Source organism: Brassica rapa, chromosome A06 (assembly GCF_000309985.2).
Source record: "Brassica rapa cultivar Chiifu-401-42 chromosome A06, CAAS_Brap_v3.01, whole genome shotgun sequence".
In the NCBI taxonomy this organism is placed as follows: Eukaryota; Viridiplantae; Streptophyta; class Magnoliopsida; order Brassicales; family Brassicaceae; genus Brassica; species Brassica rapa.
Window position 1 is genome coordinate 17,675,757 of NC_024800.2, and position 284,301 is coordinate 17,960,057.

Genomic DNA, 284,301 nt, shown 5'->3' on the forward strand with positions numbered 1-284,301 from the left:
TTCATTAATAAACCAAAATCTACTTATATCAGTACCACAAACATGTAAACATTTTCATCAAATCTTACACAAATATCAGAACTAAATATAAAAAAGACAAGAAAACATGGGAACTAAATAAAAACCTTGAGCTCACATTTTCCTTCTCGGCCTTAGCATGTATTTCTCAGAGAAAGCGTAGTGGATGCACTTTAATTAATAAAATCCCAAGTTGTATTCCAAGAAGCTGTAAAAAAAAAATCAAAAGGGTTCAGCTGTCTGAGCTTTTGAATTAAGAATGAATCACTCACATTCACTTCATACCTACCTGCAACTGGAATCAGCAAGAACTAAAAAGCTAAATACACACGAACAACGCATCCATATTGGATTAGACAAATCTGCAATAGCTAGAGAACCGTGAATCCAAATAAAGGTCTGTGTGACAACATGATTACGAAAATATATTATGAACCAAAAAAAAGGAGAATGGAGTACCATTAACATTTATGTTAAAAAAAAAAAAAAGAATAATACCAGAACGCTGCAAGATAGCTGGAATTAGGCTCCTGTTATGCAAGGCAGAGAGGAAAGGATAACCAGACTCCATTTAACTGATCTGTCTTAGCAGTGGGGACAAAAACAGGTTTTGCTTATGTTCATAAAGTATATGATCCTTTTTTTAACATAAAACCAAAATAGATGAGAGGAAGAAAGATAAACCTGATGTTAGGATTCTGAAATACAAAAATTCTTAAGGTTTTTACACAAAGACAGTTCCGCTGGTTTGGATTCAGTACACCGACTAAAATCTGCAAGCAGATTTAATGAGGTGTCACACACACACACAAGCAGGATCGAAAGATCAGACCTTTCCCTGACTAAGATCAGCTAAATTGCTTTAATAGACTTTTAATGAGAGAGAGAGGAAACAGACCTTTAGAAGGGGCACCATTTTCCACACAGCCATTGGGACCAAGAAGCATCTGTAATTGATCAGAAGGAATCAATAAGCAACAATGAAAGGAACATTACTACCAATTATGTTCTCACAACACCACTATATAATCACACATGCCAACAAATTGCTTATGTTCATAAAGTATGATCCTTTTTTAACATAAACCAAAATAGATGATCAATATTGTAAGAGTGAAGAAACATAAACCTGATCAGGATTCTGAAATACAAATCACATAAGTCTGTGCCATTTACCAAAACTCAGATCTCCGAATGGCTTAATTACGGTGTACTAAACAACCACACACAAGAAAAATCAATAAGAAACAGAGATATATGCAAGTCATACCAGAAAGAGAAGGAACATTACATATTCAAATTCTGACAAGCCTCCATTAAGATACCATCAGCTCCAACCGTAAAACTTCTGCATTTAACTTATAAACTTCAACCTGCAAGACATAAACTTTTTTATTAACACAATAGAGTCAATCACTTTTTATAATCATAACCTAATGCCTACCATGATACTAAAACTGTCTCTTAGACAGAGAGAATCAGACAGGTTCCCTGAAGTTAAACTTCTCAAAGATTTGCTTGAACTCAACGTTAAAACCATCTTCAAACTCGGGCTGCTCTGGAGCATACTCAATCACATTCTGCTCAGATACATATGAGGAAACAGAGATCAGAAATCACAAACTCTCTTGATTGCTGCAGCGTCTGCACAAAAGCTTGTTAATTGGGGATATCAACATCACTCACACACTTCAGCGGCTCCTACGATAATCAACTCTAATCTCTGCAACTTCATCATCCACCGAATCTTCCTCAGTGGCTTCTGGATCCTCGCTAACACACAAAGAGTGGCCAAGATTAAGCTGAATTAGCCATTTGCAATTTACATTAATCACACTTCAGGAGCTTAAAAGAAAAAGTTTGGTAACCTACAGGAAACTTAGCGGAGGGTTGAACAGATTTCAGGGCCATAGTTTTATATTCTTCTACAGAGGTTTTTGATTAGGGATAGATGGAGAAATAAAGGGATGTAGAACGATACAATATCTCAATTTAATGATTTAGATCTGATGGACATTATTACACCGTAACCAGAGACCGATGAATTTCACGATGGAAATGATGAGGGTGATGGAGGAGTCCCGTTGCTCGATTGTGACAACAAAAGTTGGAAGTGATGTGGGCTGTTGCTACAATGGTTTAAGCCCAGTAAATTTTGTCTCGAGTTATAAATTGAATGACATGGCGAATGGATGCTTCCTGATTGGTTGATTTTTATAAACGACCTGGACATGCTTAACATTGAGCTTATTTACCTTTTAGTATAGGTTAGATTAGATTCTACCTTCACTTCCTATAACCCAAAAACTAGGATTTTTAACACCGCCAAAATTTTATCCATATACAATGTGAATAGAAAATTAAATGTCTGTTAAATTTGAACGATATGTTTTGTTATAAATGTAATGTAATCTTTAAGATTGTTTATGTAATCTTTTTTATATAATAAATCAGTGTTATAAAAAAAAAAGTTAAGAATTTAAGACACATATAATATTGGCCTAAAAAATAGGGTAGTATTAGGGGATTTAGAACACATAAATCAATCTTTTCAGGATTCTAAAACTCCAACAGTTAAATAACAGTGGTGCAAAACAGTATTAAAGTCGCAAGTCGCAATGATGAACATGATGATATATCTTTAATAATAACAATATTGTAAAATTAAAAAGTTTGGACATGAGAGAAAGGACAAAGTAATGGTAAGAGGAAACTGAGGGACTGATGAGAAGGAGAGAAGAGGATAGGGCTGGGCTGTGTGAGAGAGAGACAGTCAAAATAAAACACACTGACCATTAAAATTGCAGACTCTCAGAACTCCGATTTGACCTGTCGTTTCTTCATTGGCTTCCACAGTTTTCTTATCGGCTCTGTCTTTATTTTTAACTACTTTTTTCCTTTCAAACGGCTTTGTTTTGTCCTTTTTCTTATTCTTTGTGTTCACTACTGTTTATTGACAAGGCTTACTTAACTAGGATTGTTCACTCCTATTTCTAGTTTTAATGTAACCCAAGCTATCGATTTTCTTTGAATCATATGAATTTTGATTTTGTTTACTTTTTTGTTAACGGTGAAATTTCGGTTTTGGTGATTATATATATAGCATTGTAATTTATCAGTTTGAGCTTATAGTTTTCTTTCTTTGTTAAAGTTTTTATCAGTTATGAAAAAAAAAATTTAATAAAGGTTTTCTGGTTTATATATGTTACTTTTAGGGCATAGGTGTAATTATAAAGCAGGGAGATGACAACACGTAAGTCATCGTAGAAGAGATTAGACCCCAAGTTTGTGGGATTAGATAGACTGAAACACTTCTGACCCCCCTCTCTTTGTTGAGGTTACTCTTTTGCATTTACGAATTTTCGTTCCCTAAAATGCAAATTAGTTGCTCATAAATTAACACTCGGTATCTACTACTATTGCAATTCAAAAAAACTCTTTGTTTGCTCGTTTGCTATAAATTAACAAACCTCATTTAATGTTTACAAGACTTGCGTTCAGACGGTGCTGATATTTCTTATTATCATAAAAAATTCTTGTCTCGTTATAAATTTATTAGTTCGTGAAAAATACCAGAACTGGTTGTAAATAAGATAATGAATTCATATAAGTTAAGTTAATGACACCGTAAGGTAATATAATTAATGTTATATACACCTGCCGCAAAGAGTTTGGTACCACTCCTGCTTCTAGTTTATATGCAAACTATATCAACGTATATACGCAATATATCCGAATTTCAAAGAGACAACAACGGTAACAGGAATAAAAACGTGAGAAGCGGATGAGGAAAACAAAAAACAATAGGAGTTTAAAAAAACAAACAATTATGTTTATGTTATGAATAATGTGGATTGCTAGTAACCATACCAAGGAAGAACGGACCGCGTCCGGTCCAAGACCAAGACCGCGTCCGTATAGGAGAGAGAGGCGGCCAAAGATTAAGCCGACTATAGATTAGGATGATTTCCTTTTTACTTCATGTTTATCTTTAAGTAGTTTTCCTATTTCCTTTAAGATAAGGATTTGTACTCTTTCCATTTATCTCTTCCTTGTAATCCCTATATAACGGAATACTTTGATTCAAGTAATAAACACACGATTTCCCCAATTGTTCACAACACGTTATCAGCATGATAGCCTCTAAATCCCTGAGACCTATATCGAAACCTAAAAGCCTAAACCGGCGACTCAACCTAAAACCCTAGACGTTCCGTGTTCGTTCTAAATCCTAGACGTCCTCAACACCGAACGTCCTCAGCTCTTGATCGCATCCTCAGCTCGCACACAAGAAGAACGCATCCGTCCGAGAACACCTCGCACCCGAGACAGCTCGCGTCCGTCCTCAGCTCGCGTCCGACTACATCCGCGACCCGATAGGAGGCAGCAAGCGTCCATCCGTCTCAGCTCGAAGTTTCATCCATTCTCAGGTGGTCCGGTTCTATACCTCTACGAAATAAAGGTATAAACATAATCTGAGAACCTAGATAAAGAACATAAACCCTAATCCATAATTATGGAAACTATGTTCATGATGAAACCTAAAAGAAACTACAAGATTAAAATCGACAAACCTTATAACTAGAAAGATATATGATTCCACTAGAATATAATTGAATGATTGATTGATTAAATCTGAAATATGAGAAACCCTAATGAAGGAATCGAAAACCCTAAACCCTAAAGAAACTAGAATCCGATTTTAAGATTGTTCTTGCTTGTTTGTTTTCTTGATTGATCTGAGGTTTAAGATTGTTAGATTGTTTGATATAATCTAACTAAGTATACAAATACTTAAGGCCTTGAAACCTTAACATAAGTTTGATAGAATTTAAAAGATTGAAAACCCTAGGTATTATAAAAGAAGTAAGATTGCTTTACATGAATCCGAACATGGTATTGCATTCATCCTGTTATAAACAAGATCGACCAGCATATAGATCACACGAACTTAGGTTGCTTGCATTAGTAGACCTATATGGCCGTGTGGCTTATGATTGATAGCACCATGGTCGATTAGTATTGTTTTGAATATCATGAATGCGTAAGACATGTTGTGGCCGAGCTTGCTTATTATCATGCGGCCACATGATCACATTGTGAACCTAAAACTTTAAATGATAACGTGACTCAGATGTCGAAAATAGCAAACAGAGACTACGCAGCCCTTAATCTCTCCGGAGACAATTACTTGCAGTGGGCGCTAGATACAAGGATCAGTCTAAAGTCAAAGGGACTTGGTGATACTATCACCGAGGACAACAATGAGAATGAAAAGAATAGATACATGGCCATAAGCTTTATGCGCTATCATCTCATTGAAGGTCTAAAAGATCATTACATGACAATTGAAAATCCACTAGACCTTTGGAATGCTTTAAAGCATAGATATGATCACCAAAAGATGGTGTTACTTCCAAAGGCTAGGCACGACTGGATGCATCTGAGGTTCTTAGACTTCAAGTCCGTGGATGAGTACAATTCAGCCTTGTTCAAAATAGTTTCAATACTAAGGCTTTGTGGTGAAGAAGTATCTGATATGATGATGCTTGAAAAGACCTACATGACTTTCAATCAGTCGAATTCAGTGTTGCAAGAGCAATATAGAACAAAAGGTTTTGCCACATATACTGATCTGATCTCGTGTCTACTTTTGGCCGAGACAAACAATGAGCTCCTGATGAAGAACAGTGGAGCCAGACCTGCCGGGACAGCACCATTACCCGAAGCCCATGAGATTGAAAAGAAAGATCCCAAAGAGAGCTACTACGCCCAAGATAACAAGAGACCACACGGCAATGGCTGTGGTGGATACAAGAGGCGTGGGCTTGACAACCCGAACGGCCGAGTCAGCTACTCGACCGGCCGGAAAGGAAACCACAATAATTGTGGTCGTGGTTCCAATTACGGCCGGGGCCGAGGCAGTTACGGCCGCGGACGAGGTGGCATATCCAAGCCATCTTACACGTCCAAGTCAGTATGCCACAGATGCGGGATGGACAACCATTGGGCCAAGAACTGTAGAACTCCTAAACACTTGTGCGACCTCTACCAAGAGAGCCTCAAGAACAAGAATCCGGAGACAAACATGATCCAAGAAACCGGTCATGATGACAAAAGACATGGATATGATGCTGATAAAGAATTCAACCAAGATGATCTAATGGACTTTGAAACTTCTGATTGTCTCAAGGACTAGTTTTCGAATCACTTGTCTTATTGCTTTATGTTTTTGATTTGGTGTTTTTATTTTATGTAATGACATTTATAATAAAGAAAGTTTTAAAGATCTTATGAAGTCTCTAAGTTTAGAAATTTTATTTATAGAATGAATGATGAGATGAGTATACTTGTGGTGGATAGTGGCACAAGTCACACAATACTTAGAGACAAAAGGTACTTCATGAATCTCACAATGCAAAGTGCAAAGGTACATACCATTGCGGGTGAGGCTAGCCTGATTGAAGGTCACTGCCAGGCCTATGTGTTAATGCCTAAGGGCACTCACCTAGAAATAAAAACCGCCTTGTATTCCCCAAGCTCTAGAAGAAGCTTATTGAGTTTCAAAGATATAAGGTTGAATGGTTTCGATCTTGAAACATGGGAAGAAGGAAACAAGGAGATCCTTAATATAATTTCGATCACCAAAGGCAATAAGAAGATCCTAGAGACTATACCCGCAATGTCTATTGGTCTATACTATGCAAAGATCAGTATGATCGAGGCCAATGCCTCCGAGCTATTCACTTTATGGCATAACCGGCTTGGCCATCCCGAAACAGGAATGATGCGAAAATTGATGATGAATTCACAAGGGCACACGTTTAAAGGAGTGATCCCACACAATCTCACATGTGCAGCATGTTCACAAGGGAAACTCATAACTAGGCCATCACCAGCCAAGGCTAATAAAGAAACTTAAACTTTCTGGAAAGGATTCAAGGAGACATATGTGGACCAATACACCCACCTTGTGGGATGTTTAGATACTTCATGGTCCTCATTGATGCATCGACCAGATGGTCGCATGTGTGTCTACTATCCACACGGAACCTAGCCTTTGCACGCCTGCTTGCTCAGATGATAAGGCTGAGAGCACACTTTCCAGACTTCCCTCTTAAGACTATACGTCTAGACAATGCTGGTGAGTTCACGTCCCAAGCGTTTAATGAATATTGTATGTCCATGGGGGTAAGAGTAGAACACTCCGTGGCACATGTTCATACACAGAACGGCTTGGCCGAATCTTTCATTAAACGTATCCAGCTGATAGCCCGACCATTGCTAATAAAGTCTCATCTCTCGGTATCAGCATGGGGACATGCGGTTTTACATGCAGTGGAACTGATTCGCATCAGGCCATCTAGTGAGCATAGATATTCACCATCCCAACTACTTACGGGTCATGAGCCAGACGTGTCCCACATCAAGACATTCGGATGTGCCGTCTACGTTCCAATTGCTCTACCACAGAGAACTAAGATGGGACCACAGAGGAGGATGGGAATATACGTAGGATATGATTCCCCAAGCATTATAAAGTATCTTGAGCCAACAAACGGTGATTTGTTTAAGGCCAGATACGAAGACTCACAGTTTGATGAGTCAACATATCCGTCCTTAGGGGGAGATAACAACCGGTTGATCATTAAAGACTTAGAATGGTTTTGACCATCAATATCTTGGCAAGATCCTCGGACTAAAGATTGTGATATAGAAGTCCAAAAGATTATACATCTTCAAGAGCTAGCTAATCAATTGCCAGATACATTTGCTGACCCAAATAGAGTAACAATATCACACATCTCGGCTTGTAATGCACCTATAAGATTAGACGTCCAGAAGGGACAATGTCAAGTAGCTACAGAGTCTAAGCAACGTTTAAAACGTGGTAGACCAATTGGTTCCAAAGACAAACAGCCTCGGAAGTCCAAGAGAGGTAACCGTCCAGGACATAGATGGACCGGCCGAGCCGACCAGGACGGTCGAGCCAAGTAAGCCGGCCACACCCGATGATCTGGCCGTTCCTCATAGTGAGGTCCGGGACGCTGGGCTTCACGGGACACAAGAGTCGGACAACCAAGAGATCTCTATAGACCATATAATGTCTGGAAAATAATGGAACATAAAAGATATCAACGTTGATGATTTGTTTGCATACAAGGTGGCACTTGAGATCATGGATAAAGATGAGGATCTAGAACCCACGTCCATACAAGAATGCATGCTAAAATCAGATTGGATCAAATGGAAAGAAGCTATAAACGTGAAGTTAGAATCATTGAGAAAGAGAGGCGTTTTTGGCCCTATAATCCAGACACCAAGTGATGTCAAACCAGTGGGATACAAATGGGTCTTTGTAAGGAAGAGAAACGAGAAAGGAGAAGTAGTGAGATACAAAGCACGGCTTGTAGCACAAGGATTCTCACAAAGACCAGGAATAAACTATGAGGAGACTTACTCCCCTGTGGTGGATGCATCTACATTAAGATATCTAATCAGTCTGGCCGTGAAAGAGAACATAGATTTACGCCTAATGGATGTAGTGACTGCATATTTATATGGACCAGTGGATAATGAAATTCATATGAGAGTTCCAGAGGGTATTGAGCTCAAAGATAAGAAAGGTTCTCGAGAACAACATTGCATTAAGTTGAATAAAGCCTTATACGGTTTAAAGCAATCAGGTCGAATGTGGTACAAAAGGTTATCCGAGTACCTAGTGAAAGAGGGTTATAAGAATGATCCAATAAGTCCATGTATATTCATACATAAATTCGACAACAAGGGCTTTGTGATAATGTCAGTTTATGTGGACGACCTGAATATAATAAGAACCCCTGGAGAGATTTTCCAAACCGTTGAGTGTTTAAAGAAAGAGTTCGAGATGAAAGATTTAGGGAAAACTAAGTTTTGTTTGGGATTACAGTTTGAGTATGTAGAGAAAGGAATCCTTGTGCATCAAGAAACTTATACAGAAAAGATACTCAAGCAATTCAATATGGACCAGGCTCATCCCTTGACGAGTCCTATGGTCGTGAGGTCCTTAGACCTTGAGAAGGATCCATACGGACCTAAGAAGCCGGACTAGGAAGCACTCGGACCGGAGGTGCCTTACCTAAGTGCCATTGGGGCCTTAATGTATTTGGCTAGTCATACTAGACCGGACATCAGCTTTGCCGTGAGCTTATTATCTAGATTCGGTTCATGTCTAACCTTAAGGCACTGGAACAGAGTGAAACATCTGTTCAGATATCTGCAAGGAACAAAGGATCTCGGTTTGTTCTACACCAACCGACCAGGAGAGAGTTTGGTTAGATATGCAGATGCTGGGTACTTATCCGACCCACACCAGGCTAGATCTCAAACAGGTTATGTGTTTATACACAGTGGAGCCCCAATATGCTGGCGTTCCACTAAGCAAACCTTAGTGGCCACATCATCCAATCACGCCGAGATCATAGCCATGTATGAGGCAAGCCGTGAGCTTGTTTGGTTGAGGAACATGACCGGCCATGTCTTAAGAGAGAGTGGTCTGGCCATGGGACAAGAGAAAGAAGGGCCAACCATCATGTACGAGGACAATGCAGCGTGCATTGCTCAGCTCAAGGAAGGATACATCAAGGGAGATAGGACAAAGCACATCCTGCCCAAGTTCTTCTTCACCCACGACTTGCAGAAGACAAAGGAGGTTCAAGTAGTTCAAGTTCGATCCAGTGACAACTCAGCCGACCTCTTCACCAAGTCTCTGCCAACCTCAACGTTCAGGAAGCTGGTTCATCAGATAGGGATGCGCCGGCTGAAGGATCTTCAGTGATGCCTTCATCAGGGGGAGTGTCATGCGTTGTACTCTTTTTCTTGTCTATGGTTTCCATTTTTCCCATCTTGGGTTTTTGGTTTTCCTAGAGAAATTTTAACGTGGCAACATCGTGCATGATACAAGCCCATATGGTTATAGCATCCAAGGGGGAGTGTTAGGAATAATGTGGATTGCTAGTAACCATACCAAGGAAGAACGGACCGCGTCCGGCCCAAGACCAAGACCGCGTCCGTATAGGAGAGAGAGGCGGCCAAAGATTAAGCCGACTATAGATTAGGATGATTTCCTTTTTACTTTATGTTTATTTTTAAGTAGTTTTCTTATTTCATTTAGGATAAAGATTTGTACTCTTTCCATTTATCTATTCCTTGTAATCTCTATATAAGAGAACATTTTGATTCAAGTAATAAACAAACGATTTCCCCAATTGTTCACAACAGTTTAAACAGTAAGAAAGTATTTTTAGTTTTACTAATCATTTTATAATCTAACGTGAAAATGACAAAAGGTCATGGTCGGAGTAGAGAAAAAGAATGTGGACGAAAGGAAAAAGTTTGACTTGTTTAGTCCCCAACTGTCAATTTTCCAGCAAGACATATACATACTCGCTTTATTGCTAAAACGTTGATATAAAATAAGAATATATTTTAAGAACCTAGTATTTATTACTAGATTCTTTACTGTTGTATATATACAAGCTGCTCGAGTGGTCTTTTTTACAGTAAAGCAGTCTCCTCAAAAGAGTAAAGAAAGAGAAAAAGAGAGAATATGGATCCTGAAGGTTTCACGAGTGGCTTATTCCGATGGAACCCAACTAGAGCAATGGTTCAAGCACCAACTGCGATTCCTCCACCGCAGCAGCAGCAGCAATCGCCGGCAACACCGCAGACGGCAGCGTTTGGAATGCGACTAGGTGGTTTGGAGGGTTTGTTCGGTCCTTATGGAGTACGTTTTTACACGGCGGCGAAGATAGCAGAGCTAGGATTTACGGCGAGCACGTTGGTGGGCATGAAGGACGAGGAGCTTGAGGATATGATGAATAGCCTCTCTCATATCTTTCGTTGGGAGCTTCTTGTTGGTGAACGGTACGGTATCAAAGCTGCTGTTAGAGCTGAACGAAGACGACTGCAAGAAGAGGAAGAGGAGGAATCGTCTAGACGCCGTCATTTGCTACTCTCCGCCGCAGGGGATTCCGGCACTCATCTTGCTCTTGATGCTCTCTCCCAAGAAGGTACGATATAGTAAATATCTAATTTAAATATATCTATAATTTTTTTTTGAAAGCTATAATATAAATATATTTCCCAACGCTTTATACATGCATTGCTAATCTATTTAACTATGTGAGGCTGTCAACAAATATAGATCTATATATGTTCACTTGACTGGTAGATATAGGCTTATGAATCTTTGCATGATTTGTTACTAATATCAGCAACTATATACTTGTATGATATAGTTCTGGGCAACATAAGATATTGTTCTGTTTTTATTTAAAACATAGATATCTATTGTTTTTTGACTGTCAAATGTAACTTCAAATACGTGTATAGTAGAACTATTTTGTATAGAGTATGCAATTGCAGTCTGCTTTTTATATTAGGGCTTCGATTGTTTAGGATTTTAGCTGTTAAAACTTTTACTTTTAAAAAAATTTACTGTTGCTTTAGTGGCTGTAACTTTAAAAAAAAACATGTTCTAAAGCCTCAAATTGTGGCTTTAAAAAAAAATTGTGGCTTAAAAAAAAAACAAGGAAACGTGAACAAAAGAGAAGAAGTTAAGCCAAAGTGTGATTGGTAAAATTAATGGCTTTAAAAGCTTTAAATAATTCTAAAGTCTTTAAAGCCTTGAAAGCTTAATCAATCGGACCCTAGACTTGTTGCAAGAAGTACGAGGATTAATTATATATTGTGCAAAATCCAAATACTGAACGTATCTTTTTAATATCTATATAGAATAAAGTTTGCGATTGAGACAAAAGTATATATAGATGACTGGACAGGGTTGTCAGAGGAGCCGGTTCAGCACCAAGATCACACTGATGCGGCGGGGATCAACTGCGGAGGAAGAGGAGGTCATTGGGAAGCAGGGCAGACGACAATAAAAAAGCAACAGCAGAGACGCAGAAAGAAAGCGATTGTAACGTCAGTGGAAACTGATGACGACGGCAACGAAGGTGAGGATGACGACGGGATGGATATTGTTAACGGAAGTGGGTCAGGGATGGAGAGACAAAGGGAGCATCCGTTTATTGTAACGGAGCCAGGGGAAGTAGCACGTGGCAAAAAGAACGGTTTGGATTATCTTTTCCACTTGTACGAACAGTGCCGCGAGTTCCTTCTTCAGGTCCAGACCATTGCTAAAGATCGTGGCGAAAAATGCCCTACCAAGGTATCTTTCGTTTATCATCCGATCCTAGCCGTACGCTTACTTTTACATTATCATTTTTATAAAATAAATACATTTTGGTGTCGGATTGGTAGGGAGACCCTAGCCATAATCATGGACAGCTGTTTTAAAGCAAGTTTGACAAGTCATGAGTTCAGAGACTTTTCGTTATTATTTTTGTTTTATTTTCTTTCGCTATGTCTGGCAAAGATTTATATAGGTTCTGATTTTATGTCTTCACTCAGAATAAATATACAGTAGTTAGATTTCAATTTAATGTTTTGTAAGAGTCACCGTACGACAACGTGTCGAGTTAGGGAAACGACACAGTCGTTCTTTTGTTTTTACCTAAAACGACATGAGATAGTAAGATACGATATGGTGTCCTCGTGCATTAAGATTCAATTTCTGCATGCATTTATATATTTGTTGACCATTTATTAAGATATTTGTTGTGTGCTATATATATTTAGATACAGGCTATTACTCAGCGGGTAATAAAGAGTCTTCCCCATAGTACAGAATCCATGAGCTCTGTGCCATTTGCTTGTACAGACGCACGTTATTAAAATCTGAGGTTTACAGATAACTTAAGCCAATAAAAGTCTAATTTTTCTCTCTGAAAGTTTTACCTCCAATGTTTAAATTATATATTGGTACTTTTTCTATGCTATATTATCCCATTTAAAAGTTGTTTTGAATTATTAAGTACTGACTTTTTTATGTTCTGGAAAAATATGTAAATAGGTGACGAACCAGGTGTTCAGATACGCTAAGAAATCGGGCGCAAATTACATAAACAAGCCAAAAATGCGACACTACGTTCATTGTTACGCACTGCACTGCCTCGACGAAGAAGCTTCAAACGCTCTCCGAAGAACGTTTAAAGAACGCGGGGAGAACGTTGGGTCGTGGCGTCAGGCTTGTTACAAGCCACTTGTGGACATAGCTTGTCGTCATGGCTGGGATATAGACGCCGTTTTTAACGCTCATCCTCGTCTTTCCATTTGGTATGTTCCCACTAAGCTGCGTCAGCTCTGCCATTTGGAGCGGAACAATGCGGTTGCTGCGGCTGCGGCTTTGGTTGGCGGTATTAGCTGCGAGGGATCGTCTGCGTCTGGACGCTTTGGGGTTTAATTAGCTCATGAGTTGTTGTGGTTTACTTTTTCGTTATCTTAATTAATTATTAGTCTTTAATTTGGTCCTTCTTGGCTAATTTGTCTTCTTTTTCTTTTCTTAATCAACCGTTTTGGCTAATTAAATTGGATACACGCAGATTCTTCATTTTGTGTAAACCGTATTTTGAACACATTTGGCGATATTAATTCGAAGCACTCTATAACATTTTATTTTTGAACATTAACAATACCCTTTTGTAAAATACTAGGTAATACCCGCGCTACGTCGTGGAAGTTTTTTATATAAAAGTTTTATAAGTATTATATTTTATAGATTTATTTTTCAACTTTTGATATTAAATAAAATTTGATTAAAATGAGATATCAATAGACTATCGGTACTAAATTTCACGTGTGAGGGAATTTCAATTTTTTTATTTTCTGAAATATTTTATATCTATTTTTAATTTAATGATATTTCTGAAAAATTGAGAAATTTTGTTTGTAATGTATAGGTTGTGTTTTTTGGTCTAGTGTGAAGTTTGTCTCATTTATTCTTATGTTAAAACTTAATGGTTGATTTGTAAGAATACATCGTAAATATATGTTAGAGTGATTTTCAAAAATAGACATATATTGATTTTTTATTACATGATAGAACACTTGTTGCTACTATCACACATTCTTGTGGCTAAAGTCATGTGTGTCCCTAATAAAGTGAAACCAGATGGGGATATTGTGGTAATAGACCAAATTGTTCTGGTTGGTTTGGTTTATGGGTTTAAATTTTAAAAATACCATATTCTGATTGGTGGACTCAGGAAGAAGCGTTGTTTGTTTAATAAAACTAATTGGTGTCCGTTAAAAAAAAGTAAAATTGTAACTTTTTCACTTTCCCAACCCTAGACCTAATTATCTAATTCCCAAATACTTTCATTATCTCCGACGACGAACAGCGGCGAGAAGACAACGGAGTGGGTGGCTGACGCCGGAAGATAAAGTGGTGGTTATAAGAGATATCACCATCGTCGAGGAGGACGTAGGCGGGGAAAGCGATAGCCGATGTTTAAGTTTTCTTCTCTCAAAATTGTCGCTTTAAAAGATATTTGGGTTAAAAGAAACCATGACTTGAAATTGATATTTGTGTATGTTGAAGGCTTGTTTTGTACCAAGTTGAGGCATGAATCCAAATTTTTGTGGGATTCTCAATTGCCCTTCAGTTTTGGGCGTTTGAAGCCATCCCCGCTTTACTTGAGTGTTTAGGTGGAGACGATGAGGAGAAGCTGCTGAGTTATGTTGGTGAGAATCTCCCACAACATGATGGGTTGGTTCTGTACAGATGTACATGTGGACTTGTAAACGAATGTACTTTTGGCTGTACATGTGGACATGTGAACGAATATGCGTTTGGCTGTACATGTGGACACGTGTATTATGTGGTGTCTAGCAAATTTCTTTGGTTCTGTGTACTGAGAAAAATACATGAAATGTTGTACTTTTTTGTATTAGAAAGCTGAGAAAAATGAGATTTTTACATGAAAGCTTGTATTTTTTTTGTGTCAAAAGGCTGAGAAAGATGTGATTTTCATCTTGGTGATCTATCATTATGAAACTTAAGTCCAACAGCTGGTAGGATGAGTTGGTTTATTCTCACATGAGAAACCACATTGGAGGTGAAGAGTTTAGGTACATATGTATGAACTTTCTGCATGTACATGTCTATCATTATCCACATGTACAACAATGTACACCAATATAAACAAGTTCCACATACACCGAATTATGATATCCACGCGTACAACTCAGCAAATGTACACATATGAACTAAATATTAACAAATCGATACTTTCAGAAGGAGAAGTCTGGAACACTGATGCAATGGTTGGGGATGAGAGTTAAGATGTTGACGACGATAAGGAGGAAGAGGATAATGAAACTTAAGTCTAACAGCTGGTAGGATGAGTTGGTTTATTCTCACATGATAAGCCACATTTGAGGTGAAGAGTTTAGGTACATATGTACAAGAATTTTCTGCATGTACACATGTCTATCAGTATCCACATGTACGATAATGTACACCAATATAAACAAGTTTCACATGTACACTGAGTTATGATATCCACACGTACAACTCTACACGTACACATTTGAACTAAATATTAACAAATCAAAACTTTCAGATAAAATCATTAAGTGAAAGTCTATTATTCTCTTCATATTCATCCATTGGCATGTCAAAAAGTTGTGGTTAAGCTAAACTTCTCTTGCAATGATTCAATCACCCAATGTTCTAAGTTAAAACATTGTTCCACAACCATTTTTAAGAAAGTACAACCCCATTTACATGATGAATTAAACCCCATTTTTAAGCAATGATTCAATCACCCAATGTTATGCTTTAAACATCTCTTCTAGCATATCGTCGCTGCAAAGAACAGTTTCATCAATGAGTGAGAAGAGGATTAATGTGCTGATTTTGTGCTGATTTTGCAGTAGATTATCTTGTTAATTTACAGGGTAATGAGGATTGAAGGAGCTGACTTTACGTAGAGAAGAGGATGAGGGAAGATGGGGAACAATTGGAAATGATCTAAACCGTCGATTCCAAAAGGTTGATCTAACGGTCTAGGAGCTAAGCAGGGGAGGTGTCTTGTCTAGATCTATGAGATTAAATCTCAGGCGTTGAAAATAAAGTAAGATCAAGGGGTAGGGATGAATCCCGCCAGGAAAAAAAAGGGGAAGAAACTTGGTACTTGATCTGTAACGAACTGGGAGAAATATTAGTTAGAAAGTAACTAGAGTTAAGCCAAGTTGTTATGTAAAGTGTGTGGGTAGCTCAAAGTGTCCTAGAGTGTGATAAAAAGAGGAAAAGTGTCTTAGAGTGTAAATCTTTCTATATGTTACCTTGAAAATGTAGTGAAGTTATAACCATATCTCGTACTGGTTAGGAATGTACACTTCGAAAAGAAGATGATTCACATAATAATTTTGAGCAAAGTCAATGCTTCATTCACTTAACAGATGGATTGCTCCCTCTATGATCGAATCAGATTGTTAGATTCCTGCAACTTTTGTGAACGTCCTCTTGTATTCTATAAAATGCTGAACTTGATGATACAACGGAATTGCGATGATGTTTCAAACAAGATGCTTGATTATCACTGAGTTTCTCTAGGTCTGGTGATTCTGTTGTTGTTCTTGTTGATGATCACTGGATTCTAAACTTTGTCTCATCTCCAGTGCTTTCAACCTGGCTATTTGAAGCTTATACAAGATCTTACAAAAAGAAATTCCAATAAAATGATCATGGTTTGCTCGTTTCTGTGAGATTTTAATAAATAAAAAAGGAACTCGAGGTTTTTAACGGCAGCTTATGCTTTCACCTTCTGCATATTTTCTCAAGCTGCAGTCTTCGGTTCCTATCTTTGCAATCTGTAAGCAATCATACAAAGAAAAAAATGAAAGATTCATGGCTGTTCTGAGATCATTTTTTCTCTTTTATCCATTTTTACTTCTCACCTCACATCTACAAGGATTTATTTTTACAAGACCTGCTCTAATTTCAACCACAGAAACAACCATAGAATGAGCTGAGTAGTTAAGTTATTGAGGAGACTAAAGACGATTATTGTTAATACAACTCTTCTGAGCTCATATGGGTAGCTATATCTCAACCAACATTACACTGCCGTCGTCATCTCTCACTCCTTTGTATTCTCTGCTTTCGCCTCTACATTGACGTCGTCCTTTATGAAGTGATGAAGTTTCTTAACCCATCAAATCAATCCACCTCATGCTATGTCCTAGATTTTAGTCAGCTTATTTCTTCCTGAAATAGTAATGAAATCCGTAGTAAGCTTTGTTTCGTCCTTTCCAAATAATCAATCTTAGGATCAAAATCAATACCTAATGAAAATGATGATGGCTTGATTTGGAGAGGAAGAAGAAGAATCCTAATGCGTTGATGTGATGTGTACAAAAAAAAATGTGATGTGTATGAACTTTGTTTTAGAAAGTTGTAAGAGTTTACAGACCCAAAAAAATTTAGTTATTTTTTTAAAAGACTGATACTTAAATCTTTATTTATTTATTTATTTTTTGTTCAAATACTTAAATCTTTATTAAACTGTCAAAAATATGCAAAACTCAGCATCACAAATTATGAGCAACACTCATATAAAAAGCTCATTCGTATATCTAGAAGCTTACTATTGTTTTTTTTTTGAAACTTAGCTTATTATTGTTTCAGAATATATATATATATATATATATATATATATATATATATATATCCAATCATAGTTATTTGATTCGTTATATCTTATATGTTTTGTGCAATAAAAAAACTTCTCTACTACAACTCTTTTGAAGTACGACAATAGAAGAAGAAAGAAGCTCTAATTTATAAACAAACTGGAAAACCACATTAGAAGTGTAACTTAGCATGACAAGTCTCTCGCCTTTGTGATCATACAAAGGAACATAACGTATACCCTGTCTCAGCTCGCCACAGACAAACATGTCTGTCCCGAGAAGTCGTCCTTCTCTGGCATGAACTTCAACTGTGAGCAACGCCAGCTCTGGTACTGTGAGCGGAAACTCAAACTCCTCGTCCCAAAATGACCCCAAGTGTTTTCTTCTTTCTTTATTTTCTTCATTACTCTATCACCTCTTACTCCTGTTAGCCCCACCTGCTTTCACAAAAAAAAAAGTTCAATGCATATGAAATAGATCACATAGTAGAGAATCTCAATGTATTAAGCATCTAAATCAAAGTGACTCTTGTATAATGAGTTGTTTGCCGTTGTGTTGAAGTTAGGAGAAGACCCACCTGCTTTCACAAAAAAAAGAGTTCAATGCATATGAAATAGATCACATAGTAGAGAATCTCAATGTATTAAGCATCTAAATCAAAGTGACTCTTGTATAATGAGTTGTTTGCCGTTGTGTTGAAGTTAGGAGAAGACCAAGGGTTGAAACTTTCTCGCTGGAAACCAGAGTCCCATCCTTTTCCCATGTATACTTTCCTCTCGGAGTTGTTCTGATTGGTAACTTCGCTTTGGAGTCAAAAACTTCTTCGTCCGTACCTTTGTTCATCGAAAGTGTGGTTTCTTCACGTATTGCATCATCCAGAAAGCTCTTCCATAGCCCTACAGATCAGAGGTACAAGATGATGGAGTTTTGGTAAATGTTGAAAAGGCCTGAGAGAAAAAAAAACAAAAAAAAAACTACAAACCTGCTTTGAAAGCGACCACTTGTGCTTCGTACACCCAACCGCTGAATGGCTTGTAGTTGGAGAGGAGGTTACTCGTGTGGCCTTTGGATATATCCTCAATACTCAATAGGTTAGAAACCTATGAACATAGCGACGAGGGTTAAAAATTAGTGAGGAAACTCAATCGGAAAAGAATAGTTAGCTTATGTGTACAAACGAAATGAATATATTGGTTGATGAAGTTTTTTCATTTATTGACATGTCAGTCTCTTAAACATTTAAAAAGTTGAGGTGTCATGCTCTGGAGAGAATCTTACTCCATTAGTGTGTTGAGTTCTTCATCGAGAAAGAAAAACAAAAGTAATGTGAGGGTGTGATCAGAAATTAAAGGCTGAAAGAAACTACCATTACGAAAATTTAAAATAGATTTTAGTGATCTGTAAAAAATGGCTTGGGTTTGTTCGAGTTAATATATGGGCTGAGACATATATTCTCGAAGAGGCTGGTGCACTGGGCCCACTCGTTTTATCTAGTGAATCCAGTGTGACGCATGGAACTGTACACCCATAAGGTATGAACCAATGATTTTGCAACACGTTCGCAATCATTAGATATTTACAAAAACTCTTTCAAATTCGAACTGAACGAAGAAAACAAAGTCAAAATAGAGAACTGAGAACGAGTGTGAAATTCGAATCCAACGATGGAGCTCCCGCCAAGAGTGCTATACCCACGGAGGTTCCACGCCTCTCCGTCGAAATACACGGCGGCGGCGGCGCCTGATCTCCGAGATAAGCTCGCGACGCTGGTTGATCGCAACGAGAAAGTGAAAAAGGCGTACCATCAACTCCAATCGCAGATCGCATCAGGCCTTGCCGAGGTTACAATCGCATCCCTCGATAGATTCGATTCCTTTGTAGATTTGATTGAAACGGCTTCGAGAATTTGAGAGAGGTTATCGTATTCTCTGGTTTGGAAGATTCAAGATAAGATAGTTTCGTAGAATCTGAGTGAGGTTTTCGAAATTGTAAAGGCAGGGGAAGTTTTCGAGTCGTTGGCGATCCCTTTGATGAAGCTGGTTGGTTTGAAAACGTCGGAGATGGAGAGCGAAGGGAGACACTCCACCTTCATCTTCAACACTGTTAGTTAGTTAGTTACTCAATCAACTTCTCGTGGAATCATGCTTCTACTGAATCAAATTTTCAGATAATACTTTTTATTCATCAGGAAAGACACCACATGGATGATACTTCCCAAAACGGAGCTCGATCTGATGATCTGAACAATCAAATCCGCCGTTCAAAGGTAATATACGTCAAGATTCTTATCATATCACTATGTTTCCTTCTGATTTTGATTGAATGCAATATAATGTGTTTAGCCAAGCTTGATCCTGGTTTATCAGTTCGTCTAATTCTGCTATAGATTGAATGCAGCAGACCACTCCATCTAATTTTGAAACTGTAGTGTTTCTATACTCTAGTCATGTGGATTTTGTTATTTATGTTGACCAAGTTCTGCTATATACTGAATGTGAATCAATTGTTTAGGGTTCTTATGTTTTGGTGTAATTTATAGTAGTTGTTCGACAAACCATATATAATCCGTATGTTGGTTTTGAAGTTGAAGTTAATGTTATAACTCTCTGTCTATAATCCAAAGTAGATTTAGTTTCTCAGAATTTCACTTGCTGTAGGAAGAAAACTATGCTGCTAAAGTCGACTCTGCCCGAAAAGAGATCGTGCACAACCATAAGGGGCAATTGAGACAGCTAGTCCATATGCTTAGGCAAATTGAAACACAAGTGAATTCACATCGGGGAGACATTGTGCAGATGCTTGACGATGGCAGAAACTCTTTCCAAGAATTCATCCAGAAATCTCTTTATTACCTAAGCTCGGTTCACAGCCGAAACGATGACACGTTTCCAGCCACAGTGAAGCTCCTTCGGATCCTATTTAATAACATCAATGAGTTGCTTGGTTCTGTAGATACCGGTGTTACTGATCTTATGCAGGCTTTATCAAAGAATATGTGTAACCCGATGTCCAAGTACGTAGGGAACTTGGCAGCTGAAGTAAAGGGTGGCCCTTGTGTGCAACTGATGAAAGTAGTGAATGAGATGGAGAGAGCCAACGCAGATACAAGGAGAGAGCTGGAAGACGCTAGAGAAAGGATTAGACTTGCAGAAGAAAGAAAGATGGAGGCTTTATCAAGGCTGAAAAAGGCTGAAGATCAAGTTCAGCTAATGACAAGCTCTGCCAGGTTTCTTCTACCCTCAAGTCAGAAGAAGCAAGAAGAACACTCTGTTAACGGAAAGGTAATTTCGAAATGAATTTTTTTTTTCTTTTGTAAAGCTCAATAATTAGCCAACGCGGTAATTCACTCTTTTTGTCCATGTAGCGTATATGCACTGAGGGAAGCAGAGAAAGCGAAGAGAAACTACTTTGGAATCTACTGAGCAAAAGGAGAAAGCATCAAGAACCAGAGAGTCCAATGGGACCGAAAGGGCTCATCAGACAAGCCGGCACGAAGCACAATCCATTGGTGCAGAGTCGAAGAATGACTAGGAGCCAAACAAGGTTGAGCTCTCCAACGGGTCGTCCTGATGCCTTGATCCCACTTGGTGTGTCACCTTCTGTAAGAACAGTAACCTGGAGGAGGTAAGTAAAGTAAAACACACGTTTACACGCACTACATCAAATATATCTTCAGTATGCTCAGAAAAACATTCAGGTCCAATATCTTCATTATTGCTTAAAAACTTTACAAGTACTCGTTTTTATGTCACTGCTTGCACTTTAAGTAGTTTGCTGTTTCTTGAGAAGATCAAGTTGAGCATGACAAACAAACTTGAATCAATTTAAGTACCTTTTGAACCAAAAAATAGAAAGATATGGGGCCACAAAAAGAATTGTTTGAAAAATCGGGGATGTAACTGAATAACGACTCAAAAGTAATGGGCTTAAATTGAATACATGTAGGCCCAAACTACTTTCCGGCGTCGGTTAGGGTTAATTATTTGATCTACCTGAAAGTCCTCCGCTTCCGTCCGAAATCGCATAAATTGGGTCGGCAAATCCCTAATTCCCGGTAAGAAAATTCAACAGCTTAACGTAATTTGATCGATCGATTTTCTGCAGACACTAGAACTTGTATCTTTCTCTGATCCTACTACTACATGTTTTCCTTCTTCTTATAGAAAGACATTCTAAGACTGTAGTTTATATTTCAGGTAACCTAAAGAAGTATCTCTCTGTAGTTTTCAATAATCGGCCATGGTATGCAATTTCTTTACTATCAACCAAAGTTCCACACTTGTTTTTTAAAATTAGAAACAGTTTTACTCACCAAGTAGCTTGTGGTTACGAATATGTTTAAAAGCTAAAAGGTGTGGAATCGACGCAATCTCTAATGCCTGTGAAGTTTGAGCATAGAAACCATACGGTTTTGTCTAAAATTATTGTGTGCAGGCTGCGAAACTTCTTGCGACTTTCATAGTCTACGGCTCTGGAGCGGTAATCAGGGCTTGTACTCAGGCATATCGTCAGGCACTTGCAAGTATATGTCTTTTTCTTATTACAATCTTCTTAGTTTTCGTTCTTTTTTTGTTTTGGTTCTTTTTGTACTAATGGTAACCGAATTGTTCGGGCACATGTGTCTCTCAGATGCATCAAAATCTGGGGTTGCGCAAGAAGCAATGCATAGTCTTAAGAGAGGAATCAGAGGGTTAACTGAACCCGAAGCTAGACAGATTCTTGGTGTAACCGATAAATCATCTTGGGGCGAGGTTCTTAAGGTTTGTTTCTCTTTCTCTCTCTTGGCGTCATTGCATTTTTTTTGTTAATCATTCAAGTAAAGAAGAAACCTTTTTTTTGTTATTTAACATCATTTGTATGTTATGTTGCAGAGATACGACAATCTTTTCGAACGCAATGCAAAAAGCGGAAGCTTTTATCTCCAGTCAAAGGTTCATCGAGCTAAAGAATGCTTAGAGGCTGCTTACCTGAAGAAACCTTAGGGAATCACAACAAGCGTTTGATCAAATAATAATAATAAATACTAATGTAGTAACCAATAGAATGTCGAGAAGCAAAACCATGAATATATGTTTTGGATGCATGTTAGTTTTCTTGACGTCTCTAAAGCGGTTCTTGGGCCGAAAAGTTTGAAGATTTGAAAAGAGAGAAATTATAATGCCGCAAAGTTTGAAATATGAGTAAGGTTGGTGAAGTCAACCCTATTTTTCTTATTATATCGACTTTTTTAGTATTTTTAGGTATGCTCGTCGAAGTCCAAGTCTGTCGAGTTGGATTATCCTGAGATTTCGAAATCTGTCTACTTCATTTTAGCACCAAACATGGTGGTCACCGTGACTAATAGGATCGAAAGTAGATATTTCTTGTTTTATGTCTTGGTTTTATTTCATTTGTATTGTGTATTACCCAACAACTTGATGATGAAGTACACGTAAATCCAAAAAAGTCATTTTATCGGCGGTGATGCGGTATTCTTATTAGGTCTCATGCGTTTTTCGTCAAAAGATTCGAACGTACATGTTGCATGTCACTGTATATACTATTGATACTCAACTGATAAAGAGTTCCACTAGCAAAGCCAAATGGTGGAAGACTTTGAAGTCCAAGTCAAGTGGGCTTCATCATAAGTCAGCGTCGTTGAGAGTCAAGGCCGCTTTAACAAAGTTGTGGCGGCGTCTATCATCGTTAAAACCCCTGTTTGGGAACGCGCTAGTCGGACGGTCGGATTAGGTCTAGTTCCTAAAGAGAAAATCATGGATTAATCGAAAATTATGCGGGACAGAATTTTTAGATTGTTTATTATATTATAAAACATGTTAATATTTAATTGTGTATAACATTAATACATTTTCATGTTTAAGACGGTATAAAACACACAAATAAGATATATATAAACTTAATATAGTGTAATTTTCATCAAAATTATGAATATAAATGATATTTATAAAATTTAGATCAAATAAATAAATAAAAATATTATTAAAAATAAATTAAAAATAATAAAAAAAGATTAGGTGGCTATACGGTCATTTAGACGGTCTAGCGGAAAACATCGGATATCCAATTTTTAAACCGATTTGACATAAATCGGGATGGAAGAATGACATGTAGTGCACATGCGGCTAGACGGCCGATTTTTAGAACAAAGGTTAAAACTAATACGACCGAACAAATAAAATATGAACTTATTTTACTCATTTTAAGTTATGGATGATGTTTTGAAATTGCACGTCGATCGCCGAATCTAGACAGTTTACACCCAAACTTATCACTATTCTAGAAGAGCTATTATATGTCAACTCATCATATGAAATTTTTTACAGTTAACGTTCAATTTTGTACCCTTTTTATTGTTAGAACACAATAAACCCCATCAAAGTCTTTCTCTCTCCCTTATCCTCTCTGCGTACGACCTCAAAGCCCTGGTTCTGCTCCGACGTTACCGGCGCGTCCGCACGCGTCAGGCCGTCGGGGGCTCAGCTCTTTTTTTATATGTCTTCGTCTTTGCTTCACGATCAAAACCCCTCTCCTATCGCTTTGTTCCCGGTCTCTGGTCAGGCGAGTCTCTGTTTTCAATGAGCCGCGCGCGAGGAATTCGGCGAAGGTGGAGATCCGGCTTGCTCTGGAGTCGAGGCGCGGTGTGTTGCAGGGGTTATGGTTGGCGGAGTCGGCTTTTTACGGCTGAGAGAGAGGTCGCATTTCCCTTTTTAGATCTTCTCTCGAGGCCTCCATGTTCGTGGTGGTGAGTTGGCTCGCCGTTACGGTGAGGTAGTGGCTTCGTTGCTGCTTTTGTCCGGTGTGGTGTGTGTTTTCTTCGAGAGGAACCGGGAACCCTTACGGCGTCGTCGGGTTCGTCTCCATCTGCGGTGAAACAAAGGCAACTGGAGGCGAGTCGAGGTTGGGTACGCTGGTGTTAGTTGTACTCGGTCTCCACAGTCGTCTATGGCTGTCTATGGCTCGTGTTGGAGTGCCGAGTTGAGTCCTACACAGTCGTCTATGGCTGTTTCAAGCTCTCCTCAGCGTTCCACTTGTCTTTCCGGCTTCATCAACTCGTCATCAGTTCGAGCACTTCATTAGTTTAGCGGCCGCTTCTCTATTGGAGTCGAGCTCTCGTGCTTTATCTGTTGGTTCACTATTGACACAGGTGGATTATGTTGCGAGTCACATTCTCCGTTTCTTCGGTTCTCAAAGGCGGCAAGAGGCGTCACAGATTGGTCTTCGGTGGCGGTGTCTCTCTTGTGTTCCACTACCATCCCAGTACCGGCAAAGGGTCACTTGACCCGTCACTGGTAGTGTAGCTGGCTGTTTTGTGTGCTGGTCGTTAGAGCTCTCTTGGATTGGTGTGTGGCTTGGAGGTCAGGCCTTTTTAATGTTCTACGGCGACAGTAGCGAGTTTCTGTTCGGTCGGGAGGCAGTTTCAAGTGCTGTGTGGTGCTGTGTACAAGTCGGCTTTGGTGGCATTAGCAAAGCTCTGGTATGTACCCGAAACTCTCCTCTATTTGTCGTTTGGAGCTTCATGTTTAGAGATGGTTGCAAGTATGGTGGAGTTCTTTGGGAGCTAGCTACTCCGGAAACGACACGAGAAGTCCCGGCATCCGAGGCAACGAGGAGAACCTCACCTTCTTGTGATTATCGTTAAGGGTTGAGAACAGTAACCAATTCTGAAGAATTACAAAAAACGGATTAGCGGAACGTGCCGGGTTTAGTGGGTGGGCGAAGCTAATTTCTGTAATAGTTTGACTTCGAAAATTTTGTACAAAACTTGCTTGTAACCGGATCTGAAATTCCCGTTATACGGGTTGATTTTAATATATATATATTAATTAAAAGAAAATAATAATTTGAGAGTTGAAGCCAGACATGTCAATTAGGGTCAAAATCCGCAGTCCGATCCCGTCTAGCCCTAAAAAATATCGAGCTTGAGCTTAATTTTATAAGCCTAATAAAAATTGGACCTTTCGAGCTAAGCCTTTGGGCTTTGGGTATATCGGGCCTAAGCCCGTTTGGGCTGCTAAGGCCGGCCCGAAAACCCCAAAATTTTTAATTTAGCGTAAATATTATTGTTCTTGCAACCAAAACCATTATTATTATTTACATATTTTTATCCAAACTCTAATAAAGCAAATATAAAAGTTGTTAATACACTTTATTGTTTGATCATTACAAGTGTCACATTTTAAATTTTGCAAATGTACTTTCTTCTTTCATGTACAACATGTTATTTTTTTTAATTTCAAAATACAAAGTATATGAAATGTTTGACCATGTTTATCATAAATTTTATTCTCTTATATGTTTAGTTTTAATTTATATTTGATTATTTAAATCTTATTAAATTTGGTTTGTTTATAATATGTTTTTAAAGCATACGAAAAAAAAAAATATTTTTTGATAAAAAAGAAACTGTTTTTTTTTTATATGACAAGTATTAAAACGATAGATATGACAATGATATATTAAATGTTTTGTGATATGACAAATATAAAAAAGAAACTGTTTCTTGATAAAATATATTAAATATTTTTTGATAAAAAATGAAACTGTTTTTTATAAAAATTCACATGTATTAAAATGATAGATATGACAATGATAAATTATGTTTTGAAAATCCAAAAAAACCCGAAAAACATGTAGCCCTACAAAGACCGGACCGGACTCTGTATTCTAGGCCTAAAATATTTTCGAACCAGGTTCAAATATTTACGAGCTTATCGGATTTGGGTCGGACCAGGCCAGCCCGAATTGACGCTCCTAATTGAAGCCTTGGTCATACATTAACGGAATATATATATATCAAAATATGTAAGGAAAGTTTCGCAGAGAGATGACATCTAATCGCACCATAATTTGATATTTTATGTTTTGCATGTGTAGAACCAAATCTATATATATATATATATATATTATACATATATATATATAAATTTGTCTTTTTCTCTTCTTCTGCCAAGTGGCAGGGGGGATTTTACGACACATGTCATCTATGTATTTGTTTTTACATTTTAGGTTTTTTTTTTAGATTATTGTCATTTGTCCAATTACTTTCTAATCATGAACTATTTAATCATTTTCGCACTAACTATTATCGTATGAAATTTGATAATCTATTTTATTGTTCACTAAAATTCAAGATGAATAAAAAAATAAATAAAATAATATAAATATATTTTACATATTTAATTTATTCACAACTAAAAATAACATAATTTTTGTTATTTTATTAGTTTTTTACCATTTTCTATTATTTAATTTACAAATTATATATATATATATATATATATATATATATATATTAACTATTAAAAGTATAAAATGACCAAATTAATAAGAAATTAAAGTGCAATACATAATTTAAACATAAAACATCCACAGTCAGAAAGAAAAAGCAAATTATCATAGTAACACTAACTCAATAAAGATTTGGAGCTGAAAAAAAGATCAATAAAGAAAACTAACATATCTCATCTTATTATAGAATGTCTTGGATAGAACAAGTAGATGTCAGAAAATGCAAAAAACAAAATATGAGACAAAGCAATCCCCGAAACACAAAGGATCTCGATCAAGCACCAGCGCAAAAAACAAAAAAAAAACCAGTCAGAGAAAGAATAATCATCTGAAGAACAAAGTCACCACGAAACAAAAAGACGCATGTCTAAAGCACCAGAAGCACAACCACCAGCTAAGAGATAAGAAGCACCTCACAAATTAAACAAGCATATATAAGACAATTATGCAGCGAAGAACCACAAAACTCTGAATAGAAAAAACCAAAGCTCCAACAGACTAACTCCGCACACCTACACTAAAGGATGCATGATAAGAAGATACCCAACCTGAGTGGAAGAGAATGGAAGCCAACCACCGAGAAACCAAAGCTTACCACTAACAAGTGGTATTATACATACAACAACACATTATTAAAAAACAAACACATTATATATTATTTACTAAGTATCTACTAATACATAACATAATAAAACATCAAATATGATCTTTACAAATAAATACTGACCACATAATTACATCATCAGAAAATCATATTTAATATTTAAAAATAATAAAATAATATTCTGCGCGGAGCGCGAACAACCCTCTAGTAACTAAGGTAAATAAGGTGTTGTAGCTCATATAACAAATTAATATATATTATAAACTTACACTTTTTCTTTTTGAATACTAGGAGGTTCGAAACCCATAATTCCTCGGACCTGAAACTACATTTAATATCTGTTTTATCTCAGCAGTCACTTAAACCGGAGACTTCTGATACAATAACCATGGTTCTTTCCAATTAAGCTAACGATCTCTAGTGAACTTGCACTTTCAGGTAACCTTAACGAACTATAAAATAAGAGACAAAACATCAGAAACAGTCAAGGAACATATCATCTCTTCATCACAAGCAACCCAAATCTCTTACATATATATATATATATATATATATATATATCATCTCACAAACCCGATTGAGAAGAGGAAGAAGAATCCCCGAACCGCCAAAATCTGGCATAATCTTGCTCTTCTTGTGGCCTAGAAGAGCCACCAGAAGACGAAGAAGTTGTTGCGGCAGTAGTACTAGTTGTTAAACTAAAGCTTAGCATATCAGTATTATTCCCATCTTGATAATATTGGTTATAGTATGGTATATTTTTTGGCTCGATTTGATTGGAGGAGTAATAATTAGAGTTTGATAACTGATCATTATAGGCAACGTTAACCCTCTCCGGGAAATTGAGTTTGGCTTTGCTTCCTTTGAACTTAAGAGCAGCTTCATCATAAGCTAAGGCTGCGGATTCAGCGGTTTCAAATGTCCCAAGCCACACACGTGCAGCTTTTTGTGGATCCCGTATTTCAGCTGCCCATTTCCCCCATGGCCTTTGCCTCACGCCTCTATAACGTCTCCTCCTCATCGAGTTTCCTTAATATCAATCACAAAAATTGAAAACAATAAAATTGCATTGTATTTGTGTAATAAATTGTATATATTGGTGCTGACTTACTGAATCATATACTAATAAGGTCATACTACAATTGTATGAGAGATCCTCTCAAATAAACTATATTATAAATTGTTAATGAATAAAAGTTTTACATCATCCGTTGTTGAAAAATTAATAGTCGATTATATATATAAAGCTATGATCAATTCACTTATCACCAATTGGTTTTTAGTTAGAAATCAATGATAAGCTCAAATTTAACCTAAATATAAGTTTGAGATTTACATTTGATATGGAGTTCGTTTCACAAAACTTCCAAATAATATAAGACATGCGCATGTATATGTATATATACCTTGATCTTGATGAGATGGAGCAACTGGCTGACTAGGGTCTTGTGGATTATACACAGAAGGACTATCCTGAGAGATGCTCTGTTGGTTTCCGATTACTTGAGTCAAAGCCGAGACCATAACACGCATGTCGTGTTGAGATCGGGCCGAGAAGACCGGGAACAAGTTCTCATCTTCCTCGGCTTCTTCCTTTTCTTCAGGTTCATCACCTCCAAAGGGCATCTTCTCATAGACTCGAGGATCCACTTTTGCTAATTTTTAGTGAAAATATAATCTTTTGTTTAGAAGATAGAACCCGATATGTGATTGAGTTTAGGGTTGTTCATTTTATCTTTGGACATCAAGAACAAGGAGGCAATAAAGAGAAGAGATTAGACTGAAGTAATTAAATGGCAAAAGATTGAGTCAATGGTTTTTTGGGGAATGCAATATTCTGAGGCTTTTTATGTAGGAAGTCTTTTCTACGTGTGTGAACATATGACCTTCAAGAATATACGTGAAGTTTGTTTTTCTTTTGTTTTTTTTTGGTCTTTATTTATTTGTTATAAAGTATTGTAATTGTTTATAATTGTATTTTAGAAGTAATAATTATACACAGCCATGTTGTACGATTAGTACGGATCGATGTTTTAGGGTTTTGAAATGAAAACATGTATAACATGAGAATGTTTGTTAAACTTCTCTTATTGGGGAAAATGCATGTGTATTTAAAGGGGTTTTTGCCAAAACTAACCCACAACTTGATTTTAATCCCAAACTTGAATCAAATGCAAAACTAACCTAAAAGTCTAGTGAAATTACAGCTCAGCACCTTGTGACCAAACAAAAAAACAGAAGCCATTTTTACGAATATAGCCCCAGTAAATCGTCTGAGTCGTCTGAATTGTTGGAAGTCGTCTAGACGACTGAAGTTTCAGTCGTCTGGTACCAGCTTATTTTAAAAATAATTTATAAATCTTGTAAAAAATATTTTGATGCGTGAAAAATAAAAATCAAGTAATTATAAACAGTTTTAAGTGATATAAATTAAGATATGATAAAATTGATTTGTTTTGAAGATAGATGAGTGGAAGTAGTGTATCATTATATTCTTTGGCTTTAGGAGTTTGGCAAACATATGTTGTAGTATTGTATGTATTGTTAGGGTTAGATCTTGGAAAACTAAAATGTTTTTTTCAAAAATTAGTTTTCACCAATATGTGTTTATTTCTGTGTATAGTAAACACTTTTCAAGTTTGATTTGATTTTATGAAGTGTTTAATTAGATAAATAAGTTTAGGGGTTATGTTTAGGGTGTGGACGACTTATATTTCAGTCGTCTGTTGAATAATTTACACGGACGACGTATATTTCAGTCGTCCACATCGTACCGAACCTTTAATTTTACCAATGTACGTTTTAACCTAACCGGATCATTTACCGGACATATAAAAGCTATTTTTTCACTATTTCACAATTTTCCGAAACCCTAGCGCCGTTTCTCTCCAACGGCGATTTCGAAGGCGATAAGACGAAAACCCTACCGTGGTCGTGTTCCGCCGTTATCTTCGCCGGTAATCTCTCTGATTACGACGAATCTCGTTTCTCCTTCATGCCGTAGAGTATTTTCGTAGTTTAAACTGACCGTCCGCTTCTTTTTTTCAGATCTGAAATCTCGTTTGCCAAACTCCGCCGCCGGTATGTTATTTCTCATGTATTAAGGCGTTTAGCCGCCGGAAAAACCCTAAATATTTTAGTATTGATTCTTCTTTTCCCTTCGATTTGCAGATCTGTAACGGCTTGGGGCCACATCTTCTCCGACCATATCTTCTCGGACAATATATTCTCCAACTGTAAGTCATTCGTCTTTTGTTTAAAAGATTTTGAGATTGTTGTAGTCTTTTGCTGAAAGATTGCCCAGACGACTTCCAGGAAGTGAGAAGACTACTCAGACATGTAATTCGTCCAGAGAGTAAGACATAGTAGAAGACTTCCTGGAAGTCGTCCAAGTAGTCTTCTCACTTCCTGGAAGTCGTCTGAGTAGTCTTCTCACTTCCTGGAAGTCGTCTGGAAGTCTTCTATAGCATTTAGCATAGTGCGCAACCTATGTGTTTGAGATGGTTGTTTGTGATTATTTGCAGGCCTTAAAATGGATTTACCAGAATTCCCGCCGAGGATGTTTACATTAGGAGAAGAGCCTGATGCAATCAGGAGCATTTCGTATCATTCTGATGACACGAAGTTGTTTAAAGCTCTATGTGATTGTCTCACAGCTGACAAATATGAGGATCTGAAGGCGTCGAAGTTAGGAGTGTTCATCAAATTCAAGGAGCTTGACTTTGGTTGGACTTCAAGGCTGGTACATTTTATGCTCTCTTTCCAGCTAGACATCAAGAAGAAGTTTGAGCTCTGGAGTCTTGTCGTTTCACAACCTGTGAGGTTTTCACTGATAGAGTTTGAACACCTCACTGGGCTGAACTGCGATTACATCAAGGACCTGGAAAATCCAAGGTGTGAGGTTACGACGGAGATGGCTGCTTTCTGGGAGAAGATGCGTGTTGATATCGATACTGGGCCAAGTATTGATCAGATAACAGAAGCATTTTACAACTGCGACGAGTGGTCTCGGGATGATCGCATGCGGCTGGGATACCTTGCCATCTACGCAGGGTACATCGAAGGGAAAAAGTTCTCATCCGCTACATCAGCTAGTCTTGCAAGGCTAGTGATGGATTTAAAACAATTTGAGAATTATCCATGGGGGAGAGTGGCGTTTAAGGTGCTGATGGATTCTCTGAAGGCAAAAGACTTGACGCAAACTGGTTACACTGTTGATGGATTCATACAAGTGCTCCAAGTGTGGGCGTACTATGCTCTGCCAGAATTGGGTGCTAATTATGGGTCTCCCATACCAAACAGACCGTCTCCACTGTTGCTGGCTTACAAGAGTGGCAAAAGACAACGCAAATTTTTTAAGGCTGCTATCAATAAACATGTACTTAACTTCACTCCTAAGACTTCTCAGACGACTTAAAGTTAAGTCGTGTGGAAGTCTTCCAACAAAAGACCACTCAGACGACTTACTTTAAGTCGTCTGAGTGGTCTTTTTGTTGGAAGACTTCAGACGACTTAACTTTAAGTCGTCTGTGAACAAAATACTTCTCAGACGACTTAACTTTAAGTTGTCTGAGAACAAAATACTTCTCAGACGACTTAACTTTAAGTAGTCTGAGAACGACTTAACTAAGTTTATATCTTTTATTTATTGCAGACTATCGTGAAGAACTTCGTTCAGAAGGATTTTGATGAAATGTTTCCAAAATGGGACGGAGACGTAGATGACCCTGCCGCGGATAACATAATTAAAGTCATGTTTAATGATCCTGGATGGGAGTGGACCATGGAATGCTGGCCAGTCACCGGTACCCGCAAGGTTGTGAAGATGGAAGTGATTCCAGTGAAGAATGAAGTGAGTCCCGTGAAGTCAGAGAGTGTTGTGAAGGAAGAAAGTAGCAGACCTCGGAAGAAAGCTCGTAAAGGGTCTTTTGTTTCTGCTGAGACACCTGCGGCGGGTAGTGAAGGGATGACGCATCAGCAGATTGAAAAGTCCTTGAAGGACATATCTGATGCCATTAATATTGGCTTTGGGACGTGTCTTAAGGAGCTCAAGTTACTGGCGGATAGGATGGAAGCTGTGGAGAAGAAGGTGGGAATCACCAACAGAGGGGGTTCATCTGATGATCATCAACTTACAACCACTTCAAATCCACCAAAACCTGTTGACGAACCCTGGGTTAGTACCAAAACCTCTCCCAAAATTGCAGAGAAGAGAGTCACTAGGCAATGTGTTAGGAAGAGTCAGGACTGATGTGATTTGTTTCTTGTGTGCTTTGATGAACATGTGTGCTTTGTTTCTAGTGTGCTTTGATGAACCACTGTATGCCTTGATTCTGAACATGTGTGCTTTGTTTCTAGTGTGAATTTGATCTTTGCTGTAAGGGCTTTTGTTAATAGTTTTTAAACACACTGTGAACTCGAAATTGCAGAGTGAAAGTGTGAATGGGGCGAAAGCAGAACAGAAGGAAGCCAAAGAACCGAGTCTTACTACAGAACCGAGTTCCTCGAGAGAGCTCTGTCTTGTGAGTCCTGCAGACGACTTACCGAGTGATGATCCTAGCCTTCTTATATTGGACAAACAAGTTTCCACCGCTTCAGATTTACTCGTTGAAGAAGCTCGAAGGCAGACAAAGAAGGAGACTGCTTTGGTGAATCTCCGTAAAAAAAGTGTGCGAGAAAGGAAGCTTGCTCCCACACAGCAAACTCCTTTTAAGGGAAACAGCACTGCCAAACAGATCATTCCAAACAAACAGGTTGGCGGAGGCTATGATCCTTTTGCACCCATTGACAAGATGAAGTCGAAGGAGCTCACTGCATGGGTGCAAAAAGATCCGTAAGTTGCTGTTAAAAATATGCTTACTTATATTTGATTAAAAAAAGCTTCCATTTGATTATTTACATTTTGTGTTTGCAGTTCTTATAAACTGCCTCTGAAAAAAAAACCACGTAGATGTCGAAGTCGATTCTATCAGGTCCTCCGAACTCCCTTAGAATGGTTAACCGACCATGTAAGTCTTCTGCTATTTTCTTACTCTTATATAAGTCGTCTGGTAGTTATCTGGTACTTTTCTGATTTGTATAAGTCGTCTGTGAGTCGTCTGTGAGTCGTCTGTGAGTCGTCTGTGAGTCGTCTGTGAGTCGTCTATGAGTCGTCTATAAGTCGTCTGGTAGTTATCTTACGTAAGTCGTCTGTAAGTCGTCTCTAAGTCGTCTCTGAGTCGTCTGGTAGTTATCTTACGTAAGTCGTCTGTAGGTCGTCTCTAAGCCGTCTCTAAGTCGTCTGTGAGTCGTCTTGTAGTTATCTTACGTAAGTCGTCTGTAAGTCGTCTCTAAGTCTTCTCTAAGTCGTCTCTAAGTCGTCTGTAGGTTGTCTGTAAGTCGTCTGTAAGTGTTTTTGACTTGTATTGTTTTATATGCAGCAAATGGATGCTTTTATTAATATACTGAGGCAACGGTACCAAAACCATCCAGAACATTTCAGGAGCGACAGAATGTGCTTTCTTGATCACGTCTTTTCTCGGCAGTGGAGGGCCTCCTACCCTGATTTTAAGAGCGACGCTCCTGATGCCAACGGTTTAGGAAGAAGACTCCCTGGTGGGGCGTGGAATTATCATGCAGGCTTGATACCTTCTTTTTGCCAATCTAAGAAGGTTTGGGGGGTGGATGTGGATGATATCTATGCACCTGTGAACTTCAAGAACCAGCATTGGATTGCTATATGGATATCGATCCCTAAGAGGCACATCGTCGTCTGGGACAGCATTGTCTCTCATATTAGCCCTGAAGAACTCGATGAGGTAATGGAGCCTTTTGTCACAATGGTCCCTTATCTGCTTGTTGAGTGCGCGCTCTCTGACGAACAAAAGGTTCAATACACATTGGAGCCATACACATATGCGAGACAAACCGTTGGAGTACCTCAGTGCCGAGCTGGTGATTGTGGCCCCTTCACTCTGAAGTACATCGAATGTCATGCTCTTGGGATAGAATTTCCCACCGCGTTTGACAAAAAACACGGGAAGACCATCAGGGAGAAGATGGCGCTGGATATATTTCGAGAGCTTCCTAAGTGCCATGAATGGGAAAACCAAGACAATGATGAGAACCTGGCAACGTATGATTAGATATTGGATGTGTTATTGCGATTGTATTTGAACTTGATGCTTTTGTGTACTGTTGTTAGGTAGATTAGGGGATGTTAACAGGGTCAGGATAGGATGATGTTTTTTGTAACCTATCCTCACACCAAACTAGAATTCCGTAGGAAATTAGTTTGGTAGTGCAGTAACCTTTCGGAATATGTAATGTTTAACTTGTTTTTTTTAAATTGCACTGTTGGAATTAGTTTCGGAATATGTAATGCTTAACATAGAAGGTCTACAAAGAAAAGTTCATAAAACATATAAATTCATAACATAGAGTCTACAGAGAAGTTCATAAAACATAGAAAATCATTGGACGACTTACTTAAAGGTCTTCTGGACGACTACAGAGAAGTTCATAAAACATAGAAAATCATTGGACGACTAACTTAAAGGTCTTCTGGACGACTAACCAGAAGAAAATTCTAATTAAGACGTTGGACGACTAACCAGAAGGTCTTCTGGACGACTTACCAGAAGAAAATTCTAGTTAAGACGTTGGACGACTTACTTAAAGGTCTTCTGGACGACTTACTTAAAGGTCTTCCACGTCAGTTCTTACATTGTGGACGCTTATGGCCAGTTTCTTTGCAGACTGAGCACCTATAAACCCTGTGTGCTTTCGGGGTTTGCGTCCTCTCATCCTGGATAGCTCCAACCAAGATTGCCATCTTGATTTCTTCTGTCTCCCCGGACCACGCTTTACTTCCGGAGGAAAGCATGTGTGTGCCTCAACAAGTTGTCCAACACAAGGATATATATTCTCTGAGTATCCTGCAAACAAAGTATCCTTTGAGTAGACCGGCCACACAAGTGTGGAGATATGCACACCAGCTGCTGTTCCAGCTGCTATAGCATGAGAGCAAGGTATTTTCTCGACTTGATAGACACCACAATCACACTTTTGAAGTTCCAGATCAACATTACAGTCCCTATTGCCACCTTTCACAAAGAACTTCCATCCATCAATTTGTTGGACTCTCAGAGTATACGCGTTCTCCTCTCGGACAGCAAGCAAGTGTTCAACACCCCGACTATGTTGAGTTGTAAGACTCAAAACATCTCCTCTCCTTTTCCAGTACCACCTTCCTAGCTTCTCCCTTATGAACTCCAGCAGGAACTGAATAGGAAATCCTCTTGCTCGCTTCAGTGCGGAGTTAATTGATTCAGCGATATTGCTCGTTTTTAAGTTGTACCTGTCTCCCTGACAATGAACCCTAGACCATAGGGTCACATCGGCTTCCTTCAGATACTCAGCAAGATCCGGATTTGCACTCCGTATCGCATCCATGTACCGATCAAAATCGTAAAGTGTATGAGCATAAGCAGCACCTTTCACCAAGTGCAAGAGATGCTTCCCTTTATACTTTTTGACAATATTCTCTTGAAGGTGATAATAACATATTCCTCGGGTTGCCCAAGGAAACACCTTTTCACACGCATTTATAATGGAGGCGTGCCTGTCGGAGACTATCACCAGAGGATCAGATACACAGCTCGCCAATTTTGTGAAAAACCATTCCCAAGATTCATCATTCTCACCATCTACGATCCCAAAAGCCAATGGATATATCTGAAAATTATCGTCTTGTGCGGCTGCAACCAACATAGTACCCCCATACTTCCCACTTAGGTGAGTCCCATCTACCACAATGACCCTTCTTTGATACTTAAATCCTCTGATCGAAGCTCCAAAAGCAAGAAATATATACTTAAATCTATTCAGAGAATCGAGTTCTATAGCTGTGATAGAACCCGGATTTGCTGCCTTGATTTGCTCCAAATATGAAGGCAGTCGCTCATACCCGTCTTCCGCTGATCCTCTCACCATTTCTTGCGCATATAACAATGCTCTGTATGAAGTGGTGTAATCAAGTGTCATGCCAAACATGTTCTTCATTGCATCTTTGATATGTTGCGGATTCAACCCATCAATGATTCCAACTCGATCTATGAAAAGTCGACCAATGTACTTCGGAGTACAACGTTTCCGCTGAGCGATTCTGTCTGGGATGGAACATGTATGAGTTGCCAAATACTTGGTTACCCAAAACGTTTTAGTCCCATGTTTCACACTTGCTCGGACCTTCCATTGACAACCACTAACACGACATGTTGCCACAAACAGAGTTTTCGTTGACTTGAATATTCTGAAGGAGAACCTACGCCTCACCGCTGTCAACCGCAACTCTGAAAGCAGTGCATCCTTACTAGCAAAACTCTGGTTGACATAGATTCTGTCTGCAGATGATCCTTCTCCTTCACAACCATATGCCCCTTTGTAATCATCAAAACAGATTTCATCATCTTCTTCCTCATCCTCATCTTTAACCTTTCCATACTCACTATAATCCTCAGCATCAGCAACAACAGGGATGTCAGCATCCTCCTCCCCATCATGATCCTCAGCTTCATCCCCCTCTTCAGCTTCATGCCCCTCCTCAGCTTCATCCCCCTCCTCAGCTTCATCCCCCTCTTCATCTTCATCGCTCACATCAGCTTCATCCCCCTCCTCAGCTTCATCCCCCTCCTCAGCTTCATCCCCCACATGATCTTCATCCCTTTCCTCTGAAACCGTTCTCATCTTGCTAAAGCTTGATACACAAAGACGTACTTCATGCGTTTTAGTTATCTCGAGCAAGTTCCGAACTTGTCTATCACTTGTAACATGAATAGGAGGAAGGTCTGGAGCCATCTGTTGTAATGAGTAGGTTAGCTCCACAGACTCTGTGTTCATGTCCAGGTTATAATCTTCTTGAGCCATTGCAACAAGATCAGCATGTGTCGAACTTTCATTCAAAAATAACATTCTCGCTCCTTTGAAATGATCAACCACAAAATTCCAACATCCATCTTTCAACAACCATTCTCCATACACTGCATGTAACTGACGCATCATCTGAAAAAGTCAAAATATAACACATTAGCAAACTTAGAACAAAGAAAACGAAAGTTTATTAAAGACTGACGCGGACGACTTCAATCTAAGTTGTCTAGACGACTAAACTATATGTCGTCTGGTCAACGCAGAGGTTATTTTTGCAATTGACTTTGAAATCTGTTATTTCGGACGACTGAAAGTTAAGTCGTCTACTATTGTTTGGTTAAAAAAAAAACTCCAAAAAAGCTAGACGACTTACATTTCAGTCGTCAGAGGTTAGTTTTGCATTTGACTGGATTATTTCAGAAGTTTGACTTTTTGGACGACTTACATTTCAGTCGTCTAGTGAAAATTAAAATAATAATATTTTTTAAAAGTAGACGACTTACAGTTAAGTCGTCATAGGTTAGTTTTGCAATTGAAAAAAAAAACTTCAAGATTTAATTATATGCAGACGACTTATAATTCAGTCGTCCACGAGACGACTGAAATGTAAGTCGTCCAGGATTTACGAGGTTTGACCAGAATCTCGGAAAAAAGTCCTGGACGACTTACAATTAAGTCGTCTGGTGGACGACTGAATTATAAGTCGTCTGTGTATAATTAAATCTTGAAGTTTTTTTTTTCAATTGCAAAACTAACCTATGACTACTTAATTGTAAGTCGTTTACTTTAAAAAAAATATTATTATTTTAATTTTCGCCAGACGACTGAAATGTAAGTCGTCTGGGGAAGTCAAACTTCTGAAATTATCCAGTCAAATGCAAAACTAACCTATGACGACTGAAATGTAAGTCGTCTAGGTTCTTTGGAATTTTTTTTGAAACCAAACAATAGTAGACGACTTAACTTTCAGTCGTCTCAGGTTACAGATTTCAAAGTCAATTGCAAAAATAACCTCTGCGTTGACCAGACGACTTCCAGGTAAGTCGTCTACAGCCAGACGACTGAAAGGTAAGTCGTCTACAGCGAGACGACTTCCCAAGTAAGTCGTCTGACGAACAGATCTGGAAAAAAACTCGATGTCATACCTTAAATTGGTGAGATAAGTTCCTTAGCATACATAGGCTTCTCCAAGCACACAGAATCACAAACGAAAGTCACCCACCCATAATCGTTAGCTTCTATGACTTTATGAACCATAAAAATTTTAGAATCAAAATCTTGGGTTTTTTTAGCTCATTGTGGAGAGAAAGTGAGAGATATGTTGTGTTTAGTTCACAAGAATGGAAAAAGAAGAAGGGTAAATCGATTTTGGGAGCATTAAGAGCTTCAAATTGGTTGTTCATGGTGGTTGTGGTATTGATGACAATGGCAATCTTGTAATTACTTGAAGATGATGAGGGTGAGAGAGTAAAAATATCATTTTCGAAAAAAAAAAAAAATTGATGGCATTTTCGTAAATTATATGAACTTGTGGGGTGAATAGGGCAAAACCAATTTTCAAAAAAAAAAAAGGTTAGTTTTGTGTTTGACTTTAAGTTGTAGGTCAATTTTGCAAAAAGTCCGTATTTAAATATCAGAAGATGGGGATATTTCATAAAGGTTACTTTAAAAGATACTAAACGGGATGGAAAGACTAAAACGTGCAAAATAATAAAAAAAAAGAAGAGGGGAAAATGCATGCATGTTCACGTTTGGTATGATTATCTTCGTAAAAGGGTCGTTCACACACTCATGAAAACGAGGGAAAGAAACCAGTATTCTTTTTGAATATTAGTCTAACTATATACTAGAAGAACTCTCGTGTTCTTAGGAATGTTAATGAATGTAGTTGTAAATGTAATGGTTTACAACACAAATGACGTTTTAAAACCTCTACAATCCTAAAAACGTGTACACATTCAAATCGAATTGAACAAAGTGAAACCTTTTTGTTTTGGCAGCAACGCGGAATATTTAATCTTAAAGATCTGCATTGCTGAAAATATAACATTTTAACAAGATACACTGTTGGATAGAAGATCTCACGTTGAAGATATGTAAGGAACTTGAGTAATATATAAGGAACTTGGACCAATCCACTAATTGCCAATTGGTTTTAAGTTGAAAGTCCAAGAAACTTATCATGGTATCAGAGCGGGCCCAACACCCTGACCCATTAATCCGGCTCGGACAGTGATTCGATCATCCCATTAGCTGATGGCCCATATAAGGCTCAGTTCTGCCGAGATCACTAGAAAATAAAACATGGTCTCGGAAGGGGTATGATGGATTCTGCGAAATTAATGGTTATATGCACCATTATCTCGAGGGAGAGTGTTGGAGAGAATATTCCACATTAAAAATATGTAAAGGAACTTGAACCAATTCACTAATTCTCAATCTCTATTATTAAAAGAGAAGTATCCATTAGAAAATACTTCTTAGTTTTTAAAGTTAATTACACTTTCATGCCAATAAGAATTAAATTGAATTTTCTATTTTAATGCTTCCCTTTTTCAGTTAGATGAATGTGTTTTCCTTATTCAAATATAAACTTAATGTCATTAAATAAACCTACATATTTTAATGTTTGTCTTTTCCAGTTAAATTAATGAGTTTTCTTTAATCAAATTTTAATTTAATGTCACTAAATAAACCTAAAAATACATCATATTTAACGTAGCTTATTACGGACGAGTACAGCCCAATAATGAACTTGAATTTTATTTTTACGAAAACGTGAATCACTTGACATATGTAATATTTAAAATATATTAACTACAATATAACATGCATATAACCTAACTATACTTTAGTTTGAAATGATCATGCTCAAGTTTTATATAGTCAACTTACACCATGCATCTATCGATGTACAATATTCAAACCACCTATAGTTTTCGTTTTCTTTATAGGATGTATCAACCAACCAATCATCCTATTGATTTTCTAAGCTTTATAAAAAACAAATCAATAAATACAAACTCAAAATCCAATATCTTTTATTAATCAAAACTGAATATCTTCAATGTCGTATCTTTAATGTACCTATTAAATATAGAAATTGTAACCATAATTACACTAATTATAAGAATAGATTTGATTCCAACCAATTGATCTATTACTTTGGTAATTGATTTGCTTGCAGAAAAGGAAACAATAAATTTAAAATTTGTAAGAATATAAAGATATAGAGATTCCTACCAATTGCATATATTTGCGTATGATTATCGCTTAATAAGCTTCAAATTGAACATTGAAAAAGATAGAGAGATTTTTTTTAATTTTTTACCGATGCAGAACTTAAACAAAACGAAAAGTTAAAGGTATTTTTTCTATTACACTTCCCGGAAAAAACGGTTACAACATGAGCTTTCATAATACGGCCTTTTAACATATTAATGTTATGGACATTTAATAATTATCTTGACGAAAAACAAAGACTATAAATAATTTATTATTTAAAAATTATTGTATTTCCTTTAAACATGTATAACTGATTTATAATCTTTTATACCATACTAAGTCATAATATAATATTTCTTCATATTTTACATTAATAACCACCGTTTTTATATATCGTCGACAATTCTCTAGTTACGTCTATTTGTTCAATTTTTTATATGATATTTAATATTCGTCGTAAATAGATGGTTTAAGATGCCAAAAAAATATTTAGTTAGTGAATATAATATATCAAATATTACAAATACATCATTTAGTGAAATAAATAACCAAAAATCGAAAATTCATACCCGCGCTGGCGCGCAGATCAGAGTCTAATTGGTTTTAAGTTGGAAGCCCATGAAACTGATCATACACTATTAGTTTTATATGGATAAAAATTTATACTCACCTTGTACACCATACTATATAAAAATGCTTCTTTCGTTTGTTATTAAATGTTACTATATAAAAATGCTTTGTTAGTATACAGGAGAAAGCAAGCAAAGAAAATCGTAAGACAGTCTACGTTTTGCTCCTATGATTCCTAACAATGACTAAAATCTTTAAACCATGCTTTCTTACTTTACAAATCATATTTTACTACGTAAGTATGAGGATATTTCCAAGCAAAAAGTATTTAAGTTGCTGATGTTAGGGGATTCTGTACACGTTTCTGCTTCCGAATGGAACTTTTTCATCTAAATAATGAGACTGCTCTTTTATATTATTCGCTTTAATCTACAAAGTATCATACACTATTTGAATAACTAATATAAATCTTGACTAACAAAAAAGTCAACAGCTAAGTAAAGTTGACAGGTAAAAAGAATAGAATGCGTCATGTGGATTTTAAGACTCGCAAACGTTGCTGTCTTTGTGCATTGTGTCTTTGTGTAGGTATAGGTGTTAGAGCATGAGCATTGGTGAACCCCTCTTTGGGGTTCACAAGATTTTTTTAATATTTTTTTGTGGGTCCATGAATAGTTAAGAACCTGTAATTGATTTTTTCTGCATTGGTGAACCTGAAGACGGAGTTTAAAACAATAAAATAATAATATTTTTTTTTTTAAATATTCAAATTATCCAGAAAACAAGAATAAAATATTTAAATTATTATTAAATTTTTGAAAACTATTTATTCAATACATTAAAAGAGTAGATTACATAAATTGAGAAATAGAAAAACAAACGAAGTTTATTCATCTTCATCACCAAACTTTTGCCAAATATTTTCCATTAAATCAGCTTTCAAACGAGCATGCTTCTCTTGATCTCGAATTTCTCTGCGCATGCCTAACATATCACCGGCATGAATACTTTCTCTGGTTGTCACCTTTGAACTTCTGCTTGACTCTCCTGATTCGAACTCAGAAGTATTTATTTGAGCGTATCCGTGTCGTTCGTTCTCTACAATCATATTGTGCAATATGACACAAGTTCTCATTATCTTTCCTATCTTTTCCTTGTCCCATTGTAGAGCTGGGTTTTTAACAATTGCAAACCTCGACTGCAATACTCCAAAAGCCCGTTCGACATCTTTTCTGGCGGATTCTTGCTTTTCTGCAAATTTCTCGGCTTTAAGACCTTGAGGAAGTGGGATGGATTGGATAAATGTTGACCAGTTTGGATAAATTCCGTCAGTAAGATAGTAGGCCATACGATAAGTGTGGTTGTTGACCTTGAACTTAACTTTAGGTGCTCGACCATGTAAGATGTCATCAAAAACATGTGACCGATCAAGAACATTGATATCGTTGAGTGTACCTGGTAAGCCGAAAAATGCGTGCCATATCCAAAGATCTTGTGATGCCACGGCTTCTAAGACAATTGTCGGCTTTCCTGAGCCCCGTGTGAACTGACCTTTCCAAGCCGTTGGGCAGTTTTTCCACTCCCAATGCATACAGTCGATGCTGCCTATCATTCCCGGAAACCCGCGTACCTCTCCAACATCGAGTAATCGTTGAAGATCCTCGGCTGTAGGGCTTCGTAGATATTCTTCTCCAAACAATTGTATTATTGCATCAGTGAAATTTGCCAAACATAAACGTGCTGTACTGTCACCAAGTCGGAGATATTCATCATATGTATCTCCCGATTGACCATATGCCAACATACGTATAGCTGCCGTACACTTTTGAAGTGGAGAAAGCCCGTTCCTTCCGCAAGCACTTCGTCTTTGCTGAAAGTATGGAACTTCATTACTTATACGTTCGACAATGCGAAGGAACAATGGCTTGTTCATTCGAAAACGCCTCCTAAACATTTCTGGTGGGTATGTAGGATTATCATTAAAATAATCGTTCCACAGCTGATTGTGTCCTTGTTCCCGATCTCTTTCGATATAAGCTCGTCTCTTCGGCTTGTTGGGGTGAGCATGAATCATTGAGTCGATGTAATTATCAACAACTTGGTCGACCATTTCTTCTAAAGCTTCATCAACTTCATCACTCGATGAGGAAGACATTGGTGGGTTATTTTTTTCCTAAAAAACAAAAGGAGATTTGTAACTTAAATTTAATAAATTGTACATAATTCTATAATTCTATTAATTTTTTCAAGGTCTATTATATCAATTTTTTTCATTAATCTCTCTTATTTTTCCACTTGATTTCATTTTGTATCTAAATCTATTGGGTTTTCAATTTTTATCATCTAATAAATTGCACATATTTCTAAAATTCAAAAATGTTTCACATTATATCATCTTTTTTCATAAGTTTTTAGTTTCACTTACCTTGGTACCTTGAAGAAAGAAGGTTGAAGAGTTGGAAGCTTGAAGCTTGTTGTTTGACTTAGGTTGGAAGCTTGAAGCTTGTTGTTTGAGCACCACGATGACAAAGAAGGTTGTTGAAGTGTGTTGGTACAGAAGATAGATGGTTTACATAAGATAGATGGTTTACAACTTGTTGAAGTGTTCTTTTGGTTGGAACCTTGAAGTTAATTGTCGCTTTTATTGTAGTGAAATGGGACAAAGAAGAGAAGAGAACTAAGAGAGAAACAAGTTGTTGTGCTTATAAAGTTAGGAACACATAGTTTATATAGAGACAGAGATCAAGTTTATTACATCCGTGAATCAATGTTACAACAAAACAAAAGAAGTCACTGTCTGATCCGTGACTGAAGTGTAGCATGAAACAAAAGGCTACACTTTCACCTACTATCCGCGGCTTAACATATAGAAACAAACAAAAGATAACTTTGTTTAAAAAGCAGAGAGTAGAGACATCATTTAAATAGAGAGACATAGAGTTACAACATAGTACATCCGTGAATCAAGTTCAGTACATCCGTGAATCAAGTTCAGAGTTACAACAATAGAAAAATACATAGACATAGTACATGATTGACCTGCAGTGTAGAAAGAAACATAACCCGTGACCTGCAACAACCTAAACTTCCCGTGACCTGCAACACTGTCACCTCTAACCCGTGACCTGCAAAAGAAAAGATAACATAATCAGTAAAGCAAAGCAAGGAAATACACATCAACTACTCAAGCAAAGCAAGAAAATACACACAATAGACATCAAAGCATTTCAGAGATGAGTTTATTCTTGAGAGCCACTTCATTATCAGAAAGTGTGTCTATGTTTTTGGCTAGCAAACGATCAAGGATCTTTTGTCTGGAAATGGTATTTTTCTCAGCTAGGATGGTATGTATATGATCATAAGCTGCTTCATTTGGCTTCTTGCGTTTAGCAGCTTTGCTAGCCTTAACACCAGGAGGCCTAACCTCTTCCTCCTCACGCACCGCCTCCGCACCACCTTCCTTCCTTTTCTCCTTCGGCTGAGAGTGTGACCTCCACTTCCGATCAAACCGAAGTTCCCTCCAGCAATGTTCAAGCGTGAACTTGAGATGGTAGTCATTGAAATAGATGTCATGCGCAGTCTTCATGACATCATTTTCACTTTGCCCACTCGCTTGCTCCTTCAGAGCGGTTTCATGGGAACCCACAAACCTGCAGACCTCTGCATTCACCCTTCCCCACCTCTGCTTACATTGACCCCACTCTCGAGGAAGGGAGCCAATGAGCTGAGGACTAGAATTGAAATACGCCTCAATTCTCTTCCAAAAAGTCCCTAACTTCTGTTCATTACTAACTATCGGATCTTTGCTGGTGTTTAACCAAGCACTGATCAGTACAAGGTCTTCTTTGGTTGTCCACTTTCTCCTTTCCGGTGGTTTAACTAACCCGGGTGAGTTAACTGCAGCCTCAGCAGAGTCAACGTCTACTGGACTACTGCTCTGCGAAGCTAATAGGTTAACAAACCCGGGACCGTGAAGGGAAAAAGGTTCCATATTTGAGGGTTTTGTGTTCTGGTTTTGGTTTGAGGGTTTCCGGTTTTTGTTTTGGTTTGGTGTTAAGATGTTTCTGTAAATTTTTAGGGTGGAGTTACTATGTTTTTTAACAAGTTTTTACGTGTGGAAAGAGATAAAATTTAACTAACTATACCAACCAAAATTCATTACAGAACTACTACATAGTAATGAGCAGTCAATAGACATCAAATCAGGCGAAAATACAGCAAGTTTTCCGTTTCAAAAGAGAGAAAATTAAACTATCTCTACCAACCTAAGTACAATTCAACATTAATCACAGCAACCAACCAACCAACAATTAATATCTACTTGTACTTCTAGTTCTCGTACTAGTTTAGTTTATGTCTACTTCTAGTTCTACAAATAGTTATACTTTTGTTCTACTTCTACTCCTACGTCTACTTCAATCCACAGATAACAATTACCCTAGATATAGTTTAGCTGACTCTAACCTTTCATTGTCAATCGAAGCAGACCTTCTCGAGGGAATGGACCTGCACAGTGAGGTCATAGACAGCATCATTGAGTGAATTAACCTGTTCCTGGACATGGCAAAAGTGTAGGACATTTGTGTTAGTAACTGTAATACAAATACAAGGAAAAAAATTAAAAGCGATGAAAGAGCTCAAAATGTTTGACTAACCTCAAGTCTCTCAAACCGTTTACTAAGATTGGACACTCCCAGCATCACCTCCTCAGCCTCTTCCACCCGTTTAGTTAGCCTCTCGAGCTCCTCCTGCACACCTATCACCCAAGGCTGACGATAATGGAGCCCATCAGCCTTGGTTATAACATCAAGAATCATCAGATATACAACTTACAATATAGAACATAAAGATTGATGAGATTATGATATACAACTTAAAGTGAATTTAAACAGAGGAGACTTTACCTCGTAGTTTCTGCAGGTGAAGAAACGCTTCCCAGGAAGAGTGTCGTAGTCCTCCTCCCCGCGCACCTCGTTTATGAGTCTCCCACCACACGGACACCTTTTAGGAATACCGTACTCAGAATCCGCCACGAAACTTAACATGTTGATGTGTTCATGTTGCTTCTTTGAATGTCTTCTATCTTCTTCTGGATCCATCTGTCAAATAAATCAAGATTTTGTTAAATAATTACTCGTAAACCACTATCACGATCTGCAACCCTAAACCCATCACTCCATTTAACCCATAAAACGAAACCCATCACTCAATTTATAAACCCATCACTCACCCATAAAACGAAACCCTAATTGGATTTCAAATCTCTGAAAAAAGAACCCTAAAACAAAAAACAATCACGATCTACAACCCTTGATCGAAACCCATATGTCGATTTAGATCCCTAACTCGAAACCCCCAAAAAAATTTCAAAATCGAATAATTGCTTCCCACCCCAAAATCGACCCAATAAAGCTATAAACCTACAAGGTACTCACCTACGCTGGTGGAGAGAAGAGGTCGTCGTCGATTACGTCGAGAAAAACGCCGGGAATCGTCGTCGCACGATAAGTCGCCTCTCACGGTGAAACCCTAGTTTTTTCAGAGAAAGGGGAAAATGAGAAGAAACAAGGAGTGGCCCGACTTTCCTCCTCGTCAACGCGGAACGCTTGACCAACCAGCGTACGCCGCGTGGCAACATCCGCCCCTTACGGGTTCATGCGCAAGGCCCGTTTCATCAAACTTATCGAATTTTTATTTTTTTTTTAAACCAGCGGGCCTAAGATTTCGAGCCCACGAACCTCTTATAAACCGCTAATGCGGATGGTCTTAGGTTCAACTACCATTTTCCTAACCGACGGTTTACTTTTAAGTTCATGCATGATCAAATTTTCTCTATTTAAAATCATTACTGTTGAATGAATTTAATCAGTCTCATCCCCCCACCCCCCCTCCCCCCACCCCCCACCCCCCCCCCATCAACAAATAACGAAGAACATTAAATTTATCATCACTAGGGTCGGCCCGCGCTACGCGCGGGTTATGGTTTACGTGTGGTGTATGTAAATATGTAATTATATAATATCTTTGCGTATATTTTATGTGAGTTTTGCAAGAGAAGTGTATAATAATCTCTATGGTTTTGAAGAATGTTAGGATGTGTAGAGATTGTGCATGCTAAAACTTATTATCTTTGATTTTGATGTTTATATGTATATTAATAGGTTGCGGTATATAACATACAATATTGTGTGAATAAGGTGTGGGTAGTGTTCTTGTATTATGTATTATGATAATTATGAATTCATATTGTTTGTTTAATTGTGGGTTGCTATATTTTAGGATCTCAAAAATAGTTTTGTGATTCTCGTGATTATCATTTGAATGAATGGATTGACTGCATTTCGTTACAGTTTATATTATTATGAATATGATATTGATAGCTGAGTAAAATATTGAAAGTGTAAATCTAATTGTATATATTATAAATTAACACTTGAATGTACAATTATAAAATTTCATGTCAAATATTTCAATTCATTTAAAGTCATTGCCTAGCTGTAAAGAAGATTCCTTTGATGCATAAGTAATATAAAAATTTTGAAGCTCAATTATATTTGTTTAATATTATGTAAATAGTTTGGGTTTATTTTTTTTAGTTTCTATTAGCTTCTTAATTTTTACAGTTTTAATTTAATATTCTTTATTTTTTTTTAATTGAATAACATAAAGTTTTAAACTTTCTTTGTTAAAAGGATTTGTCTTCTAATTTATAATGTATGATTTTTTGCCAATCGACATAAAAACCATAAACGGGTTATAGTCAAAGAGCGAGATCGCTGAATATACCATGATTATGCCGGAGAAAAAACATTAAAAAATAATCAGAGAATTCAAAATTTATGTTGGTAGAATCGGAAAGAAATTTATCTTGTTTTTTTTTAAATCATGTTTCTCATGTCTATTTGTCATCTTTGTGATCTTATGTGCCCAGTTTTCCTTACAAAAATAATCTTGCAAATAAAATTATTCCAATGGTTTCTGAATTGATAATATATTTATATGCTATTTTTTTGTATAATTACAAAGTCCCCAAGTGCGGAGAAAAAACTTATCATTCATACAAATAAGAAGTTCATATGGTATTACAGTTGTGAATAGCTTAATATTTCAGCATATTTGGCTTTTAGTATTGTGATACTCAAAGTTTTATGTATTTACAGAGCTTCTAGCACTATGAGAGTTCGTCTCTTTATCTTTCTCTTTCCCTACAATGTTCAAAGCACCCTAAACCAATTTCTTCAATTTTCAGTTAGCTCAAACCAATACAAATTTCTTGTATCAATATTTTGGTTAATTTCTTAAAAATGATGTCATCTTCGTATATTGAGTTCAATTCTCATAAACAAATCTGATTTCAAAATTGACATAAACGATATAATCTATTGATTAATAAAGTTTGTGGCATTCTTACAATATTGTCAACTTGTCACTATCATTACAAATCTTAAATTTATGATTATTATCTCACGTAGCGTCCTTGTTCGGAAACTCGCTAGGCGCAACGCGTGCGGCTGATCAGGGCCTAGCGAGCTATTGAAAAATCGGAAATAAATCGGGAAATACTCGGAGATTTTTAATAGGGTTTTAATTTTAAATAATACACATATATATTACTTTTGTAGATTCCAAATATTATTATAGTTTAGGTTAATGGGCTGCCTTACTCTATTTGGGCCAGCCAAAACATAATTTGAATAAAAAATGGTAACGTTTTGTAGTTTTTATTTATTTTGTTTTGTAAAATACGAAAAAGATGTAGATGTCATCATCTTCTTTCCTCTTTATTCGGTTCTGCAACTAAACCTTCGCATCCATGATATCTTCGCATCCTAGGCCTCATCCTCTTCATCTTCTTCATCATCGTCCGTCCCCAGCTCCCAACCGTCTACCTCAACTCCCTCTCCGTCTCCAACTTCACCGTCTCCGACAACCGCCTCGCCGGAAACTGGGACCTCGGTCTCCAGTTTCAAAACCCTAATTCGTAGATGTCGCTTCACTACGATGGCGTCTTGTGCACGCTCTATTACGACCGTGCGTCTCTCTCCGAGACGCGCCTGCAGCCGTTCGATCTGGGGACGATGGATCAGACTCCGGTGAACGCGACGCTCGCCATCTCCGGGACGTACGTCGAGGGGCGGTTGGTTGATTTGATTGGGAAAGAGAGGGGCGAGAAGGGAAGCGTCGAGTTCGATTTGAGGGTGGTTTCGTTGGTTACATTCCGGTATGGAGTGTACAGGAGGAGGAGGTACGTCACGGTTTACTATAATCTCATTTTTTGTCCCGGTATGAAATGTTTTTATGTTATCACAGGGGGACAATCCGTCAAAGACAGGAATTAGGTTCGACGTCTATCTCTCAACAAAACCGAAGCCCACTAACGAAGAAACTCAAGCCCAGCACGAAGTATTGTAACCCATACCGATACGATTAAATGATACGGCGCGTTTCATTGAAGCGGGACACGTGTCAACACTATGGACTTCGACTTTCTGACGTGTCCTCAGCAGGAGAGACTCCAACATTTTTTTATATAATTAGATTCCTATAAATTGCACAATTTAAAAATAATACTTTTTATTTTCATTCTTTTTCGTTCATTTTAGAGAATTATAAAAATAAAATTGTTCTTTACCAAAGTTGAAAAAATAACAATCATTCCTTTTTATTTATATTCATTATGTTTTTGTTTTTAGGATGATTAATAGTTACTCCTTCCGTTTCAAAAAGATTCATATTTCAAAAAAAAAATTGTTTCAAAAAGATATATGTTTCAAATTTTTAATGTATAAATTAATTACAAATTGTAAACTTCAAAAAATATAATGGTATTTACAAATATTTTATTGGTTAAAAGTTTTGAGGAACAATTGATAACGGAAAATAATGCATGGTAACTACAATTTGATATGTTTCATTAATAAATGTAAAAAACCTAAAACATATCTCTTTTTGAAACAGATGAATCTTTAGACTAATCCAGGTTTCAAGTCCCGGAGAGAGCAATTTATTAAACAATTATGCAGATTACGGAAGAAAGACTTACAAGAGATCTTCAACATGGTGCAAGTAAATCTGGTCTGACGTGGATCTTCATAGAACGGCTCAGGTGATGTAGTTAGGCGTAGGTCTTTATAAGGCATATATTATTGTCGGTTGTCGAATCGTCTATGTAATCTTTCTCATATCATAATTATAATTGTAAGATCATAATAAATCAATGTTAAAAAAAATTCATTAGACAAACTATAAATTGATAATTTAAGACCTTTTAGACTATGGCTTTCTCATGTTTGAAAACTGTAAACGTAAATCATTTGCATTTATAATGTATTCAAAACACAACCAATCCATTGTTGGCATTACAAATTGCTTCATTCGTCGAAATTTTTTACATCCAAGATTCAGAAAAAGAAGAAACACAACGAAAAAAAGCCAATGTAATTGCACCGTGTAATGTATATACTTATTATGTACACTTTCCTTTGGCAAATCATTTACACACATGACAAATCGTATTCACAGAGGAACTGGCTTCATGTTACGGATTCTCATATACGTCAAAAACTGTGAAGGCAATTCAGCAAGTAGCGCTTGTACTACAGAAACCTCTCCATCTGCAAAGAAACAACACACTCATTAAACTCAAAGGAAGTAACTAAGCCTTTGTCATACGGTTCCTGTGGGTTAAATTCAAGAATCAAGAACAAAACTCACGTTGAACGTCTCGTAGTGCTACAAACTGAACGATATCACGTGACGCCACACGCCCGCTCGAGCTCTCTAGCCGTTCACCTCTATCAGCGTCTAGTATCTAATATACCACACCAAAACCAAACCCACAGTTTACACAAAGATCATATATATATAGTTGTAAGAATCTTCACATGTCTTCTTCTTCCATAGAATTTTACCTCCATCTCTTTGAAATCGGCTCCTCCAACTCCTACAATGAGGATTGATAACGGCAAATCCGATGCACTGACTAATGCGTCTTTTGTTTCTTGAAGGTCAGTTATTACACCATCCTGTAACACAAGTTTTGGTTATAAACAAACAATGTTCGATTTTGTTCTAATGTTGTTTTTTTTATATTTTATTTAATATACTCACTGTGATGATTAATAAGACGTAATATCTCCGTGAACCTTGAGCTAGAGACTGGCTAGCTATCATTGCAGCGGAGTTTATCACCGGACCGAAAAGGGTAGGCCCTGCTAGAGAGACGTTGAAGAGCGCACTTGTGTATGAAGTCATGATTCCTTGAATCCCATCCACCTGAGAGTTAGAAAGAAAAACACTAGATTTGTGAACACAAAAACATCAAAATTTCTAATAATATTTGATAAGCGAGTTGAGTTTTGTTTTTTTACCTCAGAGTATGAACTGCTTCCGTTGAGGTTAAAGCAATGTGAAACTGGAGAGTCAATTGGACGAGCTCCAAATCCCCAGGCAGGGAAACGTTTGTCTGAGTCATAAAACTGCAATACTTCTCCAACATCCACTATTGCCTGTTTAATTAAAAAAAAAAAGAATTGGTTCTAGTCACAGTGACTGGTTATTAAGAAAAAATGGAAGTAACATGATCAAGTCCTCACTCTCTGGTAAGCATTTAAATGCCCTGAAGGATCAATGTAGTGCAAAGAATCAGGGAGGCGTGGATTTCCATTTGATGCTGCAAGGACAAAATAAAAAGTTTATAATAGTAAGAAACTAACAACAACATTATATATATTCAGACAAAAGTTTTTAGGATTATCTGCAGTGGTGGTGTAAGACCTTATACCTGTGAAATCGATTGCTACCATGAAGCTTAATTCAAACCCAGAGGCCAAGTACTCTAGAAATGTGTGCTGGACAGTCTCTGTAAACTTCTCCACAAAAAGCTGGCTCTTTAATACCTTTAAAATAAAGGAGAAATGTTATCAGATAAACTTACATGAAAAATGCATTTAACATGTTTTGGACCTTCATACCTTGCTTTGTCCAGCACCAGTAGTAGGCAAAGACAAGTTGATTCCTTGGCCAGCCAAATGAAGTTTCTCCAAGTCTGAAAGCGATTTTTGAACTTTTCTGGCCACCCAAAATAAACGAGTACTTATGTCAGTTAACAGACAGAGTTACTCCAAAAATTAAATAGTCTGAGCTCTAATCTTACCCGATGAGACTGTGTTTGCCATTGGAATTAAAGTCTGAGCATTCTATTATCAGTGGGCTGTCCTGCAAGATTATAGAGAGAAAATTTGAGACATCTTATCTCAGACAGAGAAATAGACTTTCTATTACATATTCATGGATATAAGATTATTCTGCTATGCTATACCTTACTACCGACTTGTTGAACACTTAGAAAGAGTGGTTTCCAGATAGGGTTTAGATTGTTCTTCAGGACTTCAGTTTTAGACACTGGTATTGGAGTTCCTTGCTCCACAATCTTTGATACCACCAAAAATGGATCCTATAAGAAAATGAAATAAACGAGTTACATTTTATGTCTAAACTGTGTTATTTTAAGTAAAAAAAAGGCTTAGGAGGAGAAGGACTCCACAAACTCTTACACTTTTTGAGAAAAGATCCTTAGATTCCAAACTAGAACATCTGAATACAATCTCTGTTGTAACCTTAGAAGCAAGGGACTCCTCAGCGTGGATAATAAGCTTCCCATGGTGATGCTGAGTCTGTGCGGTAACGCCTTCTTTACGCTTGAGCTCTAATGTAATCGTCTTAGTTGATTTTGTGATTATCTGCGTGGTTAAAAAAAGTAAATATTTAAAGTCCAACACATGCCAAAACTCAGGTCTATCAGACAAGTAAAAGGATAGCATTTAAATTAAAGCAGTAGTTGGTACCTCAGACAATACACATGTTGCCTCACCAAGAAATTGCTGTTGGTCAAGCTTAAGCATCTGAAAAGTAAATCTTCATCAGTAATGAATGAACGTTGAGACACAAGCATGTGAGTGGTGGTGGTGGTACCCACATTTTAAAGAGACAAAAAAGACTCATGAGATTAAAAATGAAAATGGAGGAGGCATAATAAGATGAGGTAGAATTAGTTACCTCCTCTTTTGAATTTTGATACTGAGTGTCAACATCATACACACGAAACCTGTGTAACAAACAAACAAACCAACAGAAGGTGTCAAACTACTTTGATCAAGTAAAGGGTTTTTTTCCTTTTAAATCTCTCTCAGCCACATATTTTGTTTAGAAGCAATCTTACAAGAATGTCTGGACAGTCTCGAAATGATACGCGAGTGTAAATTTCTTAATCCATTTAGGAGCTAAGGAGTTCAAAACAACTTCGCTGCGGTAGACTTCCGAAAGTGTCTCATCTTTTTCCTTTCTATAGACAACCACCATAGGATCACTCTGCAATAAAGAAAATCAAATATAAATGTGATGCTATGGCAAATACTAAAATAGCTCCATCACTTGATAAGACCTTTGGTTAAGATATCAAATGACATAGCTTTGAGGCCATTGAATAGATACACTGCCTTCAGGCAAAAACATCAAATTAAACAAGCCATTACAACGAATTACCTTGGAAAGCACGTCACGGTCTCGCAAATTGGAAGCAGAAAACGATAGCTGCAAGAACAAAAGACAAGGCATTATCAAACATAAAACCCTCAGATAGAAACAGAATGATGAGAAAAAATGATGTAAAGAGGGAACCTCGATATGAGAGAAGAGGCCGTTGAAACCTCGAGACTTGAGATAGTAATCAACGGCATCGTTAGTAGTGCCGCGTGCGGAGGAGATAGCAGCAGTTCCACCAACGCCAGCTATAGCCCCAGCTCCAGAGGAAACATCGGAGCAGCAGTTTCCCATTATAAACGGTTTGGATGAACAACACACAGCTACACCTGTTTTTTTTTTTTTGTTTCAAAAAGAAGGAAGACAGAAAGATTCAGACGCAGTAAAATGGGACCCCACTTATGCCAACGCGGCCTTTTATTTCGAATGACTGGCTCCCTCGTCTTCCCCTTTTTATACTTCTGTTTACACGAAATATCCTAGAAACTTTCACCTACTTTCTCCGAAACTCTCTTTCTCATAAAGAGTCTTAGTCAATTGTCAGAAAAAACGTGTTTATTAATTTTAATCAAACGTCAAGTTTGAGTTATTAGGAAAAAAAGATTAGTTTAGAGGATTCAGCTTTTGTTTATTTTTCATTAAGGGGTCATTAACATTTTTTATTTACCAGTCTTGGTGCTTTTATAAATTCAAGGTGCCAATGTCATGGCACATGCTAATTGGTTTGATCACAACATAATTTTATTCTCGGAAAATATGATAGCTCAATACTAGTTGATCTACCTTTCATTTGTTAGCAATATAATACTATTGCAAACATTCGTTATCTGTTTACACCAATCGAATCATTGTTTATTATGACACATCATAGGCTTGTGGTCAATAAACAATATTAAGTAGAACAGTTGATTTCCATCTAAAGTACATAATTAAGAAAACTATAATAGGCATTTTTCTTGACATTATTGGGTCAATAATTTTATTCAGTGTAATATCTATATTTTTATGCCAACTGGATTTATTATTATTTTATTATTGATGAATATTGTAATAAAGATTATTATTTCACAGAAAATATTGAGAAATTTTCAGGCTACATTTAAAGCTGTTGCTTTTGAAAAATATTCAGACTAATTGTTTGGTGTAACTTGTAGTAAAAAACACGACAATTGCCATTAAAGTGACGGTAGGAAATAGTTAGGGACTTTCACGGTAGAATATTTTACACATTTGGATAATTACTCTGAAATCTTGACTTTTCACGTTATTTCGTGACAATTCACCTAGGCAGATTTGAACTTTGTTTTTCCCCATTTATGATATGTGACACAACAGCAACAACAACAAAAAAACAGGACCAGAGCCTAAGTACATAGTGTACCAAAGCAAATGTAAATACAATATGGGGAAAGAAAGATAGAGACAGACCTCTGAATCAAAATCTCCTTCTTTAATTCGAGAAATAAGTAAGAAAGAAGGAAAATAATTCTTTTTAAAAAAGATAAGAGAAGACAAAGAGGAAAAGCAAGAGAACATGTCATGTGAATTACAGTGCAAGTGCTCAGTCATACACACAGTGTGCAAGACCCCATGAGTGTAATTCTTTCTAGATTAAACTCAAAACCAAAACAAACAAAAAAGGCATTTCTTCTACCAACAGGTCTTCGGGTTTAGGCCAGTTAATCTTAGAGTCAATAAGCATATTCTTAATAGCAAATCCAAAATATCAAACAGAAAGAAATGTTTTAGGAGAGCTTTTGATAAAAGAGTTTTAATATGTTTTTCTTTTATTAATTTGTATCTCAATCAGAATTACACTTATGAGTAGGGATTTGAGGAATTTAGCACAGAAATTAAAACCTTATATGCATAGCTTTTTTTAACTTACAGCAAACGAGCTGGAGACTTTACCTCTTATGTCTCTTTGTCCTTCTTTTCCAGTGAGTTGCAGTGTTGCACTAATTTGCGTCCAAGCTTCTCCACCACGCACAAGTTTCCTCAGATCCTGCAAAGCTAAATTCAAAGACGTTTTCAGCATCAAACAGTTTCCCAACTGAATATAAAATCATGTTTCTCAACTGACGACCCATTTCTAAGTTGTGCAGCAGCTATGAACCGCTCCTCAAAAGATAGCTCCCTGGGTGCTGTTGAGGCTCTGGAACCGAATCTATGAGGTAATGCATGGAGTTCTGGAGAAATAAAAGAACGAAATAATGATAACAGAGACATAAACCTGCAAATCCATGATCCTTTTGTTCAGCCTGGCACTTTGGAGACATGTGTTGTAAATCGAAAGGAAGAGTGAGTGTATTACTTGGTGAGGAGCAAGTTCTTGCTTAAACTTGTGGCAGCCTTTGTACTTCTCATAGATAGCAGACTTGAAAATGCTTTTTGGCAAGGGATAACAGTTGTTAACAATTCCAAATCCAACCTGCCGAAACCAAGAATAATAATCATAGTCACATTCAGTTGAGATTAATCTAAAGAGGTAAATACCTGAGCAGGATATTTCTTGTCAAAAGCTTGTGATTCTATATCCAACTTGCCGCCAATAGTAGCTTCCATAGATACCAACCATAAAGAAGTCTCTTCTCAAAGTCATAGAGGAAAAGCTTTCATCCCTGGTTTTGATACACGGTAACGGTAGCAATCAGGTTTTGTTCTGCCGTTAGAGATAAAGATATATTAACCAGGCAGCTGTTCATGTTCCTGTTCCTGTCTTTTCCTCTCGATCCCATTCTCTAACCCAATGCATGAGGTCCCATAAAGACCATTCCTTTTATACTTATCACTAGGTTTGCTCAACATCGGAGAACTCCATCTCCGTCTCCATCGCCTCTGACACTGTATTTCAGAGTACAAGTAAGCTTTTTGTGCAAGAGGATTCAGACAGCGATCAGATCATTAAAAGATTGGTGACGTGATGCAGCTCACGTGACAACCATGGATGAAAATGAAACTAATGGTCAGAACCTAATGGGCCTTGATGGATTAACATAAGCCCAGCCCACTTTGTGATTGCGCTGCAAGAGCAGAAACAAATAATAGTTGGAACAATTAATCAAGCGGAGACCAGAGTTGGTGGTGGTGTAATCGATCCTAGTCTTCTTGTGTTGGATTTCTATCTCTTCCTGTGAATTTCAGGTTCGTGTGATCAGGGGTTCTTAGGAAATTGATTGTCTCCTTTCGCTAGTTAGAGTTCTGCTCTTGTTGATTCCCCTTGTTTCTGGGTTTCTTCTAGCTTCTTCTTCGATTGCTGAATCTCATTGCCACATAAAGTAGCTAGCTTTGTATTGAATCAAGCTTCCTCCATCACACTTGGCTTGCAGATATGTCTTCAAGGGAGAGGCTAGGTTCATCTAAGCATTATAGCCGAGGCATGTCATCATCATCATCATCCCGGCACCACGAGACCATCTCTTCCGCTTCCGACCACCGGGTCTCCCATTCCGACGTTCTTGAAAACAAGATTGCAGCTCGAGCTGCTGAGATTGACCGTCTCTCTAGTGACAACCGCAAACTCGCTGCTAGCTACGTTGCTCTCAAGGAAGACCTTGCCCTTGCTGACCGCGAAGTCCAGGGACTGAGAGCTCACATCGTCAAGACTGAGACAGACGGCGAGATTCAGATCCGTGGTGCACTCGAGAAGATAGCGAAACTTGAGGGTATTGTCAACAACAGGGATAACATAAGGAGGGAGCTGCAATCAGCTCACATTGAGGCTCATACATTAGCCAGAGAACGCGAGGAGCTAGCTGCACAGGTGAAGGCGGCAGTAAAGGAGTTGAAGAAGGTCTGCCTCGAGTCGGAGGGTCTAGAGTCTTCAGTTCAAGAGCTTGAGCGGTTGAAAGAAGAGCACCAGAGATTAAGGTAAAAGGAAACGTCTTTTACTTGTCAAAAGATTCATCATCGTCAGTTGGTTTAATCATTTTTGGTTTCAATGGAGCAGGGAAGAGTTTGATGCCGAGAAGAGCCGTAACGTAGAGAAACTTGAGCAATTGAAAGAGATGGAGAGTAACATTATCGGAGCAGTCAAAGCTATTGAGAAGCTGCGAAGTGAGATCGCAACCGCAAGGAGTAGAGCTTGAGACTCAAAAGAGGGTCTCTCTTTTCTATTTAGGGAGAGATGCAAAAGAACCAACCAAAACTGTGTTCTGAATTTTCGTAATATATATAACATGAGTTTATCTTTTTCACATCAATCAACAGTCTCATAGAAAGGTTAAGCAACTAGATCAACTTCACATCGAGCCTCATCATACTCTTGTACTCTTCAGGCACAGGTGCACCACCTTGCACACACAGCCGCAGGAGCTTTCCCATAAACGTCCTCGAAATCTACAATCCGTCCTTCAATGCTGTTCACAGGTTTGGTGGATCTTCTCTTCGATGGGAACTTGTCAATCTCTACCTACTCCTGCTTGTATGCATAACTCAAGAAGCGCATAGATTTTAGGGACGGTAAACCTCTCGTCGTGGATAACTCTAGGTTTGAACTTCATTGAACACTAAAGAAAACACATTACTATAACATAAACATGAAAAAATCAAAAAGGCTAAATCATAAACAAAGCAAGCACACATAGTTTTATTGAGAAAGTAGTCCATATGATTCCACACTCTACTCAGCGCCGGCTCTGGACGTGTGCGGACGGTGCTTTGGCACAGGTTCTCATCATTTTTTGTATATTTAGAGTCATACAGTTTTAATTTTTTATATGAAAAGGTCATTTTTGTTTTTTTGAACACACAAAAAAAGGGCCCTAATTTTTTTTGATTTGTATAAGAAAGGGCCCTAAAAATTTGTTTGTGCACAGGGCCTAAATATATTCTGAGCCGGGCCTGACTCTACTAAAGCTGATACTCAATTGTATCTGCTCGGAGAGGCCGGAGAGTAACCCTGGCTGTGATTTCCTCAGCTGTTTCTCCTCCTTCATTGGAGTCTGATTAGGCTTCCTCTCCGATTAATCCTTCCGAGGCTTAGGTACATCGGCGTAGAGAGGATCGTCATCATCAAGAGGTTTTGGTTACGCCAAGTCGAGAGACTGTGAGATTTGCACAAGCACCTTTCCTCTCTGCATTTTTATTGTTGTTTTCCAAAAGAAGAAGAAGAAGGTTTAAACCTTAAACCCTGAAGCTATTAATGGTTTTATGCTAGGAGGACCCAATAGCCTAAGCCTTTTAAAACGAGAACGAGCCCATTATGAAGACAGAATATATATATGGGAAGTGATGCAGGTTTGGATATGGTGAAGTTGAAGAAGACATCTGCATAAAGCTTATGACTAGTTCTTGTGCTGAATTGTGATGCCCAGATCTTTGTTGGTAACCGGAGAAAGGCCAGAGATTCTGTTTTATGAAGCTGGTCGGTCTGTGATGGCCTAACCGCTAATATCAATATGGGAGAAACCTAGCATTAAACTGCCTCTCACTTCCCTACAGTTTTTGACCGCTCAATGTCTCTAAAACAAAGAGTTGCATTGTGTTTCCAAACTCATCTGGCGACCATACAATCATGTAAAGAAAAAAAGATTATGAAAATTTATATTTATCCAAAAAGGAAGCATTCATTAAAATCTCCAAAAAAGTTACAACATGAAATGGCCACAAATAGCCAGCAAAGACGTTGAATGTAAATCCAAGGCTTGTTACATACTACATCGATAGCAAGAAGACAAAAATACTTGAATAACCCCAAACAAGACAAAAAAAAAAAAAAAAAAAGAGAAACTCTCGAAGATATTTCTCAGGGGATATTTGATAATACAACAAAACTGGTGAAGCAACCTGTGAAGGTTTGAGGTCAACAAAGTTTAATGATCTCTCCAAAAATATATCTTCACCGCAAAAACAGTTTTGTCAGGGTAAATTTAACACCCCCGATTTACAGAACTCTAGGGTGTGCTGATGATATGATTATAATAATATAAAACTTGTGTTATATCTTTAGCTCTTCATTTTTCCTTAACTTTCTTTTACCTCTGCTTGGTTTTTTTGCTCATTGGTTAGTTCTCCTTCAAGAAAGGATCGGTTCCATTAGGAGGTTCTTCTCTGTTTTCTGAAACGGAAGCGATGCTAAAACTGTTGTGGTTATCAATGCTACTGCTTCGTGGCTTTCCTGGTCTTGATCGTATGTTGGTTCCCATTGGAAATGGTTCCTGCAAATAATAACAACAAAGGTGAAAAATATGAAACAAATCAAAATCTCTTATTGAGTAACTGAGCATCACCACATCTTTGAACTTATGAGATCTCACTAAGAACCCATTTCAATATGTGCAACCAAAGGGAGAGCGAAATTGAGCAACTACTACGAAATGAGAACCCTAACAAGATGATGTTATCTGATGTGTTAGTAACATTCACCTGATCACCAGCATTTGGACCATCGGTGTGGAAAAGAATAGGCCGGCAACGTTTGTCTTCGTTCATTAAGCTTGAGTTCTGGAAATGGGCAATAAGTGCTACTTTTCCTTGAATTCGAGCATATGTAAGAGTTGCCACCTTCTCGCTGTTAAACTTTTCCCACTTTTTTCCATTAAAAGCCTGCAAGTTTTTTTTAAACTTTTAACCAATGCTCTTCAAGAGAAAAAGCCAAAAAATATATAAAAAGCAGCAACAGAAAAGGCTGGCTGTACCTTATAAAATGGTACAATCTTTTCAGGTTCAATAAGGTTGATGAAAGCGTATCCCACATTGCATTTGTTCTGAAACGAGAAGGTAAAATTAGGTTAGCAAAAAAATACTGATATTGCAAATACCAAAAGCCCATTTTCTACATAAGACTATTATATAAAAAGGTAGGACGGACGCCTGCTTGCCTTGAAATCAATTGGCAAATAAAGGAAATCATACGTTCCTTTACAATGCTCGTCAATGGCGGAGAGAAGCATCTTAGAAGTATACCTAAACCATAGCAGCATTTTATAGAGTTCAGAATTGAAAAGGAAAACATCAAACAACCTACGAAGCTAACAAAAGATATATAACAAGGAATAAAGGAAAGACACTGAATCCACTTACTTATTAGGAATGTTTTTAAGCATCAGTGTTGTCCTGACATCATCCCCACGTAATATACGGTCAACATCAAGCTCAAACAGTTTCTTGTCAGCATGACTAGAGCTAGACTCGCTTCTACGGTGTGAGAGATTCCTGTATCGTTCATTAGGCGAGTCAAACGAACCCGGCATTGAAACCATTGGGTTCCTCCCGGGGAAGAGATGAGACAACTGTTGGGGAGATCGCAGTACAGCATTTTGGGAATTTATATCCATGCGATTCCCAGCAACATGGGAAAAGGACTTGTGAGAACCAATTTCCATTGGATGTGAGGGTGAAGAGCCAGGAAACCCCATGCTACCATGAGAACCTATGTGGAAGCCAGGCGATTCTAGAGATTCAGCAACATAGGCTTGTCTTCTATCCCAGAAAGGCGAGTTTAATACGGGCGCAGATCCAATGTGGTGGTGCACAGGGGAAGATGCCATATTCACCATAACAGGAGGTGCTCTAGAGAATACAGTAACAGGTGGGCGCTGACTAGTAATGCCGTTGAGGTGAGACGGCGAGCTAGGCCACATCATGCCACCTGAAGGATTTTGTTGCTGAGTGTTAGAATTGCTCCATAAATTAAGGTTAGGGCGGCGGGAGTTTTGGTTCATGGGAGACCCTATGCCTACAGTCAAAAGACCACAACAACTAAAAGTGAGAAAGAAAAAAACAATATTATGTATGACAGTAGAAGAAATACTAGCACTCAGTAATTGTGCAATTCTGTTGACATACACAACGAATGTTTCAGCCACTTTCAAATTCAATTTCAAACCCAGCACAGTTATCTGTCTATATGACTGCAATTAAGAACATAATACTAATAATATTTTCCCAGGATGACAAGTTTTACACCAAGAATGCTTTTAAAAAAAGTTGTCTACAGAAACAGTACCTAGAATTTTCATCGCTGTAGCACATTTCAGATTCCACTAAAATTGTAAGGACCATCCTAACAGTGTGCTACGGCAGACATTCTTCTTAAACTCACAATTGTCAACTACATATCATCATTATTCTTCGACAAATTTATCAAAACAGTAGCAATTTAGAGATAAAGAGCTTACCCCCTCCGTTAAAGCCATCCACTCCACGAACATTATGTAACATAAAGGCATCATTTGCTTTCGAGCCATCACTGACGACTTCAGAAAATGCTGTCGAGGACTTATATGGACTACCATTTGTAAAGTTGTCGAGGTACTCTGAAAAAGAATGAGGATGAAGGTTTGGCATGCTTTGGATCCCCATATTTGAATTGTCAAAAGGGTGGACATGCTCCTGAATTCCGGGCTTGCTGGCTGAGATGACGTTTGCCGAAGGTGGAAATCCAATAGGAATGCTGAGACTCCTATGACGTTCAATGAAGGAGTTCACAGGCGATCCAACAGAACTATGACTAATCCCCATAGGTCCACCATCAATGGAGGTTGAAGGAATTATTCCTGGGAAATGTCTCCCTGACACAGAGATATTTAACGGCAGTGATTTTGAGTATCAAGATGACAAATCATTCAATTAAAAAAAAGAATTACAAATGCTGAATGCAAAAGCATACCCATGTGCCCAGATGATGTATTAGTAAAAGGCATTTTAGGTAGAAACCCTTCAGCATCATGTGCAACAAACTGTGACATGTACCTGAAATAAAGAAAAAAGAATGGGTGAACCCCATACATCAACACAACTGGCATCCTCGTAAATACTTAACAGCAAAGCACATGTTCAAATCATTTTGATTTAGGATTTTGTATTCATTCACAGCCCACAAAGGAATATAAACCAGGGAGAAAAAAAAAACAACCAGTCACCCACCTTTGACTCTCTGGATAGGTTAACGCAAGTTTAAGCTGCTTCCCAGCAACCTCGAGTCCATTCAGGCCACCAAGAGCAGCCTCTGACGCTCGGATGTCAAAGAATTCTATGTATATCTGTGGGTTATCGTGCATGGTTCTACGAATCTGCAAACCACAGAAACATCATTAGAATCTACCTCAGAAAAGTAACTAAACGGAGCATCTCAATATATCAACCTCTTTGATTTCTCCATACGATTTGACCATTCGATTGAGTTCTTCATTTGAAATAGACGAATCAATATTAGTAATCAACAGGGCTCCTTTACTGGCGTCTTTTCCTGAAGGAATTTCCTGGAGCCAAGAAAATTGTAAGATAGATACAAATCAACATAAGTCACAAATACTGTCCACAGAGCAAAGACAATATATTTCATAAAAACAAGGAATCATACCTTAGGGATAGAATAACGAATATCAAGTTTCGTTCCTCTTAACAGCTTATTGTGGAGTGCTCTCGCCGCATTTTGAGCAGCCCTTATATCATAGTAGGATACCATGATAAAACCACGATTCTTGCAAGCTGTATGAAGAGCCTGGATGTCTCCAAATTGCTGAACAAGTAAAAGTATTCTCAGTACGAAGTAATCAATTCCAGATTATATAAACAAATCTGTGGGGGGAAACGCTGCTGGAATAAGGTACCTCAAAAAGGACCTTCAGCTCATAGTCTTCGACATTGCTACTGATATTTCCGGCCAAAATTGTTCTGGATGGAATTTCCGCTCGATGATGTTCGCCAACAGAATTATTGCGGCCTCTCTCTCCGTTTCTGGGGCCCATAGGAGGAAAAACATCTCCATCTAGCTCCATGCCACCAACACTGCTGAAAAGGTCAAAATCATCTAGATCATCTCCACCGGCACGAGATTTACGCCCAACGTCACCCATCACTTCTGCAAAGAGGTCATCTTCATCTGGCAGAAGATTTCCAATAGTTTGCGCCTCAATTTCTTCTAAAGATTCAGAGGGTTCTTCCTCACGGTGGGTAACAACTGTGTTCGCAGACATAGGAGATAGCATATCACTTCTCTGTAACCGTACTGCAAAAACCAAGAATTTGGAGACGCAGTCAAGTAGTTAAAGTACAGTAAGTTAAAGGAGAAAGAAACAAACTTTCACGATCGTCTATGATGTACTAGATTAACAAACGGCGTTTCTTTACCGTAGAGGATAAAACAAAATCAACATAATAAGTAACAATTCATAAAAGTGAACCAGAAGCTTACGTTTTCTACTAAATGTATCAGACAGTGAGCTGGAAAATAAACTACTTTCCCACTGGCTACCATTTGTGGTGTTTCTTGCGTTAGGGCTAACAGAGGGGTGCACCCCAGACAAGCTAGATTGTGGCTTCAGCTGGTGACTTTCAGGTGTCCAGGAACTCTTTGGCAGATTTGAAAATCTATCACGACCACCTTGGTTTTCAGGAATCAGGTCTGTTTTCAGAAACCCAAATTGCCTCTGCCAGACAAAAGAACAAGTATACTTGAGAAACAAAAAGAAAACAGTTTTAAACATCATAGAAAATAGTGGCAGATAATGTGACAAAGATGGTGCTACACAGTTAAAACCCCATGGAAAAAAAAAGTTACCTCTGAACTAATACGAGTATCTTCACGAAAGTGGGAAGGTGTTGATACACCTCTCTGTTCCATTATATCAGACGGCATCATGCAGATGACAGCAAAATTTGGAATAATAAAACAAAATCTCTTTTGTAGCTTTTTAGTCTTTTTCAACGGACCATATCACTTCCCCTGAAAGATGAACAACCAGTTTTAGATTCAAAGCCAGTAAGTCTCCAAAAGAAACAAAATCCACTATTCATTGCAAAGAAGGATCTTGCCAGACAAAAAAGATTAAGCAAAATAACTCAAAGGACACAAAAAAAAACAACACAAGAATTCAATTAGAACTAAGCAAAATCAAACCCTAAATCCAAACAAAGTCAGCAACTTTACGTACTCTAAGAAGAAGTTCAATACGAAAAAAATCATCTTAAACCTCTCTCCTTTAAAGCGGAGTAGAAACACCTGGAAGACAAAGATTAGGTATTTCAAAAAGCCATAAGAGACTACAATTTCGCCTAATTCATGATCCTTGTTCAGCTCATTATATGCAAACAGGGAACCAACTCCTACCTAATTCACAAACTTGGGCACCCAGTTTAACTTAATTTAAGAAAATAAACCTAAATTACTCACCAGCAAATAAAAAAACAAATACAAAGAGCTTACCTAATTTACAAACAAACACAATTACGCTTCCTCCCAAACATTTTTTCCACTAAATTAAATTAAATTTAAAAAAAGAAAGAAACTTGTGAAGAATGGATCTCGTGAAATTCATTACCTTGAAAAATAAAAGGATGCACGAAGAAAACACACAGCAGCAACAGCGATGTTCGACAGAGAAGAAAGAGAGAGAGAGAGAGAGAGGAGCAGAATAATTCGCCTTCTCTTTTATCTTCCTCCTTTCCTTTTTGTTTCCTTCTATCCAATCACATCCATCGCAGAATATTTAATTCACACAAATCAATTAAAATAACCCCCAAAAAAAAAGTGAATCGGTGTTTCTAATTTTTTTTTCTTTTTTTCGAATTTCCTCTCCTCTCACGACGCGTTGTTTCCAACGAATAATCTATGCGACCGGCGGTAATTATAATAGTTCCGGCGATACTCTTCCCGTCGACGTGCGATTCCGGTTGTCTCTCCTAGAGAGAGAAATGGAGAGGAGAGAAAGAGTTTTTTGTTTTTTTCGGTTAGTTGGTTTAGAGTTTCGACTAAAAAAAGAATGAGAGGAAAAAAACAAAATAGAGTTGAGGAGAGGAGAGCACTCTTCTGTGTTGGATGTATCGTGGATCTAGTGGTTTCGTACGATATTAAATCTGGACCGTAGATTATAACTAAAACTGACAAAAATTACGGTCTCACACGAGAGTCTCGACGGCAGCGAGCAGTCGATGAGCGCGGTTTTGTAACCAAGGAGCAGCCTATTTATTGAACATGTGGACTATTTGATTTTTTTTTCTTTTCAAAGTGTGATTTGTTTTTAATCTACAAACTATTTATTAGAATATGTTCAAATGAAGTTAGGAAATTACACTTTACTATTATATATGAATGAAAACACGAATAAAAGTTGTTAGTTTTTAATTGATATAACCTCTATAAATTAATAATTTTATTATATTGATAATTTTATAAGTGTCATTTTAATTCTTGATTAAGTTTTTTTCTGTAACAACTTGAGCGAAAAGTTGATAAGAATGTTTTTATAGTTACACTCTTTGTTGAAAGAATACAAAACAAAGTCTGAAACTATAGTTTGTGTTTACAAAAAAAACTACTCCATAGTTTTTATGTTTACTAAATAAGCTTTTTTTTTATCAACTGTCGTAAAAACATTGTAATTTTTGAAGATAATGTTTGGTTGGTTGGATCAATACTATCTTAAAATGATTTTTTGCTCACTATATCTCTTTCTTTTTATGACTGAGTGAATTAGTTTACTCGTGATCCACGGTTGTTATCATCCGTGTTTGGATTTTTTTTATTTTACAATGAAGTGCACAACAACAAAAACTGATAATAAATATCCTTGATTGTGAATTTTTATTTGTTTGATGGCCAATCCTTCCACGCTATCAAATGAGCATGTGCAGGTTCGAACAACCAAATAGAGAAAACCGAAAAAGGTGGTATGGGGAAAAAAGTCATCCACTATTGTATTTTGCCTTATTATTTCAATTGTAAAGTAACAATAAATAGGGGAAAAAAAAGAATAGAGGGTCATGTAGCATGCTACAAAAAAAAAAAGAGTCATGTAGCAAGTCGACCGTGAAAACATCTCCAAATAAAGTTTGCAATATTACAAATTTAAACTTCGAAGGTGATTATTTCCGAAATAACAACTTCAAATTAAACTTTAAATATTTTACATTTTGCATTATAGTCTTTTATTGGTGAAAAAGTAAACAAAAGTCATAAAATTTTTATTTAGCAATAAAATATATAATAAAAATATTATACATAATACTCCATCCGTTTCATCAAGATAGACTTTTTTGAAAAAGTTTGTTTCACAAATATGTATTTTTGTATTTTCTATGAAAAATTTGTAAATTTCAAAGAAATTAATTGACTTTATTGAATTACTATTGGTTAAAAGTTATTGAAAATTGAAAATTACATAAAACAATACATTTATTATGGTAGTTTAGCGTGTTTTCTTAATATGTGTGAAAATACTAAAAAAATTATATTTGTGGAACGAAAAGAATATTAATTACTATTAGTAAGATAATACATTTTACTAGCATATTACATGCATTTTGAAATAATAGCCAACTTTTTTTTTTTTTTTACTTGTAGCTTACAAGCTAAAATTGTTGAAATCGTGTACTTTTATTAATTGATGTAATAATTTTGTTTTCATATAATTTTATCCTTTGTGTATTTTGCTTTATAAGTTGTATTAAATGTGCATTTTAATTTTTTGTATAATATTTTGCTTTAATGTTATTGATATATTTGTATTTTGCATAAGATAAAAAAATATAAAAATTAAAATGGTAACTATAAAAGTTAACAAGATTATTTGAAAATAGATAGCTGAAATGATTTTAAAATATGGAACTTTGAAATTGCTTTTGGAATATGAAAAACTTCATATTGGAAATTTTGAAATTGCTTCTAGAGATGCGGTGTATGATGATATCTCTCATCTGTCAAATTAATAGTTAAACAAAAGTTTATATTTATGTGTTATGTTGTGTATAAATGCATTGCTTAAAGATTCATGAAGTGTTTTGTATTGGGATCTCCGTCGAACATTTTTATCATTTGATTTCGTAGAATACAAAATTTATATATTATTCTGAAAGTTTCAAATAGAGTATTTCCCCTCCCGCTTAATTGCAGATGTATGAGTATTTATAAGATAGTAGTGGTCCACTGTCTTATAGTATAACGAGTAGATGATTCACATAAATACAGTAGATGACTTGAACCGAGCTAAGAAGCTGAGCTAACTAGTCGATGGAAACTGAGGGTTGCGTGAGAGAGAGGGTCACTGTCCCATATTTTAAATGCTGCTAGGCGCTGCGTAAAGGATTAGAAAAGCATTTATTTTTGAAGATGCTCTTCTCAACGTATCCACGTGTCAGTATTTCATTAGCTTACACAACAAAAGATGAACCAGCAAATCTTAGCTCAGGATGTGATCATCTACCCCACTAACCATCTTAAATCTTTGTGGACCTTTTTCATATGAACCGTTGGATTCATCGATCCACTTGTGGTTAACCGTATCTAACCGGCGTTGAATTACAACCAAGACCAGACCGTCTTCCAGCTTTTAGACCAAGAAGCGAGATTTGATTTGATTTGATTTTTTTTATCAACAGCGAGATTTGATTAGAGTTAGCATTTTTTATTCCAAAAAAAAAATTAGAAACATTTAATAAAATCCTCTTTTGTCATAGACTTTGTAGTGTCACGCTGGTCTCACATGCCTACGTTCTTGGAAGTTTGGAATAACTCAGCTACGGTCACCAATATTAATTATTGTTAACATTTAAAGTTATTCAAAACTTGTGTATGAAATCATTGGTAAGAGATAATTTATTTATTTTATGGAATCCTACTATAATTCAGTTCTTTCAAGTACATATTAATGGTTATAAGTTGCAACAATTCAATGTTTCATACTCCCTCCGTAACACTTTAAGTGGTGTTTAAAGGAAAAAAATTTGTTTCAAAATAATTTATGTTCGTATTATTTTAGATAGAATTTAATATCATTTAAACTTTGTGACCAATAGCAAAATACTGAATTTTTTTTATTGGTTGGATTAATTTTATTTAATGATATTTTTACGTAACCAAGATAAATTGTATTCCATCTCTTTCTTAATGTTACATATTCTAGATTTTTTACACATTTTAATAAAACACATTAAATTTACACATTTTTTGTGTTTATCTTTGTTTCATAATTTTAAGCCAATAACAATTCAGTAAGTGCAATTAAGTTTTTGAAATTTGCAATTAGTTAATAAAACATGTCTTGAAAATGTAAAAAATGGATCTTTTTAAAACAAATTTTTTTCCTAGAATATGTAATATTAAGGAATAGAGGGAGTATAGAAGTTTGTATTTTCTTAATCCAAATGTAAAAACCTTAAAAATCAATGATAAGAGTGAGTATATTTTTAGTTGGCACCAATACATGCTAGTGTGATTAAAGAACCACACGCAATTCAAATCAGCAACACACTAGTTTGGGTTTTCACGAATGAGAAAACAGTATGAATTCTATAACACCATTGAATTTCAACTCTGCTTGAAAGATCAAAAACTAATAGTAACTTTTAAAATTTTGTATAAAGGCTTCACGTGCTAAATCTTGAAGAACACATTGGACAGAACAGCAAGACAGATGCAAGAACCAATGGAATTATGGCACATTATATAAGCCTTTTATTCCATTGGATAAGTTAACTAAAATATTTATTATAATGATTTTTGAATTATTTGGTTGTTATAACTTATATGGTCCACCCGGTCCTTTATCTTATAGATTTTCGTCGGTCTATTTATTAATTATCTACTGATTTTCAATCATTAAAAATGTCAGAATATTTTGATGTCAAAAAAAGTCATAATATTTTATTATTTTCTATTATTTAATTTTATGTCAGCAATCTTGTGTATTTATATATGGATTGTTGTGAACAATCGCAAATTAACCAGAAGAAAACAAAAGAGAGCAAAAACATATTGAAACAAATACTTATTTAGGATTTCTTATTATTATGTGAGTTAGATCTTTTAACCGCGCTACGCGAAGGTTATGTATTCTAAATTATAAAAACTAAAAACAATTCTTAATTAAGGTTTTTAAACAAAGTTTTATTTAAATTTATTAAAAGCTACACTTTTTACACTTATGTACACAAAATTATTAAATATGAGTATCTAAATTATTATAATATATTATCATGTAGTTGTTTAAATATTTAAAATAAAGCTAAATAAAATTTAAGTTGGTATTTATTTTCGTTTTATAACAATACTTACATAATATCTTACTAATAGATGTCATAATCATAAAAATAAAACATAAAGCATTTCTATTTCGTCCTATCTTTCATTGATATCTACTTTTTTATATCTACTCGTTCCTCTAAAAAAAATTTCTGGTTATTTTTCTTTTAACTAAATCAAAAACTGGTTTAGATTCCATCACTTCCAAAAATTTAAAGTTACCGAATAAAAATAATCAGAATATATAATAATAGCAAAAGAAAAACAATAAAAGTTGCATCGTATAAAAAAAAACTCAAAATCGAGGCTCTTCGTAATCTAAATCAGAGTATAACAAAATTAAATTATAAAATATTGACCTGAGATAGAAGGTTAGATAGACCAGTATGCATGAGGTATAGAATTAAGTTTGCAAGGTGTGTAAGTTCTCTGTGTATATAGATTTCGTAACTTTATAAAAAATGGACTTTAAAACGTTTTAGATTTATGCCATATTTTCAAATATGCAGAGTTCATGGAATATTGGTAGTAGAAGTAAATTTGGCTACAATTTTACTTATGCACACCTTGTCATACGATTGATACACATTCGTTTTATATCTGGAGATCCGACCAGTTGAAATTTAATCAGTCAACATGAGTGCAGGTTCTTATATTTCAAGAACTACTTTTTACATAGATATGCTTCGGATGTTTTAGTTCCTTAAAAACCATATAAATGACTTTAGTTTGCAGTAATGATTTATTCAGCTAACAATATAACGGTAATTATATATACTAGAGATTTTGTCCGGGCTACGCCCGGGATTAGACACCTGTCAATAGATTTAATACATATATTACATCCCTTGATATAAAATTATTAACCATATATAGTGAAACCTCTATAGATTAATAATGTTGAGACTACACCTAAACTATAACTTTTTTATTAATTTATCGATATACTAATTGAACCAAAAAATCAATTTGGAACTATAAAATTATATTATTTTATAGAGATTTTTAGTGTATATTAATTTATAGAATATTAATTTAAAGAGGTTATACTGTATTGAATTAGAAATGAGTAAAACTTACAATTTATCATTTTTACTATCTAAAAATACATATAGACAGATGAGCAAATGTGTAATGAAGAAAATATAATTAATTCTAAGTTATGATCCAAATATTTTTTATCTTATATATTTGGTTATTATGAAAATAAATTATTAATCATAAGTAAAGTCCATCTGATTGCGATATAAATAAACCATATATTTTATGTACACGCGGTTTATATATTTTAAATTTGTTAATTTATCATTTTTACTATATTGAGGATTGTTTTTTTTTTGTTTATATTTTTTATAAAATTTATTGATTTTATAATTTTAAATATTTTCCTCTGATTCTTCTAAATTTAGAATATGATTTGCTAAAACAGTGTAGTCTAACCACATATTTTTGCTGTCATAAAATATGCTTACAATTCTTTAAACCAAAAAAATGAATTGCATGATTAATACAATTTAGTTTGGTGTTATTTATGGTATGATGTTATATTTCATGTATTATTTTTTTAATTTTTATTTGAAACTTTAATTTATGTTTACAATTCTAAGTTATGATCCAAATATTTTTTATCTTATATATTTGGTTATTATGAAAATAAATTATTAATCATAAGTAAAGTCAATCTGATTGCGAGAATAAATAAACCATATATTTTATGTACACGCGGTTTATATATTTTAAATTTGTTAATTTATCATTTTTACTATATTGAGGATTTTTTTTTGGTTTATATTTTTTATAAAATTTATTGGTTTTATAATTTTAAATATTTTCCTCTGATTCTTCTAAATTTAGAATATGATTTGCTAAAACAGTGTAGTCTAACCACATATTTTTGCTGTCATACAATATTCTTACAATTCTTTAAACCAAAAAATGAATTGCATGATTAACACAATTTAGTTTGGTGTTATTTTTCTTCCTAGTCGTTTTGACTTTGATTAAATCCAATTATAAAAGAAAAGAAAAGATAAATTAAGAATAAACTCTGTTATTTTTAATGTTATGTATTATATTTTATCGTATAGTTTCTAATTCTTTAAATCACGGTTTTCTACTATTATATAATTATTTTGATACATAATTTGAATATATGGTTTGGTTGGTAATACTCATTTTAGGTGTTTTATAAATTTTGAAAATTTGATTCATAGTATCTTCGACAATAAACTATTTATCAAAACTATGAAGGTATTTTAATTTGATCATCCTGTCAGCATAATTGATTTTAAGATGGTTGCAAAAGAATTTAAAGTCTAAATATATGCATGATAATTTATTTAATTACAAAAGTGTATTTTATTTTTACGTTTGTATGAAATATGTTATATTTGAAAAACTTTGTAATAATTAAATATGTTTTATATATTTTTGTAAAGATACTGATGAATAGTCGACAGATTCATCTCATTGATCTTATAGTTATCATTTCAATATTAGAATGTGTATTTGTTTTATTAAGCTAAATTTCTAACGGGGGTCAAACCCAGCAATATTATTAAACATATTATACTTCAATATCATCAAGAGGAATGCATTAGAATGGATAGGAAAATATAAAAACACTAATTTTAAAATAATTAAATAACTTTTTTTCAAAAAAAAATATATAAAAGCACGTTTGGCTTATTTAAGTTGGCGATATATTTTTTTAACAAACACGATGAGTGAATTTCTTTTTTGAACAACGATGAATGATCTAATATGCAAAAATATGATGCATATTTTGCGTATACCATTGGCAGAACATATAGTTTTGACATAGACTCGACTCTTACTTCAATCTTATATACATATATTCAATGATTGTGTTTCATGTATGCACTAAAAGATAAATTTTGTTCTGATTATTTTGTTTATTTGATAGTTTAAAGTCTTTCAGACTGAGATGAATCTAATGTAATTTCATTTCATTATTATTTTTATCATATAAAATTTTTAATTATCTGTTTTGGATTTTTTTTCAATAGTAAAAATAATGTTTGTTTTGAAAGTGTAATAGTGTTTATTATTTGAATGGAATTATCATCTTTATTATGATATTGTTTTTATATTTAAATTTGGACTCTATCATACAACAAAAATGTAAATAATTAACATATATATATATATATATATTTTACTATGTTGTATATAATTTTCACACATAATGTCCAATGAAATATGATAGTAAACATACTTAAAATCTTAAAGTCGATAAATTATTGTTAGTTTGATAAACTGTCTATTCCTAGAGAGGTTCCTAAAACAAAATAAGAGCGCCTTGAGTTTGGGCAAAAGGAGGAGGAAACAAAGATTCATTGCCATTTGCGGAAGGCTGTTTAAAAGATAACAATAAACAAAACAAAAACAAAAACGTATAGATAGTTGTGTTACAAAAAAATAAGTAGCGATAGAATTTAAATGAGTGCTTATTCAAAGATGGGTATAATTTAAAATAAAACATAGAAAAGTAGTTGTGCCGCAACACAACATTGCCATGGCCTCAGTTTACGTGGCTTATTTGCAGAAGGCAGACCAGTCTCCTCCAGAGACAGGTCAATTTTACCATGACTATTTTCTTCACTACCTTCTCATGGGAGGCCTTTAACCTGCAAGCCTTCTATGATTCCAGAATTGTTGACAGCTACACCAGTGTTAACTCAGTTTGATTTGAATGTGGAAAGAGCTCCAACTCCTACCCATATCATCGCCTGGGTTGTCATCACCTCCCTGAAAAGGAGACAGTTGATGAGAACGCAGCAGTAGGTGGAGGATGTAGTAAAATAGTCAATTCACATGTTGCTCAAAATTAGGAAGGCGTAGGCGTTGGTCGAGTTCGAAAATCCGTGCAATTGTAAACGACTTATGCTTTGAAGAGAAATTAAACTGCGACACCTTCACAGGTAATGTAAAGGTCATACCCACAATATCTCACAGGCATTGTGGGAGGGAAATGTTCTGTGTATCTTCCATTGGACCACCCTGCAAAATTCAAAAATTAGCATTCAGTGGAATTTGTTTTTTTTTAAGTAAGATTCTAAAGAACAGACATGGGAAATTGTTGCTGAAACTCAGACCTGCGACACTGCTGCAGCTGAAACATTTGTTAGCTTGTTCATCTCACCATCAAAACACACAAACATGGCAGACTCTGAGACGTCGGAACCTTGTTGACACATGTAATAAAAATATGTTGTGTATACTGGTGTGACACATATCTTCTTAAAAGCTAGACTTTTAACTGAAAATGGCTGAATAGTAATTACCTTAACACTCAAAGCAACATTTTCCCCATTACATAGTCCACATGTAAAGGATGAGAAGCCACGCTGAAGTTGATGGCAACAATTGGAACATGAGATATAACACTAATGAGCTGTTTCAATGTTTGTCACTTCCCCGGTGTATAGGAATTCAGCAATCTGCTTCAATCTAAGTAAGTTCTAGTGAGGTTTTAACCTGTGGAGAGGAGTTGAGGACAAAGCCATTCAGTTCCGAAATTACCGATTCTATCTTTTTCAACGCTCCAAATTTTGTTGGAGTTGAGGAAGAGCTCTCTCGTTACTGGTTACCACCCTGTAGAATAGAATGAATTACGGTACTGCACATAATAATAGCTTCATTGAAATGAAATACATACGAAACGCAAAAAGATAACCTTATCCCTCAGGTATTTGGCGCTGGCCTCACACTGATGGTCAGAGTAGAAATGTGTCGCTGAGGTTGCATTCAGAAAAAAAAGATGACCTGCAAGTAAGTAACAGTTTTAGCATTTTAACATTATGGTTTGAGGTCGTAATTCACAATCTTATTCCAACACAGGTGCCTCCAACCAATTTTGGATTGATATTAGTAGCTACAATAACCCGGGGGTTCAAACCATAGAAAACCAACTTATGAAGGAGTTGCATAGGAGAGTATTATAATAAGACGGTTTAATAAACTAAACCATCCATTGTCATGGTGAGCATTACAACATAAAAGCGATAAGTAGGCCAAACCTTTGAATGCATACTATTGCCATAATACGTTTAATTTTGTTGGGTTTCTTCATTGTAAGCTGTTTTAATTCCCATTCACCAACAATATCTGGAGACAATCAAAATTTTGATTTAGGATCAGTAAAATGAATTAAGACAGGGGAGTCAGCAAGTATGAAGGTTTGGTGGCTCATAGTCCTGGTCACATCTAAAACACTGAGCCCACCTTCTTTTATGAGGTTTCTGAATGCATTGAGCCTATGCACGTTGACTGAACCCTGGATCAAAGTGGACTGCGGCCAAACATATGAGTACCCGTAAGCAGGATACTCAGAAAGGTGTACAGGTTATTAAAATCGAAGCAGACAGCAAGAAAGGTTACCTTTCGATCGACCATTTGGAGATCCACGCCTTTAGCTCAAAATAATGGAGCTGCTGATTTACCATCGTCGGAGAAAACTTCAAGCGAATTAGAGTGATCTGACTTGCAAATAAAAGCTCGAATCTCCATGGCGCCTCTAACACCGTCTGTGGTAATTCATCGTCTACAAAAGAGCCTTCTCTTTCTTCTACCGTCTATCTCTCTCTCTCTCTCTCCTTCTCCTTCTATGAATCATCGCACAATGCGAGTCTTCCCCAACTCCTCCATGACGATTCTCTCTGTTCTCCTCACAACCCTCCTACTCTCTCTCCCTCTCCCTTCAACCCAAGACCTCAACGCCGAAAGAGCCGCTCTTCTCTCTCTCCGTTCCTCCGTCGGTGGCCGCACATTCTGCTGGGACATCAGACACACCTCGCCGTGCAACTGGGCCGGCGTAAAATGCGACAACAACAGAGTCACCGCCCTCCGTCTCCCGGCATCTCTCTCTCCGGCACCATCCCGAACGGTGTTTTCGGAAACTTAACTCGTCTCCGAACACTGAGCCTCCGTCTCAACACCCTCGCCGGCTCTCTCCCTCTCGATCTAACCACCTCCTCCGATCTCCGTCACCTCTACCTGCAAGGAAACAAATTCTCCGGCAAATACCCGAGAGCTTGTTCAGTCTCACAAACCTCGTGAGGCTTAACCTCGCTGAGAACAGTTTCACTGGTGGAACAGATTCTCCAGTCGATCTGACGGTACCAAGTCTCGAGTTTTCTGCTCGTCCTCGTCCTCGTCTCGGTTGTGGATGGTGATGAAATTGAATCAAACAGACGAATCAATCTATTGTTAGAGATTCTATGGGTTGGATTAAAAGATAATTATGAATGATGGAGGAAAGTATGGGAGTTGAGAAGACAATCGTTTTTTGCTTGAGGAGAAAAGATGAGACGACAATCGAAAGAGACGCGATTCTTTTGAGAAAGCTGATTGGTGATGTGGCAAAAAAATGATATTTGATTGGCTGATTATTTTTGAGGATGTGCAAGCATGAGTGGAGCCCTTATTCCCCTTTTAGTATTGTATTGATGTACTTTCACGTATTGATTTTGGAATACGATAGTTACCTAATAATATAAGCAAATTATTTTTTGATGTGGTCAGTTATAAATAGATTTTCGTATATTACATTACGGGTACGTGGGATTAGAGCTAGAGTAAATTAAAGTAGGTGACAATTTATTTTTAACTTATTTACTCTAATTTCACCCAATCAAATAAAAAATTATTATAACTTAAATAGTGAGAAAACAATAAACAGGGTATATCTTAACTCAAATTTAATGAAATGAATTTTTTTTTCAAATTTATTTATTTTCATCCCTCTCATTTTCACCATATTTTCCACCTTATTACTCTGATATCTAACCAATCACATTGTACAAATATTCTGAAATCTATACTGTGTACTGATTTTCACATGAAAACTGATGACTTCTTGTGTTTATTTATTGATTTTATCTGGCTATGACATCAACATATAAAACATAGTTAAATTTTCGGCACACAACGTTAGATGAACATTATAATTTTGTTTACATGGCTTTGACCAATTCCAGCTTACAGAAAACCGGTCTCTAAAGTTTATTAAATATTCGGCACACAACGCATGTGTGTGTTTACCATTATTGCACGTCACAAACCGCTGCATCTTATACTTGGAAGGAGTGATGAAACCAAGCATATATTCTAATGAAAAGAAATACTACATGGAACAAAGTAAGATGCCTTCTGAGTGTTACCTTGTGAGGGAGTAAAAGTAAAAACGTCTCACTGAGTTATTGCAGTGTAACAAAATCTCCTAAAAGGGTCTTAGCGCAGTCACTCCTAACTTTGAAAATTTACATCATGTCATAGAACAGCTTACTAATGGTTGATAAGCCGAGCTATATTCCCTTTATTTGTAGCATCAACAACTACTTTCTCACTGATCTTGAACAGCTGCAACACAAATCCCTCCCTTGGTTAGAAGAGAGATAGAGAGAGAAATACATAATTGTAGAGATAAATGGGAAATATTCTGAACTCATATAGCATTTTCCCTTCTCTCAGGTCTGCAATGGTACGTCTCACCTATTCCAGTCTGTATTTAAGAATCTGAAAAAAAAAATATTGTCTATCATCATTCCCTCTCTATAAAAAAACAGACAAAACCCACATGGCCACATTCATAGATAATTCTGCTGGCAGAAAGGCCCCATCCATGTATTCCAGATTTCCAAAAGAAGACCCGATCAATTTCTGTCCTCTGTGGCATGGAACATACATATTAGATTTGATGATAATACCAAAAAAGACCTGTAGACTAAAATCTCTTTACAACATCAGAGAATGCTTACATGCAGTGTATATTTGAGAGAGAACCTTCTTCTTCTTTTGGTAATTTGAGTGTGAGAAACCATGTTCATTGCTGCAAGATTCAGTCAAATGAAACCGACCAACCCAGTTGCTTGTCCCTTGGATTGAAGAGGGAGGAAACTGAGCAAGAGCTAGATCGCAGATAAGGAAGAAAGTTAGGAAAAGCAACGCAGCTCTTAAGAAAGGTGAGATCCATGGCATGGCATATAAGACATCAACCCCAGTGCTATGAAGGCTGCACCATGGGGTCTTGCTTGAGAGCACGTTGCAGCTTCAGTACCTCGTATTGTTGACTTGTTATGCCGTAACGTTCACTACTTGCTGGAGCAATGTTGGACTGAACATCTCGGGAGAGAAGTGCCTAGAGAAAAGATAATCAAACACAGAGCCAATATAATAGATTTAATTAAGCTTCCAAATTATATGATCAATCTGAAGAGAAGCACTTTGAACAAACTGAAGAGACTAATCCTAGACAAAACACAAACATACAAAACATTGAATATTGATATTACTCTATCAAGTATACTTCTTACTAATTATCAGCAGAATTCTAAGTAAATTAGGTTCATATAGCAGAAGGAGATGCCTGGTGATTTAGGCCATACATTTTTTTGTTGTTTCTCGTAATGCAATATGTCAAGAGAACTAATAAAGAGCTTATCTTCGCCTTAGGTGAAAGTCTAGTGATCTCGTGCAACAAATTCTTGTTATCATCAAATTCGCTGCAACACAATATGTTAATCGTCAACTAACGCACTGGAATAAAAAAACTCGAGGTCGTCGTAAGCTGGGGATCGAACAGAAGGAGTAAGCATGCATATATATATCCAAAGTAATTTAGTATATGACAAAAGAAATTAAGAAACAAAACTAAAAGATGTTACATCCTATTTTCAAATCTGAAATCAAGAGATAGAAATCGATTGAGAGAAAGTTCCATACCTAAAAGACGCAAAACTTTAACGGTCTCGAACCTTCTCTTCGTAGTATGTGGACCTTCCTCTCTCAAGTGATCCAACACATGACAGACGACCTCTTGCATTTCTCTGACGTCGCGGCTGGAATTGAGGAGGAGGAGGCGATGGCGGAATCAGCAAGGGAAGAGGCGTGAACAGGGGCGGAGGCAGCATATGAGGAGGGGGGTCAGTTGACCCCACTATTTTTTAAAAAATATTGTTTTGTTTTAAGCAAAATTTTTGTTGACCCCACTAAAAAATAATTTTGACCCCACAAATATAATTACTAAACATTGAAGATAAAATTTAATTATACAACTAAAATAATTATAATTTTTATCATTGAAACTTTGGAGTTCTATTAGTTTTAACCTCATTTTTTATAATTATCAAAAAATATAAAATCCCTAAACATGTTTTGTTATTTTAAACTTTTGTAATATGTTAGTTTAATCCCAAATTGTATTAGGTCCAAGTAATTTATAATATAGAAACATTATAAAACAAGTAAACATAAAAAAGAAAAGAAAATATGTTCCTCTTCCTCGGGAACATAAGAGTAAGACTACAGCGGACTTCTAACTCGTGCTCTATAATTATTTTTTAGTTAAATTTTAGGTTGGTTTTCTATATTTTTAGCCAATAAACCTGTCATAAAAAAGTTTTAAGCTATAAGTGTGCGTAGAGTAAAACTGTTATAATCGTGTGGTTCGGTCTGAAAAGATTTTAGAGATAGAGATAGAACTCTGTTTTTATTCATTGTTGCTATGTTTTTTCTTGAAAACTTTAAAAATACAGAACACTCTAAACAAAGAAGCGGTCATTGTACAAACGTTTTTTGGTTTGAATAAATTTTTACATTCAACAGAAAATGGAGTGTGCCTAGAGTATATATAGTTTTTTGTGGTTTATAAATTATATTTTTGATTTTTTTTTACCCCGGGACAAAAAATTTCTGCCTCCGCCACTGGGCGTGAAACTGGCATCAGTTACAATCGGCTTGGAGTTTTAGATTTTGAGAGGAGATCTCTTGGGTGAACTGTTTCAGCTATGTGGAGTAGAGATAAGATTCAATGTAGTTATGTGCTTCTGAGTTCCATGAGATATTCGATTCCTGGTGGTAGCTTGAAAGCTACATCAGTTTATACTGGGTGAAAGAGGAAAAGTGGAAGAGAAAATCGTTAAGTTTTTGTGTTGTTATGAAGAGGAGAATAATGGCTGCAATTAGTGTCTGCTTATGCAGATTTAATGGAAAAAGGGGAAACGACACCGATAAAGGTAGAGGAGATAATAGTTGGGCCACAACTGTGAGTGGTAAAGGGTTTAAAACTGTGAGTACTATCACTTGATTTCGAATTCAGACCACTGGAAAATTAATATTTCGGCATCGCCAGAGACAGAGAAGCGACACGTGACAACACGTGACTACTCTGGATCACTTCTGTGGAACCAAGACGCCTCTGTATAATTAAAAAAAAAAGATAATAGTTGGGCCAAGATTGCAAATTAGTTTAAACCCAAATGAAAGCTCACTTTTATCATTATCGACATTAACTAAACTGACATGGCAAAAAGACTCTCCATCATTGGTCAATTTAATTAAATGATGTGACATGTCTCTCTTTTGAGGATCAAGGGCTTTTCGTATTGTAAGATAATTAATCTTACAAACCTTTAGACCCGTATTTATAATAGCCTTAAAACCCAATTTTTTTTTCTTTATAGGAATACATACTATTCTAGAAAAAATAAATTTCTGACCCAACGAAAGTTGAGATTTTACTGGTACACATAGATTTAAGAAACATTCAGATACAACATTGACCTTAGCTAATCCAAGTTTAAAAATGACATCTAATATGCGGGAACAAAATTTATAGGGCAATTTTCCTAAATAGACAATTTTTAAGTTTTGATCACAAAAATAGACCACAAGGAGGAAAATGACAAAAATGTTTCGTTTAATAGGTAAAATGACCTTAATACTCTAGAAATATAAACCAAATTTAAAATCTTTTAAAAAAATTTAAAAAATATTTTTTTTATGGTTTTAGATTATATGTTTTCAAATTCGAACTTTTTTATAAAAATATATTTTTTAAAAAAATTGGTTTTTTATACTTTTTTCAATTTTTTTTGTAATTTGAAAATACTTTTTGAAACTATTTTTAAAAAATTATTTTCAAATTTTAATATTTATTTTTTATTTTAGATAATTTTAAATCTCAATCCCAAATCTCCACCCATAGCTCTAAACCCTAAGGTTTGTATTAAATTGGGTGGGCGCAAGGTGGGTACTTGCTTTTTTACGTATACTTGATACTTGACTTGCCTTGAACGAGTAATGAATTTTTCGACTTCTACTTGACTTGTTGGAAACGAGTACTTGTTATTTCGAGTACTTGTCCAAAAATATGTTACTTGCAAGTTACTTGTCTTGTTCGATTACTTGCTACTTACAAGTATTTATTAATTACTTGTATATATTTTCAAGTTTCTAAAAATTACTTGATAGATAATATCTTACGATAGAAGGTTATGAAGTTTGTTTTATTTACTCGACTTGGTAAAAACACGAGAGTTATTTTAAATACAATATTTGCACCTAAAAAAAGAAAATAGAATTCGATAAGAAAGTATTGTTTACTTCTTACAACAAAGAAATATTAGTTTAGGGCTTTGGTTTTTATGGTTTAGTTATCATTTTTTTAGTCGTAGAACAAGTAACGAGTAATATCAAGACGAGTCGTAACTTTTTTTGTTATACTTGTTACTTGCCTTGTACTTGCAAGTAGCAAAACTCAACGACTTGATACTTGACTTGACAACGACGAGTACTTGAAAAAACGAGGCGAGTACAGGTCAAGTAGCAGGTATAAGGCAAGTAACGAGTACTGGTGCACATCACTTAACCATAAGTGTATATTTACCTCTTTAATGGAATATTTTGGTCATTTTGATCTTTAGAGTCTATATTTGTGAAGTAAACTTTTTAGTGCTATCTTAGGGTATTTCTCAAATTTATAAAAAAAATGAAATTGTTTTTTAATTTGATGACAAAAGTAATTATGCAACTTTATATTACAACAATAAATACAATATGTTTATAGCATCTCCAACTCCACTCTATAGTTTACTCTAAAATAAATAAATAAATATTGCAACCATATTTCATATAAAACAATCTTACTTCATAAATGAAGTAATCATTTTAATTTTTGTTCATTATTTTATTTTTTACTCTCTATGAAGTAACCGTTTTTAAAAAAAATTTCATTATTGTATTTTTAACTCTATATTAATTTAGAGTACATTTGAAATATACTGAACTCTGTATTACTCTATTTTAAAGTAAAAATAACCCTTCACATTGGAGATTTTCTTACCAACCACCTATTTCTTTTTGTTGATGTTGAAGAACTAGTCAAACTCGGCTATAAATAATAGATATGGTAAAAGTTAAATTAAACAGCCAACAATATAAGAAATTGTGTAATTTACTGTACTAGGATAAGACATGCGCTTTGCGCACGATAAATTTATTTTATAAATATTTAGAATATATAGTATTGACATTAATATTTTATATTCGATCATTTTTATAGCATTAATAAACCAAAATCTAGGTTAAGTTTCACGGTTTACGTGAAGTGACACAGACGTAACAATTATATATTTAAAGTAGTGCTGTTCAATTTCGATTTATGTTTGGTTTCGGTTTGGTATTTTGGTTTATAAAATTATAGACCATATAAAATTATCTACTTTGGTTTGATATTGGATTATATAATGTCGGTTTTAGTTTATTATTTTTTATACCAAAAACTCAAACTATATTTTTTATAACATTTTGTCATTTTAATTTTATATAAATAAAAATCGAATTTAATAGCGCATCATGTATATTTTTAGTTTTTCATATAATATTTTTTTTTAAAATACCACAGCACTATATTTATCAAATCTCACGTATTTTTTAAAATTAATTAGGCATATTTGCGAATATTATACTACATCTGGTTGATGCCTAGTTGGAAATATGATGGTCTCGTCAATGTGCTAGAAATCGTCTATATAGTTTGGCTTATTTAGGTTAACATCATTAACTTTTAAGAAATGTAATTACCATTAAATTCATTATCTTTTCAAATTATAAGAGAATGATTTGTGTAATTTTTTTAATCGTAATGTAATATTGCAGTGCATAACCTTGGTCTACAATATTATTGAAATTTTTTTATATAACTATAAGCTTCTAAATTTTTTAAAAAAATTAACTACAATTCTTAAGAAATATTTTAAGCCACCAAAATTTCTAATCCAGTCTTGTTGCATTGTAGTAATTTACAGAACCATACATTTTTAAAATTTATATGGTGTAGAAGTTTAAATTTATAGTCTACATTATAAGGAATATATTATATAGGAATTCATAATTTACACGATTTAATAATGATAGAAAGACACATTTACCTTATTTTAGAAATATAGAAAGTCCCACATACAGTTTAGTACAATGTTTATTTGACAATTGACATAAAATCACTAACTATATTTATTTCTTTCCAAAAACATTCTTACCTTACATAATTTGAGTTATTACGCCTTTGAAACTTTCCAAAATCATTCTAACTCACAAGCTCACATTAAAATTATTTTTTGCTAATACGTTGTTTTGATTTTCGAACACGTACATTATATATATGATATAAATTTGTAATATTTTTCACCAAGCACGGTTTGTGAAAGTTTAACTGGTACTTGGTATTAAAAGAGTTCAGATTAACTTATATATATGATATTTCTATTTAGATAAATTATTCACAAACTTGAGTAAACCAAACCAAATTTAATCTGGGGTTGAATTCATGTCATCTTAGTTGTCTCTATTCAATATATTCAACAATTGATATAATCTTCAAGCTTATGCAAAATTGATTAGAAATTATTAGGGCTGTTCAATATGGTAAAACCGAACCGTACCGAACCGAACCGAAATAGACAATATGGTTTGGTTTTGGTATATACCATATAAACCGAATGGATATAATTTTATAAAAACCGTAGGATTTGGATATGGTTTGGTATATAACCGATTAAACCGAATAAACCGAACAAAACCGATTAAAAGTAAAAACATGTAAATATGTATCTATTTTATAATAATACATGAAAATCTATTTGTTACATAAGTTAAATTTGTGTTAATAACTATTACCATAATTTTATAGTAATAAAAAATCTTAATTTGTAAAACACTTGAACTATAACTAAATAACAATACATCGCAATTCAGACATCTTATTTTCTAGGTCTTTTTTGATCTTTTTTATTTATTTTAGTCTTCACTATATTAATATGAAGATTATAAATTTGATAGACAATAATTAATGGAAAATTTTTAATTGAAAAAGCATGACTTTAATGAACACTAAATATGGAAGAGTGGAAAAAATTTTCATTCATGTTTCTGTTTTGTTTCATATTTTTATTTTCAAAATTTCAAGCTTTGATTTTAGTTATAGATTTGATTATTTTATTTGATGGTATAAGCATTTTTACTTTTTTGTTCATTTATTTGAACATGTAATATATTTTTAATAAATGACTGTGTTGACAATATGACTCTAAAATTCATATAATATGATCTCAAACAAAATAATTATGTTTTTTGGTATAAAACCGAATAAACCGAAAACCGACGGTATATAAACCGAACCGAACCGAAGTAAATATGGATTTAGAATGGTAGTTATATTTTACTAACCGAAATACCGAAAACCGAAAAAAACCGAACCGAAACCGAACCGATATCCGGATTGAACACCCCTAGAAATTATCCATGTTTATCTGTCTCCAACCATTGATAGATCATAAATCTCGTGAGTTATATATATCTTTTTAGATATATTATTCTCAAACATAGTAAACGAAATAGAAATCAATTAATAATATCAAATAACATAAAATGTTTTAAATAGACGAATTGTGAGTTATGTCCATACATGGTTGCACAATAGAGAGGTTCACAGTGCTCAACAACGTGTGCTTGTTGAGTAGTTTTTGTGAGTTTAAAGTTGTAAGAACAGCCATTGTCATCTCTATTCTCTGATTTAAATATCAGTTTATAATGTTCAAGCTTTTTTTGTGAGTTTAAAGTTGTAAGAACAGCCATGGTCATCTCTATTCTCTGATTTAAATATAAGTTTATAATGTTCAAGATTTTTCTTGTGAGGCAGAGATTAAACAATGTAATCTATCAATAAACTGTGCTGGCGTGATAAAGTATAAAAAAGGGTGTTCTAATTATAAATGTATAGTATACCTATCTGCAAAATTTTGACTTTGATTGAACCAGAAAGTATGTGAGGTATGCTAAATATACGATGGTCCCTCTGTTCGGTTATGTTGTTGGTCCGTAGATTGTGATAGTTGAACTTGAGTAATAACTGATACATAAGCTAATAATCCTAACTGAGTGATTAGGATTATTGTCACATTTGTTAAACCTACATGATTCAAATATTCTGTTTATAGTAAAATATAAGGAATATGTATACGCTAATTTTATACGATATATATGCGATTGTTGTGTTTTATACGATCCTAACATGATTACATATATATGCAACTGTTACATAATGATATTTATTAATAGGGGATATGTGACCAACGTTATATTTTTAAGAGAAATTAGGAGCTATACCAACAAAGTATAGCGTATTTAGCAACCTACCAAACGACACTGTTTGGAAACTCTCATCAAATGTTTAAGACATTTATACCCCTATAAGCCTTCCACGTCAAATAGCTGTTCAGTAGCCGAAATCATATGGGGCAATTCTGAAATCTTTGACGTGGATTCGGAAAGATTTTATAGTCACTGTTCGCATATATGGAAATCTTCCTGTGTCAGAGACGAACAAGGAAGGAAGTAATCTATTACACAGACTCTCTATCTATCTCCCCATTTCTCTTCATCTCTCACTTTCAGAAAAAGAAAAAAAATCCCAATTGCAAATCAAAAACCCTAGAAAACAACTCTGTATAGTTATAATGGAGAACGAGAGGTCGACAGCTCCGCCGTGTACTATACCGGAGAGAATATTCAAGGCTGGCAAAGAACCAACTGGGGTGAGGGTGACACCTTATCACAAACCGTTTGGTATCAAGCAAATTCTAAACTCTCTTGAGCCCGAAGAAATCGAAAAAATACGAGCTTCTCCTTTCAGTAAATTTGTAGAGCTTGCTGATAAGCCTTCATTCTCTGGTCGATTCGGTCGCTATATCATCTCAAGACAGTTGAAAGTTTCCTGCTACTCAATTCAACTCAAATATCTCAAACCACATATAATCAATTCCCTGTTTTTCAAAGTTATATTGTCTGTATACAGAATCTTGTATGACCGTTTATATTAGCTTAATACTATACATTAGATACATAAACTTATCGGATTAGCCGGTTGCAACACATCAGATTCATAAAATTATTTGATTAGCCGGTTACAAAGCATCAGATACATAGACTTATTAGATTAGATTAACAGGTTAGGACGCATCTGATACGGAAACTTATTAGATTAGCCGTTTACAAAGCGTCGGATACATAGACTTATTAGATTAACCGGTTAAGACACATCGGAAATGAAAACTTATTAGATTAGCCGGTTATCTTTGTAGATATCTGACATTTAATTATTGTTGGCGACCCTTATTGTTTAGACCATGTTATTAAACCGAAACAATTAATATATCCTTAGGATATGTAGTAGCTCCCGTGCTTGTTTTCTAAATTGTATAACCGTAAATTTGAATAATTTACGGATATTTATTTTAATTGAGAGTTTTCATATTATATGTGAAATGTCCCAGCCTATTTTTCCTTTATCAATGTGATATGCAATGACAATATTAGTTGTCTTCATACTGTAAATAAACTTTGATACATCTGCTGCCATCGACATTTAGTTATACAAAAAGTGTTATTATGATGTTTATCCTTTGAAAACATGCACCTAAGTCATATGATCTGATCATGTTACTAACTTTGTTGATGTTTCTTGAAAGCTTTTTACATAGACATAACATGTGTCTTAACCGGTTAATCTAATTAGTCTATGTATCTGATGCTTGTAAACGGCTAACCTAATAAGTTTCTGTATCCGATGCATCTTAACCGGTTAATCTAATAAGTCTATGTATCTTATGCTTTGTAACCGGCTAATCAAATAATTTTATGAATCTGATGTGTTGAAACCGGCTAATCCAATAAGTTTCCATTTCCGATGTGTCTTAACCGGTTAATCTAATAAGTCTATGTATTCGATTTAATAACATGGTCTAGACATCACATATTAGATAAGCATTATTATTTTTGAAGACATGGCATTCCAAATCGCTCAACGCACCACCTCAATCGCCTCCCATCCCCCTTCTACTACATATCTTATAGATGGGTTGTTTGCAGGTGACTTTGTTATGACCTATCACTTTGCATCTGCTGCAAACAATAAAAACTGATGTAACATATCTGACTAAAATACACGTATATCTTTCCATGCTGCATTTTTTTTCTTCTTTTATCTCTATTTTTCTACCCTTTCACATCCTAAAGTAAAGTCATCGTGGTGACAAGTTTTCAAAACTGTTGTCTGGCTAATATACATTGTACCTGCGGTACCAAAACTATTGTTCCAGTAATATCATTTTTACACATATAGCTAACAATTTTAAAATAATAAAAAGAATTACTGTACTGTGGTTCATTGTTCTAGAGCGTTTAGCATGCCAAGGTTTTGATTGATAAAATCTCGCTCACCAATTCACACAGGAAAGCTAAGAGGATCGTTGTGGCAGCTTGGCACTCTTTGAACGTAGGAAGAATCACACGAATCACACAGAAGCTGGTGAAGTAGATGACATCGTTAATCGAAATCATACAACATCTGGTTTGGATTTTGATTGCTTCCAATCTGATTTGGGCATAGGTCGACATGCTCAAGATTTATGAGAAGAAACAAAGTGCACAACGTGCAACGACATGTACATCTCCGTCGCTAAGGATCCCACCATCATCTTTGACGAAATCTTATCAGAGATTGAAACGAAAGAGGAAGATATATCGAAAGCTCCACATTTTTTTCATAGCCATTGTCTCTTTTGTCTCCTTTGCACAAATATTTGTATGTATGGAAACTAAATCTTCCAAAGGATTTGATATTGAGTTCCACCGTTTCTGATAGTAAATGTGTGAATGGGAAAGTGATCTCTCAATGTTACTGTAACTCTTAACCCTTCTGGGGAACACAAAAAATCTAGAACATATATTTGCAAATCTTTTTGATATCTCACAAAATCTATTTGCCAGCTATATAACCTACAGCACAAACACGGTGAAAACCCATCGCCAACTGGTAAGAGCTTTAAATGTCATTTTGCACATAACTTATCTACCACAAAATCCACTTTTACACTGTTGTAGGTATTTAGTTAATTTTGTGGTCTTTTATGGTTTTTGACCAAATTATCTCTATTTTTAAACTATAGTTTATATAAGGTGCTCTAGAATTCTTCTAAAGGCATCTCTAACCCCACTTTATTTTCCCCTCTAAAATAGAGTTTTGAGTAAAAGTGTTTTAATGATATTCATTTTCTACTCTATAATAGTGTAAATTTATTTTTACTCTATATATAGAGTAATTTTTTTATTTTTTGTTCATCACTCTAAAATAGAGCTATTGGAACAACATCCAATTCTATCATAGAGTATAGAGTTACTCTATTTTAGAGGAAAAAATAGAGTAAACCATTGGAGATGGTCTAAATAACATTTAAGAAGACATACATAACTGCCAATTATAGGAGATTCTAAAGTGATTTTGTGCATTGTGAAGATGATTGCACTCAATCATATGGTCCTGGGCTTTGAGGCCCATATCAGCCCAGATAAAACCAGAATGGACTACCAAAACTCCATAACATAAGCTTCTACCCACCTGTTCGCCCTCTCCTCTCGTGCACTTGCTTGTCATCGATCCAAAACTGAAAATTTCGCTCGCATCACATACTCGCCGTCGCCATCGTCAGTCACTGCCGTGAAATCCTCTCACCGAATCAAAAGTAACTGGTTGAGCTTAGATCTTTCTTGCATTTTTACGATTTCAATTCGCTGTGTTTTGTTCGATGAATCCCTCAATTTCTATATCGTCGTGGTGGATTTATCCGTTTTGGTGTATTTTTCCTTAGCTAGGGTTCAGTGGATTGATGGGGAAGAAGGAGAACGAGATGTCAGCAATGGAGATCGACGATCCCAAATCGGACGGCTCTGAACAGATCCTTCCGAGGTTCTCGATGAATGGTTAGTATATTCATGAATATAAGTATCTGCATGTCTGTGAATCTCGAATTTAGCAATTGGTTGCTTACTTGAACCGTACAACAAAGCCTCTAAGTTTGTGAATCTACGCATTTGGGTTTTCAGTTCTGCAGCTGATGAAAACTTCTCAGGCGCAACATGGTCTGCGTCATGGTGACTATGCTCGCTATAGGTAAACCCTAAGCTCATTAGCTTACATGGTCTTTTCAAATTTGTTTTAGCTGATGCTATCTTGTTGTGTAGGAGGTATTGCTCAGCACGGTTGAGGAGGCTGTACAAGTCCTTGAAGTTTACTCATGGTCGTGGTAAATACACTCGGCGAGCCATACTTGAATCAACTGTCACTGATGTTAGGTATATACTTGAATCCTTCCAACTTGAAGTTTTTTGTTTGAGATGTGCTCTTTTTTTTATGTTTAATCTTAACATTAAAAAAGCTGTGAAGGCTCTGTTTATGCTTCCACTATAAGTGGTTTTTGAGGTACTCTACTCACATACCTGTAATTGAGTTAATGTTTTTATTTGAATAGGTTTCTCCATGTGGTTTTCTATATGACGGAAAGAGCATGGAGCCATGCAATGGACAAAAGACAGCTACCGGATGGGCCTAATGCAAGGCAGCGGATATATTTAATTGGTAGGCTGAGGAAGGCAGTAAAATGGGCTTCGCTTTTCTCAAGTCTGTGCTCTAATAAGACGGACTCCAGGACATCTTTGGAAGCTGAGGTATTTCGGTGATCCCAATTGTTGAAGTGTTTTCATGAACATACATCTCTGCCTTTAATGGAAGAAGAAGAGTATTCCTCAGTTTTAGGCTATTAGCTTAGTTGTTTCGTCATTTCCTGTAAAATGTATGTGTACTCTATAAACAGACGACATGAGTCTTCATACTTCATCTTACTCTTTTATAGGCATATGCTTCCTATATGAAAGGCACCCTGTTGTTTGAGCAAGATCAAAACTGGGAAACTGCGTTGGCATGTTTCAGAAACGCCAGGTTTGTCTTTGTTCAGGATCCTCTTTTTGCAATTTGGTAGGTTTTTGTTTCTGAAAATTATTCGCCGTCACAGAGCTGTTTATGAGGAACTCGGGAAATACGGTGATCTAGAGAACCAGGTTCTTTGTCGGGAACGGGTTGAGGAGCTTGAGCCCAGTATTGAATACTGCAAACACAAAATTGGCAAATCAAACTTGCAGACATCTGAACTACTTCAGATTGGTGAGATGGAAGGTCCTGCATTGGATCTTTTCAAAGCAAAGATAGAGGTACGCACACATATCATTTCTGTCAGCCTCACCACCGAAGCAAGTGTTAACTGTGTATACATGTTTCAATAGTCCGCATAATTATTGAAGCATAACATTTTTGTTTGTTAGCTTTGCCATCTGTTATTGTGAGCTTAGACTAGTTCGCTTTTGACCTGTGACCAACATACAGAAATACTAATTACATGTTACGATCTTGGCTACTCTTGAATGATTTGCAATGGTTTAGTGGTTAACTGTTTCTCAGATCTCTCAAACATTTCGGATTAATATGATGTATATTGCTCGCTTGTCATATAGGCTGCTATGGAAGAGGCCAGATCTCAACAAGCTGCATCTCTTACAGAGTTTAATTGGCTTGGCTACAGATTTCCAGTTTCCAACCCAAAATCTCGGGTTTCTATTTTAAAAGGTTCTAGTAACTTTTTCCAATTCTCTCTTTTTGAACTACTCTGCAATGCTGACAAATTATGATCTGGCACAATTATGGTTTACCTTTACTATGTAGTTACTGTTATGCGTTACTCTCTTAATATATAACCTGCTTTGGTTGGACACTGAGCACTTCTCTGCGGCTCTCACTCTTTGTTCCTTTTTCGTTCAGCCCAAGACTTTGAGAAGGAGCTACAGGGTCCAGGAGCAGAATTTCTCCCTGCAGAGAAAAAGCTGACCATATATGATAAATTATTCACTGCATATCATGATGCGCGGACTATCATACGCAGTGACTTGGTGAGTTAGTTTACAGGAGATAGCTAATTAATTGATTTGGTACACCGAATAACCTTTTGAAGATTTTTGGAAGTATAGACAAGTTTGTTAAAGAGTATCTGTTTTTTTTGTTTGCGTTGCTGTTTCTTTGATTGATTTTCATAAGGAGTATACTATTTTTAGGTAAGTGCAGGAAATGCTGAATCTGTCAAAGATGATCTAAATGGTCTGGACAAAGCTGTTGGAGCTGTGCTAGGACAAAGAACCATTGAAAGGAACCAGCTGTTGGTTAAAATAGCAAAGAGTAAACTGAACAGGAAACGTGATGATAAAACTGAAAAGGTTACTAAGCCTGAGGAGCTTGTTCGATTGTATGACCTTCTGTTACAGGTTAACCACTGTTCACCTTTTTTTCCTTCTCCAGAAGCAGATTTTGTATGTTAAACCATTCAGAAGACCTCACCTTTGTTTCTTTTCTTCTTTTCAGAATGTCGCTGATCTTTCTGACCTCATTAGCTCTGGAAGAGACAGGAAATCCGAAGAGATTGCCTTCGAAGAAGAGTGTCAGCGCAAAAGCCTAGCATTTCGTGCTGAAAGGTTTAGTTCTTCTTCCACGTTATTGTATTTTTTGGAGGGTGATTGCTATTGAGTTGTGGCCTCGCTATATTTTTTATTTGATTTAGCATATTTGATTAGAGTTAAGCTTCTCAAAGCCGTTGATCCAATCCTTAACATGAGTTAGTTGTACATAGTAAGTTAGGAACCTCTTTCCCCGTCAGTCATCTCTTCACCTTTTTTTTTTGGTCTCTACTAGAATCACTTATTAGATGATTTAGCTCCTGTTTTAAATTGTTCAGAGTTTTCTCCATTTGAGAAAACGTAATAAGAAGAGTTTTCATTTACTAACTGCTGCATTCAGTTTTCATCGCCTTTGATTAAGTTAGCTGATAATATCTTCTGAAATCTCTTTTCAGGTGCTTCTACTTGGCAAAGTCATATAGCCTAGCAGGAAAAAGGGTTGAAGCATATGCCTTATATTGTCGAGCTCGATCTCTTACTGAAGATGCCCTGAGCAAGTTTCAGAGCATAGCAAACAAAGATGAGGTATCCACGTATCATTTCACTTTTTTTTTTTACCTCATACATTAGATAGCTGTTCTACGTTACCTCCTCGTGTCGATTGGGTATGGTTAATATGTGATGGTGTAAATATAGGCATGGTACATGCTAGACGTTTCATATCATATATACTATAATCACTAAAGTAATATTTGATTTTGACTAAATCTTTCTAAAAATTCTCAGGGAACAATCCAGGAACTAAAGGAACTGAGCAAAGAATGCAGAGCTAATAGTTGCATAGAACATGCGACAGGGATCATGGAGGAAGAGAAGGCGCCGGAGAAGCTGTCAAAGAAAATCTCAACCATATCACTAAACGATACAACCACTAAAGTACAATCTCTCACTAATTTACCTCCTGTTTCCCCGGTGGATACCTTGTTGATTAGTGGCTGATGGTATAAAAAAATCTTGTTTATGTGAAACCGCAGGTGGAGAAATACCTGGTAGATAAACTGGAGGAGTATGAATCAGCAGTGGGAGATGGGAACACAAAAATGGCACCAAAGATTGAAAGGTTCCCACCTGGGTTCGAAACGATACCTCGTAACCCAATTGTTCTAGACCTGGCCTACAACTGCATAGAGTTCCCGGTTCTTGAAGAAAGGAAGAAGACAGAGCGGAAAGGATTCATCAGCCGTCTCTGGGGCGGAAGAAATTAAACCCCACAGGTTTAAAAACAATCTTTTTTTTCTGTTTCCCTTACCAAACTGTGAAACTTGTTGCTCTTTAAACCCAGCCAAATGCATTGAGTTTTTATTTATTTTCAGTGAACCACAATTTAGGGGGTGTTATTGGTTCTATGATTTTAATGGATTTGAAAATCCAATCAAAATCTAGTGTTATTGGTTCTATGATTTTAAAATCTATATTCAAATTCATTGTTATTGGTTCTATGATTTTAAAATAGATTTCAAAATTAAGTGTTATTCAGTAGTAAGGATTTGATTAAGCATTTGATTTGAATTTGGATTTGAATAGATTTATAAGTGTTTTAGAGAGTAAAATACAAAGAAACAAATATTGAGTTATAGCTTGTTATTTTGAATGGATTTGTTTTATAAATTTTTCTCTAACAAAAAAAAGTCCAATATCTCACGTATACAACAAAAATTTCAAATAAGCCATGGCACTTTCATCACGCAATATTCTATTATTAACACCAACTTCTATTTTTCAGTAAAATATGTGATCATTTTTTATTTGTAGGAGTATGTCATTTCTTTTGAACAAAAAGTTATATTTCCTGATTTTTTTATTTTTTATTATTTCTATATTGATTTTTCGTTTTCCATAAAACATGTGTCATGATTTCTATATAATCTTCGTTATACACACATAATTTTATAAACAGACAAACACATAGAACTTGAAACTAGAAGCATCAATGGAAGAATCACATCAAGAAACACAAGACCCATCGCAAGAACGAGAAAAATGTTCATATATTCAATAGAGTCCTGAAAAAAATAAAAATTTGATCAATTTACTTTTAGATGATGTTGCTCGGGTTTGCGTGACAATAATGGCACATTCAGCAAATTTACGGTGGAGAAACACAAGATCCATCGCAAGAACGAGAAAAAAGTTCATATATTCAATGGAGTCCTGAAGAAAATAAAACTTTGATCAATTTACTTTTAGATGTTGTTGCTTCGGGTTTGCGTGACACTAATGGCACATTCAGTAAATTTACGGTGGAGAGGCGAATTCTATCTACTCTCAATCGAATGCATGGATGCAATAAAACCTACCAACACTACTCAAACAGAATGAAGATCTTGAAAACAAAATATCTAAACACGGCTGAATATCTAAACAAAATATGAATGTGTTTTACTTTTTATATACTTTGTTTTATTATAAAGCTGAATTTATTGCAAATCCATTTGATTGATTTTAATAATCCATTTATTTTGATTATGAATTCCGTATGTTTGATTTCAAAATCTATATGTCTGATTTAAGAATCAACAGATTTCTTAAATCCTAGAAGAATTCTCAAATCCATTAAAATAGTAGAACCAATAACCCTTACTTAGACAGGATTACAATTTATTTTTCCTTTAATGACACACTTTGAAGTTTTGGATATTTTGGTTTTAGCATTGGAGAAAGAGTGAAACCCCGATTCGGTTAAATCTTTTAATCGGTGGACCAAATTACATTTGAATCTACTAACAAGGTTGACCCAATAAACTTCATTAATACTGAAAACGATGCTTATTAAATGTAGTAGGAGAAGGCGGGGGATATTCGTTGAAAAGGAAAAGTGTATTTATGAGTTTCTCACACGTTTAGGCGATTTTCAAAGTCAACTGTTATGTATTTCCGGCTTCTTTTTAATTTATAAAAATTTCTTTATTTTTTCAATTTTTTTGGAATTTAAAGATCGTTTTAATTTTTTAGAAAATTTTGGAAGAGTTTTTATTTTTTAAAATGAAAAATAAAATTTATTTTCAATTTTAATTTCAAAACTAATTTTATAAAAATCTTCTTTATTTTTTAATTTTTTTGGAATTTTAAAGATCTTATTAAGTTTTTAGAGAATTTTTTATATTTAATATGTACTAAATAAATGTAAACATGTTAGTAAGTACATTGAAAGTGCTAGTAGTCCAGTGGTTTAATACCTTACCATTTGACCAACCAACCTGGGTTTGAATCCAGAGGTCTACATATTTTTAATTTCAAATCATGTAAAACGACGTCGTTTCATCTCATTTGAAAACGACGGTGTTTTTTTGGTCAGCCCAAAAATTCAGGTTTCTTTTGGCAATTCGTGCAAAGTTCTCATTTAAATACCCTTGTCTCTCTCAGTTTACACAATCGGAGTAGCGCGAATCTATGATGCCTCTTTCACCTGATCAATAGGTTTTTTTTGTGAGTATCAATCATATCATACGTTTGTTCATCAGAATATCAAATGTAATTTTTCTTTGGTGTAATGACTGTCCTTTTTTTTTGTTAATTGACGTGCTTTGGTAATAGTATTTAAAAGAGTGACAGGCAAGGAGGTTTCAAAGGTTTTTTGTACACGATCAGCACAACAACAACAACGTCAAAGAGTAGTAATTTTGTATTCTCCATCGCACGATCACCACAATAACAACAACGTGTAATAGACCAACCAAAACCAATTTTTTCCGTTTTGGGAAGAAGAAGAAAAAAAAAAACAAAGAAGAGGAAGCGACGAAGGAGGATCGTGCTGCTGTTTCCCTGTGAAAACGATGCAACATTTCGCTAAGCTCGATGATTCGCCCATGTTTCGGCAACAGGTTTTTCCATTTTTTTTTTTTTAATATTTTAATTTCCGTAAAAACGTTTCGATCGTCTCTGTTTCTTGGTCCTTGATCGATTCCACTCATCAACAGAGACAGAGTGTAAAAGATGATTCTCTGTAATCTCTCTCTCTCGTTAACTTTTTGTTTATAAATTTATTTCAATCCGATGAAGAAGAAGAAGAAGAAGAAGATTGATTTGATGACGAAGATCCATTTGAGATGTTCTTTGTTGCTCTTTTGATCTTCTTCAGACTGTTCATTCTTTTTATTATTAATAGATTGTGGTTTGACCTGTAAAGTTTTTTTTTTTTTTTTTTGTTGTGTGGGGTGAAACTGAAACAGATGCAATGCATGGAAGAGAGTGCGGAGTCGCTACGAATGCGATGCTTAAGGTTCTACAAAGGATGCAGAAAATACACGTAAAAACCCTCCTCCTCTTATTTCAACTATATACTACTCTCTTTTCTTTTTTTTTTTTTGTTAGAACAAAACATCTCCTCCTCGAGATTGTGATCTTTCTTTGGCTTTTATTTAATAAGGGAGGGACTTGGAGAAGGGTATGATGCAGACATTGGCTTTGTAAATGCTCTTGAATCTTTCGGTGGTGGCCCTGATGATCCCCTCTGCGTTGCTTTTGGCGGTACCCACCCTCCCTTTCTCTTTCCCTCACTGTCTCTTATTAGTAATCTAAAAACTCTGCATTTTACTTCTCCTTTAGGTCCTGTAATGACAAAGTTCACTATTGCTCTACGAGAAATTGGGACATACAAGGATGCTCTTCGTTCCCAGGTTCTACTACTACTACTCTCCTTGCTTTAGAGGAATATTTATTTTCATTCGTCCTTCACTTCATGCTGTCTATGATGTCTTGTCAACAGGTAGAACATATGCTGAATGACAGATTGCATCAGTTTGTCAATGTTGATGTCCAAGAAGTTAAGGTGGTTAAAATCACTCCTCATTAAAATCCCTTTCAAAAATTCTTGCATATGCTCAAAACATTTTCTCACACCAGGAAGCACGTAAACGGTTTGACAAAGCTTCCATCGTCTACGACCAGGTGCGTTAAAGTAACTGACTTCACAATATGTCAACCTTTTTTTTCGGGCTCTGTTTGTATCTTCATTTTATGTGCATCTCTGAATGAAACAGGCACGAGAGAAACTTCTTTCATTAAGAAAGAGTACAAGATTGGATGTGGCTGCCACCATCGAGGAGGTATGTACACACATCCTCTAGCGTCAACAGATAACATTCACTTTTTTTTCTTCTAGATAAAACTTATTTTTGGTAGAGAGACATTTTCAGGACTTACATAGCGCAAGAACAGCATTCGAGCAATCCCGGTTTCTTCTGGTAATTAAAGCACCTTTTATTATAATTCCTCGTGAATCTCCATGGTATTCGCTTATTATAACGTTTGCTTCTCTTCTTCATGGCACAGGTTAGTGCACTCTCTCATGCGGAAGCTAAAAAGAGGTTTGAGTTCTTGGAAGCAGTCAGCCGGACAATGGATGCTCATCTCCGTTTCTTCAAACAGGCAAAATCTTTTTTTTTTAAAACATTCTTTTATAAGGCAAGAACCAGGGCTCGCTTTAAGTTTCAGTGGACCCTATTCAAATAGTATTAAAACGGACCTTAACATTAATGTTTTTTCATATCTTAGTGTAGAATTATTTATACTTTAGACCTTTAAATGTAAAGAAAATGTGTGGAAAAAAAAATTGGACCCTATACAATTGCACCATGTGCACATGCTTAGAGCCGTGGCAAGAACACATGTTTTTACAAAGAAACCTATCATACAACCAGAAATCATCAGCTCAACTAGAAAGAACACTGGTTATTGTTAGAAGTCTCTGGTTCAAGAGACCGTTAATATTACATGTTGTGGTTTCGGGGCAGGGTGATTGCAGATTTCTTTTCCTGCTTCCTGACATGATTTACTTGGTTCGCTTTCTCACAAGTGATTCTTTCTTTCAGGGATATGAGCTACTGCATCAAATGGAGCCTTTTATTAATCAGGTGTGGATAATAATACAAGAGACTCCTTGTACTATGATTCTTTTTTTCTTTTTTGATTTTGTTTCTTATCCAAGTGATAGATATGCCATGAGCCATCTGTGTTGAATTGTAATTTTATTGCAGGTGTTGACTTATGCACACCAGTCTAGAGAATGTGCAAACTATGAAACGGCATCACTTAATGAAAGGATGCAAGAATACAAAAGGCAAGTTGATCGAGAAACTAGAAACTCAAATGGTTCTCCAACAGGGGATGGCATGAGACACAACTCAAGAAACTCTCAAAAAGTCATTGAGGCCGTCATGCAATCTGCTGCAAAAGGAAAGGTAAGTAAATGACTGAGGCTTGCTCACACTGTTTTGTCTTTTATATATTTGTTGACGTTTGTCTTACAGGTTCAGACTATAAGACAAGGGTATCTGTCTAAACGTTCCTCAAACTTGAGAGGTGACTGGAAAAGAAGGTTCTTTATTCTTGATAGCCGTGGCATGCTATACTATTACCGCAAGCAGTGGAATTGGTCTTCAGTAAGTTGCAAAACTAATGAACATATTAAGTTAGATAGACTTCCAACATAAAACAATTGGTGATAAAGTGAATTGATCCGTCTCTTTTATATACTAGTTGATATTCCTTCCAATTTCCAATGTGGGAGACTCTGTCTCTAATAGAACAATCCTATTTTTATCTTTGTTTGAGAAAACATATATGATGTATAGCATCATCACTGGCCTATGCACCAGGGAAATGGAAGCAGGTCTGCTGCTCAGAAGAATACGACTTCAGAAAACAGTCCTGGTCTGCTAAGTCGGTGGTTGTCTTCTCATTATCACGGTGATGAAAAACCAGTCGCACGTCACACTGTGAACCTGCTTACCTCAACTATCAAAGTTGATGCAGATCAGACGGATCTAAAATTCTGCTTTCGAATTATTTCACCTACAAAAGTTTATACATTGCAGGTATATTAGGGGAGAACACGACTTCTATCTCTTTTGTCCCCTGCGACTAACCAGAACTATTGAAATTGTTCAATGATATAGGCAGAGAATGCGCAAGATCAGATGGACTGGATCGAGAAGATAACTGGAGTTATTGCTTCTTTGCTAAGTTTCCAGACACCTGAAAGAGCAATCAATGTAAGTTTTTATCCTATATGTTGCTATTAGTGCTGAATCTTTCTTGTGTCTGTTTTAGCGCTTAAAATTTACCATTACTTGCAACTGGATCAGCGCCTTTCTACAGTGGACGGAGATACCTTCTCTGTGAGTGATTCCGGTTCTGTAGCAGATCCACATGATGTGGAGCAGGCAGAAAGTGGAGAATCCACAGTGGAAAATAATCACATGACTGGGGGAAAACGTTCGAGGTTCTCAGGGTGCTTGCAGCAACATGATATGATGGCAAAGCCAATTGATGTCTTGACCAAAGTATTGGGGAATGAGAAATGTGCAGACTGTGGTGCTCCTGAACCTGATTGGGCCTCTTTGAATCTCGGTGTCCTCATATGTATTGAATGTTCTGGTATACATCGTAACCTTGGTGTCCACATTTCAAAGGTAAGCCAATTAAAATCTAATAGTCTCCCACTCTTTTCTCACTAAAGTAGTCTTGAATTAGGTTTGCGCGGTCGGTTCATTCTGGTATCCGCTTTTTTGGGTTTTTTAAAAGGTATCATTCTGATATTATAAAAAATTCGAGTTGGATCATATCGGGTTCATGTGGGCTCGTTTTGATGAGTAGGAACCGGAAAATAACCAAACTATCAGTTAGAATATTTTATATCCATTGTCCATACTTACCCAAAAATATTTATTACATATGATTCGAATCATTCTATTTTTATTTGAAAGTAAACATGGATATGATTTGCGTTTGAGAATTTTGTATCCAAATTATTTAATTTTATCCATAAATATCTAAAATGAATAATATATTTTCCCCAATTTTGACTATAACTAATATAATTATATATATATACATATACATATATATATATATATGATCGGATATGTTCGGATACTCATTCGTTTGAGAGCGTGATCCAATACAGTACCGATTTTTCAGTTATAATAATTTAGTACCGGTTCAAGTATTTAAGATGGGTTCAATCGATATGAGACCCCCTTTTTTGAGTTGGTTCGGGTCAGGTTTTCACGTGCAGATATTATGCCCACTCCTACTTGAATTTTCCCATTTTAAGAGTAGCTCTACAAATTTGGTATGAAGTATATTCAAACTTGTCAAGTGCAGGTCAGATCGCTCACGCTTGATGTTAAAGTATGGGAACCATCGGTCTTGACGTTGTTTCAGTCGTTAGGTAACGTATATGTAAACTCAGTGTGGGAGGAGTTGTTGAACTCAGAGAGTAGATCTTCGGGGTAAGTAGCTACGCATTCTCATCATGTTGTATTTGTTCGGAGACAAACTACTTCTTACATGTATTTACAGTCATCAAACCCTTTTCTACTTATTAGCACTCCCAAGTCAGATCAACCAAGAAAGTTTCTTGCAAGGAAGCCTGGTTTTAGTGACCCCATATCTATGAAAGAGTTGTTCATCCACGCAAAGGTATTCTTAATATCAGTCGATGAGGTAATAACCAAAGTTTTTATGAAGATCTCATGTTTGTCCATTGCTAACTCCAGTACTCAGAGAGGATATTTGTCCGCAAAGCAATAGACAGTCAGCATTTCCAGGCAGTTTTCCAAGAGATTTGGGAGAATGTGCGTGCTAACGACAAGAAATCAGTTTACAAACACATTGTCTGCTACCAAGCAGATGTGAATGCTCTACGTGGACAAGCATCGTACACCGTGTCTTTACCCTTATCAAAGATGATGGAGCTGGAGGTAAAGGAGGAAACCCTTGCAGCCAAATTCAAGAGAATCGAAGAGGAGTTTCAAGAGAATCCAGAGGGCTATTCTGACTCGACAGGGGATGGGGAAAGTATGGTCAGAGAAGAAGCTTCAAAGGACTGCTCTTTGCTTCACCTTGCTTGTATTTATGCGGATATTGGTATGGTGGAATTATTGCTTCAGTATGGTGCAAAAATAAATGCAACTGATTCAAAAGGTCGGACTCCACTTCATCATTGTATCATCAGCAGGAGATATGCAATTGCAAGGTTGCTACTTATGAGGTGAACTCCGTATAAATTCCTCTTTAGATTTCTTACAATACTGGTCTTTAAACTTGACAGAAATTAAAAGTGTGGTGCAATGAATCAATCACAGGGGAGGAGATCCAAACGCTGAGGATAAAGACAGTTACACACCGGTCAAATATGCTTTAGAGACAGACCTCAATGACAGCGAACTAATTGCATTATTAACAGACTCCAGAAGATGATAATATGTGATGAAAAAAAAATAACCACTTTGCTTTTACTTTTTGAAAGCAGAAGACGGTACAGCACTAGAAAAGTGTTGCTCTACTTGAACTCTTTTCGCCTGTTAGTTCGTTTTGTTCATGAGGAGCCTAGAGAATACATGTAGATTTTCTTTGGTGCTTGCTAGGTTGATGATATACTGGTTTATACTCTGGTGTACATATGTTCTTTAATGGGGTTGTATGTTCTGTAAGATGGAAACCTCTGTTTCTGTTGTTTGTGTAAATGAAAAGGCAGACACCATTGTTGTGTGTTCTTCTGTTCAGCTTTATGTTTTCAGACACAACTTTGTGGTTTTGCGCATCCGGGAACCTGCTTTGATGGCCAGAGGGATTGTCAATTCATCAATAGTGACCAATCCGATTTTTATTTTCATTTGATTTCATCTGTTTGGAATTTGGATCAGATCCTGTGTTTATAGCACGTTCTTTGTCCATCAATTCTTAAACCCAAAAAAACTGTATTTGCAATGTTAACGATTTCAATGTAACATTCAGTACATCTTCTATAAAAAAAAACCTGAAATGCAGATTTAGTGACGCAAAATATGATCCTCTGCTCAAAGAAGTCGGAAAATTTGCAGTTTGAAAACAGCTCCCATGCGTCTCTTATTCATCATCAACTTCAGAGTGCCATCATGATGACAAGGTGAAGGCAAATCAGTAAGTGAAGAGTTACTGGGCAGACATACAAGCTCTTCCAGGAACAGGAACAGCAACCGCAAGTTCTCAACGGTAACTTGACAAATAAACAATGGCATATCATTCCCAACCACCTTGCTTAGGTTTAGGTAAGACCTGTATTCGGTCACATAAAACAAAAGTTTGACATTCAGAAGATGGAGACCGACTAGATTCGTCTGGTGATACTCAGTTTAAGAGGATAGAGGACGAACCTTCGGGCAATTTCAAGTCGGTCAAGAAATTTGCCTAAAGCCCGCCGTCTTGTTTATAGCTAAAAAGAACAAGGAGGAAGGTTATCTGCTTGTGGCTTCCCGTCTTAAATCTATGGAGCTGCATCTGCTTCCATCCTCTCGTTTGAAGAAATACCCTCATTAATCAACTCAACGAGACTCGAAGAATCGGAAATATATTTGAGACGTATCATGTTCTCCATAACCTTCTCAGCTGCCTCCATTCCTCCCACTTTAGCAAAACCAGAGAGTAGAGCCCGGCATGTCGATATACTTAGCTTACACCCGTCCACAGCAGCGTTCTTGGCAAACATTTCATCCACGAACGCTAGTGCTTTTGTCTTCATCCCTTCTTTCAGGAAAGCAGTAATGATGACACTGTACATTATGCTGTCTGGTTCAATTCCTGAGGCAATGGCCTCGTCGAATATAGCAAACATTTCCAATCTCCTACCCATTTTATCACACCCGTTTAGAAGAGATGTGTAAGTTACAACACTAGGCATCAGGTTTGCCTTGTGCATGTCCTGCAATAGCTCCTTTCCAGCTTCCAAATTTCCTTCCCTGCATAAATAATCTATCATGATGTTGTAAGTTACGTCATTGGGCTTGCCATGCTTATCAAGCGACCCGTCCATCACCATATTTATCAGTTTTGTTTTTAATTCTGTTTTTCCGAACTTCAAAACCCAGTTGATCAAAGCATTGAAGGGGGCGGTAGAAGAACCACAACTCATCTCTTCTGTCTCGAAGATGGCTATAGCTCTTTCCAAATCGTTCCATCTGCAACACCCATCCACAAGTGTCGTGTACACAAAACTGTCAGGAGCTAATCCCTTTAATTTCATCTCGTCAAATAACCGAAAAGCCTCTTCTAGATCCCCATATTTGCAACAACCATCTATGATTGTACAGTACGTCACTGCATTAGGGGGGAAACCTTTTCCTGACATTCCGTTGAAAATTTCTTTAGCTCTTTCGATGTCACCAGACCTGCAAAAGCCACCAAGCAACATGTTGTATATGATGACATTAGGAGTCACACCTTCTTGAACCATCTCATCAAAAATACGAGAAGCCGTTTCCATATTTCCCAACTTAGAAAACCCATCAATGAGTGTACCGTAAGAGAATACATCAGGTGCTATACCCTTTCCACGCATTTCCTGGAATATCTCCTCCGCACCGTCTACTTTACCATTTTTAACGAGACCATTCATAAGAACAGTGTATGTCTTAGCATCCCCTGGAATCCCTTGTTCAACCATGGATCTGAATGCCGAACACGCCTCAATTACTTTTCCCTTTTTGCAATACTCATTGATCAGACCCGTGCACAAGACCTTATTTGGAACCACACCACATTCCACCATCTCTTTAAAATATTTCTCTGCGGATGCAAATTCCCCTGCTTCTATATATCCACTGATAAAAGCCCCGTAGGTGAAAGCATCAGGCTTTAATCCGTTTTCAACCATTTCAACCAGATAAGACCTTGCTTCGTCCATCCTTTTGGCCTTTGAAAGACCAATTATAAGGGAATTGTAGCAGAATGTGTCTGGTGCAATCCCTTGTTCCTTCATTTCTTTCAGCACCCTCACCGCATCTCCAAACCTACCTTTTTGGAGAAAGGTTTTGATCAATGTTGTGAATATAACCACATTGGGTCTACAGCCGCTTGCACCCATCTCCTTCACAATCTTATAAGCTCCATCGATATCCCCAGAAGAACACATGCACTTAACCGTTATACCATAAATATATGGAGATATGACAATGTTCCTCCTTTTCATTTCAACAAGTAACTCATAACCCTTAAGTGCATTCTTTCCTTGAACGTATCCCTCGACCAAACTAGCAAAAGCTCGAGCACCTGGTGTCACTCCGGACGCGATCATCCCATCAAAGAGAGCTTTTGCCTTCTCCATCGCCCCTTCTTTTGACATCACACAAATATAAGAATCATACATCTTAGGATCAATGTTCATCCCAAGAGAAACCATCTCATGGACTAGTCCATTTGCAGCGTCTGCATCCCTCCCCTTCAGTAAACCCTCGATCAGTATACTGCAAGTGATATTATCAGGAAACACACCAAAACTATTCATCTCTACCACCAACGCTTTAGCATCATCTAGTCTCTTCCGCTTACACATCCCACCTACAAGTATATTAAATGACTGCTTCGATGGCACCAATCCTTTGATAATCATCCTCTTCTTTAGCTCAAGAGCTTCATCCACATCTCCCTTTTTACACAACGCTTCGTTGACCAAGCCATACACAGCCACACTCACCATCCCAAACTTTTCTTCGGCTTTAAGAAGAACATCTTTTGCCAGCTGAACATTCCCACCTCTGCAATGTGCAACAATCAACTTTTCATAACTGTGCACATCAAACACTAGACTTCTCTCAGCCATCTCATTATACACATCCCAAAACAAATCAAGACGATTCCTCTTCAAAAACGCATCCAACAAAACGTTACATCTTGACGAATCAAGAACCAAATCCTTAGTGTTTGTAATCACAAAAGCAGCTTCGTCTAAAAACCCTTTATCAATATACACATCAATCAAGATCCCATACACAACTCCGCCGCCATCACTCAACTCTCGCGAACATCTCGCAACCGAGCTCAAAACCTCAGATACAGGCCACTTCCTCTCAATCATCCTGATTACAACACTACGAGCTTGCCCTAAACTACCGAAGCTACACAAACCTAAAGCGAGAAACGAAAACGAATCAAGTTTCTGCTCCGTAACCTTCTGAGAATCCACCCAATTGAAGAAGCTCAGAAGCTTAGCGGGATCATCGACGCGTTTTGATCGCAGAACGGAGAGAACGACGTCTGGGTTTATCTCCGCCGCGAGATTCGAAGACACCAAGGCGTCGCGCCAGTTCGCCGTATTGAGGATTCCCGCTATTTCGGCTGATGCGTCGGGAGGTTTCCCGATTTGAACGGAAAACGATCGGAGAAGTAAACATCTGCTCCTAAACAACGTTGAGCTTATCATCTCCGATACCGGCGATTCAACAACCTTCGTCGGCGAAGATTAAATCGAGATACAAAACAATTATTAAAATATATATCCAGTTGGCCCGTTTTATTTGGGCTTTTGGGCCCAAACAGTTACGGGGGCACGTAAACAAGCCTTTAAACCGCTAAAATGTATGTCCGGTAGTTTGGAAGTTTAGATCATTGGTATGAGTGAAAAAATAATAATAGAAGTTCATTGGTATGTTTATTTTGCATTTCCACCTGATTTACCGATTTTGATAAAAAGTTTTAAAATATGGTTTTACGAAGTGCTATATTACTATTGTCGAATTAAATAATAATATTGTGTAGGTCTCAAGAAATTTATTCATCATATATGGAGAGGTTATGGGAGAGATATGATGAAGATCCCCACCCACTAGACTACTAGAGTGGGAATTTCAAATGGTGCATGAATGTTTACCCAAATACATAGTGTATGAAATGCATGGTTTGACCAAGTTTCTTTCTTATTTTGTTTTGATATGAGAGCCAAACCAAATCCATAAAAGTCGACGGGTATGGGTAAACATGAACTAACACTAAAACGTGTCATAGTTAATTCCACGACAGTGGGTGTAAGTATATTACTCCCTCCGTTTTTTATTATAAGTCGTTTTAGAGAAACTTTTTTGTTCCAAATTATATGTCGTTTTCGGTTTTCTATGTAAAATTTATTAATAATTAATGTTGTATGACCAATGATAATATATCTTATATTTTTCTATTGGTTGAATTGTGGTTAGGTAAATAATTAATGATGTTTTTGTTTAGAAAATATAAGAAATTAATGGTTTTCTTAATCTACGTGCATAGCTTTAAAACGACTTATATTAAAAAACGGAGGGAGTACTATGTATCCTAGATGATTCTTATATAAATACGTGACAGGTCGAAAGAAATTGTGTGTTTAACCGCGTTTGTAATATAGTTAACGAAATTTTAAAAGGATAATTATTATTCATAAAACTCATCTTAAAAGTATATGCCAGATCCCTTAAACAATCACTTTAATCATTAAAGCTACTACTAATTGTGGCTAATTAGATTTTTTTTTAACCATGGAGAGAAGCGATAAACTATGGATGACACTTCTCTGGCTATGGATGAAACTTTAAAGTAAGGATGATCTTGAGATTCTTGAGTTGTAATCATTTTAATATAAATTTTAATATCTTAAAAGTTATAATTTTAATTTATTTATTTTTAACAATCCTTTTTAGTTATAGTTTTAATTTTAATTTATAATTTATAAATATCTGAAGACAAAGCTATTGTTTTATTTATATATATAACCAATCATGCATTACATTTTTGAACATACTAACATAGATAAGTAATTAGTTTGGATGCGAGTTCAGTTCAAAAATCACTGAAAACATAATGGCTGATGTAGGAAATCAATACTTCACACATAAATTATTGTTAAATGGTGCTTTATACTATTGTTACACTTCTCCAAGTTGATTAAACTTTCCACAACAAAATAATTTGAATGATTGTGTTGGAAGGAAGGAAGCAGTGCTAAAGAAAACAGCTTAACCAAGCACGACTAAAAATCATATTAGAGGGAGTCATCGTCATTAGATCCAACTAATTATTGTTGTTTATGAAACCCATAGACCCAAGTTGGCTCAATAAACTGGTGCATTACATTTTAATAACCACTAAGTTAATTGATAGCATAAAATAATAATTAGCTTCCGTTGCAGTCAAAGAAAACGATTACAAGTATTTGTTTTCTTAAAGTGATGTTTAGTCAGAAATGGCATATCTTCTTCTTCTTTTTTCATTAAGAAAGAAAAGTTTTCTAGATTCTATTAGCAAACAGTTATATTATGAAAAAGATTAACTACTATGTCTAACCAAAATAAATATTCCTGATAAACTTTAAAACCAACTGTTTTTTCTTTTACATTCCAAAATTTATATAAGATCTGTAGATAGTTTTTGATTTCTAACTCGAGTTCAATTTTCTAGCGGCGATTTTAAATAGTATAAGCCGACAACATTGAAGCATTGTCGGTGTGGGAGAATCCGTATTCGTTACAGAATTAATAAATTTATTTTTTTCGTATTTTGTTCATAATTTAACCCGATCAAATACAATTATTATGAAATTATTCATAATTATTAATTAGATGAACCTAACCACAAGGACAGGAGGCTCGACACGTCACAAGTCGGCAAAATGATAGAGGCTAGTCATTTGAAACAAAAATAAAAGATTAAAGAGTATCTAATAAAAACATCATATTATCATTTTCTAATTAGAAAATACACTAATCTTGAAAATAATTCAAGCTTTACAGATAAATTCTCGAGATAGTATCCTACTCCCTCTGTTCCACAAAGATATATTTTTTAGTATTTTCACACATATTAAGAAACCACATTAAACTACCATAATAAATGTATCATTTTCTGTAATTTTCAATAACTTTTAACCAATAGTAATTGAATAAAGTCAATTAATTTTCTCGAAATTTACAATTTTTTCATAGAAAACACAAAAATACATCTTTTTGAAACAATTTTTTTTTTAAAAAAATCTATCATTAAAGAACGGAGGAGTACTATGTTTCAGTCAACTAAATTATTTTACTTACATGTCAATCATTAGTAAGTCCTGAAAATTGTTATCATTTAATTGGTTGTTGACTTTTGAATTTTAATTAGATCTAAAATAAAAAATAAGTCTACAACCAGTTAATATCATTTAACAACCAAAATAATATTACAAACAATAAATTATGGTTACTAAATGTCAAAATTATAGAAAAATCAATAATGTTCAATTGATTATTTTTATTTTTATAAACTATATAAGATAATGAATAGAAAATAATTTATGGAAATTGACATAAATAGTTTTATATTCTTATATAGAGAATTATATTCGATGAAAAAATATAATTATATTATTTTTCATAGATAAAGTATTATAATTATTATTAATGTTTTATAATGTTATATATGTTCTATAAATCATTTATAAAGATTTAAAAACCTTTATAACCTTATTTATCATGGTTTACAAAATCATTTTATTGTAAATTTAATTTATTTATAATAGTTTATAAATTATTTGTAAAATAAAAATAGAAATTAAATATTGAACTAGAAGTTACTTAAGTGACTTTTGCATACATGTCGATCATTGGTGAAATGTTAAGAAGATTATTATAATTTTTTTGGTCGATGATTTTTAATTTTATTTTGTTTTAACTACATAAAATAAAACTAAAACTAGAAATAATTAATATCAGTTGCCAAATAATCTAAATACTTTTATAAGTAATGATTTATTGTAACTAATTGTTGGAATTATAGAAAGAGTAATAATTTTTGATTAATTCTTTATAGTTATAAATTACATAATATAATGAACGAAATTTTTATATAAAAATCACTATAATAATTTAATATTTTACACAAAGAATTATATTCGTATAAGTATACAATAACTATTAATGTCTTATATAATTTATACATGCTTTATAAATCATTATAAAGTTTTGGAAAAAATTATAAATCATATATATAGTTTTCTGAAAAGTTAAATTCTATTATTATGGCTTCCACAATCATTTTATCAGAATTTTAAAATTATTAGTAAGAGCGTATAAATCAGTTGTAAGAGAAAACTAGAAAATTTTGGAAAACAAAGATAAATTTACAATAAAAAACTGTTATGCTTTTCATTAAAAAAAAAAATTAATAATAATTACGTATCAATATAAATGCATGATTATTGCAATGTACACTGGAAAATATTCAATATATAAGCTATGAAGATTGGATGAATTATATTCAACCAAACATGTGAGAACATTGCAATCATAAAATGTTTTGAATTTTACTTAAAGAGACCATATATAGTAAATAAGGTAATGTGATGGTTGAAAAAGGATTATAAGGTGGGTTTTGGTTTATTGATGGTATGGTTTGGCTTGATATTTAGAGAGAGAGATTCTTTTTGGAAAAAAATTATGTAAGAAAATTATGACGACATTAACAATGCATGTTAAAATGTGATAAAAAGTGAAATTATAATGAGAGAAATAAGAAGAGGTTGTAGAAGATGAATATTATGTGTTGGAAAAGTTAATATGATAATTACATATATAATTCCATTGACATTTGTTATTACTAAATAGTAAATACTCATCATTTATTTTGCATCAATTTTATAAAAATTTCGCAACTGATAATTAATTTGCATCAAAATTAAACGAGGTGATTGATAATATAATGTAATGATTATAAAGTGTTCAAAAATAGATCTTATGATTTGCAGTTCATGATTTTGTTAATTGTTTCATCAAAATCATGTAAAATAAATATTTTTAGTGATTTTGATTAATATTACTAAATTATCACTGAATCACATTCTTCTAAAAATACAGTACTGAGATTTTAAATTTTCAGTATTTGGAGCTAAAATATATTTTTAATGTTCTAATTATTATTCTAAATTTATAGCATTATGTATTTTTCATATATCTATATACGTAAATTAGAGATGACAAACAGGTTGTTCTATTCCGTCATGTCCCAGAGCATAGCAGGATTGTCTTCAAGCGGGTCACGACGGGTCAGGTCCCTGCAGGCCGCGGTCTCCGGAATAGCTGCCCAAACCTGCCCCGTTAGATGTACAAGCCTTTGCAAATAGGCTCGCGGAACATGTGATAATATACGCAGCATGATGCTTAAGGCCACTCTAGGACGCTTTAGGTCACTCTAAGATATAATTCAGGTCGTCGATTGAACTGGACATTATTTATCAGTTATTGATTTGCTTATTTCTTATTTAAAAACAATAGTTGTAATTACTTTTGTCACACTCCAAACATATTTACATATTAAGTAAAGATAATTGTAAAAAATATTTTTTATTAGCTTATAACTCATAAATTCATAGCCAATGCTTTAGTTTGATGAATCCAAAAATTAATAAAACAAACACAAAATCAAGCGATCAATGAAATTAAATAAAAAGAAAACACCAAATCAAAACATCGCCTAAGCTCAAATCATTATCGCGGAAGCTCTTTTTGTTTTCTTAGGAGAAGCCACACGAATCACATTTTTCTCACTCTCTCTTTCTCTCATTTTTTTCCAGGTAAACAGAAATGATGAAAAAAGAGACGCGAGTCCTTCTAATCCACATGCCCATCCCAAAAATGTCCAGTTCCACAACAAACGATTTCGTGAGTTCTGCTAATTTACGAGTTTGGAAAACTCCGGTCCAATACCGCTCCACCCGTGGTCCAGATTCATGATTGTTATTTCTACCGTGAATCCATAGACAACTGCCTGGTATAATTTTAAACCATAAAAGTCGTTCAAAAGTGTATATATTATCTGTTGGGGCTTAGACGGTCTTAAATGTTCAGCATAAACGCCTATGCTGCCTCGACACTTGCTATATGGCTATATAATTAATCAAAACGTAGATTGATTTTACTTAGAGATAACCAAATATGTTATCTCTAATTGACCTGATAGAGGGAAGTTTTTTTTTTTTTTCACTGGAAATTTTATTAATGGAACTGAGCCCAAAGGGGCAAAGCCCAACATGAAACAAAAACAAAAGGGCAAAACATGCCCAACTACGAGAGAGATGAAGGCCCAACACAAGGCCCAAAACACGAACGGTAAACCGTCGAGGAAGCAAGCCACGGCACGTCATCTTCCACGTGTCCGATCGCCCGGCGATCAATGAACACGGGTCAAGACGAGGAACCACTTCCTTCCACCGGAACCAGAGGAGGCGACGGAACTCCGTCGACGGCGAAGACGAACCACGGAAGAACCAATCTTCACAAGGGCTCGAACCGAAGAGCCAAAACTGGGAGATCTACGATTCGGAAAAGAACATCGACGTCTACAATCGATCCTTCAATCCGACTATCTTGCATGAGAAGATCCGGCATCTTTAAAGATAAAGATAAGCTTGAAGATGTAAAAACCAAATCAATTGGGGAGAAGAGTCGTCGGAAGAATAGAGCGAGAGGCAGTCGGACAACGAAGAACTGAATCGCAGATCGATCGGTGCCGGCGAGAACGATTCTAAGTAAGACATCGTCTCCCGGAGACAGAAGCCGGCGAAGTCGGCGCTTTGAAAGCCGTCGCTTCCCGGAAACAAAAGCCGGACGGTCATCGGAGGAACTGATCAACCGCCGGAGACGAAAACCGGTCGAAAGTACCGAAACCGGTAAACAAAAACGACAACCTCTCACTCTCAAATCAACTCTGAACTTTCTGAAAGATAAAGGATTGATAAGAAGGCCAGAGGAATAGAGAGAAATTCTCTCACTAGGAGAGGAGAGAGAGTCCAATCAGGTTGACCTGATAGAGGGAAGTTATCTTCTATGGTGGAGACATGCAATTACTTGAACATGAGAAGATAATGTTGAATCTATATTTTAATTGATCCCATGATGATAAGTCCTTTTGACGTACATGGGTGGCTATAATTATGCGTATGTATTAATGGGTTTTGTTTGTCTTTACATGGAAATTTCTGTGTTTCTATTGTAGTTAGGTAAAATTCATGTGAACGGTATTCGTACGATATATAAATTACCTAAACAAAAGTTTTATGATCAAAATAGCACACAGGAGAAAAAACAACTAAAATATGTTATATTAAAAAATAAAGCTAAACACATTTAATGAATAATACATTAATAAAAAATTGGATAAATCTCTTAAAAGAACATAATTTTTTTCAACAAAAAGCACAAATGACTAAAAGAGATTTCACTAAAAATGTAAAAGACATCTATACATTTACTCTATAAATAAAATAAATAATAAAATAAATATTTCTAGAAAAAAACTTTTCAACTCAAAATATTTTTTGAGTTTTCATTTAAAAAAAATTGATTTAAAAAAAACTATTTTAAGTTTTTTTTAATTATAAATCTTGATTATCATTATTTTAAATAACTTCTTAAACCCACCTCACCAAACTCTCTCCTTTAAATCTAAGATTTGAATTTATTTCTTTATTTTTTTTACAGCAAGATTTGAATTTATATTAGTTAATCTTATGGATATAAATATAATTTACATTTAGTGAAACATATTTTGGTCATTTTTAACTTAGTGTGCTATTTTTGTGATAAAACTTGTTTGAGTCTATCCTAAAGTATTTTTCTAAATATTCTAATAATTTTTATTTTAAATTTATATCATAAATTTTAAATTCTAGATCCTAAACCCCATCCCTAAAATCTAAACTTATAGGATATATATATATATTTTTTTTCTGGTCTTAACTGAATTTGTCATTTTTCTATTTTGTCTGTGTTATTTTCAAGATAGTATTTTGTGCTATTAGAAGATATTTCTCTTATGTATCTAGCATAACTCTATTTTTATATGTTACATAAGTGTGCGGTAATTTACATCTATTAGATAAATATACAGAAACATAACACAATGCTTTGTTTACTTGACATTAAAGAAAACAATATTTTTTAAATAGCAATGTAACTAATTGCAAATGGTTGCAGACGATAATACATGTTACTATAGATGCAGGTAGGTACGGTGCTTTATATAGCTGGACCGTTTAAAAGTTTCTGTTCTGTGTTTCTTCCAGCTTTATGATTCTCACTTTTTCTGGGAGAAAAATTTAAAAGTCATTAACAAAAAACAATTATGTCAATAAAACATAATTAGGTGTATTAAACATTTAAACATATTATAAAACAAACAAATACTACTACTAAATAAGACGTCATAATTTGTAGTTAAGCCTATCCCGTTTCTTCACCAAAACGACAGTCACGCAACGTGCGTGACTAGACGTAACCAAACTCGATAGGAACAAACTTTAAAATAAAATAAAAAGAAAAAGAAAAACACGAGTAATTCATTCTGGCTTTTACCTGCGAGACCCACGTGCGTTGGAAAGGAGACTGCTAACCAACGTGGCCTATGTTCATTAGTTTCCTGAATAACCGACAAGTCACTCCAGCGTTACCCTCTCCCAAGGTAAAAACGACTCCAATTAAAAATCCTTTTTAATAGAATGTCTCGAGTCCACCAATCAGATCTCAGAAGCCAATCAGACCTCATTCGCAATCAATTGGATTGAATAACTTCGCTTCGAGTCCGCCCGTCAGCGCGTGTGTTTCACTGATTCGATATGAGAAAGTGCAATATGACATGGCATGTTGCGATAAAGATGAAAGACCAGATTTATTTTTTATGTCTTGAATTAAAAACCAAAGAACCTGAGTTTGTAAATTCTACTCTAATTTGAGTGTTTCCTTATTGAAGTTTAGTTATAAAAATTATGGGAAAATACTCATAACGGGCAGTGTTTTATTTATGTTTCGTTCAAAATTTTAATACGTTCTCGTTTTAATGAATGTTTTTTAAAAAGTAACAATAATTTCAATAAACTAATTGGAGTATTAATTATTAAGCAGGGAAGTAGGGGTTGGTCTGTAGGTTAGGGTTCAAAAATGGGAAAAGATTAGAAGAATGGAAGCATGAAGATATATGACCCATTTCTTGAATTAATGCTCCTTAATCTGACGACACGTGTAGGCCCCACGTGTGATCACTTCACATTATTTTTTAAAATATAAAACAAAACACAGTCCAGCATTAGAATATTATATGCTCTCTCCCTTTTACTATGTAATTAACGCCCACTCTAATTTTTTAATTAACTGTACAAAGGTAACCCCAAAACATCTTGTCATGGGTTGGTAATGACACATTAGCAGTGCTAAAGAATGATTCCTTTTCTTTTTGCTAATGGGGTTCTACAGTAACACAGCATAGGAAAATACTCAAGCCATGTCTTAATATTTCGAATACCGTATAAAATATTTATTGATACCAAACAAGATTTCTTAACTAGAAAGCCAGCACGAAAAATATAGCACATTTTCCTCGTTTTCCAATTCGCAGCATCCGTCATCAAGAATATAGAAACAAAAATAAAAAAAGTTGTTTGGCCATACAGATTTACTATAGCTATTAGTATCAGTAATTGACAAGAAAGGGAACATTCACGTGTGTGAGTATGTACTAATTAACTACACACATCTCGATAGTTGTTATATCCGTTCAGATCAACTATAACAAAATTCAATAGTCTTTGTATCCCACAAGCTTCTGGTCAAACTTCTCGATTGAACTAAAGGTCATCTAAATTCTCCAAATGTATTTTTTGGACTTCAAAATCAACTACTTCCCAAGAACGCAAAATAAAATTACTGATTCGTTGGTTAAGAATATCCGTTCTTTTCATAGATCTTTTTTGTTTTATTGGTTATACTATTCCGGTCTGGTTACTCAGATCACCTCAGATTTAGTAATAGAATAGCCGTTTAATGTAGAAAAACATCGACTTTTTATACATTTTAAAAAATATATATTTATATTAATCGTCCCGAAACGGAAAAGAGTTTGGATTACAGACAGACACGACTCGAACAAAACAACTTAAATCACAAATTTTCTAACTAGCTTCGTTCGACCAACTAATCCGATACATTCCGTTAATTCTGATCTTAATTTTCCAAAACTAATCTTATACATTCCGTTAATTCAGATCTTAATTTTCCAAAACTTGAATATCGTTCTCAACCGTTGACGTGAACCACGAGAAAGTGAGATTCACCGCGTTTTTTCGGATGTCGAGACTTTCCTTCTAATACCTGATGAACTCATCAATGCCTATATTCCTCACTGATAACAGAGACTTCCCTTGACGTTTTTTTTTTTGAATAACAAATGCTTATATTAAAACTAAACGCCCGTTAGGCTAAACTGGTTACAACCGGAGAGATACTCGACGGTAAGCTAATAAGCTAGCATAACTAGAACAAGAGAAAGATAGATATGGCTAAGGAGAGAAGAAACCCGCAGAAAATCTTCACTTGTAGTCCTAGAGCCTGCGTTCGAAAGAACACCAAATGGTCGAGATTGACGTTGAAGAACCCACCTAATGGATTTTGAGCGCAGTTGAAAACCGTCTCTGAAGATGCTTATATCTCCCGACGTTGCAATGGAGTGCAGAGAGGCTGCCGGAGTAGGACTACACATAGAGTCGTCGACGGTACAATCTCTAAAGGATAGCAGTTGATAGAGTTGGGAAATGCTGAATTTTGGTAACGTTGCAATAAGATGCGGAGAGGGGGTGAGAGGGCTACATAGCCGACTTTGTGAAGAACCGTCGATGCTTGAGACGGCGTAGTGTGATGGAAACGCAACGATAACGTAATATTGAGTAAATCTGGCGAATGCACACTCTTGCACAGTAGATCCGGCGAACGAAAGAGAAAGTTGAGGCCTTAACTGCCTGAATTTGAAATTAGAACATTTTACTACATTATTTCTTACATTTTTATACATTGTTTCTTACATTTTACACCCTTGACGTTTCCAATGTAGTTTTTTTATACATTGTTTCTTACATTTAACTCCTTCTGTTCTTAAAAGATTTATGTTATAGGTTTTTCACACTTATTAAGAAAACATTTAAAATTGTATTTTCTAATATATTGTTTTTCTTAATTAAATATTCCCAATAACTTTTAAGCAATGAGATTTTATGAAGTACAATTGTATTTTTGAAAGTACAATTTTTCATTAATTAAGGTATTGAAAATGTAAAAAATGTATCTTTTTGAAATAATTTTTTTTTCTAAAAAATGGATCATTAAAAAACAAAGGGAGTATCTTTTAAACATATATGATATTGTACCATTTAGTCTATGTTAGTTTGCCAAACTAGACCTGGGCATTCAGATAACCGGTTCGGATCCGGGTCGGATTTTTCGGATTTCAGATATTTCGGAACTAGAGAAATTGGTACCGTTCGGATAATTTAAAATTACGGTTCGGATACGGTTCGGTACCTGTCGGATCCGGTTCGGATCCGGTTATATTCGTAGTAACCAAAATATTAACGGATTCGGTCCGGTTCTTTGAATATACCAAACCATTTAACCCGATAGAACCGAATTTAATCCAAAAGAACCGAAGATATTCTAAATATCCGAAAAACATAAACAAGATAACTAAAATTACAATACAATAAAATAACATAACATTTTAATATAACCAAAGCAAAGTTTAATCTCTAAAATGAAAATAAGCATAATAGATTACTAGGGTTATCTTAATTAAGGTTTAATTCGGATCTTTCGGATACCCGTACGGATCCCGGATATTCCTGTATCCGATCCGGTACCCGACCAGATTTTAAACCTTATCCGACCGGATATTTTCCTATATCTGAATCCGATCCGAAACTCGATTTTTCGGGTAATTACCGGTTCGGATCTTCGGATCCGGGAAATATACCTAGGCCTATGCCAAACTCTGTATTTATTAGTGTACTATTAGTTTCAATTATAGGTGCATCACTATGTATATGTCCGAACAATGGTCCAAAATGTTCTGTAAAATACAGAAACTATGTATATATATATTTTTAAAAAAATTGAACAAGGTTGATTGTTCATCTGGATAATTAGCAAGATAATAAATAATGTAGGATTAATTATGATACAAATTAACTGTTTTACAAATTATCAACAAGCTGAACACATGCTTTGCAAAAGCTGTGTCTACTTTTTGTGTTTGATTATAAAATTGACAAGGTATAAAATTCGAAGGCTTTCAGGACACCAAATAAATATTTATTTATATGTTGATAGACATACGCTTAAAGACTCCACATAGTTTAAGATACGGATTAACAAAGTACTACATAAACTAAAGAAAAGAAAAGAAAAGAGTTTTTCTTTTTAACGGACAAAGATTCCTACTATGGTTGCTTTAAGACCACACACAAATGCTGCACAGTACTTGTGGGTCCCACTTCTCTACCAAGTGCGTTGCCAACACGTGAATTTTCTCCTCCCAATTTCTGGTTTATCATATGGTCTCCTATCCCATAAGACCAAGACTCTATAAAATATCTGTAAATATTAATTTAATTCATTATCTATTTTAAGTTGGACTGAAAATTTTGAATATTCTAATTTTACGAAACAAACCAATATATATATATATATATATATAATATTTATAAAAAATAAAGTTAATTATAAATACTAATATTTTTAGAATATGATTTTAATGAATTATATGATTATATAATTATTATATTTTATATATGTTTACATATTTTATTTATTCACTAATTATCTAGGTATTAAATTTTTTATTTTTTATTTTCATAACAAATATATTATTATTTTATAATATTTTTGATTTTTTTTATCTTTTAATTTGTACGGTTCTAATGTTTGGTTAAAAAATATAATTTTTTTGGAATATTTCATAGCTATAGATTGAATTAAATTGGATAATTAATTATTTGAACGAAATAAATCATAACACAAGTAGCTTTAAAACTCCCGATCTAGATATTCGATTTATACCCATCTTTCTCGACATGATCTTGCATTCTTGTGTGGAACCCTTCTTTTTTTTTCTTTTTTTTTTGTGTGTAACCCTTCCTTAAAACATTGTTTTAATAACTTCTTTATCCTCTATATTTTTATTTATTTTCAGTCGTCAATTATATATTTATATAGGAGTATGTGTTTCTTTTGTCAGTTCCAATGTCTTGACTATTCATGGTTTACGTGGTGTTAGAGGCGAAAGATTATGGTTTATAGTTGCGTGACTTGTCTCGTTAATCATAAGTCCATAACATATTACTAGAATGTAGACAATTATTTGTGTATCTATTGGTGCATTTTACGGCGGTGACATATTTCGATCAAGGAGCATAAAAACGTATCCCATGAAAAGAGAAACAGTATAGTATATCGGAACATCACATACGATTAGAACTAACTTTATAAACAAATATGTATATACGCCTGAGCGTTCGTTTTTTACTTTTTAGTTACAAAAAAAAACCTTCATAAACAAGTTAAACAATATAACTATTAGTAAAATATCTCCCATGTTCAAAAATCAAATTATGATGGACTTTTCTGATGGATTACGGACAAAATTAAACATGCATACGCATAATATGGATGAATCGTGAATGAATTATACTAGACGTAATTTGTGACATAGCAATCGTCTTTTTTTAATACAATTATGAAACGTCTTTGTTTTTCCATAAAAAGAAAAACATGGTAATTTAAGTACAAGAGATTCACGAGACGAAAATTCGTGAAAGCGCAGGATAGCCGAAAGAGGTTGGAAAATGACACACAGAAAATCAAAAGAGTGCTAAAATGCGCAAAATTTTATGGCGCCACGTAGCTATTCAATACTCTCTACGTCCACACAGACCTGCCTGTTCACAGCACGACAAAGCCACTTCCCGATAAAAACACAACACCTTTCCCATTGACGCTCTCTTTCCACAAACACCGTTATCTTTTCAAAACCAATAAAAAAGCAGACGTGTGCTCACGACGTGTTGACGCCGTTAGTGACATCTAAAAAAAAGTAAAAAGCATCCTTTATTGCTTCCTAATCGAAATTACTACGACCATCTAGACATTAATTCTTTTGTTTCTCAGAAAACCATAATAAACACATTAATAATGACTTAATTTCCTCTCCCCAAATTTCAGCCGGTGGTTTAATACCTTCTCTTTTTTTTTTTTTTGTCAAAAAGATGAACTAAAAGTAAGTCAATTTATTTTACAAATGAAATTTAAAGTTAAGTTAGAAAAAGAGTGTGTGTATTAAAAAATTTTAAAAAGGAGGAAAGAAAATAAATGGGTCACTTGTGTATCTATCTATCAACTAGAGCTTGACCCGCGCATCCGCGCAGATGTTAGTTTTTTGATAAATGAATATTTATTTGTATAAGTGATAATATATATTTTAAAATTTACCCGTTTAATTTTTTTTAATATGACATTTATAAACACAATAATTTTATAGTTTATATTGAGTAGTTTTATTTTATCATGTAAACCCTTAATTATATCATCCATTTATTTAGAATACAACCTGTAAAATCACACAAATGTATTTTTATTTTTTATGGATCAAAATTTTATGATTATATATAATGAAATTATTGTATAAACTGTTTTTATGGATCAAAATTTTATGATTATGTATAATGAAATTGTTGTATACTATTTATTATGTATATGTGGAATTAGTAAAATAATTACCGTATAATGTATGTAATTACGAAATGTATATATGGAATTAATTATTTTCAAATACACATATGTATAATAAAAAGGAAAAGATAAAAAATATTAAAAGTTAGGTTTATTAATTATTGTTGCCATGATTTTTTAGTTAAAATTTGATTTTGGAAATACATTAATTGAAGAGAAAAGATAAAAATCTTAAAAGATAGGTTAATTAATAACTTCAGTGGCATGCCATTATAAATATAGTGGAAAACTAAGGGATAATCTAATTTTGTACTCCTATTTTAATAGATTAGATGGGTTTGTGAGGTCGCAGAGGCTGGTCCCCCGGAAATAGCCGGTGCGAAAGAGGGAAAGGTAACCGGTAAATACCGGTTATGCGTATGGTTAGAAGTTCACCGTGGTTGAAACTTTGTCTGGTTAAGCCTTTGGTCGCCTCAGACCCAGAAAAGAAAGAAAGATAGGAAAAGAGGAAGAAAGAGCAGAGCAGAGAGAGAGAAGAAAAGAGAAAAAAAAGGAAGGCTTGTTACAATCGTCTGTGACTCCGATAAGTGTGTAAGAGGAAGAGGAAGAGGAAGACGAAGACGAGGAAGAGAGTAGACGGAGTTGCCGTATCTCCGAATCAAGCGAAATTAGAGGTGAAATTGGTGGTTTAAACTCGTTTGAGTCTAGGGTTTATCGCTGTATCTGGAAATGTAAAAGAGCGTGGTGATTGTGTTTTCGACAGATTTAGAAACGAAGAAACAGAGCGAGAAGTGGTGGTATATTTGGAGATTTTCGTCTGCTGAGAGGCTTCTTCGTCACCTGATGAAACAGATCTGAGCTTTGAGGTGGTTTCAGAAGCATGGCGAGTTCGGATGTTTCTATGAAAGGAAATCGTGGAGGAGGAGAAAACTTCTCCTCCCTTGGTTACAGTGGCCCCACGGGCGCCGCCGGCGAGTCCCTGAAAACTCAGTCTAACCGATCTGTGGCTGCTGAGCGCGTTGGTAAGCCTGACTTTTCTTTAGCTTTGCTTTGGTTACAAACTGAGCTGATCTACCTTTTCTTCTTCTTTAGTCGACCCGGACGCTGCTCTCTACCGTGAGCTGTGGCACGCTTGTGCTGGTCCTCTCGTTACAGTCCCTCGACAAGATGACCGAGTCTTCTACTTCCCTCAGGGGCATATCGAGCAGGTGAGATTTCTTCCCTCCGATTTGCTTGTGATTTTTTTTTTGTTTAATTTTTTTGTCGTTTTCTTGATGAGTAGGTGGAAGCATCGACAAATCAAGCTGCAGAACAGCAGATGCCTCTCTATGATCTTCCTTCGAAGATCCTTTGTCGTGTCATTAATGTTGATTTAAAGGTAGCCTTCTCTCACTTTCATTTGGAAAAAAAAGTTTGGGTTTGGAGAGTCTTGAATTGTCGGCTAACTGTAGCTTTTTTGTCTGATTTTGCAGGCAGAGGCAGACACCGACGAAGTTTATGCGCAGATTACTCTTCTTCCGGAGCCTGTTGTAAGTTGTAATTTCTATATTCTATTTTTGTTAGAGCAGAGTATAACAGGTTGATCATATTATTCAAGAAGCTTATCTTTTTTTTTTTGTAACAGCAAGACGAGAATGCAATAGAGAAAGAGTCGCCTCCTCCTCCGCCCCCAAGGTTCCAAGTGCACTCCTTCTGCAAAACCTTGACTGCATCGGACACAAGTACACATGGTGGCTTTTCTGTACTCAGGCGGCATGCCGATGAATGTCTCCCACCTCTGGTTGGTGCTTCCTTTACATATTGAACCATTATTATTATTATTATTATTGCATTATGTTCTAAGACGATCTTTAATTCCCCCTTTTCTTTTGTGGCTTCTCCCAGGATATGTCACGTCAACCTCCTACTCAGGAGTTAGTTGCAAAAGATCTGCATGCAAGCGAGTGGCGTTTTCGACATATTTTCCGAGGTATTGAATTTTGTTTGAGTCGTATTATTACTACCTTAATTTATTTTGTGTCCCATGGATGCTTATGTTTGTGATGATGTTATGCCAGGTCAACCACGAAGGCATTTGCTTCAGAGTGGATGGAGCGTGTTTGTTAGCTCCAAGAGGCTGGTCGCAGGCGATGCTTTTATATTTCTTAGGTTTGTTGTTTTTTTTTTTGGTTCATGATATTCTTGAGTTGTATCTATTTGTTTATTTTTGTCTTATTCTTCTGTAGGGGTGAGAATGGAGAATTACGTGTGGGTGTAAGGCGTGCAATGCGGCAGCAAGGAAATGTGCCATCCTCTGTTATATCAAGCCACAGCATGCATCTCGGAGTATTGGCCACTGCCTGGCACGCTATTTCAACTGGAACCATGTTTACAGTCTACTATAAACCGAGGTTCGTTTTTTAGCTAACCTGACGTGGCAGCCTTTTGCTGTTTGTCTGATGTCGCGAGTGGTTATTTTACTAAATTTCCATGTGTTTTTCTTTGTGACAGGACTAGTCCTTCTGAGTTTATTGTTCCGTTTGATCAGTATATGGAGTCCGTGAAGAATAACTACTCCATAGGCATGAGATTTAAAATGAGATTTGAAGGCGAAGAGGCTCCCGAGCAGAGGTAAAATGTTTTCTGCTTGTTCAGTCATTTAAATTTGTTTCAATGTATCCCTGTTTTCAAAGACGAAGCTCACATATTTTATTGATTTATATTAGGTTTACTGGCACAATCGTTGGGATTGAAGACTCTGACCCCACGAGGTGGGCAAAATCAAAATGGAGATCCCTCAAGGTATGTGTCCTTTTTCCTCGAGAAGATGAAAACTATTGTTATTCCGATGAATGCTAAATATTCAATTTGTTTCAGGTACGGTGGGATGAGACCACTAGTATTCCTCGCCCTGATAGAGTATCCCCGTGGAAGATAGAGCCAGCTCTTTCTCCTCCTGCTTTGAGCCCTGTACCAATGCCTAGGCCTAAGAGGCCTAGATCTAATCTAGCTCCTTCAACTCCGGACTCTTCCATGCGCATAAGAGAAGGTAAAGTCTACATTGCGTTGCGTCTGATTAATTATTGTGTGAAAACTAAATTACATTCATTAAAAGAAGGTTTAATTCATTTTCCACGAAACAGGCTCATCTAAGGCAAACATGGACCCTTTACCGGCAAGTGGACTATCAAGGGTCTTGCAAGGTCAAGAATACCCGACCTTGAGAACGAAACATGTTGAGAGTGGAGAGTGCGATGCTCCTGAGAATTCTGTTGTGTGGCAATCCTCAGCTGATGATGACAAGGTTGATGTGGTTTCAGCTTCTAGGAGATATGAGAACTGGATATCCTCAGGCAGGCATGGACCTACTTGCACGGATTTGCTTTCTGGCTTTGGGACAAACATAGAACCACCTCACGGTCATCAGATACCTTTTTATGACCGTTTATCATCATCGTCACCTTCTGTGGCTGCAAGGAAAATCCTCAGCGACCAGGATGGCAAGTTTGAATATCTTGCTAACCAGTGGCAGATGATGCACTCTGGCCTTTCCCTGAAGTTACATGAATCTCCTAAGGTCCCTGCCGCATCTGATGCCTCTTTCCAAGGGATAGGCAATCCCAATTACGGCGAATATGCTTTGCCTCGTGCAGTGACGACTGAGAATGCTGCTGGCAACTGGCCAATACGTCCACGTGCTCTAAATTATTTTGAAGAAGCGGTTCATGCTCAGACTAGAGAGCATGTAACAAAACGTCCTGCGGTCGTAGAAGAGGAGGCAGCAAAGCCAAGAGACGGGAACTGCAGGCTTTTTGGCATTCCTCTGGTGAACAACGTGAATGGGACAGATACAACTTTGTCTCAGAGAAACAATTTGAATGACTGTACGGGGCCTACGCAGATAGCATCACCAAAGGTTCAGGATCTTTCTGACCAGTCAAAAGGGTCAAAATCGACAAATGATCATCGTGAGCAAGGACGACCATTCCCGGTTAATAAACCCCATCCGAAGGACGTTCAAACCAAAACAAACTCATGTAGGAGCTGCACGAAGGTGAGTTTTTTTCCCGCTATTTTTCAACACAAATTGTATGAGCTTGTAGGGATCATTGAAGCAATTTTCTTACTAACACACACAACACATTGGTTTTTATTTTGAAAAGGTTCAGAAGCAGGGCATTGCACTTGGCCGGTCAGTGGATCTCTCAAAGTTCCAGAACTATGAGGAGTTGGTTACTGAATTGGATAGGCTGTTTGAGTTCAACGGAGAGTTGATGGCTCCTAAGAAAGATTGGCTGATAGTTTACACAGATGATGAGAATGATATGATGCTTGTTGGAGACGATCCTTGGCAGTAAGATTTTACATTTTTTTCCATCTTCTATTCATACGTCTGTGTTGGTATTTCTTTTTGACACTAACACGGTGATCAAATTATACAGGGAGTTTTGTTGCATGGTTCGTAAAATCTTCATATACACGAAAGAGGAAGTCAGGAAGATGAACCCGGGAACTCTAAGCTGTAGGAACGAGGAAGAACCAGTTGTTGGGGAAGGATCAGATGCAAAGGACGCCAAGTCTGCATCGAATCCTTCATTGTCCAGCGCCGGAAACTCTTAAAACAAAAAAAAAATCCAACACACCCTTTTGCTACTAGCCGAGGTATGTATATATAACTAATATCAAGACAGACTAGGTTACATACACTCGATAAGACCCCGAACCGAGTTTATAGCATTACAGACAAATGAGACTTGGGTGTTCTTGTAACGCAGGGGGAGAGAGGTAGGAATATAAATCAAGAGGAGAGTACGATGGTGGAGCCTAGAGAGCAAAAAAGGGATTATGGTTTTTTTTCTACGTTATGATGATATAAAAGAAAATGCAATTTTTGAAGTATTTGGTTGGCCACTTAGATTATTAGCATCTCCCACCATCTTATTATCTAATGATAATAATATTTAATAAGCAATATATATTATAAAGTAAACAAAAAAGGTTGCAGGTACTATATGGTAGAAAATGCGAAGGGAACTTTTATAAGTAGAAATGATGGTGTGGAGTTGTAGATGGGAGGCTGGTTTCGGTTATTTGCTATGTGTATTTCTTTTCTTTCTTTCTTCCAAAAATCTCTCTTCAAAGTTTATTGTTGTTTATATATTAATGCCTATGTACATAAGTTTTTAAGGTTTTGCTTTTCATAGTGTTCTGATCTACGCTTAGCTGCGTATAACGTGTTTTTGAATTTTAAGTGTGTGGTTTTTATGGTTCATACGTACAAATGCTGCTTTTTTCTCTGTTTTCATCGGGTGAAAGAAATCTTTTGGGCTTGGTTCACAATCGAATGTGATGCGGTTTTCTCAAAGTGTGCTAGATCACTTCATCGTGCTTCCTGTGTCCTACCGGTCTAGAACAATAATCACAACCCGATTTGAGCTCTCTCGCCTAGTCCGAGGATAGTAGTCATGTGCCTGTTTCTAATTTGTGTCACGGTTCTTTAGTTTCCTTAGTAAAGGTTGAGAAAGATACTAGCACCCTAAAATGAACCAAGAGCAAGACATTAACGCAGTACGAGAAGCATGAATGCTGATTGTTCAATGCAGACTTCTTCTCCATTAAACAAGTATCATGCGTGTTTTGACCAAAAAAAAAAAACGAGTATCATGCGTGCTTCTTTTAGAGCCCTGATGTGTCTACTCGCTTAAACTACGGTTTTCTTGTTAGGTTTTTTCTTCAATGGTTTCTTAAATCAGATTTAACTTTCTCCAATATTTCATGAACTGCCTTCAGCGATGTAGGTTATGTATGAGTTTGCGTCTACTCGTTTTCATATAAGCTGTTAGATTTAGGTGAACAGTGTACATGACCGGTTCTAAGCAAATATCACGTCCGAATTTTAATATTTACTTTTATTAGTGTTAGAATTTTGTAACACATTTTAACGTCTAGTTTTGAATAAAATTGTTCGCTCTTCCCTTGTTATTAGTCTATATACACCACGGACACATAATCCTGATGAGTCCCGATAACGATTGACACATCAGGCAGACATCTCCATATAATTCAATTATTTTCCCCAAAATAAAAATAAAAGAATAAGATAAAGTAACCGGTGGGGTCCCACCACTTGGTGGACACATCATATAGGGCGGGGGGGAATAAACATGCAGAGGAAGTTTCCTGAAGCAGCTTCTCGATCTTCTTATGACTTCTTTTTCTTTTAAACACTCACATCATTCCTCCCTCATTATCACTATTCTCTTTCGTGACTCTCAGGGGACGCTCTTCTTGTCTTTCGTTTTTACTACCAATCTTAACTCATGGTGAGCGATAACGGTGAGCCGATGATGGTAATAACAAATGAGTCTCAGAGATCTGTTCCGACGCCGTTTCTCATCAAGACCTTTAACCTCGTTGAAGATCCTTCTATCGACGACGTCATCTCATGGAACGAAGACGGTTCCTCCTTCGTCGTCTGGAACCCGACTGACTTCGCTAGAGACTTGCTTCCTAAACACTTTAAACACAACAACTTCTCCAGCTTTGTCCGTCAGCTCAACACTTACGTACGTTATTACTTAAACTCTTCTGTCTCGTTTCAGACCACTTTTGCTACGTTCTTACAGTTCTGGTCTTTGTTTGTTTTTTTATTCTTGCAGGGTTTCAAGAAAGTAGTCCCTGATCGGTGGGAGTTTTCGAATGATTTCTTCAGGAGAGGAGAGAAACGTCTTCTCAAAGAGATCCAACGTCGAAAGTTAACGCCTCAAGCAGCTGCTGTTACTCCGCCGCCTGAAGTGGTTGCTGCGGCGGCGGCGGCTCAGAGAGTTCAGACGACGAAAACGGTCGTGTCTCCGTCGAGTTCTGCGGAAGATCAGGCGGTATCTCCGTCGTGGTATTGTCAAACCGGAAACAGTGGTGGTTTGTCTGTTGAGCTGTTAGAAGAGAACGAGAAGCTTCGGAGTCAGAACATCCAGCTTAACCGTGAGCTTACTCAGATGAAATCCCTCTGCGATAACATCTTCAGCCTCATGTCCAACTTCTCCGGATCTCCTCCTGATCAGAACTGTTCTCCGGGAGCTAGTAGCAGTCACGAAAGGATGAAGCCGGTGGAGTTTTTTCCGGCGAAGCGGTTTTCAGGTGAGACGGAGGTTGAGGAAGAAGCGAGTCATAGGCTTTTCGGTGTTTCGATAGGGCTGAAACGGACGAGAAGCGAAGGTGTTCAGGTGAAGGCGGTGGGAGAGAGATCCGGCGGAGGAGGGGAGAAGGAGGAGACGCCGTGGCTGAGACACTATAATAGGACCAATCAGAGAGTCTGTAATTGAACGGCTCAGATTGTGTGTGCGCGAAGTACAGGATCAGAGCTTTCAGACAATAGGCACGTGTCTCGTCTGTTTCAAGAAGTTTCATCAATCTTGACTTCTTCTCTAACATGTTGTCATAATAAAAAACGCTCTTTTTTTCAGTTTTTTCTTCCTTAGATTTTTCTAGACTTTGCCTTTTTGACTTTTTTCATTTCTTTTTCTCTTTTGGGGATATAAAATTATAATAATTGTCTAGCTGAAGGAGACGTAGAGAACAGATCAATTAGCATTAATAGCGAAACTGGAAGTTGTGGTGAAGCTTCCGGAATCTCCTGTTTGGTGGGCGCGGATCATACAACGTGGACAACGTTTCTTCAAATATCACTAGTAGATTCTCTATAATCAATAATTAGTATTTACTATTTAGTAGTACAACTTAAATTGTAGTTTACTGTGGATGACGATTATTATGTAACGAATAGATCATCACAAATTACATGTGGTTTTGACTATTTTAATACAATAGATCCCAATTGGTTGCATGAATATTAGCTAAATCTAATCGTTTTCGGCTGTTTCTCTTGATTGAATGTGTGCTGACTTAGACAGAAAACGTTACGCACAAGTTCATTTACTCATACTATTCTTTCTTTGGATTTACAATTACCCACCCGCATGTTGAAAGTAAGCTTAAAGTAACTTGAGAATGAAGCTATTTAATCGGAAATCTAGGAAATATTGTTTTATGTTGAATTTATTGTGTTTAGGAATGAAAATAGCACTTAACACTACAAAAAAAGTTCACATTGATAGCATATTGTTTTAGCACGTTTTACTGAACTGTTATTGTAGATGAGTTTAAAATTTCCGTATTCTATAATAGCATTAAATAAACGCTATTATAGAATGAAACCTAAGATAGCATTTAATTAATGTTATTTTAAAAATTAAGTGAGCGGGAAAATAAAATTATTGATCCCACCAATACTTAAAAAGAAATTATACGTAAGCGCCAAAAACATTATTTAAGCGGTTTCAATAATGATATCAAAAACATATGATAGCATTATTTTAAGGCTAAGAAAAGCTATTTTCAAACATTATATTTCAAACACTAAAACTCTAAACTTAAACTATATACCAAATCATAAACTCTTTTTAAACACATTTTGTAATTTATAAAATTTTATAGTTTTATAACTTTAACTTTATAACTAAGTTTTAACATTCATATCTAATACTTCACTTTAACATTTATAACCCCTAAATTAATAATTTAAATTCCAAACCCTATATCTAAACTCCAAACCCTATTCCTCAAACCCCAAATATATATGTAGTTCACCATAAATTATATATAAATATACACAGTAAAACTAATATTTTCCAACTTAAACACCAAACTTAACACATAAATTACAAATCTGGCTAATTTTTAAAATTTATCCTCAAATTTCACTCTAAATCTCAAACCCCATAATCCAAACCTTATATCATAACACTAAATTTAATTAATTATAAACTCCAAAACATAAATTGTATATTCGAAACTAACTCCTAATACTATATTTCAAACTCTAAACCCTAAGCTTATACACATAAAACTTTAAGTAACCATTAAACTTTAAACTAACCATATTCTTAAACTCCAAACTCTAAACATAAGTTTGAACTTTAATCTTTCTTTAATTTTTAAACTAAATCACCGAAATCTAAATCATAATCAAAATCTTTAAATTATAAATTTTATTTTATATATTTTTAACTACATATTCTTATTTAAAACATCAAATATAATATTTTTAAATTTAAAACCTCATACTTTAATATAGACTTTACTTTTTTTTAAAAAGTTTAATCTCATATATATAATTATTAATAGCAAAATCTTAAACATAAAATATGAAGTTATTTATACAATTGATAATATTAATTTCAATAAATGAAGAAAGTAAATTATTTTATTGGTTAATCATAAAAACATGGAATTATTTTGGCCATTGATTGATTGGTTTAATCCAAAGGCCCAAAATCATACTTGTGTTATCTATGTACTCTTTTCTCATTGGTAGATCTTGCACAAGAAGGATTGTTATTTTTGACCATTGATTTTTAATCCAATGGTTCACAAACATTCATTTATGATTTCTTTTTCTTTTCTCACTGGCCAACTCTTATCTTCTTCTTTCTTTTCCATCGAGAACTCACCACCACAGTCTTTCTTTTCCACATCAATCTGCAAATACACAGGAGATCCAAATACACATCACTCCTATACGCTCCTCCTCTCCTCCTATCCGAATGGCTCCTTCTCCTCCCTGACCCTTTCTCCGTGAAGCTTCCTCCGTTCTCCTCCTCCGACCGCCTTCTCCGCGAAGCCTTGTCCTCCGGTTTGGTGACGAAGATGAAAGCGTGAAAGGAGACGACGTCATGAAGAAGGAAGATACAGCGGAGGTGGTACGGAGATGACAGAGGAAGAAGACGATGCAGTGGAGATGGTGGTAGTGACAAACCAGACACGGAGGCAGAGGTAGATGCGGTTCAGAAAAAGGTGATTTGAGGCTGAGGCATGAAGCACAAGGAGGCGCCGAGACGCGGAAGCAAGTCGTAGCAGATGAGACGAGGTGGTGGGCGGCTGCTTAGGTTTAGGTTAATTAGGTTTTGGTTTAATGTGTTTTAGTTAGTGTATGGTTTAATTTGTTCTGGTTTAGTTTACTTTTTAATTTTGGTTTAGTTTTGTAAAACTGATTTTATTGTAAACTGATTTTAATTAATAAATAAAATTTTATTTTAATTATATTTAATTTTTATTTAATTTGTAATTAATTAATTTTAATTAAATGATCAAATTAATTTTTAATTATTTTATTTCTAATTATAGCATTATATCAATGTCATCGTAAATACATCATAGCACAAATCATATGATATAGTTTAAGTTAATAATATCATTCATGTATTGCTATCGAATCGTCATATTTCGTAGCGTTAAAAAAATATTATCGTAGAGGGGATACCTATGATGGCTGCCGATGACATAGCAGATCATAAAACGCTATGAAAGGCCTATTATAGCATTTATCGTGAGCTAAGAATGATAATATTTCTTGTAGTGTAAGGTTTGTGAGGTATGGGAGACAATTGACCCTGGATCAAAAAATGAAAAGAAAAATAATATGGCTATAGCATTCTTATTTCAATCCATACCCGAAGCCCTAATTCTACAAGTTGGCGACATAGATACTTCAAAAGGGGTGTGGGATGCGATAAAAGCACGCCATGTTGGAGCTGAAAGAGTCAAAGAAGCTAGGTTGCAAACCCTAATGGCGGAGTTTGATAGACTCAAGATGAAAGATGATGATACAATCGATCTCTTTGCTGGAAAACTTTCGGAAATTTCATCAAAATCGTCATCATTGGGCGAGACAATTGAAGAACCTAAACTCGTGAAGAAATTTCTTAAGAGCTTACCTAGAAAGAAATATATTCATATGGTTGCCTCTCTCGAGCAAGTTCTTGATCTTAACGAGACAAGCTTTGAGGATATAGTTGGAAGGTTGAAGGCTTATGAAGAACGGATCGCCGAAGAGGAAGAAGATCACAACGATGATCAAGAAAAACTAATGTATGGTGATGCAAGCCAAGAAAATTATGCAGGGAGTTACAACACTGGACGAGGCCGTGGCCGAGGGGGTCGCTCTAACTGGAGAGGAAGAGGCCGTGGCCGTAATGGATCATCGTTTCACAGCCAAAGAGAAGCGTATAAACAACGACAAAGTGGAGATGCATCTCACATCACATGTTTTAGCTGTGATAAACAAGGTCATTATGCGAACGACTGTCCAGATAAGAAACTTAAACTCCAAGAGACGGTTGAGAAAAAGGACGACGACACTCAAGACGCTGATGAGTTGATGGTACATGTGATAGTCTATCTCAATGAAAAGAAAGTGAACCCTGCTATCTTTGAGGCTAACCATGATACAGAAAAGGTTTGGTATCTTGATAATGGAGCCTCAAATCACATGTGTGGAGACCGACGATTCTTCTATAAGCCCGACGAAAGTGTGACGGGTAAAGTGAGGTTTGGTGACGACTCGCGAATTGACATAAAAGGAAAAGGTTCTATCCGGTTTGTATTTGAAGGTGGTGAGAAGAAAGTCCTAAATAGTGTTTATTACATACCGGGACTGAGAAGCAATATCATTAGCTTGGGACAAGCTACTGAAGTAGGATGCGAAGTACGTATGAAAGACAACACGCTAACCTTGTTTGACAGGTATGGAGACGTCATGGTTAGAACCGCACGGACGGCAAGTCGACTATATAAAGTGATATTGAATGTTGATCAACTCCAATGCTTGCAATCGAGCACAATGTCGGAGTCATCTATGTGGCACACTCGTCTCGTTCATGTCAACATCGAGACACTGAAACTGATGGTAAAGAAACAATTCGTCACTGGCATACCAGATATTGCGATCTTGAAAGAAACCTGTGTCTCCTGTTTACTTGGAAAGCAAGCCAGAAAGCCCTTTCCGCAAGCAACAACGTTCAGAGCTACGAGTCCACTTGAGCTAATCCATGGAGACTTATGTGGTCCAATTACTCCACCTACACCAGCTCAGAAGAGATACGTATTGGTGCTTATAGATGATCACACGCGGTATATGTGGACCGTACTGTTAAAGGAGAAAAGTGAAGCTTTCGAAAAATTTAAAAACTTCAAGAAACTTGTCGAACAAGAAACACAGAACAAGATCAAGATGTTTCGAACAGATAGGGGAGGATAATTTGTATCACAAGAATTCAGTGCTTACTGTGACGAGAATGGCATAAAGCGACACTTGACGGCACCCTACTCGCCTCAACAGAATGGAGTGGTTGAACGACGAAACCGCACTCTTATGGAGATGACAAGAAGTGTTTTAAAACACATGAGTGTACCTAATAAGCTATGGGGCGAGGCTGTAAGACACTCTACGTACTTGATCAACCGTCTAGCAACAAGATCACTGGATGGGAAAACGCCATATGAGATGTTACGTTCGAAGAAACCAAATATCAGCCACTTAAAGGTGTTTGGGTGCGTTTGCTACGCGAGATCAGAGACGCCAGGAAGGAGGAAGCTTGATGATAGAACGAGGATGCTAGTCAACTTGGGAACTGAACCGGGCTCAAAAGCTTACCGGCTACTTGATCCGGACACCAAGCGGATAATCGTGAGCCGTGATGTGTACTTCACCGAAGAAAAAGAATGGAGTTGGAGCAAAACAGAGGAAACAGAGTACTCAGACCCAGGAGATTTTTCTGTTAAACTAAAAGGGTTAGGCAACACAGATGAAGTGAGAGAGAACTCTCAAGATGATGGAGCCAAGATCGAACCTGAGAACGATGAGGAGTACTCCGAAGAACATATAGCAGAAGAAGAAAGTGATCCTCTGCCAAGAAGATCACAACGTGTTAGTACTCGTCCTTCTCACTTTGATGACTATATTTTATTGGCTGAGATCGAGAGCGAACGTTTATTGATGGTCATAAACGAGGAACCGTGGGATTACGACGATGCTAAGAAGTTGAAGGTTTGGATAGATGCCTGCAAGGATGAGATTTATTCAATAGAAAAGAATAGAACTTGGGATCTCGTTGAACTGCCTGCAGGTGTAAAGCCGATAGGCCTCAAGTGGGTCTTTAAGATCAAGCGTAACGCCGATGGCAGCATCAATATGTTTAAAGCTCGACTGGTGGCGAAAGGATACGTTCAAAAACATGGAGTTGATTATGATGAGGTCTTTGCACCAGTGGCTCGCATTGAGACAATACGCTTGATCATTGGGTTAGCTGCTTCGAAAGGATGGAAGATTCACCATCTAGACGTTAAAACTGCGTTTCTCCATGGAGACTTGAAGGAAGAAGTGTATGTGAATCAGCCACAAGGGTTCGTTGTCAAAGGGCAAGAGAACAAGGTTTATAAACTCAAAAAGGCTCTCTATGACCTGCGTCAAGCACCGAGGGCTTGGAATGTAAAGCTGAACCAAATCTTGAGAGGTCTAAACTTCTACCGTTGCTCAAAAGAGCGATCGCTATACAGAAAGGAAGTAAGTAATGAGCTCCTTGTAGTAGTCGTATATGTAGACGATTTGCTTGTTACTGGATCATCACTGAAGATGATAGAAGTTTTTAAGCTTGAGATGACTACTAAATTTGAGATGAGTGATCTTGGGATGTTGACTTATTATTTGGGCATTGAAGTTCTACAAGGAGAAGATGGGATCGTTTTAAAACAGGACCGATATGCACGAAGGATACTTGAGGAAACAGGAATGGCTTCTTGCAACTCTACACACGTGCCCATGGAGATGAACTCTAAGTTATCCAAAGCACCAGAAGAGAGGAGCGTGGACGAGAAGGAATATCGTCGCAGTGTCGGCTGCTTACGTTACCTACTACACACTCGGCCAGACCTCTCTTTCTCTGTTGGGGTTCTTAGGAGATATATGCAGGAGCCAAAAGAGTCCCACGGTGCAGCATTGAAGCAGGTTATACGTTACTTACGTGGGACTTGTACACTTGGACTTCGGTTTCAGCGTGGAGAAGATATGAAACTCGAGGTTTACAGCGATAGCTCACACAATGTGGACATAGATGATGGGAAAAGCACGACTGATCATGTATTCTACTATGGGAATAGTCCTATAACTTGGTGTTCAACAAAGCAGGAGATAGTGGCGTTGTCAAGTTGTGAAGCAGAGTTTATGGCTGCTACTGAAGCTGCCAAGCAAGCTATTTGGCTTCAGGAGTTGATGAGTGAAGTCGTGAATGAAGAGTGCAGGCGTGTGATCATAAGGGTTGACAATAAATCAGCAATACAACTTGCTAGGAATCCTGTGTTTCATGGCCGCAGCAAACACATTCATAGGAGATTCCACTTCATACGTGAGTGTATTGAGAATGAGCAGGTTGAAGTTGAGCACGTACCCGTAAACGAACAGAGAGCTGACATCTTAACCAAGCCACTTGGGAGGATCAAGTTCACTGAAATGAGAAGTCTAATTGGAGTTGAAGATGTGAATGAGTTCAAACTTAAGGGGGAGAATGTTGAAAGTAAGCTTAAAGTAACTTGAGAATGAAGCTACCTAATCCTAATGTGTTATGGAAATCTATAAGGATTAGGAAATATTGTTTTATGTTAAACCTATTGTGTTTAGGAAACTTTGATTCCTATATAAGAAGATGTCAAGCTGTGACATAGCTTATGAGCTTTGAGTGATTTTGATATTGTGATTGATTGAATAAGAAAATGACTTCTTATTGATATCGATTATGTGATTCTATACCGCAAAGGATCTTAAATCAAAGTGAGACGTTATAATCATCTAAACATTTGGATTTCCCCGTCGATGTGAAGCACACTTGTTCACTATAAACCATTTTCTTAAAACAGTAATCGATCTCGTGTTTCTATAACTGCTAAACAACCTCTCAAATCTCAATGCATGTTTATTCTCTTCATGTAATGATTTATTTCATTTAATTCAACCATGCTATGATGGTATGAGATTCTTATGAATTTTAAGATACTTCTTTATAAATGCATTTTATTGCTAAGAAAGAAAGCTATAGATTTGGCTCTTTTGCCTAACAACTATACAACAAGACTCGAACTTGTGAGCAGCTATTCAAATTTTTTCCATAAGAACCATTTATAGCTACAAACTTACATACCCACTTTGAGTATACCTTTAATTTCCGAGCAAAACATGAAAAACCTCTCATGAATGGCAACTAAAAGATGGGTGAACGTACGTTCATTTTGTTTAATATACACACATTATGGGTGCACATATTGATAAATGTCTCTTATTTGTACTATATTTTGTTAGTACATATCACTATTTTTAGTTTGCTACCGTACACAATGAATACAAAAAGATTCAACCAGGCAACCAAGTGTATACTGTAATACATCTTGTTTTTTTTTTCTGATTAACATGAGGTATCTGGTTATAAGAAAGTGAATCACTATTCTTTTAATACACATATAGACATTGTGAATACACTTTTACAGTACTACACAATGTATAATTTTTTATGACCCGGTTATCTAGACACCATACGGGACTTGACTAGCCGCAAATAACACCTCGGCCGATGCGATTCCAGAGAGCTGACGATTTTCTCATGTAAATCCGCCATTAACCACATGCATGATTAATAATCTCTCACTAGAGGGGAGTTAATCCCTGGTCTGGACCAATATAGCAACTCTTCTTTTAGACTACCATTAATGGCGGAGTCAGAAATTTTTTATACTGGAATTAAATTTTTATTTTTCAAAAGCATAATTTATAAACCATTAAAAACTATAAATTATAACTTTAATTTGTAATGTTTTGTAGTTATTTTAATAGGATTATATTTTTTGCGGGGTCAAATTTTATATTTTAATGAGGTCAATAATTTTTTTCTTAAATAAAAATAAATATATTTTAAAAATAGTGGAGTCAGCTGACCTTACTTCTCTTTTGCTACCTCTGCCCTGACTACCACGATGTAGTTAATGTAATACACAATGTTGATGAGAAAGATATTAAATCCATGGAAAACTTGTTGGATAAGAAAGTGTATATTTGTTTATGTGGCAGAAGATATACAACAAAAAATGAAAAAAAAAACATTTGTTTTGTGTCCTGAGGAATTGGAATGTTTTGTGTAGTAAAGCAATAAAAACAAAGAAGAGGATAATAAAAATTGTGTCCAAGAAGCAGAGACGTCAAACGGGTCGATCCACATTCAAGTTGGCCAATCTATAGCGGGTTCAATTTTTTTATGGACTGCGTGGATTGATCCGCTGAGGATTGCGGTTTGTATATATATGTCTAAGCCCGTCCCGCGTAGTTAAGTTGTTTTGCCGGCCAACACGCAAGTCTCCATTCATAATATATCAAATATGCTATATAATTTTTATGCTATAAATGTCATTTTAGAATGAGTATACCTTATAAAGTTAAATTATAGAGTTTTTTTTTCAGTAAATGATATGCATTAGATTGAAAAGCGTTAATTTTTAAAAAGAAACGATAAAAGAATCGTAGAAAATCGAGAGAGCATAAACAAATATATTTCACATTACTCTTATCATTTAAATTATTTACTTATAATATGTTCATTTTTACTAATTAACCTACACTTATGTCCAAGAATTAACATAGTCGAGAATAACAAATATATAATAAATTGAGATACAAAATGCATAGATCATTCAAAAGTCTACTATATCAACTAATACAAAGCAAATGGCGGTTTTACAAAACAAAAATAACAAATGAAAGTTAAAGTGTTGAGATAGTTGATTGTAAAATTCAATTCATCGTATTTGATGTAATAATTAGCTTCTTTGTTTTTTAAAAGAAACATAAAACCTAATTTATGTTGTGTAAATATGAAATGTAAAATTTTTAGTTGTCTTGTTTGTTCTATTTTCCTCTTCATTTTTAATTTTAAATGGCTCAGTTTCTTCTTTTGTTATAGACTTATAACTAATAAAATATTTAAGAAAACATTTGTGTTTCAAGTTATTTATAATTTTTATATTGCATAAAAATTCTTAATTTTAGAAATGTTAAACGGGCTAGCCCGTATCCAGATACCCAAACCCGCTACTGATTTGATTTTATTTTAGTCTTGGCCGACCCGCCGCGGGTTGCGGTATGTATATGTATATCCGTATCCATCCTGCTACTACTAGGCTACTTGGACAAAAACCACGGTTGCGGTCTACTTTGGTATCTCTACCAAGAAATCTGTAATTCATAATTCAGTAAGGTAATTCTATTAATGCAAAACATTGTATTAAATTATAATTATACACTTTGGACAAAATTGTTAGATCCACCAAATTCACAAAGTTAAGAGTTCAAAAAACGTGATACTACTACACATGCATAGGCATTCGGGTCTTCGAGTCGGTTATGGACCGGTTTTTGTCTATAATTTATATATCCGCAAAATATCTATAATTTTTGGGTATATTTCGGATTTGGCTGGGTTCAGGTATTTTAAATCCAAAATATTCGAAAATCAGAAAATTACCCGAAGATCCGAAAGAAACACCTCAAACCCGAAAAATACCCGAGTACGTATCCGAAGTCTGATCCGAAGATCTAAAACCATCCAAAATTTTATTCAAATACCTAAATTATATTTATGAAAATCTAAAGTATTATCCAAAACTATACCCGAAAACCGAATCTGAAACTTAAAAAAAAAATATCCATGATACCAAAAGTATACCCGAACACCTAAAGATACATTACTCAATATATACTAGAAGTTTCGGATATTTTGGGTATCCGAGATCCGCATATCTAAATAACTACACCCAATATGTATTTAAACCTAGACCCGTATCGAGACCTGAACCTGCATTTTCGGGTTGGTTCTGGTTCTCGGGTCGTGGTAAAATGCCAGTCCTATTACTACATATGGTGTTGATGATGAATGAAGTGGAAGGACATACAACAACTGCTTTCTTTTTGAAGAGAGATGGTCCGATTCAGGAATTCAAATTTCGGTTCAACGAGATTTAAATTAACCGGTTGGTATAATAAAAACATAACACTCTTAAAACTAAACCCTGCCGTGACTCGTCTGTACTTGTTAGCTGCGCCTCCTTCTCTTCCGTCTCTCCTCTCGATTCCCTGTAAGCATCTCAGATTCCTTTCCTCTCAGACCAATCTCGTGCTTCCGTTTCTTCCTCTGGTTTGTATTCTATCTCAAAGTATACTCTGATTGAACTCTTCCGATTGATAGTATAGTCCTTTTGACCTAGAAGCAAAAGAATCCAACTTTCAAGGTCTGTCTTGTTTCAGGGTGAAGCATGGAGCTTTCCGACCCAACGAACGCCAAAAGCAACAAAGCGAAGCAGCCTCCAAAGCGCTTCATAAAGAACCAAATCCCAGAGTCGATCCTCAACGACGCATCCCTCAACGCGGCGATCTCCCTTCTCCCTTCCATCTACCAGTTCGAGGTCCACAAATGCGTCTGGCGCATCAGTTCCACAAACGCCAAACGCATCGCTATCCAGCTCCCGGAGGGTCTTCTCATGTACGCTCTCACTCTCTCCGACATCTTCACTTCCTTCGCTGGAGCCTCCCACTGCTTCGTCCTCGGCGACGTCACTTACGGAGCTTGCTGTGTCGATGACTTCTCCGCCTCTGCTCTTGGTGCCGACTTGCTTATTCACTACGGTCATAGTTGCCTTGTCCCTATTGACTCTACCAAGATCCCTTGTCTTTATGTCTTTGTTGAGATTCAGATTGATGTCAAGTGCTTGCTCAACACCATCCATCTTAATCTCGCTTCTGATATTAAGAGCATCATTCTCGCCGGGACCATTCAATTTACTTCGGCTATTAGAGCTGTGAAACCGGATTTGGAGAAGCAAGGTTTCAGTGTTTTGATCCCTCAGTCAAAGCCTCTGTCGGCTGGGGAAGTCCTTGGATGCACAGCGCCTAAGGTTTCGAGGTTTGATGATCATAAAGACGCTGTCTTGGTGTTTGTAGCTGACGGGAGGTTTCATCTGGAAGCGTTTATGATAGCTAATCCCAAGATAAAGGCGTTTAGGTACGATCCGTATCTTGGGAAGCTGTTTTTGGAGGAGTATGATCACAAGGGGATGAGGGAGACCAGGAGGAGAGCGATTACGCGGGCCAAGGATGCGAAGACTTGGGGGATCGTGTTGGGGACGTTGGGAAGGCAAGGGAACCCCAAGATTCTCGAGAGGTTGGAGAAGAAGATGGAGGAGAAAGGGATTGATAGCACCGTTGTTTTGATGTCTGAGCTTAGTCCCACGAGAGTGGCCTTGTTTGAAGACTCTGTGGATGCTTGGGTGCAGATAGCGTGTCCGAGGCTTTCTATTGATTGGGGTGAGGCATTTCTTAAGCCGCTTCTTACGACTTTCGAGGCTGAGATTGCTTTAGGGTTTATCCCCGGTTGGTGGGAGAATGGTTCTCTGAGCAGAGTTGGGTCTTCTTCCTCTGGCTGCTGCAAAGAGGATAAAGAAACAAGCTGTGCGTGTAGAGATGATAAGAAGGATGATGATGGGGTGCTCGATGGAGACTATCCGATGGATTACTATGCACAAGAAGGTGGTGAATGGAACTCCTCATATCTCAAGAAGTCTTCACGTCCCATTCGAAGAAACCCTTTACCTTCTTCTTCTGTAGTTTAGAGTGCTGTTAGTAAAAATGCAAATGGGCTCTGTTGATTGTGCCATCAAGATTCTACGGATGAGTTGTTATTAGTGACTGAAACAAGCTTGTTGGCTGTTTATGAGACTGACAACATGAAGAGCATACAAGGGGTGAGGATTAAGAGAAAGCTACAACACTCCTTTACTGACATCTTGTCTTTTCAAAGTTTCGGTTATGGATTGCCAACAAAATGGTGACTGAAGTGAAACTATACGTCTTGTCTGTAGTAAAAACTGATGATCTTTGCTTTTCAAATTTTATCCGGTTTTGTTTTTGGTTGTGAAATTATTGTTTATGCTTTGGTTTGATCCTATCTAGTCACTCATGGATCTGTGGGTAAAACAAGAAAATTATCTGATCTTTGATGCAATGAGGTTAAATTTCGTTACTATTAGTAATGTGTAGTACATTTAGTCGGAAGTATACACATGATATTTCATGAAACTAATCCATAGTATTTTAGTTATATACAATAATAATATTTAGGTGTGAAAAGCTCGTTAATACTACTAATTAATAAGAATGTGGCAAATAATTCTACCTAAATATGCAAAACAATCACAGCCCCTCTCTCTGATACATTGAGTGATCTGTAAAAGTCTACTTTCGCATATTATGTGGCGAAAGGCTGTAGTTTTAATTGGTTTAATAGTGAAGCTACTAGTATATTTTTACCTTTTCATGTTGTAAGAATAATATTTTGGTCTAAGAAAACTTTGCCTGTTATACCCACAAACAACTTGAATTATATTACATCAAAAGCTGATTTATTGAAGTCAACGCTTTGTAAAATTTACCTATAAAAGTTGTTTGGCTTCTGTTCATCATCTTTGAATCGTTATATCAATACTATTAAAAGAGAAAGAGTATAAAAAAATCTACCTATAAAAGTTGTTTGGATTCTTTTATTTAACTCACTACTAGATTAAGATCCGCGCCTTGCGCGGAATGAATATTATATATAAATTATTTTAAGTATTATATATTTTTTTACATATTATGAAAATAAATATATATTGAATAATTAAAAAATTAGTAACTATTACGTATATAATTAAATTGGTACAAATACTTAAATAAATTTTATTAATCCAGATAAACACTTTTTATTTTATTTTATATGGTATAAACTTAAGTTTAAATGATATTAACATAGATATATAGTACATTTTTAATATTAACATCTGTTAAAAAATATTTTATATTCATATTATTTTTGATCATTTATATTTCTTTATAGCAAATTTTTTAAATCAATGATAACAATAAAAAATTTGTGAGATATTTAATAGTTTTAGTAATTTATAATTTTAAAAACATTCAATGCAAAGATTAAAATCTAAATATTAAGTTATTAATAATTGTTCAAATTTTTTATCAAAAACATTCAAAGCAAATTCTAAATTAAAATACTTCTTTATTTTATATGGTATATAATTTATTTTTAAAAAATATTAATATACATATATATATAATATTTATTAAATGAGATTTTCTACTTATATAATTTCGTAATCATTTGTATCTTGTTATAACATAAATTTTAACCTATGGATCACAAAAATTACAATGTGGGATTTTTAACAACTTTAGTCATTTATATTCGTTTTTAAAAATTCAAAATATAACATGTAGGAAAAAAACTAAATTTTTATTATATAGTTAATGTGGTTGTTTAATTTATTTTAATAAGTTAAAATTAAAAAAAAATGATAGAGAATAGACTAATTTTTATCAAATCTTTATTATTCAAAATCATTAATTGTCATATATCCTTTAGCCACATTAGGTAATTTCGTGATTTTTATTTAAGGAAACAATGAAGAACATTTATGATTTATTTATGGTTAGTTTAATAAAAAGCTTATTATATATTTATATGGACCAACATATTTTTCTAAGGATTCTAAGAATGATTGTGGTGATGACATGTGGCTACAAAAATATGTTGTAATGTTTCTCTTTTAATATATAGGGGATTTTTTGGTATTACCTTAAATTTAGACTAACAATATATTACCATATATTTTTCTAACAATAATTTATTCAATTCTTTTATTTATTTAAATCTCACACCTAAATCCTAATCATTACTATTACTATATTTACCATTTTGATTTTTAATCGTAAAAGCATTGAAACTAATGTTGTATATTATCACTTTTATCATATAATATATGATTTAAAGCAAGATAAATTACAAGACATATATGTGTACATTCTAACTTCCTCTTTCGTTTATAATAAAGTAATCATATCATATATAAACTTTCCCACTAAAATCTCATATCATATACTAAACTTTCAACCGTCTATAGTTTGATAATATTTTCATATTTAAAAATAAAATTTCTGAATATTCATGTTACCTTCACAAAAATGAATAAATTCATTGGTTCTATTAAAGCTAACCCGACTTCACGATATCAGTATTGATTATTCAAGATTTTGAAAATTATTGGTTTAAATATTATACTTTTATATACTTTTCACTTAAAACGAGTCAATACTATTAAAAGGGAAAGAGTTTTAAAAAATCTAATATAAAAAGTTGTTGGAGTTATGTATAACTATTTATTATTTTTCTGATAATACATTAATCATTCTAAACATACAATATTTTAAATATTTTTAACAGATCTTAATATTATTTCTTATGATACTTTTACTCAGAAAAATATTTCATCAACCATGTTTTTGTACAATAACGTTAAAAATCTATATCAAAAGGTTGTTGGACCTGATATGGACGTAATAGGTCCACATCTGTTCGGGTATTTAGGATTTTAAAAGAATTTGAAATATCTAAAAACTCTGAAAAATATCTGAAACACGAAAAATATTTGAAACTCCAAACAAATACCAAAAAAATTCAAATACCTAAAAATTTAAAATCTTATTCAAAATCTGACACGATGAACTGAAAAATACCCAAAATTTTATCCAAATATGCAATTTTTTTTAATTTAAAAAATTTACCTAAAATCAAAACTCTAATCGTAAACCAAAAACTTAAAAACAATATCCATAATACCGGAAACATATTTGAAATGTCCAAATATACTTAATAAACACATATTTATGATCGGGTCTAGGATAGGATCCGGACTAAAACAAAGACCTGCGGATCCAAAAAAGCCAATAGGTTATTTTCTCTGGACCTGAACTAAACCTATAATTTTGGGTCGGTTCGGTTTGTTTTTTTTGATCCGGATATAATTTTCATGTCGAAAAGAAACTTACGTAAAAATGTACATATAAAATCTCAAATAAACTAATTTGTAGATTATATAGCTGTTAAAAATTATGTTTTTCGATATAATAAGACTTTGTATTATAATATAGTCCAACAACCCCGCACTTGGAAAGGGCGGATCAAAATCTAGTAAATCATTAAAATCTATAAATGTGAACTTAATGATGAGGGTAGATAGTCAAATTTATATGGATCATCAACATAAATGCTAAGCTATATATAGATACATTAACTTATGTTGAAACTATACAAAGTTAATCATCTATATTATAACTCCCGAAACCCCAATATAGAGTGACCTTTTATACTTTATTATAAAGACTCAAATATGATTTTAAAAGAGTTTGAGCTGATTTCATTAGTATAACTTTTTATAATTCTTTGCAAATGCATAAAATGTTAGTCTGACCGCATTAATTGCGCTCGTAATTCGTAACGTTAGAATCCATTTACACTGAATACATAAAAAAAAAAGGATCGGTCGTGCAAGTAAAGAAAGATGATTTATGATATTAGGATCGCACACTTGGACATCATTTCTTTACTAGTTTCGTTGAAAACTTAACAATGTTCTCTTAATATATTACCAGAGATCTCCTCAAGATAATATCACTCCAATCCCACCCACCTCTCTGTCCCCCGTTTTATTTAGTAATATATAATTGCAAAACATTTTACTTTCCAGCAAAGTATTAATTCTACAAGGAAATATTTACAAAAACACCTTAATTTGTTTTCTAGTGGCATAGATTTTCTTGAAACAAATCTTACATAGGGTTCATGATTTGGTTGACTATTTGTTTAGGCAGCTTTCATTCCGTACGACGCTAGTAAAAACTGCTACTACATAAGACACTTAATTATGTTTATATGCTCATTGTAACATTGTCTATCTGTAATGATTTTGGAGATTGACGATTTGTAATGTGAATTTTTGTTTAAAAGTAAGTTTTTATTGAATTTATAATATTTTATTTATATAATTTACTACGAATTATCAAACAACATCAGGCAAATCATCAACCAACTATGATCCCTAGAGTCCCACGTACAAAATTTGATATCTGTCGACCAGAAATTTTATTTTCATTTTCTTTCTAAGTTCTAATTAATTTGGCCGACGCCCAAATTATAAGATCATGTGATATTTTCGACGCTGTCCTTGTAGTTAATTTATTTATTTTGAAAAATTGTAGTTATTACATATGTTCCATCGGTGGTCGAGTTATTTAATGAATTATTCGTTTAGGTTTACTAACCAATAGAATTTCATTATTTCAAATTCGATATTTTTTAGAAAAAAAAACAAAATATTGCCAAGTTATATTATATTTTTAAAATAAAAAGTAAAAAAAATAGTAGTTACAGAAAAAAAAAGAATTTTTAAAGAATATTTTTAACGTCGTCATAAACAGTAAACCCTAAATCCTAAATACTTGGATAAATCTTAAATCTTTGGTTAAACCCTAAACTCTTGGATAAATCATAAACTATAAAACTCTAAACCCTAAATACTTCAGTGTTTCAGTGTTTAGTGATTTTGATTTAGAGTTTAGGATTTATCCAAAGGTTTAGGTTTACCCAAGGGTTTAGGTTTTAAGATTTAGGGTTTAAGGATTATGATTTATGGTTTAGTGTTTTGTTGGTTGAAAAATATATTTTTGTAATTACTACTATTTATTTATTTATTTCATTTTACTTTTTTTTTTAAACATAATATAACTTGACAATATTTTGTTTCTTTTTCTAAAAGATATCGTATTTGAAATAATAAAATTCTATTGGTTGGTGAACCCAAGTTATATTATGTTTAAAAAAAAAATAAAAAAGTAGTTACAGAAAGAAAAAAAAATTTTTAAAATTTTTTTAACGTCGTCAGCAAAACACTAAATCCTAATCTCTAAACCCTAAATCCTAAAATCTAAGCCCTTAGTAAATCCTAAACCCTTGGTTAAACCCTAAACCTTTGGTTAAACTCTAAACCATTGGATAAATCATAAACTCTAAATCAAAAACATTAAACACTAAAACTCTAAACCCTAAATCATAAACTCTAAACCCTTCAGTGTTTTAGTGTTTAGTGTTTTTGATTTAGAGTTTATGATTTATCCAAAAGTTTAGGGTTTACCCAAGGGTTTAGAGTTTAGGATTTAGAGTGTAAGGACTAGGATTTAGGGTTTAGTGTTTTACTGGTTAAAAAATATTTTTTTTTGTAGTTACTACTATTTTTAATTTATTTCATTTTTTTTTATTTTAAAAACATAATATAACTTGACAATATTTTGTTTCTTTTTATAAAAAATATCGAATATGAAATAACACAATCCTATTGGTCACTCTAGGGTGTGAGCCCAAGAATAAGTTTTATTCAATCGATATTGTTATGAGTTTTTTTTTTTAAATGTGTTGTTTTGAAGTCAGATTTTATGTTTGTATAATTATCTTAGGATTTGGTTGGTCCATTCATGAAACAAGAGGAACAAATAGAAAATGAATGTATGAAAATAAAATAGGTGGAATGAAAAGGAATGGTTGTTCTTTCTCAAATTTAAAAAAATTGTTCTTTAATTCTTTAAAAAAATGAATGCGAAAGATTGAGAAGAAATTATTATTCCTTGTGAATGATAAATCTTTTTAGAAACGTTAGGGAATGCATTATTCTTCGTCGTTTTTTAGTCACCGTTCATACCCTAGTTTTTTATGAAAATATTTTAAACTTGTACATTGTATATTAATATTAAATGTTCTAACGACACGAATGAAATTTCTTATATACTGTTTGAGTTTGGCGAAAAGTGATATGTTAGCCCCTATCAAATCATCGACGTGTTAAATTCCATGCAGACACAAAATAAGTTATTTACTTTGTCAACTAGAATCTTGGTGGTTGGCTCTTACGTTATCACTTTTTTTTGCAAGTGATCTTTAGTTTGTTAATTTATTTCTAACTGAACAGCTCAATTTATTATCACTATTAAGTTAATGTGAACGTTTAATCTTGAACGCTCAATCCCAATTAGGATAGATTGATTCGTTAAATATAAGATAATATGTGTTTATCGGATGAATTGATTTTTCGCTGCCAAAATGAAAAGTATCAACGAATTCTGTTTTTTTTTGGTAAAATCAACGAATTCTGTTTTTTTTTTTTTTTGAACATAACGAATTCTGTTTTGTGTTTGTGGGTTGTGTTTTTCTCTTCTTAGTTTGTTCTTACACAAATAAGTGACACTATATATCGATTAGATGATACAGTTGAACATATATACACATTTTTAGCCAATAATATACATTGTATTAAGTATATATGAAACTGAATGAAGACACAATAACAAGTTATTTCGAAGATTACATATTTTCGACAACTAGACATTGTAATACAGAAAAGGCAACACGTAAGGACAGCAACAGAACAAACACACTAAACATGTCTTTATTCATTTATAGTAATTATAACCATATCGATAAACAAAATAGAAATATATAAATAAGCATTAATATTAGGTGCCACTGTGTTTGCGCCACGTATTGGATTGAGCATATGCATATAGTGGATTCCGTGACTAGAAACTACAAAGTGACGAGAGATTCTCAGTCTTATTATAAAGCAGATTCTTTTCTTTGATCTCTTCTTCTTCTTCTTCTTATTTGGAATATCTGCAAAATCAATTTCTGTGCCAATCATCATAATATCTGGCTTTCATTTATTATCGACACGCGTGTGTATTCTTTTTCTATTTCACCAGTCGAATATTCGAATGTAGTGGGGACAAAAATTATTGACTATTATCTTGTTTTTATTTTGAATAAAATTAAATGACAATATGTTTAGCTACTAAACCTGGACATAATTCTGATTCTGTATGTTTCTACATTTAGCTAACACTATGCTGGCTACTAAACGTGGATAAACTAGCTAGTGTGATCGTTGTTTTAAGCATACATGTTACATTTCTTTTTGAAAGCACATAAATGTTACGTTTAGCAATTAAATCCATCAAATGTAGGTGATCCTGTTGGAGAGTTCACTCTAAATATATTTTGTTAGAGTTCGAATATTTCATTATAACTCCAGTAATTTTTGATGTGTGTCATGTAGACGTTTCCAATAGCAAGAAAACATAACATGGCTTTCTATGGATTATGGAATGTTAGATTTCGACCCAAAAAAAATTAACAAAAATTTGAAGTACTAGTTTCTATAGATATAATTATTAAAACCAATCCACTGTTGAAATAAAACAAAAAATATGCATGTAAGAAAAATTATAAAATCATAAGTTGACCACTTAATAGAATTTTAAGTTCTAGAGATAGAAGAATCACATGATAGATATTTACATATCTATTGATGACAATGCCAAATAGTAAGAATAGTGCTAGAGCATTAAGATAAACACTCTGACTTAGTAGAATATATATACATACAAAAATCCCTTTTTATCTCCCAAGTTGTGCCAAGTCCCAAGATTCTTTAGTTCATCTATAAAAAGCTTTCATATGGCTCATTCCAAAGAAACCAGCATCAACCACAACACACACTACACCATTGAGAAAAGTTGTAGCAACAAAAGGAAAAAGAGGTCAATAATGTCAAGAGAAATAGAACCACTAATAGTGGGAAGAGTGATAGGAGATGTCATAGAAATGTTCAATCCAAGTGTGACTATGAGAGTCACTTACAATTCCAACACAGTCGTCTCCAATGGTCATGAGCTAGCACCTTCTCTTCTCCTCTCTAGGCCTCGCGTTGAAATTGGGGGCCATGATCTCCGTTCATTCTTCACCTTAGTAAATAACTTAAAACCTTATATCTTTCTTTGTAATAATTACTTACTTAATTTTGGCCATCTCTTCTAACGTTAATCTTTTTTTTTACCTCGAAAGATCATGATGGACCCTGATGCCCCGAGTCCTAGTAATCCTTACATGCGTGAATATCTGCATTGGTACGTAATATAGCACATCTCTTCACATATATATAAACAACAACAATGTTTAATATACTTTTTACATGTTAAAAACACAATGTATAATGTGTATATATGTTAATCAAATTCAGGATGGTGACAGATATCCCCGGGACAACCGATGCTTCTTTTGGTAAGAACTATTATTAATCACTTTTACCAAAAAAAAAACTATTATTAATCACATCATAAACTATACGTCAATAGTTCAATAATAAAATGTTTTTTTTTTGTGCACCATAGTAAGATGTTGAATGACAAATTTTTCATGGATGGTGACTGACTGAATTGCAGGGAGAGAGATGGTGAGATACGAAACGCCTAAACCTGTGATTGGGATACACAGATACGCGTTTGTGCTGTTCAGACAGAGAGGGAGACAAACGGTGAAGGCGGCACCGGCAACAAGGGAATGTTTCAACACAAGAGACTTCTCTGCTTTCTTTGGTCTTTCTCTACCTGTTGCTGCTGTTTACTTCAACGCCCAACGTGAAACTGCCCCTCGACGACGTCCTTCTTACTAATCAACTATAAATATCATATAATAATATGCTCTACTCTATATGTAGAAATAAAGTTCACACTATACCTTAATGTGCCAAAATAAAGTTCCCTAACTAAGCACAGGGTATGTGTTGTTTTGTATGTTCAATCCAAAAGAAATAAAGAATTGTCATTTGATTTTATTAGTACCTGAAAATATAATAGAAGTTTCAAAAGAACAAACTTACAATATGGTTGTGATAAAATTATCAAGAAAACATATAATTTCACTTATATGTTTTAGTTTTGCCTAAATGAGAACAAACTGTGTAAGTATTATGATTGGTTCTCATCCTCTACACTTTTGACACAAAAGCTTTTATTGTTTCTTTCCTTTGGCCACCCTAACAAAAATAGCATCACAAAATATAATGCACGCAGTGTTAAATCACCTCTTCTTGCTGCTGTTCTTCTTCCTTCCTTTCACTTGACTCTCCAAAGCCTTGAGCCTCTTACTAACAGGACTCAACGATGAGATCCTCGGGTTTACTGGCAAAGGTGGTTGAGTCTGGTTCTCGGTATTGTCCTGTGTCATGGCCTTCATTTTCTTGAGAGCTGCGAAAAGGTCAAAGGAAGGCTGTTGACCTGGAGGAGGTGGAGGCAGTTCAGGTATCTTTAACAACTTCTTCACTTGCGGACGCTTAATCACTGTCATTCACCACCACATTAATTGTTATTGTTATGCCGCAATTATAAATCTTAATTACACACACACACTATAACGCACTCACTTACCAAGTCCATACGTGAGAGAGAACAGATTGGATGTGATCCAATAACAAAATATGGCCTGCAAAATTCAACTACGTTAGAAAATCCATTTGCACTGGAGTCTTTGGAGGTTTTTACGATGAATAATAATAATAGCAACCTGTGGGAAACTCATTGTCATTGGGACTGTGAGGAGAGCGAAACCTCGAAAAACGTTTTTGATAGTGCCTGCCATTGGGTTTCCTTCCATGCCTTCTTGTGCATTTAACTATGAGGTGACGTATTCAAGCTTAAGTTAGCTAGTGTCTGACAATGGTTAAAGATGTTAAAACTGTTTAACAGTTAGCATGAAATTGTACCTCAACGGTTATCAAGAATGTCAATGCTGTTATAACCGGTAAGATGTATAAGCTGTCAGGTGTGGTTAGATCGGTAAACCATAATGCACCTCCGGTTTGGAATGAAGGTACCTTCTCTGCCATGTTTCGAATCTGTGGGGGAAGTAAAAAAACTGACTGAGACGAGAAGACTATTATCAAACAAAGATAGCGAAAAAACATGTCAATGATTGAAATGTCTTACAGCAAGGAAAAAACAGATGAAGAGAGGTCCCTGAATAAGCATCCCTTTCATTGGGGTGAATGGAGTGACTCCATATCTGTAAATTACAAGCAGACAGTGTATTGTTATGTGGACATTTCTACAAGTCTATGGGTTTGTTATTCTGTCACAAACATATCTCAGTTACTTATTAAATTTTAATAGCAGCTTACTCTTTAAACAAATTCTTCATCTTCTTTTGACCTTCTGCCATTGTAACCTGGTCCATTCCCTGAACACATATAGGGAGAAACGAAATGGGGGAAATCAAAAGAAACGTAAAGATAAGGAAATTCTGAGCTAAAGCTATTAGCAGAGTAGCAAAAGTGAGGAGGTAGCACATGATGCTATGGCTCTGATAACAAACTTAAAGCACCTTGTTTTGCATTTCCTCCCGAATGGCTTCCAATCGCGGCTTCATCAGCTGCATGATCATTGAACAGACTACTGATGAATACAGCATACAATAGAACCCGAAAAAAAAAGCAAAAAAAATTGACAGAAAAACAAAATTAATGTGAACAGACATATGCTTTCCTTTTGTATTTAAAATTTTGTTTCATAACCCGAGCTGTGAACACACAAAAATCAAGAAGAAATGGAACGCTTGAAAAGTAGTAGGAATTTTCTCATGAAGCTCACAAAGTATCTAGTGCAGGACATATAACCTCTATTATGTGGAGTGTATATACAAAGAGATTATTTGCTTGAAACATTAGTAGATATTATTAACCTAGTGTGAAAGGTATTTTACACTATCTCAAACCTAGCAACCCCTGTACGGTTCGGTTCTAAGAGAAGAGAGGGTCTAACAATAGCTATAAAAAAAAATTAGCTGATACATATTCAGAGTAAGAGTTTGTTTTATCAGTGGTCTCAGGAGACCACCACACCTCTTATTGAAAAAGGATCCTTCAAAATCCTCTTAACCGAGAGTAATGGTTCTTTCACATGTAAAACCGCACGCACACAGGATCAATTTGCCATTTGAAAACACAAAGGAAAATATCTCGCATGGATGGAACAAGAGAAAGGGGGAATAGCTGCACCATCATAAATGGTCTCCAAGTTGGAAAAAAAAGTAAAAGGGAGACGACATACCGATAACTTCATGGTGTCTTTCATTTGTTTGATTAATAGAGGAACTGTTGAAGACCGGATCAAAACTGTTGCTAAAACAATGGATGCCCACCTGTCCACAGCCAGAAAAAGGACACAACGAAACAACGAAACCTTAATTCAAATGCAAGTTAAAGATTTTAACTCAAATAAAAGTTTCTTACCACTCCAAGCCAGTGTAACAGTGCACCATATCAATGCAATGCTGAAGCGCCGCAATAGGCAAGAAAGAGTCATTAGCTGCAAGCGCAACTTCACCGACCGCAGCAGCAGCAGCCTGAGCTGGCACATCTTGCAAAGTAGTCGAGTCGGTTATGACTTCTGCGATATCGTTAATCACACCAATCTTTTCCGAGCCGACACCATGCGCGCTTGACATATAGCGGTAGAAAGCAAAAGCAGAGGCAGAAGAAGGAGCCAGAGGCACACGTAAGCCTCCTCCAGGAAAATGGGAGAGATCAGCGTTTTTTTGATGAAGGAAGCTGTGGTAACTTCTTTGGGAAGTGAATGAACCCTCTTCATGGTCATGGTCATGATCATTGTCACGAGGGATGATGTGGAAAGCAAGTTGATTACGTCGGCTGATGAGGGTGGACCTTATAGATAAGGCTCGCCTGAAAGCCATTGCAGAATCTAAAACAAGAAGATCCTACAGTTAGTTGTAATGAGAAAAGTAAGTTAATTAGCCAAATATGTAAATTTTTTCAAGTATAGCTTTAGAGGTGGATCCTAGTAAAAAAAAAAAAAATGTAATTTTGATTGTCAGATCCAAAGAGTAAAGCTATTGACATCCTTTTTGTGAACTGGAAAACAAAATCATATTGGAAAGCAGATAGATTGAATTGAATAATGAGCTCACATATCCAAATCTGACTCTAAAATTGGAGATCTGCAGAAATTGAACCTGACAATGGAAGAGGAAGAGGAAGACGGTGACGGCGATACAAAAGACGGCCGAGCAAAAATGACGATGATGAATTTGGGTTGCGCAATCTTGTTTGATGAAGATGTGGAAATTAAGGGTTTTAGTTGAACCGGTTGGTTTTGGTTTAAACCCGAACCGAATCCAATCGGTTTTTACTTTGGGTTTGGTTTTCATTTCTGATCTTTTTTTTTTTGGTTCAGGACTCAGAAGGTCGGTTTAGCGAAAAGAACAGTCACAACTATACGAGATCTCCACCGGAGAAAATTCCGGCGAGCGGTATATATTAATAATACCCGTCTCGATCCAACGGTAGAGAAACTCCAGTGAGGTTCCGATGAGCTATGGTCAACCATCATTGACTTGGGTCGTTCTTTTGACTCGATGCATCTCATCTCATCTTCCACCACTAATTATTCAATCACGTTTTCGTTTTCGCCAAGAATAAATGCAAAACATGCATGCTCAACCCTGTTTCTTTTTTTTTTAACGAGAGCAGAAAAACTTCATATAAACCTCATGGCTGATCTGATCACACAACCTCTGTTGCAAACCAAACTCCAACCATGCCCACAAACGAAACTAAGGCCTCCCCACTTTTTTTGTTTGTCATTTCTATAAACACAACCTAGCTCGTATAACAAGCAAAAACTTCCTAGCTCAGTCAAATAAATATCTCTCAGCAAGAAACATGAGATTATTCTCTCCCGTGTTGCTGTCTCTCTTCTTATTACTTTCAGCTCTATGTTCAGCCACCGTGGAAAACGCGGCGGACTGTGTGGCCGTTGGAACGCTGATATCCTCATGCACTGAGTTTGTGAATTACGGCTACCCGGATCCTATACCCGGTTCAAGCTGCTGCGACGCCATGACACTCCTCGGAACTTACTCTGATTCTTCTGTCAAGAGAATGTGGCTCTGTAACTGCTTCATTGATCTCATCAATGTCTATAACTCAAACGCCACAGCCATCTCTACCTTGTCTGGCTTCTGCGGCATCGTTTTGGGCTTCACCATCGACCCTAACACCGACTGCAACTTGTAAGTTACTACTACTTCATCATTAAGCCTTCTCTCTATGTAACTTACATGTAATTTACTTTCCCTTTTTAGCATTCAGTGAAGGCAAGGGACAAGACTTTTGGAGGTTCGGTGTTGTGGATCAAACTGAACAGATTGTTTATGATGTATTAAACTCATACTTCTTGTCTTGTTAAAAAACAGTTAACGAACATTACATCGGTTAGTTTAGAGTTCGGTTTTGATTGAACATTTAATCAAGTAACATAAAAGAACAGAGTTGTGTTCCTTCTTATGCAAGCAATAGAAACTTGTTAAAAAAAAAAAACAGTGAAATTTACACATCAAATACCATAAAAAACTAAACAAGAAACGAAGAACGCATCCTTGTCTTCTCGCTCTGGTTCCGATTCAACCGCTCAGAAGCTCCTCCTCCTTCTCCTCCGTAGTAACCAGGGCTTCCAGCGTCCAGACTCTCCTCTGCAACCGCCGTGTAGTAATAATACTGTCCCTGAACTGACTTCTTGTATCCACTGGTCTCGTTAGAGACCTCAAGTCTCTGTTTCGGCGCGCTTTGCGACCGGACTTTAGCTTTGTAAGACTCCGTGTTAGCCATGTAGTTCGGGTGATAACCCGAGTAGTAATAGTTATTACATCCCCATGAGTACTCGCTTCTTGTCGTCGTGGGCGTAAATGGAGTTCTTCTCCTTGAGCCACTAGACCCAACTTGAGGACTATTCTCTGTACTTCTCGGAGCCAGTAGAGACTGCTGTCTTTTCCTCGGAGACTCGTTGTTTCTCTCTGAACGCAGAGGCTTGGGATGATGCAGACGTGGCTTCCAAGTGTCGACTTCTAGGATCTTGTCTTCGTCTTCCTCGGTTTGCCAATCTACACGTTTGGAGTGGCTACGGTGGTCCATAGGGATGACTTCAGCGTTTGAAAGGGAGCGAGTGTGGAGGGAACGTGGAGAAGGAGTGGAAGAAGGGAAGAGTAGAGCGGTTGAGGAGTGGAATGAAGCAGAGGAGTGAGATGAACGAGAGGCTCGAGTACGAGCTTGAGCTTGGAGACGAACAAGAGTTTGCATCCTTCGAAACATATCTGCTGTTTGCTTTCTCACTATGTGTCCTCTCACTAAAGCTTGAAGCTTCACTAATGCCTTTAGTGCTCTTAGTGCCCTCCTCGCCTAAACATTTTTCACATTAACCAAAGTAAAAATATCAGTTCGACAGTAACTTCAACTGATTCTGTGTTTGTATTTCATGTATATGTCTTTTGAATAAACCACAACCTTATATATCATCTTAAACAAATGAATGTGTTTTGACCAAAAAAAAAAAAAAAAAAAAAAAAAAATGAATGTGTTAAGTGTCGTCAATTCCAAACGCAAAAACTTGCGGTTACTGTTTGCAATTTTACTATAACCTGTGGATATTTTTTACATTTTTAATAAAGTGCTTTTGAACATATAAACCGACATACAAAGGCTCTAACTTCTGTTAAAATGATAATTGACACCATACTAATTGGCTCCACTAATAATCAAAAATCGAGTTTGCTTGAAAGTGAAATAAAAAAACAATATGAAGCGAGTTTAATCATTTGTTGAAGACATAATCATGGTTTTGTCAACTAATTATAATAGAAACCAAATGAGAAAAATATGTACTAAAAGGATTACTGGAATTATTCTATTTTGCTTTTAGTTTCCCAACCACTTCCACTTGTACCAAAAACTAGATTTAGTAATTACAGAGCCCACCATTTTGCAAAAGCATGTCTCAAGGTCAAGTGTACACACACACACGAGTTCTTATTTTCACATTGGTCGAGGTTCGAGAACATTAGATATTGGAAAACTCGAATTAGAGCATCTCCAAATTCCGTGTTCTGAACCTTTTTATTTGATAAAAAATCCACCGGTAGGAACTTGAAAAAGGGTTACTAACATGGTTTAAAAAACAAAATCTTTACAAGTAAAAAGGGAAGATAAAGTATGCAACTTTTTTTTTTTTTTGTCAAAAAATCATTTGATTGCAATAAAACCAGTACTAAGACATGGCCACAAGGAGTTCATACAAAAGAAAGCTTGAAAGGAATTAAACTAACGACATCAGTAGATGCCACAATTACTAAGCCCAACAGGGAAAAGAAGAAATAATGAATGTCTTCTTAGCCATCAGTAGAAGGAGGATCAATACTCCACGATCCAATCAACTTACAGGACAGCCACCTCTGCTTCTGATCGCAATAAAGAACTGAGCCAATAGATATGCAAGTAGAAGCTCAGATGAGAGACTTAGCCTTAAAGATGATGACATGAAAAGAGGATAAAAACCAAAGCGTTAAATCAAGTTTTTATTCCCAAACTAGCACTCAAGCCTAAAAATCACAAAAATAGCACTCAAGGGGTGGAGTTTAGGGTTTAGAAGTTAGGGTTTAGGGTTTAGAGTTTAGGTTTTAGGGTTTAGAGTTGAGAAGTGAGGTTTTGGGGATTAGATTTCAAATTTTAAAAAATAAAAAAATTTAAATTTTTCAAAAGATAAAATGCTATTTTGGTCATTTTAGTTTTTGAATGCTATTTTTGTGATATAAACTTAGAAAGGTGCTATTTTGGAGATTTTCCCAAAGAAAAATCAGTTACAGAATTCAAGTTTAAATATCCTGAAAAAAATAATTAAAGTGGCTATTAAAGCAAACAAACCCATGTGTGATAGTAGTAACGCTACTCCGTGTGTTTATTTCCGTATAAATTTCATAAACCAAAAGGAACCAAAAACAGTGATTCATCACACCAACAACACTAATGCAAGATTTATTTTTGAAAATTCTGTAAAAAAGCTGGTAGATCCTTCATAATAAGGAGTGATGAACATGTAACATGTGTTTGGGAAGAAACTGACCATATAAATTTAGGGCCCCTATAAATTATAACTATCCACGACCACGAATAATATTGTCGGCAAGTGTAAAGTTTCCAAGAATCTTCTTCGTTTCAAAATTTGTTTGTCCTCTTCTACTATAGTCTCTTTCGTTGGGACCATCCCCAAGAAAGAAAAAGAAAACATAAATCTATTTTGAATTCAAGTTAAAAAAAAATTCAAACTTTCTACGGTGAGAAATTTAACTAACCAGATAACCACGGAAGGCAGATTGAATCTTCACCGCCGCGAGATACTCCAGAGCCCACCGGCGGTTACTACCTCCACCATTTCTCCCACCGGTTCCGCTCGTGAGTCTCACCACCTCAGCTGCAGCATGAGCAGCAGCTAGAGCAGCTTCCGCCACCGCAGCGGTCGCAGCAGCTACGGCTATCGCATGTTTGTCACCGCTTTCCTCCTCATTCACCGACGGAGATTCCGTCGGATACGAACGTCTCTTGCTGGAACTTGTAGACGCCGGTTTGGAAGATCTGGTGGTGAAGCTCCACCTCCGTCTGTTAGTCGACGAATCCTGCTTCTTACTCCCGAAAAGTCTCCCGAAAAAGCCCATCTTTCATCGCCGGAGGTTTTACTTAGTGAGAGTTTTGTCGGAGATTTTCTCCGGTTAAACTACACTTCATGTAGTTACTGAGAAGATAACATTTAGGTATGGAGAAACTGAGTTTAATAACATAACGGCCGGTCTTATTATATACCGGATTGCGGAGAATCTTCCACGCGCCTGATTGTACGCTTTTGTTACACGCGTTTTCTAAAAGGCTTATTTTTTCGCTTGACTTTAGTTAAGTAAAGAGGATGAGTTGTTAAAGTCAATAATGGGCCTGACTAAACCGTACCATATCTTTGGTCTGTGACTTTTTGATTCGGTTCGGACCATTAAATACTTAAGTCGTCATATTTATACTAACGTTTATTTTCGAATTTGCAAATATGAAGATATTTGAATTAATAATAGAGAATAATTGGGAGGACGTGTCATTCTTTTTAAGCCCATCATTCACTGCAGTCTGCCAGCTTTAGTACTCTGTCTTTCTCTTTTCCTCCAATGGCTGCAAAGCTTGAAGTTGTATATTTTAAACTTATAAACAAAATAAATGTGAATGATCGATTGTAACATACGTTGTTAATAACTTGTGACTGGGGTGGCATATTCAAACTCTTGGACTTCAATTATCTCACCTTAACTAAAAAAGGAGAGATTAATCAACAAACAAGCTTAGCTTTGTGTTTTATTCGTCTATTTCATTTGTTAAGTCATCATCCTTGGTCACTAGGATGCAGTTTAGAAGCAAGTCTATAAAAAAGGAAAATAGCAGGGAGTATTCCAAGTTAATTCAGTACTAGCTCTGATAACGATCGTCTATAAAGGTGTAATAAATACAATCTTTGAGGTCGTATTCAGCAATCAGCACTAGGTCAGGTGCAGTTTATAGACTTTCTAGCATTTAAAACACACACATAATTATCTCCATGCTACTATTACACTAGGCAATGCTTTAAAAACAGTATATTGTGCTGAATCTAGGGATTTAGTTGTAGCTTGCCTTGAATATCTTTCTTTTCTTCTTTTCTTCTCAATTGTTGTGTCTAGATGTTTGCATCTCCCAGCTAGGCCCAAAAAAATAAAATTTTTTCTAACAAGCAAAACGGTACAGTATTGATTGATAGGGATGAGCTCTTCAAGAGCAGCCTTATTTTCCAGAATTAGACTACACTATTCCGAAAAATCTCTTCACAAAATCAGAAGCTTAACCTAAAGCACAACCACAGCAAAATGGATAAGTTAACATTGATGAACGTCTTTATGAGATTCCAATACCAAAGACAGCTCTAGTCTTTAATAGTCAGTCTGTACAAAAAGACAAACATAAGGTACGAGTAACTATCAAATTACCTCATGCCTTCCAAGGAAACCCCATGCTTTCATCCACCTCAGTGCTAAAAAAACCGTTGTTCATATCAGGTGCAAGTCCTCGAGAAGCATTTGCAAGTTGTTCCATCTCCGGAATCTGCAATTTCCCTGTCCTCATTTGATATGGATAACTCTTCAAAGCCTCTGTAAAAAACGGCAGCAAGCTTTTTATAAGCACAAATAAAAAGAAACACAGATGCATTTTGATGAAGTGCAGGGATACTTCGATATATGAAATTTACCAATTGGACCAACTTTTTGGTCACGGCAGAAGTCAAACATATCTTTCATGCTGCTGACAACTTCAGAGATCTGTTTAAAGAAAACATGTCAAGAGAAACCACGAGGATGATGCATACCATCAAGAAAGTAAACAGACAAGATACCTGCAAACACCTGTTTGTACAGGATTCGGTTGATTAGAATGATGAACTTAGGAAATGGGGTGACTAAAGACGTTTTTATTAGAATCAACACAATGGGTTACAAGACTGATCAAAGGTAAGGAGACAAGATCAAAGGTTTAAACGACAAGATCAAAGAGATGATTAGGAAACCCTAAATCTAGCCGCTTAGTGTGTGATGTGTCCAAAAAGTCCTCCTTTCGTTGCCTCCTCCTTCTCTCTTATAGTGCCCTTGTGCGTGATGCCCTAATCGCGCCTGTCCTTTGGGCCTTGTCGCCCAAAGGCCGAGTATGTGGGCCTTGGTACTGTTTCGTCCAAGTCGAGTATAGCTGATCGGCTTAGCTGACCGGCTTAAAGTACTCTAGGGTCGAGCCGACGGCTCTAGCCGCTAAGCCGACTAAGCTCGATCGACCTTGTCGGGCTAGGGCCTGTTATTTGATGGGCCTTGTGGAGGGATGTAATCCATCTCCTACAATAAGTCCCCCCCCCAGTTCACTTGTGAGCGGCTTGTCGGTCTCAGTGAATTTGTGGGTCAGGTTCGTTCATATAACAGGATCTAATGCCGGCGACAGCTCGTTTTACCGGTGTATGGTTTTAGTCGCGTGCCGTGTCTAGTCGCTCCGCGTTACGTCTTCTCACGATGCGTTGTGTTTTACTCGGGAGGTAAACTTCTCGAATTAGGAGCCCAGGTGGTCTTTGGATGGTTAACTCTGTTGAGTTGGTTCGGGCTAGAACCGGAGATTAATTTCGGTCCGGTTTCTTGATTGAAAACCGGTTTGGGCGAGAAACCGAACCGTCGCGAGTAGGCTTTTGGGCATTTAGGCGGCCTTTGAAGCCCATTTAGGCCTTTGTAGACTTAATGATGATGCTTCGAAGAATGCGCCTCGTTTTTGCTATAAATAGGCGTCTCTCCTTTGCTTTCGTCATTCTTCTCTGCAGACTCAGGTATTCCACTTTCTCTCCCTTCTCTCTACTTTTACTTTCTCTCTCTAGATAAGCCTTCTGTAGCATAGGGTTTTCTGCTAGCGATCTAGCTAGTTTAGTCGTCCCCCCGAGTAGAAAGGATATGGCTTCAGGGAATCGGTTATCGCGCGAGGAGAAAGGGAAAGATATAGCTACCTCTCCGAGCCCGGCTAGGGATGCGGACGGGGGTCCGTTGGAGGATTTCGACATAATCCATCGTGATGCTTTGCGGGATACGGAGAACATGAGCCTTTCCCAGCGTCTTCTGGTCGCTGACGCCCATAGGCAGTTTCGCGAAGAAAACGAAGGAAACATTGAGGACGAGGATAGAGAGGCGAGTGGTTCTGAAGCGCCTAGTTCTGAAGCGCCTAGCCTTGTTGTGAGACCCAGGAGACGGGCTCATCGGAGGGGTCGTATCGACCAGTCAGACCGCCTTCCCGCTCCGAGAAGCGTTCCGTTCGACGAAGTAGACTGCCGTCCTGTGATATATCACCCTGGTGGAATTTTCGAAGAACTACCTTCGCTGCCTCCCGAAGCGTTACGCGACCCGCGAGTTCAATCGTGGGGAAACGTTTTCAGTTCCTGTTCTTCCAACGAGACCGTGAAGAGATTGCTAAGGGAGAATGGTGGCGCAGGAGTCACCTTCCTCATTCCGTCAACCGAACAGCGGCCGTGGTCGCCACCGGTTGGTTACCAGTGCGTGTACGAATCTTACTTCAAGGATCAGACGAAGCTCTGGTTCCCAATCCCCAGACTGATCACGTCTTACGCGTTTCGTCGGGATATCGCGATTTCTCAGCTGCTGAACGGGTCGCTGCGCATAGCTGTCATGTTGATGGTTATGGCAGCGGAGATGGATGTTTCGATGAGCGTGAGGGTGTTCGAGGAGCTGACTTTCACGAAGGCGGAGCCTAACGGGATCTTTTCAATAAAGATGCGAGCGAGTTACAACGTCTTGACCGGTCATCCCAACAAGACGCAGGATTGGCAACGCGCATACTTCTTTATTAAGTCCGACGAGCATGCCTTCGAGGAGCCGCCGGGGGACGATTATCGCGTTTTATGGAATCAGCAACTTGGTAGAGATTTGTCTGTTTACTCGTATTCTGGTCGATGGTTCTGATGTTCCCTTTTTCTTTTGCAGTTCGTCATCCCAATACAATTGCCTATCCTGAGAAATTCTTTGAAACTGCTCAACTGATCGCGACGCATAGTCATCTCAGGTGGCCGGATCTTAGTCGGGAGTGGATACGTCGGCAGCAAGCTAGGATCGCTAGAGGTAAAATTGCTGTTCACCTTAGAGAGATGTTCTTGAACCTTTTTCGTAGTCTTCGTGTCTGATTTCTCTTTCTTATACAGTTGATTGGGAATCGAGACTTCCTTGTGTACTCGGTCCCCGCAAGTCACGTCTCTCCCTGTTTACTCGGAAACAACAAAAACTCCTTAACCAAGCTAGAAAGATGGAGGGAGTTCCCGACTTGAGTGCCCTGTTGAAAGGGAAGCTTCAAATGCTCTCAACAAAGTCGTCTTCTGCCGGTGCCTCAGAAGTCAGGCCTGTCCCCGTAGATGGAGATGTGAACTCTGAGCCACCAGCTCAGAGTTCCCCAAAGAAGAAGGCCAATAAGGCCAAGAAAAGGAGTGTCCCTTCGGAGGAGGCACCATCTTCTGCTGATGTCTCTGAAGTCGCGGCTAAGAAGAAGAAGAAAAAGGAGAGCAAGAAAAGGTCTCGTGAGGAGGCTTCTGTTGAGGTTTTGGAGACCTCAGCTGCTGCGGGGAATGATGATGCGGAAAGAAACGATCCAACCAATTCTACTCGGGGATCGCCTGAGGAACGTCCCAAGAAGAAGTTGAAGAAAAAGACAGCGGAGGACGATGGGACTTCTGCTCCCGGGATTCCTTCTGGAAGTGGGGAACCGGCAACCGAAGCCGGAGATGGCTCACGGGATGAATCTCCGTTGAGTAAGGGAGCCCCTTCTTCTTCTGCGAGGGAGACGGGTGCGGGAAGCGGAGGTTCGCTTCCGCGGAAGGCGGGAGGAGGAATTCGCTTTCCAGATCACGTAGAGTTCCTTTACGACGAGGCGACTCCGTTGGTTCTGAATCCACTTCAATGTGCTGAACTGACCCGTCAGATCCGTGGTGGGACCAAAGAGTTGCCGCCGATCGACGACTTATACTTCAAAAAGGAGTACATTGACGCGGCTATGGCGGGCAGACGGGTAAACTCGCTTTTCCCTTATTCCCCTTTTCTTCCTTAAAAATTTCCTAAGTCTTTATTGCTTCATGCAGAGCGACGGGAGCATGAATTATCTTGTTGAGAAGTACGACAGCACCTTGAAGCAGACGATGGTCCAGCTGGGCGCCTCGGAGAAGCTTGCACGGACCAGGTTGGGCGTGATCGAGAGGTTACGTGCTGAAAACAAAAAGGCCTGCGACAAAGCGGCCAAAGAGAAAGAGGTCCTCCGAGTCAAATTCGAGGAGTTGGAAGACAAATTGAAGTCTGACCGTCTTGCGAAGAAGGACGCTCTACGCGAGAAAACTCGCTTAGAGCAGTTGGTCGCTTCCCTCGAGAAGGAGAAGGCTGAGCTCGAGGGAGAGAGGGACGCTGTCGTCGGGACGCTGGTCAAAGAGAGGCAACGCTTGAGGGACTCTAGGGTTCAGGAGGTCACCCGCGAAAGGATCAAGGTTCAAACGGCTATGGCGGACAAGTCTACTCGCTGCGTAGGTAAGATGAAGGGCTATCTGGATCGCCTTAACGCGCTAGAGAAGGCCAAAAATCTATACGGGCAGGCTTCAGGAACAAAAAAGTGCCTTGAGATGATAAAAGATAGCGGGGTCGAGATTCCGCAGAGTATGATCAACATCTTCTCGCAGCAGGAGAAGATGTATGAGGCTGAAGTTGCCAATCTCTACCTCGAGCCATTCTCTGAGGATGACTTTGCTCTCTCTCCTCTCAACCTCCCTTCTCGATTTGTAAGTGAAGAGCTCATGGGGGTACTCGACCCGTACGGATCGAATGTTGGCTTGATTGGCCAGGAATCGGCTTCCCAGTTGATTACTTCCCACGAGGCGACCGAAGATCCAGTCGACGAGCCGGTGGTAGACATTACTTCCGCTCTGTCGGAGCATATTGTCGTTCCCGAAGGAACTGTCGTCGAGGAACGTCCTGACGGAAACGATCCCGAGGAAGCCGGGGACGCGATTCAAGCAGACACGGGAGATGTAGCCACCGAAGATCCGGTCCTGGTTTCTTCGTCTGAGGAGCGAGAAGAGGACGAGGTGGGCGAGGAGGAGAACAGGTCGCCACCGGCACTTATCGAAGAGACGGTTCCGATCCCATCAGTTTCAGGCCCTCCTGCTCAAGTTGAAGACCTTGGCGCTCGAGCTGTTGAAGAGGAAACGATTGAACCGCTTGACCCGAGCAGGGACGACCAAGACGTTGTCGTTTGATCTTGTTGTAATATTAGAATGTTTTCATCGGTGGTTTTGATAGACCTTGTTGTTGTATTTTAAGACTCTTTTTGTGTTTCTCATCATTTATTTGCAACTCTTTTAAGCGATTTCGGTTATCTGTTGTGTTTGGAAAACATCAGATTTTTGTCCTTAATCTTTTGCAAATAGACAAGTGATGAACCGGTAATTGGTTTTACTCGGTTGTCATCATGTTTCGATAACAAAGAGTTGAGTATAAGAGTTGAAGGTTCTTCTATCCGTTTCCTCAGTGACAATTAAGTAACCGGGTAGCTAAGCCGTTACATTTTAGTCGAGAAAAGGCAAAGATTCACTCTGTTTAGTCGGTTCAATGCTTAGGCATAGGTGAATCGCGACTATTAAGGTCCTGGAGCCAAGTGTCTGATCAGGACATAGCTGTAAGCAAAGGAGCGTGAGTGTCCGCGTGTCCTCTGCTGGAGGCACGGGAGCCATTCGATGTGAAAGTCATTATTTATTCGATTGAGACCTAGGTAAGGTTTTGACTTTGGTTTTGTTACAGCTGGACCTGTTAAGGCTGCCTACGTACCTCGGTTGAGGATCAAGCCATTCGTAGTTCGTTTTTCCCGAGTAAAAGTGGCTGTGAGTGGCGCATTTACTCGGTCGAGTAGAAGTGACCACGGGGGTGCATCTACTCTGTTTTTTTTGTTACAGCTGGACCTGTTAAGGCTGCCTACGTACCTCGGTTGAGGATCAAGCCATTCGTAGTTCGTTTTTTTCCCGAGTAAAAGTGGCTGTGAGTGGCGCATTTACTCGGTCGAGTAGAAGTGACCACGGGGGTGCATCTACTCGTTTTTTTTTTTTTTTTTTTTTGTGTGGAAATACTTTTACGAGTAGAAACGTCGTAGGTGCATTGAGTTCCATGATCGTGGGACTTCTTCGCCGCGCGACGTTTGGAGTCTGTATACGCCAGGCTTGACGACTTTAATGATTTTGTAAGGTCCTTCCCATCTGGCGCCGAGTTTGCCGGCGTTTAGCTCCTTAGTGTTTTCGAACACTTTGCGCATGACGAGGTCGCCGAGTTCCAGGGGTCGTGCGCGGACCTTTTTGTTATAGTAACTTTCTATCTGATGTTGGTAATTCTGGATGCGCAGCAGGGCCTGATCTCTTCGTTCTTCTATCTCATCGAGGGCATCAAGTAGCATTTCCTTGTTGAGCTCGACGTATTGAGGCATCTTGGAACGTCGGAGGCTTGAAACGTTAACTTCAGCGGGAGCCATTGCTTCGACACCGTAGGCGAGGGAGAAAGGTGTCGATTTAGTCGACCCTCGCGGGGTTGTGCGGTGGCTCCATAGGACTCCGTCGAGTTCGTCAGCCCAGTGACCCTTTTTCAGGTCCAGACGCTTTTTAATACCATCGATGATGAGTTTGTTGGAGGACTCAGCCTGACCGTTACCTTGCGGGTAACGAGGAGTGGAGGGGCTTAGTTGAATGTTCCACTTGCCACAGAACTCCTTGAAATTACCTGACATGAACTGAGATCCGTTGTCGGTAACAATTTCATAAGGTAGACCATGGCGACAAATGATGTTTTTCCAGACGAAACCGCGGACTTCTTTGTCTGTGACTTGGGCGTATGCTTCAGCTTCAATCCATTTAGTGAAGTAGTCGGTCAGGACCAGGATGAAGCGTCTTTGGCGGGAACAAGGAAGCGGTCCTATGATATCCATCGCCCATCGCATGAACGGGTAAGGGGCGGTGGTTGTGCGCAACATCTCGGTTGGACAATGGATGCTAGGTGCATGTCGTTGGCACTTGTCGCAGCTTCTCGCGTATGACTCGCAATCAGCGTTCATTGTCGGCCAAAAAAAACCTAAGCTCCTTACTTTGATTGCTAACGCACGTCCGCCCGAATGATTTCCGCCAGCGCCTTCATGTGTCTCAGCCATAACCCTTGCTGTCTCGTCGCCATGGATGCATTTGAGGAGCACTTTACTCGCCGTCCATCGGTGCAGTTCATCGTCAAGAACGACGTAATGGGCGCTGCGGGTTTTTAGGCGGCGAGCTGCCCATTTTTCTGCTGGGAGTTCCCCCTTAGAGAGGTAGTCGATGAACTCGGTTCTCCAATCTGGGCCAAATCCGTCGTCGTCTGGAGCAACAGGCTCGACGACCTGGGCGACGAGGGTTTGGTCGGGCAGCATATCGATGCTTGGTTTCTTGATACGATGTATCGGGATTGTTCTTTTCACTTGATCATGAAGCTTGCTGCCAAGGGCAGCGAGGGCGTCGGCGCAGACGTTCTCGCCTCTCGGAACTTTGATGAGTTCGAAGAATTCGAACTCTGCTGCCAAGCTTTGCACTATTTTGAGATAGGCGTCCATCCGATCGTTGCGGGCGTCGTAGTCGCCACTGAACTGACTGGCGACTAACTGAGAGTCGCAATAAGCGCTTAGTCGTTTAGCTTTGACGGCTTTTGCTAAGCGGAGTCCTGCGATCAGAGATTCGTATTCTGCCTCGTTGTTTGACGCGGGAAAGCCAAAGCTGAAAGACTGTCTGATTAGTTCGCCGGTCGGGGACTGTAATTGGACTCTGGCACCTGCTCCTTTGTTGGTCGACGATCCGTCGACGTGCAATGTCCAGTTTGAGCTTGGGAATGTGAGATCTTGCTCTAACTCTGGGGCCAGTTCGACCAAGAAATCGGCAAGGACCTGGGATTTCGCTGCCGTGCGGTTCTTGTAGATGATATCGAGCTCGCCGAGTTCGATGGCCCACTTTGTAAGTCTGCCGGATCTGTTAGTGTTCTGGAGTATCGTTCGGAGAGGCTGATCAGTCAATACTTCCACGGAGTGCGACTGGAAATACGGTCGTAGTTTTCTCGCTGCTTCAACAACTGCTAAAGCCATCTTTTCTAGAGTTGGATACCGCGTCTCTGGTCCTGTCATGCGGCGGCTCGTATAGAAGATGGGCTTTTGCTCGCCGCGGTCTTCTTTTATCAGAACGCTGCTGACTGCAGCCTGTGATACTGCGACATAGAGAGATAGAACATCGCCGACGTCAGGCTTAGCGAGTACCGGAGGTGTAGTCAGGTACTGTTTGAGTTGAGTGAATGCTTCCTCGCACTTTTCGTCCCAAATGAACTTTTTATTTCCTCGCAAGAGATCATAGAATGGCAGGCACTTGTCGGTGGATCTGGAGATGAATCGATTTAGAGCGGCTATCCGGCCTGTGAGCCGCTGCACTTCTCTGCTGTTCTTCGGACTCGGGAGGTTTAGGACCGCAGAGATTTGCTTTGGATTCGCCTCGATTCCTCGCTGTGTGACAATGTAACCGAGGAACTCGCCAGAAGAAACCCGAAAGTGCACTTTGCTGGGTTTAGCTTCATGCCGTACTTGTTGAGAGTTTCGAAGCATTCTTGTAGATGGCGGAGGTGATCGGATGGCATGGAGCGACTTAACCAGCATGTCGTCGATGTACACTTCCATGGTGGTGCCCAACTTATCTGCGAACAGCTTGTTCACAAGCCTTTGGTAGGTTGCTCCGGGTTCTTCAGACCGAATGACATGACCTTGTAGCAATAGGTTCCCCTATCTGTGATGAAGGCCGTCCTTCTCGCGATCATCCGGGTGCATCATTATCTGGTTGTATCCGGAAAAGGCGTCCATGAAGGTTAGCATCTCGTTTCCAGCCGTGGACTCGACTAAACGGTCGATGTTGGGAAGGGGGTAGCTATCCTTTGGGCAAGCTTTATTGAGGTCGGTGAAGTCGACGCAGACGCGCCACCTGCCATTTTTCTTTTTGACGACTACCGGGTTTGCCAACCACTCAGGGTAGCGAACCTCAGCAATCGAACCCGCGCCGAGTAGCCTGTCAACTTCTTCGTTTACGGCCTTAGACCTATCAGGGCCGAGCTTGCGTCTCTTCTGCCGGATAGGCTTGAACGTTGGGTCGACGTTTAGTTCGTGAGTTGTTATAGTAGGGTCGATGCCTTTCATGTCTGCCATCGACCAGGCGAACGTGGACACGTTCTTTCTGAGGAAATCCAGGACTGACTGCTGCATTTCGTCGGAGAGGTATGCGCCAACTCTCACGGTGCGACTCTTGTCGGCGTCATCAATAGGTAACTCGAGAACCTCGTTTTCCTGAGAGTTGGCTTTTGAGGTTGGAGGGGACACTGAGTTAACGGGTAGTGACGTTCGTTGGAGTTTGACTGTGGCGACTAGGAGATCCCTAGCGGCCTTTTGGTCCCCGCGCAATGTTTTTATCTTCCCATCCGCGCCGGGGAACTTGACGCACTGATGGTAGGTGGAAGGGACAGCCTGCATCGAGTGTAACCAAGGGGTACCGAGTATAGCGTGATACGGAGCTTTTGTGCTAACGACGGCAAATTTGACCGTTCGAGTAACGCCGCATGCGCGCACCGGGAGGCGGATCGTTCCCAAGATAGTTTCGGATGACCCATTGAATCCTGTTAGCGTTCTGGAGGACGCTTTTATGTCGTCGAGGTCGACTCCCATCTTCTGCAGAGTTCCTCGGAAGATGAGGTCAACGGAACTTCCGGTGTCAATAAGGATCTTGGTGACATCGTACTCTCCAATTCCAAGGACGACGAGGAGGGGATCATTATGGGGCGTGTGAACACCTTCAGCGTCATCTGGTGAGAAGGTTATTGGAGGATGACTTGTCGGTTTAGTCGGCCACTTCTGGGACGTCGCGACTTGTCGACGATAATCTTTCACGGAACGGACTGAGTCGCCACTAGGGGAGCCTCCCATGATGACGTTCAAAGACTGTTCCGTTTGTACTTGCTTGGAGTTCAGTAAGGCGCGGAGGTCTTTGGGTACGCTGGTATCAGGAGGTGGAAGTTGAGGCTGACCTTTAGCTCGCTCCAACTGTCGTCGTAAGTCTGTTGGTTTTGAACGGTTGAGCTTTACGCGGAGATCGCCTGCTCTGGCATTGAGTTTATCTCGGAGGTCGCTAATTGGACCTTCGTTGTTGTTGCCATTGCTTGTCGAGATGCGCCGAGACTTCCGTGCATCCAGCATCGTCCGGAGATCTCTGCGAGTGGATCGCCTCCATTTTCCGGTTCGAGCTTCCGTTTAAGGCTGTCTCTCAGGTCTCCGAGTACAGGCGAATCGTCGTTATCTTCGTCGGACGACAAGGATTGCTGAGAGAGTATAACCTCAATGCGTCTGCGATTAGCCGGATGCTCTTCGTCGGCTGAGGAGTCTCCCCCGCCGTTATCCCTTGGGGTTTCATCCTCGTCGTCTCGTTGCGGAGCGTCGTTTTGTCGGCCTTTGCCAGTGGCTTTGCGCTGGGCCCTTCTTTCTTTATTCTTGCTCCAGCTCTTGCCGTTCTTTGGTTTGGCTTTCAATGGCTCAAACTTAAACTCGCCGCTTGCAAGGGACGAGAGGTAATGTGCGTAGAGAGATTTGCATTCTGAGGTATCGTGTCCTTTGACGTCGTGATACTTGCAATGTTTGGTGAGGTCGACAGTCCGGGAAGGACCTGCTGCTGATCTGGCTCCCGCTGCGGGTTGGGTGGTGCAAACAGAATCGACTTTTTGGTCGGACGACTCGAGTTCTCTTACCCACTTGTTCCACCCCTCCCCGCGAACTACGAGAGTGGAGATTGGTGTGTTATTCTCGTTAACGACATACATGTAACCGTCTTTGCGACCGTTTTTGTCGTTTGGAGCGTGTTGGCGCGGTTCTTGTCGCGCATTTGCGTTCTTAGCCGCTGGAGCCTTGGGCGCGCTCATTTTGCTGAGGATTGCGTTGGTGTCCTCCTCCATTCGGATGAAGTTATCGGAGCGTGCGATAGCGTCTTGGAGCGACTTGGTTGGGTTCTGGTACAGGTCTTCTCGGAACTTGGAGTGGACCCACAAGGTGTTGCGCAAGGCGTCGATAGCAATTCCGTCTGGGATCTCAATCTTCGACACTACGGCTTTGAATTTCTCCATGTACTCGCGCAAGCTCTGGTCCTTTTTCTGATTGAGGTTCCATAGGCTGGATGCGGTGGCGCTGCGCTTTGTGAACATGATGTATGTCTTGAGAAAAGCTGCTGATAAGTCGCAGAAGCATCCGATTGAGTTCTCTTCCAACTGGGAGAACCATGTCAGGGCTTGCTCGTGGAGAGTCTCGACGAACAGCTGGCAGTAACCTGCGTCCCTTTCGTCGTCGGGGAGTCGAGCTCGCGCCATGGCGATGTTAAAAGCGATCATATGCTCCACCGGGTCTCCGCCGGGCTTATACTCGGGTAAGCGCAGCTTTTCTATCTTTCCGAGTTGGACGCTAGTTAGCGCGCGAGTAAAAGGAGTACGCGAGGTTGCGGCGAGTACACTCTCTATTTGCGGAGCTGCGCTGGTTACTTGGTGGATCTTCTCTCCCATTTGTTGAAGGCTGAGTTTGAGCTCGGCGAGCTCGCGTATTGTCGTGAGATCTGAGCCTGCTGGGAGAGCGTCTGCGAGAAGGGCTTCGTTAGGCTCCGAGTCGTCAGAGATATGGTCGACTCCGGTTGCCGTAGGGTTTGTGTTGAAGAGGCGGCGGCGTATCTGCTGGGGACGGCTCGTTTGTCCCTCAGGAGCTGTGAGCGCCGCGACCAACGCAGCGAGTTGGTCGTTGGTTGTCTTTTGGACTTCGTCTTGGCGAGCGAGTCGAGCCATGACGGAGTTCATGAAATCTGAGGTGATGGGCGGCGCGGCCGCAGGCGTAGGCGTCGGTTCCTCGCCTGGGGCGCCGAAGGCGGCGTCGTCTTGAGCCATGTAGATCTAGAACGTTGCTTTAGTCTGCCCCACGGTGGGCGCCAATTGTTTGTACAGGATTCGGTTGATTAGAATGATGAACTTAGGAAATGGGGTGACTAAAGACGTTTTTATTAGAATCAACACAATGGGTTACAAGACTGATCAAAGGTAAGGAGACAAGATCAAAGGTTTAAACGACAAGATCAAAGAGATGATTAGGAAACCCTAAATCTAGCCGCTTAGTGTGTGATGTGTCCAAAAAGTCCTCCTTTCGTTGCCTCCTCCTTCTCTCTTATAGTGCCCTTGTGCGTGATGCCCTAATCGCGCCTGTCCTTTGGGCCTTGTCGCCCAAAGGCCGAGTATGTGGGCCTTGGTACTGTTTCGTCCAAGTCGAGTATAGCTGATCGGCTTAGCTGACCGGCTTAAAGTACTCTAGGGTCGAGCCGACAGCTCTAGCCGCTAAGCCGACTAAGCTCGATCGACTTTGTCGGGCTAGGGCCTGTTATTTGATGGGCCTTGTGGAGGGATGTAATCCATCTCCTACAACACCGAACATATCGTTTGGAAAAGCCCATGTCATTGAGCGAATGTGACTCCAAGCTTTTCGCTAGTTGGCGTCCAGCAGCCATGACCCTGGAGCAAAAGGACTTGTTATCAATAAACATATTATATTTGTCTCTATTAAGCTAAAATCAATTTTTTTTTTAAAATTATAATTTGTATAAGCAAAGAAACTTACTTAATCACCGTAGAAAATGCAACAAATAATGAAAATGGATATGATTGAAAGAAACAAAGAAAGGTAGAAGTTGTCTAGGCTCACATGTTGCTATTTGCCTGCAAATCATGCTGAAGAATCCCATCTGGTCCACTTTGAACGATTGTGCTCTGGCACTTCTCAGAAACCTGAAGCAATTGGTTCACCTGAACAAACCATGGAGACAAGATATTAATTACAAAATCTCTGAGAAAGGTATTCCACATAGAGTTTGAAAGATTGCAAAAAGAATATTACATGTGGGGCTACAAGGCGGCGAGGAAGTAGTTCTTCATGTCGACGAGTACAGAACTGTCATGAGAGAATCTTGTGAAAAGCATACGGATAAGCTAAACTACTTTATTACATATAACAAATAAAGTTGTTTGGAAGTAAAAGCTCTTTGGAAACTTTAGCTCTTGGGAGAATATAATCCGAAGGTGGCCTTCACCACTCAAATAAAGAAGCTCGTCACTTGCATATTTGATTTCGGCAACACATCAAAAGTTGCTTCTGCACAAATCACAAGATAAACTTGATTACATACTATGATAAACTTGCAAGTTCAAAAATACATCTATACACTGATTTAGTCACGTTTTAGAGTGTAGACACGCACAGACAACTAAAAAGAAACAGGTGGGGGAGACAAACCGTGGCTGCCTGAGGAGAAACGCCAAGTGCGGTATGCCCCCACATTATCTTAATGAGAGAGACACCACCTTTTCTTTGCACGAGAGGAAAAATACTCCGTCACGAATTTCTTTCAATAAGCAATACAAAATCAGTATATGTCAAGAGCTTTTTTCTAGTATACACATAGATTTAAAAAAAAAAGCCTGAGGACAACATGCATACTCACAGAAGGTCTTTCCCGCTGATGATACAAGTACTGCATTAACCTTAGAGCGCAGATGCTATTTGTCATAAGGTCCTGGCCCATTAGAGGGAGTTAGAGGAAGTCCCGTAAGAGGAAGTGAAGTGAGAGTTGATGAAACTTTGAGATTCATCATCTCCTTGGAAGAAGATCCCAGAGGTGGAAGAAGATGGGGTTAATCCACCAGCCATCATAAGTAGGTCCCACCTTTAGGATCTACAACAACAGAAACAATGTGATCAGGTCAACAACATTGTCTTCTTCTATCCTACATTAAACTCAAAACTCAAAACATAAAAACAGCTTAAAGAAACAAGACTTTATCGCATTACGGTGAGAACAAAAACTCCAACTGAAATCAAAACCCTAACTTTAAAGAAACCATCCTCAAACAACATATAAAGCAGAAACTAATAAGCAATAGAAAAGTCACAGAAATTAACTGACGAATTTAGAAAAAGAAAAGAAATTGGGAAGAAGGACGAACAAACGTACCAAGAAGAACTGTGAAGTGGAGCTTCCATCACCATTCAACAAACTATACATCACAGACTAACTTGGAGCATCTACTATAGAATCACAATCAATGAATCACAATCAAGCTTAATAAGAATAACTCTCTTATTAATCTCTTGAGGAAAATAACTCAAAACCTCAAGCTCTCTCAATCTCACACAATTCATAATCTCTCATCCAATCTCTCAACTCATGAGTTATGCAACACTCTTGCATCTCCTTATATATAAAACAAATTTCCTAAACTCATTAGGTATAACATATTTCCTAATCCTTTAAACCATAACTTGGTAGGATTAGAAGTTAACTTATTTATCAAGTTTCCTTTTTTCTTCAAGCTTAATCCAACATTCTCCCCCTTAAGCTTGAACTCCATTTTCAATAAATCTTCAACAATACCTCTTGAGCTCTCAAACGGTTTATTGGTTTGTTCCACCTCGTGAAGCATCTTCTCGTACTTCTCGTTTGTTGACTTAATGACCAGCTTCTTATCTTCTTCACGTGTTTTGTAATTCTGACCACCTAGACTCAACAACCTGTTTTTCAACACACGCTCACTTGACGCTTGGTGAAAAACTGAAGCTAAACTCTGCATATCTGGCTCACTCTTCTCCTCTTCCTCTTTCGACCTCTCCAGCTCTGACAAGGTCTTACTCTTCTCATCCTTGAAAATTTCAAGCTTAGTTTTTAATTTTATATCCTCTTTCTCAACCTTAGATAACAACTCTTCCGCAGGTTCGAGTAGATGTTCAGATTTCTTGAGAACTTGACTTTGCTTAAGCCCCACCGTCGCCATTAGCTTGGCCTTATCCTTGAGAGCAATCACCTCACACTCCATAACCTGCAGTCGTGTATTGCTTCCTTCCAGCTGTTTTATCAAAGACACCAGAGAGACTGAGGCATATTTCTTCATCATGTTGGTTTCTTCCAACTGTTCCTCCAATTCTATGGCTTTGGTACACCACTGGTCAGCAAAGCCGTACGCATGGGACTTTGCCATTTTAAAAACTTCTTTCGCAGCATCAATCTTCTCAATGATCTCATCTCGTTCTTTAACCTCTGCTTCAAAGCTTCTCGCTTTCTCAAGCTCACTTTTCAAAACATCTATCTCTTTGTTGGAGATGGTTTCTTTCTCTGCATGGATGGAAATCATCTTGCTAATATTTTCTTCTTGACTCAGAGGCAGGTTCTTGGCGTCGTTAGCTGCGGCCAGTTTTAAGCTAACTTTCTCTAGCTCTCGGGTTACCAACAGTAGAACAGCTGAGTCTGAAGCATGTTGATTCTTGACAATCTCGAGTTCTTTCTTAAGTTCTTCTTCTTTTCTATGAAAGGCCTCTACCCTTGCCTCAACGGTTTTGAATTTGCAATCCAAAAACCTGTTTGCTGGCCTTCCTGATGGAACAAAAACATTCTTTGCAGATCCAAAACAACACACGAGAGGAGGCCACCCGTACGTGTGACTGATATCTTCGCTTTCATGTTTGCTCAGATCAATCTCTTCTCCTTCATTGTCGGCATCAGTGGCTTTAACAGCCAAGGCTTTCTCGGCATCACTAACCTCATCATATGTACTACTAGTAGTGACTAAACCATCCTCCACGTCTTTATCTTTCTTAACAGTCCTCTGTCTCACATTCTTCTCTGTTTTTCCTTCCTCCACATCAGAAGAACCTGCTGCTGGTGAAGCTTTCTTTCTAGTTCTCAGTGGCTCTTTTGTGTCACTTTCTTTGTCTGAAGCATCATCACTATCTACCAAAAACTGAGAGCTTTCTTCTATAGGTTCATCCTTTGCTATAACTTTTGGTAGAGAGGTAAGCCCACCACCATTCGGCAGCAACTGGTTTGTAGTCACAGGAGGATTCATTGCAGCAGCATTAGCTTTAACAGCAGCAGCAATGGTGGCTATATGAGCAAGAGCAGCCTGGTGCGCTGAGGTATCAACACCAACAACACATGCCTTTCTTATAACATCAATCTCATCTTCTGAGTCAGACTTATATTCCTCAAACCCATACTCTTTCGCTTGTGCTTTCTTTGCTGCTTTCGTAACTTTTTCCTCCTCTTCGGTGAATTTTAAGCCACTATCTACATAGCCAGTTTCATGAGCTTGTTCAGTACCCTGTCTAACCTTTGCAATGAAACTGTCAGCGATTTCTTTCAGATCATCGGGGATTGGCTGCAGCGAAAGTTCCAGGGCCTTGACTAAATACGGTGCATATTTTGCATCATCTTCAGAGATAAATGTCACAGCACAGCCTTTCTGCTCTGCCCTTCCTGTCCTGCCAATGCGATGCACATAATATTCATAGTGGTTCGGAGCATCATAGTTTACAACTAACTCAAGCTCTTTCACATCTATACCCCTAGCTGCAACACTTGTGGCAATCAATATATTGCACACATTGCTCTTAAAGTCAGATATTGTTGATTCCTGATCAGACTGCTCGTTACCACCGTGAAGAGATATACAATGATAAATCTTTTTAAACAAATCCTTCAACAAGGCATCACATTTTTTCTGCGACTGCACAAAAACCAAAATCTTTCTTTTCTCATACCATTCCCCGAGAATTTCCAGCAGTCTTAAGAACCTCTCACTCTTCGGTCTGACTTCAACTAACTGTGTTATATCCTTATTCACAACACTCCTTCCACCAACCTGTATTTCAATGGGCTTGTTCAAGACTTTACGTGCCAAAGTTTCATCTTGACGTGGAAAAGTGGCAGAAAAGAGCACAGTGTGCTGATCATGTCGAATAGTTTGAATAATACAAATAATTTGAGGCTCAAAACCCATGTCAAACATACGATCAGCTTCATACATTACCAAGAATGTGGCCCTTTGCAGATTGGTGATTTTTTCACTGCTTGTGCAAAGAATATCAATCATCCTGCCATGAGTGCACACAATATCACGTGGAGACTCACACTGGATAATTAACTGGATGTCATTGATATCTAGACCATGAGTAGTAATATTTGTAGCACCACCAAGAACCATATCAAAAATCGTGGCTTGAAGCTTCTCCCTCAACGGATTGATTCTGAATTTCGATACAGCATTAGGGTTATCAATTTTGACATCTTCCACGCTTAGCTTCACCTTCTTGCTGCTCTTTTCCTTCTTTTCCTTCTTAACGTCATCGTTCTGCCCTCTATCTAGATACTCAGGGTCACGGTTCCATAACTTAGCCAAAGGATCAACCCACTCACAGACTTTAACAACTCTGATCTCCTCCTCTGTATCAGAAGTTTCTTCGTCAGTTTCGTCTCCCTTGTCCTCATCGGTTTTAACTTCATTCAGCATGTAACCCCTCTTCCAAGATTTTCCTGTCCTTTTATAATACAGCAGCAGAGATTTCTCATGTCTTCGACTTCCTTCACTAACTTTGGAGCTTTCAGTATTTAATATCTTATCTCCATCAGAAGCCCTTTTGTGCTTCTTTCTCTTCTTCGATTTCTTTATGCCATCGTTGTCAGCTTCAGAATCATGCCTTTTAACACTTGCGATCTTCTTTATAGACTTGCGATCTGCAAAGGTTCCTTGAGATTGAACCACAATATTACTCGTTGTCGTCATCTCTTCGACCGTGTAGGACTCCAGTGAATCTAACTTGAACGCCATAACCAGTACAATTCCCCATAACGTTTGCTCAAATCTGAATTTTAGGGATTGAACTTTATTAGAGGTCCAGTATTGAACCTGTAGCTCTGATACCACATATAGAATCACAATCAATGAATCACAATCAAGCTTAATAAGAATAACTCTCTTATTAATCTCTTGAGAAAAATAACTCAAAACCTCAAGCTCTCTCAATCTCACACAATTCATAATCTCTCATCCAATCTCTCAACTCATGAGTTATGCAACACTCTTGCATCTCCTTATATATAAAACAAATTTCCTAAACTCATTAGGTATAACATATTTCCTAATCCTTTAAACCATAACTTGGTAGGATTAGAAGTTAACTTATTTATCAAGTTTCCTTTTTTCTTCAAGCTTAATCCAACATCTACAGTGTATGCTTTTATATTTTCCTCTAAAATAGAGAGTTCTATTAAATAGAGAATTTTATTAAAATGGATTTGCTCTAATGTATGATTCTATAATAAAGTTTTTAGAGGAACTAGAGTTTTTAACCGCGCTACGCGCGGATAAAATATTATATGTATTTCTCAGTTATTAAAAAATAATGTATAATATTGTATTACATTATTTAAAGAATATAAAATAAGATTACATAACATAAATATATTTTTTTAATTTTCTTTGTGAAAATCATTATGTTGTTTGATTGTTGTACTTGATTCGCATATTCGCATATATCCGTGATAGATGAATAACTATATTTTTATTATCAGTAAACAATATATATTTATTATATAATATAAGAAAAGTGAAATTATTTACTTTTTAAACAAACTTGTCTCATGTTGGAGATTCGGTTATAGACATATCATATTCGAAAGAGACATTTTTACAGTTATCAATCTTCTTAACAATCAAGAAACAAATCTGAATATCAAAACAATACTCCCTCTGTCTTCTTTTATATGTCGTTATAGAAACTTTCACACAGATTAATGCATCAAATGCAATTCCTTTCTTATCCTTCATTAATTGATTAATTTAGATACTAAAGCACGTGAAATGGAGCAAATATAGGGTAACTATAGTCTTTTATCACTATAATTTACATTGTTTTCTGCGAAACGACAAGTATATTGAAATATTTTTTTCTTTCCAAAACGTCTTTTAAAACAGAATGGAGGGAGTATATCATACGATCTCTTTGTGGAATAACTGCTCTGAAGAAATTGAATTTATGCATAAAAATGACTGGAAATGGATGTGCAGATGTGTTATCTAAGTCAGCTTTACAAAGTACTATTCATAGTTCATATGTCATTTATGTCCATCCTATTTTTTTGTCCATTCTTTCTTAAACATCTTGAAATAACTAACACTAGTTAATAATAAACTTTTGGCTGACAAAAAAAAATCAAATTTATCTAATTATCGCTTAATTTGTCTAACTGATTTATGTATTTCTCAATTCTAAAAAAATAATATATAATATTGTATTACATTATTTAAGAATATAAAATAAGACTACATAACATAAATATATTTGTTAAATTTTCTTTGTGGAAATCATTATGTTGTTTGATGGTTGTACTTGATTCACATATTTGCATAGATATTTGTGATAGATGAATAACTATATTTTTATTATCAGTAAATAATATATATTTATTATATAATATAAGAAAAATAAAATTATTTACTTTTTAAACAACCTTGTCTCATGTTAGGGACTCGATTATAGACATATCATATTCGAAAAATACATTTTTACAGTTATCAATCTTCTTAAAAATCAAGAAACAAATCTGAATATCAAAACAATATTTCATACGATCTTTTTGTGGAATAACTGCTCTAAAGAAATTGAATTTAAGCATAAAAAAGGACTTGAAATGGATGTGCAGATGTGTTATCTAAATCAGCTTTACAAAGTACTATTCATAGTTCATATATCATTTATGTTTATCCTATTTTTTTGTCCATCATTTCTTAAACATCTTGAAATAATTGATGCTAATTAATACTCCCTCCATTCGATTATATATGACGTTTTAGAACCTTTCACGTAGATTAAGGCAGTTGATACAATACCTTTTCTATCCTTTTCGTTATATTTTCAATGCTGACAATTTATTGTAAATCATTATTATTATCACTATTTAGTCAAATGTAACTGATTCCAATTTCTATTTTTTAATCATTTCGTGGTTTGAAAGTATAAAAATAACAACTGTGCTGATACTATTAATTTGTTTCTTCAATTATTATATTGTTGATTGGCTTGAAATTTCCATCTCATAAAATACATAGAGTACGTGTTGTTCCAGTTGAAACTTGAGATTGTTGACCGAAATGTATAATAATAATGCAGGGGTGAGTAAAGTCATTTACCATTAGATTTTGCATTGATTTCTGAAAAACGTCAACTATTTCAAAACAAAAAAAAAGTTCTAAAACGTCACGTAAAAGAAAACGGAGGGAGTAATAAACTTTTGGCTGGCAAAAAAAAATAAAATTTGTCTAATTATCACTTAAATATTTTATTAATATTGTCTAAAAAGCTTTCAAGTGATATCATAGTTTAATTTTTGTTAGTTTTTTTTGTTAATTTTTAGATTTTTTTGTATTTAAGATTTTTTTTGTATTTGAAAAATTAAATTTTGGCATATATATGTTTAGTTTTGTGTATATTAAACACTTTTTAAGTTTAATGAAGTGATATATTTAATTATTGCACCCTTAAATAATATTTTATTAAGACATTAGAGAATTATGTTTTGAGTTGTTTTGTCAAAATTGTACAAAAATCTATGATTTTTCATATTTGTCACGAAAATTTATATGTTAACTTACTTTTACAAAATTCTAAATTTGCCACGAAAACAAAAATTTATGTTTTTTTCATATTTGTCAATGTTTCACTCTTTCATAGAATATATTTGCTTAGTCACTTACTTATTTTTTTTTACAAAACAAAGTATCGGAGTCTTGAAAGTTGAATTCATATTATTGTACTTGTACATAAGAGTTTGTGATTACATACTTAGTGATTCATGAATGTGTTCAAGAAAGTTTCAATGGCTTAGTGGTAACTGCTCTATATTTATGTCATACTAACCCGGGTTCGATCCTCGTTTTCGCATTTTTTTTTCATTTTTTACGAAAAAATAAATGAGATGACGTGGCAACTTTGGGTTCTCTGATTGGTTGATTTTTCTATCATACGTGGACACCCTGTCCATGGCTTATATTTGCCTTTTAGTATAGTATAGATGTTATTTTTTACTTCTATATTTAATGGTAAAAATAGTACATTTTTATATTTTACTTTATAAATAGAAAAACTCTATTATAAAGGCATACATTGGAGCAAATCCACTTTTATAATAGAAATTTTTTATTTTAGAAGAAAATATAGAAATGAATCTAGAGGTGAGTTGGAAATAGTCTTAGATAATTGATATATCAAACCCAATCGACAGAGCGAAGAGGAAAGAGAACTATTAATAAAGTTTTATTAAAAAAATAACTCTGGAAATTTCAAGCTGGAATTACTATAAAAATAAAATAAAATAAAAGAAAAGAAAATTATTTTGATGCAAAAATGGAAATTCAGAGAAAAAAGAAAGAAAGAGAAGGCTAGAAACAGAGGAGGCGTTACGTAGTGGAATTCGAAGAGCCCAGAGCTGACTGGACGAGCCGTTGACCCTCACCCTATTGTTACTTGTACTTTTTCGTTGATACCGACACATGTGGAGAGCATGATGAAATGATTGCGTGGCAACATTCTGAACCTTAGATGAAATGATTACCTGGCAACATTCTCACCCTAACACCCCAAAACTAGCCCAATTAAAATTTTACAAATCTAATGGATTCTCTACAACCCAACTAGAAAACTCTAGGATTCCTCTTTCCCTCCCCTTATAAAAGCAAGCTCCCACCCATTTATCTCTCATCAAAAGTTTAAAAGCGAAACCCTGCAAAAAAATTTCGGAGACCGGAAGCCCTAGCCGTCGACCTCTTCTCTCTCCCTCCCCGCGCCGTCTCTCTTCTCTCTCTCTCTTCGCCGCGCCTCCTTCTCTTCTCTCTCTCTCGGCCGACTCTCTCTCTCTCCTCGCCGTGAACAGCCGCGAGTGGTGGTGGTAGCCGTGTGGTGTCGTTGACCTCAGATCTCATCTCTCTTGCCTCTTATCTCAGATCCAGATCCAGATCTAGGTTAAGGTGAAGTGTTCTACCCATATTTCTTCCATGTCCTTTTATATTGTTGAATGGAGATCTAGAATTGAGTAGATCTGTTTGTTGTTAGGTTGATAGAATCATATTGCATCAGAACACTCATATTGATTAAAGACATTAAATAAACCGTTTGAATGATTGATTGATTGTTTGAAGATCTGTTTGTCTATGATTGAGAGTTAGGATGGATAGAAAGAATTAAATGTAGGATCTTAGAGTACTGTTAACCGGTATTGGTTAGATAAATGATAGGATATATGTGAATGAATGTTAAATGGATTGAGTGTGACACCGAGAATGGGTGTCGTCTAAAAAGGAAAGTAAGAAAGAGTTTAAAGGTAAAAGAAAAAATAAATGATAAGAAAAAAAAGAAATAAAAGAAAAAGGAAAGTTAAATGAATGAAATACGAACCACCGAGGAACTGGTGGGAGTATGAGAAATTAATTGAATGGAATACGAACCACCGAGGGACTGGTGGGGAGTATGGAAAAACGCGGCAGCCGTAGCGTTCAAAAACGGCAGGGTAAGAATAGAGGCGCCGGTAAGATTGAGTCACGCCGAGTCTTGGCGGGAAGGGGTCGTAATACACTGCAAGGGGTATAGACTACATCCAAGGGAACCGGATGCCGAGTGTACAAGGGCAGGCGGCTCCACAGGAACGCATCAAGAAAAGGGGAGGGTTGGTCCGCTTGAGCTGTGTAGGTCCTAGAGTTCTAGGATGATTGGAGTCTTAAATAATAAACCGATTTATGTGAATTGAGTGATGACTGAGGTCATTACATTACTTGATTTCGTGAAATGAAACATTAATAGCTAGTTAAGAATTGGGTGTAGTGACTAGTCGGTTCTCGTTTCGCATTGAGCAGTATCGAGGCTCATGGGGGAGACTGGTCTAGAATCGCTTCACTGAGTATTCATACTCACCCCTCTTTTTCCCTCTCCCTTTTGCAGAACTATAAGTGGAAGTGTTGATGGTAAGAAACGAAACACACCTGAAACTCATGGGACCAGAAACGGGACACACGGAGATGTCGGGAAAGTAGACATGTGTGTCCTCAACCCCGCGCCCAGGAACCCCGGTTGAAAATGGGGAAGGGGCGGGTGTTTCAATTGGTATCAGAGCCAGGTTAAGGTCCCTTAATACTAACTTAAGGGATCAACGTTTCCGCCATTGTTCATTTTCCCCTTATGGTTCTGATAGACCCGTCATAGTCAGTGTTGAAAGAGAATTTGAACAGCTCAGAGTCTTTGGCCGGGATCAGAACAACGAAAGTCCTCGTACCGCGGTGTGGTGGAGTTTTAGAGGTCCACGAGGGGATTAACAAGGAGTTGTAAGACAAGTATACAGAGGGATCAGTGGCATAGCACGACAAGCTAAGGAGGAATGGAAGGTCGGACATACGAGCTTGAGGTGAAACGTTTCGTCGGCAACACCACCCCACGCCGGGCCGGGAAGGCTGGGGGAGGAGGGTCGGACGCAAGGTCGAGGCGTGCACAACTTCACGGAAGAGATAACCCTACAAAGAAATAGCCTTGTGACATTCCAATATTACAGTGAAGCTTGTTTCCCAGTAAAAAAGGGGGAGACATGGGCGCGGGCCCCACTTCATTGGCGTGGGCCCGCCAGCGAGGAAGGAACAAACCGGGGCGGCCAGGGGACTGCCGGCTGGACAAAAGGAGGAAACTGATTTCAGATCGCAATGGCTAAGCTAAGGATCATCTTGGGGGTAAAAAGGATGATGGTGGATCGTCATTAGGCGAGAATGTAGATGCTAGTAAGGACGATGGAGGATCGTTTTGAATCAAGATGCAATGTACTAATAAGGATATGAGATCTTCTTGGGGTAAAAAGGCTGATGGTAATAAGGATCATCGTGGGGTAAAATGGATCGTCTTGGGGCAAAAAGGGATGTTAAGGACCACACCGGGATATTATTTCATGGAATGCTTAAGCAGCACTAGACTTGAGAAATGATTGAAAATTACCATCTATTCATGACTGCTATTATGTTTCTGACCAGATCTTTTTATGCTGCAAGATGTCTTCACCAGTGCATCACGAGTTCGGAGAAAGACGCATGCGCTATGGACCAAAGGGGACAAGGGCGTACGCCCGCAAGCCCTATTGCGACGCTTGGGGTAACAAGGTACATGCACTCTTCCTAGACGAAGAGGAGATGGGGTTTGCGGAGTAGCCGAACACCCACATCCAGGAGACGACCGTGAGGCGTCGGGTACTGATGCCCCACTTCCAGCGGGCAGCCGAGTACAGGCGGTTATACCAGGGTCAGGGGACTTTCCAGTTTGCACCTGAAGTTGAAATGACACCGCCCACGAGGAGCCGAGGGCGTCCAAGGAAGACAGAGTTAACCAGGGAAGGTCCTGGACCGATTAGGATGGAGGACAGTGTACCAACGAGAAAACGTGGACGTCCAAGGAAGATTCCTAGCATCAATGCAGAGAGCCTGAGGAGCATAACCAGAGTATGTCGGTGTATAACACTGATGCAGGCCAGGCAAGGGCCGCCCTCAGTCCGGGAATACACAGAGGAATTCCTGGAGTCAGCCAAAAGATGCAAGCCCAAGTCAGCAGATGATTGGTGCCGGTGGTATAAGGCAGGACTCCGCGAGGAGATTGGGGGCAAGCTGATTGGTGTGTTGGAACCATGGGAATTCGCCTTGGTGAACCGGATGGCCGGTCATGCAGTGGAGGCCGAACGAGAACTTGCTCGTCGGGTCATCGCCATCTCGAGCTCTGAGGAAGACGTGGAAGTGGAAGAGGATCCATCGGAGAACTCAGAGTGGGAAGAGGAGCCGGAAGTGGAAGAGGAGCCGGAAGTGGAAGAGGATCCATCGGATGGATAGAAAGAATTAAACGTAGGATCTTAGAGTACTGTTAACCGGTATTGGTTAGATGAATGATAGGACATCTGTGAATGAATGTTAAATGGATTGAGTGTGACACCGAGAACGGGTGGCGTCTAAAAAGAAAAGTAAGAAAGAGTCTAAAGGTTAAGGAAAAATGAAATGATAAGAAAAAGGAAATAAAGGAAAAAGAAAAGTTAAATGAATGAAATACGAACCACCGAGGGACTGGTGGGGAGTATGGAAAATTAAGTGAATGGAATACGAACCACCGAGGGACTGGTGGGGAGTATGGGAAAACGCGGCGGCCGTAGCGTTCAAAAACGGCAGGGTAAGAATAGAGGCGCCGGTAAGATTGAGTCACACCGAGTCTTGACGGGAAGGGGTCGTAATACACTGCAAGGGGTATAGACTACATCCAAGGGAACCGGATGCCGAGTGTACAAGGGCAGGCGACTCCACAGGAACGCAGAAAGAAAAAGGGAGGGTTGGTCCGCTTGAGCTGTGTAGGTCCTAGAGTTCTAGGATGATTAGAGTCTTAAATAATAAACCGATTTATGTGAATTGAGTGATGACTGAGTTCATTACATTACTTGATTTCGTGAAATGAAACTTTAATAGCTAGTTAAGAATTGGATGTAGTGACTAGTCGGTTCTCGTTTCGCATTGAGCAGTATAGAGGCTCATGGGGGAGACTGGTCTAGAATCGCTTCACTGAGTATTCATACTCACCCCTCTTTTTCCCTCTCCCTTTTGGAGAACTATAAGTGGAAGTGTTGATGGTAAGAACGGAAACGCACCTGAAGCTCATGGGACCAGAAACGAGACACACGGAGATGTCGGAAAAGTAGATATGTGTGTCCTCAACCCCGCGCCCAGGAACCCCGGTTGGAAATGGGGAAGAGACAGGTGTTTCAATCTAGGTCGTTTTTATTTTTATTTTTATTTTTATATTTAAAATAAAATAAATATTTATTTAATAAAATTATAACAAAATCTTTTCTGAATCATTTTAAAAATTATTTCCAAAATTTATTAATTTAAATTTTTGTTATCATAAAATATAATTAGAAATTAAAATTTAATTTAGTTTTGATTTATAAAGAAAATTTTAAATTGTAGAAAATTAAGTTTATCAAATGTACATAACTTCATTATAATATCTTTTATGATCTCTATTTTTATTTAAAATAAAATAAATATTTATTTAAGAAAATTATAGCACAATATTTTAAAAATCTTTCCAGAATCATTTTAAAAATTATTTCCGAAAATTTATTAATTTAAATTTTGGTTATCATAAAATATAATCAGAAATTTAAATTTAAAATTTATAAATGAAAATTAAAAATTATATAAAATATTTTAGAGATAATATCAACTTAAATTATTACCTTCCAAAAAATACATTTTACAAATATTTTAATTTTTTTTGTTGGAAATCAATATCCATTTCTATTTAATTTTTAAAATAAAAATATCTTATTTATTAAACACATAAATCATGACTTATTACATGTATGTTTTTTAATTTAAACTATCTCTTAGAGGTCACAACTTAAATGCTTATATTATGTAACACTAGGCTTGGCCCGGGATACGCCCGGGTTTTTGTTTAAATTTTGATTTTTATTAAATATTTTGTACGTATGTTTACTTTGATATATAAATATTATAATATATTATAAAAATATAAATAGCTAAAAAAATTATAAAATCACTTTCAGTTATTTATTATTTATGTCTTACAAATTTCAAACATTTTAATATCCAAATGTCTGATATTTTTATTATTGGAAATTATATATAAGGTGATGAGCAAAATATAAAAAAATTGATTAAATTTTAGTTATTTGTTTGATTGGTTGGGTTGTAAAAATGTTTCATTTCACTTAATTGTTTTTTATAAATTTCGGTTCCAATTATTCTCTTAGTAATTTAATTGACCCTCACTTTTAAATATACAATCCTTTTAAAATATTTTTTTTATTAAAACACTGGTTTAAAATTGTAATATCTTTCTACATTAAAAACTTACAACTACGTCACTAAAACCTAAAATTTACCAACTAAATTCTTACAACAAATGTTTTTGCACCTACATCCCCAACTGTTTAGACCCATGATCTAAATATTCATTTATCTTAATTATATAAATTTTGATGCAAAACTTTTTTATATGAACAAATCACACATAATTTTATTTAAGTTATGATCTGTATGGCTGGAATACTTATTAACCTGAAGGCTCTAAAGGTGTAAGCCAAAGATCACTTTTTTTCTTAAAAATGTTAAAGAAGAGACATTATGGCCTGGTCCATTCACGAAGCGTTATCTAACAATAATAAAAGGAGAATAAGCTCAATGTTTAGCTATGCCACATAGACAAATTAATTCAGACCAATCACAGTGCTATATTATGCCATGTCATCTACTGCAGTGAACCCTATAGCTTTCGTAGCCGACTGGTCGCCTTATTTTTGATCATTTTCCTAGGAGAAACCCAGCAGCTTTTACCTCTTTACCTTCTCCTCTGTAACATCAACGAATCATAATCCTGATCCATAAAGCTCCATTATTTAGTGCAATCAGTATATAATCTATCTCTTACCCTCCTATTTTGCTGAGAAGAAAATGACCTAGAATCTATCTTTTCCAGGTTCTGCCAATGTCATCAACTCTAGATCAAGTAGGCTCTCATCTCTCCGCCTCTAATTTTGTTTTGTGTCTTCAAATATGAATTCATAGCGCTCCACATAGATGATCATATCGCCTCTGCTTTTCAGAGATCATCGGAGAGGTTAGAAACATTTGGACCACACACACGTAATATAGGCTCGCCTTTGAAAAAAAACGCTTATAACAAGAATCGCATCCTGAGTGAAGTCACAAAGGTTTTGAATCCGGTGCACCTGATCCATCGTTGCCTCCGCATCTATGCTGTAAGTACCCTGTAAATATTCTTCTCTGTTTTTTTTTAAAACTATATTCTTCTCTGTTTCGTCATGAGTTTCATATAATCGCAGCAATGAACTTTTATAGGAAGGAGAAGTAAATACGCCGACAGAGAAGATGGAGAAAGATCTGCTTATTTCTCTATCGCAGGTACATATTAGTCAACTATCCAATCAATTGTCTAATCATGTTCTTTGAAGCTTTGAGATTCTGAAAGACAGTATTGAGTCTGATTCCTTCAAGTTATTGAGAGAAATTCATTGTTGGATTAGTGAAGTTAACCTTAATTCTACTGGGGTTAGTTCCTTGGTTCGATCACTCTGGTTGCAACTACCACACACAGCTAACACATCGAACATATGTATTGCAAAGTATTCAGCTTCATCTAAACTTAAAGCATATATTTCATGTACGTTATGAAACATTGTTTCCAGATTCCTGCCTAACATCAGTACAACTTCGCATGGACGTGACGGTTTGACTTAGTGCGTTTGATGGACTATCACGGGAACTTCACCAGAATCTTGAAAGCTTTGGTATTGATGGATACTTATGTAACCATCATTTTCAGGTAGGCTATTTCTCAATGCCACATCTAAGTTAAATGATCTAACATTAACTTTTACTTTGACAAAGAGACGGCTGCAAGCAATAGTTTATATGGCGAGTAAGAATTTGAGACGCCAAACTTTCTTTAATAATTCCATAGTCCGGTCTCTCTTATTCACTACATAAATCACACATTGTAGGTAAGGGTCAGTGATACAGTAACTTCATTTAAGTACCCTTGTGTCCAGAAGATTGAATTTCTAACACTAGGATCCTTGGTTTAAAAAAGCGCTCGCCTTTGGCGCCATGGCGCTAGGTGAGGTCTAGCGATGTCCTCATCGCCTCAGCACCTCAAGGCGTGGCAACTTACATAAAGCGAGCGCTTTCTACGCTTTCTTACTAAACCTAAGGCTCCTAAAGCGACGCGTTATTTGGTTTTAAGTCAAACTGAATTGGTTTGCCAAATTTAAACTGCTAAATTGAGTTAGATTTGTAACACATCTTTGGCGTCACATAAAAGCCCTTTTCAAACCCTAAGTTAGTCTTATATACCGTAACTTAAGTTTAAAGTTAGGGTTCCATGTGCTATTGTTCTTCTCTCTATTTCACGGCTTTGATGTTTGACGTTTCTCCTGATATTTTTGTTCACTAGTAAGTACTCTGTTTTGCACTTTGGTTCTAAACTTGTATTCTATCTATACCTATATTTTTGCACTATATTTTTTGCCTTCACACACAAAGCGCTCGCTTTGTGTCGCCATGGCGTAAGGCGAGAGGCGAGACACTCATCGCCTCACCTCGCCATGCGCCATTTTAAACCAAGCTAGGATCTCAGCGCATATGTTCTAAACTTCCCACAACAGGTACAAATTTTTTTTCAAATTTTATACTTCGAATCTCTACTATATACATATAAATCTTAGTACCATGCTTTCATTCATTTGCGTTCCATCTGCAATGTTTGTAACCCAACTTTAAATTTTTGTTCTTAAACATAAAACTTGGGAGAGGTTGGTATTAGCTTCTGCGCTCGATGACGTTGCTAATATTCGAAGAGGCTTTTATTAACTGAATAAACCCGATACCTTAGATATGGGACATGCCCAAACGAAGTCCGTTTGATGTGTGATACCCGAATCCATTGCCTTTAGCCCCATTTGCCAACTTGATACTAAAATCATGCAAATATCCAAGACCACTAAAAAGAACATTTATGTTATTTTTCAGGAAAATTCCTTTAGGGGGGTGTATTGAATTAAGGGGTTTGGGAGATTTTGGAGTGTTTAAATTTTGGTGAGATTTAGGTGTGTTTTGAAGTGATTTGACAGATTTTTGTAAAAAATTAAAAATTAAAATAAAATTTTACTGGAAATTTTAGAATTATTTAGGTGATTTGGCAAGATATTTACTGAAAATTTTAGAATTCTTTAGGTGATTTGAAATAATAATATTTAACTCATAATATTTTCTCCACTGTTGAGAAAATCAATTCTCAAATACGCAGATCTATGAAATAAGTACGTACTAGATTTTGACCCGCGCTTGAAAGCGCGGGTTTGATTTTGTTTTACTTTTCATAATTATGAAATTTAGGGTTTGAATCATATAATTTTGAAGATTATATCACTAATATATATGTCATTTGCGTAAGCACAATTAATTTGTATGAAATTAGATCACGCGTTTGCATTTTTGAAGTTTGGTCGAAATTTGTTTGAAGATTCATTTGTGTGTAAAAATAGTATAACAATTTAAAACTGAGATAAATATAGTGTTATTAGTAACGATTTATGTTACATTTAATTGTATGTCTATTAACAATCAAACTACCAATTATAAAACCAAGTATTAGAATATTTTTAATTTTTTTATATAAAAGTATCTATAATGTAAATCTAAACTACAATTTACTATTTTATAAGAGTATCAGAGACATATGTTCCATTATTAAAAGTTATATTTTAAAAAGAATGTTTTATTCACATATATTTTTGCAAGTTATGTTCTTAAGTATTTGGACTTTATTCTATTTTTAAATTTAATGTGGGTCTCAATTTAATTATGTTTAACTTTTTGGTCTTATTAATTTGGGTGTTTATCTGTGTTAGAAATTAATTGTGTAGTCGATGGTACTATGCTCCTTGCGGGTAAAATGAATATTTCGATGTTTTTATAAGTGGAGGAATGAATATTTCGATAAAGTTATGTTATAATAGGTTGTGCTTTGGTTTTGGTTCATGTAATTTATTTTGTTTGGGTAGAGTGGTTTAGCAATCGATGATTTAAATGGTTAAGAATAAATAATAATGTATCCAATTTGATAGTTAGAGTAAAAATCGCTTATATATAGGTAAAATATCTTGTCACATATTGTTATAATATATAGGAGAAGTCCAAAAAAATAAAAAATAAAAGAGTCCAAACAACTTTTTTAAGTAGATTTATTAAAACTCCTTTCCTTTTAATAGTATTGATAGTTCTAATCATGTGAACACAAGAATACATTTCAAAGTTCACTTTTTTTCCCTTTTGTATTCATGAGTGTGGATGCTAGCTTATCTTTCTCTTCTTGATTAATCAGTGTTTCTGAAATAGTTGATTTATGTTGTGTTTGTTTGTGGTAACCTGTCCCTAGCTTGCATCGTGGTAATGACATCTCCCTTTTCTTTCATCATTATGCTCCATATTCATCTGTGTAGGTTAGCTTCCATGGTCTGATTAGATACTTTGTTCATGATGATCTTATAGAGTGGGATGTCTTTCATCAATGAACCATTTCTAGCTTCAGTTATTGCAGGTGATCTAGGCTGTCTGATTTCATCCGAGAATTTGTTTTCAAGTTCCATCTCTTCAAACAGCCTGCGGTCTCTGCTTCTGTGCCAAGAGCGCTTCTTCTCTGCTTTCCAAGCCTCTTCTTTTCCCTAACAACTGCTTGCTCAATGCTTTTAGTTCTTTACTTCATTTCCTGCAATAGCACAATTCCATTGTCTTGGTTGGTACTGCTATACCCTTTAGGCTCTTCAGATATTACCGCTTCTGGATACTCACCATCATGAAGAAATTGAAAGAGTTTAGCTACTGAGGAATATAGAGGTATATATGCAACATGCTCATGTTTCACCAAATGGAAGGCACTAACAAGGTTCAGCAATAAAAGTTAATCGCTAGAGGTGACATGTCATTTATAATGATACTAATATGTTTATCTAATTATCTGTCTACAACAATCTCCCTTTTCCCACTAACAATTGGTGTTGCCATCACTATGACGTATACATACTTTCTAAATGAAACACAGTGGAAAATTTTAGTAATCTCAAGGGGAAAACACTCAAAAAAAGTTTATGTCCATAATTTTATGAAAATCAACAAAAGACTTGTGACTCAGAGCTTACTGCCAAACCGGTGAAAAAAACATGACTTTCTCTTTGCCAGCTATTATTTTCTTTGTGGAAACTAAATAATTGTCATTAGAAATAGTCTAAAAATAAGAAAAAAAAAACGTTGTTGCAATCAAGATTACATATGTGTAGCATCTGCCCACATAGTTGCTGCAATATTTGCTCTCCAATTATTAGCATTCACTCTTTGTTGTTCTTGAGTACCTTGAAAATTTTCATCAGCATTATTCTCCTCTTCGCCTTCTTCTTCATCTCTACTTTCTTCAACAACTACTTCTTCAGGAAGAAACATATCTGAACGGCATTCCTTACGAAGATAGTTGTGTAAAACAACACATGCAAGTACTAACTCTGCTTGCGTCTTATACGGAAATGGTGGTGCACATTTGAAGATGAGAAATCTAGATTTAAAGATGCCAAAAATTCTCTCTATCACATTTCTCAAGCTTGAATGACGATGGTTGAACAACTCATTTTGATTTACCGGATCTTTTCCTTGTCCTCTAAAATCTTGAAGATGATAACGGGTACTTCAATATGGAGCTAGAAAATTACGACGATTAGCATATCCACAATCGACCAAATAAAACTTTCCTGAAATTTTAGAATGTATATAAATATGAGAAATACGTAAATTAACATAAGATTTTTTATCATAAGCAAAATATGTACCTTCTGGAACTTTTAGTCGGTTGCTACTTCTTGTTAAAGCATCTTGTAATACTTTTGCATCATGAGCTGAGCCTTCCCATCCACTAAGAACATACATGAATTCTAAATCAAAGTTACATGCAGCTAAAATATTTTGAGATAGTTGTCCTTTTCTGTTACGATAACTAGATGAATCTTTTCCAGTTATCATTGCAAGAATATGTGTACCATCAATAGCTCCAATGCAGTCCTAAGAAAAATATGAAGTCAGTGTTAAAATTTAATTACACCTAAAGAATACCAAAAAAAAAACTATTTACCTTAAAGTAAGGATAAAACCTTGTGCTGTCTCTTATGTTTGGAGGCACTGTAGTTCCAGGTTTAGCTATATAGCTTGAAGCAAGTTCATTTAATACCTTGAGAATTGTATTAAATCTCCTACTTATTGAGAAACGTGACTTCTTGAATCTATCTTGAGCTTGAATATATCTTGAATTTTGACCAACAATAAACAGAAATGTGGCCAACATTTCTTCGACTGAAACGTATCTTGTATCTTTTACTCCCATCCGTTCTCTAATAATAGAGCATAGCTTCAGAAAAACATCCGGATACATACGATATAAATGTCGAAAATGAGCAGGATCTTCAACCAATGCATTTTGTATGTATTCATGTCCAAGTCTTGTAGTTGATCTTCTAATTGGGTGTTGTATTTGCAAAATCTGCGAAGTCAAATACCGGATCTTTGCGATGATGGACAAAACCAGGATCATAATATCAACATCTGTTTTAAAATTTGCCATCTTCTTTCTTTTCTTCCTAGCTTGTACCTCTTCACTTGCATACACAACATGATTCATTGTATATCCCCCCTACACAAGAAATCATTAAAAATTATATAATTGTAATTTGGAAAGTATGATACAAAAATCATTCATAAACTCACAAGAAAGCAAAGCGGCGGAGAGAACACTCTTCTTTCTCTAGAAGGATGAGGACAAATAAATGTACATGTAACCCTCACTCCACCCGCCAAATTTGACCGCCAAATTAAAACACAACCTTTGTTGGTTTAAGAAATCCACTTCATAAAGAAATCTCTTTTTTTTTTTTGTTATTTATTTGCTAGATTCTTCGGCTGTATATGGTAACAACATAAAGATATTGGAACAAATCAAGCATAACAAAATCTAAACATCTGAATTGTTGAGAAACAAGATAGCGAAGAAATTGATAAGGTCAAATAAAATTAATAAAGGTAAAGGTAACAACCATCCCACCGCCAAATTTGACCGCCAAATTAAAACAGAGTCTTTGTTGGTGTAAGTAAACCTTATAATGATATCTATACGTTTCTTCAAGAAAAAGCATTTTTGTAGGAGCAGAAAATATTTTATTTAATGATCTGAAACTAGATAAATAAATAAAAAAAACATTGAATCGTTGCTAAACCAATGAAAGAACCATAGCAATTTGCTAAAAGTAATAATAAAAACTCAAAACCTAAGAAAACTGAAAAGCTCCACAAATGGAAAAATCACCCATAACACTTCAACCCTTTGTCAATGCATTGAACCTCATCAACTTTGTTTACGAAGATTTTGTTTTATCCATCCACGACGATCAGCTACAGACATCTTCACGAATCCAGATTTCATGCCTAAACTGTGAACAAGAGTCATAGCTTCATACCGTAAATCATCATCCAAATCAGGAATTTCGTTGATAGCATCCCACACATTGTTAGCTTTGTCCTTAGCTTCTTTCTCTTCATCTTCTTTTTCCCATCGTTTCTGTATCATGCCAAAGATTTGGCTACTGATTTCTGTCACCTCCTCACAAGCCTTATCTAAATAAGAATCAGTTCTGGCTTTCTTTCTTAGGGGAAGTTTTTCTCCCGTACTTTTTTCTAATGAAGAAAAAACTACGTTTTCATAACCTTGTTGGTGTATTATATCTTCTCCACTATTCATCATCTGGACAAAACTTATATCATTTGCCCTCTCACTGTCTTCAATTTGAGAGTTAAAAGGATTAACATCATCACCTAACCCCACAGCATTCTGCCCTCTTGCAGTGTTTTGTCCAAATATCATTTGTAACTCCTCAAAATCTTCAAATGAATCATCACGCAAGTATTTATTATTGGGATTAGCCTAATTTAAAAAGAAAAATATCATTACAATAAGAATCATGCATATAATCAACATCAAAATATTCATAAATTTTTAGAGATAATTTATACCTTTAAATAGACTTTCCATACTTCATCATCTGCTGTGAACTTGTTTGTTTCAGGGTCCCACCCAAAACCAGAGTTACAACGAAGAAAATCTGTCAAATTATGGTACCTGGTTTTCAGGATCTTCATCCTATTTTTGTAGTGGCCATATGTTTTCTTCGATCCAAGTTGTTGGCGTAGAACTGATAATACTCTTGTCTCGAAAGTTAGCTTATTGAATTTACCGCTAGCATCACGGAAACCATTGTTGATCACATCCACCAGTGAGCGTAATAACAATCTGTTTTCAGGTCCAGACCATGAATGATATTGACCCTTACCTTTTGCATCTTGGGAATCTCCCATTGTATGGAAGGTAACTAATCACAAAGTACAACAGGGATGGTAAGAACATTATGCAAAGAATACTATATATATTCATGAAAACATAACAAAGTATTAAAACAAACGCGGATGTAAAATAAAGTAAATAAAAATACTACTCACTATGATAGAAAAGAGGATGATCTTTGAGTTCAATAACAATTTGGAAGCCTCTCCCTTTAGAATATAAGATAACTACGTGATATTGAACACATATATACACTGATATCTAACAACCTAACCCTAATAAATAACTAAGAAGCCCATGATTATATTTTGTCAGAAAACAGCCCATCAGGCATCAAGTCCAAGCTAATGTTTTTTTTTCTCAGAAAACAACCCATAATTATGTTTTGCTCGATGATGATTATGAACAGAGAGAAAAAAGGAACAAACCTTGCAAGGTTGAGGACACGGTGGATGTCAAAAGATAAGAAACAGAGCTTGATTCATGTCATATAACAACAATAAGAGACTAGTTCCTTGAAGGTTGGCCTCCAAGATCGATCCTTTTAATTGGGTAGCTGCGCGTGAAGTTGTGGTGGAGGACGGGGACATCATGAGTGAAGAAGAAGCCACAACAAGGCTGCATCCAGTCCATGAGAGGATGAAACCAGCCTAACGAGGCTGCATCGAGTCCATGTGTTCATACATATATTCAAAATGTATTAATTAATTTATTTCAAATATCTTCAAATAACATCTATAGAGATGTTATTTTACAAGACCTATTTTTAACTAAAAAAAACGTGAAGTCTCCTAAAATCTGTATCACAAATTTTTCTTGTTAAATATTGTTTTCAATTGAATAACAGGAGATTTGATATAGTTTATACAAATTGTTAATTGAATAACAAGGGATTGTAAGAGAATTGAAATCACTTTTCATAAATCACATATTGAATAACAGGAGATTTTAAAAGAGTTTTTAAAATAATTGATTGAATAACAGGGGATTTTAATAAAATCCCAAAATCTCCTAAAATCAATAATTCAATACACCCCCCTTAGTAGTTTTTTAAAAGAAAATGACAATTTACCAACTTGATACTACTTTTTTTTTAACAACAAAAGTGTTTTTTTCCCCATCTGGTTTCATTAAAACATTAAAAGATACAAAGGTGAAATACAGAACCGGCGGAACATTCGGAACATCCACGGAAGCTAATGCCCATAGAGGGAAACAAGAACCCAAACAACCGGGCTACATACCAACATCATGAACTTAAACTAAATACCTACACTCTTTTTGTGAAACTCATAAGCTAACACCCATAAATAAAAGAACAGACTTAATAGCCAATGACTAGCCGGAATCCTTGCAACAACGCAACACGTATGACAGCTTCAAACAGAGCAGAACCCTCATCTGAACCACCTGTTCATGATGACAACAGCCACACCTCTTCAACACAATCAAGACAACAACCAGGATGAAACATCACCCACCGGAGCACTTACTCAACCGCACCATAAGCTGGAAACCCCCATGCCTCAACCTCTTTATATTGCTTTACCCAAAAGCCACGAGGAAGACATAGACCAAAAGAAGACCAGAAGAAACACTATTTCAAAAAGTGGGAGACAGTCTCCTTTGAACCTGAGAGACTAATAGGAGTTCAGAAACAACCTATTTCTCAAGGACCATAACCTCCAATTGCTCACTACACACGGCCACGTTACTGCAACACCGTTGCTGAACCAAAGACCAACTAAGACAAGTTCAAAACCCATGAGATTCAACCCCTTGGCCAGAGGTACACAAACCTGATGGAGAGACACCAGAATGGAACTGAGGAGCTCTCACTACCACTTGAAACACAACACTCCGGCCGAATCTGGAACCCGGAAAAAGCAGATCTGAAAACTAGATCAAACCTGCAAAATCCAGAAACCCAGATCTACAAAGGAAATAAAAACAAATCTGCAAACAGACTACAGATCTGTCATCAAAGAGCCTTAACAAAGGTTAATAATAGCACACACATGCCATCAGGAACCAAAGAGAGAACACACAAGAGGATATGCAAGTATTGAGTAGAAAGGAAAGGCAATAACTAAAAACTAAAACGAGACAGATTACTTCGACGGCGACGCCGAGGGCGCGCCACCGCCGGAACCACCACGATTCAACCGGAGGAGAAAAGAAAACTTAAGAGAGAAGGGAGAGAAAAGAAAACGGAGAAGCAATAAGAGTTGGTTTGCCAACTTGATACTACAATCAAGCAGATATCCAAAACCACTAAAAATAAAAAAACATATTATTTGTTGGGGTCAAAAACGGTTACGACGGAATTACCACCCGAAAATCCTCGGAGATCGTATTTCCGAAAGAGATAGTAAAAGGAGAGACGTAATTTTCGTAAAAATTACCAATACGAAGAAGTATCCTTTGGGATTCAAACCGAACAAACCAAGCTCGGTCACCGCGCATACACGCCGTCCGGTCGCTATGCAGCAACCAAACCCGAGCCAAGCTCGGTCGCTATGTAGCGACCGAGCGCTCGTCCTGCTCGGTCGCTATGTAGCGACCGAGCTCGAGCCAAAACTCGGTCGCTACGTAGCGACCGAGCGATCGTCCCGTTTGGTCGCTACGTAGCGACCAAGCTCGAGCCAAAGCTCGGTCGCTACGTAGAGACCGAGCGATCGTCCCGCTCGGTCGCTACGTAGCGACCGAGCCCGACCAAGCTCGGTCGCTACGTAGCGACCGAGCGATCGTCCCGCTCGGTCGCTACGTAGCGACCGAGCTCGAGCCAAAGCTCGGTCGCTACGTAGCGACCGAGCTCGAGCCAAAGTTCGGTCGCTACGTAGCGACCGAGCACTCGTCTCGCTCGGTCGCTACGTAGCGACCGGGCTCGAGCCAAAGTTCGGTCGCTGTGTAGCGATTGAACCTTTCCGAACATCGATACGACACCAGTCCTTGCATTCTCGTCAAACCTTCGAATGCTATCTCCCGAAGACCGTAGCAAGCTCAGTCCATGTTTCTTGCTATTCTAATTCATCGATCAAACTTCGCGGATTAGAAACCGCGGAAAACTCGTAGTAAACGTGTCGAGTCGGAAGACGGCCCAAAGGGACCTAAAACACGACTCGAGGCCCATCCTACGATTTTTCCTAACCAAAAGCCCGTGAACCACAGCATGGTTCACGCTTGGCCCACGGGGAAGGATAAATGTCAAGTTTCCGCGGATAAATACGGAAGTTTTGAAGATAATTGTGAAGATCGGGAAAAATGGAATATCTCCATTTTTATGCTATGACGGCTTAAGGGCAGAAGAGTAAAAGCGTAAACCGACCTTGGAGCTAGTATATAAGGAGTCCTAGGCGAGGAGCAGAAAAATGAACTTTTTTCAGAGCAAACTTAGCACTTAGAGCAATTTAGGCAATTTTCCGTTTTTGTTATTTCGAGCTGCGACTCAATTAGGTTTAGCCGTCTTAGGGTTGCTAGAACTAGGAATCTCGCTGACAGCTCTCGAGCCCAGGCTTATACCTTGTTGTAAACGCTCATACGCAGATTCGGAATAAGATCTTCTTTGCTCTCTTTTCGATTTCTTATTTTTATCGTTGTTGTTCTCGTGTTCTGATTGCTTGACGTGTGGTAATTAACAGATATCCGGGTCCTCTGGGAAATTAGGGTTTTCCTAGTTTCCTTATTTAAACAGAAATCGACAGTGCGAATTTCGGTTCCCACAGTTTGGCGCTAGAAGGAGGGGGCCTTACGGATCAATCTAACCCGCAAAAGCCACACACAGTCAGACATGTCAACCAACGACGCGGATAACGTGCAAACTCTTAAAGGAGGCAGCGGCACCGATCTCCACACTCCAGTAGCGGACGTATCCGCGGCCAACGCGCAAGCCAACACCGCGACGCTCGAGGAGTTCAAAAAGATGTTCGCCACCTATGAGAAAAGGTCGGAAGAACAGGATAAGCTCGTGAATACCTTGACCAAACAGGTTGAAACCTTAACGGCAAGAACCCAAGCTATCCGTCCCCGCGGAACCACCAAAATCCGCGGGAAGAGGCTCGACTTTGCCACCCCACTCGATAGAACAGGAGTCGCGCGGGAATGACCTTCCGGTCAAAACCCTAGCGAGAAATCTCCCATCGAAAAGGGGAACTCTGAAAGTCTTCCGCCCCCTGCAAAGGACTCGGAGGATAACGAAGCCGAACACATTGACCTGGATCCTAGCGATGTCTCCAACGACACCGACGAATATGTCGACAGACATCCAAGAAGGACCAGGAGCCGATCTGCTCGGGAAGGTTCCCCGTTCGAAAAACCAAAGACGGAAGAAGAAGAGATCGCCTACTGGAACGAACAGGAGGAGCTGGCTGAAAGGCAAACCGAGCTTACTCGCAGTAAACGCCGACAGGCTCGGAAATCTACTGACGAGACATCGGACATCCGCGATCTTCGCGACTACATCACCAAGACTGCGGCAGAAGTGAGAGCCGTAAAGTCTCAAATCCATCATGCTACTAGTGCTGCCCCCGAGATCGATCAACTGCTAGAAGGAGCTCGAAAGACCCCCTTTACCAGTCGCATTTCGGACATGAGGGTGTCCGATCCGGGAAAGATCAAAGTACCGAAGTACGATGGTACGGCCGATCCAAAAGCGCACCTTCAGGCCTTCCACATCGCGATGGGAAGAGCAAGATTGAAGGACGGCGAAAAAGTTGCCGGCTATTGCCGCCTGTTCGTCGAAAATCTTGAAGGAGCAGCGCTCGAATGGTTCGCACGCCTTCGTCGCAACACCATCGGGAGTTTTCGACAGCTCGCATCGGAATTCCTCAAACAGTACTCTGTATTCATAGACAGAGAAACCTCCGATGTTGACCTCTGGAGTCTCTCCCAGAGGGAAGACGAACCCCTCCGCGAGTTTATCAGTCGGTTCAAGCTGATAATGTCCAGGGTCAGCGGGATAAGCGACAAAGTGGCCATCGACGCGCTGAGAAAGACGCTCTGGTACAAGTCAAAATTCAGAAAATGGATAACTCTCGACAAACCGCGAACGATCCAGGACGCCCTCCACAAAGCAACGGACTACATCATAGTCGAGGAAGAAACTAAAGTCTTATCGCAAAAACATAATCCGGCAAGACCATCCTCGAAAGACGCAGATCCGAAGGGGAAAAAGAAGAAATCTCGTAACGACAAGTACGTCCATCGCGAGGGGGAAGATCTCCAAGGGGCGCATAACTATGCGATCAATTCGGATCAAGGCCGGACCATGGGCAACACATGGACTCGCAATCAAGGATATGACGAAAACACCTTTTGCGAGTTCCACCAATCCCGAGGATAATCCACGACCAACTGCAAAGTCTTGGGAGCAAGACTGGCCGCGAAGCTACTCGCTGGAGAGCTTTCGGAAGTAACTAGCGTCAAGGATCTCATCCTCGATTCTGATCGGCCTCCAAAGACGGATAGAAATCCGCCCGCTGAAAAATCCCCTCAACGAAACCAACCTGGGGATAAACGCGGTAGGAGGCCGGATGACAAAGGGAATGATAACAATCGTCGCAGAGTCAATATGATCATCGGAGGATCACAATACTGCGGCGATACCGTGTCGGCCATCAAGGCTTACCAACGGAAGGCAGAGTCAAGTGCAAATTGGCCTACATGGTCTCCTCCTCGAGACGGCCAAAGTTGCTCGATCACCTTAACAGAGGAAGAAGCCGGCGGTATCGACCAACCTCACTGCAACCCGCTCGTCATAGATCTCGTCATACGAGATTTAGAAGTCGGAAGGGTACTCGTCGACACGGGAAGCACGGTCAACGTAATATTCCGCGACACTCTCAAGCGGATGAGTATCAAACTCGGAGAAGTAATTCCGACGCCGAAACCGCTCACGGGTTTTTCAGGCGAAGTGTCAATGACTCTCGGATCAATCCAATTACTAGTCATGGCCAAGGAGATCACGAAAATCATCGAATTAGCGGTAGTCGATCATCCCGCTATCTACAACGTGATCATGGGAACCCCCTGGCTCAACGCCATGCAGGCAGTTCCGTCAACCTACCACCTAGGTCTCAAGTTCCCAACGCCGAGCGGAGTCGCGGCCATCAGGGGATGCCAAAAACAGTCGCGACTATGCTTCCTCGCGAAGCATAAGTTAAGGCAAATCACGGCTTCTGCAAACGGCAAACGCGCGAAGATAGATCGATCTTCAGCCAAAAGCGCCCCGGGAGAAGACTAAGTAAAATCGTCTATCGACGCAAACGCATCGGACGTCGAAGCTCGACATAAATCCGAAGCCCACGCGACAACTCAACCGGAACATCCGGAAAATAGCGTCGACCCAGCCACGATCGACACGGTCAAGGCGGACATCGCGACATCTACCGCCGAGTAAGAACACTCGCGGCATGAAACAGAACTACGAGATGGCTTGATCCTCGAAAGGGGTACGTAGGCAGCTCGTCAAAAGACGCGTTCAGCTATCCCCCTCTCTAAAAAGGGGGGGGGGGTGGGTGCGTATACTCGTATACTCCCACTTAGAAAAATCTTCATTATTGTAATCGAGTTTTTAGAAACTTTAAAAACTTTTACTACAATATACGTTGTCCTTTTTATCGAAAACGTTCACGCTTCAGTAAAACACAAAAAAAACTTTCAGGACACGCCTGAAAACGTTAAGACTCTTGTCTGCGGCCCCTTCCGGCCCAAAAATCGAAAAGATTATCATCTTTCAAACACGCAAAAATACACGTATAATCCTCGAAATAACTGCGAGACATCGCAAAAGTTAAAAATTCGAGGACAATGCTAACAAATTGTCCGAACGCGACCACCAAAAACCTTACACCCCGTTCGTCGATTGGCCCCGACGAACACGCCAGCCGTCTTAAACAAACGCAATTCGATCACTCTTTTGATCTTTAACAACGTCCAGCACAAGGACAAAAGCGCGCTACAAGAAAAATCCGAAATTTTGGTTTAGCACTTCCAGTTGATTCTGAGAAGATGCTCGATTCGTACCATACAAGTCATATAAGCCGAGAACATATCGCGGACTTTAAATCGATGCGAATCAGGAAGAAATCGCAACAGGAAAAACGATAGCCGGCTAGTCACCGCACAAACCTTAACCGAAAGTAAACCTAGGTCTTGCCCTAAACCCAACGCTCTGGTCTCAAACATCTCAAGGCATGATATCTAAAAGATACGAGATCCTAAACCATGTCTCTCCGTTCGTATCTCAATGTTCTCGAAAATCGTAAAGATAAGTAAATTTTTACGAAAATCACGAACGAACCAACAGATTGAACGTCTAATCAGAACTAAATACGAGACGACAACTCATATTTACTTCAACCCTACTTAGGAAAACTCGAAACAAAACATTCGTCATATAAATAAACCGCGTAAAGCGGAAGGGATTCAAAGCCACCAACGGCCAGTCCCGGTAAATACAAATACGGCCATCTAGGCCTAAAAAAATCCAAATTCAAAGGGCCACACTCGGCCGAAAACAGATAAAAGGATAACTGATCCATCCCTCATAATCCAAAGTCAAAGTCCCCGGACAACGAAGCACCGAACGCATCCGCGGGACGATCCACTTCCTCGCCACCATCGGGAAACCCGGTCGGAACCTCCTCGGTATCAGGGGAAACCGGGATGGAATCCCAGAACCCTTGAATCCGCTCGTCGATCGGAGGGATAAGCGCCTCGGCATGGGCACGTTCGTTCATCCCACTCTTCATCAAGCTCATTTCCTCTTCAAACACATAGTCATCGGCTCGCGTCCTCCAAAGACTTCCGACCGAACCGCGGCACTCGCGAAAGTCACCCACCGAGGTAAAGGCATTCTTGAGGTTCCCATACTCAACCTGGAATTGAGAGGCACGAGTCTTCATCACCTCGACGATTTCCCTTTTGCCTTTCCTTTCCGCTTTGCGGATTGCCCGCGCATGATCACGAGTAAGTTGCGCTTCTCGCTCCAACATCTCGCCTTGCACGGAGCGAGATCCCGCTCCGCTTTCTCCGCTTTGAAGCGGTAGACCATGGCTTCTCTATGGCCCGCCTCAATGGCCGAGCCCAGCAAGCTCAGGCCCTGCAAAATCGATTGACATGTTATAAATATATACATAGGACAATCACCAAAAAATTCTCAAAAAACTAACCCCATTGATGATGCGAGATCCTTCCGCAACGACTCTCGGCCTCGCCGATTCTTTCGTAGGAGGAGGAGCATCGAAACCCGGTGGCAGTCCAGCAAAGAAATCATCGAAATCCGGAATAGGGGCCTCGCTCGAACCACTCCCATCGCCGTAAGCAAGGTTCGGATCCCATCCTGGAAGCATAGAGTCATCCATCGAAAACTCTATGTCGCCAAGATCGACATCTTTTCCCTTCCAAGAGCTCGACTCCGGCACAGCTTTTGGAGCTTCGACGGGATTCTGGTCGTCAGGTTCGGAGTCGCTTCCCGTGTTCGCAGGCGAAGCAGGACCGGGTTGCACGAATCTCAATGCCCTCCGAACCCTCTTCGGCGTAAAAGAAGTCCAGAAGAAAGGACCGTTCCTGAGAAGATCCCTCACCGCAATGATGTCCTCGGGGAACGGAGCAAGAGGGTTGATGAAGGGACGATCATTCGGCAACCTCCGGAACAGTGGAATGCAACTCTCTTCGACGGACGCAGCGTCTATACGAACAAAGAAAAAGAACTTCTTCCACGAGTTGAAGTTCGAAATGAACTTCTTAACCACTGACATAAATTTCCGAGGGACCAACCTATGCTTATCCGTATCCGTGACAAGTTGAAGCCTCAAAAGCGCTTCATAATGATCCACGGAAAGGGAAAGGCCATGCTCGTAGCTTAGGATCAGGATCCCAATAAGATGCTGAATGGCAAGGGGAGTCAACTGACTTATCGCAACTTCGAAACGATCCAACACTCGGACGAGAATTTCGGGTATGGGGAACCATAGGCGACAACGCACTACGAACGCCTCATAGCAAGTAAAGTAACCCTCCGGGGGGCTGTTAGCACATTCCCCGCGGCGGGGAACCCGGAACTCCACAGCATCCGGGATATGGTAGAACGATCGCATCATCGCGAGAAACTCGTCGGTAGTCCTGCTTGCATCCTCTTCCTCGACTCCACGATGGACCAGGACCGGGAACGGCTTCTCCTTGGGAGGGGTCAACGAGCCATAATGAGCAACCCACCATGCCTCGTTCTCGGCAGGATGCACCGAGTGAGGCACGAACTCCATCTTCGGAACGATGAGCTCTTCATAAGGACTCGCGGACGAAGACCCTTTTTTCGCAATCTTTTTCTTGCTCGACATCTTTACACTTCTCTGAGAGAATAGAGGAAAAGGGTGGAGAGAAAGATAGAAAGTTTTTCTTAAGAAAGATCTTAGAGAAAGACAAGAAAGTGAAAAAATTATGGAACAAGTTACCTCCCTTCTTATAGGCATGAGGATTTACTATTCAAGCTCGGACTTTCGGATATTAATTCCATCCATCACGCCTAACTTGCCAAACATTCCTAACCGCACGCTAGGATCCTACAATGCATGATCCTAACGGGCTGGGGGGCTAACTGTTGGGGTCAAAAACGGTTACGACGGAATTACCACCCGAAAATCCTCGGAGATCGTATTTCCGAAAGAGATAGTAAAAGGAGAGATGTATTTTTCGTAAAAATTACCAATACGAAGTTTTTACGAAGAAGTATCCTTTGGGATTCAAACCGAACAAACCAAGCTCGGTCACCGCGCATACACGCCGTCCGGTCGCTATGCAGCAACCAAACCCGAGCCAAGCTCGGTCGCTACGTAGCGACCGAGCGCTCGTCCTGCTCGGTCGCTACGTAGCGACCGAGCTCGAGCCAAAGCTCGGTCGCTACGTAGCGACCGAGCGATCGTCCCGCTCGGTCGCTACGTAGCGACCGAGCCGGCCAAGCTCGGTCGCTACGTAGCGACCGAGCGATCGTCCCGCTCGGTCGCTACGTAGCGACGAGCTCAAGCCAAAGCTCGGTCGCTACGTAGCGACGAGCGATCGTCCCGCTCGGTCGCTACGTAGCGACCGAGCTCAGCCAAGCTCGGTCGCTACGTAGCGACCGAGCGATCGTCCCGCTCGGTCGCTACGTAGCGACCGAGCTCGAGCCAAAGCTCGGTCGCTACGTAGCGACCGAGAGATCGTCCCGCTCGGTCGCTACGTAGCGAACGAGCTCGGCCAAGCTCGGTCGCTACGTAGCGACCGAGCGATCGTCTCGCTCGGTCGCTACGTAGCGACCGAGCTCGAGCCAAAGTTCGGTCGCTAAGTAGCGACCGGGCTCGAGCCAAAGTTTGGTCGCTGTGTAGCGATTGAACCTTTCCGAACATCGATACGACACCAGTCCTTTTATTCTCGTCAAACCTTCGAATACTATCTCCCGAAGACCGTAGCAAGCTCAGTCCATGTTTCCCGCTATTCTAATTCATCGATCAAACTTCGCGGATTAGAAACCGCGGAAAACTCGTAGTAAACGTGTCGAGTCGGAAGACGGCCCAAAGGGACCTAAAACACGACTCGAGGCCCATCCTACGATTTTTCCTAACCAAAAGCCCGTGAACCACAGCATGGTTCACGCTTGGCCCACGAAGAAGGATAAATGTCAAGTTTCCGCGGATAAATACGGAAGTTTTGAAGATAATTGTGAAGATCGGGAAAAATGGAATATCTCCATTTTTATGCTATGACGGCTTAAGGGCAGAAGAGTAAAAGCGTAAACCGACCTTGGAGCTAGTATATAAGGAGTCCTAGGCGAGGAGCAGAAAAGAACTTTTTCAGAGCAAACTTAGCACTTAGAGCAATTTAGGCAATTTTCCGTTTTTGTTATTTCGAGCTGCGACTCAATTAGGTTTAGCCGTCTTAGGATTGCTAGAACTAGGAATCTCGCCGACAGCTCTCGAGCCCAGGCTTATACCTTGTTGTAAACGCTCATACGCAGATTCAGAATAAGATCTTCTTTGCTCTCTTTTCGATTTCTTATTTTTAACGTTGTTGTTCTCGTGTTCTGATTGCTTGATGTGTGGTAATTAACAGATATCCGGGTCCTCTGGGAAATTAGGGTTTTCCTAGTTTCTTTATTTAAACGGAAATCGACAGTGCGAATTTCGGTTTCCACATTATTTTATTTTCAGGAAGATTCATTTATTTTAAAATTCAAAATTATAAACCCCACTCGCATACAAAAATGGAAAATTAAAGAAAAAAATAATAGAAAGATAATAGACAGAGAGGAACCCATGGCTCAATTATTATAGCATATATCGTGGGTTTATCAACTCAAAGCACAAATATAGTTTTCCTTACACCTCATATAACACACGTGTCGAACTATTATTCACTATTGCTTGACCGCCCTCGTGACCGAGTCTTCCGTATCCTCTTGTATAAATCAAACCCTAATCACCTCTTCTCTTTCACAAATCGAAAAACAAATCATTCTCAAGTCTACCTCTCTCTCTCTCTCTCTCTCTCTCTCCCGAATTACGATCAAAGGTTAGATACGCGTTTCTTCTTCTCTCGATCAGCTGCTTCGTTCGATCGTAATTGCTGATTCTCTGTTCTTCGAATTTGAATCGGTTCGATCGTAATTGATCTCGTCGTGATTTCGATTATTAGGGTTCGTATTGTTCGATTATTACGATTAAGGTTTGATTTTGGTTTCATCTTCTTCTTCGATCGTAATTGATCCTCTGTTCTTGTGATTTGTATCGGTTATAGCAGTCGAGCAGTTGAGATTAGCCGATAGATCTCTTGTTAATTTTGTTCGATTCTTCCAGATATGTTATTGACTTGTTCGTTTTTGCATATGATTCGTATTGATGTTTTGCTTTTGTGAATAACAGATGCAGATCTTCGTTAAAACTCTCACCGGAAAGCTCCGACACCATCGACAATGTTAAGGCCAAGATCCAGGACAAGGAGGGAATCCCACCCGATCAGCAGAGGCTTATCTTCGCCGGAAAGCAGCTCGAGGACGGTCGCTGACTACAACATCCAGAAGGAGTCGACCCTCCACTTGGTTCTCAGGCTACGTGGTGGTATGCAGATCTTCGTCAAAACCTTAACCGGAAAGACAATCACCCTTGAAGTGGAGAGGGAATCCCACCGGACCAGCAGAGGTTGATCTTCGCCGGCAAGCAGCTTGAAGACGGCAGAACATTGGCCGACTACAACATTCAAAAGGAGTCTACACTTCACACGTCAAGGCCAAGATCCAAGACAAGGAAGGCATCCCTCCAGACCAGCAGCGTCTCATCTTCGCTGGCAAGCAGCTTGAGGATGGTCGCACCTTAGCCGACTACAACATCCAGAAAGAGTCCACTCTTCACTTGGTGTTGCGTCTCCGTGGTGGCTTTTAAGACTCTCGTCTTGTGTCGTATCATACAAAACAACAATGTCTCTTTTTCTTTTAAAAACTTCTCATGGTTTGTGCGTGTCTGAGGCCTTACAAAGTGCCTTATAAATAATCAATGAACACTGGTTTGATTCCTTTAGTTTCTCTTGGAATTTCTCGATATTGGAATTTATCCTCATTGCTATCGTTTGTATCTGCATTTATATTATAAAAGTGCTTTGTTGTTTGAAATGTTATGCCTTACAGTGAACAAGAGAAGATGCGGCGGGACATACTCAATGGGTTGTGTAGCTTTTTACTTTTGAAATCTTACGTCTCTTGAATTTGTTCGGAGATACATGAGAAGCTTTATTGCATTGTCTACTCAGTCGTCGTCTCTTCATTGTGGTTAATTGAGAGATGTTGTGCTGATCATTTAAGTGGGTTGCTTACATTGATGAGCTTGGAAGGGTAGCATTTTGGTATACTTGTCGTTGCAAAAATCATGTCAAGTATTGATGAGCTTATAATCTTTTAAATCTCTTAGTTTGTTTCTCTTTCCTTCTGTGATAAAGGTTTACTCGACTCATTGCTGACTGAAGTCAAGAGCTTCGGAGTGAGCTCAAACAAGTCCGAGATGAACCGTGAACGTGATCGCCAGGTTGCACAGTCACAGAAGCTGGCTGATGAGATACTCAAGTATTAAGAGAGTGTTGGAAAGTCATCTAATGAACTAGACATTTTGATTGTAAAATCAGTATCATTGGAGGTTAGTTCAGAAGTAAAACTTTTGACTCCTTGTGTTATATTCAGTTGTCTGAATATACCAGTCTTATGGTGCAGGAAACATGTTCCTCGCAAAAAGAGCGTATAAAAATGTGGGAGCAGGAATTAACTTTTGCTAATGGTGTGATCCGATTGGTTCGTTACATTGACTTTTAATGTGCTTTCTACCGATGGTAGATGCGTCTATGTCTCTTACTATGACGGAGTTTGAGGATAAAATAAAACATATGCATGAGCTGCAAGACCGCCTTGCAGACACGGAGCGTCAACTTTTCGAAGGAGAGGTGTTGAGGAAGAAGCTTCACAACACCATTCTTGTAAGTATATATAATTTAGCTACATGTTAAGTTCCAGCAGCTTTCTCTATGTGCGCTAAACAAAGCTTTTATTTCAGGAACTGAAAGGAAACATACGTGTGTTCTGCCGACTGCGCCCCTTGCTACCGGATGATGGAGGACACCAAGAGGCCAGCGTCATTGCTTACCCTAGATCATCTGAATCTCTTGGGAGAGGCATTGATGTGGTCCAAAGTGGTAAATTCAGTGACTCACCTAATTTACTTTGCTCAAGTAGGATATTTCGTTTTTCATGCCTTGTGCTCTATTTGGGTTCTCAGGGTAACAAGCATCCTTTCACACTTGACAAGGTTTTCGACCATGGAGCTTCTCAGGAGGAAGTATTCTTTATCGCAACTTGTTCAAAGCGCATTGGATGGCTACAAGGTTTGTTATCTTCTTATTCTGACTATCTTGTAGATCCTTTGGTAAATGCAACTATTTGTATCTGACAACACTTTGACTGATCTTTCTTTTGTCATTTGCCTGCCTTAAATCTTTGTGGACATAAGTTTGTATTTTTGCATACGGCCAAATAGGTTCTGGCAAAACCTATACCATGATGGGCAGGCCTGAAACGCCAGAGCAGAAGGGACTGATCCCTCGTTCGCTTGAACAAATGTTCAAAACGAGCCAGTCTCTTAGTGCACAAGGCTGGAAATACAAGAGGCGTGTATCTATTTTTCCCAGAATGGTGAAACATTTGTTTAATGCTTTGATTGCTAGCGCTGTTTCTTATTGGATTTTTAACATAAAACCCCCTCAATTAAGTTTATTTCGGGTATAAACCCCTAAATTAAAGATTCAACGGAAAAACCCTCAACCTAAGAAATGGTAACGAATTGGCCCCTCTGTTACTTAGCCACGTTAAAATTTTGAAAACCTCCGTTAGTTGAAACACATCGTTTAGTGTCAAAAGAAAAACGACCCGTCTTTCCTCTTCTTCATATCTGAGACTCGAAAATTTCCAAATATAAATTAGGGTTCTTCAAAATTTTGAGTTTATATCTGTTCCTCAAGTTAAAGCTTTTGTTTTCATCTTCCCCAGTTAGGTTTTAGTTTTCGTAATTAAACGTACGGTGTTGGTTTCAACTGATTTTGTTCTCGAAAAGTTTATGTTGCTTGAGAGTTTTAGAACCAAGTCTAAAAGTGATGCTGTGTGTTGTAGCTTGCATCTTTTAACATCATTGTGGTTCAAGGACTGTCATTGTGGTCGTAGCTCTCGAGATTGAACTTTGATTAAATCCTTCAAGAGAAGAAGTGGAAGCAAGGAAGCTTGCCACACAAGAAAATGAACAAGAAGAAGAATTGACCAAGGAGTCCCGTCGAAAAAGAATAAAGAAGTGGAAGCAAGAGATTGCTTACCACCCAAGGAAAGAAGAAGAGGCAAAAGCCAACTAAACTCTCTTCTCTCTCTAAAGAGAAAGAGCAAGCTTGTGTTAAGATGAAACACAAGTAAACAAAAACAGAGTGTGAGTGGTGTAAAACAGAGTGAGGGTGAGAGAAGCTCACCAAGTATGAACAAGAGAAGAAAGAGAGGCTGGCCGTGAGAATTGTGCAGTGTGAGAGGTCAAGCCAAGAGAAAAAGTTCAACAGTAGCTTGTTCTAGGACTATCATCATTGTGGTTTAAGTGACGTTTTTAACTGGTAGTTATGACATTTGATAGTGTTTCAAGTGTTGTTTTTAACTTGTTTTTCTACTGTTGCTGTGTTTGACGAGTTGATTAACAACATGACCCTGTAAGAAAATATGTCTTGCACTTGTCGTTGGAAGAAACAAATAAAATGACCCTTCAAGACACATAGCAACAAGCAAACATAGTTCACTTTATTTTAATGGTTCTAACGACCATAACCTGAGCTATAACAAAACACCAAAACATGGTAAAACATGGTACAGATGAACTTAATCGTAGTTAATCTGAAACACCAAAACATAGATTCTAAAGCTGAGTTCCAAAATTAAAAACAGAAAAACAGCAAGTTCTTAGATGAGCCAACTTCAAGTGTGCTTAAGGTGATGTGAGTTCAGTGGCGATCAAAAGTGTAACTAGGATTAACTTCATTTGAAGTTTTGAACCATATATATACATAACTTCAACTCTGTCACCAGACTATAAGTCACCCTCTCCCGAACTTAGAGTCTCTCAAACTCTCACAATCACCAAATGAAACTCAAAACTCTTCTCTTTAAAAAATTAGGGTTTATCATCCTATTCTCTCGTGGAATTTTTAAGACACTTAAGAATGTAAAATTAAATGATAAACAACATGACATTTTGTTTAAACATCGTACTGTTTTATTGACAAATCATATTGTTTTAAGACATTTCCAAATAGCGGCGTTTGGTTTTAACGTGACGAGTAACGGAGGGGCCAATTCATTACAATTACTTAGGTTGGAGGTTTTTTCATTGAATTTTTAGTTCAGGGGTTTATACCCAGAATAAACTTAATTGGGGGGCTTTTATGTTAAAAATCCTTTCTTATTTTAAGTTCATTTGTGTTCTTTCTTTTACCACCAGGCAATAAACAAAAGCTTTGAGTGATGTTATATTTGCATTGGCAAAGAAAGAGGATTATGTTCCTTTCAGAAACTAGAAGTTGACATATCTGCTACAGGTTAGTGACTCTTGAATCATTCTGCACATAGTGGGTCTATCTGGATCATTCTAACAAAGGAGAATCGTTTTTTTTTCTTTGTGTGTGACAGCCATGTTTAGGAGGTGACTAAGAGACTTTAATGTTTGTTAACATATCACCGGATCTAAATTCTAGACCCTAAACCCAAACTAGCTAAACCCAAACTGTATATTTTAAACCCAAATCCTAGACCTTAAACCTAAATTATATATCTTAAACCCAAATCATAAATCCTAAATCCAAATCATATATCCTAAACTTAAATCTTAAACCCAAACTTTAAATATTTTATAGTTTAGTTAGTGAAGATTTAAACTTAAAAGTACCGGTAAACCCTAAACCTTAAAATGATTTTATTATGTTTTCTTAACGTCAACTTCCGCTGGCTACAAATATTTATTCATCTAAGTTTGTTTCAGGCTTTTAAACAATCACTTTCGATGTATTAAACAATTTGTATATGATTTTTTATTTTAAAAAATAATTAGACAACGAATTGTCAGATATTTAGCGAACTCCTCAACTCTACCACATATTACGAGTTATTATACATAGCTTTAAAAAAAATAGTGGACACATTTTTTTTTCGTATATAACACGACTAAACGAAAGCTCTATTACAGTGTTTGAATTGGTCTAAGAAGTGTTCCTTTGATTATTTTAAAAATCCATTTGTTAATTTTTTTTTTTGAGAAAGCCATTTGTTAATTTTTAAATCTACTCTTCGGTTAGTGATCAATTAACAATGACAATGACCGAAAAAAAATACTATTTTAAACCTGTAATATCCGTAGGTGCACTAGCTACCTTTCCATACGAATGTTAGTGTTAATATTCATGTCTAAATTAATTAGTCAACGACTTGTAAAGATGATAAGTCAACTCATCTACTTTTCAACATTTTCGGAGATGTTCTCTACGAGTGTAAAGTTGTCTATGATTAATATTTTTTTTATTATATATGTTCTCTACGAGTGTAAAGATGTCTATGATTAATATCTTTTATTACTAAAATCAATTGGTAAAAAGTAGGACGCTAAAATATCCGTAAATTTTGATTTAATTCGTTTTGTTTTTATTCGAACTAAAAATTTCAGATATTCGTAATTCTACAAAACAAATACTAATATGCAACATCCATAAAAAATGAAACAAATCACAAATACTAATATTTTAGGAACGGATACCCGATCCAATCATATATATGCATATATATACATATATATTTAAAGAATTATATGTAACTTATATAAATATTATATTTTGTATAAGTTTTACAGTTTTTATTTATTATATTAGTTATTAGAATTTTTTTAAAAGTAAATATTTTTTTGGTAATAAAAATAGTATTTTATATTGTTTTGGATATTTATTTATTTATTTGTCGAATCGAATCGGATATCCGGTTAAAATCAACAAAAATCTGAATATCTAGAACACCAAATATTCAGGTGGCTACAAATCGAGTTGGATAATTAATTATTCGGACGAAAGGATCATGAATGCCTCTGTAAACCCGGATATCCGATCCGTGCTCAGCCCTAGTGAGACCTGTCCATTCTTTTTGTCTGACCATGGATAAGCATAATGATGTTTGGGTTCTTGATGGAGCTGACTTGTTAGGCCCCTGCTTCATCGCGTTTTGTTTGAGCAGGAAAGCTCATGTATCTTCATCCAAGGCAATGAAGCTGTGTGAGTGATGAAGAGCATCCTGGAGACTTATGGTTGGTTTTGTGTAGAGCTCCTCGCGAAACATGCAATTAACCTAGAGTGCGTTGCGAATTGCTTCAACGGCAGTACCGTTTGAAACGTGTACCTCGAAAACTATAACTTTGAATTTTTCTATACTCTCTGTCTTTTGGACTTTGGGACATCTTCCATAAGTCCGTAACGGAAATCCATTTTCTGATAAACATCGTGTACTGCTTCAGAAATTGGGTTGATAACTCGCAAAAACTATGAGTCTTTGGTGAGTCATGAGAACCAAGTTCTCTGCTGAGTCTTTCCACAAATATCTGGCAATATTCAGCGTCCTTCTCCTCGTGGGTAAAATGCGCTCGTCTCATGGCGATGCTGAAGGCTGTGACATGATTGCTAGAATCGGAGTCTTCTCAGTAGGATGGGTCGGACCCGGAATTTATCAGTTTGGTGAACCTTCACATAATTAATTTCCTTTGCAAAGGGTCTTCATGGCAGCTAGCACGCGTCCGAGCTCGTTGTGTTGTGTATCTTGGAATTGATGGCTTGGACCCCACTCTACAAGTCGGCGACTTGCCTCTTGGTTTCTTGACCAACTTCTCGTGCCATAGGAGGACAAAGAATCCTCCTTGGCGTTTATTCACCATTGGTAGCTGCAGATTAGTAGCTGCATGAGGTGTGAGAGCGGCATATATCACGTTGAGGCGTTCGCTAGTTGCCTTGTTGGCTTCATCCTGCTTCGTGAAGTGCTCCATCATATCGTTCATCATCTACATCATGACAGCCATATCGGCTCTCAGTTGGGTTGCTCATGTGTTTGTGGGAACCATGGTGATCGATTGTCAGCGTTATTTTCAAAAACTTCCTTCAGACGGTGTCAATTGTTTAATCTGAATTAATTTGAAGCAATACATAAATTCGAGGTAGGTTTGATTGAAAAGTGTTTATTAATGATCAGATGTGAATACAAAGATATTTGAATAAATTTGATGTGTAAAAAAAAAAGAGAGAGAAATTAGCAAGAACAATGAAAATTATGTAAACCCTAGTTATTGTGCCGTGTCTCCCAAGTGTTTCGAATGTCCTTACTTGATTCAACTCTTCTACTTATATATTCGACAGCCTTCTAACTATACCTTTAAATCGGCATAACCCCAATCGACTTGGGTGGAGGTCTGTTTATTGGATAGGTCTACTGAAAGATGTAATCCATTTTTAATACCTGGCTCCAAAACACATAAGTAAATAAAAAATTCCTTACTTTCCTCGTCATTTTGTTTCAAGTTTTTATTATCAACTCTTTACTATTCGTTAAACGTTTTGGGTACGTCTCTGGTTTAGAATATTTCCACTCATTTTCATTTTTTTTTTCTCTATGTATTCATTGCAATGAGTTACCACTTGATCACAAAAAATAGTTATATCACCTGATTACCATTTCAGACATTTCCTAGAAACTTCGTACCCTGTGATATATATATTTTATATAATAAAGTTGGCTTGTCTCTCTCTTTAGAGAACCACATCATCAAAGAGCATGGTGCAAATGAGGACACCTGTCCTAATTTCTTTCTCTTTGTTTCGATGATGGAACGATGAATTATTTTATTGGGCCATAATTCTCTTATTTTAATAAGTCAAACATATCATAGGGTTTTGTTTTTACTTTCTTCAAAGCTGGTACATATTCTATTATCAATCTAGGCCCAATAGACAATCGGGTTTTCTTTCTCTTCGTTAACACAGGATGGCTTCATATCCCAGAATCCAAAGCTCAAATTGAGCATGCTGCTAAGAAGGTCCATACGGAATAGAAGAATATGGAAGCTTTATTCTATCATGTTGCTGTCGTTTTTTTAATCAAATAATGCTTTGCGTTTTTCCATTTTCAAACTATTGCTTATGTTGGTTTAGTTCTCTGCACTACTAATATTGGTTTAGTTCTTTGCACTACTAATATAAGATTTTTTTTTGATCAAGCACTACTAATATAAGAATATTTCGAAGTATTTACCCTTTAAGCCAACCATGGATTCAGTAACACACTCCATCAGCACTTATATGTTTAAGTGACTAAAATATTATATATCCATCAGAAGGCTGTCTGCTTTTTAGTAGACTAAATCAAATTAACAGAAGTGAAACATCAAGTGGTGGGCATCTGAGGTTACTTAACAAAACTACAAATAAATCATAGCAAGTGTTTGGCTCACTCTGAACTCTTTTTTTTTACTTCAAACTCTTCCCCATACCTAATTGAGAGTTTAAAAATAGTCCTCAGCCAAATCCCTTGTGGCTCACTCTACTTCTTTTACAAATATTCATTCCACTAATCAATCTTGCCATAATATGTAAATCTATCACTATAACTGGCAATATTTAAGACTGTTAAATCAAATATGAAGCACACAGTATTACTAAAAGTATAACAATCACACAAACACCAAAGGAGAAGGCAATCTAGAAACAAAAACCACGCAGAATAATAAAACATCAATAAAAAAATTTCAAACACGACCCAATCAAAATTTAAAATCAAAACACTACGGGCAGGTGAGTTTGCATTAAAATAATTTTATATTAAAATATATTTTAATTTTATAAACATTTGAAATTTTATTTTAAATTGAATATAATAAATATAATTTGTTTTCTAATTAGATCATATATATTTTTGTTTATATTTGACATTTGTTTATAATTCTTACGTGTTTGGATTTTTATTTATTATCAACTATATTTTATGATATTGTACTATTTTATTTTCAGTATCCATTTCAGTTATATATTTTTAGTGCAAGTGCGTTTTATGATGTTGTATTTGCATGAAATTGTTATTTTTTTATAAACCTAACATATCCTTTGATTATTTTATTCCATTTAATAATGTAATTTATATATGTTTTTTTAACACCCAAGTAATTTATATATGTTTAACTATGTAAAAACTTAGAAGGGAATATTTGATGAGATATGAATTATAGGCTTTCATTCAATACAACCAACACAAAAGTTAAACAATTGATTCAATATTGATAAAAATAAAGCGAATTTCAGTGAACATTTATATGCGGTTTGGTTCTTGATTTCAAGATTATTAATGGTTACATTATATTGAAATTTTTTTCTGTTTAGTTACAGTTTGGCTCATATTAAATTTTTGATTAAATTATTTGATACGAGGTGGTATGTAACTAAAGTAAAAAAAAAAGTGTTATTAAATAGAGTTCAAATAATTTAACAGTTTGTCTCATACTTCGACGTATCATTTTTATTAGTTTATAAAATACTAATTTAAAAATATATTTTAAATATCATGAGAAAAAATTTCAACAAATAATTTTGATATTATAGAGTTCACCAATAGCTATAATAATTAACAAAACATCATCAGTAAAACACTAAGGTTAATTGAAATTTCATTCAAAATCTAATTATGCACTAATATATATAAATACTAATTAATATTTTTGATATTACCGAAACTATTTATATAGTATTTTAACATTAGGTTTAATTATTTTATTAAACTCTATTATATTTTTATTGATTTAGTTTGGAGGTGGATTAATTTATTATATAAAAAACCTAATTTGTGTATAAATATTTGAACTTGAAAATTCTTGAAACAATAAATTTTATTAATTGAAACTTCAGTTTTTCTTTTATTATATATGTCAAATTAAAAATAAAAAGAAAGAAATATATACCATTACATTTTTCTGAATCACTTTTGTTAATTTTGTATACAAAATAATAAATGTTACTGTTATTTTTAATTCAAACCAAAAAGGTTTATTTAAAAAACAATATGATCTTAGAACTCTGTTTACTACTGTTTGTTAGTTTATAGTATTGATTTTTATTTAGAATAGTTTTTATAATGCTTCATAAACTTTTAAATATTTTTATGTATAATAATCTTTAGTATTTATTTCCACCCGTAGGGCGGACTAACCACTAGTATATATGTATATTATATATATAACAAGGTTTATCCTGTCTAGTCCTACCATTCTCAAGAAGTAAAAGAGAGAGAGAAAGAAGAACGAAAGAACTAAAACAAGAAACTTTGAGATATGTCTCCGTCGAAAGCGGAAGAAGTAGTCCAACATATCCACCCGTTAACGAAAGTTGACGGGTTGGAAGGTACATATGCGATGGCTGTAAAACCGAAGGCTTTGGGAGGACTTACCGTTGCTCCTCTTGCAACTACGATCTTCACGAGTACTGTGCCACGTGTCCCCCTACCCTCCTCAGCATGTATCATGCACAGCACGAGCTCCGGTTAATCCACGACAGACGTGGGTGCGACATCTGCGACGAAACGACCGACGGGTTGTTTATCAAGGTGAGGTTCAAGAACTCGGTGATTTTCAAGAACTCGGTGAGTTTCAAGAACTCGGTGAGGTTCAAGAACCCAGAGAGGTTCAAGAGCCCTGTGAGGTTCAAGAGCCCGGTGAGGTTCAAGAACCCGATGAGGTTGAAGAACCCGGTGAGGCTGAAGAACCCGATCCGGATAGAGTAAGAAAAAGGGATGTAATATATATAGGCGCTCGAGTTGCCTGGGCTTGTATGACGGGGGATGTCGCTGGGGTCATATCTGCCTTCCAGCTTTGAAATGGCATGTTTATAACATCCTGCCATTATTACACCTATGTCACTTATTATTGAAATCAGGTCTCAAGAACACACGAACACAAACTCTTTAATAAGTATTCTCTCTTATTAATCTCTTAAGGAAACTATCACAAAACCTTAAGCTCTCAATCACAAACTCATAAACTCACAAGTTATGCAACACTCTTGCATCTCCTTATATAACACTTAATTTATCCTAAACTCATTAGGATTATATTTCCTATTCTCTTTAGATAAACACAACTCATTAGAAATAGGAAACTTGTATCTCAAGTATCTTTCAAGCTTATCCAACAATCTCCCTCTTAAGCTTGAAGTTCTTATGCTCCAACTCTTGTACTCCTATGAACTCTCTCATTTCTTGAAACTTGACTCTTCCCAAAACTTTTGTCAAGATGTCTACCTTTTGTTCACTTCCCAGAACATGTTCTACCTCAACTTGCCATTTCTCTACACACTCTCTGATAAAGTGGTATCTCGTTAGTATATGCTTGCTTCTCCCATGAAATACTGGATTCTTGGTTAAAGCAATTGCGGACTGGTTATCGATCCGAATTGTAACCCTCTGTTCTACTTGACCGGTGATTTCGCTTAGTAAATCTCGAAGCCATATAGCTTGTCTTGGTGCCTCTGTTCCTGCCATAAACTCGGCCTTACAGCTTGACAATGCGACAGTTTCTTGTTTGGTCGAGCACCATGTGATTGGACTCTTTCCGAAGTAGTAGATGTGACCCGTTGTGCTTCGTCCGTCGTCAGGATCAACGTTGTAGCTTGAATCACTATACCCGATCAATCGAGGCACTCGGTTCAAAGATCTCTCAAACCGTAAACCATATCCAGTGCTGCCTTGTAGATACCTCAAACATTGCTTTAACGCGACACCATGAGACTCCCAATGGCTGTGCATATACCGGCTTAAAACACCCACAACAAATGATAGATCAGGCCTAGTGTGAAGTAAGTATCTAAAGCACCCGATCTGTTTTCGAAACCTTGTTGCATCAATCTCCTTTTCTTCCTCTGCTTTAGATAAGTTAAGCCCGGCCTCCATAGGTGATTGTGTCGGATTACACTTAGTCATGCCGGCTTCCTCAAGTATCCTCAACGCATAACGACTTTGATTTAAAGTGATCCCTCGATCGCTTTGACACACCTCTATCCCGAGATAATATGTTAATCTCCCTAAGTCACTCATGTCGAACTTCTTTGACATCCCATCTTTAAACTCATCTATAAGTACCTTGCACGTTCCTGTTACGAACAAGTCGTCAACATATACTGCCACTACAAGGAGCTCTCCTTTCACCATCTTTCTGTATACAGATGGCTCCTTTGAACACTTTCCGAATCCGAGCTCCATAAGAATTGAGTTGAGCTAATGGTTCCAGGCCCTTGGCGCTTGTCTCATACCGTATAAGGCCTTATTGAGCCTGTAAACCTTGTTCTCTTGTCCCTTATTCTCAAATCCTTCCGGTTGAGACACGTACACAATCTCTTTGAGTTCTCCGTGCAAGAAGGCGGTCTTTACGTCGAGATGGTGCACTTCCCATCTGTTAGTTGCCGCGAGACTGATCAACAATCTTATTGTCTCAATTCGTGCTACAGGTGCAAAGACTTCCTCAAAGTCTACTCCATATTGTTGTACGTATCCCTTCGCGACAAGTCGAGCTTTGTATTTGTTGATGCTTCCATCGGAGTTGCGTTTGATTTTGAAAACCCATTTTAGTCCAATTGCTTTTGCTCCTACAGGAAGATCGACCATTACCCATGTTTTATTTTTAATGATTGACTCAATCTCTTCTTCGCACGCCCTAGTCCATTCTTTCGAACCTTTAGCTTCCCCAAAGTTCCTTGGCTCGTTATTCATATACATTAGCATTTCTTCCCCTAGCTCTTCACACATTAATATGTAATCATCGAGATACTTTGGTTGAGTTGTTTGTCTCTCGGATCTCCTTAGGGGTTGTGGTTCTTCTTCGTCATCTTCTTTAGCTTCTGCCTCGGTTTCTTCTTCTTCAATAGGTTCTTGTTTGACTGTATCTTCTAAGCTTTTGATTACGTTTTCTCCAAGACTATCAGTTACCACGTCAAAGCTTTCATTGCTCTGTGCTTCTGAGCTCTCTCTACTCCAGTTCCAACCTTTTTCTTCGTCAAACACGACATCTCTGCTCACAATAATCTTTCGGGACTTTGGATCGTATAAGCGATAAGCTTTTGATCCAGGCTCTGTCCCTAGATGTACCAACATACGAGACCTATCATCAAGCTTTTTCAACTTTGCTCCATCAATCTTTGCATATCCAATGCACCCAAATACTCTAAGATGGCTAACATTAGGTCTTTTCTTGCGAAGCACTTCATATGGTGTTTTCTCCTTTAAGGCCCTCGTGGCTACTCTATTAAGGAGATATGTTGCATGACGTATAGCTTCCCCCCAAAGATAGTTAGGCATATGCATGTGTTTCAACATACTCCTTGCCATCTCCATCATCGTGCGGTTTCTCCGCTCAACAACACCGTTTTGTTGAGGCGTGTACGGTGCCGTGAGGTGACGTCGTATGCCTGCGCCATCACAAAAAGAATTGAACTCTTGAGACACAAATTCTCCTCCCCTATCTGACCGAAAGACCTGTATTTTCTTTCCTGTTTCTTGTTCAATTGCTCTTCTCAACCTTTTGAAACTCTCAAAAGCTTCGCTTTTCTCTTTTAACAGCATAGACCACATGTATCTCGTATGATCGTCGATAACTACGAAAATATATCTCTTTCCTGCGGGTGTTCCTGGTGTTATGGGACCACAAAGTTCTCCATGTAGAAGCTCCAGCACCTTTGAAGCTCTGTAGGAAGTCGCTTTAGGAAAGGTTTGTCTTGCTTGTTTCCCAAGTAAGCAAGAACCACACACTTCTTTCTCGAGTTTAACACTTGGTATTCCTAGAACCAGCTCTCTTTTTACCAGGTTGCGTATGGTCTCCAAATTTACATGACCTAGACGTGCATGCCATCTGCTTGACTTCTTCTCCGTGGAAAGATGAAGGCACGTCGTGGCTTTAACTCCCATACGAACTTTGTATAGTCGGTTCTTGGATCGTTTAGCGGTAACAAGCAGCTTCTTGTTCTGATCATGCATAGTCAACAAATCTCCTTTTAACCTTATGTCACATCCGGCTTCTGTAGCTTGCCCCAAGCTAATGATATTACTTGTTAGTTCTGGGATGAAATACACATCTGTCATCACTCTTGATTCTCCATTCATATCTGTGAATGAGATCGTTCCTTTGCCTCTGATATCTATCCTTGAATCATCCCCAAAACGAACTTTTCCTGTAACTGTATCATCTAACTCCGAGAAATACCTCTTATCTCCCGTCATATGATTACTAGCACCATTATCGAGATACCATAAGTCTTCTTCACCTGTGTTTGTCTCATACTTCTCTGGCATTATGTTCTTCTCGTTTAAAAATACAACTTCATGCATCATGAGCTCATCCGCTTCTTGTGTTGATGTATTATCAGTTTCTTGCGCTTCTTTGTAGTTTCAACAAGCGGTCCGGACAATGCAACGCGAAGTGACCTATTTTGTCGCAACGAAAGCACGTGATTCGGGAAGCGTCTCTTCCTCCATCACCTCTACCTCCATTATAGTCACCTCTACCTCCATTGTAGTTATAGTCACCTCTCCCTCCGTTATAACGTCCGCGACCCCTTCCTCTGTTGAAACGACCTCCTCTTCCTCTACCTCTGTAGTAATCAGTATTGTAATCACGGTTGGTTTGCTCTTGCTGATATTGATTTTGTTGAGGTCGATTTGCTTGTCCGTCCACATACATCAACTTGCTTTGATCCTCATTAACCTCTTCATCCTCGGCTATGCGCTCCTCGTATGCTTTTAAACGTCCTAGAATATCTTCAAAGCTAGTTTCATTAAGGTCAAGGACTTGCTCGAGAGAAGCGACAATATGTATATACTTCTTCCTTGGAAGACTCATGAGAAACTTTTTAACCAATTTAGCTTCTTCGATTGTTGAACCCAATGCGGCTGACTTTGAGGCTAGTTCAGATAATTTGCCTCCATAATCATCGATACTCTCGGAGTCTTTCATCTTTAACCGATCGAATTCGGTCATAAGCGTTTGTAGTCGAGCCTCTTTTACCCTTTCAGCCCCTACATGTCTTGTCTTGATTGCTTCCCATACTTGCTTTGCTGTCTCAAGTTCTCCAACTTGTAAAATAAGGCTTTCGGGGATTGATTGAAACAGTAGTCCTAGCGCCATGTCATTCTTCTCACCATTCTTCGAATCAGCTTCGATTACTTCCCAAACTTTATGTATGCGCAGGGTGATGTTCATTCTCATAGACCATACTGTATAATTTGTTGTGGTGAGCATAGGACACTTGATCCTTGAAAGTCCTCCACCATCTTTATCACCTCCTGTCGCAGCAACAATGTCACCCATGTTTTTGTATGGCTCTGATACCAAATATTGAAATCAGGTCTCAAGAACACACGAACACAAACTCTTTAATAAGTATTCTCTCTTATTAATCTCTTAAGGAAACTATCACAAAACCTTAAGCTCTCAATCACAAACTCATAAACTCACAAGTTATGCAACACTCTTGCATCTCCTTATATAACACTTAATTTATCCTAAACTCATTAGGATTATATTTCCTATTCTCTTTAGATAAACACAACTCATTAGAAATAGGAAACTTGTATCTCAAGTATCTTTCAAGCTTATCCAACACTTATTTCTCTATCTTTTCTTTTCGCTTTCTCTTTCGTTTTATGCAATGTAATTTTTGTTGTCAACTGTGTTTTATAAAATATATTAATTTTTTTTTCTTTGGCGGGAAAGTGATCGAATGATTACATGCTCAATAATATTAGTGATCAAACGGAGGAGTTCTTTGGCAGCTTTATTTACACTTTCAACAGTACCATAGAAGAGAGGAAACGCTCTGGGATGATATTCGCTCCAATAAAAAATTTCCCCTATTTCACAATAAGCCATGGGTGATCAGTGGAGATTTTAACATGGTATTAAATAGAAAAAGAACATTCAAACTATGTGTTTCGAAAAGAACATTGAAACTATAATGACAGTCCGATTATTGTTGGAGGTAGTACCGGCCCTGGGTACAAGCCAAAGAAGCATTGGCTTCCGGCCCTATTCAGAATATGTAAATATTCGGCCATCAATTTCTCAAAGTCTTTGGTAGAGCAGTTGGTTTAAAGTTATAATTTGTATGTATGGGGTTATTGGTTCAAAGTCAGCCAACTACTTTCATCAATTTTTATTATGTAATAGGCTCTAAATTGTTTTGGGCTTCCAGTCCACAATTATTCCAGACCGGGCCTGGTTGGAGGTATGTGTGACTTTAAAGATGTTGCGAGATTCTGTTCTTTCCAGGACCTGGGAGGTGTACTCTTAATTGGTGCAACAAAGGAGAAAATGCTAATCTGTAAGAAGCGATCGGGTTTTGCAACAAAGGAGGTGTATTCACCGGTACTTTTAAGTTTAAACCTTCACTAACTAAACTATAAAATATTTTTATTAAAAAACATAATAAAATCATTTTTTCGGTGAGATTCCTACACGGTAAAATTAAAAAAAATCATTATTTTTTCTTTCAAACTTATATGAAATAAATACTAATTATAATATAATATTTATTAATTCACGCTACCGAAGAAAAAAAAGAGTTAAAAGACGAACGACATATTAATATTTGTTATTTATATTTATATTTGGTAAGATAATACAATTTATTATGCCACAAACACTAACAACAATTAATAATATTATAATTTTTCCTCTGATAAAGGCGCGTATTATTATAAATATTATTTGAGTTCCGATGTAGATAAAAAAAATCAAGGTAAACACTTATTATTTTTATTTCTGTGATAAAAGCATCCGCATTCCGGGTATATGCATGCAGCAGTCCCATTCCTTTCTTTGGTACATTCAGCTTGACAAATGTCCCTATTACATCCATTTTTCGGTTTGTGCATGAGTGCACAAGAATAACGTGATGATATTCCTTTTTGAGCAATCGTCATTACTCCTGTTATTATAATAGTTAAAACTTAGTTTTCGTATTTAAATAGAAATTAATGTTTTTGGTAAAACATATGCTTAGAGAGTTTTTTGCATATTTATAGGGGAAAAAAACTTAAAGTATGAACATCTTCTTTCTTAATCATTGATTATTCTGGAAAAAAATTATAAACCCAAAATTGTAGAATTCGATATAAAAATTATATCAGTACATAAAATAATATGATATCATAATAACTTTAATTTTAAATGATTATTGAATATAATAATAAAATTGAAAATATAAATACTAACCGAACAGAAGAACTGTGACCATAAAGAGACCAATAAGCGAAGGTTGAAAAGCATTTTTCATCTTAGATAATGACCTACAGGTGTTTTAAAATTACAAAGAAAGAGAAGTATATTTGTAGATGAATAAAAAATTGAAACATATCTAATTTAAGCTATGCATCTTCTAAGATTCCGATATAAAAGGATCTAATTTGACCAAAAATTTTTTTCAAAAATTTAGATTTTTTTATAGATAAAAAAATTGAATCGGTTATTTTTAATGTATTAAAAATATTTCTCGATATATACATAAAAACAACCAATCGTCAAAGCTCTGTGAGGCGCAATATACAAAGTGTAAAGACGACATGGACCACTTACAAGCTCTCCAACTCCCTTCCATGGCCAACTTCAATGCAAGTTTCATGTACTGCAACCAAATTTCTGAAAAACAATGTGGCGGTCCATCGAAACAAAACTATGAGCAAAGGTTAACCAAGGTAATAATATACACACACCGAGATCAGATTTGGAAAGAACAGCTTGTGTGAAGATGATGGGGAAGGCACGGTCATTATTATCAAAGAATACAATAACAGGCTGTTCATCTGGCTGGTTGCGCTCTCTCTAGTAATGGTAGTGGTCGGACGGTTTAATTATAAAGTTCATTTTGTTAAAAATGGCGGTGCATGGATACTCTTTATATTCTTGGATACATACACAAGGATGTTCTGGACAGTAGAATTTCTTTTCTACAACCCAGTCTGCTATTTCATCGTTGGGACTTGGGAAACTGTTGTGTATAGTCCTGTTCTCGACTTGGATAGGTAACGACAAGTCCTGACCAGTGGCGGAGCCAACTCTTTGGGATGTGGATCACTTGACCCTGATGAATTTTATGTTGAAATATTTCTTACTTATATTTAAGCACAAAAACCAGAAAATATTGCAATATTTAGCTTATTGACCCATATAATATAGGGGAATTTGCCAAAACTAACTCACAACTTGATTTTAACTTCAAACCTATACCCAAACTTGAATCAAATGCAAAACTAATCTAAAAGCCTTGTGAAATTACAGTCCAGCCCCTTGTGACCAAACAAAAAAACAGAAGCTATTTTTACGAATATAGCCCTAGTAAGTCGTCTGAGTCGTCTGAGATGTTGGAAGTCGTCTGGACAACTTCAAAGCAAGTCTTCTGGTGTAGCTGATCTTAAAAATAATTTTAAATTTTTTCAAAAATATTTTGATAAGAGAAAAATTAAAATCATGTAATTATAAACAGTTTTAAGTGATATAAATTAAAATATAACAAAATTGAATTGTTTTCGACATAGATGAGTGTAGGTAGTGAATCATGGTATTCTTTGGTCTAGGGTTTGGGAACATATGATATAGTATTGTATGTATTCTTAGGGTTAGATTTTGGAAAACTTGAATGTTTTTTTGCAAAATTAATTTTTTACCTATACATGTTTATTTTTGTATATAGCAAACACTTTTGAAGTTTAATTTGATTTTATGAAGTGTTTAGTTAGTTAATTAAGTTTAGAGGTTATGTTTAGGGTCTAGACGACTTACATTTCAGTCATCTGGTGAAGAAATTAAAACAGACGACTTACATATAAGTCGTCCAAATATTCCCGCCTAAAATTTTTTTAAAAATTATTTTTCCGCTTAAATAATTTAAACCAGACGACTTATTTGTAAGTCGTCTGGGAAGTCTTCTATTTTAGTTTCCCGCTAAAAATATTTTAATTTCCCGCTAAAAATATTAAACTCTTCTGGACGACTTACAAGTAAGTCGTCTATTAAGTCGTCTGAATCAAAAATATTTAACCTAATTGGATTTTTTGTCTTCCTATATAAAAGAAAAATTTACACATTCTCTCTCCTCTTCTCTAATGGCTGCAACAAAAATGTAATGTTCATCATTCTAAAACTCTTCAACCTCTCTCTAATCTCTTTGACTTGAAAACACCAAACTTTATATGAATTTTTCAGTTTTGTATCATGTATTTCTTACTAATCTATCTCTTTTACTAATCAAATGGTACTCATCTTCCAAAAATTTAAAGGTAGATCTATTAATTTTAGATATGTATTTTTGTGTGTTCTATAAAGGTAGATTTATCTAATCTTCCACTCATTTTCTCAGTTTTTAAGTCATTTGAACGTTTTTGGATATGTAGGTTTTTCAGATTTGGATTTGATATGCAGGTTTTTCAGATCTGGAAGACTTCTGGGACGACTTACATGTTAGTCGTCTAAAATATAATGCACTAGACGACTTCCAGGAAGTCCTCTGGAAGTCGTCTGGACTTCCTGGAAGTCGTTTGGACTTCTTGGAAGTCATCTGGACTTCATGGAAGTCTTATGACGAAGTCTCCCTTTCATAATAGATCTGAGTGTTTTGGTAAGTTTTTATGTCTGATTTTTTTTCATTTGGTAACTTCTTGTTGTATAAATTTCTTACTTTTTTCCCAAACTAAAACTCTCCAAACCCACTCTAATCTCTTTGAATTTTATATGAATTTTTCAGTTTTGTCTCATGTCTTTCTTAATAATCTATTTTTTTTGCAGGTTTTTAATCAGATGGTACTCATCTTCCATTCATTTAAAGATAGATCTATTAATTTTAGATATGTATTTTTGTGTGTTCTATAAAGGTAGAATAATCTAATCTTCCACTCATTTTTTCTGTTTTTAAGTCATTTGAATGTTTTTGGATATGCAGGTTTTTCAGATCTGGATTTGATATGCAGGTTTTTCAGATCTGGAAGACTTCTGGGACGACTTACGTGTTAGTCGTCTAAAATATAATGCACTAGACGACTTCCAGGAAGTCTTCCAGACTACGTCCATTTCAGTCGTCTGGACTTCCTGAAAGTTGTCTGGACTTCCCAGAAGTCGTCTGGACTTCCTAGAAGTCGTCTGGACTTCCTGGAAGTCTTCTGACAAAGTCTTCTTCCATATCAAGTGGAGTCCAAGCTTGTCTTTGTAGAGGAATGATCTATAATAGTTTTGTTTGTGGTCTGTTTTGTGAATTGCATGTCTACGCTTTTAGTTGTGATTTTTTTGTAAAATCAGTAATAATGTTTCCCAAGATGTAATACATGTGCTAACAATGTGTTTACACATTTACAAATCAATGAAATAATAGACTTCAGTAGCCTTTTTCTTATCTTTGGATCTCTCATATGCAATAATAAACTCCAATGGCCTTTCTTCAAATCTAGAGATCCGCTTGAGTCAATGTTTCTTATAATGTAAGAGCATTGAAAGAGAAGATCGATAGATTCAGGTTTCCCATATCGCTTGCATCTGGGGTCAACATCAATGCTTCGAGCTGTTAAGTTAGTTCCTACTGTGAGAGTTCCCTTAAATTTTTTCCATAAAACAGCTTTAGCTTCGGTGATGTGTCAAGGTTCCAGATCTGCATATTCCATTCGAAAGAGTATTCAATATGGAGCTCCTTAGAGAGAATCCTTCTTCTGTTTATAGCTGCATGGTATCCTATTTTTGTTGTATATTTTTCTGAGTCCGAACAAAGCCAATAAACTAGGGTTTATGTTTAGAACTTTAGTTTCTTTATGAGGGAGTAAGAGTTGGATTTTTTTTTCTCCCACTGAACGGTTCCAGGAAGAAAAAAGTCAGCCAGAGTCCATTCAGAAGTTTCCTCTATAGCAGGTCCCACAGGTCTCTCTTGATATCGGAGGTTGTTATGGGCACGGGAGTACAGATCACCCAGATGGTCGAGTTACTCAATTGTCGGGTGATCTATAAAGGCTGATTGAAGGCTGGCCGAGCAAGATGGACCTGAAACGAATGCAAAAAGGAATGCATATGAATGAAAATAATAATAAACAGAAAATAATGAAGGTGATAAAATAAGAAGGATGGCCGATTTGTGGTTGTAATGGAGCTAAGCTTACTGGTTGTGTGATCTCAAGCTTGGCCGTTGGATGGGATGGAATGATGGATAGGGATTGAATCGCTAAATCAATGGACAAACAAGGGGACTCGAATCACACATGTAGGGATGTTAAAATGGGTTTGAAACCCACATGCCTAAATGGGTTTTGAGAAAAAAAACAAATGCTCATTTAGACCCATTTAGCTATTCGGGTTTTAAATGAGTAACCCACCCACTTATTAAATGTATTCTACTTAAAATTAATGGAGACCCTTTTAACTCATTTAACTTAATATAATTAATTAATATTTTTGTGTAAAAAAATGTGATTGTGTGTTTTTGACAAAAAAAACTCGATTTTATGGTTTATACGGAAACACACATTTTACGGTTTTGACGGGAAAATTCATTTTATGGTTTTGGCGGGAAACCCCGTTTACACGTTTTTGGCGGAAAATTTTGGTTTTACGGTTTTGGCTAGAAAACTCAATTTTACGGTTTTGGTGGAAAAACTCGATTTTGTGATTTTGGCAAAAAAGACTCGGTTTTACGGCTTTGGTGGGAAAACTCGATTTTCGGTTTTGGCAGGAAAACTCGATTTTCGATTTTGGCGGGAAAACTCAATTTTACGGTTTTGGCGGGAAAACTCGGTTTTCGGTTTTGGCGGGAAAACTCGATTTTACTGTTTTGGCGGAAAAACTCGATTTTCGATTTTGGCGGGAAAACTCGATTTTGTGATTTTGGCGGCAAGACTCGGTTTTACGATTTTGGCGGGATACTTGATTTTTAGTTTTGACGGAAAAACTTGATTTTGTGATTTTGGCGAGAAAACTCGATTTTACGTTTTTAGCGGAAAAAATCGATTTTCGATTTTGACGGGAAAACTCGATTTTGCGTTTTTGGCGGAAAAACTCGGTTTTGAGTTTTTGGTGGAAAACTTGATTTTCGGTTTTGCGGATAACTTTGATTTTACAGTTTTGGAGGAAAAACTCGGTTTTACGGTTGGCAAGAAAAGTTGATTTTACCAGGATAATTTGATTTACGTTTATATAACAAAAATTAGTTAATTTTTTCATTTGTTTCATATAATTTCTGCTAAGAGAGCATAAAGATAAAAAAAATTCTAATTAAATCAACAATAGTTTAAATGGGTCTAAATGAATTTAAATGGGTACATGTAAATTTCACGGATTCTAAATGGATACGCCTAATAAACCTATTTTTGAATGGGTCTAAATGGATATGGGTTCTAAATGGGGTGGGTCTTAAATGGGGTGGGTTTAAATAGGTTGGGTTTTCCCATCTTAACATCTCTACACACATGTCTCTATAGACATGGCTTCTTTAGGACTTAGTGAATCGCACACAAAGAACTAGAGAACTAATAACAAAGAATTCATAACTTTGTTTAAAAAGAAAATTGATTTCTATTGCTTTCAAAATGATCAAGAGTCCTTTACAAAGGGTCCTTTACAATGAACAATAACATGAGATTATATATTCTTGACCATGTGACTAATAAAACAGTCTAAAGACTCAAGGGAAACAAAATACACAAAAATTAAACAAAAGAATCAAAAGATTGGCTCCTTAAAGATATATAGCCGTTAGGCTTTATTTGAGCCTCTCGAAAAGAAAACTTGGTTGAGCCTTGTATCTAGACAGCTTCTGGATATGCACATGGTCTGTAAATCTTCCAGAAATAATCCTTTGTCGCAATAAAAGAGAATATGGCCTTTGGTCTTGTGGAAGAATCTGAAGAAACTTTTGTAAGGCTTGTAATGTGAATGCGGCTGGATATGGAAAGTTGATGTGCATGAGGATCCGCCTAGTCCTCTGGGTGCTGGTGCAGCTAAGATATTCTTGGATATCTTCTATTTGGTTCAGATGATCTCCTTGTTTCCGTAGATATGTTTGGTCTGAACCAAATTAAAGGAATAGAAGACCTTCCTTAGATAGTATCGGTTTGGTCAATCTTAGTAAACCAAGTGAATCTTCTGGTTGGATTGGTTTTCAGGCTTGGTTCTTCTTTCTCTGGTCTTCTAAAAGTTTCTCCTTGCCATGTAGCTTTAGTCGAGGCCCATTCATGATTGGATTTGTATGGACCAAAATATGGCTGATTTGGCCATTGGATGCTGAGAAGATTGTCTGACTTTTAAAATCCATATCTTTGTGGTCCACGAAGTTTTCTGGTGATTTTAATTCCAGATGGTGTAAGGATGAGTTGTATGTCCTTAAGAATTGATTTCATGTAAAAAATCTTTGTGGCTTGTAAGCTATTCTCATTTGAGTGAACATTGGTCGCGATAGTTATGTTGTGGTAGTTGCGGGTTCTCTGGTTGAGCTCCGGTTTAAGTACTGTTTTTGTGCTCACAACAGAGGTTGAGCTAGGTATGTTACCATATCTTAATCGAGGAACCATTACCCACTGCTCGTTCGGTGTTCTGAGCCAGGAGGTCTCGTCTGATTAAAATTTCTCGCCATACGTGAGAGATAAAGCTCCAACCTGAGCAGGTAAGAAAGTCCTCATATTTGCAATATTTCCCAATTAAAATCCATCCGAGCAAACATTCTGGTTGTGCATTATACGCCAGCTGAGTTTTGCGAGAAAGATGTTGTTAAAGCTTTGGTGGTCTCTAAAACAGAGTTCTCCATGTGATTTTGGTAGCAAGATGTTGGAACACAAAATCCATGTCATCTTCTTATTTCCATTCCGATCATCCCACCAAAATCGAGTTAAAGCCGATTGGATTCTCTTACACAGTGAGAGTGGCAATTTAAAACAGATCATTGCGTAAGACGGGATAGGAGAGAGGAAACTTCTCAGCATGTCTAACTTTATGTCTGTCTATAGGAATTTAGTTGACCACTCATTCGCCTTTTATTTGATTCTGTCAATAATAGAGGTGAAGAGATCTCGCCTCTTCCTTCCAAAATACTCCGGGTTTTCAACTCCTCCTTTTCTATCAATTATCAGTTCACTTTTCACTAGAATCTTTAGGTTTGGTGTAGTTTTCCTCGAAAAGGTGACCGAGTATTTATTGTGGTTTATCAGTTGGCCCGACGTTCTTCATACTTCTAAATGATCATCATCAGAGTACATCAATTTTACTCGCTCACATAAATAACATCGTGTCATCGGCAAAGAGTAAGTGATTTACTCGAGGACTCCCCTAGCAATTCTGATTCCCAACAACAAACCATCATACTGTGTTATTCTACACAGGTCTGAGAGTACCTTACTATACACAAGATGACTATGTATGGTGAAAAGGGCTCTCCACTGATAAGGAAGGAGCAAGTGGCAGTAAAGACACATTGCATGATCCAAGCTGTCCATTTGGGATGGAACTCTAGGCGTTGCATAACGAGCCGAGTGAAATCTCATTCTAATCTATCATAATCTTTGTTCATATCCGTCTTAATGACCATTGAGTATCGGTGCTCCGATTTAGCAATTTTGGGAAAATGGAGTACTTCATGGGTGGTGAAGACATTATCTGACATCGCCCTTCACGGTACAAAGCATATTGGTTTTTCGAGATAATCAACGAAAGAATAAATTGTAAGCGCTGAGTCAATATTTTAAAGATGATCTTGTGGCATATCCTACTATATAAAAGAAGCTATTTTTGGAGCTTCTAAGAGGTGCCACGTCAGATGAAATATTCTTGGCCAATCATTTTGTCATGTCAGCTTGAATTCTACGTACTACTCAAAATTGGCGACAAAAAGAGTTGAGTTTTTCGAGCTTTGTATAAAGCCCATTGATTGGCCCAATAAATGTACAAAATCGTATCTCCAAACACTGGGAACGTCGTTTTGTTTTTCTTCTCTTCGACAACTAAAACTTACCTTCTCCGCCGTTCCGGATCGCCGGTGAAACGATAGAATATTACTTAATGATGTGTTGAGGGAACAGGGCAAGCTTCTGATGAAAAAGCATTTGGTCTCGGTTCAAGATGGGATCTCACTTCTCATCAGGGTTGATGTAAGTGATAACACCAGAGATTCCATGTTGAAAGAGTTGATTGATATTAGGAATAGCATATTAGCAACTGAGAAGAAATGTGAGCAAGCTGGTTTTACAATCTCGAGAATGATTGACTTTGGGAGAAAGAAGAAGATGAAGAAGATATCTGGGAGGAAGATGATGGTAAGGTTGGATCTGATCCAGTAAAAAAGGTGGCTCCTTTGCCGAGAGTTCAAAACGGTGAGGGTTCATCAAGTGAAGCAAATAGGTCTACACTAGAATCTCTCCAACAAGGCGTCCAGGTTAGAAGAAGTGGTGACCCTCTTAGGGATAAGCTAATTTCTGAAGCGCCTGTGATGAATTGGGGATCACAGCTGAGTAATTGGGACTCAACTACGGAAGTTAATTCGAGGCTTCGAGCTAACCACCGAGGCATAGAGGTCGAGAGCCACTGGGGCAGGGTGGATCAAGACGCTGTAATTCCAGCAGATAAAATAGCAGCACTGAATCTTCAGGCAAGTGTCTATAGAGAAGAGAGAACAGAGATACCTCCATGCCATGCTCCTCTGAAGAAAGGTGGTCTTTGCCAGAGAAGAGACCTACGAGCCTGCCCGTTTCATGGACCCATTGTACCTCGGGATGATGAAGAAAACCCCATAATCAAGGAATCTTCGTTAGAAGAGAGTCAAAACCAAACCTCCTCCTCAACTACAAGGATCAGCCAGGAGGATGACACGCCTATGGATGGAACAGTTTCAGATTCTGATCCCAATCAGTTAGCTAGGCAAAAAGCGAAACAAGCTCTGAAGAATATCAGGGAGAAAGACAGAGAAGAGTTGAAGAAAATAGCAAAGCGAGCAAAGCATGCTAAGGTTAAGGAACATAAGTTTTCAGTTCTGCGTGATGCTGCTTTAGCCTCAATTTATCGACGAGGAGTTCAATAGAGTTTTTGCTGAAAGGAAAAACAAGAAGCAAACCTTTTCCTTGGCACGGCGTAAGAAAACAACCGCTAAAGATAGAATATCCGAGAGACTGTTAAGTAACCGGGCAAAAGTTACTAACCGAAGCAGTTGCCTCAGGGCAATGATGATGAGAAGTACCGGGAAACATCGGCTAACCAGTGGTAACAAATAAACTAAAACCTTCCTAGGTTAGTACTTAGTAGTCATTCTCGGATCCTGAAAGGCCATAAATTTGATTCTTTTATGCATGAATAATCAGATTGTATAATGATTGATCTCTGTGTTACTGAGGCAGAACTTGTGTAGAAACAGTTCATATGTCAGATCTTACATTCTCTGTAGCTTTTTCTTCTCTCAGACAAGATCCCAACATGAAGTACAAACATTTTCTTTTTAAAGAATGAACGCAAATGAACGAAAATTACATTTTCTTTAAAAAGAATGTGAACTCACATTTTCTTTTTAAAGAATGAACGAAAATTATTCCAATAAAATAATTGGTCTCATGATGATAGTGATCATCCTTAAAGACACAACACGTAAAGGAGAAAAAGCAAACAACAACGATCCAGCTTTCATGATCTGTCATTACTTTTTAACAGAAAAGAAACAAGGATCACTCAAACATTGATCCTTAACTGGCGCTTTTGGTTACCGATTTTTATGTTTTTGTGGTCTTCCCCCCTCCCCTTAAGAAACTGCTAAAAGCTCCCGATGCACATGTCCGAAGTTTAGCTCTCAGTAGGTCAAAGCTAAATTAAATATTTCCCCGAGGAGACGGCATGTTTTTATAAGAAAATTTTTTTTCAAGCCAGCAAGTTAATTGCTCGATCTTCTTCCTGCATTCGTTATACATACACATAAATGGATTTATCAATTGTACAGTTGCATTACCATTATTAAATCATATATGTCATGCTTTTGCATCATTATTCTGCTTAACTATAACAAAATATTCGTCTTCCAATATAAGAGTCATCAAGTGGCAACACGGTGACACGTAAGCGTGGCCGGCCTTTAGGAATACGGAATAAAACTAAAGGTATACACCTACTTTTTTTATGGACTGAGCCGAGCAATGTTAAATTATTAACCACATATTTGTCTATAATTTTTTTTTTTTTTGTAAAAGGCATATTTGTCAATAATTTCGTGCTTAAAAATGAAATATAATAACAAGATGTTTTCGTACTACTTGGTCCTATAATTACCATTCAATTAAACTACTAACCTTTTTCTCGGACAGCTCGCCCATCCATGAGATTTGAGCAACAAAATTTCGCACCAAAATTCTATGACTGTGAGTCCTTATCCAACTATCTCTCACAAAATTAAAAACTTATATATAAATAAATATAAATATATACTCATTAGTAAATATTAATATATATATATATATCTATATTTTAAAAAAAATTAAGAAAAATATATTTCACCACTATCTTTCGATTCATATATGTATTATTTATTGTAAAGTTTATACATATATTTTAATAATTGTGATTTTAAAAACAATTGTTCGCTTCGTAGGTGGCTGCGATATATGCGTGTTACACGGTATATAAATTCCAAATATAAACATTTTTAATCTATATTCAATAGTTACTGATTATTTAAACACATTATAAATTTGAATCAATGTAGTCCAAAAAAAATGCACGTGGAATGAGAAGGGCAATCTTGCTATCAAAACATATTTCAAGAAGGATAGAAGGCAAGCATCAAACAGTGCAATCTACCACTTCACATTTAAATCTAATAATTTATTACTGTGATCAACTATAAATATTAAAATTAGTGGTGTATTAATTTATCTTGAAATACACTGTTTGGACTACATTGATTTATCTTGGAGGTTGGTGTATTAATTTATTACTGTGAAAAAATTAGTAAATGTAATAATATTAAAATATGATACTCTTAGAAATAAAAAAAAAAAATTAGTTATTTTTACTTTAGATTTTCTTCAACTATATCAAATTGAAATAAAAATAAAATAGAAAAATACAAATCATTATAATAAAAAATAATATATTTACTATTTTCAATATAAAGTAAAATTTTAAATGATTTATAAAATATTATATTTTAATATAAAAATAGTTTTAGTGTAAACTCACCCGCCCGTAGGGCGGGCCAACCCCTAGTATATTGCAAAGAGAAATGAGACAATAATCTGGAATTGTTTGCGGACTAAGAATTTTTGGGATTAGCCTGACATGAATCTCGTTTATTTTAGGTGGCAGAATGTCCGATCTAAAAAACGAATGCATCTGTGATACTATTTTTTTTTTCAATTAGTGATCAACTGGACAGAAAAAACTTGCCGATAATCCGCGTGGATCCGGGAGTCTGCAGGGATCGAGAACTTGCCATGTCTAATTGTGTTTTTTTTTTTAAATAATATATGGATTAGGTGATAAATGTCACGGTAGTTATTTGCTATGTCTAATTGTTTTCAATGTAGAAAAACTAAAGGTTCATTTAACATATTTCGTTTGTTTGTTATAACTTAGTTAATGAAAAATACAGTATTAAGTAAATGACAAAGAGGGCTTGAGAGCTATGTGGACACGATTGATATTTTAGAGCTTTGTACAACTGTACCAGTTTTCACAATATGACTGTGATTTTACCACATACTATGTTATTTTGTTGTGTAGATAACTTTTTTATCAAGTGAATTCATACCTTCATTTACTATCTTATGGTTTTCCATAAGCAATATAATTTAGGGTAAATTTGCTGAATAACCTACTTTGACATCAAAATTAAGTGACTGGCATTAATTTTAATGTGATGTAATAGCTATCACTTATGTCAATTGTTATCCGGTTCTGCTCCTTCTTTCTGTAATCATCCGGTAATATTGTGTTGTTAAATATGACTTGGCCAAAATAATATAGGGTGAAGATCAAATTAAGACTACTTTATTTGATAGAAACATGTGCATCCACGTACCAATTTAATCCACCAAATTTTTTTTACTGCTGATGAGTAATGAATCACTATTATTTACAAACACATCATGTGAAAGAACTAATGTCACAAATTTATTTACAACATATTTACTTACTATATGCAGTAAAATGAGCGGATAGAAACATAAAATTTTTAAAAATAAAAAGTATATTCTGTTTGCTAAAGTGGTTATATTCCATATCGCCAAAATAATATAGCACAGTGTTCTCTTCTCAACCTCTAAATAATAAATATTATTTCAAAGCCTAAATACTAAATACTAAACTTAAAATTCACCTTTCCATCTAAATACTAAATACTAAATCCTAATTACTAAATATCAAACTCAAATATAAACACTAAACCCAATTAACAAAATCTGAAAATAATATATAATATTTTGTAATATTAAACTAAACTAAGACCTAACTTTTGAATAGTATATGGTTCTTACCCAACACACAACTTTTAAATGTTAAATTTAGACCTAACTTTTAAATAATAAACCCTAAACTGCTATCACTAAACCCAAATCTCAACCCCCACCTTCCAAATACTAAACCCTAAATCCTAATCACTAAATCTTAAACCCAAATATAGACCCTAAACTTAAATAGAATGGAACAAAATGCATAGTATAGTACATATTGGTGAACAAAATAGAACACTATTTATTAATCGTCAAATGGAAAGATACATGATAGGGTCACTAAACCCAAACCTCAACCCCCACCTTTCGTATACTAAACCTTAAATTTTAATTATTAAATCCTAAATCCAAGTATAAACTATAATTCCAAATAGAATGGAACAAAATACATAGTATAGTACATATTGATGAACAAAATAATACATTCTTTATTAATCGTCAAATGGAACGATACATGATAAAAGTATAGTAACAAACTATTTTGCATTACATAACATGAATAGAACATTCATAATACATATTGTTTTACATTTCTACTCTATACACATATAATAGAATAGGACACAATGTTACAAAAACTGTTCTTCTCCGATCAATTCTAGGTCATTCACATCGACAAAGAGAAGTGTAACTGGCAACATCCGTGGAAATAGTACATGTAACTGCCTTAAACTGAAGAGATTAAGGCGATTGAAGGAAGAGTTGACGAAACTCGCGGCGGCGGCGTTTACGTTATCGGCGACTCCATAGATTTCAGATGCGCGAAGCTTCCCGTCAATAGACAAGCGAGCCGTTGCAGATGGGAATTTCCTAGGAAAAGCCACTCCAAAAATAGTCTTGATGGTTACATAGTGGATCAATAATGGAGAAGAAACCACTCATGTTCTACAAGCTATGTGATTAGGTTTTATACCGTGGTGGCAGATGAAGGAATTTTGTTGTTGGTACAGTAGGAGAAATAAAATAAGAGACCGCGTGAGGAGATGAGGAGAAGACGGGAGTCGTTATGGTGGTAAAGGAGAATAAATCAATGGTAGTGTGTATACCGCTTGTTCTGATGGAGGTGATTGAGAAAGAGTAACAGGAGGTGGAGTTGATGAAGTATTGAAAGAGAATAATTATGTGACATAAGAAAATGTATGATTTTGTTGATAATATGAAAAAGAAAAAAAAGACAGTGGAAAGAGATAATAGCGTAGAAATGTGACGATGGTGGTGATGAATTAGAAAACGTGGCTAAAAACTTTTTTTATATTTTTTAATTATTTTTGTTAGTATGTTTCATCAATTGATTGAGAAGGCCAATATAGCAATAATCTATAATATGTACAGTGTATATCAAAAAGACATAGTTTTTAAGTAGTGGGTAAATTACAATTCGTTTGATTAATGTAGGATGCAATTTCTCTATAATTTATGACGTTCTTTTTCTTTTACATTGAGAAAACTGAAAAAGTTTTTTAAGAGTCATCATCACAAAATGAAAAAAAAAAAGCAAACAAAGTGGTGATCATCAAAGGTCAATTCCTCCCCGACGGTAAAACTCTCCGGCCGACAAGCCAGGAGAGAAAAAAGAAAAAGACCCAAAAAACACACACACACAAGAAAAACAGAGCAGATGACCCCCAAAAAAACACTACCAAGATTCACCACAGAAGAACACAAAAACATTTGCTTCTTCTGCGAAAACACAACCTAAAAACAACTTTCTGAACACCGGAGAACACCTCACCGGAAAAAAAAAAAGATTTAAAAAAAAAGAGAGCCTTGAATCATTTTTCTTTCCATCACTTTGACTTCTTGAGGAGAACAGTGGTCCTGAAAACGGCGTCGTCGCAGGCAAAACTCCACCAAAGGTAAGAGAGAGGGATCCCTGCAGCTCGCCAAAGAGCATGAGCATCAACATACCCTTTGTACGGTGGGAAATCGAGCATTCTAAGACACATTGTGAGTATGCTCGAGACAAAGAAAGCTCTTAGCTTCCACTTTGATGGATGTGACGTTAAAGCCGCCCATACACCCCACACCACTAGCTCCACTGCTCCTATTCCGAATATAACTTTCCTGTGAAGCCCTGTAAAAGTCACACATATATAGAAAGTCATATGCATTTTTTTTCAAAAAAAAAAAAGAAGAAAGCCCCCATTTAGGAAAGATCATTTACCTTCATCGAGGTTGTAGAAGTTGAGGTAGAGAATATGAGTTGCTACAACTGCAAGAATAGGTACAGTAACCAGGACTTTTGCAGATTTATCATGTATGCTAAAAGACCTGATTATAGCTAGAATAAGCGAAAACCCGGCTAACACTGTAGCTGAAGAGTAATCTAGCCTCTCTGTCAATGCAACATCTCTATATATACCATAAAAAAGAAAGAAAAAAAATAATTAGTGAGAATTTTAGTTAGAAACTGTAAAAATGGAGATGGATGAATATGTTACCTGCTGTGACAAACACCACTCCAGAAGAGTGAGTTCATTACAATGATGGCATAGATATGCAACAATCCGTTGTACTCGTAGTAAGTTTTCCGGTTTGGCTGGAGAGGCAAGTTATAGTAAACGAGGATGAAGTAGGAGACCCATCCATGGAACTGTATCGCTAGGTCAAGAGCAGAGAAAGCAACGGAGAGAGGTTCCTGAATCCCATAGACATGTTTGAGTGGCCATTTACCGAAGTACTTGGTGGGTTTCTCTCCGTTTCTTTTCCTCTCTTCTTCTCTTGTCATCATGCATTCGTACTGGCAATCACTTTGGCAGTCCCATTGTTTCCAACGCAGGTAAAGTGGCTCTTGCATGTACCATGGACCGTCTATGGCTTTTCCGTCAGCTGAAAATTTACAGTGCTGGAAGCAATTGTCCCCCACGCATCCAGTTTTCTGACATTGATCCACACATGACCTGGGAACCAATCAGAGCATATTAACACTTCTTTTTTTGTTCTTTATACTGAAGCAAAAGCCCAAAAACTTTAAAAGCAGACAGTCTAAGTATTCCATAGTCATAAAAGCTACTTAGACAAAACCATAAGACCTCTGTAACAAGTTCTAGTCCTTTTTGTCATATCCCACCCTCTTCCCACTACTAAGCTCAAGACAAGATTAAGCGGTTACATGGCCGACAAAACAAAGAACAACATAGAGAAGGAGAGAGAGAAGCTTTCCACTAAACAAGAAAAAAGGAAAGACCGAACTCTATCAAACCACCACTTGCAGTCTTTTTAAAGAAAAAAATCTTTACCAACAAAAACAATGACCCTACAGTAACAAAGCTTTCCATCCTCAAACGTGTTTCAACTCTAACCACAAGAGTTGGAAAATTATCTGGGAAAAGTCAAACCACATAGTGTTCTAATCCCTTTCCCAACACCACTCCTCTCGTGTGGCTCTAATCCCCCCCACCACTAAGCCATTTGAAAAATCATCCATACCTAACAAAACTAAAAATCTGGACCCTTTATTTTTTACCTTAAAAGAGATCAAATTTTCACAAAACAGAGATAGTTAGTATTGATTACAAACACGTAATAGTCAAAAGCAGTAACAAGTCAGTCCAGCAATCACTGAATCTTTAACGGTCGACTCTACCAGTAGTAATCCAAAAAAAGAAACTAGCTCTGCCTTTCGATACTTGTAAACTCTAAGGAAGGGAAGTCAAACGAACTCAGATATGAAAAACAGACAACATTCATAAGAATATAACTTAAAGAAAAGGTTCTTTACTTGTAAAGAGGATCAGCATCTCCTTCGCTCGCTTCCAGTGTTGAAACAAGACACCACGACACCACCGCTACAATAAGCAGAACCCTTCTCAGATTTCGCGCCATCTGTTTATCAAAGGGTTAGAGAGAAAGAGAGAGTAGAGAGAAGAAGAGAAAGAAGGAAGAGAGGTTCTCCTTGGAGATATTTGCTAGAGGAATGAGTTATATTTATATAAGTCGGTGGGGATGATCGGAGAAATTGAGAATAGGTTTCTTCGGTGTGGCAGCTTCTTCTTCTTCTTGTCCATCAAATAGCGGAGACAGGTGGGTGCATCGAGAGAGAAAGAAGAAATAAGATCTCGCTGCGAGAGAGAGAAGATATCCCCCGTGAGCGTGAAGGAGGATGGAGGAGAAGAGCTTTGGCGAAACAGAGTAAGACGCGTGGAATCTGTAATAAAAAGATTTATATCACAGACGTCGATCGATACACCTCCACTTCTCTTCTTCCCCCTCACTTTTTGTCTTTTCATTATAAACAAAATATTATTTTCCTTTTCTTTTATTATTCCTCATACTAAAACATTTTTACATTAACGCGTTAATAATAGTTATGTTTGCATAAAAGCTTGTAATGTTTTATACATTTCTTTTATAAAATATGATACTGTAAGATGATTTTTTGAGTTTTGTATGCCTAGTAATAAATCAGTGGTATGACTTATTCATTATTCCCCATCACCATTTATAAAATAATAATAACTACCAACCAAAAAAAAAATCGAAATCAAATAAGTAGGTGGCGTTGGGCGAATACATGACAGCACGATGTTTCATAGCCCTCACGTTCAAGTGGTGCGCGTGTGAATGAGAGATTCGGTCCCCGAAATTTTTGGAGGAAAAAATACTCCTACTATTTCATTTCGTTGTTTTCGTTAATTAGCATAAAATTAATGAAATATAAAGTCAGACAAATCAGGCTTTTTTTAGATTTTAAGTTGTGATTAATTAAATATCTTAAGCATCAGGTGATACGACAGACGCACAAGATCATTGTAGTGATAGAAGAAACTAAATCATTTTCTGAAACGTAGTAAAAGAAGATCAAACATGATATGTTATCTTACACTTGGTAATTAATTATTCACTAGTACGAGGAAGATTTGATTCCACTTTCCTAAACTCGTATCTTTTCTCAACGAGTTAATACGAATTTCCTTTTAACTCTTCGTAAATGCCAATTTACTCCAAAGGTCCCCCTAGTAATTGGAACCTTAGAACTTGGAGTGAAGTACAGTAATATTTAATTTTAATGTTATGTCATGAAACATGAACTTAGGGCATCTCTATCCTTACTCCATTTTTTCTCTAAAATAGAGTAAAAGTGAATATGGAGTAAAGAATGCTTCAATCCAACTCCATATCTCACTCTATAATGAAATTTACTCCATAAATGGAGTAATTTATTTTTTGTTTGTTTATCACTCTATTATGGAGTGGGATTGGAGCAATTTTATTTCATTTTCAATTTTACTTCATTTTGGAGAGAAAAATGGAGTTATACATTGGAAATGTTCTTAGTTTTCTTAAAAGGTTTAAATTTCCATCTTGTTTATTTAAAAAGTCTTAAACTTTTTTTTTTTTTTTTTTAACTTAGGGGTATCCCGGACCTATGGAAAGGTCAAAACTTACTCCAGCTTTTTTTACCAAAAAAGAGAACTTACTCAAGCTTTTCTCTCTTGGGGTCCGAATGGTGACCGCGGATTTAGTAAAATAAGCGGGGCGGAATTTAGGTGCGGGACGGTTCAACTGCGGTTCGTGCGTTTTGCGGGACAAGTGCGGTTTTGATAAAATTAGCGGTGCGGAATTGTGTTGATTGGTGAAAATCTATAGTGCGGAATTAAACAGTTAAAAAAAATTTAAATAATGTAAAATATCAATATATTTAATATAATTAAAATGAAAATTGTTTATTTAGTGTTATGGATATTAAATTTTCTTTATTATTTAGAAAAATTTAAATACCAAAATTCATCTCAAACAAATTTTTGATATATATATATATATATATTAAAAAATTATTTTCATGTATGTTTATAATCTCTATTCTAAAATTTAGTAGGGTTTGGTATTTTATCCGAACCAGAACCAACCCAAAAATACAAGTTCGGATCAGGGTCTGGAGCTAGACTAAACTACCTATTGGATATAATTTTTTTGGATCCGTGAATCTCGGTTCAAGTTTGAGTAGACCCAAGACTCATACTCCCTCTGTTTCGTATTAAGTATCGTTGTAGAGAAATTTGTTCGTTACAAAATAAGTGTCATTTTTGATTTTCAATGCAAAATTTATTAATTTTATGTAGTAATTTATTTTTTTATTGGTTGAAATATGGTTAGGTGTATAGGTAATTGTGTTTTTATATAAAAAATATACAAAATTAATTGTTTTTTCAATCTGTATGCACAAGGTCAAAATGACACTTAATATAAAATAAAGAGAGTAGTATATATTAAGTATATTTGAGTGTATGGTGTATTTCTGGTATTACATGTATTTTTTTTTCAGATTCAGGTTTTTAGAGTATAGTTTTGGGTTTAGGGTAAGATTTTAGAATTTTAGAAATATAATTACGTACTATTATTTTTAACGGTTTGGATAACCAATTATTTTTGTAGCATATATATATATATATTAAAATAGCTAAACAGTTGTGTAAATGAAAAATGTATATATTTTTAATATATTTTTATATATATTAAAATAGTTACACAAATGTATATATATTATAAACCGCAGAAAAAATAAAAAATCTTCAAAAGACATTTTTCATGAAAACATGAAATATTATTTTAAAGTTTTGGTTGACCAATTATTTTTGTAACAAATATATATTAAAATACTTCAATTAGTACGTAAGGTTTTCATGTAACAGGTAAATATTATTAATTGAATGATGATAGTACGTAAGTGCTACAGTTAAAAACGCACTTCAACCACACCAAAATCGAAGATGCTATAAAACAAGTGCGTTATTTAACGTGATAGAACAAACAAAAACATTTTTTTGCTGAGTGCGGTATTTAAACAAAACCGCCTTTTTAGTTTTGTAATTGCTGATTGGTGACATTTTGAAAATCGCACTTGTACTGTATCAATTACGTCCCGTCCCGCAAACCCCATTCATAACCTTGATATAAACGGTGCAAACTATAAAGTATCCACATTTCTTTCGTCAATTCATCTGCAGTTTCAATCAATTTCCACTAACAATGTCATCAACAACAAGGTCGGTCGAATAATCATTATAATATATATAGTATATGGTCTATCACATTTCACAAACAAACAAATTTGAGCTATGTGTACAATTGACATTTACTTCTGCAAGCTGCGATTTGTTTTTATATATTCATGTCACAACCGTATAATCTCCCCTCCTTTTAAGGCCAGCCTATCAAATACAGTATTCATTTCTTCCACAGCAATCCCAAAATATTTAACTAGTATGCATGCCTATCATCAAGAATCAATATTGACTGATATTACAGCATGTAGATCGGTGAGACATTCCAACGATATAAATAATACCCACGTCCAAAGTAACAGACGGCTCGGAACTTGATGCTCTGTTTTTGTCTTCGTCGACAGGATCTTCGGACGGTTCCGACGCCGGAGTCTCTTTTAAGAGAATATTCGAAGTCGGGATATCTTGAGATGCAAGCTTACCTGTTCCAGTTGTCTTGAAACTAGCATTGTAGAGATTACTGGAAAACTGTGTAGTGTTGGGTTTAGGGCTTAGGCAGAACCAGGCTTAGACATAGTCTTTCGAAACATTTGAATGGTGCCTCGACTTTAAGCGGCTCCCACTTCAATTTTTTTTTCATATGTATATTTTATATGTGAAATGTTAATTGTAAAAAATTGGACCAAAAAACATTTTCTACGTAAAAAACTAAAAAGTAAAATACTAGATGAGCCCATATAATAATAAATATTATAATTAGTAAAAGATTTCATATCTCAATTCACGAGAACTTTAATACATGACTCAGTTTAATATTCGTAAGAACAACTGTTTTGTTTAAAGAAAAATCAGAGAAGCAGTTTTTTTTATTATGAAGTTAAAGTCAAAGTTTTAATTTAATTTTGCTTAGGGTCCAAAAGTTTCAGGTCCGGCTCTAGGCTTAGGGAACTTGAAACTAGTTTGATTTGGTTTGGGGTTTGGTGGTTTAAATGTATCTTTCTGGGGATTTGCACATTGTTGTTAATGTGTTTATCTTTGTTGAAGCCATTGTCTCTCACTGTACTTAACAGTCTATTACTTGTAGAAGCCGGAAAACCGGACTGACATAAACGATAAAATAAGAAACGATGTTAAGGAAATATACGAATGTAAAGACGAATACAAGAACGATAAGAAATCGTATTCGCAAAGAGACATGGAGTCGAGATATGATCTCTTTCCTTAACTCAAAATATTCGCTCCGTTAGTGAGACGGAACTGTATGAATATAGAGTCCCAGGATAAAACCATGGCAGACGAATCACGCCTCACTCGTGATCGCCCTATCGAACTATAAACTCTACGAAACACTCTCGCAAAAATAGACTTACGCAGAGGGATTTTTGCTGTTGGATTTTGATACGGAAAAAGTTGAGAAATGAAGGAAGAGGAGAGACGATATTTAAAGAGCCGGAGACGACCCACTTTCCGCAACAGCTGCTGCACATGGGCGAGAATCTCGCGGAGATCGAGGGAAGTTGAGTTCCGGAACTTCTTCCTCAAGACTCTCTCTTATCTCGTTTTGAACTTTCGTGAGGATAAAATGCATGACGTTTTTTTATTTTCAAGACAAAATACTTGTCGTTTTAAATAAAATTGTATGCTGTTTTTTCCCGAAATAAATGGCAAAACGTTGAGCTTAACTTGGTCCAAAAAGAATACTTCTTATCGGGCCAAAGGCCCTCCAACCAAGCCCAAGCCCAAGCCCAAGCCCAAGCCCAAGCCCACGCCCACGCCGAGCCGAGCCGGCCGGACGGCGGCGGCGGCGGCGGCGCGCGCGTGGAGTGCCTTCCTTTCTCTCCAAGTCATTTGAGTGATGATAATACAAGAGCATATATATATTACTCCAACTTGTTGATGTTGTCCGATGTGGGAGAAACATCATTTCCTCATTTCTTTGACATTTTATTTGGGCTGTGACCCATGTCATTTTTGTTCATAATTTACTAAATGCCATTGGGCTTTTAGTTGATCCAACAATCCCCCACATGAATAGAAATGACTCTAAACATATGCATACTAAATGCAGACTCGATAGACTCTAAAAATTATACTTATTCTAATCCTGACTAGACTAGACAGACTTATCGAGAGTGTTTGCGAAAAATTCACTGTGTTTGAGTTGGTGACATTTTTAAGCCTTGAACCACTCATAGTTAATATCTGTCGGGTTTACTTTACCAGAAGGTGAACATGATGTCTTGAACCAACCGGTGTTTTATGTAGACCGAGACAACATGCATAACGCAGCTTCATTTTCTCGTAGAACTTAGTTCTCTATTGTGTTCATTGTGGCCCTGAACTATTCCTGGTTTTCATGAGTGAACTTAGAGAATATAGCCTTACATTCATTCTCCTAGAAACGGCCCCATTTCACACTCATTAGGTGATTGACCATGAAAAGTATTGAGTAATACTCTGCTTAAGAAGCTATGGAATCATTAAAAGCTTATGCTTATCCTTCTCACATTTGTTAGCACTTTTATCATCTTAGGAGCTGGGAAGAGACTACTTGTCTCAAGTGCTTTGGTTAGATTCTGTTTGATTTTGTTTTCCCTTTGAACCTACGTCTTGGGATCTCCAGTCATGATAGGTAGGGTTGCAATCAAGCATCCTCATTCGTTATAGGCTTTAAACCCATTCCTTTTGATGATTTAGCAACAACATCTCGTGACAAACCTTTAGTAAATGGATCCGCTAGGTTGTCAGCCGATTTGATGTAGTCTATTGTAATTACACCAGTTGAGATAAGTTGTCTAATGGTTTTATGTCGTCTTCTGATGTGACGAGATTTACCATTGTAGAGATTATTCTCAGCCCGAGCTATAGCTGATTGACTATCACAATGTATGCATATAGCTGGCACAGGTTTCTCCCACATAGGAATATCTTCCAAAAAATTTCTAAGCCATTCAGCTTCTTCTGCTGCTTTGTCTAAGGCTATGAACTCAGATTCCATGGTTGATCTGGCTAACACTGTTTGTTTGGTAGATTTCCATGATATTGCTGCTCCACCTAGTGTAAAGACATATCCACTCGTGGATTTTGAGTTTTTAGAATCTGATATCCAGTTAGCATCACTGTATCCTTCTAAAACTGCTGGTTCTTTACCATAGTGAAGCCCAAAATCTTTGGTGTAGCGCAAGTAATTGAGTACCCTCGTTATAGCTTTCCAGTGTGTATGACCTGGATTACTAGTATATCGACTAAGTACGTTTACTGCATGCGCTAGATCTGGTCTAGTACAATTTGTCAAGTACATGAGACTTCCGATCACACGTGCGTACTCGTTTTGTGAAACCGCTTCACCTGAATTCTTTGTCAAGTGCATTTGGGGATCTAATGGAGTTTTTGCCGTACTATTAGAGTAATTTTTAAATCTCTCTAATATTGTTTGAGCATAATGAGATTGGGTTAAGATAATTCCGTTTGAATTTCTTGTGACTTTAACCCCGAGAATTACATCTACTAATCCCAAGTCTTTCATCTCAAATGTCCCTTTGAGCATGTTCTTTGTTTGATTGATAATGTCTTTATTGCTTCCAATAATGAGCATATCATCTACATATAGACATAGCAAAACATACGCATTTTTGGTAGTTTTGTAGTATATGCATTTGTCACATTCATTTATTTTGAAACCATTTGACATCATTGTATTGTCAAATTTTTCGTGCCATTGTTTAGGAGCTTGTTTAAGCCCATAAAGTGACTTTACAAGTCGACATACTTTGTCTTCTTGTCCGGGAATGACAAAACCTTCAGGTTGTTTCATGTAAATTTCCTCTTCTAAATCACCATTTAGAAAAGCAGTTTTTACATCCATTTGATGGATTTCTAGGTCTCTTAAGGCTGCGATTGCTATCATCAGTCTTATTGATGTTATTCTCGTCACTGGAGAATATGTATCAAAATAGTCAAGGCCTTCTTTTTGTCGGAATCCTTGAACTACAAGCCTAGACTTGTATTTTCCACCAGGTTTGCGTGTCATTATCCATTTATTCTCTAATGCTTTGCAGCCAGGTGGTAAATCCGTTATGTAATACGTATAATTTTGCATAATCGAATCTAATTCACTCCTGACAGCTTCGTTCCAAAATGGAGCTTCTGGTGAAGCCATGGCTTCTGCCAAAATTTTTGGAGCATCTTCTACTAAAAATGCCATTAGGAAATCTTCTCCAAAAGATTCTTCCTTTCGAGCTCTTTTGCTTCTTCGAGGTTCATCTTTTTCTTCATTTTCTGAAATATCATTTATAGAAATCTCGACGTTTGTCTCAGTTTCTGAGTTCTTGTCATTGTCTCTTTCTTCTCGAGTTCGTTTTGAACCTTGTTTTTCTCTATATGGAAAAATATTTTCGAAGAAAGATGCATTTCTTGATTCCATGACTGTATTTTCATGAATATCTGATATTTCAGATTTATGTACCAGAAATCGATAAGCATTACTGTTATGTGCATATCCGATGAAGATGCAATCCACTGTTTTAGGTCTAATAGTGACCTTCTTTGGTGGCGGTACCGCAACTTTTGCCAGGCACCCCCACACTTTGAGGTATTTATACGAAGGTAAATTACCTTTCCATAATTCATATGGAGTTTTGCCAGTTATTTTGTGTAGAATTTTGTTGAGGATATAATTAGTGGTAAGCAACGCTTCCCCCAACATGTTCTGGGGTAACCCAGATTCCTGCAACATAGCATTCATCATCTCTTTTAGAGTTCGATTTTTTCGTTCAGCAACTCCATTAGACTCTGGTGAGTAAGGAGCTGTAGTTTGATGGATTATTCCATGTTCTTTACAGAATTCATTGAACGGACCATCATACTCGCCTCCTCTGTCGCTTCTAACTACTTTAATAGTTGTTTTAAGCTGATTTTCAACCTCGAGTTTAAATTCTTTAAATTTTTCTAAGGTTTCATCTTTGCTATGTAATAAATAAACATAACAATATTTTGTGCAGTCATCTATGAAGGTCACAAAGTACTTTTTACCACCTCTAGTTTGTAAGTATTTTAAATCACATAAATCAGTGTGAATTAAATCTAGAGGTTTATTAGTTCTTTCAACACGAGGTGATGGCGTTTTTGTGAGCTTAGCCTGTACGCATACTTCACATTTTTGTTTACTTGTTTTGCATTTAGGAATTAGATTTAAATTCATTAATCTTTGTATAGACTTGTAGTTTACATGGCCTAATCTTTCATGCCATATATTAAAAGACTCAACCAAATAAGCAACTGGCTCTTTCTTATTCATTGAAACTTTTGGAGATACAACTTTTGGAGTGACTGTCATTACATTCAACTTGACAAGTCCACCCTTAACATAACCCCTACCCAAATACATCCCATTCTTCCTAATCACGAGCTTATCCGCCTCAAAACTTGTGGCGAATCCATTCTTGCTGAGCAAGGTTCCCGAGACCAGGTTCTTCCTCATGTCAGGCACATGCTTCACATTCGTCAGAGTGACCTCATGTCCAGATGTCATCTTTAAAATCACATTGCCGCGTCCTTCAATCTTGGAGACTGCAGTGTTTCCCATCTTGAGCTTCTCCTCAGTCTTGCTTTTTTGATAGGTGCTGAGCATCGCCCTATCGGTGCAAATGTGGGTGGTTGCACCAGTGTCATACCACCATTCCTTGGGGTTGTTGCTTTCAACCATGTTGGCTTCAGTCACCACAGCAACGAGATCCTCCTCAGTGAGATTTGCCTGAGCCTTCTCATCCTTGATCTTTTTGCGACACTCAACTGTCTTGTGCCCCACTTTGTGGCAGTAGTGACATTTTCCCCTGAACTTCTCCACATTCGCATTCGCATTGATCTCGATGCCTTTGTTCTTGAAGTTTTTTCCCGAAGCCTTCAGGGCTGCAGCAATTTTAGAAGGCTTGGCAGGAGAATGGGCGTGTGCCTTTCCTTTGCCTTTGTGCTCAGCCATGTTGACACTGTGCTCCTTAGCAGTGACCTTGTCAGCAATTCGGTTTCTGGATTCCATCTGAAGCCTCATGATGAGCTCCTCGAGCCCCATCTTCTTCTTCTTGTGCTTCAAGTAGTTCTTGAAATCCGCATAGCTTGGAGGAAGCTTTTCAATGAAGCTGAGAGTTGTGAATGTCTCGCAGATAGACATTCCTTCAGCAGCGATTTCATGGCAAATGAGCTGAAGCGCTTCCACCTGATCCATGATGGGTTTTGAATCCACCATTTTGAAGTCGTGGAATTTTGAAACCACATACTTCTGGCAGCCAGCGTCCTCACCTCTGTACTTCTTGTCTAGTGATCTCCATAGCTCTTTCGCTGTGGGGAACTCACAGTAGATACGGTACAATGGGTCAATGAGGCGACCCAAAATGTAGCCTTTGCAGATGAAGTCCGAATGCACCCATATGTCTACAGTTGCGAGACTGTGAACATCATCAATCCCGTAAGGCATAATGGGCTTATCCTCTTGGATGAACTTGTCTAGCTTCATCGTTGTCAGAAAGAACAACATCTTCTTCTGCCACGTCTTGAAACCTTTGCCATCAAACTGGTTTGGCATCAGTCCTTGAGTGAACACACTAGGGACAGCCGGAGGAGTTTGAACTGCCACCGGACCACTTGCGGTTCCTGAAATTGAACCCGTCTGATAAAGACCAGCACCGAATAGACTACGGCGAGTGGTTTCATCAGCAGCATTTCCTGCAGGGAGGATAGTGCTTGTTGTTGCTGCAGTGGTTGACGCCGTGATGTTTCCAGCGGTTGTCACGCCAGTTACATCAGTTGCTGCAGCGTTGAGTGGAGTCTGAATGACATCCGAGGTGCCAATGGGGTTGTTGTTATCGTTTGTCATTTTTCTGTAGAGAAAACATGAAAAAACGGATTAGTACTCCATTCAACAAATAACATATTATTTTAAAGAAAATAATAGTCTAAAATCGATGTTCATTTTTGGTGTTTGAACCAAATCATATCGATATAGTCTTGAGAAAACGTTTTGCAAACTCGCTTAAATGCGTTCGCAAAAACCATTTTTATAGACTTAGAATGTTTCACAAACTCGCTTAAGAAAGCGGTCTTGAAACGATTTATTTTATAGAACGTTTTGAAGATGTATCAAAAACGTTTTGCAAAAATGCTAGAAAGCAATCCGCAAATCGTAATGAAATAAAACAGAAACGTTTCGCGGAAGTGCTATAAAGCAAATCGCAAACACGTTTTCAGAATAACACAGAAACGTTTCGCGGATAAGCGTATAGCAAATCGCAAACATCGTTATCAGATAAGAATAAAACGTTTCGCGGAAGTGCTAGAAAGCAAATCGCAAACACGGTTCCAAAACCCGTTTTTATAAATCGTTCTTCAACCCGATTCGAGCTTTAGGAATAAAGCGATTTTGAGTTAAGATTGTAGAAGCCAGAAAACCGGACTGACATAAACGATAAAATAAGAAACGATGTTAAGAAAATATACGAATGTAAAGACGAATACAAGAACGATAAGAAATCGTATTCGCAAAGAGACATGGAGTCGAGATATGATCTCTTTCCTTAACTCAAAATATTCGCTCCGTTAGTGAGACGGAACTGTACGAATATAGAGTCCCAGGATAAAACCATGGCAGACGAATCACGCCTCACTCGTGATCGCCCTATCGAACTATAAACTCTACGAAACACTCTCGCAAAAATAGACTTACGCAGAGGGATTTTTGCTGTTGGATTTTGATACGGAAAAAGTTGAGAAATGAAGGAAGAGGAGAGACGATATTTAAAGAGCCGGAGACGACCCACTTCCCGCAACAGCTGCTGCACGTGGGCGAGAATCTCGCGGAGATCGAGGGAAGTTGAGTTCCGAAACTTCTTCCTCAAGACTCTCTCTTATCTCGTTTTGAACTTTCGTGAGGATAAAATGCATGACATTTTTTATTTTCAAGACAAAATACTTGTCGTTTTAAATAAAATTGTATGCTGTTTTTTCCCGAAATAAATGGCAAAACGTTGAGCTTAACTTGGTCCAAAAAGAATATTTCTTATCAGGCCTTTGCCCGACACCCAAGTCCAAGCCGAGCCGGGCGGCGGCGCGCGCGTGGAGTGCCTTCCTTTCTCTCCAAGTCGTTTGAGTGATGATAATACAAGAGCATATATATATTACTCCAACTTGTTGATGTTGTCCGATGTGGGAGAAACATCATTTCTTCATTTCTTTGACATTTTATTTGGGCTGTGACCCATGTCATTTTTGTTCATAATTTACTAAATGCCATTGGGCTTTTAGTTGATCCAACATTACTATTTGATTAAGGAAACACAAATTGAAGAAAGCATAGGTCTTATCGTGTAGTAACATTTTGAAAATATGTCTGGTTCTCATTTTCCATCCTTCAGCTCGCATAATTATAGTTTTACGAATAATGGGCTGAAAGAAAAATGATATACATGGGCCCAAAAAAACAGTGGGCGGCTAGCTTACTCTCATTCAGTTTTGGGCTCAATCTATCTACGAAGTGTAAGAAACCGGAAGTTTTATTTCTGGTTTGAGACATTTGGTTCATGTTGGTCTTGTACATAATGCACGCTGTAAATCGTTTTCTTTTTACCAAATGAGTGAGGCCGAAGTTGGTTTAGTCAAAGCAAATGGGAAAATGGTCGAGCTGTAACTTGTACGTTGGAACTAAAAGACTTACAACTACTAAAGATAATTTAGAAAATCAAGTACATGTAATTTTAAATTAATTTAAATTTTTATCTCTTACAATATTATTATAAATATTGCGTTACGCAACAAGCACCTTGACAACACAAAAGGAACACTTGGCCAGAAACCATTTCTATTTGGTCATGCAAAACATGTTTTCAAGTGAGCCTCTCTCCACCATTCCGCATCCACTCATAACTCAAACCTACAATTGTGTTTTATATATTACAAAAGCTAAAAGATAACATAATGATAAGGATACATACAAAAACATGTGATAAATCTATCCAATCATACTATAATATTTAAAAGCTAATCTTAGATAATCGACCAAATCTAAAAACATTACAACCGTCCAAATTGTATAAAATGCAAGCCAAACTAATGGGTTGTTGGAATTATAAAATTTCCTAAAACTCTTAAAAAGAGCCACTCATTTTTAAGTTATTAATACGTTTAGAACGTTTCGTGAGCGAATATGTGCGTATGAAACACTTAATATGCTTATATATATAGAAAATTAAAGACTTTCAGCCATTGTGGAAACTATAAGTCTATAAAATTGGGAGTGTGCTTTTGTAGAATATGGACCGATTTGACTGTCAAATTTCATCTTAACCATTGGTCCTCCATAGACCATAGTCCATCCTATCGATTACTTATTTTCCGCACTCCTTTAACAACAAAGATTCCCATTATTTATCATCGCCAATGCTTTCCTAATCTCAGCCTTCCATAACACCATATTTCCAGTGAAAAAAGAAGAAGAAGAAAAATACTTCTGGCCTTAGTCGGAAGGTATTCCAAACCCGGGTCAGACAGTGTAGTACGTTTTTAGGCTAATCCACTTTGTATCACTAAATGTGTTTTTCTTGGAGTCGACCGGATCAGCCGATAAACTTATATATATATATATATCTTATATATAAAAAGTAGGCTTGTGCTCTGCGCACAGTCCTCCACCTCATCATCTTGAATGGGACTTTTTGTGACACCTGTCGACATTCTATTCAGTGCATTTGTATTTTTTTTTTAATTTTCCAGTTCGATTTGGCCATTGGCTTTTGTGTGCATAATTTATTTCAGCTTCCTTAAAGAATATTTAATCCACTCAGCCCACATCTATTATGGTTGATCTGCCTCCTCCTTCTTCTTGCATGCGAAGCTTGCCGACACACAAAGTAAAGACGATGGCTGTTTGCTAACCGTAACGGCTCGAGAAACCTTCAATCCGTCATTTATTTACTCCCACTTTAAGATTTCAATCCACCTCTTCGTTTCAACTGTAACCCCCTGAATCTGCATCTATCCTATAAATAGCGGACCTTACTAGCATGCAAAGTCCAATTCACACAAAATCCAAACGCAAACAGTTTCCAATCAAACGATTCCGATGGCAAATTCATACACTTTCCTTGCCAATTTGAGAGCCGGCCGATGCTCTAACACCGCCGAGGTCCATCTGTTGCCGCTTAAACTTTCATCTAGATAGTGTATGAAAGCATGATGAAACTCTCAGTTGAGAAACTCCATATTACGAGTTTACAAAAAGCCTATGGAGCGCTCAAGGATTCCACCGCCGTTGGTCTGGTTGGTCTTGCTAAGGCCAACAGTGAATTCAAGGTCTTATATATTCTCCTCATCTTGAGAAACTTCATATTATTTTGAATATTATGATATATGCGTGTTATTGATTCATGATCTTTATACATTAGGATTTATATATTGTGATCGGCAAGGCATCAAAGTATATTTAATCTCCTCCCAAAGAACGTCATGTTTGCAGTCCTCTGCAATTTCAAAACTAGGATTTAATTCAAGAACTACTAATAACTACGATGCAGTTGTCTTTCTGCAAATATATTCTCGGGGACATCTCTACTACAACCACAAGCAGATGGTGTTTACAACATCCATGCATTGTCAAAGAGATTATCCAAAACTCGCACTTGGTTATAAGCTTCTTTGCTTCTCTGTAAGTTTCCCTCTGAACAAGAAGATCCTATAAATGTATTTTCAGTTTGAGAAACACATGTACGTACAAGTAGAAATGAAGATGTTGATCATAGTCATTCACAGAATGTTAAGGGAAGGTGATCCTACGTTCATAGAAGAGCTTTTAAATTACTCTCAGAGAAGACACATTTTCAAGATTTTGAAACTCAAACTTCAAAGACGATACAAGTCCTCTTGGTAAACTAAATCATTCCATATAGATATGCATTTATCTCATCATCTCTTGATTTATCATATTTTCTCTGATGCAGCCTGGTATTGCTCTGCTTGGGATAGAACAGACGCGCTCTTTCTCGAAGAGCGGCATAAATGTTATCATGTTTTAAAATATGATATAGAGGCAGAGTGTTTGGTAAGAGCTTAAGGTGCAGCTTCCAAGGTGATAACAACCCCGGATATGATATACCTGGAGCGTTTATGTTGATCACACTATTATATGGTTCATGTGCAGGGGGTGATAACAATCATGAATATGATATACCTGGAGCTGGGCCTGTTTCATTAAAACCTTTGAAAAATTTGTCCAAAATAGTCTCAGCTACCTCCTCTGGATGGCTTCTTCTTGAGATACAGAAGGATCAACAGCCTCTGACAATGTCATCCATGTTGAATTTGTGTATGGTGCATTATCAAAAAGCCACGCAATGCTTAGCTTCCAAGCTTAGGAATGGGCAAGACCAAAGCTGACAATTGCTCATTCTTAGGATTTTATCTACTCTTACGCTCAAATAAATTGACTAGGATTACGTTTTGTTCTTGAATCATGTCATTGTTGGTCTTTTATCTTCACATTTTTTAATAAATAACACCTCTTGACTTTTCTTACGGGGTTTCCAAGTTAATTCGAGACTTTTTCAAAAACAAAAGGAGCTTAACATGACTCCGTATCTACGGAAGTTTAGCCAATCTCAATACCTAAGGAGCTTAGTACCTTCAGTGAAAAAGTGTACTTTCAATGATAATTAAATTTGTAACTACTTAACGGGCTCCACAAAAAACACTATGTCTGATCAACTCAACTGATCACCGGAATGTCATGATCAGTTTTTGTTTTTGGTAAAAAATGTCAGGGTCAGTTGCTTACCATTTCCTCTCCCCTCGACTGAATTGCCGAGTTGCCTCTCCGGTTATGTTCTGTCAAAGTATTGACTAGCTTGAAAGTTTGAATTATTGTGGTCTCTCCTTTAAAGTGTCTGGCCGGCTACGTACATAGTATTTTTTTTTGCCTAACCGAGTTTTCCTACATTAAGCTAACATTATCGACTGGTTGACAAAAAAAGGAAACTAACATTATTATCGGCTATAAAGTTTTGTTCAGGCTACGTCCAAGCAGTAACATTTAATTCTTGGGTTTATTATCCCTGATTCCCTGAGCAGCAGTTAAAGAAAAAACCAGCCACAACTTAGCACAGTACGTTACATTACCTTAACAAATTATTCCCAACAGTTTCTAAACGTCTGCACTACAACAAATAAAACAACTTGCGAGACTTCTTGATATCTACCATCTCAGCACAGATACACTAAATCTTTTCTTTATGAATAACTAGAGTCCGTCCGCCCTGCGGGCGGGATATTATTTATCTGTATGTAGATATTGTAAACCTTCGCCAGTATTGCTATAACAAAAATAATTTTGTATCCCTTATTGCTCTGTGAAGTCTTAGCACGCAAACTATTGTTTGAATTCCTTGATATTTTTATTATCATCAATTGTACTATTTTTAAAATTACTTTAAATAATAAAAAGGTGAATATTAAATCATTGTAATAGAAAATTATTTTATAGTTGGGTAACATAATGAAAAAATATATTAGTTACTACTACTTAAAAAGTATGCGATAGAATAATTAAATTTTATTATATTTAAAATTTTATTAAATGACATATGATCTTTCATATTCTTGTAAATTAGCTTCATATACACTTACATTATTTAATTTTGTTAAAAAAGTTTATTTAATTTATTTTATATAACTAATTGTTAAAAATAATATTAAAATTATTCGACATACATATAGATGATGATGATTAAATACTACAATATTTATATATTTGTAAGAAATAAAAAATTTATCTTAAAGTATTAAATACTACAATATTTTAGTGTAATATTCTATTATTTCAGGTCGTAAGAGTCCAAGGAGGCTCCTTACACTGTTTGGGAGTTATAAATTATGTTGGGAAAAATTTTATTTGATATTAAAATGACAAATGATCATATTTCTCCTTATATATATATATATTCTTTTTCCTGATAAAAAAATCTTTTATATTTTTTATTTATTTATAAGGCTTTGTATATTTTCTGTCTTTGTCTTGTAGTTTCCATTGTTAAGGAAAATTTATATTTCATGTAGCTTCTTCCTCCACTATCATATATTGGAAACATGAACAAATGACTCTAGAAGGCGAAAACTTATATTATTTTCTGTTATCACCAGTCTCTTTCCATGGCATAGCTGGTGTTATGGTTTACCACTTAGTTAAGAGTTCTTTAACCGGAAGACTGGTGATTCCTGATGTCTAGGTGCAGAGAAGCTTCTGAAATTGTCCTCAGATACTTGAGCATCGTTCAGACCTAGCTCATCTAATAAAAGTTACTATGTGCACTACAGAGCTATGGAAATGCTATAAATTGTAGATCACTGCCAAAGAAAAAGACTGGATTAAGTACATGGCCTAAGAGCAACTGGAAATATGTAATGGACAATTGAGAGATATTATTTTCGTTAAGATAAATTCTTACATAGATCAATCGTTGCAGAAGAATCATGAACTATTTTCCCTCTGAACTGTCTTTAACACCTCATTACTTCTCTAACCACATGCAACTATTTAGAGCAACGTTTCTACATTTGGTTATTCGATAAAGGTGTGGACTAATATGCCCCCACAATGCCCTTTGCAGAGACCTGTAGTTGCCGTATGATAATGAGTAAAACACTCTTTAAAGAATACATGCAGAACCTTTTTCCTTGATTTTCTCGGAGTAAAGTTTTGCATTCTCCGTCGCAAGAACTCAGATGAGAGATTTCCACCGCTAATGGTTTCAGTTATTCTACTGCTTTGTCTTAACTGTCACAGCTAGCCCACATCTTCCAATCATCTGAGAACTTCTTACTCTCATGTCTCAACTTTTGAGTTCATGACCTATTCAAACAAATGAAAAATATATACACAAAGTTAATTAATTAGTCAAAAGAAGACAGACAAATCAAATTCACCCTAAATTAATATGGTTCACGGGATTGGAGATATAAGATTTAGACAAACATATAGAAACTTTATAATCTACTTGATAAGTTTCAACTTATCAACTCTGTAACCTGTAACCAGAAAATAGAGAAAGAAGAGAATAGAAAAGAAGATAGGAAGAAGAGAGGAAAGAGAGAAGATATATGTTTTGATTATAGAATGTTTGATACCATCAAAGATAAAACGACAACGCCTCAAGAAAGTAATCCGACGTCACTTAGGTAAATATAATATGTAGTCACTCTCTTGACTCAGAGAGCACAAACTACTCCTGCTTTCATACTTCGACTCTAGCCACTTTCGAAATCCTTCAGCTGTCTTGCCTTACGCCATAAGCTTCTCATCCTCCTATTAACCATTGCCAAAGATACCTTGAGCTTGTCACTATTCAAAACACAAAAACATAAATTTAGGACCTGGTTCTTTAGCATCTCTGGTTTGTTTCTGAAGACCACACACTCTCAGTTCTTAGAGTGAATCCATACATGTTAAAGTTACAAAGTGATCTTTACCAAATATTTCAAACATGAAAACTATTCAAATCTTTTAGAACATTCAGAGTTAAACTCATCCAAGAATGAAGCTTTAAACTAAGAATCTCATGTCATCCGGACAAAGCATTTTTCTTCACATCTTTTCCCTTAACCAAACCAATGATTTAACAATGTAGTCCTCGGGTTTACTCCCCTATAGATCCACTTTGGAAAAATCTCCTCTTCTTTCAACAAAATAATCATCAACACTGATTCCTCCTAGATTCATAGTGTTTTATTATGTACTGATAGTCCATCAGTGTTTCTTCTCTTGCAGACCATTGTACTTCCAGATCAAGAAACTCAGACAAAACGATTCCTTCTACTACGTGTGCCTTTGCTCCTCTGCTTGATCCATTTGTTTCCTTTTGTGTCTCTACCATCTCCTGCAGATAAAAATCGTTTCATAAAGTCTCCTTCTTTACAATAAACAGAATGAAAAATATTTATCAGCAAAAACATTGTATGTTTGATGTTCTTACCTATCCATCTAAATCAGGAGAGATGAGAAACCTTTTGTAGGCTGAAGTGAAGGTAAGCTTGATTGGATCAGGAGCACTGAGAAACCGTTTGTAGACGGAAGTGGAGAAAACTGTTTACGTTGCTACGGATGTAAGGAACAGAAGGTAACACCCTAAACCATTACGCCTTGATTGACCAGAGGTGGTGGAGTGAATATCGAACGTCACGGCAACAACTCCGTCTTCACGAAATGATGGCAGGTGAGAGACGGTGGAAAATACAAAAACACATAATACAGAGAGTTTGCCATTCTAATCTCTGAAAGTTTGGGAATGATTGAGAGGATAGAATTGATGATTTCACATAAAAACCCTCATATTTTTAGTTGTAGATTCATAGAAGTATTTTATGTGAAATCGTGTGAGGAATGGCGTTAATGACGATGATTGAATGCAGTCTGAGATCTGTAACAGTGTTGGATTTCGATACTCAGTCAGAAGAAATTGAAGCGATTAGACAGAGACGTCGGCTCCCAACAGATATTGATCGGAAAAAAATCGGTGTTCGGAACACAATAGGATCTTCATAGACGGTTGGCTAAACTGGAGCTGTCCATCGGTGTCTAATAACGACAAAAGTCTTTAAGCCCAATATTGAAGATGAAGCTAATAGTTGGAGACTTTGATAATGATATTAGAAGCCCAATTGTTTAAAGTCCACGATCAAAGTCCATCTCGAACTGGATTAAATGAAACGCAAGACACGTGTTGTCTCTGTAGAGAAGTAGTCTCTACACAGGAGAGGTACCAAAAATTATATATATATATATAGATAGATAATACGATTATGGTCATTGTTCAAAATTGATTATATATATATATATGTATATGCACTTTTGTATATATATACATGGTGCAATTACCGAATTACATCAAAATAGATGTAAGACGAAGTGGAACAAAAAGTTTGGTTGAAAAGATAAATTTTCAAACACCCGTGAAAGTTATAAATTAGTTCTAAAACTAAAATAAAATTTTAATTGGTTGTCCATTTAATAATATTTAAACGAAAAATTTATATGAGTGAGATAAAAGTTTATTTAGTCTGTAATTTTTAGTGATTTAATTGTAAGTTTTTTTTAAGTAGAAAATATTATAACATTTAAACCGTTGTTTTTTAGAAAAGAAAACATTAAGTAAGGTTGTAGATTTAAAGGATGAGGATCCATTATATTATTTAGAAACTAATTAAAACAAAATTATAAAAAGTTGTAAGTGAGATGAAACATTTTGATAGTCCAGTAGTCAATAAAACACCGTAACTAAAATGTAATTAACTTTTGTTCATTTTGCTCATCATTTTTTATATATTTTCTAATAACAAAAATATAAAAATTTGGATACTGAAATTCGAAGACAAAAAAAATGAATAATTAAAACAATTAAAATAACTAGAACATTAAATATTATATATATACTTATAATTTTATAATAAATTATATTATCAATAAATTAAAATAAACATACAAAATATATAATTATAATTAAAATTTAAATATAAAATCCCGGACGTAGCCCGGGCCCATCTCTAATATATATATATATATATATATATATATAAACACCCATTCCTAGTTTAATTGTACATCAACACGACACATAGCACTCTATTTTTTTTTTAACATCGAATATTATTACTTAACTTGAGGAAATGTGATCAGCATGTAACAGAGAATGTAAGTATTGAGGTACATAATAATAAAATTTGAAATCGGTTTCATTCTCAACCAGCTTCGCAAGACAATCAGCTACTTTATTTGCATCCCTGTTAATCCATTGGAAACTAATACTCTGATACTTCGCTGCCCACCATCTGATATCTCTTGTCCAATTGTAATAAGCAAAGTGTAGCTTCTTATTATTGATAATCTCCACTGGCTTTTGACAATCAGTTTCCATGATCACTTTCCTCTGTCCCAAACTCCAGCAATGTTGCAAGGCCATTAAAATAGCCTGGAGTTCACATTCCAAAGCATCCTGAACTCTTCTTCCTCTCGCATGAGCAGAACCTTTATAGACCCCATTCTCATCCCTGATAATCCATCCAGCAGTCCCTGTAGCCCTTGATTGATGATAAGATCCATCAATGTTACATTTCTTCCATCCTTGTGGTGGTCTTGTCCATTTCACATTAGAAGAGTTATATATACATCTTCTTCGCTCTCTGTAACTAGTTGTAGCCGCAACGTCATTCTGTTTCCATTCCTTTGCATCTTCTTTTGCGTACCGTATAATTGATCTCCATGGCGTCTCTCTTTGTTGGAAAACCAAAACGTTTCTACCCTTCCAAATCCTCCATAAAATCCAAATAGGTAAGTCTTGGAAATGAGTTAGCCGTGTAGAGAGGGAGTATTGGAGACACGCATCTATCTTCTCTTCTAGAGATGTAGTTGGACTATTGATTGTTAAATTTGAAACTCCAGAAGCTCTCCATATTCCCATTGCATACGGACATTCAAAGAAAAGATGTTCTTCTGTTTCTTCTGCCATACAACATCTCTTACATTGTCCATTACGAGTGATGTGTCTTCTTCTCAGATTGCTGCCAGTTGCCAAGCATCGAGATGATAGTCTCCACAGGAAATGTTGTAACTTTGCAGGAACTTTAGTTTTCCAAATCTTTTTCTTTAAGTCTGCTGATCCATGAGTTGGTAAAAGTAGTGTATTAGTTGGTAAATGAGTACCCAACCAATATCCTGACTTCACAGTGTATAAGCCATCTTCATTATAATGCCATCCCATTAAGTCTTGTTTTGCCGTTGGACTGATTCGAAGTGCTAGGATGCGCTCCACATCTTCATCAATAACCACTTCTCGTAGTTTTCCTTCATTCCATTGTAAACGATTAGCATCAAAATATTCTTTTACTTTCTCTCCTTCAGTAAAATCCCCTCTAGCATGTGGTGGCCTTGGTGGATGATCTGGGATCCATGGATCAGTCCACATGTTGATCAGTTCACCATCACCTATAATGTACCTCATCCCTTTTGTAATTAGATCCCGTCCATGTAAGATTGATTTCCAAGCATATGACGCTTTCTTTTTTAGCTTTGCTTTCAGAATGTCTCCGTCTGAGAAGTATCTTGCCTTTAGTATACGAGCCATAAGGCAATTTGGATTTTGCATGATCCTCCACACTTGTTTACTGAGGAGTGCTTGGTTAAATATTTCCAAGTCCTTGAAGCCAAGTCCTCCTTCTCTCTTTGGTACACTAATTCTATTCCAAGAATACCAATGAAGACCTTTTTTATCACCAGAGCCCTACCAGAACTTTGCTAATATAGCATTAATCTCTGAACATATCTCTTTTGGCAACCGAAAGATGTTCATAGAGAAAATAGGCATTGCTACAGCAATGGCTTTGAGCAGAACCTCTTTCCCACCGTGAGAGAGGTGTTTCTGTTTCCAGCTTTGAGTAACTGTTTTCACTTTATCCAGGATGTAAGCAAAACATCTCGCTCTTTTTACTTCCCACTTGTTCTGGCAATCCCAGATACTTTCCAATTCCTCCATCATTATGTATTCCTAGCAGCACTCTCATCCTTGTCTTGACAGTCGCATTAACTTTAGCCCCAAAGGTGATAGATGATTTGCTTAAATTGATAGCTTGACCAGAAACTGCCTCGTACAATCCAAAGATGCTTTTAAGCTTTTTAGCAGCTCGATCATTAGCCAGGGAGAAGAATAGAGAATCATCTGCGAAAAGGAGATGATTAACAGCTGGGGCATTCATGGAAATTTTGACACCGAGTAGAGAACGTTCCTCCATTGCTCTTGTCATCAAGGGTGATAACACCTCTGCGCACATAATGAAAAGACAAGGAGACAGCGGGTCCCCCTGTCTGAGACCACGCCCTGGCGTTATGAAACCTTCTGGTTTACCATTAACCAAAACCGAATATCGGACTGCAGAAACACACTCCATGATCCAACTGATCCACCGACCATCAAAACCCATATGCCTCATTGTTTCAGCAAGAAAATTCCATTCAAGACGATCATATGCCTTCGTTATGTCTGTTTTAACAGCCATATATGAGGTAGCTTGTCTCTTTCTAGCTTTCAGACAATGAAACACCTCATGTGCGACGACAATATTGTCTGAGATCATTCGCCCAGGGATAAAAGCATTCTGATTCTCAGAGATGATGTTGCTTAGATGTTTCTTGAGCCGATTAACCAAGACTTTAGTAATGATCTTATAAGATACATTGCAAAGTGCTATCGGTCTAAATTCCTTCATTTCCGATGGAGGATATACCTTTGGTATCAAACATAGATTTGTATGGCTGAGTTGTTGATCCAAACGCCCCGTCTCAAAGAAGCATGTGATTTCTTTCATGATATCATCCTTTATCTCATCCCAGTAGGTATGATAGAAAACTGCCGAAAAGCCATCTGGGCCTGGAGCACGATGAGCTCCAATATCCATTACCGCCTTATAAACCTCCTCCTCAGTAACCATTCTAGTAAGGTCTTGATTCATCTCTGGGGTGACCTTTTGTTGGAAATTTTGAAAGACAGACGCATACTTGTCTGGATCCGTTCCTTCTGAGGTGTATAAATCTTGAAAATATTTGATAGCCACGCGGGAAATCTCAGTATGGCCTCTGTAAATAACACCATGTTCATCTTGAAGAGAGTTGATAGTGTTTTTGATTCTTCTCCCTTTCGTAACGGCATGAAAGTATCTCGTATTTCGGTCACCTGAGCGTAACCAGTTGATTCTACTTTTTTGCTTCCAATATTCTTCCTCCTCGAGGTAGGCTTGGTTTAGCTCTTCTCTGATTTCTGTTCTTCTTTGTTGAGTTACCACTGCTGAGTTTACTGCTTTATCTAAGCTTGCCCATAGCGCTCCAATCTTTTCCTCAGCATTGTTGCGATTTTGTCTTTTCCAGCGTGATATTTGGTATCTACAATTGCTCAATCTCTGCACAAGTGGCATCTGAATGAGTTGAGTCTGTCCTATTCCTCTCCAACCCCTTTTAACACTATCTGTGAAGCCTTCTTTTGTGATCATCCTACTATCAAATCTGAAAATTCTTGGAGGGTCCACTCTTTCAGCACTTATGAAAGTTACCAGCGGTCTGTGGTCGGACTCACCAATCTCCAGGAATTCAGTCTGAGACGCAGGGAAAAGTTCAAACCATCTTGCATTTGCCATGGTACGATCCAGACAGCATTTAACCAAATGTGTTCCACGTTGCCCAACCCATGATAGTCTGTTTCCAACAGAGTGAAGATCCGTAAGCCCACACGTTCTCATCATTTGTCTGAACTCAGAAAAAGAAATCTCAGGTCTCAGCCTTCCGCCATCTTTCTCATGATTACCCAATATCTCATTAAAGTCTCCTAAGAGGAACCAAGGCTGCTGTCTTCTGGTTATGCTCAATCTACTCAGTTTTTCCCAAGTGTGATGTCTTAGTGCCGGAGTTGGATGTCCATACACAAAAGAGTAAAAGAAACTCATTCCATTGATGCCAACATTACAATCTATGAGATGAGCAGACTGACTAAGTACATTTAACTGAATAGATTGCTGAAAGAAAATAACAAGACCACCTCCTACTCCTACTGGTGGTACGATAACAGAATTGGGAAATCCTAATTGTGCTCCTACATCACGCACATAATCGTCCTGTTGCTTTGTTTCCGCTAGACACAGTATGTCCGGGAGATACTTGCGACATATCTCCTTAAGGCGTCGAACCGTCGAGTCCACATAGCACTCTATTATCCAACTAAAAGGAAAAGCATTAAACAAATTAATATTAATTCGATGATTTTCTTTCACCGTTTTACGCCTCCTTAACAAGAGGTTTTTTTATGCGAAACTCAAGAAAATTCTATTTTCCTTATCGCATTTTGGGGGTGTCAATTATCACATTTAGTAGTTTGTACCACTACCATTCATAAATGGTTCGTTATCTTTTTGATTAAAATACATGTGCTCGGTTAGATGAACAGACCCACCATCTGTTATGTATATATTTGGCTAGATGTTTCTTTGTTCATTTATGTTTTGAACTTGTGTTTGTTTTGTTTTGTAAGATTTTTGTTTTGTAAGGTTCTTACAACGTATCCCCTATATATTAATTGAAGATCATTTAAAAATTACAAACTTAAGTTTGTTCTAATTAAAAAGAGACTATGCTTATGTATCAATTAATTAGGATGACAATTTAACTTATGTGGCAGTTTAAGAATTAATTAAAAAAAATATTGGTTCAAATCCAATTACTAGGAAACATTATATTACCCCAAAATATAAAAAGCATATATTATTTCCTCAAATATTCGCTACGGAATTACCTAATATGATTAACATATATATGATAATTAATGACTATGAATAATAAAAATTTGATAACAATTTTTGCATCCTTTTTCATTTTTGTTTAATTTTATATTATTAAAAAAATTAAACAATCACATTAACCATATAATTAAAAAAATAAGATTTTTTCTTATATTTTATATTTTGAATTTTTTTTAAATGACTTTAAATTACTAAAATGAGGAAACCTTATATTTTATATTTAAAAATTTTAAAACGAATTTAAATTACAAAAATGAGAAAACCGTATATGTTATATTTTTCTTATATGTTATATTTTTCTTATATGTTATATTTTGATTTTTTTTTTAAATGACATTACATTATAAAAAATGTAAGTTTTCCTTAAGCATATGACTTAAATTGTTAAAATGACATGTATCAATTCAATGGTTGATTTGAAACCTTTCAAAACCATATGGAAGATAAATGTCAAAATAATATAAGTGTGGAAACAGTACTGTTCATTTTATTTCAAAAATGTGTTCGGTGAAAAAAAATAAGATTTTTGTTTTATAATTTGTTTAATGTCCAATCCGATCAACCCATGATATATTAATAATAGTTTAGTTCCACAATCTTTAATAAAAATTGACCCTCTCCATCAGAAAGAAATTATATAATCACAACAAAAAAACATTGTATATGTATAAATAAAATGATCAAATATGTAAAACAATTGTCGATAATATATATACAAATAAACTCACCATGCGCAAAGCGCATGTCTTATCCTAGTTCTTACGTTATTGCTAAAAGAATCAAGATTAGCAATAGGAGACCTTGCTACGCATTGATCAGTATATGGAAATTCAATAATTTGCATATATGGAAATACATCGATCTTTCTTCAAATTGTATTCTTTTTTTTTGATAAAATTTTATTTATTTCAAATTATCATAAGGGCTTATTGGCCAAATGGCCATATTTTGGTGATAAATTAAGGAAGTAGCGATGATTTTGACATAATTCATTGTAAGACTTCTGTGCTTCCTTCCATCCGGTTATGCCCCTTCAAATAACATTGTAAGATATGGCTATGTTTTGATCACCAGCATGAAGAAGACGATCGAACGTTACCGCAAGTACACAAGAGATCATGAAACCAGTAGCCACAACTCAGAAATTTACATCCAGGTTTTTTTTCGGTCTAATTTGATAAAGAATGTTAGAGCATGTTTATTGTAGATCTTTTAGATTGAATCTTTTAACGTAATATAAGACATGGTCTCTTAGTTTTTAACTAAAAAAGGTAAAAGACATCTCTTAAATATTTTATTTAAGAGACGTATCTTACATTTTTTAGTTAAAAGTTAAAAGATTGTATTTTATATTACGTTAAAAGATCCAACCTAAGAGCATCATTAACGCTCAACCTCTTTAAATTAGGTTCTTAAGATTTTTTAATTTTTTTTTGTCTGCAAAGAAAAAAATAGAAAACCAATCGCAGATCGCCACATGTAGTGGGCCCGCGAACAAGCCACAAACTCTTCAAAACTCACCTCTTATGTAGGAGGAGGAAGAAGCAAGTTTTTAAAACGGTATGGGACCTACTAATTTTTTAATATTTTTTTTCTTAGAACCCAAGGCTTAGAGCCAGGATTAAAGATGGTCTAAGAGACCTACAATAAACATGCTCTTAAAGTATCATAAATAACAAATATTATTTATAAATAGTAAAAATTATAAGAAATAATAAAGAATTCACTATTCTCACTCATTCTCTATTCCCTTGGTCATTTAGAACCGAAATCATTTGGCTGATGTCCTAGAGATTTACATGATTTCATGATGTTGATTCTTTTTGGGCGTTTCATGGCCTACCAAATCAAATCTTGAGAGATATATCAGCACTACATACAAAGTAGAAAATTGATGTGATTTTATTAAAACAACGATGATTGTGAATGGTGTATATATATATTGGATCGCTCAATAATCACAAATAGTGTTCAACCGTTTATATTGGCCATATACAAAGATTATGTATTTTGTGTGTGTTGTAACTTTTTTGCGTCATATGTGATTTCATTTTGTGAGCGTAATGTAGCAATTGAAGCAAGAAGCAAGCCACCTGATCACAAAGATTGAACTCCTTGAGTTTCAGAAGCGGTATCATGCCTTAACCTTTTTTCTTTTTCTTTTTGCAACTTTTGTGATTGTTTATTTGCATTTGTAATGCAATTTACCAAGGTTTTAAAAACCGGACCGGACCGGCCGGTCGAACCGGTCCGACCGTGACTCGCTAAAGAAGCCGAGTCCAATTCGGTTTAAAATCCGGATTTGAGAAAACCGGTGAGACCAGCTAAAAACCGATAAAACCGGTGATCTGGTTCAACTTCAAAATCCGGTTCTACAAAAATCAACATATAATTATTGTATTTTTAATTGTTATTAAAATTTAATATTTCATAATCAACGTTTAACTCTTACTATTTTATTAATTTTTTTTAATTATATTTTCTAGGAGAAAAAATGTTTAAAAAATCTCTTTTTGACTCTCATATTCTATTCTCGTTTTGCCATATTCATAAAATTTAAGACATTTAATTGTAAAATAAATAAATATGTAATTTAAACGGTCAATCATTTGTTTTTTTTTATCAATTTCAGTTGATATAATATTCATTTGTTAAATGTATATATAATTCAACTTATAATTAAACTTATAGTTATTGTTTATTATCTAATTAATAAAAAAGAGCATATAATATATTATATGTAGAACTATATTTTAGGTCCATATATTATAAATATATGATTATATATTTATTTATTTTTAAATAGAAAATCTGGTTCGACCGGTCGAACCGGTCCGGCCACTCAATTAGTAGTACCGAGTCAGTATCTGGTCCGGTTTTAAAAAATTTGCAATTTACATTACAGCTTTCCTTTTCTAAACGAACTCATTATCTTAACAAATCAAACTAGAAAAACCCCTTTCGTCTGTGTTAAATGTTTGCCTTTATAGTTTACAATAAATATTTTATGGAATAAAAAAACTGAAATCGTTTTATATAAAACTGTATTTTAATGAAATAAAAAGGAATGTAAACGCAGACGCAATAACTGTATTAGAACTTTTCACAAAAAAAAATTGTGTTAGAACTAAATGTCTTGTTGGCCGAATATAAATTTTTACTAAATGCCAGTATGTATTTACTTCAGAAGTTAAATTAATATATAGACCTTTGCTGTTGATAGCATATTTCACTATCAATCTGGATTTGTAAGAGAAAGAAAATACTTGTTATCACACTATGCAAGTTACAATCTGTACTGGTTGAAGAATCTAAGAAATATATTTGATATCAAATATAAAAGAACTATTATGGAGTTCTTACAGATCTTACGCACACATTAACTCCCTTTTTTTCTTTTTTTTTTTTGAATTATCATTAACTCCCTTTTACGTGTGTGTAGGAAGCTATTGGGTCAAGAACTTGCTTCTTGTTCTCTAGAAGAGCTTCAAGAAATTGATAGTCAACTCCAAATAAGCTTGGGCAAGGTCCGAGCAAGAAAGGTATATATACTTCATTACTAGCTTGGTAAATATATATATATATATATATATATATATTATATATAATGATGCTCAAATGCAAAAATAAAATTATATATGAATATTTTCCCATCCCAACCGTCTAGTCGTTGTCCTCATTTAGATACAAACTTGAACAGGGATTCATTGCAGTGGTTTGGCGACATATCCCAATCAATTTACTATAACATCGATTCACAATTACGTATAATTTCTATTAGCTTTTTTAACATAAAAGTTAATTAAAATAGTTGAAGTTTTTAGGCTCGGCTGTTTAGGGAGCAGTTGGAGAAGCTAAAAGCAAAGGTACAATACCATATAATATGTTAAAAAATGAGTGTGTGTATATATTTTGTTAGGTTGCACTTAAATATATAAATGGTTGGAAAATATGGCTTCGTTTCAGGGGAAACAATTGTTAGAAGAGAACGTCCAGTTACATCAAATGGTAATTCATCTTTATTTCCGATTAATATATTTAGACATCTGTATATTGATACTAGTCCAACTAAAAATACATTAAGAATTGATAATGTTTAAGAAGCTGAAAATATTATCTAAAGAGCCTCTAATTTTTCGGGATGATATTGCCTAGCTATGTCATTTCATCTTTTCTTTCTTCTATAGATAGACGTATACAAATGCGATTTTCTGTGGTTGATGAAATTGCAATCTATGTTATGAACAGACTGTCATGGATCCATGGAGAGTGTCGATTGATCAACAAGAGAAATTCAGAGTTGTTGATCTGAATTTGGAAGTTCAAACTGATTTATACATCGGCTTGCCAGAGAGACACTGCAAATAATTACTTTATATTTTATGTTAACTTTATCTGCAAATATATGTTAATTTACGTAACATCAAATCCTTATAACTCTACAATAAATTTCGAGGTCATGATTTGTGATATTATCTTATGATTGTAGTCCTTACATATTTAATAAGAGAATAATACCTATTCAAATCATTCAATTAACTATGAAGTATATAAGGGATGTTTTACCTATATATATAAATAAAAGAGATGCAAGTTATTTCTTATTAAGAGAATAAGCAAGTATATAAGGGATTGTAGTCCTTACATAGTTAATAAGAGAATAATACCTATTCAAATCATTCAATTAACTATGAAGTATATAAGGGATGTTTTATAAGGGATGTTTTACCTAAATATATATATAAACTAGGGGTTGGCCTGTTTACATTAAAACTATTAATATTTAAAATATTAGAAATCATTGAAACTTTATTTTATATTGAAAATAATAAATATAATATGTTTTTATTCTAAGATCATGTTGTAATTTTTTTTAAATAAAATTTCAAATTTATTGAACCATCAAAAGAATGTTATATACAAATCATACCATTTTAAGAACTGAAAAACTTTTCTATAGATGTAAAAATTATTCATAAGTTGTTACTTCAAACCATCTTCTTAATAACTCTTCCAGCTTATGATTTGGCTTGTACTGGAGTGAACTAATCATGTTCTTCATTGCCTTGTTTATTAGCCCTTGCCTGTTGTTTGTAGACATTCTCGGCTTCTTATTTACTAGCCCTCGCATATTGTAAATTTTATTTTGTTGGTTTGAGTTGACCACTAACAATATATTTTGTTAGAGAACACAAAATTATTAAATAAAAAATTAAGGAAAATAAAATGATATATATTTTTTATTTAATTCCTATTTCAATTTCATATAGTTGAAAAAAATATAAAGTAAGAATAGCTACTTTTTCTAAGAGTATCAGATTTCTCAATAACTAATTTCATATAGTTGAAAAAAATATAAAGTAATAATTTCATATTATTACAATAACTAATTTTTCACAATAATAAATTAGTACACCAACTCCAAGACAAATCATTGAAAATCAAATATAATGTGATAAAATTATAAACTTTAATTTTTAAAATAATAGACAAATAGTTTCAACAATGTCATAAATAATAATTAGTAAATATTATGTAACAACAAATGATGATTTATAATATATGTTTGTTTCAGTCTATATTAGATTTTCAATTTATAAAAGGGTAAGTTTATTATTTTAGTTAAAAATGACTTCTGTAATATTTAAAAATTACTTATGTAAAATATTTAGTATACATTAATAAATCAAATTTATTATAATTTATTGAATATGTATTTAGTAAAATCTTTTTCTAATTCGGATACTCTTTAATCTTGCAACTTACGATTTAATCTTGTTTATTTAAATCGTTGTGGCAGGTAATGAGATTGTTTACTTGAGGATTAGTAATAAATAGTTGTATTGTAAAGATAATTGTATTGTAAAGGATAATGGTCCACTCATCAATATATCATTACTTAAATTTTAAAATCTTTTATGTTTTTATTTGGAGGCTTAACATTTTTTATGATTATGTTTGGTTATAGCTGAAAGAGTGTATTAACAATGATCTGCAACACTAAGCCGATAAGACAAACTTAATTCCAGTTTTGGTGTTATATTATTCTTGTTTCATGTAGAAACTCTGAGTCTCTGACTTTGTTGTGTTCTTAGAGAATGTACATAATCAATTGATTCAGATTCAACTGTTTCTCACAATAGCTACTTTTGTTGTTGTCATTTTCTTGACCGCAGGTTTTTGGGATATATCTCCTTGAAACTGTTTTTAGAGATGAGGCAATGTTCCAATGGTGGCATTCGTATAATAAGTTTATTTTTTCTATTATAAGAGAATTTTTACCATTGGTATAATAGAGCGTAAGGTTAATCTCTTAAGTCAATTCTCAAAGATAAACAAATTTGAATGTGAAACTGTTTTTATTTATTTAATAATAATCTGCTATGTTCAGATTTAGATACACCAGAAGAGCAAACAAACATTAAGAAACAGTTAGGGGAACACTTTTTGGAATGAGTGTGTGTGTGCGCTAGCCGATAATGGTGATGTGTGAGATGGTTAGGCTGTAAGATATATGTACGGTGTAGGTCTTCATTGATTCCAAAAGACTTATTTATAGGCCGAGCTTGTATATGTTACAAAAGCCGTTTTCGTGAACCTGAATAAATGAGGCGGAGTGTGAGGAGAGGTGAGGTGGAGTTTAATAACTGAATTAAAGTAGGTGTTTAAGAAAAAGAGAAAACGTTACAGAAAATCTAATCGGAGACCATGACAAACGATAGGTTATGGGGTCGAAGAGGAAGGGAAATACAAAATTGATCTAACCCTGCCAAAGTGGACCAAAGTAGGAAGGACCCAAAAATAACTAAAGCCCATTAATGCTTTGCACTAAACGAACAGATTCAGAAAAAATAAGAAATTGTATCTCTATTCGACACGTGTCGAAAAAAGGGGATATGATGGGTGAGGTGGCGCATTGTGGGGCATTTCTCTTCTACTTTATTATTATAGAAGATATATAAGAGATGCAAGTTATTGCTTATTATGAGTTTTCATGCGTCATCCACATAAATAATAATTTTAAATAAAATATTTTTTTCTAATTAAAATTTTAAATTTACATTTGCACATCACTATTTTTATATTTTAACTTCAGTGGTTTGAAAAAAGCATAAATGTATTTTTGTATGCTTATTTCTTTTGATTTGGTTTAACTATTTCAATTTGATTTTATTTAACTTTTTCAAAAAGAATTAAAATTACATTTTATAAGAATAATCTAATGATTATTTATTTTAAATATAACTCTTATCACCTAGTTCCCATATATATATTTAATATATAAATTCTAAAAAAAAAAATTTAGTTAAAATATGTTTAACTTAAAAATTAATTTGTTAATTATTCTAATGAGCCAGGAAATTTAAATAAATTTCAATCATTTATTTATTAAAAAAATAATTAGTGTTACTTTATTTTTTTATTTGTTGATGCACACTTACAATTAATATTGGTAAAACGTGCTTAGTTATGTAGAATATGATATATAAGTTGATGTAAGAAATTATATTCGTAATTATATTATCTTATTCTTATTAATGTGATATATATATATATATATATATATATATAGATATAAAAATTTAGTAGTGATATATGAGGTATTAGTTATTAATATATTTTAATATTTTTTCCAAAATTAAATATTTATACATAAAATTTACATTAGTAATGATATACCGATGACACATGTACAAATTATTGAATGATCTGATGTCACATATATAACTTATTTCACAAATAATTTATAGGGGATTTAATTTGTACACTTCCAATAGTAAAGGTAACTTTTTCAAAGGAAACGATACTGAAAAAATCATTTAGTATCAAATAATTTTCTTACGGTTTAAACCAAAATTTTATTGAAAATCTCAGTTAAAAAGATATTAAGAAACAATTCTTCAATATGTTAGCATTATATTCAATTTGAAATCTTGAGCAAATTAAATAAATTATGGAGAACCTTTTAACTAAATTTATTTTACTATAAGTTCTCTTTTGTTTCTTGTATTGATAAACCATAAACTCAGTTTGTTGAATGAGTAATTAAACGACATCATTTAAATATTATTTTATAATTAAAACAAAAATAAACATTCAGTTTTATTTTATCAAAACTTTATGTTATCATCACTTAGGTGGAATTTAGTATCTTTTGAAGATATCTTTATAGAAAGTCAACTATACGATAAAGTGTTATTTCCAAAAATTCATTGTTATTTGTTTTAATTGCTACTCATTATGATATTTAAGAACAAAAACACCCAATTACTGTGATGATGATCAACTTGGTTGATTTATCGGCGGAACAGTATTGTGTTTGAATTTTATTGTCTATTTTCTGTTATCTATTGGATTATATTAAAAACCCTATGTTTTACACAAGCCAGATTTTCTGGTCTTGGACAAGTGGTTGAAAGTCATGGGTTATTCAATACTGAGATGGAAGACCATAATTCCACTCTTTTTATTAGTCGTTTGCTAACCAAAGATCTAGCTGAGACTATACTACACCATTCATAGGATGGTGAGTATGATCTTATCGGTTCCAGGGGTGATGCATTCCTGAAATACGTTCTTTGAATACTTTCAAAAATATATTTCCAGGCTTTTTGACCATACGCCAGAACTGTTTTCCAGCATAGCTGTATTGAAGTCCACCAGATCCTTAAAATCCAAACCCCCTTCATCTTTGTGGTGGCATAATTTGTCTCATGATTGCAAATGCATACCTCAAGTACTTCCTCCTGAGCTCCACTAAACCTGAGCATCATTACGCGTCAGCTTCTTCGTTACTGTCTTTGGGATTACAAACGAGGACATTACATGATTTGGTAATAAAGTAACCACTGGCTTTATAATCACGTCCTCTCCTCCCTTTGTAAAGAATTTGAAGGTCCAATCATTGACTCTATTACTTGTTCGGTCTTGGACAAAACTAAATATTTGTGTTTTCAAACTACCCATACTCTCCGGAAATTCCAAATATGACCCCATGCCACCGATATTTAGGACCCTAATATATCCACGAGTTCATGCCTTATTGATTCTTCAATCTTGTGTCCAAATTGTACAGATGATTTCTGAAAATTTATCATCTGTCCAGATGTTACCTCACATTCCTTCAGAATCCTTAAAATGGTTTGATATTCGTATTTTCTTGTCTTGCATAAAAATAGACTATCATCCGCGAAGAGAAGGTAGAAAATCGACGGGTATTCCCTTGCTACCTTTAATCATGTCAGCTATTTCTTTCTTTTGGCCTTTTAATGTTTGCAATTAGAACTTTCGTGTACATAATAAATAAGTAAGGAGAAAGTGGATCATCCTGACGTAAGCATTGTTGTGGGGTTGTAAGTCCTCGTGGTTAACCATTCAATAACATTGGGTACTGAACTGATGATACATTCCATCATCAACTGTAACCATTGAGGATCAAACCCCATTTTATGGAGGAATGCTTGGATAAAAGCTCACTCCACCTTATCACATGATTTGTTCATGTCAGTTTTGATTGCCATAAATTTTTTCTGACACGATTTATTGGTTCTGAGACCATGAAACATTTCATGAGCGAAGAGGATATTGTCTGAGATCAAACGTCCAACCACAAAACCCGTTGGTGTTTTCCAGATACGGGTTGGAAGACAACTCTTCAACCTTTGACATAATACTTTGGATATAATATTATATCCTACATTGCAAAGACTTATCGACCACAATTTTGTAAATCGTGTAGGTCTCTATCTTTGATATCAAGCAGGTATTTGTTGAGTTCAATCTGACATCAAGTTTTTCCGTTCTAAAAGAAATATTCACCAGATCAAGAAGGTTCTATTTAACGAGGGCCAAAAATATTGAAAAAAATAAGGTTGTCATCCCATCTAGTCCAGGTGCTTTCTCCGGATGCATCATGAATAGGCATGCATTACTTCCTCCTCTGTCACATTCCGAATTAACCTCAGGTTCATCTCTTGAGTAATACTTGATGGGATTTTGATATATGGTGTTTTTCACACCAATGTATATATATGTTTTCAATTAATTCTCAGACCTAATTCGTGCCTATTTGATCTCATTACAAGTCTGGAGCAGGTGAAAGAGTAAAGAAGAGGATGCATGAAGAAAGATGCCATTTGGAGTGTCCGATGCAGAACAGCCATGCGGACTAGTCGGAGGGTTGTTCCCACACAGAACAAGCGAGTGACTGTTCCCGACAAATAAGGAAACCTCCAAGATATTTCGGGATTTTTCCCTAGATACTCTTATTTCTCTCTTTTCCACCGGCGCCTCCGTATAAAAAGCCTATTCTATCTATTTTGTTGAGGACGCTAGTTTTTGCAAGAACTCTTGATTGTATTTTGGGGATTTGCAACTTGTAAGGGAGAAGGCTACATCTCTCATCCAGAGAAGATTATCATGAACCCTTGTTTTCTACTCTATTTTCTATGCAGTATTATTCAGAAGTCATATCTGTGTCATCTTGCATAATAATCTAGTAGTCGGCTAAGCTTGATTAGGGTTTTAGGGTGTTTGATCACATGAGCTAAACGTAGATAAGCATCTCATTAGTGTCTTAAATGCTTATCTGACTCACAAGTCGCAAGTCGCAACCAACAACCCGACCGTCTTAATTGCAGGGAATCCCCTTTATTGCAACTACTGGTTACTAGGATAATAATAAGATGCAGATAGGGTTATGTTACTCTAAACAATATCAATGCTTAAATATAAAGGAGATAAATGCATCAGCTTACGGTTAGCTGCTTATTCTGATGTTTTCAATTTTGAAAACTCACTAACTCCGACCGTTGCTTCTGTTAAATATTTGATTCGTTATATAATTTATATTATGGACTTAATGATAAGACTGTCATGGGTATCAGAGATTCAGAGATCAGTCAGGTGGTGAAAGAACTCACTAATTATATCTAACCAATATATATATATATATATTTCTCTTACACGAACCATATATTTATGTTAACTGATTTTTTTTTCAAATAAAATGTTAAATTTGATTCAAAAGAAAATATTCTTGTTTACAGCATGAGCTACTTTGTTTATGACTTAGTTCCTAACAATGAACTTTGGTAAACAATATATCTTCTATGTTCCCACAAACCCAATCCAGCTTTGATAAGCGGTCTCCATCCTTTTGTCGATTCTTAGAGTTGCTATTATGTTCTTGACATGCCTGTCGATCAGCGTATCTGCTGAACGAGAAATGTCACCATGCTTCCTACTATTGGGCTCTCTACAAATGGTGTAGACAGCAGCCTGAAACACATATCAAAGAAGGAATCTGTGAACTAGTGAGATCCTTCCATGCGTGAGATGGTACACAATGTCCTCACATTCGGTGCTATAGAGGTTCCCCAATAGATTTTGCGCCAGCTTCTTCCACAAAGTTGAGAAGAAAGAACAGGCAAAGAAGAGATGGCTTCGTGTTTCCAGGTATTGGTGGCAGAGTATGTTGGGATTGCGAAATCCCGTATCCAACTCTATCTTATCTTATTAGTACGATATTGTCCACTTTGGGCCTTAGAAATTGGCCCGCATGGATTTACTTTTGGTTTCCTTCCCAAAAGGCCTCATACTATTAGAGTTGGACATCTCTTTATATATTAGACACTCCTTGTCTAATTATCCAATGTGGGACTTTGATTGACATCTCTCATTCTCCCCCTCAAGCTAAGGACCACACACCTTGTGCCCTTTTTCCTCTAGCGAATCATCTCGGTGCCTTGTCGCATCTTCGACATTCGACACCCTTAGTCGCAAGGTTACTTTGAGTTGCTTTGAGAATGTTCTTCCCACAATTCCAGGATCTTCTGACTAATTTCTGCCGAACCTCCCTTTCCACCTTGAAGGGTCCCATTCCTACTCGAAGGGTATTTTGGTCTTCTTGCAGATTTCTCGTCAACCGCTCTGATACCAATTGTTGGGATTGCGAAATCCCGTATCCAACTCTATCTTATCTTATTAGTACGATATTGTCCACTTTGGGCCTTAGAAATTGGCCCGCATGGATTTACTTTTGGTTTCCTTCCCAAAAGGCCTCATACTATTAGAGTTGGACATCTCTTTATATATTAGACACTCCTTGTCTAATTATCCAATGTGGGACTTTGATTGACATCTCTCAGAGTATACAGTTTCCATCAATTCCAGTGTTCCATATAGCCATTCTATCTCCCGTGGACATCGATTATGCATAGCTAGCCATGCACAAAATTGAAATTTCGGTGTAGCTTGTCTGAACCACAGACCTTTGTGCCAAGTAACCTTTCCTCCGGTAGTTCTGATATGGTTCCATGTGTCCCAAGCTGTGAACTTTGCCTTGTAGGCATCATTATTTCCTTTCCATAAGACGACATCTTCCTCCTCTGTTCTCGTTAACAGCCTTAGATAGTCTTCAATTTGAATAAGGTCAAGCGAGCGATGTGTTCTTCTTCTTCTTTTTTTTACTGTGGTGGCACAAACTTTTTTTTAATAATATGAAAGTTCTAACATTTTTAAATTCTCTTGATTTCTAATGTCGCATAGTTTGTGAATTTTTTTAATAACCGTGTAAGTTAGCTTGTGTACTATTAGGTTTGTAAATATATACATTGTCATTTGTCATCGTAACATTCTTAAAACGGTCTGGAATTGTCCAGCATGCTTAATTATATATATATATATATATATACATTGGTGACGGCAAAAACGTTTTGCCTAAATATAACTGTGTTCGGCACAAGGCTAGGCTTGAATAGAAATTCATCAAGCATGTGCTTATAGTTTAGATTGAGTTTATATATTTAGAGATTTTTAATAATGTGAAATATTCGGTAGCTATATGTTCATTTATGTAAATAGAGGTTGTGAGTTGATAGCTCTATAAGAAATTTATATATTTTTCTTTCAAAAACGGTTTATGCTTAAGGACCAAGAATTTAAATCTGCCGCGTTGCAGATTTATAGATGATATAAGTGCTGTTCGTTTGGTTGACGCAGCTTTCGGCGTCAGCGTCAATGAAAATAGTTGTTGTTCGTTTCGTAGACGCCGACGCAGATTATTGTTCGTTTAGAAGACGCTGACGCCGACGCAGGAAACAGATTTTTGGGTTATTCGTTTGATAGACGCTGCGGCTATTTTTATTTCTTCATATTTTATTTTAAAAAATTTGTAAAGTTATATTTTAAATAAAAAAATGTAATTTAAATATATTTACATCCATTAAAATATTATGTTTACTTGGTATATAAGCTTGGGAAAATTGCTAAAACGGAACAAAAATTTAACATGGTTGTCCCTTTAGTATAATATCATCTTTAAGTTGTCCTTTTAGTATAATTTTTTTTATAATTCCAAAACTAACCTTGATTAATCAAATTAAACATAATTTAAAAGTTGAATTGAATTTTAAAAGTTTAATAAAAAGGAAAAAAAAAGGCATTTCACAAAGGCAAAAGAAATTAAAACAAATTAAAATAAAAAGGGAACAAAAAAAAGCGTAACCCTAATTGTTTGGTTTCTCTCGACGAACAGGCGATTCAAGGGCTTCTATGGAATGAACACGAAAGTGATTCTCTCCCTTCGTCTTCTCCGACATCGCTAGCACCTTAGGTAAAGTTTTTGTCCCTTTTTTTGGTTCTCTGATAATTGTGTAGAACAAAGTTAACAGTTTGATGCAGAGAATGCTAGACACTAAACTTTGAGTAGGACGAGGAATAGTGAGTAATGACGAAGCAATATCATTAGTATTTATTCATGCGCTATAGATCATAGGTTGTGGTGGTTTACACCGTAGAAGATTGTGCTTGTATTCTTTCAGATTTGTAACACAGCCTCTGAGGTTTTCAGTCTTTCATAGTGAACTTTGTCTTTCAGTCAAAGGAAAGATGGAGAAAGTTCATTTTTGATGTTTGGCTTTGCATGAAAATGGATGTTGAGTCTCTTAGTTTTTTTCTGTTTTTGTCTCTCTCTCCCTCTTTTTTTGTAGATTGAATGTGAGCCAAAATATTTGATGTCTGTTTGGATCAAATCCTGACATCGATGAGAAGCCACCAATGTCTCTGCGTAAGTGTCTTGAGAAACTGAAGCCTTTCATAGTGGCTTACGAGGGAGGGGATCGAGGATCAAGAAGAATGGGAGCTAACATTGTTCAGTTTCCTTTTTATGCATCCACACAATACTTTTGTTTCGTTTGATCACTTTATCTTTCTCATTTTTTGTGTGCAGGAAGTAATTGGTGAGGTGATGGTGGAAGCTCCACTTCTCAAAGAGATTGTTGATCACGACAGTGTTCCTAATCGAGTAACTGCTAAGAAACAGAACGAGGAGCTCGATAGAATTGCTACAACAGTTCCCAAAGTTCACCTGATGCTGTAAAACGATTTGCAGATCGTGCTGCTCTTAGTCTTAAAAGGAGTATGAAAATAACAGTGGAAGAAGTCAGGAAGCAGAAAAATTCCCTTGAAATAGATTGTTTAGGAAGCATTCTATGGCTATTCTATGGATTCTTGGAAAATTAAGAAGCAAAGAATGAATGAAATCAGTCTAGTGGTTCTTAGTACTTTGTTCTTAGTGTTTTGTTCTTACAGTGGATATGGCGATTTTGTGGTTCTTACTGTGACTTAGATGAGTTTTTGGTTCCTCGAGTTTTGTTCATACTATGTTGTCTACTAAAATGAAAACACAAAAAATCATACATGAAACACATATAAACACAAGAGTTTGTGAAAATCACAAGAAATCATATATTGTTGAAGAAGAAAAGACAAAATCATTTTTTTTTATATTTTGATAAAGCAAATCGATCAAAACACGTTTTAGGAAGTTAGAATATTTTTAGAATATTTTTAGAATATTTTTTTAACAGAAACTTTCTTAATTTTCCAAAAAACAGGTTTTTTTATCCGTAGAAGACACATTCTACAATGAGTAGAACCATGACAAAAATCATGAATGCAATTTCTACCTCATGTAGACGTATGTGTTGTATTTAGATTTCACAATCCCGAAATTTTAGAATACTTCATAAAAGTAGAAACTTCATTCGAGAGAAAAGTAGATGTCTTTACAATTAGTAGAATTCACATTCTCCATATTTAGAATTTTAATTAAAAGTAGATTGTTCGTTCTAAAAAACGTAGATGGACTTGTTTATTCTAGAATTCATTTTCTACTAACCCATTTTTCGTAGAAGACGAATTCTACTTTTAGTAGAACATAATTTAAATTTTTATTTATCAAGTTTTTCAACAAAAAAAAAATTTGTGTTTGTGTATATAAGTGTTTTAAAAATTGTTTATATTTTTAGTAATTTTTTTATTCATAAAACTATTTATTTTATTAAGTTTCAGAAATAAAAAGGGTAAAAAGGAGACAAAATGGACAAAGTAAGTTTTATACCAAAGAGACAACCTTCCTAAATTTTTGTTCCGTTTTAGCAATTTTCCCTATAAGCTTTTGGTCAAACATACGAATATAAAAATACAAACCCAGTAATAAGCAATATTAATTATGTTTATTTTTTTAAAATGTTTGTTAGCAGTTTATATCAGGGGTTTCTTGTTCGTTATTTTATTTCAGTATATTCGGCGGCGCTGTGTAAAATCTTATATAATGAGCATGCATGCAGACTTGAGACAAAGAGCAATGTATGGACTTTGACTCTTTGAGCTCTAGAGTCCGAATAGAGAACATATAACATATTACGATATTATACACAATATATTATGAGAATTCGGCCAAAAAAAACCTGAACTTTGCACGAATTGCCAAAAAAAACATGAACTTTTGGGCTGACCAAAAAAACATCAAACTTTCATTGACTTTAGAATTAATTAACAATGTATTCGCTGACTTGCCAATTTAGCACGCCGTCAACAAATTTAACAGAAATATTTAACGTCGTTTATTGTTGGCGTTAAGTAAAACGACGTCGTTTGCAAATGAGATGAAACGACGTCGTTTTACATGATTTGAAATTAAAAATATGTAAACCCCTAGATTCGAACCCAGGTTGGTTGGTCAAATGACAAGGTATTTTACCACTGGGCTACTGGCACTTTCAATGTACTTACTAACATGTTTATTTTTATTTGATACATGTTAAATATAAAAAATTCTCTAAAAACTTAATAAGATCTTTAAAATTCCAAAAAAATTAAAAAATAAAGAAGATTTTTATAAAATTAATTTAGAAATTAAAATTAAAAATAAAATTTTCTTTTTCTTTTTAAAAAATAAAAACTCTTCCAAAATTTTCTAAAAACTTAAAAAGATCTTTAAAATTCCAAAAAAATAAAAAAATAAAGAAGATTTTTATAAAATTAATTTAGAAATTAAAATTAAAAATAAAATTTTCTTTTTCTTTTTAAAAAATAAAAACTCTTCCAAAATTTTCTAAAAACTTAAAAAGATCTTTAAAATTCCAAAAAATTGAAAAAATAAAGAAATTTTTTATAAAATTAATTTTGAAATTAAAATAGAAAATAAAATTTTATTTTTTCTTTTCAAAAAATAAAAAATCTTCCAAACTTTTCAATTTTTTTTAATACATTTGCTAAAAGTTGAAGTTAATTATACACACATAAAAAGTTGATAATTGTAACTTTAATTTTTTGCATTTTATTATAATTTTTAAAAAAATTTGGATTTTTTTTAAATGAAAAATTTGGAAATTTTTTGATTTTTTAATTTCAATTTTAATTTCAAAATTAAAGATAAAGTTTTTATTTTTTAATTTCAATAAAATTTTAAAGATCTTTTTAAGTTTTTAGAAAATTTTGGAAGAGTTTTTATTTTTTAAAAAGAAAAATAAAATTTTATTTTTAATTTTAATTTCTAAATTAATTTTATAAAAATCTTCTTTATTTTTTTAATTTTTTTAGAATTTTAAAGATCTTATTAAGTTTTTAGAGAATTTTTTACATTTAATATGTACCAAATAAAAGTAAACATGTTAGTAAGTACATTGAAAGTGTGAGTAGCCCAGTGGTAAAAGACCTTGCCATTTGACCAACCAACCTGGGTTCGAATCCAGGGGTCTACTTATTTTTAATTTCAAATCCTGTAAAACGACGTCGTTTTCAAGAGAGATGAAACGACGTCGTTTCACTTAACGTCAACATTTAACGTCTAGTTAACACCTGAGAGTTCACGGCGTGCTAAATTGGCAAGTCAATCCTAAGTTTATTAATAAACTAAAAAAGTCAACAAAAGTAAATGATTTTTTTGGCCAGGCTCGAGTACAGGTTTTCTTTGGCAATTCGTGAAAAGCTTGTGTTTTTTTTGGCCGAATTCTCAATATATTATACATGCAGCAATCACGAGTTTCATGGAGCAGTAATTTTTTTACAGCGGTGTATACTTCTTCTTGCAGCAGTAAATTTTTTTCTCAATATATAATTTGTCTCAAATGAAATTTCGTCTAATGTTTTCCCAGATAAATAAAAAAATATTAAATGTTCAATTTTATTTTAATTAGAAATAAAAAATAAATCAATACAGAAAACTGCATCAAAATCATAAAACAACATTTATTTTAAGTATCCCCTTACTATTAAAACATAAGCAAAAAATAAGAATAACCTTTGATTTAATACTTATTTACATGAGTGTCTTGTGGCAGTATGAGAATCCTTCTCAGCTATTTTTTGAAAAAAACTCTTTCCTAACTAGATTTATTACAGCTTGTGCCACTGTAAGTAATAATGATTAATATTTGCTAAGAATTATATAGTTTTGAATTTAAACTTTTTTTGTTTAAAAAGAAAAGAATGTAAACGTTAAGTGCGTCAATTTAAAATGATACTAATCGTGTTTTTAATTTTTACTATTGAAACACGATGATTGAGATTTTTCAAAATTCATCAGTTCATATATCATTTATGTGAGTAGTTAATACATAACAGGAAAAAAAATATAACCAAAATATGTTATACATTATTATATATTTTCACATATTTCGGGCCCCCTATGATTGGACAAGTTATTTACACTTTCAATATTCTTTAAATATGAGTGAAATGAAAATGTGACAATCAAGCAAATGTTTAGGAATGGAAACGTTGACTACAATTATTTATGTATATTCACATAATTAGGATCCCGTGATTGGTCAAATTATTTAGGACATCTCCATTGACAGATCACAGAAGATTTCCTAATAAAAAAATAATAATATAAATACAAAAAAGTAGGAAAGAGAAATTATGTGAGCATTAACCTCAATTTTGTAATAGTTAAAAAAACATTTTGCTTATGTGTCAATCAATTACGTAGTTAATTAGTCATATGTGTCAGCTTTACATTGAAATTGAAAAACATGTTGGTCTAGTTCGATTTTTATATCTCACTAGAAACATTTAATATCAACTATATTAAATCATATGATATTAACTAAAGCAATGTGGCTATTTATTATATATTATTTCCTTAAATAAAACATATGGAATTACGTAATGTGATTATGATATATATAGTAATTAATGATTTTAAATAATGAAGATTTGCTAATAATATGTATGCTTTCTATCATTTTTGTTTAATTCTTTACTATTAAAATAAATTACACAATTACATTAATCATATATTAAAAATTTAGATTTTTTTGTATATGTTGTATTTTGAATTTTTAAAAACAAGTATAAATTACTAAAACTGTTAAAAATCTCACATAAACTTTTGTGATCAATGTTTAAATTTTTTTCTATAATAAGATACAATGATAATAAAATCATATACATGAATAATTTTATTTTAATAGGTGTTTATGTTAATATATATATACTTCATATCATTTAAATTTAATTATATATCATATACGATAAATAAGATTGATTGTTTTAATTTATTTATTCTAAAATGATTGCGAATAAACAAGGGCGGTCATTTGATTTATATGTGCAAGCTAATTTATTACATAATAATAATTTATTTCTTAGTTATTTAATATATAATTATTATTTTATTATTTTATAATATGCAAAAAAATATAAAATAAGTATTTATTCTGCACAAAGCGCAAATCTTAACCTAAGTGTATGTATCTCTTTAGTAATTTTGAATCTTAAACATTTTTTAAATATCATGCCAAAATAAAAGAAATAAATGAGAATAAACTCAAAAATCAATATTTATATCGAGCAATAACCAAAATGACACAAAAAAGAGAGAAAAATATCGAATATAGATAGGATTGGCACGTGACCGTAAACTTCTCATAACTATAATTAACTTTTAAATTGCTAAATCATGATATAAAACCGAGCTGGCATAGTTTCATTGTAACCAAATAGTAGGCATGAGATTTTTCGGCCTAAACGTTAGGTTTTTATGCGATACATAATTTTTTGACCTAAAATATTTTTAAAAATGGGATCAGTTCGTTAGTAAACACATTATGTAATTAACAAAAAAGGTTTAACAAAATTGTTTAAGAGCCAAATATATTAATTCCATCAGTAATATAAATTCTTTTCCATACGATATTTCTTAAATAATTTTCATATAAACTTATCATGCGCACGACACATGTCTTATCCTAATATATATAAATATAACACATTAAAATATTAATTTCTTTTTGTTAAGTACTCCAAATCATCATCCCCACCGATGGAGATGGTCTTACACTTTCTATATTCTCACCTCCAATGTATACATAATTATTTAAGATTTGAATGAAGATTTTGCCTATCTACACAAATGTATAGAAAGGAAAAGTTGACTACAATTATGTGATATCAATTATTGTATTTCAATATCTGTCCAATTAAAAGGGTGAAAACATTCTAACTTATTAATAATCAATATATACGAAGAAAATAATTTTTGAAAACCAAGATTCACCTAATTGAATTGACTATCGTAAAATATTCATTAATTACTAAACGTATACGGTTCTACTATATCTACGAGTCTACACCTACATCAAAAATGAATTCCAAGTTACAATCATCTCTAAACATTCAGGCTCAGTTCTTAGCGTTTACAATGGCAGGTTTTGATACGATTTCCAATTTGAAGCCTAAAAAGTCCATGTGGAGAATTAGGATTAAGCTTATTCGCCTTAGTTATAGTGTCTTCCCTTCCTTCTCAATCTCTTAATTACAGTCGTGATTAGACCTCCAACAATTTTGATCGCATGTACTATAACTAAACGATTGAAGACTGTCCGTTTATAATATGAAAGTAGTATCTGAGCAACGATTAAGCAAACCAAAATGAATCAAAGTAAAAATCGAAACCAAAGAAGAAAATAATTCACCAGAATTACTCGGTTAATGAGTAAGTGAATATTTTTGATCTGTCGATCATAGAATTTTTAGAGCCCTAATTCCCTTGTGTTTTTTTTTTTATTATACCGAAATACTAGTATACAGTAAAGATAGCACTTGCTTTTCCCCTTTAGAAAAAAAAAATGAAAACTAATGAGCTAATTCTAATAAGGGCCTAATTCTTCACTTTGTTTATAAAGCCCATTAATTCAAACAACATATTGGATTCACGAATTATAGTTTTAAAAGTAGGCAATTTTTACAAATAGCTATTTTAAATTTTTTTTTTGTCACAAAATAACTCAAAAAAATGACCAAAATAACTTTTTTTTTATTTTGAAATTTTAAATATTTATTTTTATTTTTTTTAATTTGAAACCCTAATCTCAAAATCATACTCCTTAACTCTAAAAAGACTATCCTAGAAAAATGTTCTTTAAAAGTTCATTGTTTTAGACATTTGTCCATATACGACATGTTTAGTTTGACAGATTCTTAAAGTATAATGTAGTATTATAATTTAAATTATAATTCATTACAATGTATGTTACACTTAACATTTACTAATTGTGTAGCCCATAATTTATTTCAACATTATGAATGTTCAATTACAAAGTTACCATTTTTAAATAGCAAGCCCTTTATCAAAAAAAAAAAAAAAGTTACCATTTTTAATCAAATCGTACTATAAAAATCTAAACCAACATGTAAATTAAATTTTAAAGTCAAATGCAAAAAAATTTTCCATCCCGCGGGTCTCAACCTAGTATGTTATCAAAAAGGAAGAGTAATAGTTATATGTTAAATAAGTACTAATTATTTGTCAATAAGTATTGTATCCATCATCAATTATCGTAATAATACGTAACTTTAAGGTATATGAAGCGTTTTTGGTAAAAAAAAATGGTTCATTAAGTTATGTTTCATCCCCAACAAAAAAACACATCTATCGAAAACTTTATTGAGTTCTTTATCAAAAAGTATTCTTTTTTTTTTTTATCAAATCAAAAAGTATTCATTAATACATTCTCGTACGTACATTAGTAAGAGGAGCCATGCAAAGAATTCTTTCTAAGACTTTACGTCTGCTTTCTAACTTTACACTTTTTCTATATTTTCTGTAAATCTTTTTCAGTTTACCTTTGGATTTTATAAATGTAATATTTTAGTGATCAAACTGGAACAAAAAAAAGAAATTCTTTATCTTAAAAGGGTCACCTAACTACATTTCCTATTAGTACGAAAATAGATATTTAGCAAAAACAGGAAAAAATTAATAGAAAATTATATAAATATCATATTCCGTATTTTTCAAACTGATCAGCGGCAATTTCAAGAATTACGTTCACTACAAGAAAACACAAGTTTTAGGAGGGCAGTTTTCCTCGCTAATTCGTCGTAAAAGCAGTGTTACGACGAATTAGCGAGGAAACCCGTTTCGTCGTTATACGTTTGTCGTAACGCATATATCCTCGCTAATTCGTCGTAAGGTAGCGAGGAAATAATTTCGTCGTAAAAGCGAAGAAAGATATTTCGTCGTAAAGACCACGTAAAGATTCCACGTAAGGACGTCGCTAAGTTTCCTCGTAAATACCACGAAAAGCTTTCCTCGTAAAAACCACGTAAATAAATACTCGTAAAATAAACGTAAATACCTTGAAAGATTTCCACGTAAAGAAAACGTAAAAACCTTGATAGATTTCCACGTTATTTCCTTGTAAATATTTCCTCATAAAAACCACGTTAAGCTTCCACGTAAAGAAGCCGCAAAATTAGCTACGAATTTACTTCGTTTCATTATTTTATAGAAATATAAAAAATTATAATTATAAATATAATTTAAATTATTTAAATTATTAATAAAATTAAAATTCTAAAAAAATCAAAACCAAAATATTTTATATATAAATAAGTTTTGAATTCATAATACAAGAACCGAAATTAAAAAGAACTAAGGGTGGTCGTTAATCGCCTCGTAGAATTCATCACTCCTCGCCTGAACATCCGCCTCGGCATGTGAGTCGTCGGTCGGTGACTGGCCTGGGATAGGATTTTGTTGTCGCATGTTCCTCAACAAAGTCGCCCATTCCGGATTTGTGGCCGCTACAACGTCCAAGAAGCCCTCGAGTCCACCCATACGAGATCGCAGCTGAGTAGACTCTCTACGCAGCTCTTCGGACTCCCTACGCAGCTGAGAGACTTCATCATCCCGTCGCTGAACATAAGACGATGTCGCTCTCGGAACATCGTTGACGGAACCAATCCCCAACGTCCGTCCCTTTTTTTTAGGGACAACCTTAAAAACAAAAAATAAATTTTGTTAGTAAAAATTTAAAGTTAAATTAAATGAATATTTAAGAAAATTAAAATTTTAGAAAATTTACCTCCTCGTAAAGCTTATCCACTTCAGGTGTGGATAAGGTGACGGGTAATCCATCGGTGGACTGTTGGGTCAGCTGGGTCTGGCGTTCTTCAACCCGAGCAGCCAAATCGTTGTAGATTTGCTCGGACTTGCCATCTATAAATCGGCCCGCCTTGTTCTTGTGGGTCCTCTCGTAAAGTTGCATAAGAGACGGGAATTCTCCCGTCTCTTTGGCCTAAAAAACATTTAAGAAAGTTGTTAATTAGAATATATATAAAAATATACTAAAAATTTAATATAATTAAATTTTTAATTACCATTTCCAAACGGACACCGGCGTGGGGTTTTTGGCCCGTAGTGTGAAGCATCGGCCCGTTCCCGTGCTCATCGACTGTGTTACGGGAGTTAGAGCAAGACTGGGCGATTCTAATGGAATCAGGAAGACGCCAATATCGGATGAGGCCATCCCAGACATCCGTGGTGAGCTCAGCGGGTTTGCCACGCTCATACCCCTTCACGATCCAGTCACCCTTCTAGTTGGAGACCGTGTCCAACAAGCGAACTTTCGCCTTCGCGACAAACTTCTTCCTCACCCTCTCAGTGATCCCCAAGGCCCAATTATATTTTTGCTGTTGGAAAAAATAATTTATAATTAGTTTTTCAGAAAAAAATATATATATAAATAATGAAAAATTTTAAAGATATATATTTAATTAATAGAACTTACAGCGTAAATTTTGAACCACGTCTTTCTGACGTAATGGGGCGTCTTTTTCCAGTTCGGATGTGCCATGGAGAAGTAACCTTTTATCGTGTCGGTTACGTCCGATGCAAGACATTGTCAATCCCCCCCTGAAAAATACAAATTTAAAATATAAATTATTTTTTAAAGTTATAAAAGAATTTAAAAAGAATAAAAAAATAATGAAACATACCATAAAGTTCCGTCCGGTCGGTCGGGGTCGATGACTGGTAAACCTTCTCTGCCTGGCAGACGGAGAATGTCCTCTACGGTGTACTGCGAGTAAGGAGCACTCGGAGGCACCATCAAATCGGGATGAATCTCGGCGCGGGCATCGGAGGTTCCGGCATCGGAGGAGGCACAGGAGGAGGAGCCATCTGGGGAGGCACGTGAGAACCGATGGTGCACTAGAAGAAGAGATCCAATGACTCTCTGAGTGTACTGAGTCTCGGGGACAGTCTCCGACCCGAAGAACCGGGAGCTGAAGAAGACGACGGGTCTAAACGACTACCCGGCTCACCGACATCTCTCTGTAATGGGCAGTAAGTCTACCTTTTCGAACCTGGGAAAAAAATTTAATTTTTTAATTTTCGTGAACAATATACTTCCCAACATTATCCACCTAATCAACACTAAATAACATAAGATCCGTAAACCTATCTAAATTCCCTATACCAACCACCTAATCTATCCTAAACTAATCAAACTAGAGAGGAATTAGAGAGACTTACCATTGCTACGAATTAGGAGAAGTGGAGAGGGAGGGAAGTGGAGAGGAAAGACGGAGCGAGCTCGCTCGGGATATATATAAGATTACTT

The 284,301-nt window shown here is 36.4% G+C and overlaps 33 protein-coding genes, 2 long non-coding RNA genes, 1 other non-coding gene and 1 pseudogene across 58 annotated transcripts; 23 read left to right on the plus strand and 14 right to left on the minus strand.

Moving 5' to 3' along the window:
- The first annotated feature begins 1,894 nt into the window (after nt 1-1,894).
- LOC103873461 lies at nt 1,895-6,270 on the plus strand. The gene has a single exon (XM_033273104.1). It carries the CDS (start codon nt 5,153-5,155, stop codon nt 6,215-6,217), a length of 1,065 nt encoding a protein of 354 aa, XP_033128995.1. The 5' UTR covers nt 1,895-5,152; the 3' UTR covers nt 6,218-6,270.
- A 2,887-nt stretch (nt 6,271-9,157) lies between these two features.
- LOC117126111 (secreted RxLR effector protein 161-like) lies at nt 9,158-9,835 on the plus strand. Its single transcript, XM_033273514.1, has one exon. The coding sequence runs from the start codon at nt 9,158-9,160 to the stop codon at nt 9,833-9,835; it is 678 nt and encodes a 225-aa protein (XP_033129405.1).
- Nucleotides 9,836-10,554: 719 nt separating this feature from the next.
- On the plus strand, nt 10,555-18,579 carry LOC103249152 (putative transcription factor BOFH). 3 transcript variants are annotated; one of them, NM_001301878.1, is made up of 4 exons: nt 10,607-11,069; nt 11,841-12,229; nt 12,700-12,720; nt 12,974-13,363. In NM_001301878.1, the coding sequence occupies exons 1-4, from the start codon at nt 10,607-10,609 to the stop codon at nt 13,361-13,363; spliced, it is 1,263 nt and encodes a 420-aa protein (NP_001288807.1). The 3 variants fall into 3 exon arrangements, with proteins under 3 accessions (XP_009150114.1, XP_009150115.1, NP_001288807.1); XM_009151866.3 differs by lacking the exon at nt 12,700-12,720 and having other exon boundaries at nt 10,555-11,069; nt 11,829-12,229; nt 12,974-18,579; XM_009151867.3 differs by lacking the exon at nt 12,700-12,720 and having other exon boundaries at nt 10,555-11,069; nt 12,974-18,579.
- Nucleotides 18,580-19,022: 443 nt separating this feature from the next.
- LOC103873459 lies at nt 19,023-21,656 on the plus strand. The gene is made up of 6 exons (XM_009151864.3): nt 19,023-19,439; nt 19,593-19,700; nt 19,787-19,864; nt 20,256-20,879; nt 20,963-21,222; nt 21,544-21,656. The coding sequence occupies exons 1-6, from the start codon at nt 19,263-19,265 to the stop codon at nt 21,569-21,571; spliced, it is 1,275 nt and encodes a 424-aa protein (XP_009150112.1). The 5' UTR covers nt 19,023-19,262; the 3' UTR covers nt 21,572-21,656.
- Nucleotides 21,544-22,792, plus strand: LOC103873460 (mitochondrial import inner membrane translocase subunit PAM16 like 1). Its single transcript, XM_009151865.3, has 5 exons — nt 21,544-21,652; nt 21,795-21,840; nt 22,033-22,120; nt 22,228-22,358; nt 22,470-22,792. Exons 2-5 carry the CDS (start codon nt 21,838-21,840, stop codon nt 22,578-22,580), a joined length of 333 nt encoding a protein of 110 aa, XP_009150113.1. The 5' UTR covers nt 21,544-21,652; nt 21,795-21,837; the 3' UTR covers nt 22,581-22,792.
- Nucleotides 22,793-25,772: 2,980 nt separating this feature from the next.
- Nucleotides 25,773-29,160, minus strand: LOC103873458 (ethylene-responsive transcription factor ERF114). The gene is made up of 2 exons (XM_033273106.1): nt 28,897-29,160; nt 25,773-28,519 (listed from the first exon to the last, which is right to left on the minus strand). The coding sequence occupies exons 1-2, from the start codon at nt 29,114-29,116 to the stop codon at nt 28,056-28,058; spliced, it is 684 nt and encodes a 227-aa protein (XP_033128997.1). The 5' UTR covers nt 29,117-29,160; the 3' UTR covers nt 25,773-28,055.
- Nucleotides 29,161-30,667: 1,507 nt separating this feature from the next.
- On the plus strand, nt 30,668-35,037 carry LOC117126112. The gene is made up of 5 exons (XM_033273515.1): nt 30,668-30,726; nt 31,015-31,904; nt 32,145-32,666; nt 32,920-33,323; nt 33,894-35,037. The coding sequence occupies exons 2-5, from the start codon at nt 31,023-31,025 to the stop codon at nt 34,612-34,614; spliced, it is 2,529 nt and encodes an 842-aa protein (XP_033129406.1). The 5' UTR covers nt 30,668-30,726; nt 31,015-31,022; the 3' UTR covers nt 34,615-35,037.
- Nucleotides 32,116-33,390, plus strand: LOC117125982. The gene has a single exon (XM_033273108.1). It carries the CDS (start codon nt 32,184-32,186, stop codon nt 32,739-32,741), a length of 558 nt encoding a protein of 185 aa, XP_033128999.1. The 5' UTR covers nt 32,116-32,183; the 3' UTR covers nt 32,742-33,390.
- A 9,374-nt stretch (nt 35,038-44,411) lies between the features above and the next one.
- On the minus strand, nt 44,412-45,185 carry LOC117126113 (glutathione S-transferase T3-like). The gene has a single exon (XM_033273516.1). It carries the CDS (start codon nt 45,183-45,185, stop codon nt 44,412-44,414), a length of 774 nt encoding a protein of 257 aa, XP_033129407.1.
- Nucleotides 45,186-48,098: 2,913 nt separating this feature from the next.
- Nucleotides 48,099-50,617, plus strand: LOC103874628. Its single transcript, XM_009153058.3, has 2 exons — nt 48,099-49,439; nt 49,505-50,617. The coding sequence occupies exons 1-2, from the start codon at nt 49,180-49,182 to the stop codon at nt 49,623-49,625; spliced, it is 381 nt and encodes a 126-aa protein (XP_009151306.2). The 5' UTR covers nt 48,099-49,179; the 3' UTR covers nt 49,626-50,617.
- LOC103874630 (protein BONZAI 1) lies at nt 50,493-55,858 on the minus strand. The gene is made up of 17 exons (XM_033273102.1): nt 55,646-55,858; nt 53,873-54,063; nt 53,738-53,785; nt 53,415-53,563; nt 53,252-53,300; nt 53,041-53,097; nt 52,750-52,935; nt 52,515-52,649; nt 52,350-52,411; nt 52,168-52,264; nt 51,978-52,092; nt 51,790-51,866; nt 51,565-51,702; nt 51,305-51,469; nt 51,106-51,219; nt 50,909-51,005; nt 50,493-50,808 (listed from the first exon to the last, which is right to left on the minus strand). Exons 1-17 carry the CDS (start codon nt 55,770-55,772, stop codon nt 50,711-50,713), a joined length of 1,905 nt encoding a protein of 634 aa, XP_033128993.1. The 5' UTR covers nt 55,773-55,858; the 3' UTR covers nt 50,493-50,710.
- LOC117125981 lies at nt 55,847-56,567 on the minus strand. Its single transcript, XM_033273107.1, is given in 4 exon segments — nt 55,847-56,165; nt 56,231-56,296; nt 56,299-56,349; nt 56,351-56,567. Coding segments are annotated over 4 exon segments (573 nt in total). The 5' UTR covers nt 56,543-56,567; the 3' UTR covers nt 55,847-55,901.
- A 210-nt stretch (nt 56,568-56,777) lies between these two features.
- LOC103874631 (protein FLX-like 4) lies at nt 56,778-57,936 on the plus strand. The gene is made up of 3 exons (XM_009153060.3): nt 56,778-56,878; nt 57,064-57,604; nt 57,684-57,936. Exons 2-3 carry the CDS (start codon nt 57,066-57,068, stop codon nt 57,820-57,822), a joined length of 678 nt encoding a protein of 225 aa, XP_009151308.1. The 5' UTR covers nt 56,778-56,878; nt 57,064-57,065; the 3' UTR covers nt 57,823-57,936.
- Nucleotides 57,937-59,330: 1,394 nt separating this feature from the next.
- On the minus strand, nt 59,331-65,436 carry LOC103874632 (protein MEI2-like 1). 2 transcript variants are annotated; one of them, XM_009153065.3, is made up of 14 exons: nt 64,999-65,436; nt 64,239-64,403; nt 63,873-64,107; nt 63,289-63,686; nt 63,039-63,197; nt 62,821-62,937; nt 62,603-62,748; nt 62,346-62,428; nt 61,855-62,247; nt 60,758-61,325; nt 60,556-60,640; nt 60,373-60,441; nt 60,101-60,280; nt 59,331-59,892 (listed from the first exon to the last, which is right to left on the minus strand). In XM_009153065.3, the coding sequence occupies exons 2-14, from the start codon at nt 64,317-64,319 to the stop codon at nt 59,740-59,742; spliced, it is 2,667 nt and encodes an 888-aa protein (XP_009151313.1). In that variant the 5' UTR covers nt 64,320-64,403; nt 64,999-65,436; the 3' UTR covers nt 59,331-59,739. The 2 variants fall into 2 exon arrangements, with proteins under 2 accessions (XP_009151313.1, XP_009151310.1); XM_009153062.3 differs by having other exon boundaries at nt 60,758-61,412; nt 64,999-65,434.
- Nucleotides 65,437-88,416: 22,980 nt separating this feature from the next.
- LOC103874634 (signal recognition particle subunit SRP68) lies at nt 88,417-92,822 on the plus strand. 4 transcript variants are annotated; one of them, XM_009153066.3, is made up of 14 exons: nt 88,417-88,573; nt 88,700-88,811; nt 88,935-89,001; nt 89,073-89,183; nt 89,360-89,555; nt 89,741-89,826; nt 89,900-90,095; nt 90,396-90,507; nt 90,700-90,827; nt 90,990-91,196; nt 91,294-91,403; nt 91,781-91,910; nt 92,112-92,261; nt 92,360-92,822. In XM_009153066.3, exons 2-14 carry the CDS (start codon nt 88,718-88,720, stop codon nt 92,588-92,590), a joined length of 1,818 nt encoding a protein of 605 aa, XP_009151314.1. In that variant the 5' UTR covers nt 88,417-88,573; nt 88,700-88,717; the 3' UTR covers nt 92,591-92,822. The 4 variants fall into 4 exon arrangements, with proteins under 4 accessions (XP_009151314.1, XP_009151316.1, XP_018508078.1 ...); XM_009153068.3 differs by having other exon boundaries at nt 88,425-88,580; XM_018652562.2 differs by having other exon boundaries at nt 88,427-88,573; nt 88,704-88,811.
- Nucleotides 92,274-109,262, minus strand: LOC103874637 (pentatricopeptide repeat-containing protein At5g61990, mitochondrial). 3 transcript variants are annotated; one of them, XM_033273099.1, is made up of 2 exons: nt 101,525-109,262; nt 92,274-92,283 (listed from the first exon to the last, which is right to left on the minus strand). In XM_033273099.1, exon 1 carries the CDS (start codon nt 104,563-104,565, stop codon nt 101,635-101,637), a length of 2,931 nt encoding a protein of 976 aa, XP_033128990.1. In that variant the 5' UTR covers nt 104,566-109,262; the 3' UTR covers nt 92,274-92,283; nt 101,525-101,634. The 3 variants fall into 3 exon arrangements, with proteins under 3 accessions (XP_033128990.1, XP_033128989.1, XP_009151320.1); XM_033273098.1 differs by lacking the exon at nt 92,274-92,283 and adding an exon at nt 100,982-101,488; XM_009153072.3 differs by lacking the exon at nt 92,274-92,283 and adding an exon at nt 100,982-101,426 and having other exon boundaries at nt 101,525-109,260.
- On the plus strand, nt 93,053-100,647 carry LOC103874635 (ADP-ribosylation factor GTPase-activating protein AGD1). Of its 2 annotated transcripts, XM_033273101.1 has the most exons (19): nt 93,053-95,206; nt 95,555-95,631; nt 95,752-95,852; nt 95,931-96,001; nt 96,091-96,153; nt 96,228-96,272; nt 96,365-96,430; nt 96,521-96,568; nt 96,657-96,752; nt 97,196-97,237; nt 97,361-97,564; nt 97,634-97,765; nt 97,982-98,200; nt 98,282-98,377; nt 98,471-98,797; nt 99,492-99,619; nt 99,716-99,809; nt 99,887-100,380; nt 100,475-100,647. In XM_033273101.1, exons 1-19 carry the CDS (start codon nt 95,159-95,161, stop codon nt 100,587-100,589), a joined length of 2,466 nt encoding a protein of 821 aa, XP_033128992.1. In that variant the 5' UTR covers nt 93,053-95,158; the 3' UTR covers nt 100,590-100,647. The 2 variants fall into 2 exon arrangements, with proteins under 2 accessions (XP_033128992.1, XP_033128991.1); XM_033273100.1 differs by having other exon boundaries at nt 95,752-96,001.
- Nucleotides 109,263-116,193: 6,931 nt separating the features above from the next.
- Nucleotides 116,194-118,346, minus strand: LOC108872244. The gene is given in 2 exon segments (XM_033273110.1): nt 116,194-116,457; nt 116,460-118,346. Coding segments are annotated over 2 exon segments (132 nt in total). The 5' UTR covers nt 116,512-118,346; the 3' UTR covers nt 116,194-116,377.
- A 686-nt stretch (nt 118,347-119,032) lies between these two features.
- Nucleotides 119,033-123,864, plus strand: ARF2-2 (auxin response factor 2). The gene is made up of 16 exons (XM_009153073.3): nt 119,033-119,358; nt 119,448-119,706; nt 119,777-119,892; nt 119,967-120,062; nt 120,157-120,213; nt 120,309-120,464; nt 120,569-120,653; nt 120,742-120,832; nt 120,910-121,074; nt 121,175-121,294; nt 121,390-121,465; nt 121,541-121,712; nt 121,807-122,717; nt 122,827-123,017; nt 123,106-123,325; nt 123,439-123,864. The coding sequence occupies exons 2-15, from the start codon at nt 119,565-119,567 to the stop codon at nt 123,281-123,283; spliced, it is 2,556 nt and encodes an 851-aa protein (XP_009151321.1). The 5' UTR covers nt 119,033-119,358; nt 119,448-119,564; the 3' UTR covers nt 123,284-123,325; nt 123,439-123,864.
- Nucleotides 123,865-124,614: 750 nt separating this feature from the next.
- Nucleotides 124,615-126,219, plus strand: LOC103874639 (heat stress transcription factor B-2a). The gene is made up of 2 exons (XM_009153074.3): nt 124,615-125,229; nt 125,323-126,219. Exons 1-2 carry the CDS (start codon nt 124,984-124,986, stop codon nt 125,983-125,985), a joined length of 909 nt encoding a protein of 302 aa, XP_009151322.1. The 5' UTR covers nt 124,615-124,983; the 3' UTR covers nt 125,986-126,219.
- Nucleotides 126,220-136,296: 10,077 nt separating this feature from the next.
- On the plus strand, nt 136,297-138,606 carry LOC103874640 (2-(3-amino-3-carboxypropyl)histidine synthase subunit 1). Of its 2 annotated transcripts, none has more exons than XM_018652566.2 (2): nt 136,297-136,668; nt 136,837-138,606. In XM_018652566.2, exon 2 carries the CDS (start codon nt 136,844-136,846, stop codon nt 138,194-138,196), a length of 1,353 nt encoding a protein of 450 aa, XP_018508082.1. In that variant the 5' UTR covers nt 136,297-136,668; nt 136,837-136,843; the 3' UTR covers nt 138,197-138,606. The 2 variants fall into 2 exon arrangements, with proteins under 2 accessions (XP_018508082.1, XP_009151325.1); XM_009153077.3 differs by having other exon boundaries at nt 136,312-136,725; nt 136,836-138,606.
- Nucleotides 138,607-143,665: 5,059 nt separating this feature from the next.
- LOC103874643 (protein BROTHER of FT and TFL 1) lies at nt 143,666-147,130 on the plus strand. The gene is made up of 4 exons (XM_009153079.3): nt 143,666-146,265; nt 146,362-146,423; nt 146,537-146,577; nt 146,739-147,130. The coding sequence occupies exons 1-4, from the start codon at nt 145,975-145,977 to the stop codon at nt 146,966-146,968; spliced, it is 624 nt and encodes a 207-aa protein (XP_009151327.1). The 5' UTR covers nt 143,666-145,974; the 3' UTR covers nt 146,969-147,130.
- Nucleotides 147,108-150,463, minus strand: LOC103874641 (mitochondrial inner membrane protein OXA1). 4 transcript variants are annotated; one of them, XM_018652570.2, is made up of 10 exons: nt 150,322-150,463; nt 149,582-150,066; nt 149,400-149,490; nt 148,675-148,722; nt 148,472-148,530; nt 148,281-148,356; nt 148,058-148,189; nt 147,859-147,966; nt 147,723-147,777; nt 147,376-147,635 (listed from the first exon to the last, which is right to left on the minus strand). In XM_018652570.2, the coding sequence occupies exons 2-10, from the start codon at nt 150,040-150,042 to the stop codon at nt 147,376-147,378; spliced, it is 1,290 nt and encodes a 429-aa protein (XP_018508086.1). In that variant the 5' UTR covers nt 150,043-150,066; nt 150,322-150,463. The 4 variants fall into 4 exon arrangements, with proteins under 4 accessions (XP_033128994.1, XP_018508086.1, XP_009151326.1 ...); XM_009153078.3 differs by having other exon boundaries at nt 149,582-150,050; nt 150,322-150,421; XM_018652569.2 differs by having other exon boundaries at nt 149,582-150,050; nt 150,277-150,406.
- An 80-nt stretch (nt 150,464-150,543) lies between these two features.
- Nucleotides 150,544-151,687, plus strand: LOC103874645 (putative non-specific lipid-transfer protein 14). The gene is made up of 2 exons (XM_009153081.3): nt 150,544-151,380; nt 151,453-151,687. The coding sequence occupies exons 1-2, from the start codon at nt 151,031-151,033 to the stop codon at nt 151,460-151,462; spliced, it is 360 nt and encodes a 119-aa protein (XP_009151329.1). The 5' UTR covers nt 150,544-151,030; the 3' UTR covers nt 151,463-151,687.
- LOC103874644 (protein IQ-DOMAIN 14) lies at nt 151,583-155,074 on the minus strand. Its single transcript, XM_009153080.3, has 2 exons — nt 154,489-155,074; nt 151,583-152,542 (listed from the first exon to the last, which is right to left on the minus strand). Exons 1-2 carry the CDS (start codon nt 154,846-154,848, stop codon nt 151,721-151,723), a joined length of 1,182 nt encoding a protein of 393 aa, XP_009151328.1. The 5' UTR covers nt 154,849-155,074; the 3' UTR covers nt 151,583-151,720.
- A 2,606-nt stretch (nt 155,075-157,680) lies between these two features.
- Nucleotides 157,681-161,024, plus strand: LOC103874646 (meiosis-specific protein ASY2-like). Its single transcript, XM_009153082.3, has 4 exons — nt 157,681-158,656; nt 158,722-158,856; nt 158,937-159,793; nt 159,864-161,024. The coding sequence occupies exons 1-4, from the start codon at nt 157,681-157,683 to the stop codon at nt 161,022-161,024; spliced, it is 3,129 nt and encodes a 1,042-aa protein (XP_009151330.3).
- Nucleotides 161,025-161,890: 866 nt separating this feature from the next.
- Nucleotides 161,891-164,485, minus strand: LOC117126114 (protein NYNRIN-like). Its single transcript, XM_033273517.1, has one exon. The coding sequence runs from the start codon at nt 164,483-164,485 to the stop codon at nt 161,891-161,893; it is 2,595 nt and encodes an 864-aa protein (XP_033129408.1).
- Nucleotides 164,486-165,930: 1,445 nt separating this feature from the next.
- Nucleotides 165,931-168,714, minus strand: LOC117126115. Its single transcript, XM_033273518.1, has 2 exons — nt 168,569-168,714; nt 165,931-168,378 (listed from the first exon to the last, which is right to left on the minus strand). The coding sequence occupies exon 2, from the start codon at nt 167,761-167,763 to the stop codon at nt 165,931-165,933; it is 1,833 nt and encodes a 610-aa protein (XP_033129409.1). The 5' UTR covers nt 167,764-168,378; nt 168,569-168,714.
- A 1,256-nt stretch (nt 168,715-169,970) lies between these two features.
- LOC117125980 lies at nt 169,971-174,889 on the minus strand. Its single transcript, XM_033273096.1, has one exon. It carries the CDS (start codon nt 173,728-173,730, stop codon nt 170,116-170,118), a length of 3,615 nt encoding a protein of 1,204 aa, XP_033128987.1. The 5' UTR covers nt 173,731-174,889; the 3' UTR covers nt 169,971-170,115.
- A 1,310-nt stretch (nt 174,890-176,199) lies between these two features.
- Nucleotides 176,200-210,496, plus strand: LOC117125984. 7 transcript variants are annotated; one of them, XR_004448465.1, is made up of 6 exons: nt 176,200-183,283; nt 183,381-183,536; nt 183,637-183,699; nt 183,984-184,120; nt 191,136-191,771; nt 210,485-210,496. It is a non-coding gene; the product is annotated as an uncharacterized LOC117125984 (long non-coding RNA). The 7 variants fall into 7 exon arrangements; XR_004448463.1 differs by lacking the exons at nt 191,136-191,771; nt 210,485-210,496 and adding an exon at nt 186,887-189,403 and having other exon boundaries at nt 183,984-184,961; XR_004448468.1 differs by lacking the exons at nt 191,136-191,771; nt 210,485-210,496 and adding an exon at nt 186,887-189,403 and having other exon boundaries at nt 176,203-183,283; nt 183,621-183,699.
- LOC103874647 (uncharacterized protein At2g29880) lies at nt 189,255-190,784 on the minus strand. Its single transcript, XM_009153083.2, has 2 exons — nt 190,399-190,784; nt 189,255-190,309 (listed from the first exon to the last, which is right to left on the minus strand). Exons 1-2 carry the CDS (start codon nt 190,738-190,740, stop codon nt 189,734-189,736), a joined length of 918 nt encoding a protein of 305 aa, XP_009151331.2. The 5' UTR covers nt 190,741-190,784; the 3' UTR covers nt 189,255-189,733.
- On the plus strand, nt 202,618-203,360 carry LOC117125983 (polyubiquitin-D-like). The gene is given in 5 exon segments (XM_033273109.1): nt 202,618-202,649; nt 202,651-202,755; nt 202,757-202,863; nt 202,866-202,970; nt 202,973-203,360. Coding segments are annotated over 5 exon segments (510 nt in total). The 3' UTR covers nt 203,134-203,360.
- LOC103874648 lies at nt 203,599-204,993 on the plus strand. Its single transcript, XR_004448461.1, has 4 exons — nt 203,599-203,877; nt 203,952-204,211; nt 204,289-204,427; nt 204,511-204,993. It is a non-coding gene; the product is annotated as an uncharacterized LOC103874648 (long non-coding RNA).
- A 16,443-nt stretch (nt 210,497-226,939) lies between the features above and the next one.
- Nucleotides 226,940-233,433, plus strand: LOC103874840 (annotated as a pseudogene).
- On the minus strand, nt 233,236-236,003 carry LOC103874651 (post-GPI attachment to proteins factor 3). Of its 2 annotated transcripts, none has more exons than XM_009153084.3 (4): nt 235,519-236,003; nt 234,239-234,697; nt 233,962-234,149; nt 233,236-233,871 (listed from the first exon to the last, which is right to left on the minus strand). In XM_009153084.3, the coding sequence occupies exons 1-4, from the start codon at nt 235,620-235,622 to the stop codon at nt 233,585-233,587; spliced, it is 1,038 nt and encodes a 345-aa protein (XP_009151332.1). In that variant the 5' UTR covers nt 235,623-236,003; the 3' UTR covers nt 233,236-233,584. The 2 variants fall into 2 exon arrangements, with proteins under 2 accessions (XP_009151332.1, XP_018508089.1); XM_018652573.2 differs by lacking the exon at nt 235,519-236,003 and adding an exon at nt 234,830-235,459.
- Nucleotides 236,004-248,844: 12,841 nt separating this feature from the next.
- LOC103874652 lies at nt 248,845-250,290 on the plus strand. 3 transcript variants are annotated; one of them, XR_634254.3, is made up of 4 exons: nt 248,845-249,076; nt 249,169-249,428; nt 249,523-249,646; nt 249,721-250,290. It is a non-coding gene; the product is annotated as an uncharacterized LOC103874652 (transcript). The 3 variants fall into 3 exon arrangements; XR_634253.3 differs by having other exon boundaries at nt 249,533-249,646; XR_004448469.1 differs by having other exon boundaries at nt 249,169-249,646.
- A 10,843-nt stretch (nt 250,291-261,133) lies between these two features.
- On the plus strand, nt 261,134-264,631 carry LOC103874654 (MADS-box protein AGL42-like). Its single transcript, XM_009153087.3, has 6 exons — nt 261,134-261,257; nt 262,171-262,232; nt 263,544-263,643; nt 263,926-263,967; nt 264,068-264,109; nt 264,350-264,631. The coding sequence occupies exons 1-6, from the start codon at nt 261,177-261,179 to the stop codon at nt 264,467-264,469; spliced, it is 447 nt and encodes a 148-aa protein (XP_009151335.1). The 5' UTR covers nt 261,134-261,176; the 3' UTR covers nt 264,470-264,631.
- The last annotated feature ends 19,670 nt before the right edge of the window (nt 264,632-284,301 follow it).

Bases quoted from the DNA above. Each gene is read 5' to 3' on its own strand.
- ARF2-2 (XM_009153073.3), top strand. From the start codon at position 119,565: ATGGCGAGTTCGGATGTTTCTATGAAAGGAAATCGTGGAGGAGGAGAA. The intron at 120,654-120,741 runs GTATTGAATTTT...ATGTTATGCCAG, and splicing joins TTTTCGACATATTTTCCGAG to GTCAACCACGAAGGCATTTG. The intron at 121,466-121,540 runs GTATGTGTCCTT...AATTTGTTTCAG, and splicing joins CAAAATGGAGATCCCTCAAG to GTACGGTGGGATGAGACCAC.
- LOC103874637 (XM_033273099.1), bottom strand. From the start codon at position 104,565: ATGATAAGCTCAACGTTGTTTAGGAGCAGATGTTTACTTCTCCGATCG.
- LOC103874631 (XM_009153060.3), top strand. From the start codon at position 57,066: ATGTCTTCAAGGGAGAGGCTAGGTTCATCTAAGCATTATAGCCGAGGC. The intron at 57,605-57,683 runs GTAAAAGGAAAC...TCAATGGAGCAG, and splicing joins GAAGAGCACCAGAGATTAAG to GGAAGAGTTTGATGCCGAGA.
- LOC103874654 (XM_009153087.3), top strand. From the start codon at position 261,177: ATGAAGAAGACGATCGAACGTTACCGCAAGTACACAAGAGATCATGAA. The intron at 262,233-263,543 runs GTATCATGCCTT...ACGTGTGTGTAG, and splicing joins CTCCTTGAGTTTCAGAAGCG to GAAGCTATTGGGTCAAGAAC. The intron at 263,644-263,925 runs GTATATATACTT...TGAAGTTTTTAG, and splicing joins GCAAGGTCCGAGCAAGAAAG to GCTCGGCTGTTTAGGGAGCA.
- LOC117126112 (XM_033273515.1), top strand. From the start codon at position 31,023: ATGGATTTACCAGAATTCCCGCCGAGGATGTTTACATTAGGAGAAGAG. The intron at 31,905-32,144 runs TAAAGTTAAGTC...TATTTATTGCAG, and splicing joins CTAAGACTTCTCAGACGACT to ACTATCGTGAAGAACTTCGT. The intron at 32,667-32,919 runs GTTAGTACCAAA...TCGAAATTGCAG, and splicing joins AACCTGTTGACGAACCCTGG to AGTGAAAGTGTGAATGGGGC.
- LOC117125982 (XM_033273108.1), top strand. From the start codon at position 32,184: ATGTTTCCAAAATGGGACGGAGACGTAGATGACCCTGCCGCGGATAAC.
- LOC103874645 (XM_009153081.3), top strand. From the start codon at position 151,031: ATGAGATTATTCTCTCCCGTGTTGCTGTCTCTCTTCTTATTACTTTCA.
- LOC103874643 (XM_009153079.3), top strand. From the start codon at position 145,975: ATGGCTCATTCCAAAGAAACCAGCATCAACCACAACACACACTACACC. The intron at 146,424-146,536 runs GTACGTAATATA...AATCAAATTCAG, and splicing joins ATGCGTGAATATCTGCATTG to GATGGTGACAGATATCCCCG. The intron at 146,578-146,738 runs GTAAGAACTATT...ACTGAATTGCAG, and splicing joins GACAACCGATGCTTCTTTTG to GGAGAGAGATGGTGAGATAC.
- LOC117126115 (XM_033273518.1), bottom strand. From the start codon at position 167,763: ATGGCTCAAGACGACGCCGCCTTCGGCGCCCCAGGCGAGGAACCGACG.
- LOC103874647 (XM_009153083.2), bottom strand. From the start codon at position 190,740: ATGGGAGATTCCCAAGATGCAAAAGGTAAGGGTCAATATCATTCATGG. The intron at 190,310-190,398 runs GTATAAATTATC...TTTTTAAATTAG, and splicing joins TATGGAAAGTCTATTTAAAG to GCTAATCCCAATAATAAATA.
- LOC103874640 (XM_018652566.2), top strand. From the start codon at position 136,844: ATGGAGCTTTCCGACCCAACGAACGCCAAAAGCAACAAAGCGAAGCAG.
- LOC103874630 (XM_033273102.1), bottom strand. From the start codon at position 55,772: ATGCTGAAAACGTCTTTGAATTTAGCTTTGCAGGATCTGAGGAAACTT. The intron at 53,098-53,251 runs GTAACTAATTCT...TTTACTTTTCAG, and splicing joins ATCAAAATTCAAAAGAGGAG to ATGCTTAAGCTTGACCAACA. The intron at 50,809-50,908 runs GTGAGTTTTGTT...GTTTCTTTGCAG, and splicing joins AGCACTACGAGACGTTCAAC to ATGGAGAGGTTTCTGTAGTA.
- LOC103874651 (XM_009153084.3), bottom strand. From the start codon at position 235,622: ATGGCGCGAAATCTGAGAAGGGTTCTGCTTATTGTAGCGGTGGTGTCG. The intron at 234,698-235,518 runs GTAAAGAACCTT...ATTGGTTCCCAG, and splicing joins GATGCTGATCCTCTTTACAA to GTCATGTGTGGATCAATGTC. The intron at 234,150-234,238 runs GTAACATATTCA...TGGTATATATAG, and splicing joins AGTGGTGTTTGTCACAGCAG to AGATGTTGCATTGACAGAGA.
- LOC117126113 (XM_033273516.1), bottom strand. From the start codon at position 45,185: ATGGAACCTTTTTCCCTTCACGGTCCCGGGTTTGTTAACCTATTAGCT.
- LOC103873459 (XM_009151864.3), top strand. From the start codon at position 19,263: ATGGAGCTCCCGCCAAGAGTGCTATACCCACGGAGGTTCCACGCCTCT. The intron at 19,701-19,786 runs GTTAGTTAGTTA...TTTATTCATCAG, and splicing joins CCACCTTCATCTTCAACACT to GAAAGACACCACATGGATGA. The intron at 21,223-21,543 runs GTAAGTAAAGTA...GAATACATGTAG, and splicing joins AGAACAGTAACCTGGAGGAG to GCCCAAACTACTTTCCGGCG.
- LOC103874639 (XM_009153074.3), top strand. From the start codon at position 124,984: ATGGTGAGCGATAACGGTGAGCCGATGATGGTAATAACAAATGAGTCT. The intron at 125,230-125,322 runs GTACGTTATTAC...TTATTCTTGCAG, and splicing joins TCCGTCAGCTCAACACTTAC to GGTTTCAAGAAAGTAGTCCC.
- LOC103874646 (XM_009153082.3), top strand. From the start codon at position 157,681: ATGGCTTCAGGGAATCGGTTATCGCGCGAGGAGAAAGGGAAAGATATA. The intron at 158,657-158,721 runs GTAGAGATTTGT...TTTCTTTTGCAG, and splicing joins TTTATGGAATCAGCAACTTG to TTCGTCATCCCAATACAATT. The intron at 158,857-158,936 runs GTAAAATTGCTG...TTTCTTATACAG, and splicing joins GCAAGCTAGGATCGCTAGAG to TTGATTGGGAATCGAGACTT.
- LOC103873460 (XM_009151865.3), top strand. The intron at 22,121-22,227 runs GTATATGTCTTT...TGTGTCTCTCAG, and splicing joins ATATCGTCAGGCACTTGCAA to ATGCATCAAAATCTGGGGTT. The intron at 22,359-22,469 runs GTTTGTTTCTCT...GTTATGTTGCAG, and splicing joins CTTGGGGCGAGGTTCTTAAG to AGATACGACAATCTTTTCGA.
- LOC103874644 (XM_009153080.3), bottom strand. From the start codon at position 154,848: ATGGGCTTTTTCGGGAGACTTTTCGGGAGTAAGAAGCAGGATTCGTCG. The intron at 152,543-154,488 runs GTTAGTTAAATT...AAAAATGTTTAG, and splicing joins CTGCCTTCCGTGGTTATCTG to GCGAGGAGGGCACTAAGAGC.
- LOC117125980 (XM_033273096.1), bottom strand. From the start codon at position 173,730: ATGAATTGTGTGAGATTGAGAGAGCTTGAGGTTTTGAGTTATTTTTCT.
- LOC103873458 (XM_033273106.1), bottom strand. From the start codon at position 29,116: ATGCCCTTTGGAGGTGATGAACCTGAAGAAAAGGAAGAAGCCGAGGAA. The intron at 28,520-28,896 runs GTATATATACAT...ATTGATATTAAG, and splicing joins TCCATCTCATCAAGATCAAG to GAAACTCGATGAGGAGGAGA.
- LOC103249152 (NM_001301878.1), top strand. From the start codon at position 10,607: ATGGATCCTGAAGGTTTCACGAGTGGCTTATTCCGATGGAACCCAACT. The intron at 12,230-12,699 runs GTATCTTTCGTT...ATATATATTTAG, and splicing joins GCGAAAAATGCCCTACCAAG to ATACAGGCTATTACTCAGCG. The intron at 12,721-12,973 runs GTAATAAAGAGT...ATATGTAAATAG, and splicing joins TACAGGCTATTACTCAGCGG to GTGACGAACCAGGTGTTCAG.
- LOC103874641 (XM_033273103.1), bottom strand. From the start codon at position 150,042: ATGGCTTTCAGGCGAGCCTTATCTATAAGGTCCACCCTCATCAGCCGA. The intron at 148,723-149,399 runs GTATGTCGTCTC...ATGATCATGCAG, and splicing joins AAGACACCATGAAGTTATCG to CTGATGAAGCCGCGATTGGA. The intron at 147,778-147,858 runs GTTGCTATTATT...TGAATTTTGCAG, and splicing joins TGACAATGAGTTTCCCACAG to GCCATATTTTGTTATTGGAT.
- LOC103874635 (XM_033273100.1), top strand. From the start codon at position 95,159: ATGCAACATTTCGCTAAGCTCGATGATTCGCCCATGTTTCGGCAACAG. The intron at 96,154-96,227 runs GTGGTTAAAATC...TTCTCACACCAG, and splicing joins TTGATGTCCAAGAAGTTAAG to GAAGCACGTAAACGGTTTGA. The intron at 97,238-97,360 runs GTGTGGATAATA...ATTTTATTGCAG, and splicing joins TGGAGCCTTTTATTAATCAG to GTGTTGACTTATGCACACCA.
- LOC117126114 (XM_033273517.1), bottom strand. From the start codon at position 164,485: ATGGAAGTGTACATCGACGACATGCTGGTTAAGTCGCTCCATGCCATC.
- LOC103874632 (XM_009153062.3), bottom strand. From the start codon at position 64,319: ATGATGCCGTCTGATATAATGGAACAGAGAGGTGTATCAACACCTTCC. The intron at 63,687-63,872 runs GTAAGCTTCTGG...TGGTTTTTGCAG, and splicing joins TGATACATTTAGTAGAAAAC to TACGGTTACAGAGAAGTGAT. The intron at 63,198-63,288 runs GTACCTTATTCC...TTACTTGTTCAG, and splicing joins AGCTGAAGGTCCTTTTTGAG to CAATTTGGAGACATCCAGGC.
- LOC117126111 (XM_033273514.1), top strand. From the start codon at position 9,158: ATGTATTTGGCTAGTCATACTAGACCGGACATCAGCTTTGCCGTGAGC.
- LOC103873461 (XM_033273104.1), top strand. From the start codon at position 5,153: ATGTCGAAAATAGCAAACAGAGACTACGCAGCCCTTAATCTCTCCGGA.
- LOC103874628 (XM_009153058.3), top strand. From the start codon at position 49,180: ATGTCGCTTCACTACGATGGCGTCTTGTGCACGCTCTATTACGACCGT. The intron at 49,440-49,504 runs GTACGTCACGGT...ATGTTATCACAG, and splicing joins GGAGTGTACAGGAGGAGGAG to GGGGACAATCCGTCAAAGAC.
- LOC103874634 (XM_009153066.3), top strand. From the start codon at position 88,718: ATGGGGAAGAAGGAGAACGAGATGTCAGCAATGGAGATCGACGATCCC. The intron at 90,508-90,699 runs GTTCTAGTAACT...TTTTTCGTTCAG, and splicing joins TCGGGTTTCTATTTTAAAAG to CCCAAGACTTTGAGAAGGAG. The intron at 90,828-90,989 runs GTGAGTTAGTTT...TACTATTTTTAG, and splicing joins CTATCATACGCAGTGACTTG to GTAAGTGCAGGAAATGCTGA.